The sequence below is a fragment of the Trichosurus vulpecula genome, chromosome 6 (genome assembly GCF_011100635.1).
Source record: "Trichosurus vulpecula isolate mTriVul1 chromosome 6, mTriVul1.pri, whole genome shotgun sequence".
Lineage (NCBI taxonomy): Eukaryota > Metazoa > Chordata > Mammalia > Diprotodontia > Phalangeridae > Trichosurus > Trichosurus vulpecula.
This window is the reverse complement of record NC_050578.1, coordinates 224,285,345-224,573,702: the sequence shown is the minus strand read 5'-3', so window position 1 is coordinate 224,573,702 and position 288,358 is coordinate 224,285,345. Positions and strand designations below refer to the sequence as shown.

At 40.6% G+C, this 288,358-nt stretch overlaps 4 protein-coding genes across 7 annotated transcripts in view; 2 read left to right on the top strand and 2 right to left on the bottom strand.

The window, feature by feature from the left end:
* PSMA1 (proteasome 20S subunit alpha 1) overlaps positions 1-3,506 on the bottom strand; it is a 13,408-nt gene extending 9,902 nt beyond the window's left edge. The window contains exons 1-4 of the mRNA XM_036764871.1: positions 3,408-3,506; positions 1,699-1,743; positions 1,300-1,401; positions 1,055-1,158 (exon numbers count right to left, since the gene is read on the bottom strand). Coding sequence (XP_036620766.1) covers positions 1,055-1,158; positions 1,300-1,401; positions 1,699-1,743; positions 3,408-3,410 — 254 coding nt within the window. The 5' untranslated portion in view covers positions 3,411-3,506. The remainder of the gene's footprint in view (positions 1-1,054; positions 1,159-1,299; positions 1,402-1,698; positions 1,744-3,407) is intronic.
* An 86,923-nt stretch (positions 3,507-90,429) lies between these two features.
* On the top strand, positions 90,430-250,120 carry PDE3B (phosphodiesterase 3B). 2 transcript variants are annotated; one of them, XM_036762473.1, is made up of 16 exons: positions 90,433-91,505; positions 174,054-174,104; positions 180,333-180,578; positions 187,109-187,263; positions 193,934-194,025; positions 195,631-195,841; positions 198,035-198,111; positions 199,911-200,233; positions 200,814-200,951; positions 206,493-206,604; positions 216,761-216,874; positions 228,336-228,535; positions 234,030-234,233; positions 238,810-238,971; positions 247,247-247,523; positions 247,692-250,120. In XM_036762473.1, exons 1-16 carry the CDS (start codon positions 90,567-90,569, stop codon positions 247,868-247,870), a joined length of 3,480 nt encoding a protein of 1,159 aa, XP_036618368.1. In that variant the 5' UTR covers positions 90,433-90,566; the 3' UTR covers positions 247,871-250,120. The 2 variants fall into 2 exon arrangements, with proteins under 2 accessions (XP_036618369.1, XP_036618368.1); XM_036762474.1 differs by lacking the exon at positions 247,692-250,120 and having other exon boundaries at positions 90,430-91,505; positions 238,810-238,945; positions 247,247-247,324.
* Positions 250,121-251,317: 1,197 nt separating this feature from the next.
* On the bottom strand, positions 251,318-264,648 carry LOC118854126 (vitamin D 25-hydroxylase). 3 transcript variants are annotated; one of them, XM_036764460.1, is made up of 6 exons: positions 264,320-264,588; positions 258,871-259,012; positions 256,834-257,466; positions 255,969-256,132; positions 253,396-253,628; positions 251,370-253,243 (listed from the first exon to the last, which is right to left on the bottom strand). In XM_036764460.1, coding segments are annotated over exons 1-6 (1,422 nt in total). In that variant the 5' UTR covers positions 264,569-264,588; the 3' UTR covers positions 251,370-253,242. The 3 variants fall into 3 exon arrangements, with proteins under 3 accessions (XP_036620354.1, XP_036620355.1, XP_036620356.1); XM_036764459.1 differs by lacking the exon at positions 253,396-253,628 and having other exon boundaries at positions 251,318-253,243; positions 255,803-256,132; positions 264,320-264,648; XM_036764461.1 differs by lacking the exon at positions 253,396-253,628 and having other exon boundaries at positions 253,064-253,243.
* Positions 264,649-281,973: 17,325 nt separating this feature from the next.
* CALCA (calcitonin related polypeptide alpha) lies at positions 281,974-285,451 on the top strand. The gene is made up of 4 exons (XM_036762339.1): positions 281,974-282,044; positions 283,865-283,960; positions 284,047-284,181; positions 285,253-285,451. The coding sequence occupies exons 2-4, from the start codon at positions 283,875-283,877 to the stop codon at positions 285,449-285,451; spliced, it is 420 nt and encodes a 139-aa protein (XP_036618234.1). The 5' UTR covers positions 281,974-282,044; positions 283,865-283,874.
* Positions 285,452-288,358: the final 2,907 nt, after the last annotated feature.

Sequence of the window (288,358 nt, the reverse complement as noted above, 5' to 3'; positions counted from 1 at the left end):
GACCCTCTCACAAAAAATGATGTGGAAAATATTTAATTGTTTATTTACATGTTATTTTCTCCCCACAGAATACAAACTCTTTGAGGACAGGGAGAGTTTCATCTTTATCTTTGCATTCCAGGTGCCCAGAACAGAATAGTGCCTGACATGTAGTAGGTGCTTAAGAAATCCTTCTGGTATTGTTGCTCAAAGCTGGGACTCCACCCAGATGGGTGACAGCTGTACATGGATTAGCTAGCACTGACACAGCCTTCTGAGGTTTGAAGGTGCTTCACACATGTCATCTCGCTTAATTCTCACAATAGCCCTGGAAGGAGGTGCTGTTAGCCACATGTTACAGACGAGGCAGTTGAGGCTAAGAGAAGTCCCACAGCCAGTGATAACAATGACGACAGCTCACATTTCCATAGTACCTACTCTTCACCAGGCCCTGTGCTAAGTGCTTTACAATGGCTGTCTCACTGGACCCTCACAAGAGCCCTGGGAGGCAGGTACTATCATTAAGATGAGGAACTACTGAGGCAAACAGAGATTAAATGACTTGCCCGGGGCTCCACAGCTCCACAGGTAAAGTCTGAGTCCAAATTTGAACTCAGGTCTCTCCCCCATACTCTATCTGGCGCCTCCCAAAGAGCTCTCAGGAGCAATTACACTCCTTCAAATAACCACAGGATTTTGGGTTGGAAGGAGCTGTAGAGATCACTTAGAGGAGTGGTGTCAAACTCTGATAGAAATGGATCCCTGTGCACAGCACACACACTTCTATTTCCCAATTACAACTGAATCTGGTTCAGGCAGTAGGTGGCCTGTGTGTGAGACACCTCTGATCTGGTCCAACCCCTTTAGTTTAGAGAGCATCCAGCTTCTGCCACTCTTATCAAACTGTCTCTTTCTCCAGAAGAGTTAAATAATATCATTGGATGTGGTTTTGGCCATCTCTCAAAAACGTAAATGCTAATCTGAGTATCATTTGGCCAAACTTGTTACCATACCATTTCAGAAATGAAATTATTATTCTAGCACAGAAATAGCCCAAAAAACATTCTGTACTCACCACAAGAGCCTGGCATCAGCAGTGAGCCCAGCAATTGAGATTCCAATATGATTATCAACATGTAGAATTTTTTTCTGATGAGCTGCCAGTTCTGACTGTGCCCTCTACAAACGCAGAAGCAGTAAAGAAAAAGAAAATAAACTTTCATCTGTTATGGCTTATTTGGCAGTGAAATTTGAAGTTATAACGGTTTCTAAGGATGTGAAATTATTTATTCTAACAATTTGACTTTCCACTTTACTTACTTTCAAAGCAACCAGTACAGCATGGGTTTTTGATTTCAGGCCCACAGTAGCTGAGCCTTGTTTGACAGCTTCCATTGCATATTCTATTTGATGAATTCTGCCCTAAAAGAGGAAAAAAAAAGGAAATGTTATTTATAAAAAGCAGATGTCCTAGAAAACGCTGTACTATAAGATTAAAGTATTATTTTACAGTTGAATCAAGTCTTTTAAGCTTTCGGTATTAGCTTTTATTTTAGTAACAAATATGAAGTTCCAGAAATGTCTGCAGAAATCTATCATCTTCCATTTACTCAATGAGATTATGCCATATGACAGGATCTCGAGAGATGTGTTCTGAATATACTCTTAATACCACCAAGATGTTGCCAACAACTGAAAAGGAAGGAAATTTTTTTTTACCTGAGGGCTCCAAACAGTGACATCATTGTCGTACTGATTTCGAAACTGAAAGCAAAGGAAAAACTGCATTAAATATAAAGGGCATTATTGCAAATCCTAGCTGTTGAACTGAGAACACACAGCCTTTCTTTTTCTAATTAATTTTTAATATTAATTTCAAAATATATTTCATTAAATACTTCCCAATTACATTTTTAAAATTAACATTCATTTAAAAAAATTGAGTTCCAAATTCACTCCTTCCCCTACCCATCCAGAAGGCAATCAATATATTAACTGTACACATTAAGTCATGCAAAACATCTTCATGTTGTAAAACACATACCCTTTCCCAAATTTCTACCACAGAATGGTAGTTAAGAGAATGCTCATAAGTTCATAGCATTCAGAGCGAGATGGGACCTCAAGAAATCTATCTAGTTCAACCCCCCTGCTCTTGGAGAGGAAGAAGCAGGGCCAGAGAAGTTGTATCCTGCTCAAGGTCTTACGCATAGTAGTAGCCTACCTTTGTGTAACTGAACCCAGGTGTCTTAACTTCAAATCAGGAGCTCTTTTCAAGCTCCTCTAGGGGTATCCCACCCACCCACCCAGGACAAAGAAGGAATGGAGGGAAAAGCAGAATCCAGCCAGACACTCAGAACTGTTTGAAAAACAAAACATTTGACGAGATTGGGGAGGGTCTGAAAGGCGTGCAAAGGGATGAATACATTCATTTGAGGATCCTTCCTGGTAAGGGCATCAATTCTTAAGCTCTGAGGGAACCGAAAAGGGCCAGGTCGATGGAAAAGAGGGATATGAACAATAGCAACCAACATCAGTCCAGGGGTTTAACAAGTCTGGGGCATCCTGCGTGGACTAAGTGCCAGCCCTGCCAAGATGCCCTATGACGGTGTCAGAAGCTTTCCGGGACCCCAGAGAGGGCATGAGGTCTTCATATAGAGGGAACATAATAATGCGGGGGTGGGGGGGAGGAGGAGGGAGTGTGGTGCAGTGGAGGGGGGGGGGGTCTGGGGCTCTGCCACCAACGCCCCTGCTGGGACACTGTGGGTTAGGCATTTTCCTCTCTGGTCTGTTTCCGATAATAAAAATAATGACGATGATGATGGAAGCTAACTTTTACACAGTGCTTCCTAGGTGCCAGGCCCTTTGCAGTCACTATCTCCTTTGGGGGTTCTAAAAGGGTTTCTTCCCCAAGGCCCTGCTCTGCATTCAGTGATGGCCCGAGGGGTCAGAGAGCCTTGGGGTCAGTTACAAGGGGCTCTGGGTTAGGCCCTTCCCCACTCTGGGTCTCAGTTTCCCCGGAAGTCAATCGGGAATGGACAGAAAGGCTGGGTCGCAAAGCGGGGAAAGCCGCGGGGGGTGGGGAATGGGAGCGCACGGCCCCGGGGGAAACAGAACCCCGGGGGGAGAAGGGACACCCAGGAATTCCACCCGCGCTGGCCCCGGCGGGGCCCCTGGGGAAGGAGCGGAGGCCGGGGGCCCCGGGCCGCTGGCGGTAGGGCAGACAGCAGCAGGCCGCGGGCGCCGAGGCCGAGGCTGGGCCGGCATCCGGGGTGACGTGCTGAATCACGGCTTCCTCACCAGGCCGAGGAATCCGGCCTGCTCATGCCTGCCGGCCCGGCCCCGGAAGAATGCGCCTGCCGGCCCAGGCCTCCGAAGTCCCTCCAAGACCCCTCACCCGCACCCCTTCCGTGCTCCCCCGGACGCACCATTTTCTCGGGGCTGGCGGAGCAGAGACCTCCAGCGGAGCGGCGGGACCAGGCGAGGCGGCTGCTGCAGCTCGGAGCACGACAGAGCGGGTCTGCGGGGCGGGGCGACGGCGGCTACGGCGCAGGCAAGAGCAATCCAGGAGAGAGACATCGATCGACCCCATCGCTTTTCCTCCCTCCCTTCCTCTCTCCTCCACCCCGCCCCTTCCTCCCCCTGCAGGAACGAGAACGAGGCTCAGACTGGGCGGGAAATCCCCGCACTTCCTCCCGGGCCCTTTCGAAGTGCCCGAGGCCCCAGCCCCTGGGCCTTCCTCACACTTCCGCCCTTCCCCACCCAGGTGGCCTGAGTCAGGAGCCCTGGCCCGAGCTGCAGCGAGTTCGGGCCTCAGTTTCCTCCTCTGTCAAAGGAGGGAGGCGCAGATGATTTGAGAGACCCCACCCCGGGCCTTGCCCTACACAGACCCCAAAAGAGATTTCTATCCTGAGGGATGCTGGGTATTTATTTATGTGCTGAACCAGACACTTTTGACCATCTTCTCCCCTTTGGACTTTTATGACATCATTCTGTCCTGGTTCTCCTACCTGTCTAACTGCTCCTCAGGCTCCTTTGCTGGCTTCGCACTCGTAACTGTAGATGTTCCCCAAGGCTCTGTCCTGGGTCCTCTTCTCTTTATATGTTCTCTCTCGGTGACATTTGGCCTAACAATTAACACCAAGAAGACACAGGTGCCCCATCAGCCACCTCCACGCCATCCATGCATGGAGCCATCAGTTACAGCGAATGGAGAAGGTTTGAATGCTGTGGATACGTTCATTAACCCTGGGATGTACACATTGATAATGAGGTTGACACAGGCACAGTGTTTGGAGGCTCCGAAGGGAAGTATGGAAGAGAAGAGGTGTTAGACTGACTACCAAACTGAAGGTCTACAGAGCTGTGGTGCTGAGCTCATTGTTGGATGCCTGTGAAACCTGGACAGTCTACCAGCGCCGTGCCAGGAAACTGAATCACTTCCATTTGAATTGTCTTGGGAAGATTCTGAAGATCACCTGGTGGGATAAGGTACCAGATACTGAGGTCCTTACCCAACCTAAACTGCCAAACATTCAAACTCTGCTTCAGAGAGCGCAACTCCGATGGGCTGGTTACGTTGTTCAAATACAAAACGTCCCCTTGCCAAAAAGACTATTTTAGGGAGAACTCACACAGGCCAGAGATCGAATGGTGGTCAGAAGAAGCGATACGAAGACACTCTCAAGGTCTCTCTTAAGAACTTTGGAACTGAGTGTGTGATGTGGAGACACTGGCACAGGACCGCTCAGCATGGCATGCCTGCATTGGAGAAGGTGCTGTGCTCTATGAGCAAAGCAGAATTGAAACAGTTCAAAGGAAATGCAGAACGCGCAAGTTTGGAGTATCCACCACCCCAAATGTTCACATGGACTATTTGTGCCTGACCTGCCTGCGGTAGAGCATTCCAAGCTCGTATTGGCCTGATCAGAGTCGGACACGTTGAAACTTGACTCTAACATAGTGATGTCATTTTGGTCCTCTTCGAGAACCAAGGACCACAACCATTATTTCTCATGGGCTTAATTATCGTGTGTATCTGTCATTAGTCTCTCCCTTGAATGTTAGTCATCACCAATTCCCTATTGGCTGGATGTCCCCAAGACATCTTAAATTCAACCCATTATGTTGCCCACCAACCCCCCCCTTAATAGTCCCTAATTCTTTCCAAAGCACCACCATTCTTCCTGTCTCCTAGTATTTCCCTTCACTCCCCACTGCCTGTCACCTTACATATTTAGTCAATTGCAAAATCTTGTTCTTTCTATTTCCACAATATCTCTTGATTCTGATCTGTTCTCTACTCACACAGCTCAGGTCCTCATCTAGATTATACCAACATCCTACTAATTGGTCTCTCTGCATCAAGTCTCTCCCTACTCCATCCTCTACACAAATTGATAGTCTTTTTTTTTTTTAAATGTAAATAACAAATTTTTTTTCCAATTACATGTAAAGACCATTTTCAAGATCCAGTTTTTAAAATAAGATTTTGAGTTCCAAATTTTTCTCCCTCCCCTCCCTCCCCCCTTCCTAAGACAGCAAGCAATCTGATATAGGTTATACATGTGCAATTTTATAAAACATATTTCTACCAAATTGATATTCCTAATAAGCAGGTGGGACGATATCTCTCCCCTACTCCAGTGGCTCTCTTTTCTCTAGAATAAAATAAAAAATTATTCTGTTCATTTTTTAAAGCCCTTCATAACCTGATCTCAACCTGCCTTTCTACCTTTATAACATCTCGTAGCCTTTTCTCCATTCACATTGTCACCACCCTGGTATAGGTTCTAATCATCACATGCCTAGACTATTGAAATAGCTTTCTGGTTAATCTCCTTTCTTCAAGGGTTTCCCCATTCCAATCCATCTTACACTAAGCTACCAAAGTGATTTTCCTGAAGTTCAGAGCTCCATATCACCTCCCTACTCAATAAACTTCAGTGGTTTTCTATTAACCCCAAGATCAAATATAAAATACTCTGTTTGGCATTTAAAACCCTTCACAAACTGGTCTCTTCCTATCTTTCTAGTCTTCCTTTTTATACTTTACTATTTCACTCATATTTTACAATCCAACAACTGCTGTTTCGTGCACACAACACTCTATCTCTTGACTATGGATTTCAGGCCCTTTGCCTGAATCCAAATTTTACAGAACAAATCCCCTTAATGAAAGGATTTGTTCTGTAAAATTTGGACTCAGTCTAAAGGCTACACCCAAGGACCTAGAAGGCCACATGCAGCCTTAAGGCCACAGGTTCTCCAACCCTGTCCTAAACTGATCCCTCATCATAATTTCCTTATTTCTATCCAAGATCTGTCAGCCTTGACTCTTACATTCTCACACCCCATATGCAGTCAATTGCCAACTTGTTGATTTTGCCTCCTCATTCCTTGGGTACTCTCTTTCTACTTAAACAATAGCTACCCAGTGCAGGTCCTTACCCCCTTTCATCTGGACTGTTGCAATAGCTTCCAAATTAGTTGCCCTCAATTCCTTGGTCCTCTATACAGCTGCCAAATCAGTATTCCTAAAGTGCAGGTCTGATTCTATCACTCCTTTGCTCAAGAAGGTTCAGAGACTTCCTATTGCCTTTAGATTAAAATACAAACTCCTCTATTTGTCTTTTAAAGCTATTGCATAGTCTTGCCCCAGTCAATTTGTCCTTGCTGACCATATGTTTTCTGCACCAACCAGACTTGCCTCTTTGCTATTCCCCGTGTACAGCATTCTGTTTCTCACCTCAAGGCCTTTGCAGAGGCCTGGAATTCTTTTTTTCCTCACTTCTGCTTCCTAGAACTCCTGGCTCCCTTCAAGATTCCTTCGAGAGATCTTTCCTCTTTCCTCCTGTTGTTAATATACTCTTTTCCCTTCCACCAAAAAAAAAAAATTACTGTGTATACACACACATATATCCTATATTTACCTATCTGTGATCAGGTGAGGTCAGGGATGGCCTCCTATTTGTGTTTGTATCCCCAGGATCTAGGACAGGGTATTGCGCATAGTGGGCTCTTAATAAATGTTTGTTAATGAACTGACACTCAAAAACTTCTCCTAATGTAGTAGTCTAAATTTGGAACAGTATAAACTTCCAAGGCAGAACTAATCAGCACCAATGGTCAGCTCTCATAAACACAGGGAGGCAGCAGAGCACAATGGATAGAACACTAGGCCTGGAATCAGAAGGTCTGCAGGGAGTCAGTTACTCTGCCCCTGTGGGCAAATGGCTTGACCTCTCAGAGTCGTGATGAGGTTATGATCATCCTGGCTTTGCCCACCTCGGAGGATTATGGTGAGGGTCAAAGACAATGTCTGTGAATCATGAATCACTATGAAAGAAGGATAATTGTGGAAGGAAAATAATTCTGCACTGCATATGAACTGTTTTTTGGTTTTTTTTACCCTTCATTTGGGAACCAAAAACGGGGGCCTGTACAAAAGCCATTGGCATGCAATGTAGTTATTTAGAAATTTTTTTCCAGAAATTAAGCAATTATTACAGAATGTCATGTAGCCAGTTGAGTAACACAATAAGTATTACAGGGTCATAAAAAAGACAATTTGGCTTTTATTTAGGGTTTATTTTTGTTTAAGCACTAAAAAATTGACATAACCATCTACCAAATAATGCCAAAATAGGAGTCTAAATCTACCATAATGGCTAATTTTTCCTCCTAAAAATTCTTTATAGGCCCCATTCTCAGTTTTTGGTTAAGGACTGAGGTACGTATCTGTCCCAGGAGCTTCAGATTCTAGCAAGCAGAGTTATTTGGCCAGTAAAGTTTTGATATGATCATTAAGCTGAACAAACCCATCAATCAGATTGTATTAGGAAGAGCAATAAGTGACAATAGTTTAAGTTCACCTGTTCTATTCTTGGGTGCTTCTGTTTGCCTTAACAGTTTATAATACCAGTAATCAATATAGCTGTTGACTAGTGAAGCACTGGAAAAGTACATAATGTTTTGATTCATCTTTCCTAAGTTGGTACATTTAGTTTTTCTCACCACCCAAGGGATGTTGCAAGTCCTTGCTTTTTATGATTGTGTTCTATGATTGTTTTAGCCTCACACAGGATACTAAAAACTGGCATTTATGTAGCACTTTAAAGTTTACAAAGCACATTCCTCATACGTGTATGATATTATTATATCCTTTCTACACATAAGGAAACTAGCTCAGAGATGTTGAATGACCTCATCTCTCCTGACTCCCAAATTTTTCTACTATACCTTATTTATGATCACCCTCAAAACTAATATTATCCCTGGTCTTAAAATGAAAGTTAAATCTTCCCATATATAATTTGTTTCATCCAAAGCCTTACTTTGGCTTCTCATTAGAATTTAGGGGCACACTTTCAATATTATAATTAACTATACCTTTCTCCCATATACCAAAGTCAGTGTTTATTTGTCTTCAGTGTCTAAAGACATTTATTCAACTCTGGCCTTCCCATAGGTTGTCAAGGAAAGATATAGAATAAGGGAACACAGACTTCTCAGTTAGAAAGGGGTTTTCTTGCTAATAAGTCAAAAACACTTCTTGTTTCATTTCTTTTTTTTTTTTGGTGATAAGGAGAAATATCAATTCTTAGGTAATGCTATGTAAGTTATCTCTGAAGCACTTAGTGTTCCACAGCTTAAGTCCCAAGCAAATCAATTCAACAAACATTTAAGTGGTTAAATGTGTGGAGTGCTGTGTAGGCACTGGGGGCAGGGATGACACATATAGTAAGTAATTTCAATAAACATTAAGTAGCTAATATTTGTAAAGCACTGACCTCAATGGAAGGGGAATATGAAGTTTAGATATGACAGAGTTTCTGGCCTCATGGAGTTTATGGTCTAGTAGGGGGATGTGACCTCTTCATAACTTCAGTGGATCTGTGATCTCACCAGTGGGGCTACTTTTTCCATAGGTAGGTTACAATCAATCTGGGATTTTTTATCCTGTGTGATTCTTTTTACCACACAGATCCTTCAGGAAGAATACACCAAGATTCTGCAGGTCATCTCTGCAGGAGACCTTTCCCACCCCCTTCCATCTAAGCAGACCTCTTGTTTATACTTCACATCTTGTATCTATGTTGTTATTTTTACATTTGTTATCTTTGCGTTGTCTCCTCCGTTAGACTGGGTTTCTTGAGAGCATGGACTGTCTCTCTGGACGGTGCCTGGCACATAATGAAAGCTAAAGAAATGCTTGTTGATCCATTTAGTAACTGAAATAAAGATGTCAAACCCCATTCTAGATAATGCTCCATAAACTTTTTTCAGGATCTCCTATTTCTTCTATTCCTATGAGGTTGCAGTGGGGGGAAAAGGGTTTTAAGTGTAGAGTCGGGGAAGGATTGGGAAGAGCCTTAAAGTAAGGCTAGGCCAAAGACTTTTTTACTTCAATAGCTGATAAGCCATGATAACAATAAGGTGACTGTGCTGGACCTAATATTCTTGGTGCTGTTTCTGTTCATTATCATTAGTTTACATAAGGAGAGCCTACTATGAACTATAATGATTTAACATCTCCAATCACATGGACTGTACTGATACCTTTTGCTTTTCTTTATATCCTCAGTCCTTAGCGCAGTGCCTGACACATAGTAGGTGCTTAAAAATGTTTATTGACTGACTAGCTCTTAAATTAAGACTTTGTCCCAGGCAAGACTCTATCCTCTGTTGTGCTTTTTGGTGGTGTGGCTGGCCCTGCTTGATTTTTACCTGGATCGCTGGCTTCTTGTTCTGATTTTTGTGTGTTGGGATTAAGCCCTTCCCTGAATCTTTGAGGATCAGAGTGCCGGATCTTCAGGGACCCTTATAGTGTTTCAGTAGAGAGTGCTAGAGACTTTGGAACTCCAAGGCTGTCCCTATTTGAGTGTTGGTGTACTGAACTGATCACTGCTAATCACCATCCTTTCCTAGGTCCTACCTGTGGGCTTTCAACCTTTCTAGAGATTTCTTATTACCCTGGGGCTTTTGGAGTCAAGGAAGAGAATGCTGATATTTGTGGATAATGGAGAAAAGGTGTAGTTGCTTATTTTTCTTCTGTCTTCTCTACTAAAAGAGAATATATAATCTTTGTTCCGGAAAAGATAGAACCAAACTGTCCTGTGGGGGTTGAAATCCAAGATAAGAGAGCATTTGGTTGCCCTCGATGAGTTCATCTCACCAGTCTCAGATTATATCCCAGAGTTCTGAAATAGCTAGCTAGCAGCTATCATTTTGGAGCCATTTTCAGTGATCTTTTAAAGATTGTGGTCAATGGGAGATAAAAACAGGCAAATATCCCTCTTTTCACAAAAAGAGAAAATACTAGTTTATTTATGGTAGCCCAGTGAACTTGACTTCAATTTGTGGCAAAATACTAGAATGTGTTATTGAATGGATGGTTAGTGAGCATCTAGAAAAGAAAATGGTGGTCAGAAAGAGTCAGGCATAACTTTCTCAAGGACAGGTCATGATAAAGTTAGTTCCTTTTTTGACAGGATTACCACACAGGTAGATCAGGGGGATGCTTTAGATATATGAAACACAGTACCCTTCCACCTTTGGAACCCCTTGGCACTCCACATTCATTGTTGGAGTATTTGGGGTACTTATGTCCCATCCAACTACTTTGGCTCTTAAAGGCATTATGTTTTACCTTTCATTTCTTTTTTATTAAATGTGTTTAACCTTTTTGCTGAGTGAGTTCTTTGGAACTGTGCTAAGAAGGGGAGTAAGATAGGGGACCCTAAGTGGATAGGGGCAGTAAACTAAAGTGTTATGATTGGGGCCAGGGATGGGGCAAGAGAAGACTGATTCATACTTCTAAATTGGGGCATTAGGGCAGGGCTGGGTGTGGGTGGGGGTACAAATACTTCTTTTGGCACATGCTTAGTTTGAGGGAGCCAGTGTAGCTCAAGCTCCACGTGGCCTCTGGTGGTTGGCATAAATATAACACCTGAAGCCACATCCCTAGTGAAGAAACCTGTCTATGAATGTCACCCACATGCTCCTGGAGGCAAGGAAGTTGTTTCATTAATAAGTAGTGCTGTCCAAACGTGTGATGGATTGTCTAGAGAGGCAGTAAGATCTCTATCACTGGAGGTCTCCAAGTGGAGGCCAAATGACATTTATTGGGGATGTTGTAGATATGCTTTGGGGAAGAGTTGGACTACATGGTCTCTGAGGACTCTTGCAATTCAGTTTTATTAAGTCTCCGCTTTGAAAGTGAAGTTTTATTCCAAAGCAGCAATGAAGAAAGAAAACAATTATTCTTTTTTTAATTGTCTAAGTTAAGTGAGTTATTGAAGAACCAATAAAGAATGTAAGCAAAGAGAATTTCAATTTTGCTGACTCAGGAGAAGGCACTGAAGCAGAGGACGATTGAAAAGATATCAGTTTTTTTTAAGGTAGTAATTTGTATTTAGCATATTCCTAGCAAAATTATTCATAGATCTGCTTTTTAAGAAAAAAATGTGCTGTAACAAGAAGATAAACTGTTCGATGTTGTTTATGCAGTGTTGTTTATGAATGTACATATAAAATCCTAGATGACAAATTTACTATCCATAGGAAGTCATTATTTTGACATCTTCATCTAAAGGATTTCCTCCATGCCGTATTTAAATTTTATAACAAAAAGAAAAGTTTTCTCTGATTTTCTTGGCTTTCTTTTTGTTTAGATGGCTTGTCTGTAGACCAACAAGAACCAAACCCTACTTATTGCTTCATTTTTGCTGTTCTTTGATGACAGCCTTCACTTATACCAGCTACCATAGTCCTTTAAATAATTTCACTGTCCAAGAATTTTAAGTAGCAATTGGACTTTAAATATAGCTTTGACTTTGAGTGTAAAGGGATTTTGGTCCTCTCAGTTTAGCCTACTCATCCTATCCCTATCTTATTACTTTTCTTTCAAAGTAGCATAATCAGCTAATTGACTTCTCTGAAACATTTTGGAAGAGAGTGTGGACCTCTTGTAAATGAGGCTTTTGATTTGTGAGTGATTCATATTGTCATTTTACCTAATGCTTGACTGCTGTTTTTCTGAAACATTTACTCTGAAATCCACAGCAATTCTTTTGTTTTGGGTCAGGGTGTCACTTTATTTTTTAATAAGTGGGGTAATTGGTTTCTGACCAACCTAATTTTCCTCTGCCAGTTGACATAATCACTGAAAGCAAGAGGAAGATAAAAGAGGTAATGAAGTATTGTGTTAACAAAGTGTAAAGATGTGTTAACACTTATTCCAAAGTATGGAGCATTTTCCCCTGATTGAATTGGAAGATGCAACACCACTGGTTGGACAAAGAATGACTATGCTTCTGACAACCCTTAAAATTTGAACCCATGTCTTTGAGGCAGTCCAGGCAAGGATCAAGCTTTGTGCCTTTGGAAGGGAGAGGGGACTTTTTTTTTCTCTTTGCTATCCCTTCCATCTACAATGTCTCTTTTCAATCAGAGCTACCCAGCCACCTAGTGCACATGCACCAGGCAGCAGAGGCACATACTCTCGCAGACAGGGAGAGGCAGAATACATGAGTCTGGAAACAGTTTCAAGGAGAGGGACCTCCAATAGCAGAAAAGAGTCAGCCGGGGATCAGGGGAGAATTAGCCCCAGTGCGTGGGAGCAAATCCTCAAAGAAGAGTATACTCAGGAAGCCCAGTGGAGTAAACTGCTAGCAGCGTGGGGACTCCTTGAGTAGAGAAAGGACATTGAAGCCTTGCAGTACAAAACATGAGTTGCCCAGGCAACATGGGTTCCCTATATATGTGCCTCATTACATCAACTTCTAACTTTGTTCCCATTCTCTCAACAAGTGCTGCGTATATTTAATGGGAGACTGTGCCCTAGGTTTATGGGAAGGATTTTTGTAGTTATTTTTTTACTTTGTCATCTTAGGAAATGTCAAATCTTTGAGGTAATTGTGTTTTCTGGCTCACTGTTAATAGGAAGTCAAGGCTTGTGAACTATGATTTCAGGAGTTCTAGGGTACCCTAGGACTATATATGAGAGGAATAAAGACAGTAAGAGTTCTTTTTTCAGAATTTACAAATGTGAATGTTCCATGTCTCAGAGCCACACAACAATACCAGAATAAGATTGGTATTAGTGAAACCTTTGTTTTTGTGAGAAGTTTGGGGTCATTAAAAGAGTTTTAACATTTTCCCAGGGCAATTCAGCCTTCGTTTCTGTATATTTTTAGGCCTGACTCATGTTTATACTGTCTGTCCAAGAATTGTGTACACACACGCGCACACACACACACACACACACACCCTCAATGATAAGTGAGCCTATAGGTTTCCCATCCAACCGTATATTGTATTTTGAAAAATAGACATTCTTCATCCATTTTGGTTTTCCATTTGTGGCTAGTTAGGCCAAACTTTTTCAGATGATTTTGGATCTCTTCCATGAAACTCTGAACTGTCTCACAGTTTAATACAACCAACACAATCTCATCCACAAACAAGAGCATCTGGAAGACCTTACATGCCCATAGGGAGTTCTTCACCTTGGTTTCTATTGAATCTTCAGTAGAATCTACAGTGGTGAACACTTTTGGCAAGCATTCGTCTCACTGTTTTATGCCTCTCCTCATATTTATGATGAGAGGATCATGGAATAAGGTTATCTCTATTGTTATATCTTACAAGGAATCTTGACTAATTTTGCTTTATGGATGGAAACACTTTGTTGGAAGAGATTTGTTCTACCAAATCAAGTAGTTTTAAAAAAATAAACAAACAATAAGCAACATGGCATCTTCTCTAAATCTTTTAGCCAATTATATGATAGTCAAGAGGTAAAGATGTTACACCCTAACAAATATTGCTTGCCCAACCCTGCTTTTTCCTTACTAATGCCCTTGTTAAGGATAGCCTTGTTATTAATATAGATGATTTTCATAAAATTTTTATATTGATGAGAAAGTAGGCATACAGTTTTGTAGTTGTTCTCTTGGTTACCTTTTTTCCCCCTTTACAATATTCTTTCGAGTCTAGATTCAATATTCATTGTTTCTTAGGTGTACATGCAAATATGATTTCAGAGGTAGCTTTAATAGAAGGATCTTTGAACAATATCAGAAGTAACTTCAGTACACATACAAATATAATTTATTAATTGCCGTGAAGACAATTTGTCTTATCTTTTAGAGCTGAGGTCATGAATTTAAAGGTATTCTTCTCATGTCACAGCAGAGAAGAAAGAATGACTCGAAAATGAAATGGATTAATTAAAAATGGAATATTCTACTCCTATAATTATCTACATATATATATATGCATATATATTATCCAGTTTCCTCTGCATTCAAAAAAGAGACATCCTTTCATAAATCCCTTTGACCAGGTTTCACAACTGTAGTCCTATGCTAATGAGAAGCCTTCATTTAGATTCAGGATTTCAAAATAACCTTGAAAGCTTTTGCTGACAGCAAATATCAATTATATCTTCTCTGTCTTCAGATCTTTATCTATATAGTAAATATTAAATCTATGAAACTATATTTTCATTCTGAAAAGCATTTTAAGGATTTTTTTTTTGTTCAGAGGAACACAAGTTTTCATTCTTTTAGTACCTCAGCCTCTTTACTTTTAAAACCACCCCACAATTACCTTTTAAGAATAATTATGTCAAATATATTAAAAAAGCAAAAGATATTATTATGTTCATTTTGGTTATTTGTATGGCCAGTTAATTATATTAGTGACCAATAGAGTATTGCTCATTTTGGGATCTCTCCAAAGTTCTAGAATTGTACAAATAATCTATTGTGGGGGTTTCTGTAATCTTTCCTCTCTCACCCTCATGTGTATGCTCCTTTTCTTTCCATAACTGACAGGCTAAAACTCCGAAAAAATTAGGGCTCCTTCTGTCTGTTACAAGATGATTGACAGCTCCCCCCACCAATAGTAAACACGTCTTTCCTGTATTGGCTACCCTTATCCTCTCAAACACCCAATACAGCCTGTGACTGACTTGTTGTAATCTTCAGACAATGACTTCCTTGTCTTTCTTCCAAAAGTAGATTAGAGGATATTGTAGACATTGGTCTGAGAGAATTTCCTAAGAGCCATTCCATCCCACCTCCAAATTCTCTTATAATATTTGTTTGCTTTTCAAGAGATGAGATTTGAAAGGAAGATTAGTTTTGTTTAGAACATTAGAAGGAGAAAATTCTAAAAAGGGGGGAAGGTAAAGATGTTTGGAGATTTTCCAAAGAAAATAGCAACTTATATCCAAGATAGTCACCAACTCCAACCCCACCCACACATTACTACATGCTCTTAAACTGTTTGTCTCCTTCAGTTAGAAGGAACAAAGTTGTGTAGAGAACTAAAGAAAAAAAATGCTAGCAAAAAAAAATTAAGTGAACCAGAAGAAGAATGGGGAAATGAAGCTCAAATCAAGATACTTGAAAAATAAAGTAACTTTATACTTTATAGGAGTCTTCTAGGGTGTATTTTTTCTCACTCACAAAACTAGATAGAAAAACTGTTAGAGAAGGTAGAAGACAATTTGAAACATAATGGGGAAACTAAGATAAAAACATTTATATAAAACTTTGAGGTTTACAAATGTTGTGTCTTGTTTGGTTCTTACAACAGGAGTTAGGTAGTGGAAATCTTCTGTGGTATGATGGAAAAAACCCTTGGATTACTTTCTCTGGGTTGGTGCAGCCATGACTAAGGGCCCCAAGGAGCACCTGAAAAACATGGCTGCCTCCACATACTGGATGCTGGACAGCTTTTTTTTTTTAAATTCAATTAGCATTTATTAAGTGTTTCTTTTTTATGCTATTATTTCTTCTTTTTTAAAAATTTATTTTTTATTTTTAGTTTATAGCACTCAAGTTCCACAAGTTTTTGAGTTCCAAATTTTCTCCCCCTCCTTCTTCTCCTCCCTCCCCACCAAGACGGTGTGTAATCTGATATAGGTTCTACATATACCTTCGCATTAAACTTATTTATATAATAGTCCAGTTGTAAAGAAGAATTATAACCAATGGAATGAACCATGAGAAAGAAGAAACAAAACCAAAAAAGGAGAAAAAAAAAGAGAGCAAATACTTTGCCTCAATCTGCATTCAGACTCTGTAATTTCTTCTCTGGATGTGAATTGCTTTTTCCATCATGAATCTTTTGGAACTGTCTTAGAACCTTGTGTTGCTGAGAAGAGCCAAGTCTATCAAAGTTAGTCATCACAGATACCGTGTGTCTGTAATCGTGTATAATGTTCTCCTCCTGGTTCTTCTCCCCTCACTCAGCATCAGATCACATAAGTCTTTCCAGGTAATTATGAAGTCTGTCTGCTCCTCATTTCTTATAGCACAATAGTATTCCATTACATTGGTATGCCACAATTTGTTTAGCCATTCCCCAATTAATGGGCATTCCTTTGATTTCCACTTCTTTGCCATCACAAAAAGAGCTATAAATGCATGATCTCTTTGGGATACAGCCCTAGAAGTGGTATTGCTGAGTCAAAGGGTATGCAGATTTTTATAGCCCTTTGGGCATAGTTCCAAATTGTTCTCCAGAATGGCTGGATCAGTTTACCACACCACCAACAATGTGATGGTATTCCTATTTTCCCACATCTTCTCCAGCATTTATAGTTTTCCTGTTCTGTCATGTTAGCCAATCTGACAGGAGAGTTGTTTTGATTTGCATTTGTGGTGAGTTGTTTTGATTTGCACTTCTCTAATCAATAGTGATTTAGAGCATTTTTTCACAGGACTATAGATATCTTTAATTTCTTCCTATGAAAACTTCCTGTTCATATCCTTTGACCATTTATCAATTGGGGAATGACTTGTATTCCTATAAATTTGACTCAGTTCCCTGTATATTTTAGAGATGAAGCCTGTGTCAGAGACACTAGTTGTAAAAATTTTTTCCCAATTTTCTGCTTTCCTCCTAATCTTGATTGCATTGGCTTTGTTTGTACAAAACTTATCAATTTAATGTAATCAAAATTATCCATTTTGCATTTTGAAATGCTCTCTATCTCTTGATTGGTCATAAATTCTTCCCTTCTCCATAAATCTGACAGGTTAACTATTCCTTGCTTTCTCAAATTGCTTATAATATCAGCCTTTATATCTAAATTGTGAACCCATTTTGACTTTATTTTGGTATACGGCATAAGAAATTGGTCTATGCCAAGTTTCTGCCATACTATTTTCCAGTTTTCCCAGCTGGATGCTGGACAGCTTAACAGCAGTGTTTACTTCCAGACTGTCCATAGGCCTCTATAAACTGATGGAGCTCATCCCACTCATGATCTTTCTTTGAAATCAACTCTTGTATGCTTTGACAGGACATGAAAATAAGAAAATAAGATGTATTGCAGAGGCTTATCACTTGGGAAGCTAGGTGGCACAATGGATAGAGTGCTGAGCCTGAATTCAGGAAGACATGAGTTCAAATCTGGCCAGAGACATTTATTAGCTATGTGTCATTGGGTAAGTCATTTAGTCTCTGTTTGCCTCAGTTTCCTCAACTATAAAAATAAAGCTTATTATAGCTCCTAGGGTTGTTAAAAGGCTTAAATGAGATAATATCTGTAAAGCATTAGGCACAGTACCTGGTGCTATATAAATGCTAGCTATTATCGTTATTATTATTATCAAGAATGATAACAAGGTCCTCATGGACATGACCAGTAGGACACATCCTGCAGGCCCAGAGATGTTTAATGAGTATCATTCTATTCCCACTCTCTAAAGGTCAGGCCTGCTACTTTGCCTGGTTCCAGGAGACGCTGAAGATTCTTTTCTCTGCCATTGGCTTTAACCCACATTGTTTATATTCTTCCCATTTTAGGGGGCCAATGACTAGTATCCCCGTTCCACTTAAACACTTAATATTGATTGGCTTTTACAAAGAGATACTTATTAAAAAATATAGCAAGAAGAAGCATGGAAAATTTTTCCCCGATTCCTCAGGTGCACAATCTTCCTTATACTACTTCACGCTCTTGGGGGTAGGGAGATTAGCTCATAGCTTAGATCAGGGCTGTCCAACCTTAGGTTTTTATTGAAACAATAGACAATATATTTTGATTTGCCATTTTAGCGAGAGCTCTGTGGTAAATCAGCTTTGTTTACTAAAGCATTTGTGCAAATTTCTATGCTTGTTGGCAGAGGTGTAAATCACACTGTGGGTTGCATGTGGCCTGTGGGCCACATTTTGGACAGCTCTGATTTAGATTACTTCCTACGTAGCATTGGTCCCACCAAGTCCATATCCAGATTTTGCATGACCACCAGAAGAATACTTCTATTGGGCTAGAGTCACAGAGGTCACTCCTGAAAAATACTCCTTGTTCCTCAAGGCATTAATGCTACATTGGTTGCTAAACTCAGCCTGACTTCTGACTGCTGGATTTGGGTGGTTCTTACATCTCAACAAAGTTAGATAGTCCACTTCCTTCCATTAATCGAAAATGGGAAAGAACAAACAAAAAGGCCAAGGAAGTTCCATTTCTTTTGCGGTCTTATGACCTTAGTGGAGGGAAGAAGGTTTTATGGCTTTTTCACCTAGGGTAGATAGTCTTTCTTGGGATACTGTTACATGACTAGAACACAACTAAAGCTAACAGAGGCCAAGTGCAACAAAGGGAAAACAATTGAAACTGACAGGCTTTATAAGCTACCAAGAAAGCCTCCCCTTCACCATGTGGTTAGCCAACCAAAACCAGCCACTGAATGTCCGTGTGTGCTCCAGGCTGTCAAGGCACTTTCTTTAACAGCTAAATTCTACATTGTCATAAAATGGTCACTTTCAGATTAGCAGTAGTATGCATGGGTGTCATGTATGAGGATTAACAGAAAGGGGCACTTTAGAGCTAATCTTTCCAATAAGAGTTAACTCAGCCTGGTCTAGAGCCAGGTTTCATCAGGTGTCATTTCCCCTTATAATCTAATCAGTTCAAACTGTCTTGTCCCATCCCCCTGTTCAGATAGAGATGCAAAAGGCTCAGGGTGTGTGTGGGGAACAGTAAAGAGTTAAATTTGATGGGTGTGTAGTGCTCATGAAAGGGGAAGACCATAAGATAAGGTTAGAAAAGTAAGTTGGCATCTGATTGTGGAAGGCCTTAAATGTCAATCTAAGGAATTTGAAGTATATATAATAAACAAGAGAAAGTCACTAAAGGATTCTGAACAGAGAAGTAGCATGACCAGATATGATTATTAATATGTTTTAAAGAAACCAGGACAGTTGATGACTTTACTAGGCTTTCATACTTTTAGGCAGCCTGAAGGCAGCAGAAGAAATCAGGAAGATCTGGAATGTCTGATATGGTGTTTCAAATCTGGTACTTCATGTTATTTCTTTTTTTTGAGGGGGAAGGCAAGGTAACTAGGGTTAAGTGACTTGCCCAAGCTCACACAGCTAGTAAGTGTTGTCAAGTGTCTGATGCTGTATTTGAACTCAGGTCCTCCTGACTCCGGGGCTGGTGCTCTTCTCACTGCGCCACCCTAGCTACCCCTATATCTTTCTTAAAGATATAGTTGTCTCTGCGGCACAGAAAGAGAGGTCTGTACAGAACCAGGTATCTCTTCATGGAACTGTTTGATCAGTGACTTGAACGAAGGCATAAATGTCATGCTTATCAAATTTACAGATGCCACAAATCTAGTGGAGATAGTCAATCCAGGTGATAGAGTCAGGGTCTAAAAGATCTTGATAGGCTGGAATGAAGGCCAAGGCTAAAAAAAAACCTTAAAGTTAATTGAGATAAATGTAAAGTTTTACACAGGTTCACAAATCAACTTCAAAAGTGCAGGATGGGGAAGGAAGATGTAACAAGGCAGTAGTTCGTGGGGCTTTTTGTGCCCTGCAATGAGTCAACAATTTAACTTTATCTGCGAGAGCACTTGACAAGGCAGGAGTGGCTGCCTGGGTGAAGAGAGGAGGATAGCTAGGAAAACAAAATTAATTCTGACCCGCAGTAACCTTCCCTATTATTTTTTATCGCCATGTTGGGATTATAGCGCTGAGGTGTGTCTGGAAATTTGGAGGAAAGGGTCCAAGTGGAGAGAAGTTTGAGACTTGGTGGTTTCCCAGGGAGCATGGGGGAAAAGCTGCTGGGTTGGTACTTTTCCATTCCGTTCCATTCCACTCAATTCAATAATCATTTATTAAGTGTTTACTATGTGCCAAGCATTGTGCTCAGCGCTGGGTATACAAAAAGAAGCAAAAGGCAGCCCCTGCCCCCAAGGAGCTTGCAATCTAATGACCGGGAAGGAACAACAAAGGCCTTAAGTTCCCGAAACTGGCAATGATATTTGACATCAGTGAGAATATTATCACCCAGAGAAGTAGTGTACTATAGTAGAAAGCGCATTGAACTTGGAAATAGAAGAGCCTTCATTCCAAATGTTGCCTCTGACACTTAGAATCCATTACAAAGTAGTTAGAGCAAGTCAAGTAACCCCTCTGAACTCTTAGCTTCTTCATCTTTATGACAGAGCTAAGGATGTGTGCAATACCCATTTCACAGGGTTATTATGAGGATCAAATGAGAAGGTGTATGGAAAGTACTTTGCAGACCTTAAAGTGTTACACAAATATTAGCTGTTACTGTTATTATTATTAAGTGAATATTTACTTCCTTTGCTAGGCTTTATGGGCAGTACTAAATAAAGTATGTTTCTAAAGCACTACGTGGTCTACAAGACCCTTTCTTTACATAGCCTCATAAACTAGCTAGTAAAAGTATTGTTATTTGCATTCTACAGAATAGGAAACTGAGTCTCAGACTTGCACACGGTTAGACAGCTAGGTGGAGGAACCAGGACTCGAGTCCAGATAGGAACTAAGAGGTGGGTTTGCAAGAGATTATGGAGGTAAGACCAACATACCTTGTTAACTAATTAGATAGCTGAGAAAGAAGAAAGAGTCAAAGAAAACACTTAAGGTTTCAGACTAGAGCAACAGAGTGTACCACTGATGGAAATAGACAAAAGTCAAAAGGAAGAATGGGGTTATATATAATAAGCTTTATTTGTTAAAATTAGATATATATATATTTCAATCAGCAAAAATCCACCTTTTCTCCCTCTCCCCTCTCTAATTGAGATTGAAAGAAAAAAAAAACTCGTGTTACAGGTGAAACAAATTTCTGCATTAAGCATGAAAAAGTAATGTTCCATTCTGTACTATGAGACCTTTGTGTATCTATTATAAATGGAATTGTGGTTGGTCATTGCACTGATCTCTTTAAAAGTTGTATTTGCTATATTGTTGTCATTGTATAAATTGTTCTCTTGGTTCTATTCACTTCACTTTGCATCAGGTCATACAAATCTTCACAGGTTTCTCTAAAACCACTTCCCTTCATAATTCCTTACAACACAATAGTATTCTATCATATTTATGTACATAGCTTTTTCAGCCAGTCTCTAATTTATGAGTACCCCTCAGAGTCCTATTCATAACCTCAAAAAGAGCTAAAAATATTTGTATATCCTTACAGTTTGTTTTGCTTAGGATTAAACTCTCCTTAAGCTATTCTCTAATTCTCCCTTTTCCCTTTTGCCTTTTCTCTCTTATTTCCCTGTTAAGTGAAACGTATTTCTGTACCCAAGTCTGTGTGTGTGTGTGTGTGTGTGTGTGTGCACGTGTGTGTGTATTCTTCCCTCCTTTAACCAGTTCATATGAGAGTGAGGTTCAAATGTTAGCTGCTCCTCTCCAACTCCCTCCTCATTGTTTATATAGCAAACTCTGCCCTGTGGCCTGTGTTTTGGTACAGCTTTGAGAGCTAAGAACAGTTTTTACATTTTAAAATAAAGTTATATTATATTTAAAAATGTAAAACCATTCTTAGCTCATAGTTATAGGGCTGGATTTGACCCCCAGGCTGTAGTTTGCCAACTCCTGATATAGATATATACTTACACATCCTAATTATGTGAGATAATTTCCCCTAACCTTCCTTCCTCTCCCTTCCTCTCCCTTTCTCCTCCCTCGCCCCCCCTTCTAGTGTATACTCCTCCCTTGTTTTTCTATACTTTTCTTAAGAACATTAAGACATCACTCTCAGGTCCTCTGTTTATTTAGACACTTGATGATGATAGAGTTCAGAGCTGATGTGTGTACCATTTTCTTATATTTGAATATAAGCAGTTTTTCCTTGTTTAGTCCCTTATAATAATTTGTGTTTACCATTTTATATTTCTCTAAATTTCTGTTACTGAACTTCAAAGCTTCCTACATAGCTCTGATCATCAGGAAAGCTTGGAGGTCCTTTATTTCATAAAAGGTCCATTTTCTTCCTCGTAGGATTATACTTAATTTTTCTGAATAAGTTATCATTGACTAAGTCTATATCATTTGCCTTATGGAATTTCATATTCAAAGCTCTCTATTCTTTTATGGAGGTGGCTGCTAAATCCTTATTCTGACTGTGTCTCCTCAGTATTTAAATGATTTCTTTCTGGCTGCTTGTGGTATTTTTTTTTAACCTGGAAGTTCTAGATTTTGGCTATAATGTTCCTGGAGTTTTCATTTGGGAGTTTCTTTTAGGAGTTGGCCAGTGGATTCTTTCTATTTCTACTTTGCCCTCTGATTCTTTTTTAATTAATTAATTTTTTATTTTTAGTTTACAACACTCAATTCCACAAGTTTTTGAGTTCCAAATTTTCTCTCCCTCCCTCTCCTCCCTCCTCCCCCAAGACGACATGTAATCCGATATGGTTCTACATATACCTTCCCATTGAACTTATCTACATAATAGTCCAGTTGTAAAGAAGAATTATAACCAATGGAATGAATCATAAGAAAGAAGAAACGAAACCAAAAGAGGAGAAAAAAAGGGATTTGCCCTCTGAGTCTAAGAGATGTGGGCAGTTTTCTTTCCTGAAATATGATGTCTAGGCTGTCTTTTTTTTCTTTTTTGGTCCTAACCTTCAGGTGATTAAATGATTCTTTGATTTTTTTTCTCCACAATCTGTTTTTCATGTTAGTTTTCTTGGTTATGAGATATCTTACAATTTATTCTATTTTTTTTTCAGTTTTTTGACTTTATTTACTATTTCTTGTTGTCTCATGGAGTCGTTGGCTTCTATTTGGTCCATTCTCATTTTCAGAGAGTTTGCTGCCTGGGGAAAATTTTGCAACTCTTGTGCCAAACTGTTAATTCCCTTTCCAGTTCTTTCTTTCGTAGCTCTTATTTATTTTTCATTTTTTCTTCTAGTGCTTTTATTGTATTTATAAAAGCATTACTTTTTTTTTTTTTAACTCTTGCTTCATCTCTTCCAGGAATTCTAGTTGAATTGTATCCAAGAAGCTGTGTTTTTCTTGGAGGCTTTGTTTGTAGATATATTGGAGTCATTCTCTTCTCTTGGGTTCTATCTTTAGCATACCTGTTACCATAATAGTAGAATTCTTTTTGTTTGTTTAATTGTTCTTTCAGTCTACTTCCTGGCTTCAGAGTTCATATCAGAACTCGGGTATGTGCACTTATGGAGGGAAGATTTGAACTAGTACTGTTTCTGCTTTCTTGGTGGTATTGAATGTTGTGTTATTCCAGGTTCTCAGGGACACCTCCAGCTAGGGATCTGCAAATTTTTAGTAATTCCAGAGTGGTCTGATCCAGGGCAAAGTCTGACTGATGCCCCCTTGTTCTGTGCTATTAAAGTTCCTGACTTGGGTTTGGGTCTGTGCAACAGTGGACTGCTGCTGGATTTAGGCACTCTCTATCAGCTAGGAAATTCTGCTCGTTCACAGTGACAGAAATTCAGGCTCCCTTTGAACTTGGTGGGGAGAATGTTTGTAGCAACCATTTTAAGTTTGTGCCCACACTCCCCAAGGACTGAAATGGTATAGAGGAGCATGTATACCTCGATTTTGAGGTGGGGAAAATGTTTTTACCTCTGTTCTTACTATGTCTTTTCAGAAAATATCCCTGTGTAAACGCTAAGTGATATAAACTGGTTAAATGAAACTGGGACACTATCACTGGCAATTAATATTAGGGAGATCACACTAGAATGGGAACTTGAATTTATGGTATGAGAGAAAGACATCCCAAGCCCCTCAGGGATACCCCTAAAATCCTGAAGGGGAATTGTAGCCATGCTTAGGCACACAATTTGTCTGTGAGAGTGGGAGTTGGGATAAAGATCCTCAGAGCTTATTAAGGGATACATACAAACACAAAATGAAAAACACTAATATTTATCAGCTAGGTACATTAGCTTCAGTATCAATACTTGTATGAGATTCAGCAATATAGCTGGCACCAGTACTTTCACGTTAAAAAATGTAAAATCTTTAAAAAATCATTTCAAAATGAACTGGTCTGACTTATAAAGGAAGTGCATGCATGAAAGATGACTGTAAAATTACAGCCTAAAACAAAAAGAGAAATATTTTTCTAATTTTTCTCTAATGGATCCCCCAAATTAGAGTAGTCAATAATAAAAATCCCAAGTGGAGAATCTCTACAAGTGCAATCGGCTCAATTTGATCCCTCATGAGGCCTTATGTGTGGCACTAAGGATCATCGGAGCTTATAAAGGTTCTACAAAGAAGCTGAGGGAGGTGTTTTGAGAGAAACGGAATTTCCCTGTTTGCCAATCACTCTTTGTTTCTTCTAGGTTGTGTGAGAGTCAGCCAGACTTTGGGCAATTTTGTTCTTTTCCTAAAAGCTTACTTTTGTTCTTAAACCATTGAACTATGATGAAACTTCTTGGCCAACAAACACCCAAGCTATTCGATGTATTATTTATCGTGCAGATAATAAGGACAGAGGAGAGACATTTTTTTTTCAGCAAGGCTAGGGGCAGAACTATATGGACACACACATAAAGGCAGAAAGAAAACCAGTGTTGTCTTGAATAAATCTTGCAGAATATCTGACACCAAATATAGAAAGATATCCCTGAATCCATTTTTTTTTCCGCCAAAAGAAAAAGTTCTAGAAAGCAATGCCTCCTGAGCAAAAGCCACTAAAGCTTCAGTTTGAGAGGTTTGGGAAGCATCCTTGTTATGAGCACTTAAAAGCAGAGCTCCAGAAGGGAGAATGAAGCAAACACTTGCAAGCCCTATACTATAGGCCTATGGTGTCATTATACAGTGACACCACTGTAGTCAAGTCAACAAGTTACATTTGTTCATTTACCTAAAAACTACTTATTGTAAACTTGCTGCATAAATATTCCCATGCTAGCTGTGGGGAAATATCCAGAAGAAAATAAAGATCTAATCTTGCCATAGAAGATTCTATATTGTTTTTTCATCGATTGAGAGCTAGGAGGAATTGTAGATGGGTCATTTAATCCAAACTCTTCGTATTACAGATGAGGAGCCTGAGGTCACAGAGTTTAATTTGGGAGAATCTGGGTCCTTTGGTTTTAAACCCAGACTTCTTTTTTACTGTACATGCTGCCTTCTAGTAGGGAAGAGGAGACACACGGGATATAAGCAAGGAGTTGAAAAGACTGGTACAGAATATGGATGCTATAGGGGGTCAGAGAAGATTATCCACAAAAGCTAAGTGGTGGAGAAGGCTATATGGAGGAGGGAAGATTTGAGCTAGGCCTTAAAGGACTGGAAGATTTGGACAGGTGATAGAGGATGGGGAGAGCAAGAGACTGTACCAACAAGAATAAGCCTGCTAGGTTCAACAGGTGCTAAGGAGACCAGACTAGCTAGAGGAGAGAATGAGTATGTAGAAACCATACTGGGCAACATAGCTGGATAGTCTAAGGCTAGATTCTTAGAACCTTGAATGGCAAAGAAATTTGGTTTTTTTTCTTGTAGTTACTGGGGATCCACAGATGGAATGACATGATGAAAATGGTGCTTTAGGGAAATTACCATATTGGAGAATAAGAACCTGAAGACAAGTGCATTTGGTGTGATGGAGTACCTGAGTATCTCCCTGACACAGGCACATAGACATTTGGCAACTGGTGAAAAAATCCATGTGTATTTGGCAAAAGCTGTAAGCTCAAGAAAGATGTTCAGCTGCTGTATGTCTGTCAAGCTGTATAGAAAAAATGTGAAGGAGAAAGCACCAGGAAGAGTGTGGTAGAGCTGTAATTAAGTTACATAGCTTTGATGGATTCTATCAGCTGGTGCTCCCCAACTTCCATCCTCCAGGGACCAGCAAAAAAGATTCCCTTACAATGAGAATTTACTTCTCACTATTTGTCCTTATATATGCAAAGCAAATTATTATTATCATTATTATTTTATGTTAATTTTCCCAATTTTGGGTCCTTAATGGACCACTAGAATGCCTCACCTGGAGTGTTGGGACTCTTTTATTTCCCAATGTCTCATTATATGACTCTGAACTTTTGCATTCAAGTCTAGAAAGGAGTCTTTTCTCTGTTCCAGGTAGAATGGGTATCCTCAGTTCTTTTGGTCAGTGTCCATCTGCAGACAAGAAAAGGAACTGGGGAACCGGTCTAAGTCATAATCTAAGTCAGATTATGAAGGGTAACTGCCACTGATGAGAACTCGCTTAGAGCTGGCTCAGTACACTCTTGTCTGAGAGCATTGCTCTGACAGATTCTCTATCTCTACTCTCCAAGCATGATGCCAAGGGAAGAAAATAATGTCTTCATAATTAGGAGGTTATTTTGAAAGCTCAGATGAGAGGCGAAGAAGTCTTACTAAGGTAGGAGCAGTGGGAATGGAGAGGAGAGGATGGATTTTTAAAATACTATGAAAAATTTGAGAGGTGTTGTGGCAGAGTAGATGGAGGGCAAGCCATGGAGTCAGGAATTCCTGAATTCAAGGCCTACCTCTGACCTATGCTAGCTGCGTGACTATGGGAAGTCACTTAACGTCTTGGTTTTCTAGGCAACTGTCCAAGATTATAAGTTACAGAGGAGTTGCCAAAGTACATTGGTGGGGGGAGTTTCCACAGTGGAAATTTCTTGTTCTTAAAAAATATTAGGACTAAAAAAAGATTTAGTGATTAACTGCATGTAAGGGATAGAGGAATGGGAAGAGTCAAAAATAATGCTGAGGTCATTTGCTCTTTTTAAAAGAGAACAAGTGATCACTCCCAAATAGATTTCCTTTCCAGGCTCTTCTACTTAAGTATTTCTCAAATAAAAAAAAAAAAAATCAGGAAAGTCTTCCACATGTTTCCAATAAAACTTAATACGGAGAAATAAGAAACTCCTCTCTGACTATGCTATTAGAAAGAGGATGAAGACTTGTTTAAGGGCTCAGTCTTCTGCTTTGTTGGTATGACCTTGAACTTGGCTTTCTAATTCTGTCTATAAAATGAGGGATGTGACAAAATGATCTTCAGAGTCCCACTGCTCTCTGACCTGGAACATTGGGTTATTAGTTTCTCTTTTTCCTATGATGCCAATGAGAAGTCTTTGGGAGGAGGGATGCTTTCTCATTTCTAGACCATATCTCTGGTACATTCATTACTATTCAAATCATTTCATCTTAGTGAGGCCTCATTTTCTTACCTCATTCCGATTAATCGAACACACATAGGTGCACAGAGAACTTTTTCTGTAGATAAGGGACTTAGGATAAGGTCATTTTTCAGACTTTAGAAGATATTGGCATGTGTCCAATTTCAGTATTCAGTATGCTTATAGGACTTACGTAACTCTCCTTGCTCTGTCATATACAGGCTGAGCCAGTATTCTTTTCTCACTTAAAGGTCAGTAGCTTCCTATTCCTAAAACCCCTCGATTAGAGTCCTATGTCCAGGGTCTTTAAGGTGAATTTCCTATTCTATCAACCACTAACTCCCAAGGGCTTAGAGGTCACAGAGGTTTTTTTTGGTTTGTTTTTATAGGAAGGAAGATCTTGCCTTGGTCTATAACTGTTTGGTTCCCTTTATATCATATACTCTCATCACATAGCTGGTATCCTTCTTTATTATTCTTTCCAATATAATGGGGCCCTTTTATAGTGTTAAATTCTGTTTTCTGTCTAGTCTGTAGCCTCAGATCCAAACCATTGCACCAAGTTCAATATGTCGGGGAAAACTTCAATCTTAGAGATTCCAGTTATCCTCATTCTACTTCTCTTGGCACTCACAGTACTCTTGCTAGATTTTTGTGATGTCCATCTCAGCAGTTTGGTACTTTTGTAATTCACTGTTTTCTTTTAAAGTTTGATCACTGCCAATTTCTTCAACAAATGTGTAGGGACTATTGGCTCTGGAAACAAAGATAGGAACCTGTTCTGACAACAGCTAGAGGCTTTGTGATATCTTTCCTGGACAATTGTTTAGATAGATCACTGAGTTCAGACAGTGCATCATACATGATGCCTAAATTAGGAGCAAATTCCACTGACATAAGGCTATCTCTACATCCAGTATGCTTAGCTCAATTCTTGGCACCTTTAAGCCATGTCCAGGGAAGATGCAGACAATTGTCTGCAGGGCAATGAACAAATTCCAGACAGCTTTCAGAGCCAGGGCAGAACCCCCAATCTGAACACTAGCTGTTAGTTTCATGACTTTTTTTTCAACATACCCCTGCAGCTGCTTTTGATTCGCAGAAGGAGCTGCAAATAAGCTGTAACTTACCAGAAGAAACCTGCAGATGATTAACTCTGGGCCTATTACATATAGCATTACTAACTAGCAAAGACTGGGATTACAAGTAAGCTAGGAGACAGGGCGGATGGGCAAAAAAATGGGAACAGGGCAACAATAGCAGATGTCTTCTTCAGAAAAAACATACTGAGAAAAGGAAAGAGCAATCTCTTCTTGCCTGGGCTGCACATTGGAGAAATTGAGAAGCAATGAATGCACCTTTTAAAACCCTCTCTGTGTCCTTTCCTGACCGTAAAGATTGTTGAAGATGATTTATTTGTGGTCATCATTAATAAAATCAATACCCACTTTTACTTCTTGTACTTAAAGTCCAGTATAGCTCTGGAATGATAGCAAATGAAAGCAGTTTCCTTTTACAACTAGAGAAGCAGAGACTAGAGGCTGATAGTGGGCAGGCTGGAACAGGGGGGAGGGAGCATAATTGATATCTTTTGTTTTTATAACACCGTAATTCCTGAAATTATTCCTACCCTATCTCCTCCAAGATTTGAACCTTCCTTTAGTAACAAGAAAAATGATTAGGCAAAACCCAAAACACCTGATGCGGTGATTGCATCTTACATGTGTTATGTATTTTTAAAAGATTTCCAACAAAGTGAAAATGAAAAATTTTGGTGTTTAAAGGAGTGAATTTCAGGTATTTTGAAAACTCTTACGAGAAACAGCCAATAAGCCTGTACTTCAATAGGTCTGTAACCTCATGGATGTAGATGTCCCTCCACTAATGCAAGTAATCTCTCCATTCCCTCTCATCCCGAGTGATTCTTATCTCTGTCTTCTAGCAAATCCTCCAGAGGGGGTCCATTCCATATACTGAGGGCTCTTCTCTAGATTTCTTGACATTGCATTATTACCAGTGAAGAAAGCAAGCAGGCTGTCTATCAGTTATCCCTTGCTTTTGCTACACGACTGGCCCACCTTTTTTGGTCATACATTTAACTGATGATGACATCTTTTACACTGCTTGACTTGCATGATTCTTCATGAGTGATGAGACCTATTCATCCCTATTATGTGCCTCTCCATTGCCTTCTGAGTGACCCTCAGTTTTAATTCTTTGGAGACTCTGGTATTCCACGACTCACAGCCATATAACATCCCTGGAAGAATATTGTTTAAAAAAAGAGAGATAGGCCTTTGTTTCAGGGAGAAGCTTGGTTGGGGTCGTTAAAAGCATTTGGTAATTTCCTTAAAACAATGTATCCTCTTTGCCTCAATTTTAATTTTGAGCTTAATTCACTATTGATTTGTCATCTGGCCAAGGTATACACACTGATGGACAAGCTCTATGGATTTTCTGCCTAATTGTATATCATAGACTGGACAATAGTCATTCTTTTATCTATTTGGTTTTTCCTGTATGGATTGTTAGGACAGATTTTTTGGAGCAGTTATAGATCTAACTTATGAGGGCCTATTATGCTCTGGGATTTGCTGTGTCACCATGACATCTGCAGATAAGAATATTTAGAGAACCTCACCATTTATAGGGAGTTCCTCTTCCATTTGGATTCTTAAAAGATGGATAAGCTTCACAGTGGAGGAAAACCCCTTTTACAAGGGGTTTGGTTTATGTTTAGTTTGTTATGTTATGTATCTAATTTATGACTTGCTTGATATTAGTAATCAAAGGAGCATCAAAGTTTTTTTCTGTTGAATCTTTCCCATGCATACGTCAAAATCATACAAAATTTGAGATCCTTTTTAGAAGAGTGTCTTTAAGGCAACACTTTGATTTTTTGAAGCAATCTTTTTTATTTTTGTAACACCCACTATGGGAATCATTGTCCCAAAGTCCACTCCCATTGTCTGGGTACCCAGAGGACACTGCTTCTCCCCTTAAGATTCTATCATCAGGTAACCCTGAGGAGCACCCGGGGTTTCTATTATTATTGTTGCTTATGAGCTCCCATATAGTATGTTTCCTCCAGTATCAATGGAACAATTGACATCAAGTAACTTTTACAGATGAATGTTGTTTAGTCATGTCCAGCTCTTCATGACCCCATTTGGAGTTTTCTTAGCAAAGATGCTGGAGTGGTAAAGGGATATTAGGTCCTTCTAACAAAAATCGAATTTATTTATTTATTTATTTATTTTTAGTTTTCAACATTCACTTCCATAAGATTTTGAGTTCCAAATTTTCTTCCCGTCTCTCCCCTCCCCTGCCCCAAGATGGCATGTAATTTGATATAGGATCTACATATACATTCATATTAAAACTATTTTCACATTAGTCATGTTGTAAAGAATAATTAGAACCAGTGGAAGGAGCCACGAGAAAGAAGAAACAAACAAAAAAGAGAGAGCAAACAATATGCTTCGATCTGCATTCGGACTCCATAGTTTGTTTTTTTTTTTTTCTGGATGTGGACAGCATTTTCCATCATGAGTTTTTTGAAGTTGTTTTGGATCCTTGTATTGTTAAGAAGAGCTAAGTCTATCAAAGTTAGTCATCTCACGATGTGGCTCTTACTGTGTACAATGTTCTCCTGGTTCTGCTCACTTTACTCAGAATCAGTTCATATGTCTTTCCAGGTTTTTCTGAAGTCTGCCTGCTCATCATAGACCACAACTTGTTCAGCCATTCCCCAACTGATGGGCATTGCCTCAATTTCAAATTCTTTGCCACCACAGAAAGAGCTGCGATAAATATTTTTGTACACGTGCTTCCTTTTCCCATTTGTACGATCTCTTTGGGATATAGACCTAGAAGTGGTATTGTGGGTTAAAGAGTGTGCACATTTTTATGTCCCTTTGGGCATAGTTCCAAATTGCTCTCTAGAATGGTTGGATCAGTTCACAAGTCCACCAGCAGTACATTACAGTTATCCCTTCCACATCATTGGGATTATGTGCATGGCACCCCCCATAATCTGGAAAATCTGCATAAAATTCTTTGGCCCTCCCTTTGTATCAGAGAAGAAGTCTCTGACTTTTTTCTTCTTTTATGAAGTGTTTACAGTACTGTACATATATTTTATGCATTTCTGAGTTCCTCAACTTTTTCTGTGTCATCTGCTGGCCTTCACATGTTGTTTGTAACTTCCACAAAACTCCCCCCAAAATTCCCATTTAGTTTCTTATGCTGACCTGTGAAATATCAAAAGCACAATGGGGAAAGTTGTGATGTGAAAGGGATAACTATAGTGTCCCAATTTTCTTACATCCCCTCCAACATTTATCATTTTACTTTTCTGTCATATTACCCAATCTGTTAGGTGTCAGGTGATACCTCAGAGTTGTTTTAATTTGTATTTCTCTAATCAATACTGATTTAGAGCATTTTTTTCATATTATTATGGATAGCTTTGATTCTTTGTCTTAAAACTGCTTGTTCATATCCTTTGACTATTTATCAGCTTGTATTCTTATAAATGACTTGTATTCTTATAAATTTGACTCAGTTCTCTACATATTTGAGCAATGAAGCCATATCAGAGACACTTGGCATAAAATTTCCCCCCCACCCAGCTTTCTGCTTTCTTTCTAATATTGTTTGCATTGGTTTTGTTTGTACAAAAATTTTTTAATTAATATAGTTATAATCATCCATTTTACATTTTGTAATGCTCTCTATCTCTTGTATGGTCATAAATTCCTCCTTTTAGATCTGATAGGTAAATTCCTTGCTCTTCTAATTTGTTTATGGTATCACCCTTTATGTCTAAATCATGTACCCACTTTGACTTTATCTTGGTATGTGGTGTAAGATGTTGGCCTATACCTAGTTTCTGCCATACTATTTTCCAATTTTCCTGGCAGTTTTTGTCAAATAAGTTCTTGTCCCCCAAAATCGAGTCTTTGGGTTAATCTACATTTGAGATTTTAACAAAAGGGTAAATTGAGACAAATCTGAGCAAGATAACATTTGTTAACAGGGGCTTGCTTCCTGTCAATAAATGGGTTAATGGCTTGTTTCTATTAATGCCAAAAAACTTCAGCGAAAGGATAGTTCCCCTTTTATAGGTTTAGGGGAGTACAGAACAAAGGACAGAACAGGGTAGATAATATCGTGGGATTGATGGTAACATGATTGGTTACAAAGCTGAGGTGCAGGGAACAACTTGATTGTCTGGAAGCTTGGTAATGGGGCTAGCAACAACCCCCCTTCTTTTCTCATGAGACTAAGAAATGCTCATTGTTTGAGTCCAGGTATGAGATAGCATTCCAGACTTTTGGACAGCAAACTAGACATCCTTGAAGGATACCTTGATGTAGTAAAGATATCTGGCTGACTCCCTTCATTCACATGCATTCCCCAAGGTCAGTTAAATTTCTTGAGGCAGGAGAACTGGATTTTTAAACTTAACCTATTATAGGCAAGCTGAATCTCTGAACCAAGTTCAGAGACAAAGAACCATAACTTAAAATAAGAGGACAGAAGCAGTTACAGGACAAAATATATTACTTGTAAATAAGATGAATGAATAAATGAGACAAGATCAATTTTAATCTAGCCCCCAGTTAACTATTTGCCTTCTAATTTTAACTGCATTGACTTTTTTCCCTTGGAAGGATATGCTCGTATTCGCAATGTCAATTATTCTTGGTTGTAAACCTTTATCTTTTGTCTTTTGGAATATTGGATTCCAAGGGGCAAGTAAGTAGTGCAGTGGATAGAGTGCTGGACCTGGAGTTAGGAAGACCTGAATTCAAATCTGGCCTTAGATACTTACTAGCTATGTGATCCTGGACAAGTCACTTAACCCTGTTTGTCTCAGTTCCTCATCTATAAAATGAACTGGAGCAGGAAATGGCAAACCCCTCCAGGATCCTAGCCAAGAAAACCCCAGATGGGGTCACCCAGAGTTGGACACAACTGAAATGACTCAACAACAACAATTCCATTATCCCATCTTTTTTTTTATAAAGGTAGCTGCCAAATATCGTATGATCCTGACTGGGATCCCTTGGTACAGGAACTTATTCTTTCTGCCTGCCGGCAGTATTTTTCTTTAACCTGAAAGCTCTGAATTTTGGCTATGACATTTCTGGGTTTTTTATTTTGGGGATCTTTTGAAAAAGTGGTTGAGGGATTCTTTCTACTTTTACTTTGTCATCTGGTTCTAAAAGATCTGGGTAGTTCTCATTTATGACCTCTTGAAATATGGTTTCCAGGCTTTTCTTTTGGTCCTAGTTCTCATGTAGCTCAATGATTCTTAGCTTATTTGTCCTTTTCTTGTTTTTCAGGTCAGTTGTTTTTGATAGGTGACATACGTTATATTTTCTTTTATTTTTTCAATCTTTTGGTTTTGGTTTAGTATTTCTTCTTGTCTTATGGAATACTTAATTTTTGTTTGGTTCATTCCAATTTTTAAGGAGCCTCTTTCTTGTGTAAGGTTTGATGTCTTCTATTCTAAGTATTAATTCTTCTTTCAAGTCTTCCTTGATAGCTTTCATTTTTTTTTAATAATTTTAAGAGACTACCCTGGCTCCCACTGAGTGAAGGCCCAGTGTGTTATATTTCTGTCTTCCCCCAGAGTTCTCCAATGCCCTTGAGGGAGTATCAGAGGTTTGTAGGTGCTCTGCCATTGGCTCTAGCCTCCTCCAATGGTGTTCCCTAATTATTGAGGTCCTCTGAAACCCATTTCCATTTAACCACTTGACAGTTGGATTAGCTTTTTCAAAGAAAGATTTACTTCAAAGAAATAGCAAAAATAAACATAAAAACACCCTTCCCCAACACTTGAGGGGCATAATAATCCCCTCAACCATCTCATGTTCTGGGTAGGGGGAGAGGATTAGGTTTCACTGATTACTCAGTTCCCACGTAGCATGGTTCCAAGTTCCAAGTCCAAAGACCTCCTTGGTCTCAAGTCTTAGGCACTCTGGCTTCTCAGGGTTTCCCTCTTGGCCTGACTGGGTACATATTTAGCCCAGAGTCTTGAATATAAAGTTGCCATAGTTGGAGCTCCCAGATTTAGTGGGAATTCTACTGCCTGAGCTTCTAATTGAGGAGACAGATGAAAGTAAACACCCTGAAACAAAACCCCAACCTCAAGGCCAGTTCTAGAGACTACAGGGTAAAAAGGGAGAAGAGGAAAAGAGAGCCCTGCCCTTCCATCCCATACTCACGCTATGGGTGAACTTAACTCTTCACTCTTTCTGCACCCTGAGGGAGAGACCAAGAATGACCTGGTCTGGTCATTTGAAAGACATCCTGTTCTATTTCGCAGCTGATTGTAAGAGGTAGCTTCTACTGACCTTGTAGGGATCACAGTCTGTCTTCTCCTGGAAGCAAGGTGCCTCCATGTTAGGTGATTTGAGCAAGTGGTCAGAAGTGATACAAGGACACTCTCAAGGACTGTCTTAAGAACTTTGGAATTGATTGTGTGACATGGTAGATGCTGGAGAAGGACCCATCAGCACGGCGTGCCTACCTCAGAGAAGGTGCTGTGCTCTATGAGGAAGGCAGAATTGAAACAGCTCAGAAGAAGCACAAGATGCGCAAATTTAGAGAATACACCCCAAATGTTCACATGGACTATTTGTGCCCGACCTATGGTAGAACATTTCGAGGTCATATTGGTCTCATCAGCCAAAGTCAGATACACTGAAACTTGATTCTGGCATAGTGATGTCATTTTGGTCTTCTTCAAGAACAAAGGACAACAACCAAACCAACCAACCAATTTGAGCAAGTGCAGCAAAGGCCTTGATTACATAATAATTTATTGTTTCTTCTCTTTTGGATGCTCTTATCATCTCTGTAGCCAAACCATTTTCTTCTTTGAGGCTGTTTTGTAGTTATTACAGAGTTATTCTCAACTTTTGGTTTTCTACTTGTATAATTCTGACTCATATTCTTTATAGCATTTAATGTCTTTTTCTGTTTACTAATATCTCTAGACTCAGTTCTTGATTTGGGATTTAGTGCTAAGGCCCTAGCACGCCACTCCATGCTTTTGGATGAGGTGGTCAGTTCCTGTTTGGTTCTGATACCACTTTCCTGGGTTCTAACTGCTGCCTTCCACTTCCCATGCTATACTTGATAGGATTCTGTTAGAGTCAGCTAGTCAGAGCTCTGTAGTTAGTTGTCCCTGATCATAGTACTTGGTGGTTTTTTATTTCCCCTGGGAAGTCCTTGATAAGGGCACTAGATGGTACTCTCTATTCTCTACTCTTTTTCTACTCCCTGGGCTCTCTCATCAGGTCCCTCATGGTACTTCTTCAGTTAGAATTCTTGGTAGTTGTAACAAACAATTTGGCTAGCAGCTGCTGTGTGCAACTTCTGCACACAGAAGGACTACTAGTACAGGTCTTTTGATCTGCTTTTCTAAAGAAAGCAACTTTAAGGGGTTAACAATCTCACTTTAATTAAACATACATATATCATTCACTTAGTTCAGGGGAAAAAGCCAGCACCCTGAACTTCAGAACAAATACAAACAGAAATTACAAACAGAGACAATATCAACAGAGCAAACAACACAAACTAGTCTATCCGTAGCAATACGCAATTACCAGGGAAGCAGCAACATCAGGGTTTCTTCAAAGCCCTGGGGTGGGGGGGACTCCAGCAGATACCCAGAGTCTCCATACCAACACTCTTCTAGTGAGTGTGAGCCCCAAAGGCAAAATGTCAACCTCTGAGGTTACATACCCTGTTCAGGATCAAAGGGTGTCACAACATGCGACTCAAACCCATGTAAACTAGGCTTTCCCTTGAGGTAAGCAGGTCATCAAAGACTCCTGATTTAATCAAAGAAACAAAGGCCGGACTCATCAAGGGCACTTGATTACTTTAGCATTCTAAAAGAGAAAACAGTAAAAAAAAATCCCATCTTGTTTACCAATACAGTAGTCTCCCTGAATAGGGCACTGCTGCTTCTGTTCCTGGGCTGTTTCCTATGAGAGAGCTGGGTTGACTCTGTCCTGCCTGGGGTTTCCCTTCTCAGAGGTCTGGGTAGTCTCCGAACTTCCTAGCTTCTCCAGTTAGTGTGTTGCTGTGTGGCGCTGCTGGAGGGGTGAGGGTTTTGGTTTGTTCACCTGTCTTCTCTGAAGGAACTCTTCTTCTAGTGTCTATGTCTTTTAGGTGTGTTTTTGTGCAGTGTTTTCGTATAGTGTCTACATCTTCTAGATGTGTTTCTGGTTTGGATGCAGGAACTCATTTAATCTTATCTTTAGATGTTTTAGTTATTGTTCAATCTGCTGCTTGTTTTAGATCACCATTTTAGATCACCAGTTCTACCAAAGTGGTAGAACTGAGCTCTTTGAGCTATCATCTTAGCAAGAAGGCTTTCTTTTCTGTCTTTATTAAAAAATCTGACTAAGCTCTACTGTTTCTACTATAGAAGGATTGCAAGTGTTCTGCTGTGTTACTTTTGAAGGCATCAAATATCAATTCAAACCATATTAGAAAGGGTGAATTTCCTGTATGCTATTTCCCAGGGCAAGCTCAAAAATAGGAATAAAATCAAAGAATTATAGAACCCCAGAATTGGAGGTGACTGCAAAGGACATCCAATTGAACTAGTTATCTTCTGTAAGGCCACTAAGGGGTATTCATCTTATTTCTGTTTAAAGACATCTAGAGATTGAGTACTCACTATGTTCAGAAGTGACTCATGTGATTAGGAGACATGGGAGACACTGGCACAGGACTACCTAGCACGGCATGCTTGCATCAAAGAAGGAGCTGTGCTCTATGAGCAAGTTAGAATTGTAGCAGCTCAAAAGAAACATGAGATATTCGAATATAGAGACATCTCCATTCCAAATGCCTGAGCTGTGGTAGAAAATTCTGAGCTCATACTGGTCTGATCAGCCATAGTCGGACACATTGTACGCTGACCCCAACATAGTGCTGTCATTTTGGTCCTCTTTGATTACAAATGATAATATGTAATCAGCTCTAATAGTTAGGTATCCATTATCTCTGACAGCCAGCCATTTGAGTGGCCCAGGTGAAGCTCATTCAGGGGTTCAACCTTGACATTAAAAGACATCAAAATAGGAATTTTTGGCAAGAAGCCGAGTATGGTACATTGGCTTCAAGTCTGCACTAACTCAAACCCAGCCTAATTCTTCCGGCGTGGGAGGAAGCCTTTCATTTGACTCAGACCATATCTTCTTGTCTCATTGAACTCTGCTGACTCTAGCGATAATAATAGCTGACAAATAACTTCATCTCATTTGATTCTCATAATAATCCTATACAAGAAGTTGCTGTGTGATCCTAGGCAAGTCACTTAACCCAAATTGCCTCCCCCTCCTCCAAAAAAAAGGTACTACAGGGATTTTAATCTCTCTGAGTCTTAGTTTCTTCCTCTTTAAAATGGGGATTGTTGCTCTTCATCACACTACTAAATGTCAGAGGTGGCATTTCAACTCAGTCCTCAACCTTGATGCCAGGAGTAGCCTTCGTTCCACTAGTCAGCATTCCCTCTCCAGATGTCAATTAAGACATCTGATAAGAGGCTAGGTTACAGGAAGCTAATAGAGAGGGTTGATGGTTAAACAATCCTTGGAACAAGATAGCAACCAGGGATGTTTTCCCCATCAAAATTAAAAGCAAGTATCCAGTGCTTGACTGCATATTAGAAAAATTTTGAAGTGAAGGCTCCTTCAAAATCTGGAAAGATTCGCTAAAAAGAAAGGCTCAAAAGGGAAACAATAAAGATCTTATTACTTTGCTAAATTTATGTTTACGCATTTGGTTTTTTTTCCTAAAAAACTGTAAATCATAGAAATTTGTGATTTCATGTATAGTTTTTATTCTTGTGTATCTAAAAGTTTATTTATTTTTTAAATTAATGCTCAGTTGAGATGTTTTCCCCCATGGTCAGTGTAGGAATTTGTTTTGCTTGACTATACATGTTTATAACAAGAGTTTTGTTTTACTTTCTTTTTCAGTTGGAGGCAAGGAGAGGTAGAAGGGAGAAGTGGTGGATTTTCATTGATTAAAAAAATAAAATCTAATTTGAAAAATAAATGTTAAATATACCTACTTAACTTCCAGGCTAGATCTGAGATGAGGAACAGAGGAAAGGAACTTCAAAAATAGCTTCCTTTTACAGTTGGACAAACAGAGTGAAAACTGATGACTTAATTCAGTGTCATAAAGTCATATTTCTGGATTGCTGGTTCTGTATTCAAATTAAGTAATTACTTTCCTTTTTTACACTGGACTTCTCTGCCTTTAGTTCCTCAATAACCTTTCAATCTCTCAAATAAATTATTCTGGCTCTGCACCACTAACTGGAGTGGGAAATTTCTGGATACTGCCTTTTTTTGGTTCCCTCGATTGGGAAATCAGCCTGCACAGTGGCAAATCCTAAGCATTCTTGCACCCCACTTTCCCAAATCTCACATGACAGATCTCATTTCTGGTCAAATCCCTTGGACGAGGCTTTTCATTATGTTAAGTCCAAATATTCTTCTCTATCACCATTGTCTATTTGTTTTAGTTCTTTGCGAACAGGAGCAAGCAAAACCCGTCTAATTCCTCTTAGACATAACAGCTATTCAGATATTTGAAAAGGATGTCATGTCTTGTACTAAGTCCATTTTTCTCCAGACTAAACCTCTCTAGTTTCCTTGACCAATATTTTTTTTTAATTTTAAATTTTTTATTTTAGGCAAATACTAAAACTTAAATACATAATAAGAAAAGAAAAAGAAACATAAACTTAAGTATAAAATAAAAAAAGGAAAAAAAAACATGTCATGTGCAAAGCAGAACATGGGAGAGGATTCAGAATATGTAGCAACAACTTATCATTTCAAGAAAGCCTATATATATATTAAATTCTGTGCTTTATGGTAAAAGCTGTCCATCTTTTCTTTGCTTCCTTGTAGGTTTCTTTTGTTTTCTGCTGTACACTTTTTACTTTGTTCTTTTTTCCCCCATCCTCCCCGCCCAACACCCCAGGGCTACAATTGAGCATGGATATATTTATATATAGGTATTGATATATACCCATAGGTATTAATATATACCTTTAGGTATTAATATATACCTATACATATATATGTATATAGACCAATCTTTTTATTGGGTGATTTCAAATCCTCCTCCATAAACTCCAATGGTTCCATGTTGTGTATAGGAGCAAATACAAAATGCTCTGTTTGGCATTCAAAATCCTTCATAACCTAGCCCCCTCCTACCTTTCCATACTTCTTACAACTTACTCCCTTACTCTTTGATCTAGTGGCACTGGCCTCCTGGCTGTTCCACTGACAAGACATTGCATCTCAGCTCTGGGCATTTTCTCTGGCTGTCTCCATGCCTGGAATGCTCTCTACCTTTCACTCCAATTACTGACCTCCTTGATTTCCTTTAAGTCCCAACAAAAATTCTATCTTCTACAAGAAACCTTTCCCATCCCCTATTAGTTCCAGTGACTTTCCTCTCTTATTTCCTATTTATTGTGTAGATAACCTGTTAGTACATATACAGTACATAGCCTGTTTATTTGCTTGTGAGCTCCCTTAGGGCAGGGATTATGCATAGAACAAAACAAAGGGAAGGCTAGAAAGAATCACAGACAAGCAGAATAGCTTTGAAAGTTACATGTTGACTTTATTAAATTGTATAAAAAGAAAAGCAAGACGTACATAGATTTCCCCTGTAGTGAGAGTGAGGATAACAGATGGATAGCCCCCAAATTGCATTGATATTCACAGAGTATTAAAAGAACCAAAGTCCTCCAGTGCATTGGATAGATTCTTTATTATGAATTTATAGAAAGACATGAATCGCACAGGATGAGAAAATATGGCTGAATTTCAGACCATACTAGTGGAGGGAGTAAGTACATTGATGATGAAATTTGTGTTATCATACCCAAACTTCTGACATGATGAACTGGTTTCAGTCTTGGAGGTCTTTCTTTAATAGTGTCTGTGATTCACGTTAGTGGGCACATCAGAATCTGGCCAGTGTCTCTCAAAGAGTCCTCAGTCCTCCTTGCAAACATTCAGGTGAACAAAAGTATTGGCATAGAACAGTGTTTTTTTAAAAAAAAAAAAACAGTAAGGAACACAGAACGGACTAGTATCTGAGGCTTTAACAATTTCTTGGGAAAGCCCCTTCACATGAGCTCTCCTCAGCTCACATTTCCAGCAAACTCAAAAAGCTATTTAATAAATTTATCCATTGGAAGTGAATCATACCTCTCAAGTCTGGTACAACATTCTGCTGGGTACCACTTTTCAGCCTCTAATGGGCGGTGTGGCTCCAGTAGGTATGTAGTGACCTCCTTTACTCCACTATGTCTCTCATCAGGGCATCAGCAGTCAAATGAACCTGCCTTTCTCTGGTTTGTATTCTCCTTCCTACATTCTCTCAGTATAGGTCTGACAATCTACATTGGGCAGCTGTCCCTCTCTCAAACCATAGTTGCATCCTATATTGTTGTTAATCCAGAAGCACTTGTTCAGGGCCTTATGCATCTATATCCTCAGTCAGTCAAAAAACATTTTTTCCCATATTTTTATTATTTATTTAATGTTTTTAGTTCTCAACAGTGATTTTCACAAGATTTTGACTTACAAATTTTCTTTCCATTTCTACCCTCCCCCACTCCAAGATGGTATATATTCTGATTGTTCCTTTCCCCAGTCTGCCCTCCCTTCTGTCATGCCACCCCCGCTCCTTATCCCCTTTCCCCATACTTTCTTGCAGGGCAAGATAGATTTCTATATCCCATTGCCTGCATATCTTATTTCCCAGCTGCAGGTAAAAACAACTTTTTTTTGATCATTTATTTTTAGAACTTTGAGTTCCAAATTCTCTCCCTTCTTCCCTCCCCACCCACCCTCCTTGAGAGGGAAAGCAATTCAAGATAGGCCACACATGTATCATTATGCAGAACACTTCCATAATAGTCATGTTGTGAAAGACTAACTATATTTCCCTCCATTCTATCCTGTCCCCTTTTATTCAGTTTTCTCCCTTGACCCTGTCCCTTTTCAGAAGTGTTTGCTTTTGATTACCTCCTCCCCCAATCTGCCCTCCCTTCTATCATCCCCTCTCTCTTATCTCCTTCCCCCCTACTTTCCTATAGGGTAAGGTACCCAATTGAGTGTGTATGTTATTCCCTCCTTAAGTCAAATCCCATGAGAGCAAGATTCACTCATCCCCCCTCACCTGCCCCCTCTTCCCTTCCAACAGAACTGCTTTTTCTTGCCACTTTTATGTGAGATAATTTACCCAATTCTATCTCTCCCTTTCTCCTCCCAATATATTCCTCTCTCACCCCTCAATTTTACTTTATTTTTTAGGTGCCATCCCTTCATATTCAACTCACCCTGTGCCCTATGTTGATATATATGTATATTACCTTCAACTACCCTAATACTGAGAGAGGTCTCATGAGTTACAAATATCATCTCTCCATGTAGGAATATAAACAAAATGGTTCAACTTTAGTAAGTCCCTTATGATTTCTCTTTCATTTACCTTTTCATGCTTCTCTTGATCCTCATATTTGAAAGTCAAATTTTCTATTCAGCTCTGGTCTTTTCACTGAGAAAGCTTGAAAGTCCTCTATTTTATTGAAAATCCATATTTTGCCTTGGAGTATTATACTCAGTTTTGTTGGGTAGGTGATTCTTGGTTTTAATCCTAGCTACTTTGACCCCCAGAATATCATATTCCAAGCCCTTTGGTCCCTTAATGTAGAGGCTGCTAGATCTTGTATTATCCTTATTGTGTTTCCACAATACTCAAATTGTTTCTTTATGACTGCTTGCAATATTTTCTCCTTGATCTGGGAACTCTGGAATTTGGCTATAATATTCCTAGGAGTTTTCTTTTAGGGATCTTTTTCAAGAGGCAATAGGTGGATTCTTCCAATTTCTATTTTACCCTCTGGTCTAGAATATCAGGGCAGTTTTCCTTGGTAATTTCTGGAAAGATAATGTCTAGGCTCTTTTTTTGATCATGGCTTTCAGGTAGTCCAATAATTTTTAAATTATCTCTCCTAGATCTATTCTCCAGGTCAGTGGTTTTTCCAATGAGATATTTCATATTGTTTTCTATTTTTCATTATTTTGGTTCTGTTTTATAATTTCTTGGTTTCTTGTAAAGTCACTAGCTTCCACTTGCTCCAATCTCATTTTTAAGGTAGTATTTTCTTCTGTGGTCTTTTGGACCTCCTTTTCCATTTGGCTAATTCTGACTTTTAAGGCATTCTTCTCCTCATTGTCTTTTTGGAGCTCTTTTACCATTTGGGTTAGTCTATTTTTTAAGGTGTTATTTTCTTCAGTATTTTTTGGGTCTCCTTTAGCAAGTCTTTGACTTGTTTTTCATGATTTTCTTGCATCACTCTCATTTCTCTTCCCAATTTTTCCTCTACTTCTCTTACTTGATTTTCCAAATACTTTTTCAGCTCTCCTATGGCCTGAGACCAATTCATATTTTTCTTGGAGGCTTTTGATGTAGGCTCTTTGCCTTTGTTGATTTCTTCTGGCTGTATGCTTTGATCTTCTTCGTCATCAAAAAAAGATTCTGTAGTCTGAGTCTGAGTCCTTTTTCACTGCCTGCTCATGTTCCCAGCCAACTACTTGACCCTTGAGCTTTTTGTCAGGGTATGACTGCTTTTAGAGTAGAGAGTACTTTGTCCCAAGATTTAGGGTCCAAGTGCTGCTGTTTTCTGAGCTACTTCAACTCCACAGTCACTGCAAGCTTTGCCACAGCAGTGCTCCTTCTCCCCCAAGAACCACCAACTAGGACTGTGACCCAGATCCAATCAGGGCAAAGCAAGAGAACCCTGCCTCTGCACCAGCAAAGCAATCCCTGCACTCCTGCTCTGTTCTGCCACTTGATTTCTCCCACCGGGTGGGCCTGGGGTCGGAAGCAGCCACAGCCACCACACTACCTCTGCTGCAGCTCCTCCTCCTCTCCCGCGCCCCGGGCTGGGGATGGACCACGCACTTCTCTCACCCAGATCCAGCAGTTTTCCCACTAACTTGCTTAGTGGTCTTTGGCGTTTGTGGGTTGAGAAGTCTGGTAACTGCCACAGCTCAGTGATTCATGGCCCTGACACCTGCTCTGCCTGACTCCCAACCTAGTCTGTCCTGGCGAGGTCCACACTGAGCTGTGCTCTGCTCCCTGAACCATGTGATAGACTCTTCCCAGTGACCATCCAGGCCATCTTGGGCTAGAGACTTGTTTTCCTCTGTTATTTAATGGGTTCTATAGCCCTAGAATTTGTTCAGAGCCATTTTTACAGGTGTTTGGAGGGATTTGGGGGAGAACTTAAGCGAGTCCCTGTTTTCCAGCCACCATCTTGGCTCCTGGGGGCCAACAAGCATTTTTTAAGCACTAACCAAGTTCCAGGCACTGTGCTAGATGTTGGGGATATAAAGAAAGATAAAACCATGGTTCCTTTCCTAAAGAAGCTCATGTTCTAATGGGGGAAGAAACATGCAAAGCATTGTGCACGTAAGATATAGTGCAAATGGAAAGTTATCTCAGAGGTAAGGCAGCATTAGCTGCTGGAGGTGGGGAGATTGGGAAGAGCCTTACACATAAGATGGCATTTCAGCTGAGTCTTGAAGGAAGCCAGGAGACAAAGATGAGAAGAAAGAGTATTTCAAACATGGTGTATAGACATAGTCAGTTAATTGGCATAGAGTAGGGAGAGAGAGGGTCATGTGAGGAATAGCAGGAAGTCCTATGTCATTGGATTATAGGGTTCGATAAGGGAGGTAAAGTGTAAGAAAGACTGGAAAGGTAGGAAGAGGCCAGGTCGTAAAGCACTTTAAAAACTAAACAGAGGATTTTATGTTTGATCCTAGAAGTAATAGGGAGCCATTGGAGTTCTTGAGTAGGAAGTGATGTGATTAGAGGTGCACTTTAGAAATATTGCTTGGCAGCTACATGGGGAATGGATTTGAGTGGGGATAGACTTGAGGGAGACCACTAGAAGTCTATTGTAGTATTCCAGGCATGAAGTCATGAGGTCCCGCACCAGAGTGGTGACTGTGTGAGAGGAGAAAAGAAGGCAGAAATGACCTTGGCAACAGATTGGATGTGTTAGTGAGGATATGAGGATGACACTAGTGTATGGGTGATTGGGAGGATGGTGACACCCTAGACAGCAATAGTGAAGTTTAGAAGAAGGGAAGGTCTTTGAGAAAAGATAATGAGTTCTGTTTTGGATACCTCGGATATACGATGTCTATAGGATATCTAGTGCAAGATATCCAAGATGCAAGACTTGATGAAGGATTGTGGTTGGAAGTATAGATCTTGGAATAATCTACATAGTGATGACAATTGAATCCAGTGGGACTTGAAGAGACCGATCACTCATTCCAGCGTGGAAGAGCCACTGTGATGAGTGGGATAACACATTGGTTAGGAGTGTGGGAAAGGATAGTCTTATCGTAGTGACAGTCTGGTTGAGATTATGTATCATAAATTTGTAATGGGCCCACTCAGCACAGTTTCATGATTTTTCCAGATCCGGTCAATAGTACATGAATAGGAGAGGTGGCAGATTGTGGGAGTAATGCAAGGTTAGGATTTGGCAAGTCATAATAGATGATAGGGTGGTTCAGTGGATAGAGTGCTAGGTCTGAAGTTAAGAAAAATCCTCTTCCTGACTTAAAATCTGGCCTCAGACACTAGCTGTGTGACCCGGGGCAACTCACTTAACCCTGTTTGCCTTAATTTCCTCTTCTGCAAAATGAGCTGGAAAAGGAAATGGCAAACCACTTCAGTATCTTTGCCAAGAAAACCTGAAATGGGGTCACAAAAAGTTGGACACAACTGAAACAACTGAACAAAAAATGCATGATAAGACAGAGGGAAAAGGGATACAAGTGTAGAGGACAGCATATAGTTGAACAGATTCACTGAGGGGTCAAGATAAGAAAGTGAGATAGAGAGTGTCTCTGTGCAGGAGAGCTGGCCTGGGATAGAATTCGCAGTTTACTGACCACATTTGACAACATAAATGACATTATATCCTAACAATTTGAGGAGGGTATTGTGTTTCATTATTTGTTTAGAACAAATTTTTTAAAATAATTGGAAGGAGTTCATCTTTTCTAAAAAAAATCACCTATATTTTATTCTGAATCAGTATTACAGACTTGAGACCTGACTTTAGGTATGCATGATTTTCTAAAGGAGTATTTTTAAAAATTAAATTGTATTTGTTTTCAATCAGCAGAAATCCTTCCTCTCACCCTCCCACCCCTGTGTTCCAATTAAGAACAATAGAAAAACAAACTCCCTGTTACAAATATGTATAATCAAGCAAGGCAAATGTCCACATTGACCATGTCTAGAAGGGAAAAAATATATATCAATGTCTATATATAGAAACACAATGTTTATGTTTGTATATTTAAAATATATACGCACACACGTCTCATTCTGTACTTTGAGCCTTTCAATCCCTCAGGAGGTAGTAGCATGCTTTATCGTTAATCCTCTGGAATTATGGTTGGTCATTACACTGATTAGAGTTCCTAAGTCTTTTATAGTTGTTTGTCTTTACAATATTGTTGTCATTGTATACATTATCCTTCTGATTCTGTTCACTTCACTTTGAATCAATTCACACAAGTCTTCCCAGGTTTTCCTGAAACTGTTTCCTTCATTTCTTGGAGCACAATAGTAGTTGATCATTTATATACCATAATTTTTTCAGCCATTTCACAATTAATGGGTGCTCCCTCAGATTCCCATTCTTTGCTACCTAAAAAAGAGGTGTAACAATTTTCGTATGCTCCTAGAGTTTGTTCCCTCCCTTAAGGTATCTTCTTTCTAATTTCTCCTTATCCTTTTTCTCCTTTCCCTGCTATTTGTGTAGCCAACTGTGTATGTATGTGTATTCTTTCCTCCTTGACCAGTTCAGATGAGGGTAATGTTCAAGTGTCAACCACCCCTCCCACTTCTTCCTCTGTGTTTACATTAACTTCTTCATGTATACCTCAATAATGTAAAATAATTGTCCCCAAACTTCATTTCTCTCCCCCTCTCCAGTGTATTCCTCTTTCCTTCCCTTTCTATTCATGTTTTAAGATAATCAAGGTAGAACCACTCCTATGCCCTCTGTCTAATCACTCATGATGATAATAGAGTTCAGAGGGGACATGTATTCATTTTCTATGTTAGAATGTAAGTAATTTATCCTTGTTTAGTCCCTTTGCTTGCATTTAGTTTTTTGTTTCTCTTAACTCCTGTGTTTAAACTTCAAAGTTTCTATGCAGCTCTGTTGTTGGTTTTTTTCCATTGGGAAGGTCTGAAAGCCTAATATTATGTTTCATTAAAAGTTCATTTTTCCCCACAGGACCATACTTAATTTTACTGGGTAAGTCATTTTTGGCTCTAAGTCTCTATCTTTTGCCTTCTAGAGTATTGTATTCTAAACTCTCTTCTCTTTTATAGTGGTGGCTGCTAAACTATGTGTGATCCTGACTGTGGCTCCTTGGTACTTGAATTCTTTCTAGCTACTTGCAGTGATTTTTCTTTGACCTGGAATCTCTGGATTATCATTCCTGGGAGATGTCATTTTGGGGTTTCTTTCAGGAGGAAACCAGTGGATTCTTTCTATTTCCATTTTGCCCTCTGGTTCTAAGAGACCTGGGCAGTTTTCTTTTAATATTTCTTGCTGTCCCATGGAATCATTGACTTCTATTTGGTCTAATCTGATTTTAAGGGAGCTTGTTGCTTGGGCAAAGTTTTGTACCTCTTGTGCCAAGCTGTTAATTCTCTTTTCCAATTCTTTCTTCCATAACTCTCATTTCTTTTCCATTTTTTTGTCTAGCATTCCTATTCACTTATAAAAACATTTTGAATTCTTTGTTTTTTAATCTCTTGCTGCATCTCTTCTTGGAATTCTAGTTCAATTTGGGCATTGCTTATAGATGTTTCTGAGTCATTCTCTTCTTCTGGATTTCTGTTTTAAGCATCCCTGTCACCATAATAGCTTTTTATGGTAGAGTTCTTTTTCTGTTTACTCATTCTTCTGGTCTACCTCCTGACTTTGGATTTGATGTTAGGGCCAAACTCTGCACACTTCTGGAAGGAAGGTCTGGGTTGGTGTATTGGTGCTTTCTTGGTGATATATAGTGTTGTGTTATTCTAAACTCTCAGATAGCTCAGACTGGGGACCTGTCATCTTTCAGTGTCCTTAAAGTGGTCCAATCCAGGGCAAAGCCTATTTGTTTCTCCTCCTACTTTGCCCTGAGCCCTGGTCTGAGTTCTGCAAGTTCCCAACCTGGGTCCATGCAACAGTAGACTGCTGCTGGACTCAGGTACTCTCAGATAGCTGGGAAGTACTGCTGGTTCAGAGTGACAGAACTGCAGGCTCCTTTTTGGTCCAAGATTCCTGCCCTGGTTATTCCTCTAAAGGCTTCAGACTGGGTTAGAAGCTAGAACTAAGACCCTGTTCTGCTCCTGGGGGTCTGAGCCACACAGTCATTGTTTGCTTCTGATCTTCCTGCTCTCTCTCTAAGGTGTCTGGGGCCATTACAGTCCTTACTGCAGAAAGCTGCCTGTGGGTAGAGGCCTGGTTCTCAGTTTGCCCTGGCTCTATGAGTTGGAACTGGGTGGTAGGGAGTGCCAACTAGCACTCTCCCATTATGGTGCCTTGGTATGGGTCTGGGACCTCTTTTTGCCCTGGTGTACAGCCTCTGCACCTAGACTCTGGAGCACCCAATATGGCTGCTTCTAGCCAGAGGCAGTGTCTACACTGCCCCCAGTGTCTATAGGATGCTTTGTCTCCCTATTTTAACTTGGGCAGGAAAAATTACCTACTGTGACTTTTTTCTTGGATTTCTCCATCAAGATTTCTGTGTAGGCTTCAGATTGGGCCAGAAATTGGAGCTGAGATCCTGTTTTGCCCTTGGGGTCAGAGTCACATAGCTGTTGCTTGCTTCTGAACTTGTTCCTTGTTAGGTACACAGGGTGAGGCCAGAATCTACTCCTCATCCTGGACGGCATCTCTAGGCACAGGCTACCTCCTTTGTCCACTCTGGGTCTGTGACCAAAAACTGGGTAGAATGAAGCTGCAGTTGGCATCTGTTCCCAAATGTTGCACAAATTTGAGGTACCCTGGTATGGGTCTTGGACCTCCTCTTCCCCTGATGCATAGCTTCTCTCTAAAATAGAATGCTCCTGGACAGACTCTGTACCCAGGGGCCAATGCATTTCTCTATTTCCCTATGCAGACCTGGGCTGGAAAAATGACTTACTGTGACTTTTCGTTGGATTTCTTGATCAGGAGTCAATCTGGTGCATTTTCTAGATCTATTTGGTGAATTTGGGGGTGGGGTGGGGGAGAAGCTCATTGTATTTCTTCCTGCTACTGTACCACCTTGGCTCCCAACAGTATTATAAAACGACAAAGAATTTGGTATAAATCAGGCAGCACAAAACTTGGTTCTTTATATTTTTTTTGGTTAAACTGCTAAAACTTGTTTTGAGTGGACCACTTTCCCTTCAAAATAGAAACCTGTTTTCTTCTTATTTTCATAGGCCCAAACCCTCGTCTCTGCAAAAGTGAGATACTTATTCATGTGGAAAAATGTTAACAAATCACAGAAAAATGCACCTTAAATACACATACAGACAGTAGATGCCACACTTCCCCAAGGTTCAAAAGAGCAAGTGTGCCTAATGAATCAATATGTTTTTAATGAAAGGAGTCATTTGTTTACAACTATAGGAAATTCTGCAGAAGGCAAAGGATGTCAGAATGAAAGAATGCAAAGGCTAAATTAAGTCCAGCATTGCCAGGCTTGCCTGATATTTAACATCTCATTTTGTAGAACTTTGGACTTGGTAGCATATGGCATGCTCTCTGTATGCAGCCCTCAGTCAAAACATGTCCCTATGTTCTTCTGGTATTTGACTAACCCCCTGTACTCCCTGCCTTGCTCTGGTTTTTATAGGTCACATAATGAGAGCAGTGTGTTATGTTTTACCATCTTTGGGGTTAGCTGAGTCAACCAGAACATTGCACTTGGGAAACTGCTTGAGCTCAGGACCAATTGAAGATCTTGTAACAAACCCAGCATGTTGTAAAAGAACTGGGGAATATAGGAAATCTTCTCCAGTATCTGCAGAACATCTTATGAAGAATCATTTCTATTCTTTCTTGTGATAAGTATCTTGAAAAGAGTAGGAAAAGTATCTGACAAACAACAACCTCAAACCAACAACTACTTGGAGCTGTTCGCAGCCCTTAAGCCATGTTATGAAGTCCTTTTCCCCTTTGTTCAGACATGTTTGTAAATCCTGCTGCTGTTGATGGCATTTCTATTTTCCCAGTTACCCTGCTGACCTTCTAAGTTGTCTTTGGAATCTGTGGGCTGAGAGGTCTGGAAACTGCCACTGCTGTCACTGATTCAGTCACCCCGAGGCCTGCTCTGGGTTTGCTGTTGTCAGGGCTGTGCTGGTGTGGCCTGCATTGGACTGTGCTCCACTCGAATCCTGGTGCAACAGACCTTTCCTGCTGACCTTATAAGTTGTCTTGGGCCAGAAAAGTGTTTCACTCAGTCTTTTTGTGGGTTCTGCCACTCTAGAATTTTTTAGAATCATCATTTAAAGGTATTTGGAGGGATTTGGGGGAGAGCTCAGAGGAGTCCCTGACTTTACTCCAGCATCTTGGCTCAGCCTCCTATCTCATAATTTCTTGCTTCTTTGCCTTTATTCCTCTGCCTGAAATGTCCTTCTCAGCTCCAACTCTGCCTACCTGATTACTACACAGCTCTAAAAGCCCATTTCAGATTTTATTTTGTTTATGACTGGGGATCCCCAGCCATAAGAGATCACTTCCTTCTTTGAACTTATGGGACACTCTGTGTGTTCATTTCTTAGAATATGTTAGCATTCTACCTTGTCTTCAAGTTATTTGTGCACAAGTCTCATCTGTCCTACTAGACTCTGAACTCTTTCCTGGTCTTATTCTTTGCATGTCCCACAGGACCTTCAGTTTAGTAGGTGACCTTTAAGCAATGGCATGCTGAAGCCAGCTCAAACTAGCTATCTAGAGCCAATTGTTAAATTTGCAATGTGACCATTTACACTTTAGAAATCATTAAATGCTGCAACTCAAGACTTGATTTATTGTTTTGTTGACTTATGCAGGTAGTGTAGAAAAATGTTAATAGTGGAGATTAAATATAAAAGTGTATATTGCATACATTTTTTAGGGAGCAGCCAATTGTTAAACATTTACCAGCACACCCCTGACTTTAAGAATTGGTTGAATGAGTTGAATGAATTGAATGAGTTTGAATGTAACTTATGGCCCAAGACTCTCTAAGCAACTCTAAGCTTGCCTAGAGTGAGTCCCCAAAGTGTCAATTTCTCTCTTGGTTCTTGCCTCCATCCCAGAGGTTTACTCTAGGAAAATCTCCTGTGTGAAGTTTAGGTATGCCTTATGTATAGTTACTCAAATATGGGTAATGAGATCTTCAACTCTTATAAAATCAGGCACCCAATGTGGAATATGAGCATGGGACATAGAGGCAGGGGTTGTGCTTGAACCAGCCTGTACCAGCTTGAGAGCCAGTTGTTAAGCACTGACATCTTGCAAATAAAGCTGCAAATCAGGGGTTGGTTTACTGTTTTGTCAATCGTCTAGACTTAAGAAAGTGATGGAGAACCAGGAGAACATTATACACAGCAACAGCAACACTGTGCAATGATTAACTATGATATACTTAGCTCTTCTCAGCAATACAATGATCCAAAACAATTCCAAAAGACTTGTGATAGAAAATGCTAATCGTATCCAGAGAAAGAACTAAGGAGTCTGAATGCAGATTGAAGCATACTATTTTCACTTTTATGTTGTTTTTTGTTTCTCACAGTTTCCCCCTTTTGTTCTGATTCTTCTTTCACAACATGACTAATGTGGAAATAGATTTTACATGATTGTACATGTATAACCTATATCAGATTGCTTGCTGTCTTAGGGAGGGGTGGAAAATGGAGGGAGGGAGAAAAATCTGAAACTCAAAATTTTATAAAAATGAATGTTGAAAACTATCTTTACATGTAATTGAGAAAAAATAAAATACTATTAACAAGAAAAAAAGAAAGTGATAGAGGAAATGATAATACAGATTAAACCTAAAAATGTGTGCATTTTTAAAGAGGTAGTTGTTAAACATTCATCAGCACACCACTGGGTATAGGACAACTTTTATTTCACCTACCATGGAAAATGCACAAGATGTTAAAGGCTCACAGAAGCTCTTGAACAAACACAGAAGTGATAAGGCACTCAAGTTGCCCATCATATTTTCCTTAGAAGGTAAGGAACTTTTGAAGACACCCCAAGATCCTTAGCTGGTAATCATAAATGACATAAAAACAAAGAAAATATAGCATATAGCCCTTGGAAACATACTTAGCACTTCACTGGCTCCATAATTTTCTCCTTTTGGTCAGTCTTTCAACCAGATTGTAGTTCCTCTCCCACTTCCTTTTCCCATGTGATTCTTGTCCATGATTTTGGGGAATACGCAAAGGATCTCTGGCTTAATCATTATAGGGACCTCCCATTGTGGATACCTATGCATATCATCTTTAACTTCATAGATAAATCTTCAAGAGTCACTTGAAAGACATAGAGATTAAATTACTTTCTCAGAGACACACAGCTAGTAAGTTTCAGAAGCAGGACCTCAGCCCAAGTCTTCCTGTTTCTAAGCCCACCTCTCTATTACTGCTTCAAAGTGCTTTTCATTTTAGGGGAGTCACGTAAAATACTGAGATGTAAATATCTTTTCCAATATAAGATAGACAAACTCTGCTTAACATTAGAATTGAAGGCAAATAACCATGTCCTACCTCCTTGCCTCTCAGTACCATAAGAAAGGCACTTTGCAGACCTGACCATAGAAACAGAAACTCTTTTTGTTATGATTTCAATGCCAGGATTCTGTGGGGTAAAAACTCATGCTTAAAAATGTCTATTTCACTTAAGAACTCTGATCATTAAAACAACCAGTCATGATTCCAGAGGATTGATCATGAAGCAGGTTATCCACCTCCTGACAGAGATGTAATGGAATTAAGATACAGAGTAAGACTCAAATTTTCAGACTTGGCTAATTGTTTTTGTTATCTATTCATATTTGTTACAAGGGTTTTTTAAAAACTTCTTTTCAGTGGGGTGGGGAGGTAGGAGGGAGAAGAGAACTAGGGATATAATTGCCCCCCACAAAAATGCAAAGAAAGAAAAGAGAGTATTTTTTAAATGCACAGAATGAAACAAAGGGAAGGCCAGAAGCTTTGAAAGTTATGTTAACTTTTTTATATTACATAAAAAGAAAAGCAAGCAGCACATAGCAACTTACAGTTTCCCGTTCTATATCCTACTATGTATATGGAAATTCCTATTTTATTTGTTATTTGTTAAGTTCAGAATTTTTTAAAAAGTAAAGGAAATAAAGATAGCCCTGAGAAAAAAGTCAAATTGGAACATTGCAGTTACAGTGCTCAAGCTTGATTCCAAAGAAGTGAAGAGAAATGCTACCTCCTTCCCTTCTTTGCAGAAGTGAGGGCCTGTGAGTGTGCAACATTAAATACTCTGTCAGAATCCATTCATGTATTCGATAGTTTTGCTAAACTGCTTTTTTTCTCCTCTCTTTTTTTTTTATTACAAGGGATGGCTCTGGGAGGGAGGTGGGAGGAGACTATCTCCAGATAAACAAAAACTAGTAAAGGTTAGTTCAGGTGTGATCTTTTTTTTTTTTCCTTAAACTCTTCTGAACAGACTCACACCTTCAAGTTCTTTTCTTGAATTTTTAGAATGTTCTTCAGCAGAGTGGAAGGAAACGTTTAAGTTTCATTTTTCTAGCTGTTAAAGAAGTTATCTTCTCTCTCTCTCTCTCTCTCTCTCTCTCTCTCTCTCTCTCTCACACACACACACACACACACACACACACATTCAATTAGATTACTTGGAGTGCTGGGCTCAGGCTTTGAATAAAATCCTAAACTGACAGAGAACTACCATATATGAGGGAAAAGAGCCGAGTTTCTTTTGCTTATCACCCCAAACTAAGTTCATTCCTGGCAATCGCTCAAAGGGAGTGGTTTTGTCTCAAACTTTGCCCTGTTTGCCAACCTTGGAGAGTCTTGCCCAAGTTTGGAGGGTTGTAACAAAACTTGACAGCAGACAAGTTTTATGTGGTTTGGAGTTTGATTATGAAACTCCTGTATAGTTCTGCTTTTCCCCTAGTTGTCAGAAAAGAAAACAGCACGGACCTTAATCATGAAGTTCAATCATTTACTAAACATATCCTTAGTTACATAGTAGCACATATTAACTTGATACATAAATACTATTATTTGTCCATGAGCAGTAAATTATTGTATAGAGAGTGAAATTCCATTATATGAAGATTTATAGGGAAGCATCATGTCCATATAGAAAGCCAGACTTAGAGTCAGGATTATTTGGGTTCAGTCCTGTTTCTGACGTATATTAGCTGTGTGACCATGGGCAAGTCACCTAACTTTTCACTGCGCATAGACAACTCTAATACAAGAAACTGCAGAATAGTTGCTAATCAGATTGTATCGATGGGGGGAACTTTTTCTCTGTGGAACTCACTATACCAGTGTCTTTTTTAAAAAAAGATTCGCTACTCGAAAATTTCAGAGTCATAGAATGTCAGAGGCTGAGTGGACATTAGAATGTAGAACACAGAATGCCAAGTTAGGAAGGACCTTTGCTACTGATTATAACCTCACTACATTTTACAAATGGAACAATTAAGGTTCAAGGAAGAAGTTTCTTGTCCAAGGTTACGTAGCAACCTAGTGGCAAAACCAGAATGGCCAAGGGCCATTCCTTGATTCATGTGTATGAATTTTATGTCTATAAGTGGAGCCCTGGGTTCTTGGGCTCCAGCCCAGATAATATTTCTAGGAAGATAAGAGTCTCTGGAATTCCACACTAGAATGATATCTTTTGTACTTGGCTTTTTTGCAGCCGCATTTTTAGAAAATGCTGGGAGAGAGAAGCTGAAGGAAGAGGGTCTGCTCTCCATTTCGTGCAATGTGGGTTTGTAGGGTCAAGGGTCATGTCTGACCTCCAGATATATGCTTGCTCCCCTTTCCTTCCCTACTGAGAGTTTGGTGGTATGCTCTTGCTAGATAGCGTAATTGCATCTGTAAGGTACTGGAGAAATTCTCAAGAGTTGAAAGTGGTGGATTGTGAGACAATGTCAGTACTGCACCAAGACGTCTCCCCAGATGGACTTCTTTAGGGTATCTCCCTAGTTCCCTGTCTCTGTTCCAAGTGAAGGAGTAGCTGTCCATGAACTCTCAAACTCCTCTGAGTTTTGTCTCTCCTATCCTGTGAAAGGGAGGAGTAAAATGGGAAAAAGCTTATTCCACTTCTGCAGTTGGCAGTACAAATTGCCAGATTCTTTCCGATGAACTGTTCTCTCTCTGCCGTTGCTCACTGTCCTTTCATTGCTCTTATTTTATTTCCCCTTACATAAAAGAAAATCTAGTGGCTTCCAAATCCTTGTCTGATGCTACTAATGCTGGCACAGGGGATATTAGGGGGAGAAGTCTGCCTCTGTGTAGACAGATGGAAGACCCATCCTTGCTTTAGCATGGCCAACCAGTGAGGTGTGGAAGAGCTGACATTGGTTCCATTTGGAAGGGCAGTGTAAGCATGTTGGAATCATACTTCTATGTAAGCATAAGTCTCCATGAACAGGAGAGTCTATAAGCAGAGAGATAGAAGACTATATGCAGTCTTAGAGCAAGTAGAGATAAGTTCTTGAAGCAGTGGTAAGCCACGCCTTGGAAGGGGTGATTGGTTACCTGTGGGGATGCCTATCGCTCACTATAGGCAGGAACCCAGTGTGGTACCTGCAGGAGCCCAGAATTGAATCTCTAACCAGGAGAGAGCTTGCAGCTCCCCCCAGGTGGTAGTAGTCTGTCCCAGGATCTGTGAGGATCACACAGTTCTCTTCCAAGTGGTATCCCCCTTCCCTTAAAATAATTTGTAGGATATAATAGACATGTACACTTATCAAAGAATCACAGAATCTCAGGATTTGAAGGGACCTCAGTAGGCAAGGGGTCTAACCTATGTTGGAACAGGAATTTCCTCAATAGCATTCCTGACAAGTAGTCATTTAGCCTTATTTGAAGACCTTCAGTGTTGAAGAACCTGTTACTTACTTCATGAGGTAACCCATTCCACTTTGAGACAGCTCATGTTGTTGGAAAGGTTTTCCTTCCTTGATCACCAATTCCAGCTGAACTTTGTAAATATGTTGATATGCACCAATCAAAATATAATATTGGTCAAACTAAACAGTAAGCTTATTTCAAACATTTAAGAAAAAGTAAAAAGTCTGTAAACTCTTGTTGTGCTAGAGTTATGTCTCTCCAGTACCTTTAGCAAAAGCAGCTGGTCAGAAACAGAAGCTGCTGGTAGGTACAGTTAATAGTTTGTAGTGGTCCAGGCCACAATGGGATTTACTATTATAAATTCAGTCCTCAAGGATGGATATGTTTTTCTTTAGAGAAATAGGAATCAGGAAGGAATCTCTGTTAGTTGGGAAGTGGGGCTAGAGAACATGCTGCATGTTTGGATAACCACACAGGCATACCCAGGAGACAAACTAAAGTGGGTAGTGGTGGTGGTAGTGGTCTGACTGAAGTTAGATTTAGAGAATTAGCACTGGAAATGCCCTCAGAATCATCTAGTTCAACCTTCTCAGCACTTAACATTTAGCACAGTGACCGGCACATAGTAGGTACTTAATTGTTTGTTGACTTGATTTCTCATTTTCCAGATATGGAAACTGAGGTCCAGAAATGGGCAGTGACTTTCTCAAGGTTACACAGAATATTAGTGACAGAATGGGACTAGGTCATTCTAGTCAATTCACATCTTAACTCGTATTTCTGTGTTCATCCTATTGCACCATACAGATGGCTATTTCTCAAAAATTTATAAAGAGAGGGATATTCATCACTGGTAGAAATATGTCAATATTTCACAGATGCATGATCTTATTGGTTGGAATGAGAGAATCCCCCTGGGTTTCTTCTCTTTCTCCTGATGCAGATTGTAATTCGGCTCGACCTTAGTATCTAGTCTGTGAGTTATTGTGACTAAAAAACTCTTCACTCTGCAGCCAAACTTCTCATAATGAGTCTTTCTTCACTTAGTGGGGCTGTAGCTTCACTAACAAGCCAGAGCTTGTGCTCTGCTGGCATTGCTTTCCAGAGTCCAGGGTCACCTCTGTTCTATGAGGAAGGATTAGAAGACTTTAATGGGAGGTCGATGCAAAGAGAGTAGAAGTGAATTTGGAACACTGGATCACAGAATGTCACACCTAGAAGGAACTTTAGACCACAGAAAATCAGAGTTGGAGGGGGCCTTATAATACACATCAGAGCTGGGGGGGACCTTAGAGATCATCATGTCCAATTCCCTCATTTGATAGAGAAGAGGAAACTGAGGCCAAGAAAAGAGAAGTGACTTAAGGTCATGCAGTTAGTGACAGAGCTGGGACCCAAACCTAGGTCTCCCAATATCCAGTGGAGTGCTTTTTCCACCACATTTTTCAGAATCATCATTTGAGTTGGGGAATCTTGCCACAAAGTAAGAGTATATCTAACAATTGTCTAATTAATTGATACTGTCTGAATCAATCAAGCAAACCAGTTAGTTGCCAAACTGACTCTCCCTTGTGCTTTGTAAATGAATCTTTGATGTGCATTTGCATAGAGCAGGAATATTCTGTCCTTGCGAATCTATGCTAACCTCACACTAGAATCAAGAGCATTGCCTAACACGCACTATTCATTTTAAAAAGTCTTATCAATAACTTTTATTTTTATATCACAGTCATTCCTGAATATAAACCCTTTCCCCTATCTTCAATAGAATTGAAACTTCCCCTGCAATGAATAAAAACAGTTAATCCAAAACAACCAACAGGTGACCTTGTCTGACAATATATGCAACCTTCTTCCCCAAGTCTGTTCCCCTTGAGGAGGGAGGTATATTTCATTATTTGCTTTCTAGGATCATTATTGGTTTTTCAGAGCAAGCTCAGAGCTTGCTTACTTTTAGGGATGGTTCTGGTTCTGGTTATTGGTCTCAGCTTCAATTCACAAATATCTTCTCATGTTTCTCTGAATTCCTCGTATCTGTGACTTCTTACTGCACTATAGCATATCATTACTTTCATATGGCACAGTTTGTTTAACCTTTTCCACAGTCAATGGGTATGCAATATGTCTCTAGTTCTTTGTTACCAAAAAGAGTGCTGCTGTGGCTATATATATATATATATATATATATATATATATATATATATATATATATGTATAGAGGTTACTGTGTTAAAGAGTATGAACAGTTTTAGTGTGCCTGTCTTCCCATAGCCCCTCCAGTGTTTCAATTTTCTGTCATTTTTGCCACTTTGCGTGGTATGAGGTAAAACCTAAGAGTTTTTAAAAATTTCTTTTCTCATTAAAATAATAAGTAAATTGGAGCCTGTTTTCATGTGGCCATTTATAGCTTACAATTCTTTTGAAAATAGTTTTTTTTATATCCTTGGACCTCTTATCTACTGAGGATATGGTCTTATTTATATCAATTTATGTCAATTCCTCATGTTACTTGGATATTGTTATCAGTTATATTTGATGCAAAGATTTTTTTCTAACTTGATTTTTCTTTTTATTTTATCAGTCAGTCAGTAAACATTTGTTAAGCACCTACTATGTGCCAGGCACTGTGCTAAGCACTGGGGATGCAGAGAAAGGCAAAAGATAGTTCCTGCTTTCCAGGAGCTCACAGTGCAATGAGGGACACAATATGCAAACAACTACATACAAACAGGACATACATATGGTAAATTGAAAATACTCAACAGAAGAAAGGCACTAGAATTAAGGGAGTCTGACACAGGTCTAGGTGCCATTAGTTTGCTTGGCTGATGCACCTTCTCCATATACAGGATGCTAGGGAGCTTGCTTCCAGAATAATGGTTAAAGGGAAATGCTTTGGAGAGATGGTGGACCATGTATAGACATTCTCTACCCGGTTCTGTTTGCCTAACCACATAGAGGCTAGCCAGTTGGCTTCAGAGGCATTCAAAGAGGCCAGTCAGCAAAAATCATGGCCTCTTTGCTTCATTCGCATCTTGGGGAGCTTGGTGATTCTTTTGCTAATGGTGTTGAGTGAGATACCATGCTGTAATGAGAAAGCCCTTAAGACTTCATACCTCTCCAAGGTTATATGGCTCCTAGAAACAAACCATTGGTCTTTTTGTTCTTTATCATTCTAGGTGAAGGGAGTGGAGTCTCTAATCTTGGAAGCTGCAGAAGGCTTAGGTATTTTTTCATATCCTCTAGATTTTATATAACAGAATGGAATTTGCTAGAATCTAGGAATTCCAGTGAATGGTAAGCCAGGGGATAGAGCATTTCAGCAAACCCCTGAGGAAGAACTGCCTGGAAAGAGAGAGAAGGAGAAGTCTTGGCCTATGTCTCCTCCTCTCTTCTTGGCAGGAGGAAGACCTTTTAAGATTCAAAAGATGTTGGACTTCCCATATTCCCAAAAGAGTCCAAGTGTTATTCCCAAATCAGCTGATGGCAATGTCTGCCTTAGAAGCCAAGGACAGATTACACACAGATTGATGGCTTTACAAAGAGCAGAGAGAAGAAATTTTACCACACGTAAGGAGAGCTTCTCAAGCATTCCACAAATGGAAGAATGGATTTCTTGCAAACAAGAGCTTTGACTTACCTCACACGTGATTTCCAAGGCTAGACCCACTTCCTCTGGACTCCGCATGTTCTTGTGGGACACTGTGTTACAGACTTTTGGGGAGAAGTTTTATACCAATTATTCTTATTGTACAATTTTGTAAAATAATCCCTTTTTAAAAGCTCTTAAGGTTGAACTATTAAATTGATTCTTAACTAATAATCTTGGGGGAAAATACAGTGGTGTGTGTATGAGCTGATGGCATTGAAGAATCATATCTGACTCCTTGGGGGTATTCCTAGAAATTTGAGTGGGAGATGCAGCCAAGGCTCATCTGTGACAGTGGGAGTTGGGATGAGTATCCTCAGAGCCATTGTGGGTTACATTATGATTCAGAGGATCCTGGACTTGAGTTTATTTAACTAGTCAGATCTCTGCTGTCACCAAACTGCCTAGATCTTGGAGGCAGGAAAAGAAATATGGCTGCACCATAGCTTGGGAGTTCCAAACACTATGGTAAGAGCTATCCAAGTCAATAGCGGTGGACATATAGGTTGAAGTGGTAATTGTATTTAAATAGTGATCTGTAGTTTCCCTGGAGTCAGGAGAAAATTCCATCTTTGAAATTTATTGGCTATTGTGGCCATGGGTAAGTCACTAAACCTCTGAACTCCTATTTCTTCATATTCACATCCATAATACCTTAAAGTGCTGCATAAATGTCAGTTATTGCTGTAGCCACCAGGGGGCATTGGTAACCATTCACTGGGGAGTCCCCCATTCATCCTGGAGGTTTGTACATGTCCTGTTGTGTAGAAGTATTGCTCACTGCTGTGCTCTCTAGAGTTGTCAAAGAGTCAGTGACCTTCTATGCGTCACTTTTACCTCTCTCTGCAGGTCAGTACAAGATTGTTATCACGGTGATGTGTAGATTCATGTATCTGTCCAATTAGGAAATTAGCTCTGAGCCACTGGTGAATTATGCCTCTTTTTTCTTTTTCCCTTCCTACTTTTCAGCTGTTTTCTTTTTTTTGTTACTTTTAAAATATTATTTATTTTTAGCATTCTTTTCTTTTTAAAACGTTGAGTACCAAATTCTTTTTCTCCCTTCTACTCCTCCCCTACCCACTGAGAAGGCAAGCAACATATCAATTATACATGTGAAATCATTAGCTCTAGTGTAAAAAACCCAATAAACGTAAAGTGAGAAAATTATTCTTCAGTTTGCATTCAGAGTTCATCATCGCTCTGTCTCTTGAGGTGGATAGCATTTTTCATCACCAGTCCTTTGGAATTTTTTTGGATCATTGTATGGATCTGAATAGCCAAATCCTTCACAGCTGATTATCAGTATAACATTGTTGTGCACAATGATCTCCTGGTTCATCTCACTTTCCTTTGCGTTGGGCTCATAGAGGTTTCTCCATGTTTTTTCTGAAATCACTCCCTTCATCATTGCTTATAGCACAATAGTACTTCATCACAATCATATGATACAACTTGTTCAGCCACTCCCCAAATGATGAACAACACCTCAGTTTCCAATTCTTTGCCATCTCAAAAAGAGCTGCTATAAATATTTTTGTGCATATTAGTCCTTTTAATTTTTTTATTGGTTTGGGATACAGACTTAGTAGTGGTATTGCTGGGTCAAAGGGTATGCACAGTTTGATAGCCCTTTGGACCTAACTTCAAATTGTTATCCAGAACGGGTGGACCAGTTCACAATTGTAGCAACAGCGCATTAGTATCTTTATTTTACCCCATCCCCTCCAGCATTTGTCATTTATGAGGTGGTACCTCAGAGTTGTTTTGTTGTTCATTCTTCATTCTTGAAGAGGACCAATCGTTATGAGGGTTATGTTTTGACTTACAAGTGAATTGGATTTAATTGAGGCAGAGCTGCTCAAAGTTGTCATCACTCTCTCCTCCAGGGTCACCAAAGTCCAGTGGCAAGTCAAAAGTCAAGATGACTGGGGATGCAATGGATGACCTTGGCCTTTCTAAATTAATAGCAAATTGTTTTACTTTGCATTTCTCTAATTAATGGTAATTTAGAATATTTTTGCATATGATTATAGATAGCCTTATTTTCTTTTTCTGAAAACTGCCTGTTCATATCCTTTGACCATTTGTCATTTGGCAATGACTCTTATTTTTTATAAATTTGACTCAGTTATCTATATATTTGAGAAATGAGGCCTTTATTAGAGAAACTTGCTGTACAATTTTTTGATATTATTTCATTGTCTATGGTACCTTTTAGCAAAATGTAGTTTCACTGATTATCTCTTTTAATTAGGTTTGCTGTTGCTTTATCTGAGATCACAATTGCCATCTCTTTTTTTTTACTTCAGTTGAAGCGCATTAGATTCTGTTCCAGACCTTTATTTTAACTATAAGTGTATGTCTTTCCATTTCAAGTATGTCTCTTGTAAGCAGCATATTATTGGATTCTAACTTCTAATCCATTCTGCTATCCACTTCCATTTTGTGGGTAAGCTCATCATGTTCCCATTCACAGTTGTGATTATTAACTCTGTATTGCCAATGTCTTCTGTTTATTCTTCTCTTCCTCTTGTTATCCTTCTGTCCCTTCTCAAGTCTGTTTTGCTTCTAACCACTGCCTTCCTTAATCCACCTGCTCTTTTATCATCTCCACCCTTTTCTCTTATTCTCTTCCCCTCCTATTTCTATACACAACTCTCTCTCTCTCTCTCTCTCTCTCTCTCTCTCTCTCTCTCTCTGTATTCTTTTCTCTTTGAACCAATTCTGATGAGACTGAGGTCTCAACATTGCCTGAAACCTCCCCCACTATTTTCCCTTCCACTCATATGCCTCTTGTGTGTGAGAAAATTTTCCACATTCTGCTTCTTCTGTCTTCTCCAAGTGCATCCCTCTTTCTCATCCCTACTTTTTTGTGGAGATCATCCCAACATAATCGACTCACACCCAGGCCCTCTGTTTATGTAGACTCCTTCTAACTGCTCTAAAATGATAAAGTTCTTAGGAGTTACAAGTATCCTCTTCCCATATAGGAATGTAAACTTTATTGTTTAATTGTTTAATTTAACTTTATTGAGTTCTTTATGATTACTCTTTCATGTTTACTATTTTATGTTTCTCTTGAGTCTTGTATTTGAATGTCAAAATTTCTATTTAGCTGCGGTCTTTTCATCAAGAATACTTGAAAACCCTCTATTTCACTAAATGTTCATTTTTTCCCTTGAAGCATTATACTCAGTTTTTCTGGGTAGGTGATTCTTGGTTGAATTGCCTTCCACAGTGTCATATTCCAAGCCCTCTGCTCCTTTTAATTTTTAACCATTTTAGAGGCATTTTATTTAGACAGCTGAGAACAATTAGCTGTTCAGAAGCAGTGTACAATGAAAGAGAAATCAAACCAAACACTTTATCCTGTATTCCCTTCTTTACAACTAAAGCAAAAGTCTTTCTGCTTTAGAAAAAAAGTCGGTAAAATAAGCCATTACATTTTTTCCTCCATAATAAGGCAAAATGGCTCCTTTTTAGGTAGAAGCCACTAAATCTTGTGTGATCCTAACTGTGGATTTTTGATATTTAAATTGTTTCTTTCTGGCTGCTTACAATATTTTCTCCTTAACCTGAGAGTTTCAAGCTGTTTTCTCCACAATCTCATTAACCACACTAGAAACTGCCTTACGAGCACTTTTGTCCTGGGACCCCACTGTCCTGATTGGTGACTGTATCTTCTGGACCACTATTTCAGGAAAACCTTGACCATCATGCTTCACTTCATTCTCTCTTCTTTGGCCATCTCCTCCACAGCCTTGGCAGCCAGTAGCATGTGTTCCCACCCCTTACCCCCTACATATTCAGTTCTAGAACCATGAACCACATCTACTCTTCTGTAACTTTCTGGACCAAATTATTTCTCCCTGACCATCTGTAGCGGCAATTTTGATTTGAAGATCTTTCCTACCCTTTAATAGGCCATGTGACCTGCTTACATCACAGGAAGCCTAAGTTACGTGGTAGGAGGAGCTTTCTGACAGGAAAAGGAAGTTATGTCACAGAAAATACTGAGACAGAGAGAGAGAGAGAGAGAGAGAGAGAGAGAGAGAGAGATGTTATAGCTGCTGGTGGCTGCTAATGGCTGCCCTCATGATTGTTAGAACTGAACAGGCTGAGTTAGCTGTACTGTGAGTTTGTTTTGGGGAAGATCCCAGCAGGGGGTCAGAAAGCTTTTGGGATGTTGAGGCTCCAAGTTGTGATATTCTGTATTGAACGCTTTGGGTTCCTTGCTGTTATGGTGAAGTGGACTCATTGGCTGTGGGAGCTGAGCATTTGGTTATGGGTTATGGTTTTCTGGTGTCTGAATAAATGATTTACTTCTTCTACCTTCTATGTGGAGAGTCTTGTATACTTTGTGATACAGAATCACATAGGCATTTTGACAATTATCATCTATATTGTTATTACTGCCTTACTGTTTCATTTGGTGACTAGGAGGGTGGGATTGCAAGGTATAAGATCTCTATTTAGAGGTAGAAGGGCTTTAGAAGAAGAAATGGTTGTCCCAGGATGGGAGGATATAACCTATTGCTCCCTAGCAAGGGAATAGTCTAAGGGCACTGGTCTCTGTGAGGACTGGAAGAAGCTACAGGGTGGAGGACCCAGAGATTTGGAGCGATGCCTCAGAGAGGTTACTGTTGAGCCAGTGTTTCAACAATCCGGCTAGCAGCTTCTGTGGGGGTGCAAGATCCACCAACAACCAGCACCCAGAAAGCTGCCAACACACTGAAAAAGCACAGGTTCTTTTGATCTGCTTAACTAAGGAAAGCAAGGTTAAGGGGTTGACAAGCTTACTTTAATTCAGCATACAAATATCATTCACTTAGTTCAGGGGAAAAAGCCAGCACCTTGAACTTCAGAGCAAATTACAAACAAGTTACAAACATCAACAGACAGACCAAATACAGATTCATAGTTACCAACATCTAGGTTCAGCCCGGGAGCTTGTAACAAGGGCTGGTCCAGAGTCACGAGCGCCACCACGGCTGTGGGTAAGAGCTCCAAAGAATAGAAAGCCAACCCCTGGTTTTATATCTTTTTTAGGGTCAGGGGTGAGTCACACATGTTACTCACCCATGTGACCTAGAATCGTCACAAAGAGGCGACTTAAACCCACGTTGATCTAAAAGCCTCTGCTGTCCCAGACATGTAAACTAGGCCCTCCCTGGAGTTAGCCCCACCTTGGGCCCCACCTTAGTTGCCAATCCACACCTACATAGGTTTTACACCTAATAGGGGTTTGGGCCTTGGGCTTAGCACCTAGTAAGGCTGAATGAAACACACGGAATTACTCAAAGGGAACAAAAGTTAAACTCTTCAAGGGCACTTGGTTGAACTAAGTGCTAAGAGCCCATTTTGCTTACCAACACAGCCAGGAATGAGGATCCCAAGAGCAATCTCTAGACAGGGCTGGATTTTACTCACAGCCTATCATATTGTATGTGAACACAGAAACAGATTATTAATAGAGAGAGATCAGGCTCAGACAGTTGCTGAAACGTCTGAAAATACTCAGCCTACACAATAGCAAGATGGGGAAACTCAGCTGGCAGAAGAGCAGGAAGCTAACCGCCTTGTTGTAAATTCAGCTGGAAGGCAGAGGGAGCCAAGGAGGTCAAGAGTGAACCTCAGTTCCACTGAGGTTGAGCCGAGCAGTCAGTCTGGTTACCATGGTAACAGGGTCAGAGAAGCTAGACAGGAGGATACAATGTCAAAACCTCTGGTACAAAGTGATACTTTGTTGCAGGGCACTTCTCACAAAGACAGTGAGACAGTATCACACCAGACTTCTCAAAGAGGAGTGCACCCCATAGAGAGGAGGGGGCAGGAAACAGAAGGTGATACTACTCAGTTTAGGCTGGTTTTGGAGGATTTTTACACAGCAGGAAATCACAGATATCTTGAGTAGGTTCACCCAGAGAATGGGAGTATTATTAATATCTTGGATGGTGAGAATCAGTTATGAAGAAGCTGCAGGAGTGTCTGTAGATTCTGTGGATTGTATGAGATTCATAAGTATTAGTCAGAACTCTTTTGTACTGCAAGCTTTTAGGGATTATCATTTGCAAAAAACTAATCAAGAAACCAATTTGTTGGCTTTGGCTGTGAAAGGCTGTAAAGAGGAATATCCTGCTGATACCATGTGGCCTTCTGTGGGTAGACCCTGGTATTCAATTAGGGACTGTATGAAAAAGTAAAAGGAGGAGGTGATGAAGACTCCTATTATGTTGGGGAATGCTGAAGTTTATTATGAAACTCCCTTGGGAGTCTCTCATAGGAATTTGATAGTTAAGATGGTACCCCCCACCTATAAACATGTGGTTCTGACTCTGCTGATTGCAGAAGTAGGGAACCCTCTTTCAGAGGTGCTGGATAAGATTTCACAGTTAAGTGACTTAGGAGACTGGGGAAGAGATAAGTTTCCTCTGGAAAGAAGGGTACACAGCCAATGGATTCAACATCCAACGAATAGAGTAACAAGGAAAGAGATATTTACTGCTCTATTGAAAGCAGGGGTAGATTTTTAAAAGAATCGATGATATTCCAACTAAGAGCTATACAAAATGTACCAAGATAAGGGGCTTAATAGCAAATGGAATAGAAAAGTAAGAACTGCCCCTACAAATCCTACAGATCTTGAACCCTTGTGTCCAAATGAGTCACACCTTCAAGGAGGCTCAGATTAAAGAAACACACAGACGGGATTACAGACCCCATATTAATCTGACTATATATTGGAAGAATGGATCAAATACTGTAACTAGGGCATTGATAGACACTGGGGCAGAGGCCAGCTTGATTTATGGAAATCCTGACAAATTTAAGCATGGAACTTCTACTACCATCACAGGACTAGGAGGGACTGAAATATCAGCCAAACAAGTGAAACTGTTGATGAAAATTGGACAATTGCCTAAGAAAGAATATACCATGGTCATTATACCCATTCCTGAATATATCATTGGAATAGATATGTTGAAAAGCATGACTCTGAATTTGCCTGAGGGGAGATATCAATTTGCAGTAAGGAAGATAGGAATTAATACAGTTTTGGTTCGAAAGGTATAGATGGACCCAATCACTTTACCTGAACCTTCTAAAGTAATTACTTTGAAGCAGTATCATGTGCCAGGTGGGGAAGATGAAATTGCCAATACTATAAAGGAATATGTTGAAGCAGGAGAGTTAGTACCTACAACTGCTCGATGGAATAATCCTGTATGGCCAGTACAAAAGTCAGATGGAACTTGGAGAATGACAGTGGACTATAGACAATTGAATAAAGTGACTCCTCCCTTGTATGCTGCTGTTCCAGATACTGTTACTTTAATAGAAAGGATCCAGAAATATAATGGGACTTGGTACGCAGTTATTGATTTGGCCAATGCTTTCTTTATGATCCCAATAGACCCAAACAATGGAACCGGTTTGCTTTCATGTGGCAGGGCCGACAATATACTTTTACATGATTGCCACAAGGATATTCGCACAGCCCAACTATTTGTCATAGGATTGTGGCTGAACATTTGGATGAATTGAAGTTACCTGGTGTACAGCTTACCCACTACATAGATGACATTATGATACAGGGAGAAAATGTAAAAGAAATGGAGAAGAGTTTGATACTTTTAATTGGGCATATGAAAAACAAAGGATGGGAAATTAACCCTGCAAAGATTCAAGGAACAGCTCAAACTGTAAAGTTTTTGGGTATACAATGGAATAAAGGACTGCGAGAAATTCTCCCACAAGCTCAACAGAAGAGTCAAGATCTTCCTATCCCCACGAATAAGAAGGAGACACAAAAGTTCATAGGACTATTTGGATATTGGCGACACTACATTCCACATCTTGGACAAATTTTGAAAAAAAGTTACCAGGAAAAAATATGAATTTGATTGGGGACTTGAACAGAGTAGAGCTTTTGAAGAAGCTAAAGCTCCTATACAACTGGCTCTGGATTTATGGCTTATGCAAAGTGGACCAGTGGAGTTACAAGTGACTGTACAAGATGACTATGTAAATTGGAGTTTATGGCAGAAACAACAAAGCTGAAATGTACCCTTAGGATTTTGGTCAAGGAAACTACCTTCATCTGGACTACAATATACACCTTTTGAAAAGAAGTTGCTAGCTGCATACTGGGCTTTGGTAGAGACTGAACAACTGACTCTGGGCCATGAAGTGATATTAAGGTCTGGAATCCCAATTATGACTTGGGTAATGAGTACCCCAGCATCTCACAGAATTGGACATGCTCAAGAGGCTAGCATAATTAGATGGAAATGATATATTTGGGATAGATTGAAGACAGGCAAAAGTGGAGTTTCTGCTCTACATGCATCTATCACAAGCATCGACACTGATGGAAAAGACAAACCTTCTGAACCAAGGTAACAGTTGGTACAATCCTAGGTAAAATGGAATGATGGATATGATGGACTGACTGAAGAACAGAAGAAACATGCATGGTTTACAGATTGGACAGCAAAATATTTGGGCCATAAAAGACATTGGAAAGCAATAGCCTGTAACTCATGTACTAAGAGAACTTTGGAAAGTACTGGGATAGGTGGAAGTAGTCAACATGCTGAACTTATGGCAGTACATTAAGCTATTAAAATAGAGAAAGGAGGACAGTGTCATATATTCACTGATTTGTGGGCAGTAGCTAATGGGTTAGCTACATGGATGCCAATGTGGAAAAACCAAAATTGGGGAATTCATGGTAAACAAGTTTGGGACAAAGAACTATGGGAAGATATATGGGACATGTCTTTGGTTACTAATTTGTCAGTTTTTCATGTAGACGCTCATGTGTCCCTCACTAGGCTAGAATGTGAGTACAATGCACATGTTGATTGACTAGCAAAGATTGCTACTGGACATATTGTCCCTACTCTGACACCAACTGATAATCCGGTACTAGGAAAATGGGTCCATCAAATGGCCAGACCTTTAGAGGTCCAGGCCACACATTGGTGGGCACAAGATCGAGGTATTAGTATCTCTTATTCATTGTTAAAGCAAGTAACAGAGGAATGTCATATATTTCAATTGGAAAAAGAATGAACCATTCCTAGGGTAGTAACTGGAGAAATAGCAAGGGGAATAGTTCCAGCCTAGATTCGGCAAATAGATTATATTGGACCACTACCCCAAGATAAAGGATGAAAATTTATATGTACTTGTGTTGACACCTATTCAGGTGTACTAGTGGCTTGTCCTTATAAGAATGCAACCCAGAAAACACCTGTAAAACTCTAGGTATTATAAGTCTGTATTATGGAACCCCAATGCTGATTCAAAATGACAATGGGTCACATTTCAAAGGTAATGAGATGAAGAGATATTGTGTATTGAACAATACAGAGTGGATATATCATATTCCATATTATCCACAAGCAACTGGATTGATAGAAAGAATGAATGGATTGTTGAAAGAACAGTTAAGAAAGTTAAGTTCTAATAATTTGTATCAACTTTGGAAGGATAATTTGTTCACTGCTTTACATACTTTGAATAACAGACCATTAGGAGGAAGTACACCTCTAGCCAGAATGATGACCCTAAATTTGCAAATTAGAAAACAGCAAACACATAAGATTCAAAATATTGAGTATTGGACTGGGAGGGAAGAGGTCCCACTGCCATATCCAAGAATACCTGGTTTAGTAGGATATGATTTACATTGCTCAGAGAACTTTTGGTTGGATAGAAAAGAGATAAGAAGAATTTCTACTGGGATATGTATGAGAATCCCTAAGAATAATTTTGGATGGATATTACCTAAACCAGGATTAGCGGCTCAAGGAATACATGTATTGGCTGGAGTGATAGATTCTAGTTATCAAGGAGAAATTATTGTAACACTCCAGAATTTGGGTGACGAACCTATATGGTTGTGTAAAAATGATAGAGTAGTTCAAGTGATTATTATTCCTTGTGAAACAACACCTCTTGTGAAAACTGACCCTCCTTCCAAAACAACTATCACAGGAAAGGAAGGATTTGGTTCTACTGATAGAACAAAATTGGGAGCTAAAGTATGGGTAAAATGGAAGCCAGAAAATATTCCAAAGGCTGCAGAAATTATAGCACATGGGAAAGACAATATTATAACAGTAGTCTACTCGAGAGAAAATTATTGTGAAATTGTACCCTTGACTCATGTTTTCTATCGTGAATGAGGCTATGATAGTCTCTTCGTTTCTTTTTGGCTTTTGTCTATTAAATTTGTTTGTGAGATTTGTTTCCTGCAGGCTTAGTGCCACCCACCTGCAGATGCCTGATCGCTTAAGCCAGATGTCACCCTCTGATGTGTTCGGATGTCTCCTCTGGACCTATCCACGACTGTGATGTATCATCTCTGGACCTGTCTATGACTGTGATGTGTCATCCCTGGACCTGGCATCAACTGAGTTCCAGATGCCAGCTTGCTAAAGACCTGACCTCTCGAATAGGACTCTTAATATCTTGGGGCAGGGAAAGCTCTACATCCAATTTCAGCAGGAAGAAGCTTTGGAGGACAAGACCTATGCCCCTTACCCCAAGATTTTGAGCCCCATTCATTTGAGAAGGGAATGATGACATTGTTTTACTTGCTTATCTTGTTTTATCCCTGTTAAATTGTTGTGTAAAGTTCTGTTGACAGTAGTTATCCCAATTATCATCTACGTTGTTATTATCGCCTTACTGTTTCACCATCCCTCATGTGTATGTTGTGTCCTCCACTAGAATGTAAACTCTTTGAGGGCAAAGACTGTCTTTGGTTTTGTATTGTTTCCCCAATGCTTAGCATGGTGCTTAGAACATAGTGAGTTCCTAATGAGTTTCATTTGTTTCATTCATTCCTTTTCGAACTTGTACTTCAGTATTAGTCACTTGATGTCACTATATTAGTCACTATAATGGAATTGGCTCTCCACAGAGGCAGACCAACAAGCTTGAATACTGAATACAGTTGTTTTTAATCAACATAGGGTTGACAAGTAAATAAACAAAACCTATTAACAAGGAAAAGTGCACAATAATAAAACACATATGTTAAAACCAATCAACTGAAATCCTGCTTTACTCTTCTAAATCCTGAAAATCTCCCAGACATAGGGTCAATTCAAATCCAGGAATTCTAGAAAATATATATTTGAGTTTGTTTAGCTTCCCACTGTTGCTCCCTTTTAAGTATACAAAGGAGTACCCACTCAATGCTTAACTCACCAGATAAGAAGGCAGAAACTCTGGAACAACTCTGAACCTGGGATTCAGATCTAAAGGAGAGGAATCTATTGCAAACCAGAACTCAAGAGCTTTAGAACTTACTCTGGGCTCAGTTGTTTAATTCTTGAAGGACCCCTGGCCCCAGTTAGCCTAGCTTGGAGCATGATGAGTGGACTAAGCACACATTCCCTTTAAGTAGTCCTGGAAGCCCCTTTTCTCCTGACGTTATGGCAAGTATACTTCTGCTCCAGCCATTATGCTACTTCCTTTCTACTTTCCTCCCTAGCCTAAAGGCTAGGCTATAGTAGCAGGGAAGGCATTACATTACATTACATCTCTGAAAGTGGATGGCTAGTGGCAGGAACAGTACTAACTAGGGAAGGATAATGGAAGGATCCCTGGATTTGGCAAGAATGCTGGATTTGGAGTAAGAGGACCTTGGCTCAAATCCTAGCTCTTCTATTTCTTACCTGTATGACCTTAGGCCACATAAGTCTTGTAACTTCTAAGGTTAAGTGGGCTTCACTATTTTTATCTATTAAATGAGGGAGTTGAATTGTACTATATTTAAGTTCCTGTCCTGCTCAAAATCTGTGAGATTCTAGCCTGGGATTTTCCACTAACTAGTAGTGGGACATTGGACCAATCACTTCCCCTTTCTGACCTGTAGCTTCCTCATCTTTAAAATGAAAACAAGCTTTTTACTGCTTCCTTCTTGGGATTGCTGTGGGATTGAATGAGACAATGTGTGGGAAAGCACTTTCTGATTTGTGGAGTGCTCTACTTGTTCAAAAACAAGGTGTGTGATTTAGCTGCTTTAGTAGATCACATCTATGAGTTTTAATGGCCAAAAAATATCATCCCTTTGGTGTCCTTCCTCACCATCCTTAGCTAGGCTGGTCCTCAGATAATGGATACAAACTCAGTCACTGTGCCCACAGTGAAGTTTTATTGGTTTGGTACATCTGTCAGAGCTAATGCTCTGTTGGTATAGCTTCCAAGAAAGTACTTCGTGTCAGTTCTATGTGAAGCATCAGAGGGGATCTTGGAAGGTAAGGGGGCATATAAGGTATAGTGAACTGAATCTAGGGTATGCCTTATCTTTTCCCTACAGTAACAACAATGTTGCTAGCAGCTGCTGTGGGGGTGTAAGGCCAATAACACCTACACAGAGGAGGGCTGCTAGCACAGGTTCTTTGACCTGCTTGTCTAAGGAAAGCAACTTTAAGGGGTTTGCAATCTTACTTTAATTAAACATACATATATCATTCCTTTAGTTCAGGGGAAAAAGTCAGCACCCTGAACTTCAGAAAAAACACAAACAGAAATTACAAGCAGAAATTATATAAACAGAGCAAAATAACACAAATCAGCAGACAAGCTTCTAGTTATCTGTCCAAGACATTACATACATAGTTACTAGAGAGAAGCACCAACATCTGGGTTTTCAAAGCTGGGGGGCTCCAGAGTCTCATCTGGTCAAATCACACTATACTCTTCTAGTGAGTGAGCCCCCAAAGCAAAATCTCTCCTGCAGTTCTGAGAGTTCCCTTCTGAGTTCAATGGCTACCCTCTGCATATGTATACCCTTCTTAGGGCCTGAGGGCTTCACACCTCTTGTGACCTAATTAGCAAAAGGGTTTGGGCCTTCCTACAAAGGCAAGACTCAATCAAAAGCACTTGATTGTTTTAGTGCTGAGAAGCACTCCAGAAGAAAAAAACAGTAAAAAGTCCCACTTTGCTTGCCCTTATACCTACAGGAACCCCCACAAAAGACTTTCTGTTACATGAAGAAGTTGTTTGGTACACACCTTGGCTAGCCCTTGCTTAGCACGTGCACCCTATGAAACTAAAGGACTATATTTCCAAAGACCATGACATTTTATTTCATAGGTCTATGCTGAATTTGGAAAACAGTTTCTATTGCATCACACAATACTAGTGAGTGTTCATTATTCCAAGTCTCACAACCAGGTTGGATACTATTGGTAGCTTCACCTCACTCATGGCTGAACTCTCTCTAGGCTCTTCTTGATCCTTGCCTGTCCCATTGCCACTTTGGAGAACCCTCCATCCTAAGGCCTTCCTCTTCTGGTGGGTGATTCCCTCCCAAGTACTACCATTTTTAGTCATTCTTTGCCTCACTCATGCCTAGATTCCCACTGGATTGCTCCGTCCTTCCTTCCTTCCTTCCTTCCTTCTTTTTCTTTCTTTCTTTCTTTCTTTCTTTCTTTCTTTCTTTCTTTCTTTCTTTCTTTCTTTCTTTCTTTCTTTCTTTCTTTCTTTCTTCTTTCTTTCTTTCTTTCTTTCTTTCTTTCTTATTAGTTAGCTATTTGTTATGCTGATAACAATGAAGGACTCTAGACACAGCTATCTCTAACCATTAGAAAGGAAAAATATGTTGACATTCAAAGTCATTTTTATGTGTATCATTTTGGGGGGTCCAGACCTGTGATTTAATTGTTCTAGAGAACTCCCTGGGTGTGGAACTTTCTCTACCAACTCAAATCAGCATCAGTTCTGTAACTTAGAGAGCTGACTGGGTCCCTGAGAGTCCAAGTGATTTGTATAGGGTCAAACAGCCATCCTGTATCAGAAGTGGGATCTGACCTCAGGTCCTTCTCACTCTACGGCCAGCTCTCTCCACACCGTGCCGTGCTGTTTTCAGGTGTCATACCTCCATGTGCATAAATATTACCACAATAAATGTATTCCAGCCTAGCGCTACACAATTCCCCTTTTGTGAGGACAGTCTTCTATTTCTGGAAGATGGTGGCTTGACTGCATTAATGGAATTAGTTACCCCATAGGTTACAGGCTCTATTTTCTTTTCTTTTCTAAATCTAGCTGCATTATCTGCCAGACATCAGATTTGTTGCGTGATAGTATGTGAGTACCTAGTAAGGTGATCATTCTTCTTTGTTAATGTATCCTGTTTTTCTAGTTTGTCATTGTATCTCAATTAACTATTTCCTTAGTTACTGATTGACTTTATGAATCTAGCCTTATAGGCATGATTTCTGAACTTTGCCTACTCCAGACTTGCTGTTCTACCCATTTGAGCCGCAGTCATCTGTCAATGCTGCTATTTTTAAACCTTTTTGGAGCACTACTGGAGCTTCCTACCAGGGGTCAATTTTCAGGGCATCACGTTATCTTGGCCTCTCAGTAGCATTATTAAAATGTGACATTGGTACCCTTGATTAATCAAGTCTAGATGTTTGATGCACTTACTGCCACATGTTTTTGTGAATACTATATGAGTTTTTGAAGTTCTTGACACCTAGATCAATGGGCATTTAAAGGCTAGGGAACACAAACACTCCTCTGGAAAAGATCCCAGGTGGACCTCCACAATGGGGTTTCCATTGCATGATGGTAAGACTTCTGGTAAAACTCCATCCCTCTACTTATTGAACCATGTCCACCCTTGTTTGAATAACTTACAGAATATTTTCTAACTCTGGTTGAGATGAACCAAGCGTTCCATACCTGCTCTCATATACATAAGCTGTTGCTTTGGCAAAAAGTGTTTTTAATGTTTTCAAAGCACTTTCCTCACAACCACTCTGGGAGGAAGGTAGTGCAAGCCATTTTATAGTGGAGAAAACTGAACTCTGAAGCTAGGTTTTGGACACTGCTAAATCTAGAATTTACAATCAATTTAAGGTCTGGAACAGGGGATGCTTTAATCGCTCATCTTCAAACTCCTGGATTGGATTTTTGATAACCTGGGGTATATCTCTCTTTAGGGGTATTATGAAATCCCTTTAAAAATCCCCTAAAGAGAAACTTCATTTAATATGAGATAACATGTGCAATGCACTTTGCAAACCTTAAAGTCATATATAAATACTAGCTATTATTATTAATAGCAATTAGCCAATTACTTATTTACTTTGATACTTTTAAAGATCCATGATTTCATCAGTGTAGGGATTCCTTCTATCAACACAGATTGAAATTCCTTCTAATTTTTCATTTCATGGAATTCTTGCCTACGTTTTTTCTCCACAACTTTCCATGGAACCTTCTCAATGTTGGGGAATCAACTCAATTCACTGAGGACTCTCTTTTGTTCTTTTAGGATTCATTTTAATTCATACAGTAAGTATATCCCATGTAAAAGGAATTCTTTTCAGGGGGAGATAGAGAAGGAAGGTTGTGAAATCTAACAAACAAGATAGAGGTTGTGAATCATTGCCCTCATACCCTGGAAGTTCAAACTTAGGATATCTCTGACTTGGTTACCTTTCATTTTGGGTTACTGAGCAGAAGGAAATCATCTGCCAGAGAAGTAGAAACCAAGGGCTTTTTCTTCCTTTTTTTTTTTTTAAAGAGGGAATCTACTTCCTCTTTTTAAAAGTCACCATAGAATGAATTGTATAGGATTTAAACCTAGCTGTGGAAGTCTGGGAAATTTTTTTTTAATTTTGTGCTTCTGGGAAATAAGGGGATCTCTTTTTATTCCTGGGCATCTAGCAGTAAGGAGCAGTGTTGATTTCCTTTCTATTTTAGCTACACAAACATACATCTTTGGTGTGGAAGAAGGAGGTATTCATAGTATTACAACTCACCAAGAAGCTCTACTTGAATTCTTTCAGAACGGCACCTACAGCAGAAGAGAGAACAAACAGGATTTCCTTTATAGCTAATATTGACTTAACATTATAGGGTCCCAAGCCTAAACTCCTCTGTTTATTCATGAAACTGACCCACACATTGGTCCAATTTCATTTACTTCTAACCTTGCCAGTTCAAGTTCAGCAGCCAGTTTTAACTCTTAGTCTCTCAGCTGATACTGCTCAAGAGGACCACAGGCAGAGCCATGGCAAGGCAGAGGACTTAGGGAGTGATGAGGCAGTAGTCATGGTAATAAGGATGTTGAGTACTTTCACTCTCCCACTCTCTTTTCATACTCACAGCAATCTGCTAGTGACCTTAGCCCTTCTTTATTGAGAGCTGCCTCTTGGAAGGGCTGTAGTCTATTCTGGGTGAGGGAGCACCTACATTGTGGAAATCCTGCCTCCTTGAAATAATCCACTGCAAATTTAAAGACAAGGAAGTGGATGCTTAGAAAAGTGAAGTGTTTGGCTCAGGGTGACAGTGTTAGTAGTGGAGGCCAGGACTCTAGTTCAAGTCTCCAGACCCTGAGCCCCAGTAGTTTGGACTTTGCATTAATGTTACTAACTCAGTGGCAGGGCAGAGATGCATAGCTTTGTGTGATTTCGTTTTTCAGAATTAGTTATGTTTTCTCATGAAAGATAGCATGATAGTGAAGGCCTGGGGGATAAAGATGAATGAATTACTCAACGAAAAAGCATTAAGTGCTTTTTCTGTGTAGACTACAAGAACTGAGCTCTATGCTCTGGAGATACAAAGACAAAAACAAGGAGTCCCTGCCCTCCAGGACCTTTTATGTTAATGGCAGAGATAAAATATAGGAGAGTAACATAATGGTCTGGGAAGAGTATTTTGGTTTGAAAAAACAAAAGGAATGGTGAGTGGAGTCACAGGGTAGTACATAGACACACCCTTTGGAGTAGCAATAGCAATATTGGTTTGATAATGGTTACAGAATTGGAAAACAAGGTGTGATAATGGCTGATGAAAAGGTGGCTATTTAAGTGGTTTAGTTAGCTGACTGCTTAGGTCATTTTGACCCAGGTATGAGGCAGGTAGCTGCTAACTCAGCCTGGACTGTAAGACCCTGACTCTGTTGATTTCTCTGTTCTCCCTGGTGTGAGAGCAAGCCCTACTTTTACCATTCTGGCCTCCATATTCTGCCACCCCCCCTTCTTACTAACTTTTCACTGTTGCAAGTATAGGAGATGGCTTAGGGTTCTTCTAAGTGATTCTAAGCAGTATCAATAGGAGGGATGTGAATATTATAAAGTGCTTAATAATGCTCAGAAAACTGCTTTTAAAACCACGAAAATCATTCGACATATGACCATGTGGTTGCTGTCAGAGGACTTGGTTACCCTCAGTCTCAGTGGGGCTAGAACATTAGGATTTCTGTTACTTTGGGCAATACTTTAAGCTTCTGTAGCAGTGATTAGGTCAGGAAATGAACATTTTTACCTGATGCAAATGAATTTTTAGTTTCTTTTATTGGTATGGCATCTTTTTGTCTTTTTTGCATGGCTTCTTACAAATTTGACCTGTATTTGTCAGAAAAGCTAAAAAAATAGTTACGAGAGCTTTTATCTGAAATGCTACTTTGCCTCCCTTGTCACGGAGAGGTTAAGTTTACTACAGTAGAAAGTTAGAGCTATAGGGGATCTGTGAAATTATCCTGTCTGATCGTCTAGCTCTTCAGTAGAAGAAATAGAGGCTCAGAGAGAATTGCCCAGTAGATGTTGCTGTGGATGGTGGTTTGGCTGAGGAGCATTTCTCCCTCCTTTTTGGAGAGTGTGTAGAACTGATTCTCCCTGATCACACCATTTCCACCCCCTGGGCCTCCTTAGGGCATGGCCTTCTCTTGAGGTGCCTGCCTCTGCTCTCCTACCCCCGTTTCTAATGTGTGCATAGAAAACCTGATGGTCTCATAGGCTCAAAGAAGCCTGTGAAATGAGAGATAGAAAGATTAGCTCATGAGAATTTTGGTCTAGAGCAAGAGTACAAGTTACATGAGGCTTTTCTTTTCTGCAAAATCAAGAACCTTAAGAATATAAACTATTAATAAAAATTCACAAAAATGCTCTGCGGTACTGAGTGTTATAGCATACATATGTAATCCTGTTACCAGGAAGGCTGAGACTGGTGTATTGTTTGAGCTGGGAAATTCTGAACTTTGGTGGGCTAGAGTGACTGGGTGTCTGGACTAACACCAGCACCAATGGGGTGATTCTCCAAGAGCAGGGGCCACCAAGCTGCCTAAAGAGGGGAAAACCAGCCCAAGTCTGAAACAGAGCAGGTTAAAGTTATCATACCAATTAGTAGAGAGATTGGGCCCTTAAATAGCGGCTCTGCTTCCAACCAGGGTGAGATAGGAAGACTCAGTCTCAAAAAATCAAAACAAAATGAGAAACTGTTCTGAGGACCCAGGAAATCTTTTGATTGTCAAGCTAAGAAGGTTAAAATTGTTCACTGTTTTACCCCCTTCCACATTCTCCATAGCAAAAACCACCAATTTAGGATGTAATAAAACTATCTTATCTTTAGAAAACCATCATTAAACTAGAAGCAACCAGAAAGCAAATCTAAAAGAGCAAAAAATACCTACTGGTAAACAATGCTAGCTATGTGCAAGAAGCAATAAAACAAATAGGAATGAAACAGGGAGAGAGGGGATTCACCATTGTTCTGCCAACTTCTCTGAGAAGGAATAGTTTTGTTTTATTTGGTTTTTTGAATTAAATTTTAAAAATGAACAAAAAGCAATTTTCTCTCCCTTCCCCATCCACCCATTGGAAAAAGAGAAAGAACTCATATAACAAATATTTATAATCAATCAAAAATAACTTCCATATTGGCCATATCCAAAAATATGTCTCAGTCTGTCCCCTGAGGCCATCACTTCTTCACAGGAGGTGGGGTAGCATGTTTCATCATGAGCCCTCTGGAATTGTGACGGGTCATTTAACTGACCAAAGTTCTGAAAGTTTTTCCAAGATGTTTGTCTTTCCAATGTTGTTGTTACAATACACATTGTTCTCTTGGTTCTCTGCATCAGCTCATACAACTTTTTCTGAAACCATCTTTTCCCTATTTTCTTTAAATATCATATGTTGTTACATTCATATACCATAATTTCTTCAATCATTCCTCAATTAATGGGCACCGTCTTAGTTTCCATTTCTTTGTCACTATAAAAAGAGTGGCTGTAAACATTTTTGTATGTGTGGGTCCTTCCCCGCTTTCTTTGATCTCTGAGTAGGCATAGTTATTTTCTCCTTGCAGAATTCTCTTAATAAGCTTAGAGGCAGCAGAGGGAAAGGCAGTTTCTAGCTGCTGTAACACTTAGTCTCTGAAAGTATTCTCCATTAGCTGCTGCTTCTCCTGCTCTCTGTTGCCCCAACTCACCCTCAACAAATCTACTCCCATCTCTTTCCAGAAAGATTTTTAAAATTGCTGTGGGAGCAGAAAAACTCCTCCCTCTAGTTTTGATCCCATGATAGTGGGATCTTTTCCAGAGCTGGGAAGAACAATTCTCAGGTTGTCTGTAGTGATTTAGCTCCCTTGCCAAGCAGTCAGTCCAAGTCTTTTCAGAATGACTGTTACCCGCCCAAGGTCACCTAGTGAGTGAGTGATGTGTTGGAACTTGACTTGAACTCCTGACTTCTAATATCGGACTCTTCCCGTGAAACCTGAGCTTCTTCAGTATAATGTCCCTATTTTCTTATGAAAACAGGAATTTAGGGAATAGAAAAAGTCCAACTTTAGGAATACTATTTTATGGAGAGTACTTTTATTTTATTTTCTAAATTGTGTTATATTTTACTTTAAGAAAGAACTCCTTCCTAGCATTTGAGGTTTAAAGATTTTGGAGCTGACAGAAAGTTTCACAAATTTGTTTTAAGTATAGCATACTGGTAATGACTTGGCTTGATAGTTACATTTCTCTACTAGGTTAAGGGTCTCTATAAGCAATCTTTCATCAAATTTTATAAACTTTTTTTGTATTTTTCTTGAAAATATCCCACAATTGGGGCAAAACCCCAAACTCTTTCATATTAATATGCAATCCAGAGCTCTCATTTTTCCTTTACAACTTCCTTTTCCTATGGAGTTAGCCTTATCCCATTGATCTCTGTTTTATCTGACACGTTTTTTGTGACATACAACAGAAATCTGGGTAACAGTTTTGGTCCTAGAATGATCATACACTATCAAAGATAGAAGGTACAGAGATCATCTGATCCATCCCCCTCATTTCACAGAAGAAGAAACTGAAGCCAAGAGAAGGGGAAGTAAGTTCCCAAGGTCACAGCACTAATGATTGGCAGAAGGAGGAAGAGCACCCTGGGCTCCTGACTCTCAGGCAGGTCAGAGCTTCTTTCACTGTACTTGGCTAGCTCTTTCTGATCTTTTGAATTTCTAAGGCTTAAATTGTTAGGGGTATTTGTGAATGCATCAGATCTAGCATCTTTTTTGTCTGCATATTCATACACGAAATAGTCACATATTCACATATGAATATGTAGATTCTATGTATCTCCATATAAAATGCACACACATAAATCCAAAATCCATTTAAAGTCAGCATGGCATGGTAGATAGAGAGCTGGCCAGGAAGACCTGGGTTCAAGTCCTGCTTGTGATGTAACTCTGGACAAGTCACCAAACCTTTAAATATTCCAATCAACTCTTTTAGCCTCTGAGCTGCAGAGAAGGTGCTAATCTGCATTAGGGGAGGGAGATTCTTCACCTGAGAGGACCCTATTCCAATGAAATCACAAGACCAGTCTCTATCCCCTGCATATGTGTCTATATGGAAATAATAGGGTCACTCAAATCTGGGGGGGGGGATCTCTGAGGCTGCCTTGTCTTCTCATTTTACAGGTGAAGAAACTGAGGCCTGGGAAGATTGAGGTCACACAGATAGTACATGTTATGGGGTAAGATTTGAAGTTGGGTCCTCTGATCCCAGAACTGGAGCTCTTTCTACTGCACATTCTGCCTCCTGAATAGCAGAACTGGCACAAAGGAGAAAAGGCAGCAGGTTATTTGTGCAGTTTCCCCTTTCTCCCTCTTCTCTCCCTTAGCTGCCATGGAAATGTGACCTCAGCTGGCAGGAGCTGCTCTGGTGCAAGGAAGAAGGAGCTTAGGAACCATGTTTGCGCACCAACCTTTGAAAATTTCCTTCCACTATTTGGTGTGTTAACACTATGTTTTCAGAAAAGGGACCTGGAACATCCTTATTGCCTCCACTCCTGTCTTTAAATAAGATAGAACCTACAGAAGAACGAAGGAATGAAAAGAAGGCAAATACATCCCTCCCATTGAACTGTATTTATATTTTTATTACAATTTGTAGTTGTAATATATAATACTATTCAAGGTCTGTTCTGTTGCCATGGACTGTAGCTCTGGCCGCAGCCAGACATCTGGCAAATGTCTTTCATTGGGGAATCCAGGCAAACCCATCCCCACCACTGGGAAAACTGCTCTGCAGGCAGGCTGTACCCAGGCTGACTCACAAGGGTCGCCTTCACAGATGAAGATTAAAATGCCTTGTCATCTACAAGATGGCAACAAAAGGGAGAATTAGAAGCAAGGAGCGGACATTAGGGGGATGCGCCATTCAGAGGATTTTTCTAACAATTAGAGCTGCTCTAACATGAAATGAGCTGCCTTGGTTGGGGGTGGGGGTTGTGCTACTTAGAGGGTTTTTCCCCACCCTTGGTCATCAGCCGCTCTCTAAAGTTCCTTCAGCTTTAGAATGTTGCACAGGGTAGAACATTATTACTACCTAAATTGGAGTTCTAGATTCTGTGCTCACTGTAAACCTTAAAATATACAAAAAGATGAGTCCATACTATTAATGCTACCATTTAGGCAAGTTTCTCGAACTTAAACCATACTCCAACCATACTCTTCTGTAATACCTCCCTTGGTTTAGGGTGCTGAGAGATGTCCATCATGGCATCATAGATGTAGAGCTGGGAGGGACCTTTCAGGTCATCATATCTAACCCCCTCATTTTATAAATGAAGAAACCAAGGCACAGAGAGGTTGAGATTTTCCCAGGGTCCCACTGCTAGTAAGGGTCTGAGGCAGGATTCAAACTCAGGTCTTCCTGGCTTCAGGTATAGCACTCTTCCCCCTTGGCCTCCTTACTGTCGTATCAGATGGACAGACGAAGACTTGGTGTACGTAGTGAGCATACTTTAACATGTCCTTTCATTCTTATAATGACTATTTCTGATATAATGTAAGGGTTACCTGTGATGACTTACTTGAGTATACCAAGAAGAGAACGGGATGGAGATTAGAAGTCTTGACTATCCCGAGATAGAAATGAAATCTGGCCAAGTCCTAAGTCATCTACTTAGGAGATAGTGCTTAATTTCATCTCCTCACCACCACCTGTTGCAGAGTATTAGTGCTAGAGATTTAGTGTGTCTGTGGAGTATGTAGGAAGTAGACTGAGGAAGACAGCCATAATTAGGACAGAATAACTAGGGCTTTGCCTCAGGGTGTTGAAATCTTGGGCGGGGGTGCACATTCTCCCCACAGCAGTCCTCTAGCCTGCCAGTCACATGCCACCACCCAGCATGCCACAACATAACTGTTCTTGCTCTGGGATAAATAAGTCCAAATATCAGGTTATCAAATGGGCCATGTAAAACTCCTAACTAAAGTAGAATGCCCTATAATCGTTGTTCACTCATTCTTCAGTCATGTCTGACTCTTCATGACTCCATTTGGGGTTTTCTTGGCAAAGATATCAAGTGGTTTGCCATTTCCTTCTCCAGTTCATTTTACTAACAAAGAAACTGAGGCAAATAGATTTAAATGACTTGGATTGCACAGCAAGTAAGTGCCTGAGGCCAGATTTGAACTCAGGAAAATTGAGTCTTTCTGACTCCAGGCCCAGTGCTCTAACCACTTCATCACTTAGCTGCCCTATACATACTTGAGCAAAGCCTATATCCTGTCCCTCATCTGTCCCAGGTATCCCATTGCTGTTATATTCCTCTCCTGGAACCACCACTATCTCCATCTCCCAGGAGTTACGGGGTTAAGGGATTGTTGGCTGTGCCACAGGGTAAAAGTCTGGACTCTTTGGAGGACCAGCCACTCTACTCCAGCATGACTACTCCTGAACATATTGTTTTCTACACACACACATATATACACACACAATCATGTGTGCACACATAAACACAAATGCACATGCACACAGTCGTGCATGTATTCATGAATACACACATACACATGCACAGCATATTCATATACATACAGTGCCTCACAGAAACACATACATGCACACCCAAACATAAATGCATACTTACACAATACACAAACCACAAAATGCATATAAACACACAAAGTCATGTAACACACATACACATGTGCCTATACCCCCTAACCCCCAGTTTTGTTCCAGGTCCCAGAAGCGCTAGTTAAGGCATTGAGCAGTAGTGCTCACCCTGGGAATAGAAGAGAGCTCTAACTACTGGATTGCACTGATAGAGGGTGAAGATTGGAGCTGAGACAGATCTGACGTAGCTCTATTCCATTCTAATGTAAACCCAGGACATTACTCTAAGGTTTCTAAGACATCTGTGACTTGGTAACTTCCTCATGGCAGTTATTTTTACCCCTGCCTGTTTCCTTGTAGCTTCTGGCAGTAAAAGCCCTCCAAACGAACTGTATGCTCATCTAGGGGCAGTAGACAGAGAAGCTGTGGAAGGGCGGCCTACACTTCAGTGGGCCTGGGAAGAGAGAGAGCTCCATGGTTCTGGAAGGGAGGAAAGGACAGGGTAAAGGGGCAGCTAGCCCTTCCTGACAAAGCTTCCCCAACCCATACTATGATATTTGCTTGCTCAAAGGTAGCAGGAAGTCATCTTTGGGCCATTATTGATGTGTGTGGGTAAAAATCTCTAGAGAAGAGGGCTAATTTTTCTTCATAGAGCTCCAAAAATGTTTCACCTCCTGGGCCCATTAGAAAAACTGTAGGGACGTGGGGTCTGTGTTCAGTTCTTCATGATGAAAATAAAGATCTGAGATTGAAATGTATTTGAGTTTCTGGAGGGCTACGGCTCTGAAAGAGCAGGGAATTGAGGAAGAAAGTTGATTTGAGTGAAGGAATTTTGATTGTTAGGGAAGCTAGGAGCCCAGAGTTTATTTCAAAACTATTTTTAGTATACGTTTAGTCAGGTTCATTCCTATGAAACTTGGAAATGTCTGGCCTGTTTTTATGGTACAATAAAACCTCAGGGTTTCGTGGTTGGCTGGTATTTGTTTGAAGAAGAAAGTGAGCTTCTCTGGTCAGGATAACATTGGAGAGGGGAAGTGAAGGTCTCAGGTGAAATGTTTGACCTGTGGAAAGTCAAAATCTCAACAGGAGAAGTTAGCCATATCCCTGAGGGTTCCTGGGCAAAAGAGGCACACGGATGAGTCAGGATCTGTTCAGCACAGAGTGGGTGTCAGTTTTCACTTTAAACTTTGTCATATAGCCCAAATACGCAGAATTAAAGTATTTCATATGTAGCAGTGCCTCTCATTTTCCTCCACACTTTATATCTACGGTTACCAAAGTGTCGAGCCCTGTCACAGCTGTGCCTGGGAGTAGTCCAATCATAACGCTGGTGAACAGGAGTATCACAGCTAATGTAGGTTGTTTAGTGTGGGAAAGCCAGATAACCCCTTTGCTTTTATCTGAATTATCCATCTAGATGTGTTCAAATTCCTTGAGTAATTGTACAAATTCCCACTTTGCTTTTCCTCAACAACATTCTGAAACTCTTTAGCTGGGAACAAGGCAATAGCTCAAACCAAGAGAAAGGAGGCCCAGTCTCACCCATGAAGGTCAATCCTATCCACTTCTAGGGAGGCAAGCAGGAAATCCAGGATATGTGGATGAGATGGTTTCCTGGACAGGTCAGTGTCTGTCTCCCAAGAAGCCTAGGTGCAAATTCCCTCCCTTATGTAGGTATGCATTGTTACCTTGGCCTTAACTCCACCAGTCAGGAGTCTGCATACCAGCAGCACTTAGAATTTCCCAGGCTTGGTTGGAAGTCTGGTTTCCTATGTAAAAATACTTTAGATAGCACTCTTCTATTGCTATTTACAAAAATCATGGGGAGAGAGAGCTGGATTTCATTGCACTTCATTAGAGACAATTGTGTACAACCTTTACCTTTTGCAGATGAGGAAACTCATGTATAAAGGGAAATGACCTACCTGTTCAAGGTGAGAGAGTGAACTCGAGGCAGAGCTCGGCCTAGAGCCCAGATCCCTAGATCCTGGGTGTTCTTTCCACTGTACTCTGGTGCCTCTTGTATGTAAAGACTTCACTCAGCATATACTAGCACATCTTGATAAATAATTACATGGCTAATGTTTGTTGCTTATTTATAGGACAGCCTCCTGCCTGGTGAGTGGGTCATTTATAGAAGATGTAAGGGAGACATGGACAAGAATCACACAGGAGGAGGTGGTGGCAGGAAGAGAGCATCCATAGAGTCTAGAGATCCCTGGTCCTTTAAAATAAAATATTCTTCATTTTCTTTTAGAACTTTTACTATCAGTAATAAAAAAACCTCATGCATATGGTATATACTCAGTAAACATGTAATTGATTAATTGAATTCTGATAAATAAAATTAATAAAATTCTAGTTAAGTTGAGGGGGGAGAAAACATTACTTTCTTCTTTCTGATAGACTGACCCATTTCTGGCTCCACCCTGAAACTGGAAGTGGCTCCTGTCTGGGGGTGAGCACATTGGGAAGGCAGTTTGCTCCTGCTGCCTCCCATAGCCTGCCTGGGCTGGCAGTCTGTCATTCCCTGGGCAAGAGTCCAGCTTGTGGTAGTGAGGTGGTTTTGTGGTAGGACTCCACAATTAACCACAAGTTCAGTGTCAACGGTAGGCAGCCCCCACTGGGGCTGTGATCCTGCAGGTCTGTTGGGATAGGCAGAGCAGAAGAAACTCCTGCTTGTCTGAGAGGGAAACATCAAAACTTGGAAAGAGTTTGTTTCACTGTTTATTGTTCAAGGGTCAAGGCTTGGGTTTAACCCCAAATTCTGGGAAATTTCAGATTAACAATCAGGTATTGATTTAAGACTTTAACTAGTTGTTAAATTTCAAAAATGTACCAAGCTTGTGACATAGATACCTTTAGTTCCTCTTGAAACTGAAGGCAGAAAAAGGAGAAATGTTTGCAATGCTAGAGGATATACTTTCGTGGGAGAGGGGGAGGGGAAGCAGTAATTAATACATTTAAAATATAAACTACAGGTGTCTTAGTTGACTCTTCTTTGTCACTCGGATCTCAGATGCCACCATTTAACTCAAGCATGTATGCCAATTTTCTTTGATCCTGGAAGAGAATTCTTTTCATAGGGGTTCCGTCACAAATGCTGGCAGGGGCCACACCACCAAAGACTGTTAGTATTGCATTCCAGAGTGGGAAAATCTATTTATCATTGAGGGCCACTGACCTACAAATAAAACACAAACCAATAAACAAAATTCAAGGATTCCCTAAGCAAAGAGAAACCTGTTATTTATTCAGTTTTTTAGAAAAATACAATCATTGTCACTGATTGACAAATCAATATCTTTTTAAAATTGAGGGAACATAATTTTTTATTCAGTTAACATAACAAATTGCAATACAAAATGTACTTCAGGCTCATATGAGGCTATCTCAGAGCTAAGGGAGAGACAGAACTGGGGTGAGAAGGGCAGGCATATATGGGGGGAACCAAGTAAGAGGGGAAGGAATAAAAAGGAGTGAATTAAGAAGGAGGAAAGAAAAGATACCGGGAGGGAAGAGGAAATACAGACTGCTCTATATTTCCCTTAGGCTGTAAACATCAGACTAGGTGGAGAATCCTTGTTGGAAACAATACTGGACTTTAAAGACAGGAAATGGGGTTCAAGTCCCCACTTTTTCCACTTATTGACCTTAGACAGATCTCTTGCCATCTCTGATGGTCAGTTTCCCTATCAGTAAAATAGGGATGATGATAATATGCTACCTACTTCACAGTTATTGTGAAGAAAATGCCCTGTAAAGTTCTCTACAAATGTGAGTTATAATCATCACTACTATTTGGAATTGTTGGCTTTTCAGAATGTTAGAATTTACTTTTCTGCCCTAGAAAGAACTACTCTGATTTTATTTTCAGGCTTTAATTGAAATTTAATTTCATTGAAATTTAATTGTGAAAAAAGACTCATTTTCTTTTGAAATTCCAAAGGTTTTCTGTGTAAGAAAAAAAAATGACATGTTTAATAATGACTTCCATTTTCTGTGTAAGAAAAAATGACTTAGCTTTAACAAATTTTCTTTGGAACTTCAGAAGTGTCAGCCAATTTACTAGCTATTTCTGAAAGTTTCTTTGATGTTCCAAGCTTGTCTCAGTGACTGCCATAGATTTCTACTTTGAGAAATCAGCGCAGCCCATTCTAATTTCTAAGGGTTACATTTAGAACTAATATTTATTTTATTGTTTTTTTTTCCCCAAGTCGAGTTTTTTGACTTAGCTTGCTCCTAGCAATGATGATAACTAGAGGTTAAAAGCCTTGGTGAAGAAAAAAAACCAAGCTCTAAATGGATTAACCACTATTCACAACTCTTCAACTGCTTTTTTTCAAACAGTGAAAGGCCCCTCTTGTAATGGGATAGGCACAACAGCTCAATATGGGCGAAAGCATTCAGTGGAATGCAGAGCCGTGGCCAGAGCATTATCACCGGACTTTACCGGCCAGGTGAAATCAAGCCAAGGGCTGGACTGGATCCTTCCAGAGGTTGACTCTGGTTGATATCAGTATTCCACTTTGATAATTGTGATAAAATTACCAATAGGTGGAGCTGCTGAAACTTGAAAACAGATTCTAACAACTAGACCTTGAATTTAGAAAAGGAGTAGGTACACTCTATGGTTTTTTAATATGTAAATTGTTGGGTCAGATGAGGTTTCACATCCCACCTCTGGGGAGAGGGAGGGGAATCAATGAGAGGTGACACCAGTACCAGAAGGAGACTCTTCAGAGATCAGCTAAGTGGCCAAGATATTCTGATGTTTTAGGGATGTTTGCACATTGGATAATAGTTATAAACTCTTGGACCCAAAGTCAAGAGCAATATAAACCCTTTGGTACTGTGGCTGTCGGCGTCTGGCAGAACAATAATTTAATCTGACCTCTAAGAAATGTGGCCAAGCAACAGTCTGTGACAAAGATTGTAAATAGAAGAAGGAGTTGCTATAAACATAGCTAACTCACTGTTGTTGAGCATATTTTAAGTTTAGTTAACTTTTGGTGATCTTCAGAGGCATATCATTAGCAATGTCATCTCTTGAAGTTACTCAGGCTTGGTGTTTCCATCTGTGCATCCCCCAAATATAGGTGACTATGACAAATCCCTTCTCTACCACTTAGTCACGTGATTTTTGGAAAATCACTTCATCTGAGCTTCACTTGTTTTCATCTGTGAATAATAATTCTGGCCTACCTCACAAGGTGCCTATGAGGACCAAACAAAATAATATATAGAATGTGCTTAAAGCACTATCTAAATGTCAGCTCTTAGCATTAATTCAAGAAGATCCATGAAATTTTGGATGGCAGTCAAGAAAAAGAGTAGTTGATGGAAGATTAGGGAAGGCAATAGTACTAAAACAACATTTACATTTATCTCTTCCATTTAACCCACTGATCATTGAGGACTTGAATTTTTGGTTCACTTTTCTCCATTACAAGCTTAGCTTAGTTTGGAAGCACAAATTTAGGCTTTACAGCCCCTGTCAGGGGAAGGGTCTCTTAGGGGGCTACATTTTTGGCATAAGCTCAGATTCAGAACTGGAAGTGACCTTAGAGGTCATTTAATCCTAGCCTCTTTTTTATAGATAGTAAAATTAAAACCAAAAGAGGTTACAACTTGCTCTAGGCCACACAACAAGTTTAAAAGGTAGAGCCAGGGTACTTCCCTTCCCAGTACACCCAGATGCCTCCCTTGTTTTAAATGACTTTCCCTACTTCAAAATTCTTGATCAGTTGTTAAAATTATATGTTAAGAGGTAGCAGAAGGAAGAGTACTGGAAAAGAGAGCCCTAGAGTTGGAGTCAGGGGACCTGCTTTCTAACCCTGCCCTGATTGCTAGCTATTTGTGTAACCGTGGTGAGCAAGTCATTTAATCTTTCTGGGCCTGTTTCCTCATGAAGAATGAGGGCATTGGGACTTGATTACCTCTGATAGAAGGGTGAAACTGCTTTGTGATTTCCTGCTATTACTTAAAATGGACATTACATGATACTTTGTTGAGATGCAAGATAGAAATCCATTACTGTAGAAGAAAAGGTAGCCCATGGAGTTATTAGGAGGTTGGTATATACCCTATCAGAGGTATGTAGCCTTCCAACAGGTAGTCAAAAAGGGAAATGCAGTGGTAGAAGGGAAAAAGCATTGACCTGAGAGTTGAGATCTTAGTTATAATCCTGGTTCTGCCATTGAGTCACTGGATGACCTTGGTTAAGTCACTTTACTTCAATTCTCTGGCCTTCAGTTTTAAGACATGTAAAATAAGTGATCTCCTAGCTCTATGAAAATCAGTTTTAAAATATTGTCCTATAAATGGGAGAAGATAGAAGTATCTATGTTTTCCTCTCAACTCCCCCCCCATTTTTTTTGTCCTTCAATCCCCAACTATATTTTAAATTGCTTAAAACAATAAAGTCTCTTCTGTTGGACATGCTTGTAAATTTAAAAAAAAAAAAAAGATGTGTTTTAGGGCATGCCTATGGGCAAAGATCAGTTGGGCCTGGATTTTGTGGGATTCAGCACATATTCAAATTCTCTCTCCTTTCTTCAGTGTGAAAGGCTCCCAAGGCATCCATTTCTACTAGCCTTTCAGGACATACTGTTAGGACTACGAGAAGTCAGAATCCTCAAAACTTTCAAGTTCACAAAGGCCTCCTCTGGTCAAGGTGTGGAAAAGGAGGAGTTTCTACTGGCGGTGGGGGGCAGCTCTCCCTTTCTTCCCCCAGCAGTTCTCTTTTAGGGGCTTGGGTGGAACTGATTCCTTCTTTAACTGCCAAACACTTGGATGACCATTTGGGAGTTAATTTGCTATTTTATACAAAACCCACATTGTGAGACTGGACATGCTATAATTTAATGCTTTTGACTGACTCACTAGAGATGTTCTAACCTGATAAAAGCATCAAGGCTAGAGTATTTTGTTAGCTATTTTAAGTAGAGTGGGTGATCGATGGACTCATGTGAGGCACCCACCCATCCCCCCATCACAGATTTAGAGGTGGTATTTTTGATATCTAATTCAAACCACCTCCTTTTTACAGATGAGGAAGCCAAGGCAGACAGAGGTCATTTGTCCAGGGTCACACAGCTAGAATCTAAGGCAGAATTTGAACCCAGGTGCCAGACAGATGAGTGCTTAATAAATACTGCACATTGTGAACTTTTGGACTCCAAACCCAGACTTCCCCACGAAGATTTCTATTGCATCAGAGTTGCAGGTAGAAGGAAAACAAGCTCAAAGAGAGGTCTGAGGACCTGGCTTCAGTGTCAAGGTCTCCTTTGTCATTCAATACCTATGTGATCTTGGGCAAGCCCCTTGCTCATTTTGGGACTCAGTATCTTCATCTGTAAAATTCGAGGGTTGTTCTAGAATCTAGACCATTCACATCTTTGTGCTATAAATTCCAGACTTTCTGAACTTGAGGATGCCATTGAGAAACCACAAGGAAAGGGAACAAAGTCCTCTTAAGGGTCAGTGAGGTCCTTTTCTAGTAGGGAGCCCCTGGACCCCACTGAAGACCTTATCCCGTAGCCCCTAGTTACGAAACCTCTGAGGTCAAAGGTTGAGTGGCTCTCCTCAATATGTCCATCATTTCCTCTAAAGGTCCAGCCCTGGGATCTCTTCCCCACCACTGGGTCACTCCCTCCTCCTCCGCCTCTCTGGGGTTGGGGTGTGTGGGGAGGGGGGGCAAGGGAAGAGGGCGGTGAGGTTGCCAAACACTTCTTCCCGAGCCCAACTGGGCATGCCCAGTCAGTGGGGTCAGTCGGTCTGGCAGTGGTCCTCACACTGGACGGGCCGGGCCCAGGCAGCGGCGCCGGCGGCAGTGGGGCAGGCACGCGGGCACGCGGGTGGGGCGCGCTCCCAGTGGGGAGGGCGGTGGAGGGAGGTGGAGGTCGAGGAGGAGGAGGAGGAGGAGGAGCGCGCGCCAGAAGCCCAACGGACCAAGCCGGGCGGCACGGCGGGGGCGGGGGCGGAGGTGCGGGCGCGGGAGCCGGGGCACCCTGCGCGTCCCAAGTTCCCAGAGCGGCGCCGAGGAGAGCAGAGGAGACGGCCGGAGAGGAGGGGAGCGAGCGAGCGCAGCCGATCCCCAGCCCCTCGGGCTGAGCCCGGCGCGACCATGAGGCGGCTCCCGCGGCGGGACGGGGCCGGGCCCCCGCGGGAGAGCCTGCGGAACGGCTACGTGCGCAGCTCGGCGAGCCCGCTGCGCGAGGACCCTCCGCGCGGCTTCTTGTACCACGTCTGCCGCCTGTGCAACGTGGAGCTGCTGCTGCCCCGCGCCTCCTCCTCCTCCTCCTCCTCCTCCTCCCCGTCCTCGTCGTCCCCCGGCCCCGCGCCGCGCCGCGCCCCGGACGAAGCCCTGGGCAGCTCGGCGCTGGGCGCCCTCGCCGGCTTGCTGCTCGCCCGGCTCCTGTGGCCCGAGGGTTGCGCCCGCCTCTGCCGCCCGCTGGGGCTCCTGCTCCGCTGGCTCTCCCACGTCCTGTGCCCGCTTTTCAGCCTCGCCTGTGCCTTCTTCTTCTTCACCTGCTTCCTGACCCGGCAGCGCCGACGCCGCCTCCGTCTCCGCGGGGGCGCCCGCCGGGCCTGGGGGCTCCTGGCTCTGCCCGCCTGCTGCTTCGTGGGGGACCTGGTGCTGGCTCAGTGGGGGCCCGGGCCCGGGGGGCAGCTCGCGGTGCTGGGCAGGCTGCTGCTGGTGCTGAGCTGCGTCGGGGTCTTGAGCCTGCTGCAACCCGTGCAGCCCACGCGCAGCGTCCTGGTGCTGCTCTTCTCCGGCATGATGTGGTGGGTGTCCGTGGCCAGCCTCAGCCTCCTGCCCGCCGGTGTCCGGCCCCTGCTCTCCTGGCTCGCCGGGGGCATCGGCACCGGACTGGCCCTGGGGCTCGATCGCTTCTTCCCGCTCCGGGAAGCTCCCTCCCTGCCTCGCCTGAGCGGGGAGGGCAAAGTGCCTGTGATCAGACCCCGGAGAAGATCGAGTTGTGCGCCCATAGGCGAGACTCCCACCAGCTTCGGGAGCCAGACTTCCCGGAGACCTTCGTTGCCTTGTATTTCCAGAGAACAGGTATGTTACCAGAAAGCAGTCCTGGGTAGCTGGGAAAGGTTTGTTTTTTCTTGTGCCCCTACCCCCGCCCAGAATGAACTGAAAGTAGGGGTCTTTGGAAGCGTGCGAACTTTTAAAGGAATTGCATTTTACACTTGTAAGAACGTTTTCCTCTTTCCTGCCCTACTCAGCCGCTGCTTTACTAACTTTGTAGAAAGAGGCAGCAGCCAACCCTAACTCTATTGCAGCTCCTTAAAACTTTGCCAAACAAACGTGCTCTTCAAAATATGGGTTGGATGGAAGCCAGTTTTACACATTAGCTGATCAAGCTCACCGAAACGTCAAGGTGCATCTTGTGAGCGCCAGCTGTTGTGTAGAACGACAACCATCAGAAGAACGTGCATGAAGTATGACTAGGGCACTTTGATCACACTTTAATCGGCGCTTTAAAATTGTGTAGACTAATTAAAGATATTGTTATCACAGAGGGCAAGTCAGGTAACATTATTAACTAGAATTCTGTTGGAACTTTGGAATTAAGAGTTTTCAATTTGGATGAAGATTAGTTGAAATGTTTTTAGAGATCATGTGGTCAGCTTCCTCCGAGATGCCTCCCCCCGATGTGGCCCCCCACAACAAACCCTCCATATTGTAAAGAGAATAGACTCCTTTTTTTTTTTTTTTTTTTTTTTTAAAAAACAAGATAACGTATATTTCTTGAGTGTTTAGCAGTTTATTTTATAGAAACTATTTCTTGCCATGTGTAACCTTTAATCAGTGTTTAGTAGTGTCTGGAAAGATGCCTGACAAAGTGTGACTTAAGAAAACCTATTTTTTTTTAAGGATTTGAAATTTTCATCTGGGAACAAACCTTTGCTGGTTGTAACCCAGTGAATCTACTTGCCTTCCAGCATCAAGCAGCTTGTTTGGGGCGGGGGTTGTAGGGAAGAATATTTGTTATGGTTCTGTTAAAAGCAAAAGTGGATTTGTCTGTGCAGATAGACAACTAAGTCTCTTTGTCATGATATTGCTGCAGAAGCTGCCAGGGATCTGTTGTGGTCAGTAAGATGTTTGATAAATACATTTTTCTGCTTCCATTTTTCCATTTTAGTATTAGTGATAGCTGATATCATTTAGACAAATAAGAGTCAAGAGTATTAGAAAAAAATTGCTCTGGGAAAGAATGTATGTGGAACAAATGATATTAGCTGATTTCATAAGAACATCATTAGGTTGAGGAGAGCATTTTCTATCAATCAGTGACCATTTTAAGAACATACTATCCCCAATGAATAATATTGTAGTGGAGGTTTTAATTAGGACAATTTAATTATCAATTTGGTGCAAGTTTTATTAAACTTACTATTTCAGTTTACTACATTTTGACTTTGATCTGTTGGCACAGTTAATCATATCTACTGATAGTTGATAGTTTATTTTAAATTTACTTTTTGTTGAATACTTCTGTGAGAGGTATTGTGACATAGTGGATAGAGAGCCTGTTTCTAAGCCAGGAAGACCTGGGTTCAAGTGCTGACCCTGACATGCGCGATCTGTGACTGTGGGCAAATCACTCAGTGCTCTGGGCAACTGCCAAGGGGCAGCACCTTCTGTGCCTTGATAGAGGGAGTTTGCTCACCCAGAATTTCTTATTGTACCAATGAAATCAGGGGTCCAGGCCCTAGCCCTTTACAACTTGGGTTTGATTTTTTGTTCTAGAGAGTGTTTTAGAGTTGGAAAGGGGTCTTGTGATCAGTGAAGGCCCTGAGGTGGTCCTACAGCTGGGAGTATTAGGCTTTTGCCTCAGTTCTATACTCTTTGTACTTGTGCTTTTTCCAACCATGTGTTTAAATTTTGGTGTTTCTAGGCCAGGTAGCCTTTGTGTTCCTGTAAAAATGATTTGTAATGCATGAAACTGTTCTCTGTGCTTCTAATAAAAATGATGGTGAAGAAGCCATCTGCAATTCTTCTTTGGGCTTTTTTTTTGGGGCCAAGAACATGTGTGCTAGCTGTACAAGGATCTGGGTCTCTTATCGCAGATTTACTCGGACATTTTAAATTTGGCAGCAAGATCTTTGACCTTGTTGTCCCTGGGGTTAAATAGTGGATCTGTGATTTTGCATTGGATGGAATAGTGTATTCACATGTTTTAGGGGAAGTCAGAATTTTTGTGGGAATTAAAATGAGGTTTCCATTATTGAAATGTAAACTCTGTTGTATAACAATTGGAGAAGTCCCTGCAGTGTTGCAGAAATTGAAAGGAAGCTGCTGATCAGGAGTTCTTAACCTGAGGTCCATGGATACATTTGGGGGTGGGGTGTTAGTGAACTTGTACAGAAAAAATGACATCTTTCAATATAAATTCATTTTCTTTGTATTTTATGCATCTAAAAACATTATTCTGAGAAAGGATCCATAGGTTTAACCAGACCGCCAAAGGGATCCATGACACCCAAAAAGATTATGAACTCTTGCACTAGATGCTAAATACTTGACATGGAGCATGTTTTATGAGAGGCTTGGAGTGAGGACACCTGGGTTCTTATCCTAGTTGTGCCCCGAAAGCTACCTGACCCGGAAAGCTGTTGTTTAGAAAATCTTAACCATGGTGGTATTAGTGCTCAGAGTACTAGGATGGGAGTAAGTGGACCTGGGCTCTCAGCTGCCTTGGGACTTCTGCATTGGATCTGGAGCCAGGATGATTCTGTCCAATCCCTGGCTCTTGACACTAGCTATAGGACTTTGTTGAGCCTCATCTGCAAGATGGCCATTATAATTGTAGTACCTGTTTTCCAGGCATGCTGTGAGGCTCAGATGGATTGTGTAACACACTTTGAAAGTGTTCTGGGTACTACATAAATATTTACCTTTATTACCATTCAGAAGTGAAACACTGCCATTTAAATAGAAAAAGGTAGGCTGGGAGTGACTTTGATTCCTAGCTCTACCATGGAAGCTGCATTAGAGACTATAGAGTCATTTAAATGATTGGAAGAGTGGAGGCCTCTCTATTAGGCCCTAAGGCATTACTGGGCCAGTTGGGAAGAGCCCAGAGTTGGAGTCCTAGTTTCACAGACAAACACTACCCAGGAGAGAAAATTATTTAACTGGTTAGAAATGGGGACAAGCATGCAGGGAACTCCAGGCTTGGGTCTGCCACAAAAACTGTGGGGCTTAGAAAACTGTCATTTATGTGATTTTAAAAAGTTAGGAAGAATAGTCTGTAGTCCCTGCAACATTAGGCTGGGAGGGAGGAGACCTGGCTTCTCATCCCCCTTCTAATACAAAAGTTAAGTGTCAAAGACACGTTGATTTAAATGATTTGAAATGAGAGGGCATTATGGTTCCATGTGCCAAAATCTGACTGTGTCACTTCCTTGCTCAAAACCCTCGAGCGATTCGCTCTTACCTCACAGATTCAGGGCAGATTTCTGTGTGGCCTTTAAGTCCTTCACAGCCTGGTGCCAGCTTCCCTTTTGCAGACTTCTTTACTCCCCGCCACTCATTCTGCCTCCTCACCCAGTGAACCTTCCGACTCTTACACAGGCTAGGCCATTTTCTGCCTGAGGCTCATGGACTGTCTCGTGCCTGGAATGCCCTCCTTCTCACTTCTGCCTCTTACATAGAATCCCATCTTCCTTCATACCTCAGCTCAAGTTCTGTCTTCCACTTGAAGCCTGTCCTGACTCGCTCAGCCGCTAGTGCTTTCCCTGTCCTCTCAAAAAGCTTAGCAGATTTATTTTATGTGCATGTCTCCCCAAGTACAGCATCCTTCTCCTTGAGGGCAGAGACTGCTTCATTTTTGTTTGTATTTCCCTAGCCCAGCTCCTGAAACATAGCAGGTGCTCAGTGAATGGTCGTTGATTAATTGACTCCAAGTCTGGAGACCTGGATTCTTTTCTTGGCTCTCCTACTTACTATCTGTAACTTTGGACGAGTACCTCATTCTCCTTTGCCTCGGTTTTCTCATCTGTCAAATAAAGGGGTTGAATTAGATTAGGGTTGGGGAACCTGAGGCCTTGAGGCCATACATGGTCTTCTAGGTCCTCAAGTGTGGCCCTTTGACTGAATCAAAACTTCACAGAACAAATCTCCTTAATAAAAGGATTTGTTCCGTAAAGCTTGAACTCAGTCAAAAGGCTGTACCCAAGGACCTATAAGACACATGTGGCCTTGAGGCCACAGATTCTCCACCCCTTGATTAGATGATTTTGAAGGTTCCTTCTGGGGCTGCTAGATGGCAAAGTAGATGGAGCTTGGGACCTAGAGTCAGGAAGATCTGAGTTCAAATCTGGCCTCAGATACTTACTAGCTGTGTGACCCGAGCAAGTCACTTAACCCCATTTGTCTCAGTTTCCTCATCTGTAGAACGAGCTGGAGGAGACGGCAAACCATTCCAGTATCTTTGCCCAGAAAACTTCAAATGGGGTCATGAAGAGTCAGACATGACTGGAACAGCAAAGTTCCTTCCAGTTCTGAAATGCTCTTTTTTCCAATTTACTTTGTCTTTTGTAAGATAAAAGTAAGTTCAGCCTAGTGTAGAATCTTAAAAGTTTAACTTTTATTGTTATATCCTGATATTCATAGGTTAAATAGTTCTTGAATGTTTAACTTGAAATTTGAATATCGATAATAATTTATTTTTACTTTCTTTTTAGCTTATAGTTATTGGGGGAAAATATGGGAAGTAAGTAAGTATCTACCATTTTCTAGAAAGGAGAGAATTTTATCTGGTCTGCTCAATTCTTCAAAAAAATGTCACAACTTCTGTAAGGTTCCTTGTGTGAGGAGGATTTTGCAGGATTATAATAGCAAAATTACTACATATGATCATGTATATAGAGCTGGAAGAGATCTTAGAGGTAATTTACTTTAATGTCCTCATTTGTAGGTAAAGAATTTGAACCCCAGAGAGGTTGCTAAATGATTATTTCAAGGTGTGGGCATAAAAATTAGCCAAATTACAAATAAAAGGAACTGAGGCAGAGCTCTGAGCCAATGGCACTTTATTAAAGGGTCCATGGTCCCTCTAATGAATTGGACTCAGATCTTCCTTACAATCTGAAATTCCTCCTTCTTCCAGGGCCCTATTTTTTATGGAGCAAGATATCTAGACATTTAAGAACAGCTATACCAAACACAATAGTTCACAGGTAGTGGCAGAGTTGGGACTCGAACCTAGATCCTCTGAACACAAATCCAGTATTCTTTCCACTGGTTTTTGTTTTTAAATTTTAAATAAATTTTATTGATGATTTTGTTTGTCTGGATTCTGGCTGTGTAACCCCTGTGGAAATCACTTATCTCTCTGTACTCTAGGCTACTAGTGTCAAACTCAAGTGCTTGCAGGCCCCCATTGACTTAGAAATCATAAATTAACATTATCTGTGTTGTATTGTATTTTTATTTCTTTTGTTAAACATTCCCCAGTAACAGTTTCACCTGGTTTGGCCTGCACTGAGGAGTTCTGCAGCTGTAGGCTGCAAGTTTAGCACCTCTGCTCCAAGCAGTGCCAATCTGCATAGCTAGGGAGAGTTTCCTCATTGAGGAATTCCTTAGATCAATGAAATCACAAGGCCAGTCTCTATCCTTTTGTTTTAATAATTAATTATTTCCCATTATCTCTCTCCCTCATGGCTTGTCTCCTAGCAAAGAAAAACAGTTAAGCAGAACAAGCTTGACACAGAGACTGACATTCTACAAACAACATTTTTACATTCTAAAACATTTTAGCACAATAATTTAAAGTATCAAAGAGATTAAAAATCCCTGCAAGCAAAAATTGCAGAGTTCCTATGTCTTTAAAAATTGATGTCGGGGTAGATTTAGCAGAATTAAGTTCTGTGAAGTTATATTGGGTCCCATGTTGAAGACTAACAGTAAATATTTGAAATATATAAAATCAGAATTATAGTAATCTCATGAATATGTACATGAAAGCAGATCTTTAACCTTATTAAAATTCTTTTGCAAAATATTTTAGTTTAAATCGGGTTATTGCTGACAGCCTGTGTTTTGCTTTCCTGGGTTAATGGAAATCCAAAAAGAAAAAGATATTAGGTTATATTATGTTTTCCAATAGTCAGCTAAAAGTGAGATGAGAAAGAAGTTGAGAAAAAAAAAGACCCAGCTCCTTTTTTATACAAATGCTGGACATTTGAACAACAAGCTACAATTTATGACATTTCAAGTATTTCTTACATAACTTCACTTTCAAGTTTTTACTTGATCACTTTGTGATGCAGATTTAGGTAATACAGAATTGTGAAATACTGAAAAATTAACACATTTAATATTTTTCCCAAATAGAAATATTAAGTATTTTCTAAATATTTAAGCAAATATTTTAAAAAGTTTCGATAACTTAAAGCTATGCACATTATATAAAGTACAATTTATCTAAAATGCAAAAGGTTACTTCTTTTTTGCTAATGTGTTTTAAGACATCCTACATTGTTAAGAATACTCTTGTGTTTGTGAAATTAAATGATTTCATTAATTGCTAATTAAACATTGCTTAGAACCTCATCTCACACTGATGCTGTATTATATGATGAGTTTGATACGACTTAAATATATTGGATTTCCTAAAAAGTATCATTCAAGATTCTTTTTGTTGATTCTAATAACTTATTTTACCATCTTGGAATATGTAGATGAATAGGTATTTCTTCAAAAAACAAAATAACAGTTGTTATGTAAAAGTTATGCATTTTGGAGACATCTTTCCAAGATCTGTTTTGTTTGTTCCTTGTGAAATACAGTGTAGGTTGGATGTAGTCCCTTCTGTTGGGAAGGTGGAGATTGATGGATTGCTTGGGTTTGAGAGCTCTGAGCAGCAGTAGGGCTAAAGCTGATCGTGTGTTTCCACTAAATCCAGCACCGATATGGTGAGCCCCCCTCGGGAGTGGAGGACCTCCAGGTTGCCTGAAGAGGGCTGAAGCAACCCTCCTCAAGTGAAAGTTTCTGTGCTGATGAACTTTGTGATGAGGCCAATGAAATGAATGATTATTGTGCTTGGGAGACCAGTCTTCCCCCTTCTCTAAAAAATAAAGTAATTGATAGTATGAAAATGAGTAGTATGCACATTTGGATTTTTTTGGTTAGGGTTATTCCTTTAAATTCAGCAAACGTATGTTAAATGCCCATCATGTGCCAGGCACTGCACGGTACTAGGGATATAAAGAAAAAAAATTCCTGCCTTTAAACAACATTTTTACATTCTAAAACATCGTAAAAAAGATCGTATATAGAGTGGTACAGTGTGTTGTGCAGTTGTGTAGTGTCAGGTCTGGAGTCAGAGGACCTGGGTTTCACTACTGGTGCATTTGTGTAACCTTGGACCTGAAGAATAAATGACTTGCTAAGGTCACACAGCTAGTTGGAACTCAGGGCTTCCCCTTATACCTTGGTAAGTATTCATTCCATTCCAGAATGGATGTCTGGCTTCCCAGTAGTGATTGTGTGTATTGTACCATCCTACAGCGGTGTTTCCACTCTGCTGGAGTAATATATTTTGTCTATACGGTTGAAGGTCAGTAGAGCTAACCCTAGGCTGTAATAATAACAATAGCCGACATTTGTATAGCGTTTTAAGGTTGACAAAGCATTTTACATCTGTTGGCTCCTTTCATCAGGTCATAGATTTGCCCAGCAGCTCCAGCCTCTTTCTGGACAATTAGATGCCAATATCTTCCTACTCTTTAACACATTGCCCTTATCCAAACAGGGAAAATGATATCATGGATTTGTAGACTTTGGTAGAATTTGTAGAAACTTGTGGACTGATTCACTTTAGCGTAATTGAATTTTAATCATTGGGTCACCTTGATCAGGTGATTTTGTATGGGCTTATAGAGTTTAAGGCTAAAGGGGGGTATTTACTATCCTTTAGTGAAAATACTTTATTTTATGTCTGAGGAAATGGAGCCTTAGAGACTCGGGCTCTGGTCATGCAGTAAATTGGTGGCAGAACAAAGACTAGGCACTTTGACTTATTCAAATACCATTTGTGTTAAGGAATGTTTGTTGTTTCCTGTGCCTCCCTCTTCTCCCAGGGAAGAACCCATATGGGACATTGTGGCTAATTATGAGATGAAAGGATTTGTCAAGCAAGAGATTTCAGACCTTGACAAGCAGGTGGAAAGATTGTTTTTTCTTGATGAGGAACTCCTGAAATCACACCTTGTGGATGAGTTAGCCCTGAGGAGAAGTATGATTAGGATGTCTCTGTACAGGTATTAGGTTCTTGGACCATGGCTTATAATCTAGGACTGGCTTTTAAAAGCATATTTGCCCAGACTTTTGCAAATCTAATCCCAAGACTCTTAAATGGAAAAGGAAGGGGTATGAAAAAAACTGTCTACTTCTACCTGTCTCTACTGGAATATAACAGATAACCATTGGTAAATCATGGTAAAGTGGAAAGAGGGTGGACTCTGGAGTTGGACTCCTGGATCCTGGCCTGCCTCTGAAACTTGCTACCTTTGGGACCATGAGCAAGTTACCTAGTTGTCCTGGGCCTCAATGTCCTCAGGTGCCTTCCAGGGTTAGAGCTACGATCAATTAAAGAGAGAACCAGGCATAATGGAACCTGCCTGTAATCCCAGCACCCAGAAGGCTGAAGCTGGCAGCTCTTTGAGCTACAATGGGGGATTGTAGGTGTGGAATATTTTTATGCTGTCAATGCAGTAGATTGGTTGGTTTTACTTAACACATTTTCTTTTGTTACAAGGAACGACTCATGAGTGGAGGGTGGAGGTGAGGTGAGGAGAGATGGATATATCCAGAAATGACTGTGATGTAAAAAGAAAAAGCAGCAATACAATTTAACTAGAGGAGATACTTGGCAGAGGCAGAGTGGAATTGATATTTTCATCATTGTATGTTATATACCAGTTGGACAGAAAGGAATTCAGGAAACATCAGTAGCACACAGGTGTGATCCAGTAGTGATGGGAGACTTAAGTTGTCTGGATGTAGGATCAGAGATTTAGAACTAGAAGGGTCCTTAGCCACTATTGAGTTTTACCCCCTCATTTTATGGCCAAGGTAAATGAGGCCTAGAGAGGTTAAGTGACTTGCCCTGGGTGGCACAGCTAGTAAGTGTCTGAGGTGGGATTTGAACCTAGGTCTTCCTAATTCCAAGTACAGGGCTCTATCCCCTGTAGCTTACTGCCTCTCACATGGCTGGTGCTTCCTGTCATCCCAAAGCAGAGCAGCTAATAATTGACTAGTCTTGATGATAATTTCGTTTTTCATAAGGTGAAGGAAGCAATGAAGGCAACTGCCATTCTGAATCTGATTTTCATCAATGAGGAGGAACTTTCTTGGAGGGTTGGTAAGCTCTCAGGAATGAAATTATGTAGACAAAATGAAAAGGGGGAGTTATCTGAAGAGACTTGGGGGTGCATAGAGAGCTCATCAGTCAATTTGGATTTTAAAATGCCTCCTAGAGAAGAGGAAAGCCAGGGCTGGTAATGCACAATGAGTACAAAAAGTTAAAAACTGTTAGGAGTCTAGAGCTGGCTAAGAATGCTAAAGTCCCGCCCCCCCCCCCCCAAAAAAAAGGCAGTTAAAGAGTTAATATCGGACAAAAGAGGATTGAAGAAAAGGGCTTGAACCTACTGCTCAGCATGGAGACAACAACTTTGCTTGTTTTCTCTGCCAAAAAGAATGGTCTTGAACTTGATAGGACAGACATGGTGAATAAGGAGTTAAAATCTAGGCTAAGTAGGGCCATAGTAACAGAGTACCCCGCTGCCCTGCATCAGCTTAAGTTGGCAGGACCAGATGATCTAAAGCCCAGGTCATCTACAGAATTGGCAGATGTCATTGCTGGGCTGTTAGTGATCTCTGAAAGACTGGGAAGAACTGGAGAGTTGCTGTAGGCCTCAAAGAGGCAAATGTTTCCCTGATAATGATAAGAGGGATAATACCAAAGTCTGTAAATTATAATCTAGTGAGCTTGACTTTGATTCTTGGGAAAATTCAAGAATATCATTAAAAGGGTTATTAATGAATGTCTAGAAAAAGAAATGAGGATTGCAAAGGACTCCCCCAAGGATCAGCATTCCAAATTAATCTAATTCCTTTTTTTTTTTGACAGGTATTCTCTCCAGGTAGATCAGGGCAATGCTGTAGGCATAGTTTACCATATCACAGGGGCATATGAATATGGGCTTCCATTCCTTTGATAACATATTTGAGGGGAAGGTTTAAGGAATGAACTTTTGCAAATGTTTGCAAATGTTTCAAAACAATAATGTCATGAAAGGAGCAAAAAAGTAAAAACACATAAAACCAGCAAAACCCTCCAGAGTTCTGCAAGCCTTGATTTAAGTCCTAATGCAGCTCTTTTCGTGGGTTTCAGTTTGGAGGGCTAGCGAGAGGGATCTAAATTAGGAGGGGCATGCCAGCACCCTGGTAACCCTGCAGAAAAGGGAAGAGGCAGGAAAATCTCTGACTTACAGTAACTCAGTGGTGAAATCTTTGCGATGTTGTGGGAAAGCCCTACATACTGGGATAATTTTTCTCTTAAATAAAATCTAATGTATTGAAAAGCGTATTGTACTTGCGGTCACACGGCCTCGGCTTAGATTTCAGCTTTGCTGTTCGCTCCCTGTGTGATCTTGGGCCAATCATTTAACCTCTTTTGCCTTGATTTTCTTATCTATAAGATGGAGGGGTTGGACTAGGTGATCCTCTGCTGCTATTCAGTTCAGTTCACTAAGTATTAAGTGCCTCCTATGTGCCAGGTGTTGTGTTGGGCACTGGGGATACAAGGACAAAGAAGAGGAAACTGTTTCCGTGTTTGAGGAGCTCACATTCTACTGAGGGCACATGGGCACAACATGGACATAACTTAGTAAATGGAAAATTTGTACAAAGTAATCACTGAGGGTAAGGATGAGGTGAAGCCTCGTCAATTAGGAAGTAACAGAGGCTGGCTAGAGATGAGCCTTCTGTGGAGGGTGTGTGCTGTTCTCTGCCTTCACGCAGCCCAAACAGATAGGCTCTTGGCTCGCTCTCCTGGCTGCCTCACAGAGTGGCAGGTCAGGTCTCCAGGAGGATGCTACTAATCTCTCTCCCCCAGTTCTCTGTGTAATCCTGAGGTGTCCGAGTATTTTCTTCTAGTACCGTGGCTCAAGAGTCCTTATCCAAAGTATTCCCCCCACCCCACACAGTTAATCGGTAATTAATGATAATAGCAATTGCTCGCATTTGTATAGCACTTGAAGGTTTGCCGAATGCTTTCCAAATGTGATCTCATTTTATCACAACACCCCGGGGTGGGGGGCGGGGGAGGAGAGGAAGTGCTATTCTTCTTTTCACTTTACAGATGAGAAGACTGAGGCAGTGGTTAAGTGGCTTGTCCAGAGTCATACAGCCAGTAAGTGTCACAGGACTTGTTTGAACTCAGGTCTCTCGTTCTCCAGAACTCTGGTCCTAACCCCAAATCTAGAGCTCTGTCTGCTGTGTCACCAGCTGGCCCCCAAAGTAATATTCACCATTCTCTTTGTTCTAAAGGGATATTAATGGAAGGACATAGAAACATCAAAAATGTCTCTCTGAACCAGAAGGTATGTTCATCTCTATACCTCAGTGCCTGGAGAGAATGAACTAAAACTTATGAAGTGGGTCCTACAAAATATTTCCCCAGAACTGGGGAACACTCTCCTTTACCACCTCAGTTTCTGGAGTGAGCTCAAACTTAAACGGGTAAACTACAAAACTTTTCTCCAACCAAGCTTATTTCTAGGTGCCATCATGGCCAAAACTACAAAGCTTTTCTCCAACCAAGCCTATTTCTAGGTGCCATCATGGCCAAAACTACAAAGCTTTTCTCCAACCAAGCCTATTTCTAGGTGCATCATGGCCAATGGATTATTTGTTTCCTCATTTGTAGGGTACCTACTGGATGGACCCTTGGCTTGGGTCAAGCAGGTGGTTCCTCAGGGTCGCATTGGACTCAGCTGCTGAGACTGTGCTATGGACTCTCATTGCTGGACTTTTGCAGGCTCTTTGAAACTTCTGAGGCTCACAGGGTCATTCTGTCTCAAGCTCATTCGCCTAAGATCAAGTAAGACTAAATACGACAAAAGCCGTAGCGTTCAGGTGGCAGAAGGGCTTCCCCTCAGGAGGCATAGAGGAGTCCATTCTCTTCCCTCAAAGGTGCCAGGGACAGAGAAGGTGCCTTTTAACTGCATATTCAGTTCTGACTCAGCCATCATTAAAAAACTCTTCACTAAGTAGTAAGAAGACAGGAAATAGTTACGGAATGCCCACCCATCCTCCAAATTGGGTGCAGCACTCCTCCATGTGTGTCACTACACATTTCTGGAAGCAATAGATATAGTAGATAGGTAGGAGGCAGAAAGCACTGGGCATGCTCAAAGCACTGGCCACTCTCTCCTGTTATAGGGTGAATCAGCAAAAGCCTCTTGAGCTGAGTCTTGAAGAAGTGGGGGAGAAGGACTGGGCATATTTGTAGGTAGTCAGGTAGGAGTCACTGGGTAAGTAGAGAGTGAAAATTAATGACAGAAGAGATGAGAGGGGATGGGATGAAGAGCATGAGTGTAGAGGGATTGACCTTGGCTTAGAGAAGAGCTGCCTCTTCCTCTAGGGCTGGAGCAAAAGAAGAGAGGATGGGAGATGATATTGAAAAGATCTGAGGGATAGAATTTATGAGAAGAGGTCCCATGAGAGATGGCTTCAGTGAAGTCCAGATCCTCTTTTGAGAGGTAGGAGGAGGGGCCATGGGAAGTAGTGAATGTGGTGTAGGTGATTGAAGAGAGGAGGGTGTTGAAGAGTATTGGGGTTTAGCAATGAGGGCTCAGTTGAGAGTAGATAAAGTTCGCTGGTGGTGGATCCAGTCAGCACAGTTGCCTGATTTGTGCTACCGCTGTTCAGCACAGTATGAGTAGTAATGGAGAGGGCGGATGATGGGAGTGACTCAGGGTTGGGATTTGAAAAGGGATGAAAAGGGCAAGGGATTCAAGTCTAAAGTTGGACTCATTAACTGTAGAGTCAATATTTTGAAGAGAGGAAAGTAAGGTCATACATAGCAGGGGTGATGACCTGGGTCGAGTGATCACAGGTCATTGGTCAGGGCAAAGAAAGGTTTAAGGGATAAATAAAAGGATAGAAGATTGTGATCAGATAAAATAACCTGGCAGGTTTCAGCTGTAGATGGTCCGTTCATGGTTGATGGTGGGATCTTTAGGATGTGACTTTGCCCATGTGTGGCTGAGGTGAATGATGAACTGGGAAGCAAGAATGTTTGGAGGCACCAGCATAGACACAGAGAGCTTTCCGTGCCAGGGTGGGATTAGGTCAGAGGGGAGACTGAGGCAGATAGTGAGCTTGAGAAAAGAATAGTAAAAATAAAATAGAGAGCTGCTGCCAGGTCCTGGTCAGGATTATATATTTGGCTGCAGTAAACCTCAGAGGAGGAGAGGTTGTTGAATAATGGAGCTAGGGGAAATATCTGGAAGCAACAGTGAGGAGCAAGAAGCATACCTCCTCTTAGCATGAAAGAAGGTACATCCAGTATTGGTGAGGATGGCTAAGGCTGTAGTGTCTACTGGGAATAGACAATGATTGTGAGAAGGTAGGAGGAATATAAAAGAAGAGGTACAATAGAAAAGATGGTTAACACTAGAAGCTAGAATCCAATTGGGCAGAAGCAAAAGGGGAGGACAGTGGGGTAAGGAGAGTAAGACATGGGTAGGGCTGACATGGATGGGTATACTCTGTTTGGGCAGCCACTTAATCCCTGGCTGGAGGGATTAGAGGAAAAGTATTGTGGGTATAAGACAATATATTCCCATACCCTTCAAAATAGCTAAGGTAGCTAAGCCTCAGGCCTGTGGCTCACTGATTATTTGATTGTCAAGAAGGAAGTAGAAGGTGGGAGGGGGAGGAAGAAAGTGGCAAGGTAACACAGCTGGTAAGCTCTACCCTGCACTGCTCCCCTTCTGGAGTTCTATGTATCCAGAAAATCCTTTATTTGAAAAAAAAAACGACTGAGTGGATTGTTTTTCCATTCATTTCTCATTTAAGTAGGTGAGTGTTAAACCTAACCCACATATGATAAGGAATTATATAGTCTATATAACTGTAGACCATATATAACTACATAGTCCTTTGAAGATCTCTCCACATGTCACAAATGAAATTCTTTACCTAGTATCCAGACATTTGAATAAAATCCATGAAAATGGCGGTTGTGACCAAGGCTGCAATGTAAATAATTCGCACTCAAGTTATTCCTTTTCCTATAAAACATTGTGACTGCTAACTTGGATTTTCTTCAGATGCCAAGTTTTTTTCCTTAGATGTGGTATAGAAAAACACTGACACTTCTCTAGAGGTGTATTTTTTTTTTAACAAAAGATTGTCTTGTTACTATTTCTTGATATTTTAGCAGTTTGGTCCCATACTACTTAAGGAAGCTAAAGGCTAACTAGAAAAAAAAAACCTAAAATTTTGTTACCATTACCCATGCTTTGTCAAATACATTCATTTTCCTTGAGAATCTCTTTGTTATTCATTCTCAATACATAGACAAGAATAGCTTCATCAGAATTTGATTTAAAGGAATAGTTAAGGACAAAGCCACTTGTCCACAGTGAGTCAAAACTGATATCAGATAAGTAGAAAATACTGTTGATTTTACTTGGCTCAAGGGCCGGCTGACAAATACTTTTATTTTTAAGGTAGGCTGGGCAACTTTTTATTCTCACTTTCAAGATAGTCATATTAACAAATTCTTTATGAATTTGGGGAGGGTAAATGAATGAACTCTTTAATTCCTGCTATAGTTCCACTTGTTTGAGGGAATTCATGGAGAATGTATAATTCCAGTAACTTTTTGAAAAGTGAAAAGGAAAAGACAAACAGGGACTGGGAATAAATATGTTCCAGGTAGCTTTGGGGATAGACTAGCAAGAGGAAATGGACAGATAAGTGAACAAAGATGTCTAAATGCAAATATACATGTATGTATGTACATACACTCATTAAAATATTAATGTTCAGATGAACAAAGGATCCGTGGTAGTCAGGTTTATTTCATAGTATGAAGAACTTGAAGTTGAAGGGTTTGTAGTTCTGATATACCATGTGAGAGGAAGCCAATATGATGGTCTAAAGAGGCTTGTATGGGCTTCACGAGGATTTATGATCTTTTATGTCAGAGGAGAAATTGTGAGTTTTCATGGTTATCATTGGCAGATTTGCTTACTCTATCTTCCTCTGCTTTTCATTCTAAGTGAAAAGCCTTAGTAACACCTCCTGCCCACCAGGGGGCATGAGGCAAAGGATATATAATGTTCCTCTTCAGAATGCCTGGGATGAGAAATCTCTTACTTCTCTTAATTCTGCTTTGTTCATTCTCACCGCTTTTACCATTGCAAGTTTCCTGTTCTTTCCGCAGCCCAGTGGGTGAGACTGAACACGGAACCCACTTGTGGTAGTGTTTAGGACTGGTGGGAGAGTTTGGGGACAAAAAAGCAGTTTCAGAAGCCACTAAGCCTTAGCTCCCTCTCTTCTGCAGACTAATTCCTAGGAGTGGCTTAATTTCAAACAAACCTACATAATTCCCCTGTTTTCCATATGGTTAGCATGCATTTTCTTATTATGTGAGATTGAAAAAGATTCTGGATAGACAAGGCTTCTATGTCCTGAATCATGTCCATCTGCCTGCGGCAGTGACTCCCAATTATCTGTGTTGAGCCATGGTCTTTCCCTTGAGCTCCAGTCCCACATTACTTGCTGCCTCTTGCACATTTCAGACATGTCACACTTGGCATGTCTCAAACAGAACTTGCTGCCTTCCTCTTCCTCTTCGCCTCCTCCGCAAACCACCTTTCCTATCAGCGTTCCTAGTTCTGTCAAAGGCACCACCGTTCTTCTAGTTTCCCAGCTCTGGAAACTCAGTATCAGCCGGCCCTTCTTACGATCCCTCATCTCACATGGCCTGTTGGTTGCCAAATTTTGTTGTTTCTGTCTCTGGCATCTAACTCTTCTCCCTCCTCACACTGTTCCCACATACTTCAGGCTCATCCCCTTTGGCCAAAGCTATTTCAATGGCCTTCTCATTATCTCCCTGCCTCATCAGGCCCACCATCTCCACTGCCATGAACAGTGCTTTTCCCTATGTGCAGACTGGACCTTGTCTCTGTCCTTTTTAATAAACTAGAGTATCTCCTTGCCTCCAGGATAAGCCATGAACTTATGTAGCCTCAGTATAGATTATCTTCCTTCTTGCACTATATAGTACCACTAACTTGGTCTTCTCTCTGTCACACATGACCCTCCATTTCCCCTTTCCAAGACTGTGTGCCAGCCTGGCTTATTCTCTGCATGCCTCCTGCTTCCCCTTTATCTGCCTCTTGAAATTGATCTTTTCCTTCAAGATGTAGCTCCAACTCTACCTTCGCTGAGCCCCCCAACCAGAGATCCTTCAGGAGCCTCCCTTGTCTTTTGCTACCTTATTTTTTACTTTTTATTTATTCTATATGCCTCTCTAGCTACATGTTGTCTCTTCTGCTAAGCTATAGTTTCCTTGAGAATGAGGGATTGTTCCATTTTTTTGCATTTGTATGTCGGGTGCCTGGCATAGTGCTTGGCACATTGTAGGTGCTTAGTAAATGATTGTTGATTTGGTTGGTAGTTTGAAGTTTATCATTTTGGCAAGTAGCTAAAAGTATGCCTTTTCTTGGTTTCATTGACAGCATTAAAAAACACCTTTTAATTAGTCATTTTTGTTTCTTGTCACTTTTTAATAAGTTTTCAGTAATAATATTGGTTTCAGAGCAATACTTAAATATTTGGCAGCATGGATCCTCTTTTTGTACAGAATCAGCAGAACATCAGAGCTATGCACATTTTCAGGCTTTAGAGGTAAATGTGCTTACTGAATCCTAGCAACTGAAGGCAAATAGACAGATGCGCCAGTGCCACACTGATAGCAGCAGTCAGTCCTGTTTGCTTGGGAACTCTTTGGTTTTAGGAGGTTGTTTACAATGGGCCCTTCAATGGCATAGGGCTAAGTGACTTAATATGTACTCAGGGTTGTGCTTATCCTTCTCTCTTTTATGAACTTTACTGTGTTTAGTATGTAGATTCATCAGCATTGCTATAGAAAGATTAAATGTTTTTTTTCTTTTCTGTGAATAATTTTCATTTTTGAGCTCTGACCAGTCATAGTAGACAACTGAATATTCATTGCTGATTTTTTTTTACTGTGTTCATGCCAATATTGTTTTTCAGATTTTGTGCTATAATCTATGGAGCATTTTTCAGAGGAAAATTCTAGTGGCTAAGAATGGAGTCATCTTATTTACCCTTGATCAAGTTCTCCAGCCAGCCGCAGAGTATCTTAATTTTTCTTTTCTTTTTTAAAAAATAGATTTTTATTTATTTCATTAAATATTTCCCAATTACATGTAATTTTTTAACATTTATTTTTTAAAAAATTTGAATTCCAAATTCTCTCCCTCCTTCCCATCCCTCTCCTACCCATTGAGAAGGCAAGCAATATTATGATGATTATCCTTATGAAGTCATGCAAAACATGTCCATCTTAGCTATGTTACAAAAGAAAACACACACACAAAAGAAAAATAAAGAAAATTTAAAAAGGTATTCTTCAGTTCTGCACTCAGAATTCGACAGTTCTCTCTGGAGACGGATAGCATTTTTTCATTGTGGGTCTTTTGGAATAATCTTAGATCATTGTCTTGATCAGAGTAGTTAGGTCTTTCACAGTTGATCATCATTACAATATTGCTGTTACTGTATACAATATTCTTCTGGCTCTGCTCACTTCACTTTGCATCAGTTCATATAAGTCTTCCCAGGCTTTTCTGAAACCATCCCTTTCTTCTTATAGCACAATAGTATTCTGTCACAATCATATACCACAACTTGTTCAGCTGTTCCCCGGTAGATAGCATCCCCTCAATTTCTAATTCTTTGCCACCACAAAAAGTGTCACTTATTTTTGTACAAATAGGTCCCTTTTCCCTTTTCTTAGATATCTTTGGAATGCAGCCCTGCTAGGTTGCACTGGCAGTGCATTAGTGTCCCAATTTTTCCATATCCATTCTAGCATTTATCATTTTCCTTGTGAGGGGGTGGTATTTCAGAGTTGTTTTAATTTGTATTTCTCTAAACAATAGTGATCTAGAGCATTTTTTTAATGTGACTATAGATAGCTTTGATTTCTTCTTCTGAAACTGCCTGTTCATATCCTTTGTCGTCATCATGGTTTTTTTCTTTCAGTCATGTCTGACTCTCTATGACCCCATTTGGGGTTTTCTTGGCAGATAAAGGAGTAGTTTTTCATTTCCTTCTCTAGCTCATTTTTACAGATGAGGAAACTGAGGCAAACAGGGTTAAGTAACTTGCCAGGTCACATAGCTAGTAAATTTCTGAGGCTAGATTTGAACTCATGTCCTCCTGACTCCAGGGCTAGCACTCTATCCACTGCATCACCTAGCCTTTGAGCATTTATCAGTTGGAGAAATTTTAATTTTTCTCAGTGATCTTATAAAGGGCTTGTGAGATTCAACTATTTATTGAATATGTATTTATTGACTATTGGTATTTGGGAAAGGAGCCTTGGGGAGTACAACAAAATCAAAATGGTGTAGTATATATAATAGAGGATGTGGAATCAAGAAGAGTGAGGTTTACTCCAGCCTCAGACACTTCCTAACTCTGGGAGCCCGGGCCTTTGTTTCCTCATCTATAACGTGAGGGGCCTGGACTTGATGACCTCCAAGGTTTCTTCTATCTCTGTATTTATGATCCTTTGATCTTAAGAAGTAGACATCACTTGAATTTGTCATTGGAGAAATGATGTACATTTACAGAGATATAGAGCAACATTAAATGCTGTAGTTTCTAGCGTATCATAATCAGGAATTTGTGAATTGCCTGCTATATGTCAGGAACTGTTCTAGGTTCTGGAGATACAAAGACAAAAATGAAATAGTCTGGTCCTTGGGGAGTTTTTGTTTGGGAAAACAACCTGCCACACATATGAGCATACAAAGTAAATCCAAGGTCATTTGTGGAAAGAGGTTCTAGAGTTGGAGGATCAGGAAAGGTCTCATGTACGTAGGTGACTGAAAGAGTAAGGCAATAAACACAACATCAGCGATAATCGTGAATATGCCTATTTAGTTCCGTATTGCAAAGCATGAGAGACTCTCCATAAAGAAGGTAAAAGAAGTATAACATTTATTCAGACGCTAGAAAATCATGTCCCATAACCAAATCTTCAGCTCCTATAGCCAGTCAGCCCACTTTAACAGCAGGGAACTTAAAACACCATATCATAGCCTGGAGCCTCGCCATCTCAAAACCTCTCCGACCCTCTGCTGGGGTCTTCCCCAAAACAAACTCACAGTACAGCTAAGTCAGCCTGTTCAGTTCTAACAATCATGAGGGCAGCCATTAGCAGCCACCAAGCAGCCATAACATCTTTTTCTCTCTCAGCATTTTCTGCCTCATAACTTCCTTCAGGAAGTGCCTCCCACCACATGTATCTTAGGTTTGCTGTGACATAAGCAGGTCACGTGGCCTATTAATGGGTGGGAAAGATCTTCAAATCTAACTGCTACTACAGTGACTTAAGCTGAGTTTTGAAGGAAACCAAAGATTCTCAAAGCCAGAGGTAAGGAAGGAGTCATGTGGGGCTAGAGGTGTGAGGTGGAATGTCATATGTGAACAGAAGGCCACTTTGGCCATAGGGTAGTGTATAGGAAGGAGATTAACATTCAGTAAGCCTGGAGCAGTAGATTGGTGCTAGGTGGTAAAGAAGGGAGAGTTTATGTTTGATCCTAGAGGCAACATATAGTTTTCTGTATACAATATTCTCCTGGTTCTGCTCATTTTGCTCTTCATTATTTCATCCAAGTCTTTACATGTTTTTCTAAGAACATCGAGCCATCGAGCTTATCATTTCTTATAGCACAGTAACATCTATCACAATCATATATCACAATTTCTTCAGCCATTCCCCAACTGATGGGCATCCCTGCAATTTCCAGTTCTTTGCCACCGCAAAGAGAGCTTCCATAAACACTCTAGAAAATATAGGTTCTTTTCCTTTTTCTCTGAACAACTTTGGAAACAGACCTAGAAGAACAGTTCTTCAGAATGAAAAAAAAATTAGCAACAAGGGAGTGAGTAAAAGTTAAACCCCAAAACATATAGATTCTAAGAAGAAACATAATATATGCACAGAAATTTAAGTGTAGACTTTCATTTAGTACTAAAATGAAAGACTGAATGGATTAAAGCAGAGTTGATTTGAAACCACAATGAAGGTTCATTTAAGACAATAGGGGACCTTAATGAAAATGAAAACACTTTTAGTTCTATCTTGAATGTATCTATATATTCTCATTTAGTTATTCTCCTATCTCCCTTCTCTTCCACAACATTTTTAAAATCCATTTGCAGTCTATTTTTAGTCTAAAATCCTTTTTGTTAGGAATCCACAGACATCCAGAAGAACATCCCCCTTGTAACAATGATTCACATTCTTGAGAGAATAATAATTACATCTTAACCTTCTGTTCCCTATTCCTTTAATCTTTCTTTGTAGAAACTATTTTCTGTCCCTTTAGTTGTCTTTCAGGCTTGTCTAACCCTCTCCAGATTTTTCACATTAATTTTCAAAAAACATAATGATAAAACTGTTCACAGTACATTGAAAACACAGTGCTGTAATATAGAAATCATAGGAACTCGTAGTTGGAAGGAACCTCAGAGACCATCTAGTCTTGTCCCTATACAAAACGCAAATTACCTTCACATTATCACCAATGGGTAGCCATCCACCCTCTGCTTCAAGATCTTTTGGGACTGGAAACCTCCTCTCTGAACCCAGTCCATTTCATGTTAGGAGAGCTCTAATTTCTGGATCTTGGTTTAACAAGGCACACTATCTCCAGATTTTTACATCATCCTCTTATTCCAGTTTCGATAATTAGAAAGCAGCAAGCAGAAGTCTGATCCTTTTTTATAACACAACTTTTTAAATATTTGAGGAACGCTTCAAAATTTCAAATGATATGATTTCATTAGTGTGAATATTCCTTCTAGTATTGCAAATCATTGTCCTTCTACACCCAGTCTTGTGACTGCTTTGAGCTGCTGAGGCAAGAAAAATATCACTTGATGGCCAGTTGACTGGTGATGATCCTTTCCAGTATTAGCTAGGCTGGTCTTTGAACAGTAGTCAGAGGTGAGCTTTTTTAGGATATGGAGCTGAAAAGACATTAAGAGCAGCCCAAGTTCTGTTGGCATAGTTTGGAGGACCTGTGGTCTCCTCTGTCTGTCATGAAGTCGTGAGAGGAGGACTGTCATGAAAGAGGTATCCGAAGAATATCTTGTGACAAATCATAGAAATTAGACTTAGAAGAAACTATAGAGCATTGAAAGAAGAGCTAGCTTTCCTATTGTACAGATGACTTAATGGAGACAGAGGTTGGGGGGCAGCTACTGAATGACAGAGCTGGGATTAGAAATGAAGTGCCTTTATACCCAGTCGCATCATAGTTCCTTTCCTGAATTTTCATATCACTATTAAAAAAAAGAAAACAAAGCCCAGACATGCCTCCTCTTGTAGTCATTTACAACCTAAAAGCCTTTTTCTTCTGGACTTGGACTTAGCTATTCATTCCCAGGACTGTATTTGAAACATTTGTTTTTTTTGTGTGTCAAAATGTACCACTTTGAAGAGTTTAATTTCCTTTTAAAGATTTTTCCCCCTCTAATTGTTCAAGGTAAATTTCAGTTTTATTCTTAATAACATGTTAGCAGTCCCAATCAATAAATTACTCCCTGTAATTTTTTTGAACATATTCTTTATTCTTTTGTCTAGATCATCAAGAAAGATGTTAAGTTGAATAAGACTAATTGCTGAAGAAATGCTAGGATGCCCATTTAGTATGCCAGAGCCCACTTTTAACTCGGAGTCATGGACAATCACCCTCCTGTCTGTGCAGCTGTCAAGTTGGTTGTTCACCCATAACTATGCTAAGGTTCAGACTGACATGTGGGAGAAAATTAAAAGTTTTATTTAAATCAAGTTAGAAAAATGGAAAATGGGAGTTGTAATCTGTGTGGGCTGTTATTTCCAGCCCTAGTCTTTCTCCTAAACTCCAGTCATTCACATTACCACCTACCCATTGGACATTTCAAATTGAATGTACAATACATATCTTAAAATAAACTATGTGAAACTGAATTCATCATTGTCCCCAAACTCCCCTCCTCTTCTGAATTTCCTTATTTCTGCTGAGGACACAATCATCTCTCTAGACACCCAGATTTGAAGCCTTGAAGGCTATCCTTGGCTCTTCACTCCCACACACTGCTTTGCTCAACCTTGTGATTTCAGCCTCTCTATCTCTGCCTCTCTATTCAGTCACCCCTGTGTTTCAGACCTTCATTCCCTCTACTTTGTATTATTGCACTTCTTTCTTAATTGGTTTCCCACTTCAATCCATCCTTCCCACAGCTGACAAACTGATTTTCCTAAACTACAAATCTGACCGTGCCTCTCCTCCTCAATAAACTCCAGTAAATCTTTATTATAGCAAGAAACAAATATAATCTCCTCTGTTTGACTCTTCAAGCCCTTTACAGCCTGGCCCCAACAGAACTTTCAAACATCCTGCTACTCTCCTCCATGGGCACTACTGCAGTCCAGCCAGGTTGGTCTTCTTGTACCTGGCTCGACGTCCGTCATTGCCATGTGCCTTTGCCCTGGCTTCCCCTCTCCCCTATTCCTGGAATGCACTTCCTCCTCACCTCAGTCTCCCAGAATCCCCAGTCTCCTTTAAGAGCTCCACTAAATGCCACCTTCCACATCAAGCCTTTTCTGATTCCACTCCCGCCTTTTCCCCTCACCATCACCTGGTGTCTTATTTTGTATATACCTCAAGAGGCCATGTTCTTTTTGAGCTACATTGTAAGCTCTCTGGCTGCAGTGGCGATTTCCCTTTCATCTTTGTAGCCCCAGTAGCTTGCACCATGTCTGGCACAGGGGAGGCATGTTAGTTACTTCTTGATGCTCAGCTCACTGTTACATTGTCACAGAAGGAAGCTACCTTGGTCTTGCATACCTTGTTCTTGCCAGTCATGGATTACTATGTAGCATCTTATGTTATTCTAGGTACAAGTATCTGTACTAGCTACACATTTGTATGAAATCCATTCACAATTCTAGGGTGGTGGCTGCTGAAGGTTGGGGTGGCTGTGGCAATTTCTTCAAATAAGACCACAATGGACTTTGCTCATCGATGAACACTTCCTTTCCCTTGAATATTTAGAGGCCATTGTAAGGTTATTAATTGGCTTAATTTCAATATTGTTTTTCAGGGAATAGGGAGGTTTGAGTAGAGGGAGAGAGACAGGTCAGTGGAGCAGTTAGAACACACACATTTATTGATTGAAGTTGGCACCTCATATAGGTGGGGTTCATGGTGACCCAAAACAATTATAATAGTAATATCAAAGATCACTGATCACAGATCACCATAACAGATGTAATAATAACGAAAAAGTTTGAAATATTGTGAGAATTACCAAAATGTGACATAGAGACATGATCTGACCATGTACTTTTGAAAAAAGGCTTCGATAGACTTGCTTGGTGCAGGGTTGCCACAAACTTTCAATTTGTTAAAAAAAAAAGGCATTATCTTCACAGTGTGATAAAGTGAAGTACAATAAAGCAAGACATGCTTGTACTGCGTCTCAAAGGGGGCTGCTTAGCTTTTTGAGTGCTTAGCAGTTAAGTTGAACTTCCCTCTCTAGCATCTTGGCACCATAGTGGTCACTGCAGCCATAGCTAAATTAAGGCTTCATTTGCTTTCTGCAGACTGCTGAGATATATTGTTTCTCTGAGTAGTAAGGGCTTGGAGATAATTTTCTGGAGTTGTAGAGATTAGCTTGACTATTTCTTTGAAATTCAGGCTAGCTACCTGTAACTTGTGGTGGCCCCTTCTCAGCCTGGTATATTTGATTGCCAGACCTTTCCTTTGGTTCCTTAGGTACTTGCATATTCCCACCGGTGCCTGTTTCCAGTCAAAATTCCTAATAAGGGGAGTAGATTCATTATCATTATCATGATCCACATTTTTTCTAGGGCTTTAGCATTTCCTAAGTGCTTTCTACAACTATCTTTGGAGGCATGTGGCACATGCTCTAGGTATTTTCCCTATTTTATAGATGTAGAAGACAACTTAGGTTAAGTGACTTCCCCTTGCCCAGCAAGATGGTGAAATATCAGTACCAGGTTTTCTCACTTCAAGTTTTTTGGCTGCTCCAGTGATATCTCTGTAACTTGAAATGTTCAAGAATTTGGTGGGAGGTAAGTGTGATAAACTGGGAAGTATTAAATAGTTTACAAGACTTACTCATTGCATTAATTTCACCCAAGTTTAGTGACATTTTTAGTGAAGTCAAGGAAGCTTGAAATGGATTGATTTTTTTTTCATAAAGCTTGTTCTTTTTTCCATTTTTATGATAATAGCCCCTACTCACTATGGTAGTAGTGTTGCTACATGAGGAATTCATTAATTTGGTAGATTACACAAAATGTCTTTCAGAAAGGCATTATCTACTCAATAGTTTTATAATTTACTCGTGTTGAAAAAATTATTTATGTTACTTACTAGCACCTGTTCCCTGATTTTATAACCATTTCATTTTTGCTTGAGATTGCTGATGGTAATAATGATAGTTGACTCCTTTGAGAATTGTCACCAAATTATGGAGCCGATCTTATAATTTAAAATGTGCAGCATGCCAATAACATGATTTCATTCGCTTCATTATGAAATCCCAATAAATTTCTCATTTCCAGATAATGTGATTAGCGAGTCTGGCTCCCTATGATTCATACAGATTCTCATTTTAAAAGTGACATAGTTGGAAAAAAAACCCATACCATTACAGCAAGCAGATAGTGTTAAAGACTATTTACCAGTGAGCTTTCTGCCAGAAAATGTCATATAGATTTTATTTTTATAGCATTTTAGAACTGAAGAGGGGACCTTAGGGATGAGGTAGAGAAGAATGAGGATTGAATAAAGTTAATCAGATTTGGCAATTCAGAGATCATTGGTAACTTTGGAGAATCTTCTCCAGACATTGCCTAAGAGGCCCATGACATAGATACAAAGCTTAAGAACTAAATGTAAAAAAAGGGAAAAATTTTAATGTGCTTTGTAAATGAAAGTAATAATAGATTTTGCAAGCTTGGAGATGTCGATCACACGTTGGAAGAGTCAGTCATGACAAAAGGTTTCTGCTGGGAATACTGAAGCATCCTACCTACCGTTAGTGATCTTTATCTTTTCGAATTCTTACATGACTAGTCCTATCCATTCGTTTGGTACATATTAGCATCTACCCCTTTATGACAGAGAATCATGTACTATATCCTCTTAATGCCTAACACAGTTCCTTTCACACACTAAATCATAACAGTTATTTGAGAAAAATTTTATTTTGGGATTTCTTTCAGGAAGTCATTGGTAGATTCTTTCAGTTTCTATTTTGTCCCCTAGTGTGACGTTATCTGGGCAGTTTTTCTTTATAACTTCTTGAAGTATGATTGCTAGGCTCATTTTTGATCACAGCTTTCAGGTAGTCCACTTTTTAAATGTTTCTTCTCAGTCTATTTTCCAGGGCAGTTGTCTCTCAAAACTATGAGATAGTTCACATTTTCTTCAATTTTTCATTTTTGATTTTGTTTTCTTGTTTCTTGATATCTCATGAAATCATTAGTTTCTACTTGACCAATTTTAATTTTTAAAATTATTTTTCCTATTTTATTTTCATTTATTTTGTTAGGTATTTTCCATTAGCTTTTTCCAAAAATATTATTTATTTTAAGCATTCATTTAAAAAAAATTGAGTTCCAATTTCTCTCTTTTCAGCCCTGCCTTCACCCATTTAGAAGGCAAGCAATATACCCATTGTATATATAAAGTCATGCAAAACATATTTCTATTTTAGCCATTTTGCAAAAGCAAAACAAAAAAGGTAAGAAAAATAAAATGTAAAACAGTATGTTTCATTTTACATTCAGTTCATCAATTGTCTCTCTGGAGGGGTGTGTGTGTGTGTGTGTGTGTGTGTGTGTATTTATCCTGAGTCCTTTGGGATTATCTTAAATCATTGTATTGATCAGAGTAGCAAAATCTTTCATGATTGATCATCATTACAATATTACTGTTACTGTGTACAATGTTCTAGTTCAGGTCACTTCACTTGCATCAATTCATATGTCTTCCCTAGTTTTTCTGAAAACCATCTCCCTCTTATAACACAGTAGTGTTTGACTATAATCATATACCACAACTCATTCAGCCAGTCCCCAAATGATGGGCATCCTTTCACTTTCCAGTTCTTTGCTAACACACAAAGCAACTGCTATAAATATGTTTGTATGTATAGATCCTTTTCCTTCTTATTTGATCTCTTTAGGATACCTACCTAGTGTTGATTGATATTGTTGGGTCAAAGAGTCCTTTGGGCATAGTTCCTAATTTTTCTTCAAAATTGTTGGACTAGTTTACAATTCTACCAACAGTGCCTCAAGTGACCAGTTTTCTACATCCCCTTCAGCATTTGTCATAATCCTTACCCTAGCTGAGATGTGAGGTTGTATCTCAGAATTGTTTTAAATTTGTATTTCTCTAATTCGTGATTTAGGGCATTTTTTTCATATGACTATTGATAGCTTTGATTTTTTTCTAAAAACTGCCTTTGACCATTCATCAATTGGGGAATGGCTTTTATTTTTATTAACTTGGCTCAGTTCCGTATATATTTGAGAAATGAGACCTTTATCAGAGAAACTTGCTGTTAAACTTCCCCCCTCCCCCAGTCTTCCTCCCTATCCCTTCCTGTTTTCCTTTTCTTCTAATTTTGGCTGCACTGGTTTCGTTGCAAAGCCTTTTTAATTTAATGCATAGGTCCTCAAGATGGGAATAACCACCCCCCGGGAGACGCTGGAATGATCCAGGGGGGTGGTAGTAGTAGACTCAGGTGCAGTTGGGGGAATGAATAAAAACGAGGATTAACCTGACCTAACTCCAGGGGAGCACTGAGTAATTTTTTTTTTAAAAGGGAGCAGTAGGCCAAATAAGTTTAGGAACCTCTGAATTCATTCAAAATTATCCATTTTACCTCCTGTGATCCTATCTGTCTCTTGTTTGGTCATAAACTTTTCCCTTATCTATAGATCTTACAGGTACATTTTTCCATGCACCCTTAATTTGCTTGGGCAGCTAGGTAGTGCAGTGAATAGAGTGTGAGGCCTAGAGTCAGGAAGACTCATCTTCCTGAGTTCAAATCTGATACTTCCTAGCTGTGTGACTCTTGGCAAGTCACTTAACCCAGTTTGTCTCAGTTTCCTCATCTATAAAATGAGCTGGAGAAGGAAATGGCAAACCACTCTAGTATCTTTGCCAAGAAAACCCCAAATGGGGTCATAAAGAGTCAGACCCAACTGAAAATAATTGAATAACAACAAAAATTTACTTATGATTTCACCCTTGATGTCAAATTATGTACCCATTTTGACCTTATCTTGGTATATGGTTTGAGATGTTGGTCTATGCCTAGTTTCTTCCATACTGCTTTCCGGTTTTGCCAGCGATTTTTGTCAAATAGTGAGTTCTTGTCCCCAAAGCTTAGATCTTTGGTTTTATCAACACTAGATGGTCGTTTATATTGTGTACTAATTCATTTCAATGATCTATTACTCTATTTATTAGCCAGTGCCACGTTTTTTTTTTGATGATTACTGATTTGTATTATAGTTTGAAATCTGCTACTGATGGCCACCATCCTTCACATTTTTTTCATTGATTTCACTTGATATTCTTGACCAGATTTTATTCTTCCAGATGAATTTTTAAAATTCTTATTTTTTGTAGTTCTATAAAATAATTCTTTGGTAGTTTGATTGGTATGACACTAAAGTAAATTGATTTAGTTAGGATTGCCATTTTTGTTATGTTGGCTTGGCCTACTCATAAATGATGAATATTTCTCTATTTGTTTAAATCTGACTTCATTTGTTTGAAAACGATTTTGTAATTGTGTCCATATAGTCCCTGAATTTGTTTTGGCAGGTAGACTCCCAAGTGTTTATATTGTATGCAGTTATTTTAAATGGAATTTCTCTATCTCTTCCTGCCGAATTTTGTTGGTAATACGTAGAGATGCTGATGTTTTATGTGGGTTTGTTTTATATCCTGCAATTTTGCTAAAGTTGTTAATTGTTTCAATTAGCTTTTTAGTTGATTCTCTAGGGTTCTTTAAATATGTTTCACATATCTATAAAGAGTGATAGTTTTGTTTCCTCGTTGCTTATTCTTATTACTTTAATTTCTTTTTCTTGTCTTACTGCTATAACTAGGAGTGGGGAACCTTTGGCCTCCAGGCCACATGTGGCTTTCTAGGTCTTCAAGTGTGGCCCTTTGATTGAATCCAAACTTCACAGAACAAATCCCCTTAATAAGAGAATTTTTTCTGTAAAACTTGGACTCAGGCAAAAGGCTGTATCCAAGGACCTGGAAGGCCATATGTGGCCTTGAGGCTGCAGGTTCCCTACCTTTGATTGCATTTTTAGTACAATATTGAATAATAACAATGATAATGGACATCTTTGCTTCATTACTGATCTTACTGGGAATGCTCCTAGTTTATCCCCGTTACAGATAATGCTTGCTTTTGGTTTTAGGTAGATACTACTTATCATTTTAAGAAAAGTTCCACTTATTCCCATGCTTTCTAGTGTTTTTAATAGAAATGGGTGTTGTATTTTGTCAAAAGTCTTCTCTCCATCTATTGATATAATCAGCCCTGATTCAATCAGATTCAATCAGATATGAACCAGCTCTGTATTCCTGGTATAAATTTCACTTGGTCATATAATCTTTGTGATATGTTACTATAGTCTCTGTTTTTTTTTATTAAAATTTTTTTGCATCAATATTTATTTAGGGAAATTGGTCTAGAGTTTTCTTTCTCTGTTTTTGCTCTCTCTGGTTTAGGTATCAGAAGCATATTTGCATTGTTGTAGAAGGAATTTGGTAAGACTAATTCTTTACCTAATCTTTCAAATAGTTTATATAGTATTGGGAATAATTGTTCTTTAGATAATTAGTAGAATTTACTTGTAAATCCATCCGGTTCTGGTGATGTTTTTTCTTAGAGAGCTCATTTATATCTTGTTCAATTTATTTTTCTAAGATAGGGTTATTTAAGCATTCTATTTCATCTTCTTTTAATCTGGACAATTAATATTTTTTGTAAATATTCATCTAGTTCACTTAGATTGTCAGTTTTTGAAGTATAATTGAATAAAATTGCTCTAATTTCATCTTCATTGGTGGTTCATTCACGTTTTTCAGTTTTTGATACCGGTAATTTGGTTTTCTTCTTTTTTAAAAAACAAGTCAAATTAACCAGTGGTTTATTTATTGCTTTTTTCCACCTCCCACAAAACCAGTTAGCTTTTGGTTTTATTTATTAGTTCATTGTTGTTGTTGTTGTTGCTTTACTTTCAGTTTTGTTAATTGCTCCTTTAGTTTTCAGGATTTCTGTTTTTGTGTTCAATTGGGGATTTTTAATTTGTTGTTTTTCTAGTTTTTTTTTAATTGCATGCCTAATTCATTGATTTGATATGCTTCTAGCCAGATCCCACTTTGGTGTCTGTAGACCTCTCTTTCTGTCTTTCTAAGCTACCCTGGGCTGGAAAGATGATTCACTCTGACTTTTTGTGAGATTTCCCACTCAGAATTTGGATTGACATACTTTATAAAAGTTGTCCTTAGAGGGGTGTGTTGGAAGAACTCCACAAAAATGCTGACCTCTTTACTGTCATGACTCCTGCCCCCCCCATATACATTTTAAAATAGTTGTTCTTCAAAAATAATAATAAAAAGTTTGTCTTGACTACACATGTATAACCTATGTTGAATTGTTTGCTTTCTCAATGAGGGAGGGGTGGGAAGGGAGGAAGGGAGAGAATTTGAAATTCAAAGTTTTAAAAATTAACGTTAAAATTGTTTTTACATGTAACTAGGGAAAAATAAAATACTAAGTAAGGGAAAAAAGTTTGTCCTGAAGCTTTACTGACCTATATTTAGCACAGTTTGAGCCTTCTGCCATTCAGGATTCTATATTCCATATAGGATTTATCTGGGCCACCTGGTAAACCATAACTAAATATAGTCTTGACAAGTCATAGGACAGTCAACTGCTGTTGATACTGTTCTTTGTAATCTCTGATTGTATTCTTTCATGTATTGTAGTTCGTTCTCAGTTTCCTAGGTCCCCACAAACTTTTTTTTGAGACAAACTATTCCTTCACTTCTTCTTTCTCATGACATGTGGCATACAGTAACTAGATTGTACCAGTACTTGGTTTAAATTATACTTAAATCTCAGAGTTATGTAATTTGAAGGTGGAAAATAATTTTTAAAGTGTGGTTTATCTCATTTCCAAATTAGATACTGTCAAAAACAAATATATATTCAAAAAGTTTTGGCTAATGTTTTTTTGGGGGGGAAATGGTTAGTCATGAGTGTACATATACAATTTTTTATCATATAATTACATGCCTTTTCATACAAAATATCAAGGCAGCTATGATTTCATTCCTTCTGTAGTAAATCCACTTATTGGACAAGGATTTCACTTTTAGCCTCCTGCATAACTAAGAGTTTACAGAAAGTCTGAAAACCATGATTCTCTGCCATCACTGCAGAAGCTGACCTGGGCTTCCCAGGACTGAGGGCCATTTTGTGTTTTTCTTTGTTTTTTTGGGTTTCCATGGCCAGTGAATTCATCACCAAGTATCTGGCCTATCGGTTATGACCTTCTTCATATTTAGCTAGGCTAGTCTTCAGAAAAGAGCTCAATTTGTTGCCAGAATTGTACTCAGACCCATTCGAGCATGTTAGAACCTTCCATGGCTTCTGCTTATTTGGCATAATGTTTGAGAACCCAAGGTTACCTCCATACTCTAACGAGGCATCAGTGTGTGTTTTCATGTATGGAAGTGGGGTGAAAAGCAGTGGCCCTGGACCTGTTTCCTCAGATATAAAATGTGAGGGTTGGATTGCCTATCTCTGCATTCCCTTTTAGCTCTACATCTCTGATTCTAAGAATTGTACAAATCCTAGGCTAATGTGGATAACCTAAAATTGCTGTGGCAACCAGCAAATGGTTAAGTAAGCAGTGTTGTGTGTATGTTACATTGGCTGCTTAGTGAAACAGGAGGCTAGTGCCTACATTGTCAGACTGAGGGCAAACAAATGAAGAAATCCTGGAACTGGCCCTTCAGAACTTGGGTTGTTGTCAGGGAAACCATTTGCGTCATATTCACTAGCAATTAACTTAACTGCTTTTTGTTTTTGACGATGACAGTGCAAAGCTGAAGTTGCCTGTAATAAAGGGAAGAAATGGCTTTAGCTCAGAACTGTTGGTTGTGCATGTAAAAGGCTATATTGAATTTGAGAAAAAAAAAAACCAAAATTTTAACCTACACTCTTTGAAAGTGGAAAATTGATCAGCTGAGTTCAAATCATTTTGAAAAAATATATTGATGTCTTTTGTTTTTAGTATTACCTTTATTTCTGGATATAGTAATCCCCCTGAGAGAGCTACCCTTTGTGACAAAGAATAAAAAATGGAAGGAAAAAGTTTAGCCGAGCTAATTAACCCATTAGAATCTGACAGTATATGCCATTTTGCTCGCCCATTGTCTCCCTGTGTCCACAAAGAAATGAGGGAGGGGCAGCTTCTCTTCTCTTTTTTTTTTTTTGGGACAGTTGTGGTCATTATAGTTTCACAGTATTCTTTCCTTTGTTTTGTTGGTTTCTTCTCATTTCCACTGTTGCAGTCATTGCTTATTATTTTCCTGTGTCTGCTCGCTTTGCTCTGCATCAGTCTGGGTGTTTCTGTGCTTTGCTGCATTCTTTACATTCAGGTTTGCTTATTCTGCATTATTCCATTCCAATATCTCAGTATTCCATTGCATTCATATACCACATTGGTAACCATAAAACTTTAGATAAACATAAAGTGATATTATTGTGGACACTTGTTGTTTGTCTTTTGTTTTCGAAGAGGACCAATGATATCATATAACAGTGATATCTTGACTTGCTTGTTAATTGGGATTTAAGTGAGGCAGAGTTGTGCAAAGTAGTCAGCTTCACCTGTCTCTGGAAGTGTAGTGGCAAGACAAAAGTCAGGATGACTGGGAATGGCTGGGGATGTAGTGGATGATCCTGGCGTCTTCCATGTCTGACCAAGCTCTAAATGCTCCCCAGCATCTGCTTCAGCGGCCAAGGCCATTGTAACAAATTGTTCTCATATGCCCATTCCAGTGGGGGGAGTTCTTCATGTGCTTGGGACAGATATCCACCTAATTCATTGACAGGTTTAAGGCTTGTCAGTTGCCCTCAACCAGGTTTAGCCTGTCTCTTGAGAATGTTTTACTGGGGTGTGGCTGCTGCACATGCCAAAACTTCTTGGAACCACAAGTGAGAATTGGGTGACAGGTGAACACCAAATGTAAATGAGCAGCCCTGAAAAGGGCTTAGCAAGTCCTCATACTAACAGTGCTAGTTCTCCCTGAATACCCCTGTGGACACTTATATATACCCCTAATAAGGACTTGAAGCTGTCACTAAAACTTACTTGGGGGCATCTACTGCGTTTCCAGTTTTTTCTACTACAGAAAGAGTGGTTATAGATACTTTGGTGTATATAGGACCACATTTTCTACCTCTGACCCTGTGAGTCATATGTCTAGCAGTGGAAACTTTGGGTCTACAGGCAGATGCAGAACTTAGGGAACCATTACAGATACTAGGAAATTCTTTTGCTTAAAAAAGAATAATTCAACTAAAACATGCACAACCTCAGACATTACTATTCAAATAATTCCAAACTGCTTTCTAAAATGAATATACCATTTTATGGCTCCATTACCAATATATTACTATGCTTATCATTCCACAACCCCTCCAACATTGACTATTGCAATTTTTAAATCATCTTTGCTAATTTGCAAAGCAAGAGGTGAAACCTCAGGGTTGTTTTGATTTGCATTGCTCTTATTAGTAGTAATCTGGAGCATTCTTTCAGGTGATTTTGAATTCTTTTCTAATCTTCTTTTGAGAACTGTTTATTATATCCTTTGACCACTTAGATATTGGGTGATATATATTTGTCTCTTTCTTTCTCTGTATATACATATGCACATAATATATTTGTCAATTACTTATATATCTTGGATATCAAACTCTCATCAGAGAAATTTGATGCAAAGATTTTTTTTTTCCTGTTCGGCCACTTACCTGATTTTCTCAGCTGCATTAATTTTGTCTGTGCAGAAGCTTTTCAGTTTCAAGTAATCAAAATGATCTATTTTATCATTTGTAATCACCTCTCTTGTTTGTTTAACATACATTTCCTCCTAATTTCTGTGAGAAGTGTGCCATCCTCTTCTCATAAACTTTATATAGTATGATCTTTAACATTAAAGTCAGGGACTTTGCTTAGGTAATTTGTTTTCTACTTTATCAAATGCTGGGTTATTGAGTTCTGTTTTTTCTGATTCTCCCTTGTCTAGTCTGTTTCAATGATCTATTTCTTTTTTTTTTAACCAATATGATCTGTCTGTCTGTTTTTTTAACCATCCAAACCAGATTTTGATGACTGCTGCTTTATAATATAGTTTGAGGTCTGGAAGTGCTGTTCTCCTTTTCCTATACTTTTTATCATTTCACTTGATATTCTAGATCTTTTATTTTCTGAAATTAATTTTGTTACTATTTTATCAGGTTCTGTAAAGAACTTGGTAATTTGACTGGCATAGCATTAAAATATAAATTAATTTTGGCAGTTTGCTCATTGTTGTTATATTGGCATGGCCTAGCCATGAGAACTGAACATTCCTCCAGTTATTTGAGTCACTTTTTATTTCTTTGAGGAGCACTTTGTAATTGAGTCTATGCAAGTCTTTTGTGTACTTTTGTAGTTTGGTCCCCAGCTATTTGATGCATTTTGCAGTTATTTGGAAAGGTTTTTCTCTTTCTATATATATATTATATATATATCTATATATATTAGAAATATATATTATATATTATTATATAGAAATGCTGTTGATTTTTGAGGGTTTATTTTATAGCATGTAATTTTGCTGAAGCTATTAATTATATCAATTAGTGTCTTTGCTGATTCCCTACGATTTTCCAAGTATACATCATACCATCAGCTTGTTATGTGTAATATAAAAATGTGCCAGTCTTCTAGGAACTATCCTAGTTAAAATAATAATTATATTGTAGATTAGATGTCTATAAATATCTAGGCAAAGGAATTATGCAGTTTTTGCTTAATTTTCTGTATTATATAAAAACAGAGGACTTAAAGGTAAGTAATTAGCTATTTCTAAATAACCTTAATATGATTCTCTTTCTTACACTGTGTCTCCCAAGTGAACATTACTTTTTTTCTTATCTTTGTTGATGAAAGGTAATAGTAGAAACCTGTCAAGGGAATTTTACATGATTTTTGGGTAGCTTTTCTGCCTCCAATGTCTTTGTAAAAGTTGGTATGTTTCTTTTTAATTAAGGATACATATGTAATACATATGTAATACATATGTAATGAGTGTAATAATAATTTAAAGATACATATGTAATATTACATATGTAACATATAATCTAGTGATAAATGGGAAGGAACATTTGGGAGTATAATAAAAAATGCCATTTTAAACTAATTGTTCTCTTTCAAGGTCTTAAGTGTGTCTGAATACTAACTATATCTGCAGTTAAGTTTTACATTTTATCCAAAGATGGCGGTACAATTCTCAGGATGTTGTCAAAACTTAACTGGAATGTGGGATGTGTGTATGTATATATGTATAAATAGGTACTCAAATGGTAACAATAACATAATCACCAGTAGTATTTATTGTGAAATTTAGGTTTTTGTGTCCAAATTGGAGTACAGGTAAAACCCTGGCACCTTTCTACCTTTCCTGTTTTCTTAAGCCTTACTCTCCTCCTTGTAACCTGTGATTCATTTGCTGTTCCTTGAACATGATAATTAATGTATCTCCTAATTCTGTGCCTTTTTACTAGCTGGAATTTCCCATTCCTTGAATTTTTTGCTTGGTTGTCTCTGTCACCTACTTTCATTTAAGACCCAGCTAAAATCCTACCTCTACAAGAAATTTTTTCCTCCTTAATGCTGTCTTCCCTCTGTAATTATCTCCAATTTATTTTATTTACATATCTATATATCTTGGTTGTACATAGTTATTTGCATGTTATCTCCCCATTAGAATTTGAGCTCCTTGAAAGCAGGAACTATCAAATTTTTTTTAAACTTTCTTTGTAACTAGTATTTAGCACAATACCCAGCATGTAGTGGTACTTTATAAATGCATGTTGACTTGACTGATAAACTACCTATCCCCTGCTCCCATAAATATCTTTTTTTCTTATTCCATGCTTTACTATTTAATATTTTTTAGTTTTCAACATTGATTTCCACAAGATTATGAGTTACAAATTTGCTCCCCATTTCTACCCTCCCCCCCACTCCAAGATGGCATATATTCTGATTGCCCCATTCCCCAGTCAGCCCTCACTTCTGTCACCCCACTCCCATACCCCCCATTCCTTTTCCCTTTAATTTCTTGTGGGGCAAGATAGATTTCTATGCCCCATTGCCTGTATATCTTACTTCCCAGTTGCATGCAAAACGAACTTTTTTTTTGAGCATCTTCTTTTAAAACTTTGAATTCCAAATTCTCTCCCCTCTTCCCTCCCCACTCACTCTTCCTAAGAAGGCAAGCAATTCAACATAGGCCACACTTGTATCATTATGCCAAACACTGCCATAAATAGTCATGTTGTGAAAGACTAAATATATTTCCCTCCATCCTATCCTGTCCCCCCTTTATTCAATTTTCTCCCTTGACCCTGTCCCTTTTCAAAAGTGTTTGCTTTTGATTACTTCTTCCCTCTATCTGCCCTCCCTTCTATCATCCCCCCTTTCTTATTCCCTTCCCCCTACTTTCATGTTGGGTAAGATAACCCAATTGAGTGTGTATGTTATTCCCTCCTTAAGTCAAATCCCATGAGGGCAAGATTCACTCATCCCCCCCTCACCTGCCCCCTCTTCCCTTCCAATGAACTGCTTTTTCTTGTCCACTTTTATGTGAGATAATTTACCCGATTCTCTCTCTCCCTTTCTCCCTCTCTCAATATATTCCTCTCTTGGGGCAGCTAGGTGGCGCAGTGAGTAGACCACTGGCCCTGGAGTCAGGAGGACCTGAGACCAAATCCTGCTTCAGACACTTGACACATGCACTAGCTGTGTGACCTTGGGCAAGTCATCTAACACCAATTGCCCTGCCTAAATATGTATATATGTATATATACATATACATATATATATACACATTTATATACATATACATATATGTGTGTGTGTGTGTACGTATATTCCTCTCTTATCCCTTAATTTTATTTTATTTTATATTTTTAGATATCATCCCTTCATATTGAACTCACCCTGTGCCCTCTGTCTATATATATGTGTATTCCCTTCAACTATCCTAATACTGAATTACACATGTCATTTTTCCATGTAGGAATGTAAGCAAAACAGTTCCACTTTAGTAAGTCCCTTATGATTTCTCTTTCTTGTTTACCTTTTCATGCTTCTCTTGATTCTTGTGTTTGAAAGTCAAATTTTCTATTCAGCTCTGGTCTTTTCACTGAGAAAGCTTGAAAGTTCTCTATTTTATTGAAAATCCATATTTTGCCTTGGAGCATTATACTCAGTTTTGCTGGGTAGGTGATTCTTGGTTTTAATACTAACTCCTTTGGCCTCCAGAATATCATATTCCAAGCCCTTTGATCCCTTAATGTAGAAGCTGCTAGATCTGGTGTTATCCTGATTGTGTTTCCACAGTACTCAAATTGTTTCTTTCTGGCTGCTTGCAGTATTTTCTCCTTGACCTGGAAACTCTGGAATTTGTCTACAATATTCCTAGGAGTTTTCTTTTTGGGATGTTTTTCAAGAGGCAGTCGGTAGATTCTTTCAATTTCTATTTTACCCTCTGGCTCTAGAATATCAGGACAATTTCCCTTGGTAATTTCTTCAAAGATGATGTCTAGGCCCTTTTTTTGGTCATGGCTTTCAGGTAGTCTAATAATTTTAAAATTATCTCTCCTGGATCTATTTTCTGGGTCAGTGGTTTTTCAAATGAGGTATTTCACATTGTCTTCCATTTTTTCATTCCTTTGTTTCTGTTTTATAATATCTTGATTTCTCATAAAGTCACTAGCTTCCACTTGCTCCAATCTCATTTTTAAGGTAGTATTTTCTTCAGTGGTCTTTTGGACCTCCTTTTCCATGTGGCTAATTCTGCCTTTCAAGGTATTCTTCTCCTCATTGGCTTTTTTGGAGCTCTTTTGCCATTTGAATTCATCTATTTTTTAAGGTGTTATTTTCTTTAGTATTTTTTGGGTCCCCTTTAGCAAGTCATTGACTTGTTTATTCATGATTTTCTTGCATCACTCTCATTTCTTTTCCCAATTTTTCCTCTACTTCTCTTGCTTTTCCAAATCTTTTTTGAGCTCTTCCATGGCCTGAGACCAATTCCTATTTTTCTTGGAGGCTTTTGATGTAGGCTCTTTGACTTTGTTGATTTCTTCTGGCTGTATGTTTTGATCTTCTTTGTCATCGAAGAAAGATTCCAAAGTCTGAGTCTGAATCTGAGTCCATTTTTGCTGCCTGTTCATGTTCCCAGCCAACTACTTGACCCTTGAGTTTTTCGTCAGGGGTATGACTGCTTGTAGCGTAGAGAGTACTTTGTCCCAAGCTTAAAGGGCTGTGCTGCTGTTTTCAGAGCTACTTCTACACAGTAAACCCTGGCACACCAGCACTCCTTCTCCCCCAAGAACCGCTAACCCAGACCATGACCTAGATCCAAGCAGGCTCTGCACTACTGCTCTGATCTGCTGCTTAATTCCTCCCACAGGGTGGGCCTGGGGCTGGAAGCAACCACAGCTGGAGCTCTGGAAGCAGCCCTAGAGCTGCACCACTTCTGCACCCCTGGGGCTAGGGCCAACCTCCCACTCCTTTCACTCTAGCAGTTTTTCCACTAACCTTCTCTGTTGTCTTTGGTGTTTGTGGGTTGAGAAGTCTGGTAACTGCCACAGCTCAATGATTCAGGGCCTGTTCTGCCTGGCTCCCAGTCTGCTTAGTCCAGGCGTGGCCCACAATGGGCTGTGCTCCACTCTGCTCCCAGCTCTGTGCGATAGATCCTTCCCAGCAGCCATCCAGGCTTTCCTGGGCTGGAGCCCTGCTTCCCTCTGCTATTTTGTGGGTTCTGCAGCACTAGAATTTGTTCAGAGCCATTTTTGCAGGTGTTTGGAGGGACCTGGGGGAGAGCTTAAGCAAATCCCTGCTTTCCAGCCTCCGTCTTGGCTCTGTCCCCTCCCATAAATGTCTTTCCTGCCTTTTTGCTTTTCCTTTTCCTGTTCCTTTTGCCTGGAATGCTCTCTGCCCAGCTCAAACAGGTGGAGAAGCTGACCCACTTGTTACAGAAAGTTCCCCCAGCTGATCCCACAAGCTTGGACCCTAAATTGGAATTTCTTATATATTTTCCAAAGATGATGAGGTTAAAATTTTCATTTGAACACGTTTTAATTTAGTACACACTTTTGGTGTACTTTAAGTTATGCTTGACTTAGTGTAGAAATCAAAGTAAATAGTCTCTTTTTTAACGTAACTCCCTTTCCCCCATCTTAATATTGGCAAGTATGTTAAATACTTGAATGTACTTTCACATTTATCAGTTATATTTTAGAAAAAAATTGTTTGAGAAAGGCCAAAGGAATTGGCATAGAATATCTTTGTTTCAGTTTATGGATAATTGTCCTTCATTCTTGTGTACAATCTCAATAAATATAATACTTGTTTTATATCATCCCGTGGTTTTTTGAATTTGTATTGAAGGCATAATTTAGCTGTTTTAGTGGAATGACCTTTAATTAAAAAAATTAGCTTTAAGAAATGACATAATAGGTGCTCTTCATTCCAACTCTCTAGTCACATAAAAGGTCATTAACCTTGTTTTCACTCTTACTATTCATGGCTACATATACTGCAAACCTACTTTTGTAAAACATAAATGTGAAGAAATCCAATATCAAGGAAGCATTTTCCTCCCCACAATCAAAGTACAGAAGCCATCAGAAGATACATTTTATTCATTTAGATAAAAACTAGATTTAGACAAATCCTTTCCATCCTTCAGAGTCAAGCTGAAGTCCCACTTCCTTAAGGAAGTCTTCCTAACCTAACTAACCTAACCTTTTCTTCTTCCGAATTTATAGCGTTTACTGCCTGTACCATTCATTTAATTAAGGAATTAAGACTTAAGGAAGTCTTCCTAACCTAACTAACCTAACCTTTTCTTCTTCTGAATTTATAGCGTTTACTGCCTGTACCATTCATTTAATTAAGGAATTAAGACTTAAGGAAGTCTTCCTAACCTAACTAACCTAACCTTTTCTTCTTCTGAATTTATAGCGTTTACTGCCTGTACCATTCATTTAATTAAGGAATTAAGACTTAAGGAAGTCTTCCTAACCTAACTAACCTAACCTTTTCTTCTTCTGAATTTATAGCATTTACTGCCTGTACCATTCATTTAATATGTAATCATGTATTATTTCATGTTTCTTCTGTTATTTTTGAACTTTTCCTATACTTATGTTTCATCTTCCTAACGCAATTTGTAAGTTCTTTGACAGTCTCATATGTCCCTGGCTCCCCACTTTGCACATAGATAACCCCGTAAATATTTGTCAGTTAATTATTGATGCAAGTTTGAGAAACAATATAATGTCGTCTTGAGCATTGGATTCAAATTCAGAGGACCTGAGTTCAATTCTTACCTGTGTGACTTTGGGTAAGTCTCTTAAATTCCCTGGGTCTGAGCTGTCTCATCTGTAAAAATGAAATTGGATTGAACTAGATCATCTCCAAGATGTTCCACTCCCAAATGACAGCATATATGCTTTCCCCAGCTTCTTGAATGATGATATATTTACCTTCTCTCAGTATCTGTAGTGTGTAGAAAGGTACCTTAGTTTCTGATACTGATTTTAGTGATCTGTGATAAGTGATCATTTATTTTCATGGGTAGCTAAAAATAATTCTATACAAGTATTTTGTTGCTACCCCCCAAGCATTGGTTGATATTGCTGATATGTGGTAAAATAGTATAATCAGATGGTTGTATGACTGAGTGCCTGGTTCACTATTAGAGCTACTAATAGAATTTAGTGTATTTCTTAAATTGAAGCTTTTTATTGTTGGATTCTTAGAGTAAGGTCATTCCCCTGACTTGCCTAGTTTAACCAAAAATGTAAAATTATAATTCTGGTGTTCCCCATTGGAAATAAAAGGTGGGGGGGCGCAGTATTCTCTTCAGCTAAGTGGTGGACTGAGTATGAGCACTGGGCCTGGAGTTGAAAAGGCCTGATTTCAAATCTGGCCTCTTAGTAGTTTTGTGACTATAGGCAAGCCACTTATCCTGCTTGCCTCAATTTCTTCATCTGGAAAATCAAATGAAATAATGTGTGTAGATTACTTTATAAACCTTGAAGTACTCTATAAATGGCTATTTTATTTATTTTTTGGCCCCTCTCCCTACTTTTTACTCCAAGCTACTCACCTGATTTTTATTGGGCTCTGTCAATTCCTGCGTTTAGAATTTCCAGTCTTGTGTGCTTGCCCATTCTGTGAGAAAAAAAAAATTACATGTCATATTTTGAAAGCTGGCTTACATAAGTATGTCTAACAGATCTGATTAAGCTCAGGGAGAATAATAGCTATCATAATTTAATGTGTTGGCTTTCTAGAACCTGATTTTCCAGTGAGGGTTAAATATATTTATATAGTCATATGCTTGCATTGTCTATACTCTTCACAAAGGTTTTGCACAGTAGCTCAGACTGCTAACACTTGATAACCTTTCTTTTGTTAACTTCTTTTAAGTATAACCTAAAGTATAACTTCTTTTAAGAAAGATAATACTTTTATTTTACTGGTGTGAAAGTCCTGTAGTTGGCCTATTCATTAGTGTTTCTTTTCATAATGCCGCTTTGACATTAAGTTTTTCTCTCAGCACGTTCTCCTTGAAAAGTTTTAAACTTCATTTGTTTGTAAAATTTGGTTTCCAGGAACTGACAGATGTATACTATTCTAAGTAGTTAGTATAGAGAAAACAAGTGGTACTTTGAGTTATCCTTACGGTATTTGTAAGGATCATGAGTTTAGCCTAATGATAATAGAAATAAAAATTCATAATTTTGATTTTGGCCTTGTGTTTGTGAGGCACTGGCAAGTGATTCGTGTGCCTTAGTACTTTAGTTCCCTATTTAATAAATGATAGTAATTCCTGGTGTAAGGAATATTAGCCTATTTTGGTTGCTTTGGGTATGCTGGTGTTCTGTTAATTTGCTTGTGTTCTCATCTTTCTCCCTTTTTAGTATATCACAGAAGAACAAATAATTTATTTCCTAGGATGGTGAGATTAGGAAAAATAAATGAGACCTATTTCATGATTTGCAGTTGAAGCTTGGTTTTGGGTTAGTGTCAACTGACCCAAGAAATTCTTTTTAACTTATAAAGAATAGTCCACAAATTTCATTTACCAAAATGTGATGTTTTTCTTTAAGTTCATACTTTTTTGTTATTCCTTTATTTTTTCATACCAAATAATCTTATTTTGGTATTATAAAGTGTTATTTTATTATTTAGTTGCTTTATACCCTTTCTGTGTATGTTTATATCACTCCTATAAAAGTAGCATACAGGAGGTTCTGTGACATTTTCTGGTTTTCATCTTTGAGATTTATGGTATTACTGCACTCTAGCAATCTTCCCTAAGAACAGACATCAGTTAAAATACATACCATCTTTAGGGAAAAAATAAACATTTTTTGGTAAATTGTAAATGTTTAGCTTTATTACATTGAGCTCCAGCCATTTTTATCTGTCTTTAAGGACATCTGAGGGTGAGAGTGCCATGTCTGCTCTCTTTTCTCCTGAAGGGCCCCCTTGCTTTTGACCTACTAATGGGGTCCAAGGGGGCCCAATCCTGGGGAAACTTGTCCTCTGATGAGAGAGATTTGACTCCCTTTTCTCAATTTTTTGGCTCCTTTATGTCTCCTCCTCAAAATGAGGAGGTGTAGTAGAAAAGTTCTTCATGTACACCGAATCAGGTGTGGGACAGGTAGAACACACAGAAGAAATGCTAAAAGATACCAAAGACTCAGCAATGCTAAGAAATAAGCAATCAATAAGTTATAACTGCTGTCACACTTGTGGAGAGGTAATATGTCACAAACATCAAAATACGAAGCAATTTGTGGAGCCACTGAGTGGGCACAGTCCATTTCACCTTGCTTCTGCACTGTCTAAACAACTCCAGGTTATATTTCTGCCAGTGGTCGTCTTCTCCAATGAAGAAACTCCTTTGCTGCCAGTCAGGGTTGCCAAATGGACCCAGAACCTTTCAAACTTGGGTCACTTCCAAACCTGGACATACCCATCTTCAGTGATGTCAAATCACCTACTTAGGAAACACCAAGGGGAGAGGCAGCCAGAAGCCCAGGCACAATCTTGCCTGGGTAAGTCCAAGCTTCCTGAAGAAGCAACTGAGTAGTAGGGTGAAAGACTGCTATCCATTCTCCCTCATCCCATTAAGGAAAGTCTACTAATAATAGCACTATGAGTGAGGGAGCCCAGAGCTGTCTCTTCTTTTTAACTGATGCATTTCTACCTTCCCCCTCCTCCCCCCTCAGGCCTCCCAGGTTTTGTCACATTATACAAAGTGCCAAGTTTCAATGCTGAATCATTTATGGCTCCAAGTTCATAATCCCCAAATTGCCAAGTCTCTTCCATCCTGAGTCATAGAATAAGTGGGCTAGAAGCAGAAAGGTCAGTTTTGCATATGCTCCTTTCTACTCTTTCTACTCAAAATAGTGGAATGAAGAAACTGGAAAAGTCCAAATATTTTTGTTTGTTGTGTTTCTGTTCTAGATGTTTTCATCTCTACTTCTCTCTTTTCTGCAGAAAAAAAAATTGTGTCTTCCTTAGAGCAATCACCAAGTTAAAAGAGTTCTTGTTATCTCTAGCCAACATGACTCAGTAAAACTTTTTCCTGAAATTTAGAAATTATATTCTCTCACTGTTCATAGTGACCACTTATTGTTTTTAATAGGAATTACTAGAAATGATCTCTGTTTATCTGAATTACAATCCTTTTCTAAAGTTGCTAGATTTAAGCTGTTGCAACTCAGCCTATCAGTGATTTTAATAGGTAAACAAATCATTACTGTTAACTAGGTGTTAACTAAGCAAATGCCTTATCTCTCAACCAGGCTGAACAAATTAAATGTGGGTGAATCTTTTGATGAAGCCAGAATACTCTTTTGATAGGTTTACATGAATTTGTAGTTTGGAGGTTCTGTACTGGGTTATTCAGAGTATTGCTATTAATTAATGACAGGAAAAAAAAACGCTTTGCTTAAATTTTACTTTCCCTTCCTTATCTTGTTTGGTCTATTCATCTATGGTTTTGCATTTTAATTTTATAATTTATTTGTGTTTAAGAAAATAGGCACTGCTCATATTTTGATTGATTTTGCTATTTCCTTATAAGGTTTAGAATCTTTAGACTGTCCCAGTCAGAGCTGCAGTATCAGGTTTTCATTTCCTATGTAGAATCTTTTAAGATGTATGATGTTCCATTAAGGCAGTGACGAAAAGCATGCTCATATATCATGAAAATGGCGTGTTAGAACTGTTTAGATGATTTATTCTGTAAGTTTCATCCATTTTTGAAATGGAGTACATTCTATCAACAGTTGAAACTCTAAAGTTTCTGTTTTGTCATGAATGACAGTCTGTTGTCAGCCTTAGGTGATGGCTCTGCTGGAGAAACCATATTACTCTGGATGAGGACCCTTGGTAGTTCTTTGGAATCCACCCATAAATTTCAAATAAGGAAAACTGAGCACCACAGAATTGACGTTTTCAAATTATGGTGCTGGAGAAGACTTTTGAGAGTCCCTTGGACAGCAAGGAAATCAGATACTGAAATTGAAGATTAAGTCCTTTGGCCACATAATGAGAGGACAGGACCCATTGGAAAAAACACTGATGTTGGGAAAAATTGAAGGCCAGAGGAGAAAGGGACGAAAGAGGATGAGAAGGATAGTGTTATAGAAGCAACAAATGTGAATTTGGACAGACTTCAGAAGATAGGGGAGGACAGAAGTGCTATGGTCCATGGGGACATGAAGAATCAGAATGAATGAACAACAACAAAATAGATTAAAAAATAATTTTGAGTTATTACTTGAACAAACCCTGTAGGATTATGGCAATGATAGTGTATCTATCTATCTATATCAAACAACCTGTGATCTATATCAAACAACCTGTGATACCACTGGCACTAAGGAGAACAGCAGTAGAAATGGGTTTCTCATTATTATTCTGGAAGTTCATCTTCCTGGATATCTCTTTTTGAGGGGGGTGAAGGCAGGGCAGTTAGGGTTAAGTGACTTGCCCAAGGTCACACAGCTAGTAAGTGTGTCAAGTGTCTGAGGCCGAATTTGAACTCAGGTCCTCCTGACTCCAGGTGTGGCGCTCTATTCACTGTGCTACCTAGCTGCCCCTTTCCTGGATATATGTAATTCTTTACCCAATATAATTAATTAGCATCTTTAAGTTTATTCAGTGAATACTCTAGACAATATTTTTTTACTTATGCTTTTTCTTAGCTTTTTTAAAAAAGCAAATATGTAAATCCCTTAAGGGAATTGCTTTTCTGGAGATTTATTAGTAACAGGAAATAATAACCAAGGCAAATTTCCCTTGTTTTTATCCCTTTTTGGTTAGTCAGTCAAGAAGGATTTATGAAATGTCTACTGCACCTAGCCACTCTGGAGGGATGAAAAAGAGCACAAGGTGACCTAGTCCTTGTCCACAAGGAACTTAAAAAAATTTGATACAAAATAAATAACTTTAAAAGGTCATTTTGTTTCCCTTTTCTCAATGGGATGATCTAGATGGTCACTGAAGTCTTTTCTAACTCTCACATTCTGATTCTGGTGTTGGCTCTCTTTTCCTGTTACCTCTACCTTCTGACTCAGGAGTTACCTTTAGCTTAGTGTTTATACATTTTCAAAACATTTTCATATATGATCGGGATTCCTGTTGAGTGAATGAGAGAGGAATTTTAGAAATAACCTAGACAGTCAATTGAAGATGGAAGCAGCAATCCCTACTATGCCATCCCTAGGAGATGCTCCTGAGCCTTCACTCCAGGGCCTCCAGAGATAGGGGAAAATGAAAGGACAGGGACAGAAGATAAGTGAGTGAAGGTTAAAGAGTTAGCCAGTCACTTGAAGACTTCGCTCAGAGGTTTCAATTTTTACTGTTGTTAACTGCCTAAGTAAAAAGACGTTGTCTTTTCCTTCTTGTTAAAGCAGTTCTTCATTTAAATTGTTAGCCCAGATGGACCTTTTTTTTTTTTCTTTTTAGCATTACTAACAAGGCCCCTGAATGAGGGATTCTTAAAGGGTTGCCCATAAACCCACCCCTGGGGATCCCTTTTGGGGGGTCCTTGAGGAGGTCAAAGTAATTTTCAAAATGTAAAAAAGACATAATGTGCCTGTTAAACTACTCCTCCCTTTTCCAAAGACATATCTGTGCGAGGCTGGATTTTTTTTCATATATTTTAACCCAAACAACATATTGCAACAGATTGAATGTAGCAGCAAATATGACAATCTAGTTGCCTTCCAAAAATATGACAATGACACTCTTCTCACTAAATTTTTGTTGTTGTTTTGGAAAAAGTTATTTTTCATAAAATGTTATTTATGTTAATATGTAATGGGTTTATTATTGTTATTTTAAAATAAGTATTTAAAATTTTATCAGTTTTAATTTCTGATATGGTAATATCTACATTAGATATGGATATTCACCATATTAAACAAAAGGGTTTTCAGTAACTTTTATGAGTGTAAAGGGGTCCTGAAGCCAAAAAGTTGAAGAGCCCCTACTCTAAATGAAACACTGTTAAACAGCTTAAAAAGCAGATGGTAGTATCATTGATCATTTGTAATACAAGGTATCTCAAAAGTATTAGTGCACTAAAGTTCTTTAAGCTATTAGAGCTTAAAATTACATTAAGACTTTGGGGACATCCTTATACTATTAATACTTGCAAGAATTACCACAATAATTTTGAAAAAATTTACTTGGGAGGCAGTTTTGGTATAATAGATCAGCATTTAAGCCATCAAGAAACCAAGCTTCAAGCTGACACTATAGAAAAGTTTCTTCTTCAGGGAAGGAAAAGGCCTCAATTTCCTCATCTGTAAAATGGAGTTGGATTAGCTTATCTCTGAAGACCCAGGTTCCAGCTTATATATAATCCTGTATGCTTTCTATAAAGAAACTCTGAGATATAGGGTTATTCTCCAAATCAAGAATTACGAGAGATTGAATAACTTGCCCATTTAAGATGCTGTTTGTATGCCATTGGTCTAATGCATAGAGCTCCTGAAAGTCTTTTATGCTGCTAGGCTGCTTGATCTTTACTGGCTGTAGTTATTGGGAAATAAGGAGTATTGGCTCATTCTACATTCTACAGAGGCTCAGGACATTTTATATTCAGAGAATTTCTAACCATTACTTGAAAATTTTTAAATGCACCCTCACTTGAAATCTCACTGCTAGAAATTACCAATTGACAGTTTGCTATTCTCTTTCATTTATTATTTTATTATCAAAAAGACACTTTAATAAATTGATATCGATGGATGAAATGATTTCTATCCCTCTTGAAATAATTTTATCCATTGATATCAATGCTTCTGTCCCCCTTGAGGGCAGCTAGGTGGCACAGTGAATAGAATGCCAGGCCTGGAGTCAAAAAAACAAACATCTGTTAAAGGGTTAATGAAAGTAGATTTCCAGGGGGGTGATGAGTAATTTTTTTTTTAAAAGGGGGCAGTAGGCCAAATAAGTTTGGGAACCTCCGTCTTAGACCAAAGGCAATCATGGCAGGTGGGATGTACCTCATGGCTTATATGCTCTTTTGGAAGAGGTGTATTCCCCAGGGTGGCAATCACCTCTGATTGGTTAACAATTAATGAGAGAATGACTGTCACAATGAGGGGCTGGACCTGAACTTTGATTACATCATTTACTTCTAAGTTAGCCCGAGCCTTGGGCAATCTATTAAAATAATTTAGCCCCACCCAAGTCTGAATAGAACACAGTGGTTGCCCCACCTGGTTTGAGTCTGGATGGAGGAGAAGGTTAGCTTAACCTTAAGAGACTGAGGTCTTGAAATGAGCTTAAAAGAAGAAGGGAGAAATCTGAATCTCCCCAAATCATTGGTCATTAATAATCATTTTTCTTATCACTCATAGTTGAAGTTGGATTGAAATCAGGCAGCGAATGTTAAATATGCTCTGTATAACCTGTACATTCCCATCAGGAAGAGCAATTCTGCACTTACGCTAAGGGCTAGAACTTCAGTATCCAGTCTAGCCATTACATATGCTAATTACCTTTTCATCAAATGAGATTTTTGTAAAAAAATGTTTTCAAATGCTTAGCACATAGTATGTACTATACAAATGCTTATTCCTTTTTGATCTGTGTTTCATTTTTCAAAATGACTTCTGTTGGTAAATGACCTAATAAATCCTATTAGAACAGTAGAAATGTAAATATCTTAATTTTTGTGTAAGCAGTGGTTATATAGACTTGGTCCATGGTTTTCCATCAAGGAATGAATATTAAGTAGAGTGAAGTATTTAGGAACAAATGTTATCCAGTCTTTTTACACCTCACTCCCCTCTACTTACTTTGAGATCGGATAACAGACCTCCTTGCTGTTCCTTGAATGGGGCACTCCTCCTCTTGACTTTGTTTTCACGTGTTTATTTTGTGTGGTTTATCATCTGGATATGAAAAGGTTCCCTACTCTCAGAGCAGCAGGTGGTGAGCTCTGGCCTTGGAGTCAAAAAGACCTGAGTTCAAATGTGTCCTCAGACACTTACTGCGTGACTTTGGGCAAATCACTTAATCTCTCTTTGCCTCGGTTTCCTCAACTGTAAAATGGGGATTATGATAGCATTTACCTAGAAGGGTTGTTGTGAGGCTCACAAGCACTTAGCACAGGGCCAGGCATGTAGTAGGCACAATAGAATACTCATTTTCTTCTTCCTCTTCAGCTGAGTGATTTTAAAAAAGACACTGAATCCCCACATCCTGTCCTTACTGCCTTTGGTTTTGTTTGCTGATGGGATCTCTTAGTGGATCTGTATATGCTGCCTAATGGTGCATATGTGACGTCACTTACACAAAACATGAACTAATAGTGAATGCCATGCTGCATATGCATATCTTTTGGAAGTAGGTAAAAGATCTGGGTAGGAAACTTTTTTTTTTTTCCCAAAGAACTTTTAAGTACTTCCTAAGGCAAAGATTGTTAACCATTTTGTGTTTTGGACCCTATAGTCAGTTTGGTGAAGCCTATGGACCCCTTCTTAGAATGTTCTAAAATTCACAAAAATAAGATACAGAGGATTACAAAGGACATCAATTGTATTGAAATACAGTTATCAAGATAAAAAAAAAGTTCACAAACCCTAAGTTAAGAACTCTTGATCTAAGTTTTATCTGATAAGTTGGGAAGGAAGGAACTTTTGTTACATTTATAGGGGGAAGGTAAGCAGCATTTTGGGACTAACATTCCAACTTTTCATTTTTACTCTAAGCAATGAGTTCCCAAGGTAGACGTTTTGACATTTAGATTGTGAACTTTGGGGATTCAAGAATTAGAGTGATAAGTAGTTATAACTCAGGTGGTGCAGAGCTGTTCCTATGATTTGTACAGATCTTTATGTGGAGAAAAATAATGAAAGGGTGTTGATGAGGCGAGCTGCCCAAATGAGCTTTGGATTCACAACGGGGAATCCAGTTAAATCCAGACACATCAGGACCTGGGGCAAGGGTGTGTTGGTAAAAGTTTAACAACCCTGGGGGCTAGAGGTGGGGCAGTGTACGCAAGACACACTTTTAAATTTAATCTGCATTTTTTTTCAAATTTATTTATTTATTTTTAGTTTACCACACACGGTTCTACATAATTTTGAGTTCCAGATTTTCTCCCCTCCCTCCTCCCTCCCACCCCAAGACGGCCTGGAATCTCATATAACTACCATGTATAACTTCGCATTGAATTAATTTATACACTAGTCAAGTTGTGGAGAAGAATTATGACCAATGGAATGAATCATGAGAAAGAAGAGACATAATCAAAAAAACCAAACAAACAAACAAACAAAAAAAAAACAAAACCGAAAACAAAAGAGAAGCAAAAAAGGCAAGCATGTAGTGCGCCTCAATCTGTATTCAAACTTCACAGTTCTTTCTCTGGATGAAGATAGCATTTTCCATCATGAGTCCCCTGGAGTTGTCCTTGCACCTTACGTTGCTGAGAAGAGTGAAGTATGTCAGGGTTGGTCCTCACATAATCCATATATCTGTGGTTGTGTACAATGTTCTCCTGGCTCTGCTCCGCTCACTCAGCATTATGTCGTGTAGGTTTTTCCAGGTTGTTACGAAGTCCGTATCATCCCCATTTCTTATGGCACAATAGTATTCCATTACCTTCATATACCACAGCTTGTTCAGCCATTCCCCAATTGATGGGCATCCCTTTGATTTCCAATTCTTGGCTACCACAAAAAGAGCCGCTATAAATATCCTTGTACATATGGGTCCTTTTCCCACTTGTGTGATTTCTTTGGGATACAACCCTAGAATTGGTAATGCTGGGTCAAAGGGTATGAACATTTTTATAGCCCTTTGGGCATAGTTCCAAATTGCTCTCCAAAATGGCTGGATCAGCTCACAACTTCACCAGCAATGTAATCTGCATTTTTAACACTTTCTTAAGTCTAGACAGTCAACAAAGCAATAAACCCAGCCCTGATTTGTAGCTATTGCCAGCTTCTGAGGTATAAATTCTCACACTGAAAATTTAACAATTGCCCCTCCGAGGTTGGAGCTCACTCCACCTTGTCCCTAATGCTAGGGTAGTAATGTGAGGCGGGGAGAGGAGGGGTGAAAGAAGGCAGCAGAGAATGACAGTTTTTACATTCTTCTTCCCATAGCCACCCAGCAGGTGATCGAGCCATTCTGTAGAAGCTTGGATCTAAAGTGGTGAGAGTGGATGCTATTTCATTGTACTTGGTGGTTTATTAGTACTATTTATTCCAGTAACTTTGTTTTCACTGAGCACCTAGCTAGGTAATGATATTTAGCCGATGTGTGCATTTGAGCGTTTGGGAGTTTTCTCATATATAATTTTTTTCAAACTTTTATTTATGCTTTCTGTAATTGGTGTGAGGGCTCAGGTCCACACTTGGCCAAATCAGTTACAAAGAGAAATGTAGAAGTCACTTGCAGTTTTTTTTTCCTTTTCTTTTTCTGAAAAGCTGGACACCAGGTATAAAAGTGGCTGCCACTTCATTGTGGTGCCCATGTTGGAAATGTGCCATTGTGGGATCCAGTTCATTTCTGATGTGATATTTCTGAAACTCCTCAGCTTGTGGCATGTTTGTTTTTCCTACAAACATGTTTATTATGACTTTGCCTTTTTTTAAAAAAAAGTTTGTAGGCTCTGTTCCAGGAGAAGAAAACCATTGCTACAAAATAAATAACATTAGTGTTGAAGATCACATATTGCATTTTTTTAGCCTTACTTCAGGAGAGAAATTACATAATTTTCATTAGGAGTTGTTTTCATGTAACATGACATCTTTTCTCTTAATTTAAAGTTGACCTTTAGGGTCCTTTTAATAGTAGCTTTCGCAACATACTTAGGAGTATGAATGAATGTTGCTCCAGGGGAATTTCTTGATTTCCCTTAAAGACACTTTAGTATATAGCTCAGTTCTTCTTTTCAGATATAGAACCTTGATCATTTATGTCTCAAGCTCACTGAAAAAAAAATGTAACTTCTTCCAGGCAGGGATTGGTTCATTTTTGTCTTTGCATTCCCAGTGCTTAGTACAATTCTTTGCACATAGTCGCTTTATAAATGATGAATTCATTATAGAAGCAAAGATTTTGTTAATTAGTACTTTGATACATCTGTGATTTCATTGATGTAGGTGCTCTCCCTGTTACTACAAACTTCGACCCATCAGTGCCTTTGTGTCTTCTGCAACTTTGGGCCCATATATTTTCATAAATGTTTTGTGAAGATCTACCTCAAGTACTGAGGGGCCTCCTTTGATTCTTCTGTTTCATTGATGCCAACTAGTGTAGCTCTCACATTGTCTCATTTTAGCTACATGACTGGCCCACTTCCTATTGAAAATGCATATTTTCTTTTTTTAATAGTATTTTTTCCCAATTACATGTGAAGACAATTTTTAGCATTCCTTTTTACAAGATTTTGAGTTCCAAAATTTCCGCCCCCCCCCTCGTCTTCCTAAAGTGGTAGGCAACTTCATACAGGTTATACATGTGCTATCATGTAAAACATATGAAAATACATGTTTTCAGGGCTGTCTTTAATACTGCTTCTTTCATATGTGCCAGGGTTGTGCGACCCTGGACAAGTCACTTAACCCTGTTTGTCTCAGTTTCTCATCTGAAAAATGAACTGGAGATGGAAATGGCAAGCCGCTCCAGTATCTCTGCCAAGAGAATTGGACACAACTGAAATGATTCAGCAGCAGCAGCAGCAATATTCTAAAATGACGGAGCTGTTTGTCCATCTATCTTTAAGGGGTTTTCTCCTTAGTAGGGAATGTGTAGACTTGAAAGGCTGGGATACAGTGGAGGCTTGTTTCCTGTTGACTTTCCTTCTAAAGGTGTCCCCTTAAAATGAATGGTCATCTTAAATTTTACATGGAAGTGTTCACTTTATATTCAGGACTTTTTCTCCCTGGCAGCCTGAATTCCTCAGTTTTGAAATTTCCTCCTGTTACTTTTTTTTGTCTTAGGAATTACTAGAAATAATGTACTCACAATGTTAGGTGGTGAGTGGAGGTGGAACCTGATACAGGAAGAAAAGCTAGGTGGGCTGCCAATAATTCCTCATCCTTGCTGTATGGTCAGGAGCCTGGCAATGTGTGGGTGAGTTGAGATTGGGGCAACATTGCGAAAGGAGAAAGAACAGATCACCTGCCTTGCATGGCTATTTACAAACCAAATTAACTAAATATTTAGCTTGTGGTAAGGTATTTAAATATTTATGCATCCCCAAACTAGTATGAAATAATTCCGTTTATAGAAGTGTTCACCTTTTGAGATACATGGAGACTTTAAATAACTTGTTAGTTGTCATTTCAACAAAATAATCCTTAAGCTACATTATGCTTTCCTCATTAGTCTAACATAGTACTTATTTTTAATTATCCAGTTTTTATATGAAATTATTTGGCAAATAGGCATGCATGATACATGAACATAATGCCAAATTTGTAATAACATTATTTTAAAAAATATTTTCGTAGTAGTGTGCAAATTCTAAGAATTCAAGTGTTTAAATATAAACTCAATCCTCTTTTATCTCCTGATGTAATTACAATAAAATTCTATTTCCAAGGATTACATTTTATATTTTCATTTTTCCAGCATGGGTAGTATAGTGTTTCCTTTAGCACTACTATACCTATAATAAAGATTATTAATTGTTTTTTATCATCTTAATGCATAGTTGTAACTTAGTACCATAATAAAGAGCAAGTAAGATTTTTTAAAAAAAGGGTCCTTTATTTAATTAGTGAATTCTAGAATTCTGAGAGTGATTTCAGATCATGTCATTCCACGGAAGGCCCCCAGCCCCCCATTGAAGCCCCCATTCTCAAAAATGCTTGCATAGTTGGCTACGTGTTCTGTGACTTATTGATAGTTCCTGGGTATGTTTTTGTTTTTGAACCAGGTTGACCGGAATCCCAGTTTGCATTGGCAGCTGTTTTGATTTGAAGCAGGTGGCCTGAGGAAGCAGTACCTACCTGTGAATTAAAACACTAATGCTGTTTCTATGGATTTCACATCTTTCTGGGAGAACTTGTAATATTTTGGCGTTGATGAAATTTTGAAGTCACAGTGTTATTTTTAGTATTTGCCAATAGTTTATATTCACCTATATAATGCCCATATCTACATTATATTTCTCATTATCTTTAGTTTCATGATGTAATTAGGTTTGTACCTTGTTTTGATTTAGAAATGTTCTGCAAAGATTAAAAAATTATGTTTTTTTGGGGGGAATTCCTTCTGTTCTAGGTATTTAAATTAAACCCAGATGGGATGGATTAACTCATTTAACTCATCTTCCAGTTACACTTTAAAGGGAAAAGCTTTTCTTTATGTTATAACTATGGTTACGTAGAGGAAAGCCTCACCTGCTTGATTCATTATATTTGATGACCCAGGCACCCTTCCATGTGTGTTTTGCATAGTACGGAAAGTTAAACTGGGAAGAAATGGGACTGGGAGGGTGAAATCTGCCTCTATCTCTCTGAGCTTGTTTCTTGATAGTATACACATAAATGATTTTAACATTATTTTCTCTGTTTTATTTCTAACTTTTGTCCTTGGTAGTTGTGAATTGACTGTTGTTTTCTGTGAGTAATATAATATGAAAATTTTCAGTGCTTGGATAATTACTTTTTCAATAGGGGAGATACACTAAGGAAATAAAAAGCTGCTTAACAGCTAAAACTTTTAAAAATAAAAGCATAATGAATTGGCTCTAGGTCTGGGAGTTATCTAGCAACTTGTCCTACAGAAAATTAGCTTTCTAAAATCATAGACTCTTAGAGCTGGAAAGGGATCTTAGGCCTTATCTCATCCAAACTTCCCATTTTGTATGCCTTGATAGGTGATCATTCTGTTTCCTTTTTATGTGCTTTGGTGATAGAGGCTTTAGGGCAAAAAGAAGATGATTAAATTGATAGTCATACAAGTGCTGAGAATAAGTTATGAATGTTTACCATATCTGAAGGGAATAGAAATAGAATTTTCAGGTTTTTTTTTTTAAAGAATAAAAACTTAGGAGATCTACATATTGCTGGATGGATATAATCAAGAGAAACAAGACTGGAATTAAAGTCTCTTTGGAGATTTGATAATAATTAGCATTTAATTGAAACAGGAGAAACTGATACTTTTTACTAACTCATGTATTTTTCTATTGTAAGTTATATGGGTGCACATCTTAAAAGCTTCATAGTGGTAGAGCTACTCTCATTTATCATTTTATCTCCTTCAAGTACCTTGTATGCTTCTTTGTAAAAAGTGGGTAGTTGATTGATTTTTTTTTGAATAGATGAGTCCTACAAAGGGACTATGTGTTCTTTTTAAAAGTATTCTCCAAGTTGAGTACAGAGGGCATGTACAAGACAGTTTAAGAAAGTGCTCCCAGAAAATGTCTGTCATGTATGTGTAGAGATTGTATCGACACCAGACATATCATGTGTAATAAAACAATTTCACATAGAAAACTGGACTGTAAGAATAGTGTAAAAACACAAAGGACTATGTTTACATGGCCCTTCAATGAAAACATTGCTGCTCATGCGCTACTATTATATAAAAACACACACAGGGACACACAGAATTTCTGAATGCTGAGCCCTTGGCCCTTGGTAAATGCTCATCCAGTTGACTTTACAGAAGAATGTGATCTGCTGTACAAAGCCGTTTAAGAAAGTGCCACCAAATAAAAATTTGTAATACACAAGTATATTTATATGTGCACATTAGATACATGTGTATTAATGGGTATGTTCATTATATGTATATATAAATAGTAACATCATGTATTTACTAAATGATTTCACACAGAAAACAGAGCATTAAAATATATAAAATGAAAGACTTAAAATTCCTTTGTTCTTTTCTCCAAGTGCCCGTTGCCTTTTTCTCCCTTTGGACATTGCATTTTTTCTCTAAAGCCACTTAGTATGGCAACAAACAACAGGAAAATAGATACTTTCCATGTTCTTTATTTGCTATCCTTCATGGATTTGTTTTCCTCTCTTTTGTATCATATTTATCTGGAGACATGTCTTGTCTCTTAGATTATAAGCTCTGTGGGGACAGTATTTCAGTTCTTTATCTCACTACTATGTAAATAAATAGTGTACCAAGCAAAGAGGCAGGTAGATGGCCCAGTGGCTAACGGACTGGCCCTGGAGTCAGGAGAAGCTGCATTTGAATTCTCCCACAGACCCCAGCAGTGTCACCCTGGTGAATTCTTGAACCGTGTCACTGCTTCACAAAATGGAGACAATAGAATAGCAGCATCAGCCTCGCAGGCATACCGTGAAGATCCAATAAAAAAACGAGTGCTATAGAAATACTAGTTATTATTATTAGGCATTTAATATATTCTTATTGAAATAAATAGATTGTAGAGCTATATTATCATATAATTAAAAAGAGGCTTCCAGATGTTGAGACTGCAGGTTATTTAACACAGACAGGGATTCGTAATTTTCTTTGGGGTTAAATTAAACACATCACTCTAAGTTGTGATTTCATTGAGTCACATTTTGAAAGTGGCATCCTTACCCCTTACTGCTTATCATGTTATAGAAATGCACAGACCTTTAACATAATTTTCATTTGGGGATAGAAAGAAGGCATTCAGATTACAGGGTAGCACTTAATATATCCCGTCTCTATAGTAGTTACTTAATAAATGTTTGTTGACTTGATGCAGCATCAAATAAAATCCTAAGGAAAGGTGATTTTTTTAAAAGGAGATACATTTGGCAAATAAGTTGCTATTAAAGTCATTAAATCGACAAAGTAAATCTTTGTGCAACTTTATTTTATGTTAGGTCATTCACAAGCACTGTGGTGGGAGAAGACAGTGGTAGCAATTCACTTCCTTCCCAATTATCCATTTTTCCTCAGAATTGCAGCATAATGTAGTAGAAAGACTTCTGGGCTGAGAGGCAGGTGATCTGGGTTCTAGTTCTTACTCTTCCTTTCACCATCAGTGTGACCTTGGGAAAGTCATTTGAGCTCCCTGGGCCTCTGTTTCCCCATGTGTTAAATTCAAGGGAGCAAGCACATTGAGTGATCTCTCTGGTGACTTTCAGCTCTAATATTCTATGATCCTGTGATTCCATAGGGCTGGTAGCATGTTGTGTATTGGTCTTGAAGTCAGGAAGAGGTGTTCAAGACCTGTCTTTGACATGGACTGGTGGTGTTACTATGGGCAAGTAACAACTTCTCAATACTCTAGATAACATTACAGTCAAATTGCCTATCTGCATTGGTAAAGTGGGTGTCATGTTTGGAAATAAAATTATAAGCCTCGTGTAAAACAAAACTCTCTTTCTCCACTAATTCATCTGAGGTAAGTATTTGAGTTGTAAGAAGTGCTGTTTATAAACATGCCACAACTTAACTCAATGTATTTAATTTTAACATAGAAAGTGTTGAAGAAATTCTCTCCTTTACTTATCAAACAATTTTATTTAAGTAGATATAATATCCTACCTTATCTACTTATCTTCCCTTTTCTTTTATATATTTAGGTTTACTAATTTTTTTTACTGTGCAGTTTTCTTTGGCAAATAGATTATGATGTATATAATTTATGCCAGTGACTAGATTTTTAATGGAAGCACTTCCATAAATTAATTTGTACTGAATTCAGTGTTGACCTTCTCTTGAGATATCCACTCCCCTTACTCTCTCAGTGGATGGAGAAAAAGAAACAAAAAACAAATAGCCCTTTGTATAAAAGGACATTGGCTTCAAAGAATTTTAGACTAGGGTGAAGGCAGAAACTCTATGTGGCTTCTTAAAGCATAAAAGACCTAAAATGCAAATATAACTTAAAAGATACCTAAGTGTCCATATCCCCTCCCCCCACCCCGGCAGTCTTTTGATAGCCAAGCTAGGGAGATGATCTTGAAACTATTTAAGCCCATTAAATATCCACCGGTTTTCCTTCCTTCTCATACTTCCTATATAGCAAAACACCAATTCGGTATCAGCTACTAAATTTATCTTTAAGGAACCAAATGTTTAAATGTCCAAATAACCATTGTTTGGTAACCTTTTCACCCATTGCTTCTGGCCAGTAACACAAAGTGGAGAAAGAGATTCACCATTGTTCTAGTGGTTTCTCCAAGAAGATTGAATTCTGTCACTCTGCTGAATTCTCTTAATAAGCCAACCTGTCAGCCAGAGAAAGGAAAAAGACTCCAGGTGTCCATCTCTATTTATCCACCTCTGCTGCTGCTCTAGCTGCTGCTCCTCTGGCTGGGCTGCCTGGCTTCTCTTAACTCCCTTTAAGCTTTCTCTTCAGAGCATTTTAAACTCTCTGTGCCTCAAGCTCCACCCTCCAGTGCTGATCCCTCAAAAAGCCTTTTCTCTTCTTGGTTTGGAAAAAATACAACTCCCAAGGTCTTTAGTACCCTGTGCCACCTCAGAGGCTGTTAGGTCCAGCTTTGCCAGGGAAGCAGTTACACATAGCATTACAAATATGAGCATGGTTTATAAAACAGATTTTTAAAGTTACCTCTTAAATTCATTTATTTTCCTTAAAAAGATACCGGATAGCCTGTGACTTTTTTATTTTGGAAGAAAGATAAATGTTTTCTTTTATTTCAGGAATTAGTTTTTTTTTCAGGTAGTAAAATGATCATAAAATATTACATCCTATTTTCTGGAATAATAGAAGGTAAGATACCCTCACTTTCAGAACTGCCAGGGATGTCAGATTACTGAATAGTGATGATTTGGAAATAAATAAAAGAAAAAAAAATGGAAACATTAATGGTGACCAGTATTAGAGCAGAAACTTTTATGTTCCTGATAGTTCTTTTTCTTTCCAAAGCAGTGACTTTGAAGCTTGTGTTTCAGGGACTTCCTGTTTGGATAATGTTGAATAACATATTTACAGTGGCTTATATAAACAAGTCTTTAGACAAAGTAAAACGTGCTGTGATACAGTCTTTCTCCAAGCCAGTTAGGTTTTTTTTTAAACTTGAGGATTATTTTAAAATGTAATTGTGGGATTTGAGGGTTAGGGTAGTTTATTCAAGTGATATGTTCTTACAAAGCTATATGTGAAGCTTTTTGTATGTGTGAATTGAATTCTGTTTTTCTTTGACTAGCGATTTCATTTTCATTGGGCTACTGTGTCCGCTAATACTTTATTTCACTGTCCTTTAATATGTCAGTAAACAAACACTGAAGTGTACCAGTTGAGCTATTTGCTTAAAGGTAATCAGCCCTTAATCCTTTTGTATATTGAAGAAGCTTTTCATTGGGAGATTTTCCATGTGAATATTGGCTGTCTTATATATTTTGATTTTTGTCAATTAATGATACCTTATCTGATGACTTATTGCTACCAGAAGTAAAACTAATAGTAATCATTGATCGATGAGCTATTTATTAAATGCCTTTTGTGTGCCAAGCACTCAGCCAGGTTCTGGGGATACAAAGACAAAAATTAAACAATCCCATCCTCAAGAAGGAGAATATATATTTCATCAGGGGACAACATGTACATATGAGACAAAGTAACTTCTGAAGGGGAGGAGATGAAGAGGAGTATTATGTAGAATTGGCACTTAGCCTAAGTTTTAAAGGAAGCTAGGGATTCTGAGGCAGAGGTGAGGTGTGGGGGGACAGGCATCCTGTGCAAAGATACAGCAGTGGGAGGAACAGTGGCACATATGAGCCATACAGGAAGGTCAGCTTGGCTGGCCTGTAGAAGGTGCAAAGGGTATTGGAGCCAGAGTGTGAAGGGCATGAAATTACAGATCATACGATGGGGTTTATTTAGACTTTCAGACCCTGTTACAGTTCAGCTGGACATTTCCCTTTTCCTTCCAGTCAAGGCAGAAATTCTATCTATTAGAACTCTGCTAAATAATACCTTTGTGTATCTATAGTTAAAATGATGATTCTCATAATGATGATCTAAGGGCAATCACTGAAATATCCTGAAGTGATTTCTGAATCACTAAAGAAAGGTTTAGTTTTGTTCTGGGCAATTTTCAGTGGCATGTTTAGTTTTACATTCAGATTCTTTCAAAAGTGGAAATCCTTGTAAATTCCATAAAATAATTTTATGTTTGTCAGAACATGACATAGAACCCCATAGCTAAGAACATAGAGGTCATGTAGTCTTAGTAGCCTCTAACACCTGAGTCACTTTTACAACAACCCAGACAAGTAGTCATCTAACCTCATCTTGGAATCATTAGAACATCCAATTTTCCACCCATGTTAAACATTATGCATTTACTGTAGTTAACGTATCCAGCTGGGAAATATATACATAGGCTACCAAAATGACTTTTGTTGGAACTACAATTGGACTGTCTTTAAGGTGAGGCAACGATGAAATGTACAGAACCCTGGAGGGGGGGAGAGCCAAACTATCTTTGTTCCACTCCTGGTTCTACCACTTAACTCATGAAACTCTTAAAGCTCTAAAATAGAGATCTCTGTCGTATGGCCCTCATGGGGTCATTGTGAGGATCAAATGAGATAAAGTATTTCTAGGAAATTTTGAAAGTTTTGAAAACTATAAAGTGTATCACAGAGGGCCTACATGATTACATAGAATATCATGAGCGTTCTTACTCAGGGATAAACTATTCACCAGAAAGAATTGTCTCTTAGGAGGTGAGGTTAGCTGATATTTATAGAGTAATCTCAGATTTGTTTTTTTATTCTTATCCTAATAAAACCTGAGGGTGAACAGTCCTAAAACCAGTGGCTTTTATGCTGAGAACAATTTAGGAAGCATTTTATTTCTAGATTTAGTTAAATATAAAATTATGTATAACAGTGGAGAGACTTTGATAGTCTTAGTGTGAGCCAAAGTTCCACCGATTTTTAGAAGCAGGAGGGAAAGGATTTTTCTAACAAGTTGAACTATATTTTTACAGGTACTTGTTATCTCCCATTTGAAAATAAGCTCACTTCAAGTAGAGAATGTTTCATTTTTTGAACAGTGAATGGACCCCAAAGTTTTTGTTGTAATAAAATTTCTTCAATTGAGTTGTACTTATTCTTTACATATCTATAATAATATTAAACTGAGTTATGTAATCCTTTAAATAGCTATTGAGTACTTATTTTCTATAAGATGGTAGATGTTAAGGAATATACCTAGATGAGTAAGTCAGTCCTTGCTCAAGTAGAACAAATAATGCTTATGCACAAAAATAATGGAAAATGAAGTGCACAAAGAGAAACACACATAGAAAGAAGTACATACAGAGAAGTACACACAAAAAGGGAGAGGGATCATTTCAGGGTAGGGCATAGGAGGAGAGATCATGGAAGGCTTCATGAAGGAAGTAAAGTAGCATTTGAACTTATGACTTTAAGGCCAAATTAAGAGTTGGATTTGAGCAGGCAGTGATTAGTTGCCAAATCAAATGGCCTTTCCCCAATCCTTTTTCTTCTTGAGTTCTCTGCAGCCTTTGCCATTGTTGATCAGCCTCTTCTCCTTGATATTCTCTTCTTTCTAGGGCTTTGTGACACCACCCTGTTGGATCTCCTCTTACCTATTTGATCTTCCCTCCTTCTCAGTCTTCTTTACTGGATCTTCTTCCAGATCACACTTTATAAATGCAGGTGTCCCACAGAGTCTGGCCTCTTACCTCTTCTCCCTCTATTCTACTTCACTTGGTGATCTCATCAGCTCCTATGGATTTATTTACCATTTTTGTGCTGATGATTCTCACAACTCCATATCTTGTCTCAACCTCACTGCTGACCTCCAATCATGTATCTCCAGTTGTCTTTCAGACATCTCAAACTGGATGTGCAGTAGACATCTCCAACTCAGTATATCCAAAACAGAACTCATTATCTTCCTCTACCCCTTTTACTAGAGAAGGCAATATCATCCTCCCAGTCCTTCAGGCTCACACCATAGGAATCATGCTGGGCTCTTCTCTCTCTCTCTCACCACCCCACATCCAAGATATTGGCAAGGCCTGTTAATTTCACCTTTGCAGCATCTCTCATACACCCCATTCTCTTCCCTGACACTGCCACTACTCTGGAGAAGCCTTTTTTGATTGGATGTGTAGCTGGAACTGTCCTCAAAAAGGCTTGAGTCTGCTTGCCAAGGCTCTCCTCCCCAAATACCATGTGGTAAATGGAAAGGCCTTAGGGCCTTCTCCTTTTTGAGGTCATATGACCCCTTCAAAATAGGTCCCTTGGTTTTCTTGATTGTTCTTTTTCCATTCTAGGTGAAGGGAGTATAGTCTCTGACTTTGAGTCTCAAAGTTTGGGAGAGCAAGGCTGGACTTTGCAGCTAGGGCAGTGCTGATGCCCTGGTGATGAAGAGGTGGTCTTTGGGAGTTACCTTTGACACCCACTGCTGTGGACAGACTCATCTGGCAGTAACTGAATGGATTTGTCTTCATGTGAGCAGTAGCATGCTATGTTTGAGAGAGCTGACCTTCCAGCCAGGAAGTCCCAGGTTAGGTTTTGTGTCACATACTGACTGTCATCTTGGGCAGAGCACAGAACTTCTCCAGCCAATTCTTTAAGGTGGCGTTTTGTAGAGAAGATGCTGACCTACACTGGCAGAAGAAGTTTCTTTCCCTGGGAAGTCATAGGTCCAGTCCCTACCCCCTAGCCCATCTTCAATTAAGGAATAGAATGCCCCAGCTTTATGAATTTGTTTTAAAGGTTGGTTTGCTTATGAAAGGCATTAACAGATTCATTAGTTTTTGTTTCATAAGATAACTTGGTGTTTTTTTCCATGAAGAGGATTTCCTACAGTTTTGATTTTTGAATTAAGTTGCTATGGAGTTAGTATCTTTGTTTGCTTAATTTTATGCTAGGTTACCATGGCAATAGTTATTTACTCAACTAAAGCCTTGCTGTGTCAAGCAGATGCTACTGGCAACTTGGAATCATTTCCATTTGATCAATTAAAAAAGTTCTGAACAAAAATTGTAAACATTCCTTTCAAGTGGAAAAATGTTCTTTAATAAATTGGTTTTCCTGTTTTAGATTTTGTGCTGGTTAACAAAATCTATTTCTAACCTTCATTTTTCCTAAATTTACATTCACTTTTTTAAAATGATAGATAAGGATTTAGAAGAGGTTATATGTGACATCTTTGAATGTAGCTGTAGGTACCAATTGTATGCTGTTTTATACTCATATGAATGGAGCTAAGAGACCATTGTATTCAATTTTTTTTTATACTCCTGATAACTTATGAATAGGATTAATTGGACATATTATGCTAGGTTGTTTTGGTTCTTGACATGATGAAAATGTAAGAAAAATCCTAAAAAGCAACCTTCAAGTAGTTTGGAGTAAGGCAGAAAAAGAGTAGTGGTGACAGGAATTTTTAGTAGTTCTATAGGAAGAAAGTGTTGAGAACATCAAAAATAATGTAGTGGTTGTGAAAAAACAAAGAAGACTCATCAAATCAAGATTGATTGCATGGAAGAAAAAGAGAAAAGTCCAAGGTGATTGCAGAATTGCAAACCTGGGCAACTGGGAAGGTTTAGTGGTACTGTTTAGTGTGCTATGCATATTAGAATAGGTACCTCTTTGGGGAGCTAATAAATTTAGTTTCTTAACAGCTAAGTTTTAAGTTTCATAAGGATATTTAACTGGAAATATCCTACAGAAAATGAAGAGATATTGATTGTAAAGAGAGGGGAAGGTTGACTCAAGGGATGCAGCTTTTGTAATCATTGCAGAGAAGTAAAGGTCTAGAAAAATTTAGAACAAGTTTTCTTTGTTTACAAAGGCATTTTATGAAAAATTGAAAACTTTTAGATTATATGAACATTTTTAGAGTGACTCAATGCATTTTCACACTGGAAGTTATTCTATGGAGAAAAAAATAACATTTGCAAATATTGTCAAATATGCATTTCCAAATGTAGCTTGGATCCAACAATATTCTTGTGTTTAAGATGCATCCACTGTGTATTTAAAAATGTTTTTGGGGAGGGACTTAGATAAGTTGGCAGAGTAAAGGCAGGGGACTCACTTGAGCTCACCCAAATTCCCCTCCAAACAACTTTAAAATAATGCCTCAAAATGAATTTTATAGCAGCAGAATCGACAAAAGGACAGAGTGAATAAGTTTTCCAGTCCAAGACAACGTAGAAGGTTGGCAGGAAGGGTCTGCCCCACTGGGGTGAGAGTGGAGCACACTCCAGAGTAAGCTGCACCTGGGTAAGCCAGCAGCAGACCTTTGTGGGAACTGAGTAGGTCATGGCAGTTTATAGAGCTTTCATCTTACAGATGGTAAGGGGGGAAGGTCAGACAACTGATCAGGAGATGATAGTGAATCATTTGCTGGCACTATGTGTAGGACTCTGTTGCATTACCCATATCTAGGCCATAGTCCTAGGGTGAATGTGCAGCAGCAGGAGAGTGGGGACTGCAGTTCCAGGGAAGAAAAGAATGTTTGTGTTCACTCAAAGAATAGACCACAGACTAGGAGAGCAGTGACCACACCTCTCCTTAGGTCATAACACCTTGGAAGAACTGAAAACTTACAGGATGCATTCCCCTCCACCCCTCCTTAACCCCATCCCCTGAGCTAGCTCTGAAAACAGTAGCACAAAAAACCTGAAGCTTGGTACAGTGCCTTCTCCACCCCTGGAATAGAGCTCCACTTTAACATAAAGTTAAAAGTTAAGAAACAGGCTGGAAAAAATGAGCAAAGAACAACAAAAACAATGTGATCATAGAAAGGTATTATAGTGACAAGGAAGATCAAAACATAAACTCAGAAGACTACAAAGTCAAAACAGGAACATCTCAAAGAAAAATGTGAATTGTTCTCAGACCTAAAAAAGTATTCCTAGAAAGCTCAAAAAGGATTTTAAAACTCTAATAAAAGAGGTAGAGGAGAAATGGGAAAAGAAATAAATAAGAGTGATGCAAGAAAATCATGAAAAAAGAGTCATCAGCTTGGTAAAGGAGACACAAAAATTTGGAAAGAAATAACACCTTAAAAAAAAAACAAAATAGGCCAAATGATAAAAGAGGCACAAAAAGCCAATGAAGAGAAGACTACTTTAAAAACCATAATTGGCCAAATGGAAAAAGACATACAAAAACTCACTAAAAAAAGATCTCTTTAAAAAGTAGACTTAGCCAAATGGAAAAAGGAGGTACAAAAGCTCACTGAAGAAAATCGTTCCTTAAAAATTAGAATTGGGTAAGTAGAAGCTAATGACTCTGTTGGATATCAAGAAACAATAAAACAAAATGAAAAAATAGAAAAAAATATGAAATATCTCATTGGAAAAACAACTGACCTAGAAAATAGATCCAGTAGAGATACAGAATTATTTGACTATCTAAAATACATGTTCAAAAAAAGAGCCTACCCATAATATTTCAAGGAATTCTCAGGGAACACTGCCCTGATATCCTAGAACAAGGGGATAAAATAGAAATTGAAAGAGTCCACTGATCACTTCCTGAAAAGCATCCCAAAATGAAAACTCCCAGGAATGTGATAGCCAAATCCCAGAGCTTCCAGGTCATGGAGAAAATATCGAAAGTAGCCAGGAAAAAAAAACAAAACCAATTTAAGTATCATGGAGTCATGGTCAGGATAATGCAAGATTTAGCAGCTTCTACATTAAAGGATTGGAGAGCTTGGAACATGATATTCTGATGGACAAAGCAGCTAGGATTACAACCAAGTATCACCTTTTCAGCAAAACTGAGTATAATCCTTCAAAGGCAAAAATAGATATTTAATGAAATAGAGGATTTTCAAGCATTCCTGATAAAAAGACCAGAGCTGAATAGAAAATTTGACTTTCAAATAAAAGATTCAAATGATATGTAAAAAGATAAAAAGGAAAGAGAAAACAAGAGGTTCAATAAAGTTAAACTGTTTACAACCCTACATAGGAAGATGATACTTGTGATTCATAAGAACTTTCTCATTATTAGTTAGAAGGAGTATACATAGACAGAGGGCACATATGTGAATTGATTATGATGGCAAGATACCTAAAAAAATAAAGGGTGAGAAAGAGGGTTGCAATGGTAAAAGGGGGGAGGTAGGGGTAGAATGGGGTAAATTATCTCCCATAAAAGAAGCACAAAAGAGCTTTCACAGTAGAGGAAAAGATGGGGGAGGTGGTGGTGCCAGACAATGCTTGAATTTTATTGGAATTGGTTCAAAGAGGAGATAATATACATAGTCAGTTGGGATAGAAATCTATCTCACCCTACAGGGAAGTAGGAGAGGAAGGGAATAAAAGGGGTCTCTGATAGAAGGGAGGAAGGATTGGGGGAGGGTGGTAGTCAGAAGCAAAACACTTTTGAGGGGGGCAGGGTAAAAGGAGAGAGAAGTATATGCAAGGGGAAAATGGGAAGGAGAGAAATACACAATGAGTAATCTTAACTGTGAAAAAAATTTTACAGCAAGTTTCTCTGATAAAGGCTTAATTTTTCGAATGTATATATAGAAAATAGCATCACGTTTATAAGAACATACATCATTCCCCAGCTGATAAATGGTCAAAGGTTATGAACAGGCAATTTGAAGAATAAGGTATCAGAGCTATCTGTAGTCATACAAAAAATGCTCTAAATTAGCATTAACTAGAGAAATGCAACTTAAAACAACTTTGAAGTACCATCCCATACCTATCAGATTGACTATTATGACAGAAAAGGTAAATGACAAATATTGGAGGGGATGTGGAATAATTGGGGCCCAAAAGCACTGTTAATGGAGTTATGAACTGATCCAGCTATTCTGGAGAACATTTTGGAACTATGCCCACAAGGTTATAAAACTGTGCATACCGTTTGGTCCAGCAATGTCACTACTAGATCTGTATCCTGAAGTGATTAAAAAAGGAAAAGGATGTACAAAAATATTTAAAGCAGCTCTTTTTTGTGGTAGCAAAGAATTAAAAATTGAGGGGATACTAATCATTTGGGGAATGACTAAATAAGTTTTTGGCATATTATTGTGATGAAATACTGTCATTCTATAAGAAATGATGGGCAGGATGCTTTCTGGAAAGACTTAAATGAAAGTGAGTGGAACCAAGAGAACACCGTATGCAGTAACAGCAATATTGTGTGATGATCAATTGTGAATGACTTCACTATTCTCAGCAGTATAGTGATCCAAGACAATTCCAAAGGACTTCTCATAAAAAATGCTATTTGCCTCCAGAGAACTGATGGAGTCTGAATGCAGATCAAAGCATACTTTTTTAACTTTATTTTTCTCGTGGGTTTTTTTGAGTCTGTATTTTTCACAACATAATTAATAAGAAATATGTTTTGCATGATTGCATATGTATAACCTATGTCAAATTGCTTGACATCTCAGGGAAGGGGGAAGGAAGAGAATTTGGAATTCAAAATTTTAAAAAATGAATGTTAAAAATTATTTTTACCTGTAATTGGAAAAACTAAAATTTTATTTAAAAAAGTCTCGGGTATAAGTGAAGAGGATTATAAAGTACAGTTTGCTCTTCTGAAAACTTTTGATCCAAAAAATGAATATAGAGGAAGAACCTGAGAGGAGATTTTATTTCTAATCTCAAATATGCCTACAATTGTAACCTTGGGCATGTCTGTGGGCCTCAATTTCCCAGTCTGTAAAGTGAAAAAAGTTGAGTAAACAGTCTCTACAATTCCATTAAGTTCTAACGTTCAATGTATTTTACTGATGCTTCTGTAAAAGCATTGTCACATTTTCACTATATCAAAGTAGCCAAATATGGCAAACCAGTTACATAAAAAACCCCAACTTATCATATTTTTGTTTAGACACAAGATGATGCCAGAAGATCAGAGGCAAAAGATCAAGCTTTCAGAGTAGAACCATATTCTTCTGGAACACTTTCATGTCAGTAACTGAAAATGCATACTGGTGGAAAGTTTTTAAGTAGCAGAGACCATCATTCTGTATGCTTAGCAAATGTTCTTTTAGCAGGCCTTTTTAGAGTCAGAATGTGAACATAGGTAGTATGATCTATAAAGAAAGAATCAGTGAAGAGCTGTATTTTGTAGTACTTACAGATGAATGGAGAGATATGTGAGGAGAGAGATCTTAATATCACAAGAACACTTCAACCTCTCTCCTCCTTTCTAATAGAAACTTTAAAACAGAAGGAAGCCCACTGACAAATGAGTACATCAGCTGTCAAATCTATGAAGTCCTACAGAAAAATGAGTTAGCAGTCAGACATTTTCTTTGCTAATGAGTAGTGCCAATAACCTCAAAGCAGCAAAGTAGATAATGCATGAAGTACCAAATATTAAAGCAATATGATTCATACACCATAGCATGAACTTTTTAATTGCAGCCTGAAGTCGGTGAGTCCTAAGGGCTGATAGAAGAAGCAAAAGGAGTTGTAAAACACATATACAGGAAAAATCAGTGAAGAGCTAAAACTGCTCATGTTGTAGCTTCTGTCTTTAAGAAGGTGTGAGAAAAATATATAAAGGGCAGATTATTCAAGATGGTGGAGCAGGAAAAAGTGGTAATCCCAGCTCTCTTCCCCACAGCTAATCCAACAAAGTCTTAGAAAGAACACCAGACCAAATAATAATTGGGAGAACCAAGAAAAAAAATCACATCAAATCATTTCTCCAGCCAAAGTTCACCTAAGGAGACAGAGGTCTATAGACACTGAAGACAAGGATCTATACAAGAAGGTGCTGTGCACAGAGCTGTCCAGCTTGGACTAGTCTTGGATTTGTACAGTGGTAAGAAGAGGCCCAGCAGCAAGAGGCTGAATGCTGTGTAGTCAGCAGAAACAGGAGTCAGTTGGCAGCTCTATTACTCTTACCCCAGAGTTTGGTTCTGGATCCAAGAGAAAGAGAGAACCTGTACTTAGGGGTGGCAGACAGGGCAAGGAGAATTGTGGGTCTGGGGAAGTGTTGTTTGCAAAAAGGGGGGATGAACAGCTGTTTTGTGACTCTAACTCTGTTGGAGGGTCCAGGTTTAGCCCCCAGCCCATTCTGAGGTCTTCAGTCAAAGAACCAGGTCTAGGGAACCTGCATTTCTGTAGCTGTAAGCCTGCATAGCCTTCCAGCTCTTCACTGGTACTGGGGCCAGCAATGGTCTACTGGAGCTTCAAGCACGTACAAGCCTGTAGTTGTGTTACCTGGACCCATGTAGTGATGAGGTGCTTGCAAAGCTCAAAGCTAGAGAGTGACCCTTAGACTTCACCCTCAGTGAGACCTCTGAAATTTGCCAAGTCTCTAGCTTGAGTCACCTCTCAGATCCTTCAAAAACGATGCATTCCATACCCAGAGAATTAGCAGGACTCAAGAGATTATATTTTTATAATCAAGTATATCACAGACGTTTGCCTCAGATGTGTATAGTCTTTTTCTAACATAAAGTCCTAATGCAGGAAGTAAGATGGGAAGAAAGAGTAAGCAAAAAGACTCCCACAGTAAAGAGCTGTTATAGGGAAAGTGATGCCCAAGACATAAACTGAGAAGAAATTGACTCCAGAACATCTACAAGCAAAGCCTCAAATTAAGACACAGCTTGAGTACAAACTCAACTAGACTTCCTAGAAGAAAATGAAGCAAGAGTTACAAAAAAAGAGCATAAAATGATTTTACAAACGTAATGAGAGTTCTAGGGGAAAAATGGAAAAGAAATGACAGTTTTGGTGGGAAGACTTAGAAGAATGATGTCTTAGATAAGCAGATGAAAACCTTATCTAAGCAACAGGTACTCCTTGAAAATTAAAATGAACTGAATAGAAGAGAATTTTCTATCTTTAAACATTTTCATTAACAAAAAAGAGAAAGGAGATCACTAAATTGAAACGCAACTTTAAAAAAAATAGAAGTTCATCAAATTAAAAAGCCTGAATTAAATATCAAAATAAACATTTTGAAAAACAAAAATTAAAGATGAACAAAATAAAAACAAAAATCCATTGAATTAATAAATGAAATTAAAAGCTTTTAAAAATAGAAACCCAATAATCTGCACTCTGAGTCCATCAGTTCATCATGAGTGCTTTGAAGTTGTGGTGGATCAGTGTATTGATCAGTTACTAAGTCTTTCACAATTGATTATCCTTCAATATATAATAGAATATAACAGAAATAAACTGACATTTCCTTATATGACAAATAAAATCAGCATTATATAGTCATGGGAATAAACTAGTGATCTTTCCAGTAAGATCAGGGATAAGGCAACGATGCCCTAACATTGTTACTGTTTGGAATGGTGCTATGAATTCTAGCTATAGAAATAAGACAAGAAAAAGAAATGGAAGGATGAAACATAGGCAGAAGAAACAAAATAATTGCTTTTCGCAGATGATCTGATGATGTACTTGGAGAAATTAATTGAAACAATTATATTGGTAAAATTTCAGTGTATAAAATGAGTGCACATAAGTAATCAACATTTCTGTATATTACCAACAAATATTAGAAGGAAGAGAGAGAGAAATCCCATTAAAAGTAACTATAGAAAGTGTAAAATACTTGGTAGTCTGCTGACCAAGGCATATCCAGGAATGGCGGGAAATCACCTATAAAGTGCTCTTTATAGAAATAAAGATGGGCCTAAGACATATAAGAAACAAATTCATATTTATAAGAATCATTCTTCAATAGATAAATGAGCAAAAGATATAAGCAAGCAATTTTCTAAGGAAAAAAATCCGAGATCTCTAGAGCTATATGAAAAATTAAGTACCTATCATGTGCCACACACTGTCCTAAGTACTTTATATTTTCTCATTTGATCCTCATAGTGAAGTAAGCACCTAACTATGTGACAAGAATTGTTCTAACAAGGAAGGACAATACCTGACCTCAAGGAGCTTACACTGTTAGGGTAGGAAATAACGCATAAAAGGGACCTGAAAAGTAGGGTTTTTGGGGAAAGGTACCCACAGCAAGGGAACATGGTGGTGAAGTCTAGATACTAATAAGCACAACCTGGGGCTGTTCCAAAAAATGGAGGCCCAGAAGGAACTTGCCAATGAGAGAAAGGGGTTGTCAGGGAGGAGGGAGGTTGCAGAATGAGAAGGCCCCTGGTATGGAGGGAAGTTTCAAGATGAGAAAGCAGATGAATCATAGTAGCAGAGTTAAAAGAAGGGTCAGAAGTATACCTGGGAGGCCAAACAAATATAATAAAAACAACATCATTACTAAAATTAATTCATGTATGCAGTGCCATACCAGTCAAATTACCAATGGATGACTTTATAGAACTAGAAAAAATTATTAAAAATTCCCATGGAGGAACAAAAGGTCAAGAAGCACAAGGGAAAAATGAAAAAAAGTGAAAAGGAAGGGAGTCTATCTGTATCAGCTTCTAAACTAAATTACAAAACAGTAATCATCAAAATTATTTGATATTGGATAAGAAATGGAGAAGTTGATCAATGGAATAGATTAAGTATATAACATTTAGAAGCAAATGAACATGGTAGCCTAGTGTTTGATAAACCCTCAAACCCTAGCTACTGGGATTAGAATTCACTCTTTGATCAAAACTGCTAGGAAAACTGGAAAGTAGTTTGGCAGAAACTAGGTATAGGTTAATACATTACATCATGTACCAAGATAAGTTCCACAAAGGTACATTGCTTAATCGTAAAGGGTCACATCATAAATTAAAGAAGCAAAGAGGAAGTTACCTTTCAGATCTATGGATAAGGGAATAATTCATGACCAAGCATGGGCTAGAGATGATTACTGAAAAATGACAGTTTTGATTATATAAAATTAAAAAGGTTTTGTACAAACAAAACCAATGCATCTAATGTTAGAAGGGAAACAGGTAATGGGGGAAAATCTTTGCTTTATTTTAACCTTATAAGAGTCTCATTTCCAAGATATATAAGAAACATATTCATATTTATAAGAATCATTCTTCAATATATAAATGAGCAAAAGATATAAGCAAGCTGTTTTCTAAGGAAAACAATCCAAGATCTCAAGAGCTATATGAAAAGTTCTCTAAATTACTAATACTCAGAGAAATGAAAATCAAATCAACTCTGAAGTTCCTCCTCACACTTATTAGATTGAAAAAGTTGACCAAAAAAAGGAAAAATAACATGTTGGAAGGATGTGAGAAAATAGACATTAATGAATTACTGGTAGGACTGTGAACAGCCATTTTGAAAGTTATTTGCAATTATGCCCCAAAAGTTACTAAACTGATCATACTCTTTGACCCACTTACTCCACTATGCCACAAAGTAATGAAAAAAAGAAAAAAAGGACCCACATGTACAAAAACTGCTCATAGCCAGTCGTGTGTGTGTGTGTGTGTGTGTGTGTGTGTGTGTGTAAGACTAGAAACTAAGATGGTGTTCACTAATTGGGGAATGGTTGAACAAATTATGGTATATTAATGCAATGGAATACTGTTGTACAAAAAATGGTGAAAGGGATAATTTTAGAGAAACCTAGGTAGAGTGCATGAACAAATGAATAAAGTATTTAAGTACTTACTATGTGCTATGGCATTACACACAGAAAAGGAAGATGGTTCATGCTGTCAAGGAGCTCACATTCAAATGAAAGAGACCACACTTCTGCAAACCAGATGGAAAAATCCCATGGTCTGTAGGGTGCAGCATTTCACCTTAGGGTAAAGACTTGAATGTATTGATGAAGAGGGGAGTGAGCAGAAGCAGGAGAACAATTTGAACAATGATAACAATACTGAAAAAATACTTTTTTTAGTTTTAATGATGAAAAGACTAACCACAATTCTAGTGGACCAGAAATCAAGCAAGCTACCCATCTCCTGACAGGTGATGGCCTTAGGGTGACATATTTTTTGGACATGACCAATGTGGGAATTAGTTTTTTTTTTAAATTATGAGTATTTGTTACAATGGTTTTATTTTGTTTTTTGCAATGGGGGATAGGAAGGAGGGAAAGTGATTTTTTAATTAAAAATAAAGAATGCAAAAAAACCCATAGTTACAGAAATTTTGTAGTAAAACTATTGGGGGGGGTAGATTGACAATTTGAGAGTTTCTTAAGAAACAGAAATTCTTCAGGAAATAATGAATGTTGACAGTGATATAATAGTATGAGGTTTGCAAAGTACTTTAAATGTACTAGCTCATATGAACCTCACAAAACCTTGTGATGTTGTTGCTTTTAGTATAATCCCCATTTTGCAGATGGGGAAGTAGGCTTGAGAGGTTCAGTGACTTATCTCAGTAGTAAGTGTGCAAGGCAGGGTTGGAACCCGGGTCTTCCTGATTCCCAGGCCAGTGCTCTCTCCACCCTACCATACTGCCTGATGGCTTCATATTCCAATGTGCAGCAAATGTTAAGCGCACTTAGACCAATCCCCTTATTTTGCAACCCACATTGAGCTTCATGTGAGCAGAATGATTTGTCCAGTCTCATTTAAGTCAGTGACCAGATGTGATCCTAGAACCCAGTGTTCTGACTTCTCATTCTGTCCCTATCCTGTATTTGAGGTGGCATGACCTCAAGAGCCTCTTGCAGTGTTTGCTGTAACACAGCTATTTCACAACTATATTGTACAGAACGTATTAACTTTAAAATTCATTGAAATATAATAGTTCTAGTTTTTTCCTCTTTATAAATCTTTGCTACAAGGGAAGCCTCACTGGGAAGGAGATGGAGAAGGATGTTTTGGGCTAGTTAGTAAACAGCTTATTAAGTAATAAGACCTTAATCAGAAATTAATGTAATGTAAAGACAAAAGGTTATCAACAAAAATTTTAAAAGAACCAGTTGTATAAATTTGGCTTTGGGCACATATATGTTTTTCTCTTGAGCTACATGAGGAACAATGAAATAAACCTCATTGACGTAATTGAACCTGATAATATCTCCTGATTATACTGCTGACGTCTCCCTGTGGTTTTGTTGGTTTGTAGAGCTGTGCAAGGCAAATTTAGCTTCTGGTCATGCTCAATCAGAAACTTTTTACTTAAAATACAGTTATATAGCATGAACAAGTTGCAATTAAATGATGGTATTGTGAAAGGTGTTGGGCAAGTGCTTTAACAAATGAAATAAAGACTTAATTTTTAAATTTTTTTTTGCTTAGAGTAATATTGTAGACTTCATAGGCTGCTTAGGAAAAAATACCTCTTAAAACTAATCATTCCAGATGATGTATGATATTTGCGTTTAGAAAGTTATGGCAACGGAAATTCACCAAAAATATTAAATCAAAGTGCCGTAGATTTTGTTAAATAAACTTTTACAATATAAAGAACTGTATTGTGAAGTTATTATAATATAATTAGCCAATTTCCTCATTGCTGTTCAACATTATTGCTAAAACCCTAAAGTCATTTATTGTGGATATAAAATGGAAGGAAGGGCACATTAGAAAAGTTGGCTGTTTTGTAGAAGCAGGAAAGCCTCATTTGAGGGTAATTGATACCAGAAAAGAGCTACTCAATATGAATCCATCTAAAGCAGAAACCGGCATTTTATAGTAAACAATGAAAAAAAAATGAAACAAAAATTATGAAAAAAGTTTATTATCTTGTATTTAACAAAATGTTAAATATTAATTCCTGGAACTAGTATTTAATTAATTTTTAGAATGAACAAAGATTGAATCAAGTGTTGATTTTTGGTAGGGATATAATCTTTTGGACAAGATTGTATGATAGGCCCCAAAAGACATCCTTTAATTCATGTTTGGCTTTTTCACTGTGATCTTAAGAAAGAGGGTCATTGCTACAAAAATATTGGAAGGCTTTGTCATTTTTTCTAAAGGCCTCTCTTCTCTCTCTGCTTTGCAAATCATTCTATGTTAAGTGCCTACTGACAATTTGAGAGAGACTTTTGTTTCCTTACTGAACCTAAAGTGGAGGCTGCCCAGTGCAGTTAATAGAGGATAGCTAAAGAGTTAGGAAGACTTCAGTTCAGGTACAATGTCTGTTTGTGGCTGTTGTTCAGCTGTTTCAGTCGTGTTCAACTCTTCATGACCCTATTTGGGATTTTCTTGGCAAAGATAATGGAGTGATTTGCCATTTCCTTCTCCAGCTCATTTTACAGATGAGGAAACTGAGGCACACAGGGTTGAGTGACTTGCCCAGGGTCACACAGCTAATAAGTATCCAAGGATGGATTTGAACTCAGGAAGATGAGTCTTCTTGATTCCAAGTTGACTATGCTGCTTGTCTGCCTCTCTATGTGTCTATAGATGCATACTTTCTTCGTAATGCAAACTTTCTTCCATCTTATATCCAGTCTAATATATCTTCCATCTTATATAGAATAAATAATTCTAGAATAGGAATTTTAGCAATAATGTTGAATGACAATGAGGAAATTTGCTAAATATTATGCAGCTCATTAAGTGCAAATCACTTAACTTTTGGGTCTTTAGGAAACACTTTTAAAACTTAAAAGTTGGAGAATAAATGCAGAACTGCATTAGGAGAAGGAGTTTTCTCAGTGGGAGTTCACTACACCCATGAAATCATGGATGTATAGCCAAACAAAATGTAACCTAGTGTAACAGAGATTTCCATGGCTCTCACCACTTGTGGGAAAGGTCTGCTACATTTCACTGCTCTTGGCCCAAGGTTCTCTGATAGCTTCTCAGGGCTAGGGTAAGGGTGGAGGGTTGTCTAGGCTGTCTATACTGGCTCCAGCCCTCATGGGTGATATTCCCCTACTTGTAGGGGGGTCCCATGTACCCCAGTTCTATTTAACTGCTTAACATTCAGATTAGCTTTTATAAGGAAATAGTTACTTCAAAGTTATAAGAACGAATATACAAATGTTCCTCTCAGCACATGGGGCATAATCTTCCCCCTGCCCCACTTTATAATCTGGGAAGTGGAAGGGGATTAGATTTATAGTTTAGCATATTTCCTAGATTGCATAGTCCCAAATTCCAAGTCCAAGGCTGGCTTAGGGCTTGAGTCCTAGGTATCCTAGCTTCTCAGAACTTCCCTGCTAGACTGGCTGACTGTCCATCTGGTGGGGATTATTACCTGTACCTAGAACTGAGAAAATTATAAATGGAACAGACCAAATAGAAAGCCCAGGCCAGTTTCTTGGGTCTTGAGAGGAGGGGTGGGGTGGGGAGTATCCCTCCCTTCTCCCTCACTGGTTAAGTTCATGGTGCCCTGCTCTGGGTGAACTTTGACTCTCATTCTCTCTGGACATTGAGTGGGAAAAAGGGGAAAAGAGTACAAGGGGAAAGAGAACTTGGGTCTCAGTTTAATAGTTTCTAAAGGTCCAGTCTTTTATGGCTAAATAGCCGTTGGAAAGAGGCTACTTTCATCCACATTGTAGGGGAACACATAATGTCTTCTCCCAGAAGCTGGTCCTCCCATCCTGAGTGATTTGGGCAGTCACCAATACCCTGTTACACTAGCAACTATGAAAACATGGGGAATAGATACCTGAATACTCAGATAACAGGATCTCACCCTTCTCCAGTATACAATAAAGCATATTGCTTGTAAAATGAGAGGAGTGGATTAGATTTCCAATAAAGATTCTCCTAGTTCTATCATTCTTTGGGGGCTGAACTTCAAATCACAAAATGCTGAAGGGAGAATGAATGCTCAGACTTTACTATTGAGGTAACCAGCTTTAAATTTTCATACAAAAGTATCAACATTTTGGTAACAGGAACATGTAGCAGATTTCCATTAAATCAGTAGTAACTGTAATAGAGTTAAGGCATTTTCAAATTTTATGTAGTTTTAAAATAGCACTCCAGAGGCTTAAATTCCTATAGTAGTCATATAACTGACAATACTTTTCACACCTGCAGGAAAAACTGAAAAATTCTCACAATCCATTCCATAATGCTTATGTTCTTGAAGATTAAGGCTTCCTAGGAGAGTCTGTGGCTCAGCATATGGTGTCATGTGGCAACATCTTGTGCATCCTATTGGAATTAAGTAGCCTTATGAGATAAATGCCTTGATATCCTGTGGCAAATAGTTTACATTTACATTATAATTTTTATTTAGTCTGTATACTATGGTTATCCTTTTTTTTTGCTTTAATTTATAAACAGACTACAGTGCTTCTTCCTTGGAAAGTTTTGAAAATGTGCCATGTATTGCAATGTCGTCTCTTCCTGCAGCGTTGGTTTTTTTTGAGTCTGGTTCTTGGTATTGTTCATTGGCTTATGCCTACTTAACTGATAATTAACTTTTAGAATTACTTTTGTGCGGTTATAGTTTGAGTTATCTCTGATACTTTACATTTAATATTCCCTTTAAAGAGCTCTCTTATACCTTACAGGATGGCCTTCTTCCAGTTTTTATGTCATTTGTTAGCAACATCTGGTTGTTTTGGGTGAATTTTCTTGAGTAAATACATTTCTTACAGTCACTGTCATCTAATTTTTGAACTTGAGTGGAGGAGTAGTCGCTCAAGGGGAAAAAGCTTGCTATGGTGCTGAGGCTGCGCCTGAGCCCAGGGAGTTCTAGCCTTAGCTTGCTGCTGACTTGCTGTGAGGCCTTGGGTAAGCCCTTTCTTCTCTCAGCCTCAGTCTTCTTTTTGTAAGATGAGGTAGATTGGGCCCGATAATATTTAAGGTCTTTTCTAGCTCTAAAATTCTACAATTCTGCCATCTCTCCATTTTACAAATACATCGTACCTAGTATCCAAAAAATATCCCTCGAGTTTTTGGGCTAGCTTTCCAGCCTTATTCTCTAGTGCAGGAGGGCGCTGCCGAGTGCTGATGGTAGGCAGGAGGTGCTGAGGATGGCTTTCAAGCCTAGAGACTGCTTTGACTACCTTTGGCCAGTTGATGGCAGCAAATTCTAGTTGTAGACCTGAGACTGTCCTGGAAGCATAATTAGTCACTTCCACGTTGTTTGTTTCTTGAAAAATGCAAGTAAAATTTTCAGGATAGCACAACCTTCAAAAAAACAATGTGATTTCTAACCATAGCCCTGGACTCAGTGTGCCAGAATCAAATCAAATCAACAAGCATTTATTAAGAGCCTACAGTGTGCCAAGCACTGTGATACATTTTATGCCGGAGATTCAAGGAAAGGCAGAAAATAATCCATGTTCTCAAGGAGCTCATAGTTTCTCATTCCTACTCATGTAGGAACTAAACATATGCAGGATAAATTGAAGACTGCCTTAGCGGGAAGGTGCCAAGATTAAGGACCATGAGTAGCTTCTTGGAGTAGATAGGACCCAGAACCTTAACAGTGGGACGGGACCTCAGTGGACCTCTAGTACAACTTCTACCTGAAGCAAAACGATCTAGAGCATCGTTCTGATGGTTGCACAGTTTCTGCTCGATCACGTCTAGTAACAGACAGATCATTTCCTGATGATCCAACCTATTTTAAGCAAAACAAGTCTCTTTGTTTTCTTCTTTATGATAGCCATTCACATATGTGATAGTAGCTAACCATCTCTCCCCCTGAAACCCTAGTTTTATCTTCTCCTGGTTAAACATGCCCCTTTCATTTCAACAATCTTTGTGTGGTTTCTGGTCTCCTCATCACCTTGGCCACCTTTCTCTGGGAATTAATTGGCCCCAGCTTGGCACTGTCCCTCTCAAAATATGGCTCCCAGGACTGAACACATTACCGAAATGTAGTCTGACCAGGGAGGGGACAGTGCCTATTGTGGCTATCACCTCCCTTGGTTTGGACACTCTACTTCAGTAAATGCAGCCCAATGACATATTAGTCTTTTTGGTTGACATCATGTTGTTGAGCCATGTTGAACTTGTAGGGATTTTACATGTGAAAGCTCTTCTATCGACATCTTTCTCATTCTTTACTTGTCTAGTTGGTTTCATTTATCTATCTATCTATCTATTTATTTATTTATTTTGCAAAACAAGTGCAGGACTTTACATTTAGCCCTGATAAATTTCATCTCATTAGCTATAGGCCCCTGTTTCAACCTGTTGAGATCCTTTTTGGATTCTGATTCTGTTATCTCATATATTAGCTGTCTTTTCCAGCTTCCTGTCATCTGAAAATTTGATAAGCAGCCATTTGTACTTTGAAGCCTTTGGTATAAATGTTGAATAGAACAGTGCCAGTGATAGAGGCCTGTGGTACACAGGATTCCTTGAGCCATATATCTGACCCAGTTCAGAATAGGGAGTACGCTTCTGAGAGTCAAGCACAGAGCACCTGAGGAACCCCTGGCACGGGAGTGTGGGCAGACAGTGTAAGGGCCAAGGCTGGGTTCAGATACTAGATGTACCTGCTAGTTTTAATATTGGTGACTGGACATACATTGACACTTAGAAATGTAGAATCAGAGTTGGAAGTTAGAGATCATCTTTTTTTTAACCCTTTCATTTTATGAATTAAACAGAAGCCCATAAAGAGGTTAAATGACTTTTCTGAGGTCATAGTGAATTACTGGCAGAATTGAGACTAATGTCCAATACTCTGCATATGTAGGGTTTGTAGCATCACTATCACAAGAGCCACATGTACGGTCTCTAGACTAAAAAGATCTACAAGAAGTCTGACTCTGGCCTATTGCTGATCCCTGAGTTACTTTCCGAATGTTTCACAGTATAAAAATTCATTTAACAAAATATCTAATAATTTGATTCACTTTCTCAGGGAATTTCCATTGCTGCCTCTTTCTAAAGAGAAATATTACCATTAAAGGTAATTATACTTTTAAAAGTAGTGTCATAGATGAAGAATCAAGTTTTGAACACAGTGCCTGGAATATGGTAGCGACTTAATCGATGCTTGCTGATTGATCGACGGACATGCAAAGCAGAACTCATTATCCTTCTTCAAATTTATCCCTCTTCCTAACTTCCCTGTTTCTACCCTCATCCTTTTCATGACTTGGGTTTGAAATCTTAGATTAATCCTCAGTCCTTCATTTGCCCCGTCCAGTCAGTGGCCCAGTCTTATTGACTTTTACCTCAACATCATCTCTTACTTCTTTGATTTTTTTTTCCACGTGCATGGCCCTTGCCCTTGTTCCTCATCACCTCACATCTGGGCTGCTAGAGTAGCCTCCTAGTTTGGTCTCTCTGCCTCCATTCTCTGCCCTTTTCTATTTCATCCTTCGTATGGGTACCAGACTGATAGTCCTAAAACACAGCTTTGTCCATGTCATTTACCTTCTCAGTAAACTATGATGGCTCCCCATATCTTTACTGTTACATATGTAATAGCAAGTACCCTAGCGCACTTGGGATGGCCTGCTAGCACAGCTTCTTTGATCTGCTTTTAAAGGAAAAATAGCTTTTAAAAGGATAAACAATATTACTTTAATCAAACATATATATGTGTGTATATATGTATACATATATATACATATATACACATATATACATATACATATATATACACATACACACACACACACACACACACACACACACATATATATATATATATCTCATTCACTTAGTTTCACTTAGTTCAGGGGAAAGGTCAGCACCCTGAATGTAGAGACAAGCAGAGAAAATACAAACTGAGAAAATAGCAGGGATCAACAGACAGGGCTTCTGACCACAGCAATACATACATAGTTACCAGAGAGAGAAGCACCAACATGTGGATTTTCAAAGCATCAGGGCTCCTTAACAGCTACCCAGAGTCTCATCTGGCCAAATCACATGGACCCTCTTCCAATGCGTGAGCTGCCAACACAAAATACTAGCCTCAGAGTATATATACACTTCTCAGAGCCAGAGGGCATCACAACCTTCCATGACCCAGTGCCTAATTAGAAATTAGCAAAAGGTGTGAGTCTTCTTACAAACAAGCCTCCCCTAATCAAGTTTGCCTTAATGGGCTCCATGTGATATGGGCACCCATATTAATGGGTGGGGAAGATCTTGCTATTCTATTAACCTTACAACATAAAATTTGTTTTTTAAGTGTACATTAAATTTAGTATGGTAGTAACTGAATGGCCCTGTTTATGTCTCCTTCTAAAGTTGTTTCTGTTTTTGTTTTCTGAATACCTTTTACATTTTATTGATATTTCCTTTATTTTCATCTCTGTTATAACCCACTACCAGATGACCTTTCTTTCCCAATTGTTCATGCTCTCCTTTGTATCTCTTTTGAATATATTTTGTATCTATTTACACACACATGCATTTCCTCCAAGTAGAGTGTAAGGTTTTTGAGAACAGGGTCTGGTTTCCCTTTTGTCTTTGCTGTTTATCCCTGGCACCTGACACAAGGCCTAGTGTTCCATGATACACCACCATTCAGAATGCTTTACATACACAAACATCTGGGCTTGCTTCAAGGGGCTATATGGACTGGCTATAGTGTTGATGTTTTAATTGTCAGGGTCAGTAGAGAAGTTAAAGAATAATTCAGGTGAGAAAGAATTACCACAATTTTGCCCAAGGGTAAATACTTTACAATTGAGTTTGACTTTGAAGCTGATAAAGATTCCTCATATTTCATTTAAAATATTATAATAAGCAGCTCTCCCCCTTTCATTTTTTATAATGTTAAAGACAAAAAGAAAAAGCCTGAATGGCAGCCTCTTTTTAAAAAAATGTGCTTTGATATTAATTTGCCCCTCTCTACCTGTGAGTTAGCAAATTCAGTTCCATTTTACACCTGTTGGATTAGAGCCTTCTCTGTTCAGAGCACTGGACTTGCCACTTGAGATTCCCATCCAAATTGAGACCTACCTGGATCCTGTCTTTGTGGACCTTGTCCAGCATTCTGAATTGAAGTAGAAAGGAGCAATGATGGAAAAATGGAATTTCGTAGAACTCATGCTCTATTTAACACATGTTGTATGTACTTTGCATTAGAGTGTTTAGTTCACCCCACAACCTTCCCTTACTGTGTTGATCATGGTTCGTAATGATATTAGAATATCATGGAACATGTTAAATTAATATCAAGAGATAGCATGATGTAGGAAAAAACCATGGACTTCAGGACACAAGACCTACTTCAGAACACACGTTTTAAAAATAGTGAGCTCTTTGCTGCTGGTAAATTATGTCACCTCTTGTTGGTAAAAGGAGGGGATTGGCCCAGTTTGAGGGGGCAAACACAACCCCAGACCACACTGTGCAGGCATCTCAGAACCAGATTAAAATGTAATTGGGCTATAGTTAATGAAATACAAATGCAATAGGATATAGATAATGCTAATATATAGGTTTCTAAGTTAGTATGCAGCTGCCAGGATCCTTATGTACGACTTTGGTCTCTTTCTACTTGAGTTTGACACCACTGGACTAGATGATTTCTAGGCTCTTTCCAGTAGCACTGTTCTGTTCTGTTCTAATGAACACAGGAAGCGACATGGCTGTTATTTATGACAGTATGTCAAGGATCTAAGATTTCTGTCAGTCTGGGAATTCCTTTTGCTAATACAGATCACCATCCTTCCATAACTTAGACTCTTAGAGAATTGTCTGTGGCTCAGATAGGCTAAATGATTTTCCCCTGCTCACACAGCTAGTAACTGGGTCAGAGTTGAGATTTGAACCAGGGTATTCCTAATTCCAACTTCTATAAATCTCTCCACTTGGCAGTTCAGTCTTGCTTTATGGAAGAGGTATGTTCCAAAAAAAGTGGGCCACAAAAATAAAATTTCTCTAAGGCTCCTTCTACTTCTTTGAGTATACCTTGACTGAATAGGATGGAGAAGCAGGTTTGTAAGTATATTTGGGGGGGTGGCTGAGGATGGAAGAGCTTTCGTAGATCCTTCATGTGTGGAGAATCAAGAATTAACTGCACATAGAGTAGGGATGAAAGTAACTTTGAGAAAGTTACTCATTTATGCTCCATCTAACCACAGGAAATATGCACAGTTTAAGTGAGGACTGCTTTTTATAGAAACACCTTAAATATCTTAGGCAAGCAGCACCCCCCACTGGCATCAAATGTTCACTGGCCTGCATTTTCATTTTGCTCATAGTGAGTGATATGTGATGATGTTTTGTTTATTTAAAACAATAGTTTGATTTTTTTTGCTTTTATATTATTAACCTTCTTAGACAGTTTGCTAATTCTTCTGCTTTTTCTGTAATTCTCTTCACTTATTCAGGTACTAATATTTGGATCAGGGGTGGGGAACCTGCAGCCTTGGGGCCACATGTGACCCTATAGGTCCTCCTATGGCCCTTTGACTCCATCAAAAAAAGGGCTGCACTTGAGGACCTAGAGAGCCAAGTGTGTCCCCGAGGCTGCAGGTTCCCTACCCCTGATCTGGATTAATGAAGTATTCTGTTTGAAAATAATTTGGCCTCTAATCCTTTTTGATTCTACTCCCAAATATCACGTTTTTTTTTTAAGTAGCTAGAGCTGAAAAAGCTAAACTTTGCCTTTGCTCCTTTTAGTTTCTGTTAATTTATAAATAAATGAAATTTCTTTTTTTTTTAGATGATTCTTTGGGATTGGGACTTGAAGCAGTGGTCTAAACCTCATTATCAGGTGAGTGTGTGCACGTGCATGAAGGAAGAATGATGTTTGTGAGAAACTTAAAAGAAACATTTAAATTTAGAAACAGAACTTCCTATAGTAAGAACTTGATAATCTGGAATATAATTAACTAGAACCTGCAATTAAATGGATCTTTTTTCTGAATTCCACTTGTAGGAAAAAGAGGCAAGTGACCCCCCAAAAAGCTCATTTAAAAATAATTCTTCAAGCAAGAGGCTGGATGACCTCTTGTCGGGTATGTTGTAGTGGGGATTCCTTTTGGGTATGAGTTAGATTAGATGGCTACTGAGGTCTTTTCCTATTCTAAAATTCTGTTCTTCTGTGGCTTAAAAAAACAAACAGTTGACATGGTATAACCTGGGCTTAGCTTAGGCTTCAACCCACATTAGTACAAGGACCCAATTTTTTTTTTAAATTGAGGACTACTGACTGAGAAAAAAAAACAATTTAGGGCACTTAAAAATTAATTCCCTTCAATTGTTTTTAAAATCAAGAAAAAGAAGCACAAAACTTCCTTCGTTATTAATATGACAAATACTAAAGTGTTTTTGAGTCATGTTGTTCAGTTACCAATTATGTACAAAACACTGTGACACTGAGAGAGATATGAAAATAAATTAGACATGCCTAGCCCCCCTTCTCACCTTCTCCCCCTATTACTTTATAATCTAGGAGGGAAGCTAAAACACATACAGAAATCACTACAATAACAACTAGCATGTGGTAAGTGCAAGAGTCCTATTTGAGTTCAGAGAAAGGAGAAACGAACGATTTTGGGCTTGGAGTAGAAATCAAGGCAGGCCAAGTTTGGAACCTTGGTGAGCACTCTAGGACACTTGGTGGCAGTGTGAGCTGTCTCTGGAGGAGGGGTAGAATTTTAGCAGGCAGACTTGGAGAAGAGGGTATTGTGGGACAAATTTGATGGTGCCAGCTGGGCCGAGGTATAACAAAGCTCCTAAGGTACACAGAAAGTGGCTAGAACAGGAGCAGACCAACATAGAGTGGGCCATGGAACAGATAGATCTGAGATAAATAGGGACAGATTCTTGTTGCAGGAACCAGTTGGATGGGGTTACAGTTCCACAGATATGAATTATGTGCCCAGTATATATAAAAGCATCGTGAATACAAAGACAAAAATAAATAACAGTAATTGCCTTCAAGGAGCTTATATTCTCCTGGAAGATACATGAAAAACAGGTATGTAAATAAAATCCAATTTGAGGAGGAAGAAATTACTAACAAGAAGAAGGTTAAAGGCAGCTAGGTATTTGAAGAGGCTTAGCTAAGAAGGGAATGTATTCCAGGCATGCTGGAGAGCCAGAAGATATTGTGTGAGGAAGCCTAAGTAGATCATCAGTCGGCTAGAATATGAGCGTGTGAGAAGAGTAAAATAAAGTAAACCTGGACCAAGATTGAGTGCCGAGCTGTGGAGTTTGGGTTTTCACTTCGAGCTGCTAGGAATCCACTCATTATTTCTGAGCCAGGGAGGACATGCTCATACCCATATTGGAAAAAGATTATTTTGGATGGACACAAGAGAGGTAGGACTGGAAGTAAAAGGATGAGTTAGGAGGATACTGTAGGTGTCCAGGTGGGAGGTGATGAGGGATCCAACTGAGATGTTGCTGTGTGAGTGAAGAAGAGGGGACAAATAGGAGAATTGTTGGGAGGGCAAGTGACAAGGTTTCCCAGCTGGTAGGGTTGGTGTTTGAGAGAGGGGGCGGAGCTGAAGAAGATTTTGAGGCTGTAGCCCTGGACAACTGAAAGAATAGTGGTACCTTCAGCAGAAATAGGAAAATTTGAAGGAACGGCAGGATTTTTGGAGGGGAAGAAAGATGATTGTGTTTTGGACAGGTTGTGTCTGAAATGTCAGTGGGACTAGCTGGAGATATGAGACTAAAGTTTAGGAGAGAGATTGAGATTGGATATAGAGACTTGGAAATTGTCAGTCTAGAGACAGCAATTGAACCTATGGGGAACTGATGAGACCAGCAGCGAGACAGTGTAGAAAGAAAGGGAAGAGGGCCTAGGGCAGAGCCTTGGGGGAAGTTTGTATTTAGGGAGCTGAAAGTGCGTGACAGTTCAGCAAAGGAAACCAAAAAGGATGTTGGATTGGTGGGAGGAGAATCAAGAGAGATTGCTGGCAGCCATTCAAGAAGCATTTAGTAAGCACTTGCTATGTTTCAAGAATGGTGCTATGGGCTGGGAATGCAAAGAAAGGCCAAACGTTCTCTGTTCTCAAGCAACTTACCTTCTAAGGAGACAGAGAACATGGAGATAACTAGGAACATAGAAGACATACTGAGTAGATAGAAGACATACTGAGTAGATGGAAGACAATCTTAGAAGGGAAAGCACTAGCAGCTGGGATGGGGTGTAGCCTGGGAAATGCCTCCTGAAGAAGGTGGAATTTGAACTGAGTCTTGAAGGAAGCCAGGAAACTAAGAGGTGAGGAGGGAGGGCATTCCAGGCATGGGGGACAGCCAGTACAAAGGCCTGGGGATGAGAGATGGACTGTCATGGGTGAAAAAGGGAACAAAGACATGAGGCTGGAGCGTAGGTTTTGTAGAGGAGAGCAAAGTATAAGAAGACTAGAGAGGGAGGACAGGACTAGTTTATTATTGGTGATGATGACAATAATCATAACAATAGTTAGCATTTATATAATTTTCTAAGGTTGTCAAAGTACTTGACAGGTATTATCTCATTAGAGCTTTAAATGCCAAACAGAGAAGTTTAACTATTTGGTTCTGGAGGAAAAGGGAGGAATTTATAGAATAAGAAATTGAAATGATCAGATCTACACTTGAGAAAAATCACTTTGGCAGCTGAGTGGAGGATGGATTGGACTGGAGAGAGATTTGAGGCAGAGACACCAGTTAGAAGGCTATTACAGTAATGTAGGTGAGAGAAGGCCTGTACCAGAGTAGTGGCTGTGTGAAAGGGGATAAAGGAGTGTATATGAGAGATGCGCGGGTAGAAAAAATGAGATTTAGCAACTGATCAAATATGTGGGGTGAGTGTGAATGAGAAGTTAAGGATGACCTCGAGGCTGATGGCTCAGGTGACTCGGAGAAGGGTGGAGCCCTGGAGAGCAATCAGAAACTTTGGAAGAGGAGGGGTAGGTTTTGTGGAAAGTTTATGAGTCCATTTTGGACATCTTGAGTTTGAGATGCCTATAGAAATCCAGTTTGAGATGTCCAAAAGGCAGTTAATGTGGCAGTATGGGACTGTAGCTTGGGACAGAGACTGCAGCTGGATGTATAGATTTGGGTATCATCTGGATAGAGGAGATCATTTGAAAGCTTGGGAGTAAAGGGTATCTAGGAAGAGGGTTGTTAATAGTATCCCAAATTGTGGAGAGGTTAAGAACGATGAGTCCTGAGTAAAGGCCATCAGATTGGGCACTTGTGAAATGGTTGGTAACCTCTGGAAGAGCCCCTTTAACGTGGTGTTCCAGTAGGAAGTCATGTTGCAAGGGGTTGAGAAGTGAGAAAGTGGAGATGAGTTTAAGTGGCTTTTCTAGGAGTTGACTTGGAAAGGGAGAAGAGGCATAGGAAGCCATCTTGAGAAGATGACAGAGCTAAAGGATGACTTTTCAAGCCTAGAGAAGACCTGACCACATTTGTGGGCATCTGGGAACAAACAGAGAATGAAAATGGGGAAATAGAGAGATGAGTCTTGGCAAGAAGCATCCTGTGTTTCTCAGAGTCTAGAGCAAGAAAAGAGAGGCTAAGGGGTGGAGCAGAAGAGGGAAGGGAACTCACTTATGGGCCTTGATTGCTTCAGCGAAGCAGGAAAGGACGTCTGCTGAGGGGGAAGGAGATAGCGTGGAGGGAGTCAGGAGAAAAGAAGCATTTGAAGCGGCTGATTTGGGGATAGAGAGAAAATAGGGACCAATAAGAGTTTGCTTTGAAGGGAGTTGAGATTACATGTGTACCTAGATGACAAATGTTAGGTAACTAGAAGGTTGGGAGATAAATTGGAGAGCTGTGATAGGGAATAGGGAGTGGCTGAGTAGTCACAGCCTGGTTGAAAGGAAAAGCTAGTTCTAGTTCTAGTGTGTAGGACATGGAATATTGATGTAGCGTAATCAAGCCCCACCCTGACATCTCTAGCGATATCTCTCCATTAGTTGCTGCAGCATTTTTTAAGGTGGATGAGGATAGGAGGAGATGGAGTTTTCCCTTTACAATCATATTTGGGCTATTAAAATCTTTTTCTGATTTCTCATCCTGGTGTAGTGATAACTTTGGGTTCTTAGAACCTCTGCCGACGGAGTTCAGCCTCGGGCAGCTCCCATAAAATTGGCAAGGGAGGTTTGTAGTACTGTTCTGGAGGCAGATTGTGAGTCTGTCACCCTAGGCCAGCTTCCGTAGCCACAGAGAGGCTGCCAGCTTGTTTGATGGAGAGAGTGCCTAAAGAGGGGCCTTTGGGTGAAGAGACATATGGGGAAGGGGGAAAGAGCAGCAGACATAGGAGGGAGAGGGAGAAGTTGGGAGTCAGAGGGGAAAGAGGAGAAGAGCACCAAGAGAAACAGCCCTCATAAAATAGGAGAGAGAGGAGATGGAGGCAGATAGTGGGGGAGAGAGGAAGAAGGAAAGATGAGGTCAGTAGATGGAGAAGCTTAGATGGTTCTGAAGTGACAATATTATCAATTGCTCACTATACTCACATCTAGCTCTACCCCTGGCTCTTGGTTTCCAGAGTGAGTTATTAATGTTAATCAGTGTTGCTATGAAATTTTGATAAACTACTTACTCCCTATAGCTCTTCCACTACTTTTTGCCTTAAAATCTTCTGGAGAATAGGCTAGCCATGAGCCCAGAAGGAGGGATTGTGATCTGGATTTCCACTGAGAGAGTGATGTCAGGACTCTAGTACCATGAGATGGAGAGGCATGGGGTGGGCTGTCAGTACCTGCAGCAGCATCTGAACCTATCATACAGGGTCCTCTAGTGATAATCAGCATGGGGAATGATGGCAAAGGTAGTCGTCAAAGATGAATTCCATTACATGTGGTATGTTCCTGACCAAGGAGGGGAGGAAAGTCTATTCTAATGATGCATATTAAAGCTGTTTCTTATAGCAGAGTTTTTGAATTTAACTCAGCCAGAAAAATAAGTTACCTTGAGCACCTCATTTCTTTTCCATCTTTACTGTACTTCTCTTGGTACCATCCATTCCCCCTTCACGATCTATCCCCTGACAGTAGTATTTTGTTTTAATGTAGTGATTACTAATAAAATAGTGATTATTAATCCATCCTCTAGTTGCACTTTCATATTGATTACAATCATCTGTATATTCTGAGCCCATTTCTATCCTGTTGCTATTTCTTTTGTTAAAACATGCTGGACGTTTTGTTCTGCAGGCAATGTTAGATTTGAGATTTATGACATTTCACTATGTTGCCATTTTGCAGTCGGCTTAATTTTTATTGGCTTTGACTTTATGGAAACCATGCAATGAGGTTTGAATTGTGAACACTCCATTTTAAAAAAACATTCCACAGAACTGAGTTTTCTTAAGATAGATGGATGCATCTATCACAATGATTTTATGGAATAATTAAAACACACTGTTAGACTCTGAGGCTAAGTCTGTTTTCTCAACTTTTCATTTGGATGAATGATAATCTTATAGCTTTCCCCTTTTCCATTTTATATTAATTCATTCATAATTGGTAAAGATTAAAACCTTATAACTTTTATATCTGGTAATTGTAAATTGTGAATTTAAGATTTAAGATTCAGAAATCTCAACTTATACTCATTGTGAATTATCAAATGGGAAGTGGAAAACCTTGTTATGAGTATGACTTAGGTGATATATCTTTAGCTAGTTTAACCCACAAATGGAATTAACTGATTTTGAATGTGTTAAATTCTTGATATAGAATGTATCATCATTTTCAGACACGTCATAGGCACTTCAGTTTGAGATCAAATTTTTAATTGCATTTTAGAGGCTACATGAATGAAATCTTGAGTTATGACATTTTCCCCCAGACTTTTCACCCAGTAAGAATAGTGTGTACCATATCAAAAAAATTATAGAAAATTACAGCCTAGCTCCAATTTTAACGTGATCTAATTTAGTGAGATTTTGCTGTATTATCTATGATTTATCATGGAATGTTTTTTTGTTAATTTGAAATTTCCTCTGTAATCAAATTAAGGAATTAATATAATTTTAAGCATTTTTCTCTTTTAGAATGCTTCACGAGGAACTGATGTTGATCTTTCGATGCTAAATGAGGCTCGCCAAATGATGACTGAACTAATGATGGATCCAACCCTCCCCCCGCACGTGGTTACTTCTCTTCGAAGCATGGATAGTTTGATGGGTGCTTTCTCCAAATCATGTAGGCCAAATCTCAACACATTCCCACTGTTTTCTGGGTTTAACCCTTGCTGTGAAATAGAGGACCCAGATGCAAAAGATACAAAACCTAACAAGGTCAGAGAACTGTAGAATAAATTATAGAGTCTTAAAAATAACTTCTTAATGAGATTTTCAGATTAAAAGCTACCTTTAAAAATCTTGTACAAAATAGGATAATTTTGCAAAGATTAATTTTTCAAATTATCTATTAGATTGAATCTTCTTGATCTTTCCAGAGATATTTTTGATCTACATTTTTCTTGTAGATAACTTCTTGTGTGCCTGATGGTAGAATTAAATATATTCCTGATCTAGTGATATTAAACTTGGCCTTTATGACTTCCATCATAATAACTGTTATTGTTTGTATAGCTTCAAGGCTGATCCTGTACAAACTAAAATTTAGTGCTACTTTTTTAGTAGAGTGAAAGAGAGAGAGAGAGAGTCCATTTAGAAAGCCTAAAGGGGATGCTTTTTCTGAATTTTATAAAAGATAATTTGCAGAGTTTGTTTCAATTTATTGTCCTTTTGGTACCAGTTTTTTTCTGCTTATAGTCATTGGCAATTACTGTGACTTAGACCTTGTCCTGAAGAGGCAGCATGATGTAGCGAGTAGAGTGCTGAATGTGGAGCTAGGAGGATGTGGGTTCAAATCCTACCCCAGACACTTACTAGCTGTGGGACCTGGGAAAGTTATTTAACTAACCTCTTTGTGCCTCATTTTCCTCACCTATAAAATGAGGGGTTGGTCTTGATGGCCTCTTCTGGGTCAGAATCTGTGATCCTGTCACCTTGGTTTTTTCATCATTAAATGTAGAAATAATCTGTCTCTTCCAACATCTTATTTCTTTGTGAGTTATTTTTAAATAAGATTTACCAGTGCCTTGACTTCTGAGATTTGATATTTATGCATACATGTTAACCCTGACTCTAGCAAAGTGGATGGCCATGCATTGTTAGTGTCAGGAACCATTTGATTTGCCAAAGACTTTGGCACGAAGGTCTTTGTGTTTGGTTCTTTAGTAGCTATGGCTGAAGCTCCTGCAAAGGCATCTGCCAGGATTTTGGGTTGCTTACTTGGAAGATGACTGTGGGACTGGAATGGAAGCAGGGCCTGGGGGCAGGAGAACTTGTATACAACATCCTTGGCTGTCTTCATGGGGGTTGGAGGTGATTGCATCCTCTTGGCATGGGCTGCCCTCTCTCTCTTTCTCAGAGTGTCTGGCTGGTCTAGCTATGCTGCCTTGCCTGGTTGTGGGATGTAAGGGGAGAACTTCTCCTCATAGGGTTTGATTTCCTAGATAGCAGCTGCAGGGGCAGGATGAAGAGTCAAACAGGTGTGGAAGTCTCATTTCTATTTTTTTCCCTACTTTTATTAGACAGCTTATGATCTTACCATAGGGACTAATTTATTATACCAAGAATATATTAGCAACATTCCTTGTCATACGACTGGGAAAATGGTGTCTAGTTTTAGTCTGTTGGGATGGGAGACAGAAATAGGTGATGCCCTTATGTGAGTTACCCTGGTCTCTCTCTACGACCTCACCGGTTTGGCATTAGTCTGTTTTCTCTTTGATAACGTTCACTGGACCAAACTGGCCTGTAGTCTGTGGATGGCTGGAACTGAACAGAGCAGGTAGAGACAGGAGAGTCAGGAATCAAACAGAAATTAAATTTCAAAGTGAGGGAAAAGGTTTGCAAGTGAGGAGGCAGATTAGACTCATGAGCTGGGGCCCTGCACCTAGTAGGGGGACCTGAGGCAGTGTGGGGAGCTCTAAGTACCTACACTTGTGGCTAAGTAGTCAGCTGTAGCCCTGACGATGAGAGGTAACAGCAACAGTGAGACAAGTTTGATTCATAGCAGGGCTTCCTGACCAGAACTTGTCCCAGCTTGTCTGGTACTTGTCCGAGCTCGGAGGATGCCTGGTGCTGGTCAAAGCAATATGGTAATTATGTGATTTTGCCCAGTGGGTGAGATCATCCAGAGGGTGATTGCAAAGGATTGTGGTTGTGCCAAGCTTAGGGCACCAGCTTGCTTGCTAGGCCTTAGCTCTGGAAACAGGGTGTCTGTCTCTTAATGTCTTGATAATAACGATGTCCAAAGACTTCAGATGGATGGCTCTTGGGTTGTTGTGGATCTCTTCAACCTAGCATTCCTTTTAAAATCAAAACTCTTATTTGATTTTTGTGTGCTGTGACAAAAAGGTCTTTTTGTATCATGACAGAATGGAGAAAAGAGGGAAATGATCCAGCCTAGGGGAGCTGGCAACCTCTGAGACACTTGCTTGGATTGGGATTACTGATTACTCATCAGTAATGGTTAGAGTTGCTTGCTAAGTTGCCTTTCATCAGCCTCTCTGAAGTTAATAAAACAGGCTAGACCTAGTTACCAATGGTTATCAATGCTTTTCTTGGCAATGCTGGGCCATCCCTTCCATATGAATTAGTTATTGTATTATTGTGTTAAGAACAGACTGTTTAGTATTTCCAGCCCTTTACAGCCTAGCTCCAATCTGTCTTTTCAGGCACAGGATACATTCATACATACCTGGGTCTGGCCAAGATGGCCTTCTTCCTGTGCCTCACACGTGACTTTGCAAGCCTATGGTTCAGGCTTGTGTCCCATGGAATACCCTTCCATTTATGCCTCGTAGAATACCTGTTTTCCTCCAGAGCCCATCTCAAGTTCACCTCCTGTGCAAGACCTTTCCTGACCCTCCCCCCTGAGATGCTGGGCCCTCCCCCAAACTGCCTGGTGTTTGTCTATACTTATATGAATACGGGCTGTGTCCCTTCATGGGACAATATTCATGACCACAGTGAACATTTCTGTGGCACTTTAAGGTTTGCTAAGATGGTACAGATACCATCTCATTTGATCTTCACAGCAACCTTGGTCTCTTATCCCTGTTTTACAGCTGAGGAAACTGAGGCAGACAAAAGTTCAGTGACCAGAGCAGGGTCATGCAGCTAGTCCATGTCTGAGTCAAGGTCTGAATTTAGTCTTCCTGACTTCAGTTCAGGGGCTCTCCACGGCGCCACCCATGAGAGAGAGAGCGGCTGTGTCTTTGTATCCCTCCTGTCTAGCACAATGCATGGTACACAGTAGGTGTTTAATAAATACTTGTCGATAGGTGATTGCATTTGTTTCCAAAGAAGTAGATATTTATGCCATAGGCAAAGCACGTCTTTCTTCCCTTTCTCTCTGCAGAGCTCCAGTCTCCCATCTCCAAATGCCTTTCAGATATCTCAAACTGAATGGCTAGTAGACATCTTATCTATCAAACACAGAACTATCTTTCCCCCTCCTACCATCCCTATTACTCTAGAGGACACTACCATCCTCCCAGTTCCTCAGGCTTGTAACCTGTGAGTCATCTATTTTTTACTATCTCTTATCCTCCACATCCAACCTATTGCCAACGCCTGGTAACTTCACCTTTGCAAATCTCTCAAATGTCCCCCTTCTCTTCTCTGATACTCTGTCACCCCCCTCTAGTTCAGGCCTTTTTGACCTCATGCCTGGATGACCTCAGGAGCCTGCTGGGGCATCTGCCTGCCTCTAGTTTCTCCCCACCCAAATCCATCCTCCATTCAGTTGCTCAAGTGGTTTTCTGAAAATGCAGGTCTATGTCACCCCACCCTCTCCTCAGTAAACTCCAGTGGTTCCCTACTGCTTACAGGATCCAGTATGAAATCCTCTGTTTTATGTTCAAAGCCTTCCTGGGGCTAGCCTAGCTCCCTCCTACCTTTCTAGTCTTCTTACATTTTATTCCCTGCCACATAGACCTGGATCCAATAAAACTGGCCTCCTGGCTGTTGCACAAGCAGGACACTCCATCTTTTGGCTCTGGACATTTTCTCTGACTGTCCCCCATGCATGAAATGCTTCGCCTCTTACTTTATGCCTATTAGCTTCCCAGGCTTCCTTGTAAGTCCCAACTAAAATCCCATCCTCTATAGGAAACCTTTCCCAACCCCTCTTAATTCTGGTGCTTTCCTTCTCTTAATTATTTCCTGGATAGAGAGTGCTAGGCCTGGAGTCAGGAAGACCTGAGTTCAAATTTGGCCTCAGATACTTAGTAGCTTTGTAACCCTGGGCAAGTCACTTCCACCCTGTTTGTTTCTGTTTCCTCATCTGTAAAATGAGCAGGAGAAAGAAATGGCAAATCACTCCAGTATCTTTGCAGAGAAAACCCCAAATGGAGTCATGAAGAGTGTATACAACTGAAACAACTGAACAACAAGAAGCTTGTTTGTACAACATACTTTGTTATCTTCCCCCATTAAATTGTAACCACCTTCAGGAGAGGTTCTCTTTTACCTCTTTTTTTTTATACTCAGAGCCTGGCACATAGTAGGTGCTTAATAAATTTATTAATAAATTAATGCTTCATAAATTTAGCTTATTGACTGGATCCTTTATGTAGTCATTTAGAGTGGAGGTATCTAGAATTTATTACTTCAGAAGATAATTGTTACCAATCAGCAGCCAGGGATGAAGGGAAAGGAAAACAAGAAGCAAATTCTCTTGTGTTCATCAGCTTCTTGTATACCAAAAAACCACCCTGTTGCAGAAGCTTATCCCCTACCTTGATTTATTTCCTTTTTTGAATACTAAAAGTTGATGCTCTAAATTAATTACTAAAATATCTTCCAAGAGATGTGCTGGGGGGAGCGTATCTTCAGCTGAAGCCTCCTTCTTCTTTAGTGGAAAATGACATTTAGAGTAGTGACTCTCATCATCCAATCATCCAAAAGAACTTGATGATGATTCATTGCTATGGAGTAAGGTCTGAAAATGTCCTTATAACCATTAGAAGTGTTTCAGCAACGAGATTTCTGTTAACAGGAACTGATACGTGAATCTCACTCCAGTCTAGACATTATTTAAGGCTAAAATTAGATTATTAGGAACTGGAGAATGTTTGAATAGGAAGAAATGTTAGAGATTGTCTGAACCAACCTCTTTTTGCAGACAAGGAAACCCAAACTTAGCGAGGATGAAGAGTTAGCCAAGGCCCTACTTGGAGCTGAGTTAGTAGGAGAGCCCAGTGCCCTCTCTGCTCTGCCATGCTTCCTCTCAAACGTTTTAATTTGGTTTCTCTGCTTCTTAAAGTGTGTGAAGAAACGAGGAAGAGTTCACAGAAGGAAAACATAAATGAGCAGCAGAATAGGAAATAATCCCTATGAGTGAGCATCAGTGGAGCTGAGCTGCTTAGGAAAAGAGAACGTAAGGGAGCAACTTCATACAGCTTTCTAGTATAGAATAACTTCTTAGCCCTCTGTGCAGAGAACTAAGACAAGATGCAGTGACCTTACCATCAGAGACAGTCTGGACAGACAGAAAGAAGAATTGGATTGTAAGTGTGCCTGAGGAGTGTGATGACTTTAGAGTTGATTGTGGAGCTCTGTCTTCCATTTTTATCGATTCCATGATATTCCCCAGCTATTGAAAACAGCAGTCTAATAATATTGGACGCCTTAGGCTTACTAAGTCTAATGCTTTACTGAAAACCAATTTAGAAAAAAAAATTACTTGACAGGTTTCTGTAGAGTTTCATTATTATTTTCTTCTGCTGTGCCATAGTTGCAAACTATTCTATGGAAAGAGACTTTGGAGTTTTTAAGAATTCATAGCTTCTGCCTCCTGGAATGCTGAGTTATTTTGATGATTTTAATTGTGCAGTGAAGCACAAGCAAGTATCCAGGGGAAATAAGTTCTCAAGAAACAGATCTGTGCTATCAGTCATTGCGGAGGAAGCCAACTCCTCCCCAGGCTGGTGGGGGAGGGGAATATTCTGGGGCAGTATTGTGATTAACGGAGGTACATATATATAGCTGTTATGCATGAGTAGCCAGTCTTCAGAGGCTTAGACTGCCATAAAACAGAATGTTTGATGATTTGTAAAGTACTTTTAATTAACTCTTGTGGTCTCAGGGATATTATGATGAACGTTTACACTTATTCAGCCGCTCTTTATTCAGTACCTGTTATTTGCAAAGTTTAAACTGGGTGTTGTGCAGACACGAAGAACATGATTTAGTCTTTGCTCTCAGAGAGCACATGCTTAGGAGAGAATGTGTCCACAAATAAAGATAATGCAAGCTAGGCTGTTCAGGCGAAAGAAGAAACATGCTGTGGAGTTTAGAGGAGGGAGAGATCCCTTCCACCTTGCAGCAGAGGTGACAAATAGTTACCATTGTACTTCGGATGTCTGAAGTTAGACTGAACTAGACCCAAAGTAAGCTTGGGAAGTGGCATTTTAAGAACAAATCCCTCTCATCAACTTGTTTTATTGTAGATTGTCTCTTTTCCAAAAGCAAAGTATAGAATGGGTAAAAGAAACACCTAGTTCTTCTTCTTCCTGTTCATTGGATTCCAGAGAAATCAAAGTTTACTGTAGTAGTCATTTTAAAAGGTAGAAGAAAAATGGAGTATGATAAAATGTGAAATTTGTGGGAATAATTAACTCAGTTCTAGCAAAGAGTATGATTTAATTTTTCTGTGGCTTGTTGAAAAATATGTTAAACATATGGATGTACCAAATACATAGGTCATACAGCATAACAATTTTAAATATTGTTTAATTATTCAACAGACACCAAGTAATAGAAATAGTGTGCTGATGCTACAACTAAGGAGAAACTCAAGAACCTCAGGTCTCCCTCTGCCACCCTCTGAACAGTCTCCTTCACGATGGGAGTACAGTAACAGAAGGCGCACACTCCCTCTCCGACAGCAAAGTACTTCGAGGTAAAATGCATCCTGGCCCTCCTCACTCTGCTCAGTGACATTCACGTGATGTGCCCAGCTCCTCTACACTCATTCCAGAGATGGGAATTTCAGATTGTGCTGGGGTGGGGCATAACCTCGCCTCTTCAAAGGGACCAATCATTGGTTCTGCTCTTCCACAGTTAGCTGTGTCCATAAACTTTTCTGGGCTTCAAATTCCTCATCTGTAAAATGGAAAAGTTATATCAGATGTTTTCAAAGGTTCCCACTCGTTTCTAGGAGAAAGCCTTTTGTTGACCATAGTCTCTGCTGACACGAGTTTACCTTGACTTTGGATAGCCAAAAAGGACAGGGACTCTCCCTTGTTGCTGCTGCTGTTTAGTTTTTTTCTGCTTTTATTCTCCTTCTTTTCATCCAGCCCTTTGATTTCATTGGTGTAGGAAGTCCTGGTGAGGAAACTCTCTCCCTCAGTATAGATAAGCCCCTATTAGACTGTATGGAGTCTGATAGCTGAGGGTGGTTGGAAATTAATTGACTTGCTTTGGCTCATAGGCTTAGTATGAACCAGAGGAGAGACAGGTAGCCACGGCCAGCTCCCTCACCATACTCCAAACCACTCTCCAGTGACACCTCTGTGGAGAAAAGACAGCTTCCAATTTTTCAAGCCAAATGGTCTTTGTTAAAGTTAAGTTGTACCAAGGCTGTCTGTTACCCATAAGCTCATGGAAGTAATTTGCCCTGCATGATTTTTCACTTGTCACAAATACAAAATCCTCTGTTTGGCTTTCAAAACCTCCTTTCATAAATTAGCCTCTTCCTCCCTTCCCAGTCTTTTACTCCTCTCTACTTCCTCTCTGACTCTGACCCGGCCTCCTGGCTCTTCTCTCACGTGATGTGCCAGCTCCTGATGCCAAGCATTTCCCCCTCCATGCCTGAAGTCTCTCCTCCTCTGTGGGTTATTGGAGGAATGCAAGGCTAAGGTTAGGCAGCAAATGGGGCGAGGGATTTGAGAGTAAAGTTGGGGTGAAGAGTTGGTATGGGATGCAAAGAGGCTGAGGAATTGGAAGGTTAAGGAATTTAAGGAAGCATCAATAGAGATGTTAAAATCCTTTCATTTAAGGGCAGGAGCTGGAGAAGAGAGGACAGCAATGACCCAGATGCTGAACTCCTTGGGGAGGCAGGGAGGACAGTATGGGTCTGGTATGCAACAGAAGCCATGATCTGGATACATTAGAATATTTAAGATAAATGAACTTCAGGGAAGGAGAGGTTGCTGCTTGTGGGTGGCAGAGGGGTAGGCTGGAATGAGGAACAAGGAGTATTTCAATTTTCCCTCCAGTACCAGTGTGCTAAGGTGGGGTGGGAGATGGTAAGTGAAGGTAAAGCTATTATTAGAGAGAATGGCCAGGGATGCAGTGATGTGGAGGGAGTTAGGTCATAGTGAGGAAAAATAAATGTCAGGTAAGAGGATAAAAGACACCCTTTTTAAAAAAATTGGCTATTTAAAAAAAATTAGTACTCTTTAATAATTAATCTGTCCCTCTGTTACTCCCATTTTGCAATTAAAAAAGAAAACCCCTAAAATAAAGCCGTCAGTACATAAGCAGCATAGTCTGTACACAGTTATGCACAAAATCAAATCCTCACATCAGCCAGTCTTGTCTCCTCCTGCATTTCAAGTTCATCACCTCTCTTTCAGGGGTGAGTAGTATATTTTGTCTTCATTCTTTTGGACTGAGGGTTTACCATTGTGTTGATCAGAGTTTCAAGTCTTTAAAGTTATTTTTTTCTATAATGTTATCATTGTTCTCCTAGTTCTTCTCCTTCCCTCTGCATCAACTCTTAGAGATTGTTCCAATTTCCTTTGAAATTGTCCATTTCATCATTTCTTATGGCACAATATTATTTCATAACATTCATATTTTGAATGTAATTCATTTAGCCATTCCCCAGTAGGAGTTTCCAGTTATTGATTACCTCTAAAAGAGCTGCTATTAATATTTGTGTAAGTATGGATCCTTTTCCTCTTTCTTTGAATTAGGCTATAGGCCTAGCAGTGGTATTGCTGGGTGGTATTATATAAGAGGGTAAATTGTAGATAATCTTAGAAGGAAGGCACTAGGACTAGTGAAGATGGGGAATGAGATCTTAGCTGAGATTTCAAGGAAGCCAAGTGATCCAGGAAGCAGAGACGAGGAAGGAGAGCATTCAAGGCCTGGGGGACAGCCAGAGGAAATGTTTGGAGTCCAGAGATGGCGTGTCATAGGAGAGGCCAGCATTGCGGGATCTCAGAGTACTTGGAAGGGGAGAAGTAAGATATAAGAAGACCAGAAAGGTAGGAAGGGGCCAAATTAAAGGGCTTTAAAAGCCAAACAGAGAACTTTACATTTGCTCCTGGAGATAATAGAGATCCACTGGAGCTTCCTGAATAGGGGGAGGTGTGGTCTTGTGATGAGACCTGTGCTTTAGGAAGGTCAATTTGAGAACAAAGGAGGGAGAGACTTGTCAGAGAGAAACTAACCAACAATCTCTTGCAGTAGTCCATGTCCTGCATTAGGTTTAGATCTGTTTGGTCAAAATCTTCTCAAATTTATATAATCAAAACTGTCCATTTTAGCCATGATTCTATTACTTTAGTCATGAATTCTTTACCTTACCTATTCATAGATCTGAAAGGTAATTTCTTCCTTGCTCTTCTCAGTTTTTGAAATGATATGCCCTTTTATAACTGGGTCATGTATCTATTTGGACCTTATCTTGATGCATGATTTGATATGTTAGTATAAACCTAATTTCTGCTAGATTACTGTCTTACATTGTTACATTACTACACTTAAATAGTGAATCCTTCCCTCAGTAACTGGTACCTTTGTGTTTATCAGACATTATACTTTTACGTTTATTTGTTTTTGTGTAATCTGTACTTAGTCTGTTCCACTGACCAACCTCTCTCTTTTTTTTAACCAGTACCAAATCATTTTAATGATTACTGCTTTGTAGTTCTGCTCAAAGTCTGGTACTGATAGGACCTTCCTCCCACCCTTTCCTTCCTGCTTTTTTTTCATTATTACCCTTGAGATTCTTGATATTTTGTTCTTCCATGTGAATTTTGTTATTTTTTCTAACTCTATAAAATATTCTTTTGGAAGTTTGATTGGTACAGCACTGAATAGGTAAATTAAGTATTAATTTCATTTTTATTAATATATTGGCTCAATTAATTTCATTTTTATTATATTGGCTCAACCTACCTATGGACTATTAAGGTTTCTCCAATAATTTAGTTCTGTCTTTATTTGGGAAAGAGTATTTTGTAGTTAGATTCATATAGTCTCTGGGCGAATCTTGGTAGATGTATCCCCAAGTACTTTATAACTTCTGTAGTTAATTTGTTCTTCTAGTTTTTCCTTCTATGTTTTGTTGGTCATATAGAGAGATGGTAATGATTTATGTGGATTTATCCTGTGTACTGTAACTTTGGTGAAGTTATTATTGCAATTAATTTTAATTGACTCCTAGGTTTCTCTAGTATATCATCGTATCATCTATACAAATGATAATTTTGTTTCTACTTCACCTATGCTTATTCCCTCAGTTTCTTTTTCTTGTCTTATTGCTCCAGCTGCCACTTCTATCATTTCATTAAACAATAGTGCTGATGATAATCTTCCTTGCCTTATCTTATTGGAAAGGCATCCAATTTTTTTTTTACTATATATAGTGTTTACTCCTGGACTTAAATACTACTTACTATATTAAGGAAAGTTCCATTTATTCCCATGATTTGTAGAGTTTTTAATACACCTAAAGGTCGAATCTGACTGATGCATTTTCAGCATCAATAAGAAATGTTCTTATAGTTAATATTGCACAGGATTCATGCAGACTTTGGTTTGTCGTACAGGATTATTTGTCATAGAGAAGTCATCATAATCTTATTAACAAAGCACCTTTCCCCTTGTGAATATAAAGAGAATCCTATAATTTTATAGCTGGAAGCAACCTTAGATATCATTTTAATCCAACTCTCTCATTTTCATAGGAGAAAATGAAGATTCTTGAGAGGGGACTTTGCAGAGGAGACATAATGGGAGATTCAAGAATAGATGCCAGGTCTTTTGATTCTCAGTCTGATTTTCCTTTCCACTCTGCTCTGCTTCCTTACCTTTGGCACGCTGAGCCTTTCATTCAGGTGGTGAAAATCAAATTAACACCCTAGCTGGGTCTGAGGCAGAGATGCACTTGCTGATGAGAGAGGGGGATTTACTTAAACACAGCTCCAACCCTGCGCAGCCAGTGTGAGTCCCTTACTCTAAGCCCCTTCCCTTTGTTTAGAGGGAGTTACCTCTTCGATGTCTTCCTCCTCTCTGAATCCCTGTGATTCAGAATCAGAGGTGGCCTAGGTGAAAATTCCTGTCCTCCACTGCCACTCCTTTCTATCTCATCCCTATCTCCCCCAGGCCTACCTGCTTTCTGTACCTAGCCCACTGTGACCTGTGTGGACCTCCTGATCAATTGCTAATTTCACATTAGCCTCTTCCTCTCATATTCTTTCCATCTTCTTTGAATCACAAATACTTCCCTCCCCACAACATACTTCATCCCTAGCCATTTTCTCTAATGCGAGATATACTTTCATCCTTTCCCCCTTCACCCCACATATACACTTACTGAACTGGAAGGAAGAGGAGAAGGAAGGAGGAGACTGCTTGTTCTCTGCCACTTCCAGACCCTCCCCTGTCACCATCACTCAGCTGTTCTTCCTTTGAAGGTCCCTACATGTAATACTCAAAGTGAACTCTAAACCTTTGATCTGAGTCCTAGAGCTCAGATTGGGTGGTTCTTTTGGCCCAGAAAAGAGTCAATCAACAGCTTTCTTCTGGTTGGAAATGGTCTTTTTTTAACCCATCTCTACTTGCTCTTGGTAAATGAAGAGGAGGGAAGGGAACAAGCATTTATTAAGCACTGACTATATACTAGACACTGTGCTAAGCAGCTTACAAATATTATTTCGTTTGATCCTCATAACAACTTTGGGAGGTGAAATGGTTATCCCTATTTTACAGATGAGGAAACCGAGGCATCTAGAAATTAAGTAACTTGTCCAGGATCACCCAGCTAGTGAGTGTCTGAGACAGGTCTTTCCAACTGTAGGTCCAGTACTCTATCCTCTGTACCACCTAGCTATCACCTTAATAGGAGGAAGGCTACTTAAGAATTTTGCTGGTCCCACTCTTGGGCTATATTAAGAACATCAAAGAGAGAAAGGAAAGTTCCATACATGTGAAAATATACCAGTATTTTTCTATGGTAACCAAGAACTGGAAACAAAACAGGTGTCATTGATCGGAGAATACTGTAAATGTTTGTCATAAGAAATGATGAATATGAAGAATTCAGAGCATCAGGAGAAGATGTTTAAGTTAATGCACAGTCAAACAGCAGAACCAAGAACACAATATTTGTCATGACTCTCCCAAGGACAGCAGAATTCTAAAGCAGAATTGAGTGCTCTGCTCTCTGCTGACTGGAGGAGATTCAGAGAAGGGGAGGGGGCGCTGTGGTTTGGAACATCACATGTACTGGCTTATGAGGTAAATGTGGCAGTCGGCTTTGTTGAACTGCTTGTTTTTAAAAATCTTTGTTACAAGAGAAGGCTTGTTGTGGTGTGGGAGAGAGGAAGCAGTATGTGTGGAAATGGATGTGACGTAAAAACAAAAGACATAGTTTTTTTAAGGAGTCATCTTATGTGCTATATGTGATTAAACACCCCAGAATCCTCAAGGAAGAACAGTGATACTTTACCAGTTACGGAATCACAAAATGTTCTGAGTAGGGGGACATTAGAGATAATCTTGTCCCCCTCCTCCCCTTTTGTACAGGTAATAAAATTGGGGCTCAAAGATGGAAAATAATTTGGACAAGGTCCTAGGGCCATAAATATAGATTTAGAGACAGAGGGATTCTTGGGAGTCATTTAGTCTAAAACTCTCATTTTACATATGGGAAAACTGACTCCCAGAGAGTAAAGTGGTTTGCCTAAGGTCACTCAGGAATCAGCGTAGCCCCTGACAGCCTCCTGTAACGTTTGGCTTCTCAGGATGCCCAGCTGGTCTTGGCAGAGCTGGAGATCTAATCCAGATCTTCTCATTCCAGTCCAATGATTTTGATCCTTCATGGCCCACTATCTGGAGAGTCTATTTTCTAGTTACTGATTTATAAAAATATTACAGAGTATGCAAGGACAGATAGTGACAGCTCCTTTTGACAGTCACTAATCAGTGGGATGATGGATTTTATGTAAGTCCTGAAGTGGAGTATATGGTAAGATTGTCCCCTTGCCCTCTGCCTTCAACTGTATAAATTTTTACTTTAATTTTATATGTTAACAAATGTATTTTATTTGGTATCTGTTAGTGTCTAGGTGAGTGGGGATCCTTTGGTCAGATAGGGAGTTTCTTTCGATATCTGTTTACATATCCTAACTTCATTAACTAATTGTCAGTTCACTTGGGAAGTCTTTGGGTCCTAGGAAAGCTGAATCTCTGGGCACAAAAGATCATAGGGAAGCCCAGACTGAACAGGAGGCAGAGGACTGTTAGAGAAGCTGAATCAGAGTGTCAAGGGGTATTAGAGGTCATCGAGTCCAACCGCAGCCTGAGCAGGTACTTAACTTGTGTTCTCCTTTTAGCCTAGAATCTCCAGATTCAAACATATTTACATTCCCAAAGCAAAGGTCATCTTCAGTAACCTTGACTGACTATAGGAGTCCTCTGAGAACTGGTAAGATACTGGTCTTTGTGATTTAAATATAGGGATCCTTAGAAAACATGACATTTTGGGGAATTGTTTCACACCCTCTTTTTTTGTTTTATTCAACTTAGATTGCATAAAAATCTATGTGGCTCAGCAATTTGTATTGCTTTTCATTTGGTCATGGGGAATTAGTTGCTAAGTTGCATGATTACAGTTCCAGTAATGCAGTGTCGCGCATTCAGGAGAACAAGGGTGAGGGGAATTCTCCAGAGAGGTAGTAACCATCCTCTTCTTGCACCACTCCATGGAACAGTAATTATGGGGAGAAGGTTCTAGGTCTAGCAGTTTGGAGGAGTGAAAAACCTTATTTTCCCATGGTTGGTCCCTATACCTTAGAGTATTTTTCTCTGAATTGAAATATAAAGAAGCATTCTTAAGAGAAAAATACCTTTCCATTACCCAGGATAATGAAGGAAGCCATAATGTAAATGATGAACTAGTTCAGACTTTCATATTTTACTTTGTGATGTGTTGTTAGGATTTTGTTTTCCTGTTTGATCTTATGGGAATTCAGAAGACTAAAGATAAAATAATGAAGCCATATTCTGAAGACCCAATTTAAGAGTAACTAGAAGGTTTTCCAGATTTCCCATCTTATCCCTCTTCTCGGAACTTTCCTCTGTCACTTATTCCATACAGCAAGTTAATTATATAAACTTTAAAACTTGTGAAGCACTAGCCTAGGCTGTTCTGCATTCCTATTCCCTCCCTCTGGCTATCTTTCAGGCTGATAGTCATCCACCAAGTCAACATGGCAGCTTAATTTTATTGGTGAGCTTGGAAGAGTTGGTATCTCCTGTCATATTAGGATGAACAGATAGCACGGCTGAGCTGGGGGGAAGTAGGGTGAATCTTTGGAGGGCCTCATATGCTAGCAGCCCCAACCAGCTCTTCTCTTCCAGACCCCACCCTATTTCTACAAAAGTTGAAAGTATCTAATTGAAATTCCATAAATGTAGTCAGGTCTCATATTCCTTTTTGGGCAGTTAATGGGATTGGGACTTCTCTGGTGATAGCATTGCTCATTGTCCTGCCTGAATATACAGGGTGTCCTAAAAGTCCTAGTGCAGGTGTTGAGGCCACCCTGTGGTCTTTGCTTCTGATAGTCCTTTTTCTTGATGGGAAAATGGTTTGGATTATTAAAGAAACAGGCTTCATGCTATGTTGAAGATTGTTGGGGAGTGAAGGATAAAAAAATAATGTTAGGAATAGTATCAGCATAGGACTTGTAATCTCTGCTTATGGGACCTTAAAAATAGAATTTATCTTTGGTACCTGCTATGTGAATAATTGATCCAGCTCTAGAGAAAATATGAAATGCCCCCAACAGAGTGAGAAACATATCAGTGTATGCCCCCCTGGAGCATAGGTTTTAGGCTTCCTCCTCTTCTCTCCTTATTCTGGGCACCCACTCAGCTGCCATTAATAAAGGGAAGAGTAACATGTTCTGCTGGAGGTCCAAGGGAGCCCCAGGTAGAATGTTGGTGTCTAACACTGACCTGCCAGGAGCAGTCTGTATTGTAGATATGTTAGCTTCTTTGAAGAAAAGAATTGCACAATTAATTTTTTTAGGTGCTGCACCCAACCCGAATCCTGTGACTTCACCTAGCCATGAATCAGTGTCCACTGGTTCCCTAGTTAACCGGTCACCCAGAGGATTTCCTGACACTGCTGATTTTCTTACTAAGCCAAGTGTTACTTTACACAAATCTCTGGGGAATGCACTTAGTACTTCAGCTTTGCCTCAGCAATTTAGAACTTCTGGTAGCCATATATGTAACAGGTAAGCCTCATAAACTTTTACTTATTTTATTATCAAGATATAGATGTCATTTGGTCATTGTACACGTGTACATTTTTCTGTTTCCTCATCATAATTCCATGATAGACTAGATAGATGTAATCCTGTGTGTAGGATAACAGTTCTGTTTATGTAATGTTTTTGTTCTATCATCTCATTCATACTACATAAGCTTAATCCATTTTCCAAAGAAAGCACCTAGCTTTGGGATGAAATAAAGAACAATTTTGAAATGTTTCCATTTAAAAATTAGGATCAGTGAATAATGACATTACAGGATATCATGAAAGTTTTGAACGGAGAATGGGGTCTCTCAGGTTCCTTAGCTACCTCTTTGGTGGTCTAGATCAGAGCACCTCGATGCTCTCTAGGCCCTGGGGTTTCCTTTGTGCTGTCAAGTCCCCATTGCCTGGGAAGACCTTTCTGTTAACAGGCACATCCAGTTTCTGCATGGTCAGAGTAGGTCTGACCTTCTAGTAAATCCTGGACATTCAGAGTTATCTCTTTTACAAGAATAACCCAGGGGGTGCCTGGCCCTTCCCCTGGTAGTGCTCGCTCCAGTGGTTGCCTATTTCTGGCCTTTTGCAGTTTGGCTCCTCATAACCTTTTCACTTGCTGAAAGGAAGGAATAAACAATTGCCATTCCTCTCCCTCAGCTGGACGCCTTGAATGGAGGCTTCTGGTCAAGTACCCTTTATTCCCACTTCTGCTTTTTCTTCCTCTTCCTCCTTCAAGGAGGAGTACAAGAGACGCCTCGTAGGATCCAACAGGGCCCTGTTCTGCATGGGTCTTTTTTCTGGCATGTAACTCCCCTGGGTGAGGTAACAAACAAAGGAATAATAAAGCCAATTGATGTATGTGGTAATTGACAGCTACAAAATGCCTCACACATTAGCCCAGTGAGGAGGACAGAGTTAAGGAGTGTCGTTCCTTTTTAAGGATCTGGTTACTAAAGCAGAGAGGACTCAACACATTTAAATGTCATGTCCATGGTGGTGCAGCTGGTGGTGGCCTTCCGGCCCCAGTTTTCTGCTTCTTTCCACCATACGGCTTTCTTTAAAAAGACTGAGCTCCTTATGCACCTTTAAAAACTGTAGGATCTGCTTTTGGTGTGTCTGTTCCTTCTCCTTCTCCCTCCTTTTTGGCCTTTGGTTTGGCTGGCCTGTCCTGCAAACCATGACTTCTGTCAGACCCAAAGCTGCCCTTTGGGACTCTTTTCTGCAGTTCATTTGGCCGTGTGATGTGCAAAAGGCTGAGGATTTTGTTTCCCTTCTAAATCTGCAGAAGCAAGTTGTCAGCAGGGCCATGTGAGAAAAGGTGTCTGTGGAGGTGGCCCGTGGAGCAGACCACTGGCCACGGGATTGGGGCCCTTTGGTCCCAACACTGGCACCTTGTCCAGTGCGGCCTTCTCTCCGCCTGAAGCCTGTGATTAGATGTGGTCACTCCAGCTGTGGTCTGATGATAAGTGATCTTGTTTAGAAGCACAGAGGTTTCTTCAGGTGTGCTGAATCACTTGCTCATGGCTCGTGCCCCACTGGTCCTAGTGACGCAGTGCCCATAGAACTCTGAGACGGAGTTGGGAACTAACTCTGCATTGAGGCAGGTACCTGAATCTCTCTGATTCTCAGTTTCCTTCTGCATATAAAATATTTACATTGCCTCCTCCCCAGGAGGAAGTTTGAGGCAGCTGGGTGGTGCGGTGGATGGAGCGCTGGGTCTGGAGTCAGGGAGACCTGAGTTCAGATCCAGCCTTAGACGCTGCCTCACTGGGTGACCCTGGCTAAGTCAGCTACCCTGTCTGCCTCAACTGTTACATGAGGATAATATGGCACCCACTCCCCAGAGTTGTTGTGAGGATCAGATGAGATGATGTTTGTAAGAGCACCTAAGACAGTACCTGCTCCTTCGTAGACACTATATAAATTCTTGTTCTCCTTTTCCCCTTTTCGCCAGAGTTACTGGGATCAAATGAAATACCAGATCAAAAACACTTCTAGTTACCCAGGAATGGGAAGCATTGTTATAATGGTTTCTACAAGAAAACCTCCCGGGTTTAAGGAGGTTGTGGCCGTAGGTGAATTTTTCATTGGGTTTAGGGGGGGAAGTAAAACTATTTAGATAAAAACATAAGAGAAATAGCCTTATGATATACCTTTATCTAATTTATTTCTTAAGTTGTGGACGTGAGGTACTGAAGCATGTTTCAATACATGAATCTGAATATGATACAGATGACCAGGGTGGAAAACCAGGTGAGATTTCAAAAGATATGTACGCTTAATAGTGATTAATTGTATTTGTTTTTCAGTTGGTCTAAAATTAAATGAAGAATTGATTTGTTAGTATGTCTTGCAAGTACATAAATATCATGCTAGAATTTTAAAATTCTTTTTTGTTGCTGCTGATCCATTGGCACATGGAAAGTGCTCTGTAGCATTGTCAAGGTAATCCAGTGAGGACCTTGGATGTGTTAGAGGAAACTACATTCAGGCCTAGTAAGTCACCTACTGTGAGGGAGAAGCCATGATCGAAGCAGACCCATGGATCATCATTCTGTAATAAATAAAGCCCTTCCACTGCTGATTCTCAGAATCCCTCCAGAGTCAGATTCAGCAGCGAGATAAAGAGAAGACGTGCTGTAAGTTCTTGAGGAGTCTGGAGAACTGGGTTCCAAGCCAAGTTCCGTCACTTCAGGAAAGTCACTTAACTTCTTTGTGTTTTAGTTGACCCTTCTGCAATACAGAATTATATCTTACTTGCTTCATAGGATTTTTAGAATGGAAATATCATAGAGAATGTGAATTATAGATTGTAAAAAAAAACCTGTGCAAATACAAGGTAACATCACTACTATTAATAGCAATAATAAATATTTGAATTAGTCATACTTACATTAAATTTGGGGTCTTTATGTGTGTTTTGAGTGTACATAGGTGTGAGTTTTTTTAATATTTTTATTTTTTGTTGTAGAGAAACTTTTAAAAGAATTCTAATTATTTTATAGTTGTGAAATAGTTTGTATTTCAAAACAGAAATTTTATTTATAATGGTTGTCACAGTGTAATATGATTAGAAAAATGAGCATTTGTACTTCTATAATAATGGTGATGGGGGTTTTCTTAAACAATTTTAATAGAGTACTTGTTAAAGGAGCTAGGACAGACTTGGTTGTCCTAGCCAGAACTGTATTTCCAGAATTGTTCGCCTCTTACCCAGTGGTAATGTAGGCTGCTTTCCCTTGCCCTCAGTTGGTATGTGCTAAGGAACTGCACACAGATTTTAGACTTATCCTAAGCTGGGCTCAATGAGGAAAGCTGTTCTATGACAAGAAAATCAGAGATGGCCTTCCAAATCTAAATAATTGTACTAGATAAATGAAAATTGACTGATTCCACTCATATCTTATATCTGATTACTTTATTTTTACATGTTAAAAATTATGTTTTCCAACATGAAGATGGTGATTGACTTAATGGAGTTGTCATTATCAGTTATTGAGACCCCTCAGTGGATTAGAGTCCAGATTTTCTTTCCCACAGAGGGTAGAACAGAAATTTCAAGTCAGCCAATTTGGTGAAAGAAAGTATTTGGTGGAAGAAAGTACATCTTAATTTAGTGGATTGGCTGCTGTTGAGTGGATTTGAATTTTTTTTTTTATAAATGAAATTTAAATAACATTGTGCTTGGAACTGTGCTTAGAAAATTAATGTCACCATTTCCAGGAACTGACTAAATATTTTTCATTCTTTTCAAACTAGGCATTTTTTTCATTCTCAGATATACAAATTAAACTATTTGTGGGAAAGATTCCTCTGAGACCTGGGGCTGTCTTGGAAAGGACCCAGCTTCATGCCATTGAATAACTAGCGCTGCCAGTCAGCAATTTTGTGTGAGCTCCGGTAACAACCTGTGGCTTAAAATAGTCTAATTAACAGTTATAACTAAATCAAAACATAACAAGAAAAAGCATTTTTTTCTTACCAAATTGTCTGTAAAGGTTAAAGTAAATATGTATTACTTCTAATTCTATCTGTTTCTTTGGAAATTGAAGAGGGAAACCCCGATATTACACAAGAATCAATCAGAGAGTGTGGGGAGGAGCCAGAGCAGGAACCAGACAAGAGACTTGACAGAGAACTGAAGGAGGAAGAGGAGGAGGAGGAAGGAAAAGCAGCTGAAGAGGACTCAGAAGAGGCCCAGTGTGAGCCGTCTGATGAACCTGGAGAGGACTTACCTAATGCCCTAGTTAGGTACAGCTCCCAGCAGGCCGCAGAGGAGGAAGATGAAGAGAAAGAAAAGGAGGAGGAGAAAGAAGAGGTGCCATCAGGGGCATGGCAGGATAAAAACTCAGAGTGTCATCAGGGAAATGCTGAGGTAACTCTCTTTGAAAGAGTAGCGCTTTACGGAAGTTTGGAAAATTTGTGTGCAGACACAAGTAATGTGATGTTTTTACCATAGCCATTTTTGGTTTGAACTTCTCCTCTGAAGAGCTCAAAATACAACAGGACCAAAGGGGAAAAACCCTAAAACCAGATATAAATATATTAGTTTACATCTTATATCTCAAGACATAGATGGTAAGACTTACATAAAAATAATTTCAGAATTCATTTAATGGATTTTTAGCATGAGTTTTTTTTTATTTATAGAAATAATGCTCTATTTTCAATTATAGGCTCCTAGAGTTGGGAGATCGTCTCTCTAGTATCACCTGAATTTCCTAATGTTTAGAAGTCTTCAAATATAATTTATTTAAAGTGATATGAAAGTATTATTCTGCCAAAATAAGAAATGATAGGAAGAGAGAATAAGGGGTGTGTGTGAAGATAGCATTTGAGAATATGATATTGAGGATTTGTAGCCTCTATTTGGCATCGTAATGTCAAGGTGGGTTTATCACTTACCATAGAAAACTAAAGTCTTTTTAGGTTTATAAATGTGTGTTTGCACACAGATAGATGAAGAGTGCTTACTGGAACTGATATTAAGAGAAGACCATGATGCACTAATAGCGAAGATGAACAACTGGAATTTCCCTATTTTTGAAGTCGTGGAGACGATGGGAGGCCGATCAGGAAGGATCCTGAGCCAGGTTTGTTATTCTCTGAAGAAATCCTGCACGTACAGAGCTCTGAGGCTTAGAGCTGGAAGGGGCTGTGGAGGTCACTAGGGCCAGACTCCTGTCCAGTCTCCGAATCCCTTTGATCAGGTTGTTGATCAAGAGCTTCCATCTGAATAGCTTCAGTGACCCAGCAAGGGAGGGGACTTCCATCTTTGAGCAACTGAGTGATTTTGAAGTTATGTATTATTTTGAGCTGAAATAAGCCTTCCATATAACTTCTACCCTTTGGTTCAAGTTCCATCCTCTGGAGTAACACAGAGCAGCATGCCCATCTCCTTTCTCTAAATAATAGCCCTCATGTGGATGAGGAATTATAGTTTGTATGTTGTCAGATAAAGTCACGTTATTGGAAGAAGATATGTGTTGGAAGATGAGGAGATGAGGTGACTGTTATAAAGAATAAGATGTGTCAATAAAACATTTTTTTTCAAAAGAATTAAATACATAACAGCCCTTTAAACTGTTGTATCAGCCTATGAACTTTCCCTCAGGCCAAATAGCCCTAATTTTTAAACTGTTGTTCCCATAGCTTCCTGGTCCCCCCTGACTGGCCCAGTCTCGTTTATCAATGTTCTACCTAAAATACACTACTCAAAATTAGACATAGTTCTCCAGATGTAATCTGTTCAACAGAATATGGCAGGGCTATGGCTTTCTATTGTCTGAACATATCAGTGCAGCCCAAGTTTGTGGTAGCTTTTTTTTAGTAGTTATATTAAACTGTTGTCTTATACCAGGCTTGTGATCAGCTAAAGTCCCCAGATCTTTGCCCTATCAGCTACTGTTAAACCAAATCCTCCTCTAATCTATATTTGTGCCATCGACTCTTTTTTTAAACCCTAAATGTTGGGTTTGACCTCAGCTGGGGAAATAGAGGGCTAGCAAGAGGATGGAAGTTGCCCAAGGTCACACAGCTAGAACATGACAGATCCTTCGTTCAGTTTTAAACTCTTTTTACTATGTCTGGCTGCCTCCTGTAAATGGTCAAGCCCCTGGCTGTGGGGAGGGGGTGGGGGGGAGAAAGAGGGGGGGAGAGGAAGAGAGAGAGAGCATTGAGTCTTTTGAGCTATTTTGCTATAACAGCCTCCTTTTAGTGCTTGAGAACATTAAAAACTTTTTTTTTCCAACTCTGTTCTGGGAGTGAGCACATGGCCTCATCTTCTCTCTGCCCTTTCCCTTGCTTTTGAGTGGAATTAGAGTGGAGGGTATTTCCTGATTAACATCTGTAGTTGGTTTCTTGAAAACATAACACTGCAGGGGGGATTCAACTTCATGGGATCTGGGAAGGCTGAGCAGCAACTGGAGTATTTGATTGTAATGTATTGATCACGGTGGCAAATTTTGACTTCATGTCCGGGAAAACTTTCCTGACAAACAGAGCTCTCTGTAAGTAGAATGGCAGGTGTTTGGAAGCAGTGGGCTTCCTCCTCTCAGAAGTTCTTTAGTCAGAGGCTGAGTGGCCACTTGTGTAATATGTCGTAGTGAAGATCCCTTTTTGGGTGGTAGTTGGAATTGGTGGCCACTGAAGTTCCTTCCAACTCTAAAATGTTGTGATTCAGTGACTTTATTGTTGTTGAATTTTATCTTAATAAGCTTCAGCCCAGAATTTTAGCCTGTTGCAGACATTCTGAATGTTTTTTCTACTCTCTATCCTATATTAGACATCCCTTCTACCTTTTTGTCATCTGAAAATTTTATAAGCATGCCTTGTGTGGATTCTTCTGTGTCATTCTTTCGTTGTCATTGTTACGTTCCTGCTGTACTTAAAGTGTTGTACTGAACAACAGAAGAGAGAAAGTTAGGATCTGATAAAGCTTCACTCTCTACAGGAGGGTGGAATGCCAAGATCTGTGTGCACCAGCCAAAGGTCATTAAGAAAAATGGTGGATCGCACAAGTCAAAAGACATAGCAATGTGATGCTCCATCAGAAGACAGGCTAGAAGTCTTTTAAGTATTAAAACATTTTTGCTAACTTGTAAAAATATTTTTCTAAGATTGTAGAGTACACCTCTAATTCAGAAAAGGCAACAATAATCTCATGTGTAAATAATAGGATGCAAATGCAAAGTATGTCTGACATAATTGGCTCAATGCTCATTGATGAGCTGTGCTAATGCCTGAGAATTTAAAGTTGTTAGGAATGAGATAAGCCTCTGGATTTGTTTAAATCAGTGATTTCCATACATACATATGCAATTTGGAAGATTTAAGTTTTGTCTAAATGGAGTCTGGTATTAATACTGTTTCAATTCATTTCAGCCATTAGTAGTCATTTACTAGTGCTTCTGATGTATAAAATATACCAGGCCTTGTAAATATATAGACAGGAAGATGAGTTCAAATCTGACTTCAGACACTTATGCTTACTCAGGCCCCATACCTTGACCCTGGGCAAGTTACTTAACCAGTTTTACCTATTTTCCTCATCTGTAAAATGGAGATAGTGATGGCACTTACCTCCCAAAGTTGTTGTGAGGATCCAATGAGATGATATGTTTGTAAAGCACTTAGTGCGATGCCTAGCACGCAGTAGGTGCTACTTAAGTGTTAGCTGTTATCATTACCTGGTATCGTTTAGATATCTCTATTCATTGGTATTGAATAGGAAACTTTAGATGTTATTTCATGTTAACAGAAGCAGGTTGTCTGTGAGAGGATGTTTTTTGTCCTTCATGTCTATCTCTATTCTCAGGAAGTAGAAAAAAATCTAAAAGGACATCTTCTGTCACATTGCTACAGTAGATAACTCAGCCATTTTATCTAGTCTTTATTTTTCATATGTCATAATATAACTTGCTGACACCACCAAGATAAAGTCAAAAAATTTCCACATTCGTTGAAAATACAATATAAATACATAAAATAAATATGAAATACAAAAGAAGTGAAAATGCTGAATAATTTTTATTTGTTTTTAGTAATGGATGTTCATCTTCCTCATGAGGGGATTGTTTCTTTTTAAAAACAGTTTGTCTCTTTATAATTTTATTTATAAAAACAAAAAGATAATAAGGATATCAAACCTAAGTTTCATTCTCCTAGATTTTAAGGAATACAGTATATATAGTATATACAATATACACAGAATATACAGCCCCTTAGAGCTGGGAAGGACTACCAAGAAGATCTAATTAAAACCCATACCTGAAGCAGGAACCCTCTTTAAATGTCCCCAATATGGAATCTTTCGGCCTCCAGAGATGGGAAATTCATTCTCTTCGAAGGCATCCCCGTCCACTTTGATACTGTTCTTCTTGAGTAGTTAAACATAATAATCATAGATTGTTAGACCTAGAAGGACACTTTAATGGTCATCTGTCCAACCTGCTCATTATACAGAGGAGGAGGGTGAACTCTGCCAGAGTTCAGGCATCTGTTTAGTGGCAAAGCCTATCAGAGTCTCTTGGTTCTTTGTCTAGTAATCTTTCCATCATATGGGTTCCTTCTTTAGTTCAAGTCCAGATTATTAATGTGTTCTGTTGTTTGTACCTTTTTCCACCTATAGAAACATTTTATAAACTTCATATGAATTTGTCTAAAAGTATAATCCAAAGCAATTGCAGGTAAGACTAAGTATGCTATTCTTTTTTTTTTTAGGAATCCAGTGAATGAGATTCTTAGTTAATTTTTCTCCTCCTCCCCTCATTCTTTTTAACATTTTGATGGAATCATTAACATTTACAAATATTGTATTTCAGGCAGAACTTTTCCCCTTGGTTTCATTCCAGAGATGAAAAGCTTTTTGAAAAGCTGGCCAAAGGCTAATTATTTTTACCTTATTAAATATAGAAAGATATAGAGCTTAGATAGATTGTGTTGAGAAACAGGGAATTTTCTAATTTTCACAATTTTTTTACCTGTCTCTCTAGAAAGAGATAACATGGCATATTGGTTAAATGCTTAGCCTCAGGGCCAGGTGAATTCAACTGCCTTCTCTGACATAGTGAGCAGGGTGGCTGTAGACAAGTTAGGTAACCTCTCAGTGACAGTGCCCTAGAAAACTCTCTCTGATAAGGTCTGATCTATATTGCTAGCATGAGTTTCTTCACTGGAAACTCCTATGGATCTGTGATATCATCAGTATTGATGTGCTCTTCAGTGAAGCAGATTCTAACCTATCTATGTGTGCCCTTCCTGTAGAACTCTTCTCTGTGTCCTCCTGGAAGTTTAACAAAGTGGTTCCACCCAACGTGGGCATCATACTAAGACAGTAAATATATGTGTGTATATACATATATATATATATATGTATGTATGTATGTATGTGTGTGTGTGATATTTCTATAATTATAGCTTTTTCTTTTGCATTGTGAGAAATTTTTAATGTTCTAGGAATTGAAGTCAGTCTTCTATGAACACAAGTCTGATATCCTTCCACAGTCTGTCTACACCCAGTATTTCTGGCTTGCTTGTGCACTGTGGGGGTGAGGGTACAACATAGTTTTATGCTAGACAGATAGAACAATCTGTCATAATTCCAACATGAAGAAGACATCTTGTAAAGCTAAGAATTTACCTGGGAAAATGAGTGAATCTTTTGTTTTTTAGTCAGGGGAACAATCACTTTTTTCACTTTCTCCTGAAGATAACCCTTACTGCCCAGGTAGCTACCCCCATCTTCTTTTCCAGTTATACATTTCCTTGATAAAATAGTTTATCTTCTTCTTCCTCAAAGTTCTATACATTTCTCATTGCCCTTAGGTAATAGTCTCAGTTTTTTCAAGGCTGCCATATTCCATTTCTTGCTTCCAGACAGCCTCACTTAGTGTTTTTAGAAGAAGCTTGGGCTCCTTGAAAGAGTTTTTCAATTTCCCCAAAGCAATCCACTTCACCCTTCTCTTGTTCATCTTTGGGCCCAACTTGTCCCTCTTCATGGTCTGTGCACTGATAAACACGTTGACAGATATGCTCTCTCTGTCATCCATATAAATGCATGGCATGATCTGAGCAGTAGACTTTCTTCATCTGCTTGGTCTTTTCTGTTTGGATGGTCAAGCCAAATTCTTTTGAATGGTTCTCTGTATTGATTAAATCACATGTTCACATCCCTCCCAAACCTGCCTACCTCTCTTCTCCAGATTATGTGATATATTCAGTATTGCAGTTTATATAATCATTCAAGGCTTTATCAAGTGATTGTGCCACTAGTTGTATAACCTCAGATAAGTTCTGTATCCTCTCAGTTTCCTCATTTGTAAAATAAAGAAATTGGACTAGTTGATTGACAGGTTCCCATCCAACTCAAAGAGTGACCTAGGATTTACCCATTCCCAGTTTCTTTGTAGATGGTGCCATATAATTTTTTAAAGTAATTTTTGTAGTCTTCCAAGATGACAAATTGGGGAAGGGGAAGTTTTAGTGAAGTACTGACTTGGTTTAATGATCTAATAAACAGGGTAATGTTTCTAAGTGAAAACTAAAAAGTGACATGTCTTTAAATGAGCCATAACTAGGTATAAAGGTTAGGAATTCTGATCCTTAAAATGAAAATTGTTTGAATCTATTCTTAGACTATGTATACCTTGTTTCAAGACACTGGTTTGATGGACATGTTCAAAATCCCCATTCCGGAATTTGTGAGCTACTTCCATGCATTAGAAGATGGCTACCGGGACATTCCTTGTAAGTATAAACCAGTACATAATAAAATGGCAATATAATTGAGTCATAAAGGGAAAGTCTTCATTCTGAAATGGTTGGCTGCTTCAGACAGTTGTAGTAGTTCTGAAAATGCTTAACTTTATTATTTTAAAAGTATTTTTTTCTTTAACATTTCTGAATGCACTAAAGTGTCTCCCTAAAGAATGATTTTGAGGAGAGTATGTGCTTCCTCATTTGTTTTTATGACAGGTTAAAATTTGAAAGTATGGGCATCGTACTAAGATAGTAAATATATATGTGTGTGTGTGTGTGTGTGTGTGTGATATTTCTATAATTATAGCTTTCTCTTTTGCATTGTGAGAAATTTCTAATGTTCTAGGAATTGAAGTCAGTCTTCTATGAACACAAGTCTGATATCCTTCCACACTCTCTCTACACTCAGGATTTCTGGCTTGCTTGTCACTGTGTGGGTGAGGGTACAACATAGTTTATGCTAGACAGATAGAATAATCTGTCATAATTCCAACATGAAGAAGACATCTTGTAAAGCTAAGAATTTACCTGGGAAAATGAGTGAAATTTTTGTTTATTAGTCAGGGGGAAAAATCAAGACTGTATATGGAAACTTAGAAAATCAGAAAATCTATCCCTGGCTATTCTGTGGGTAAACATAATATTTATATTTATAGATATTTATATGTAGCACTGTTTCAACAATTCGGCTAACAGCTGGTGTAGGGGTGTAAAACCAACAATAACCAGCTCACAGAACACTGCAAGCTCAGGTTCTTTTGATCTGCTTTACTAAGGAAAGCAACGTCAAGGGGTTAACAATCTTATTTCAATCCAACATACAAATATCATTCACTTAGTTCAGGGGAAAAAGCCAGCACCCTGAGCTTCAAAGCAAATACAAACAAATTACAAACCTCAACAGACAGACCTTGCCTGATTCAAATCTCAATGCATAGTTACCAGAGTTTAACAAAGTCCCAACATCCAGGTTTACAAGCTGGAGGGCTCTACAGCTGCCCAGAGTTTCCACATCAGCGGACCACCAAGAGTGAGAGCCCTAAGCAAATAGCTCTGTCTTCTCTTTTTATGCACTCTTTAGCCATCATCAAACGTCATCTGAGAGACCAAAACTTAAGCTCTTACTATTGGCCCTGGAGTTAGCACCTCCCCCTAGGACCTTGAGGGCTTCACACCCACATCAGTTTAGCACTTAATAGCTAGGGGTTTTGGGCCTACTTGGGAGCGAAGATATAATCAGACCTGCCTTCATGGGCCCCATCTGGAGCCCCACTGTAAGCCTATTCAAATGGGCGGGGAAAGATCTTCTCATTTACTGATTGCCTTAACAAGCACTTTACATGTGTTACCCCATTGATCCCCGTCAGATGCCTGTGTTAGACTGAGAAGCTGTCATAGCTCAAAGCTTCGCTAAGACTTTGGGGACTGGATATAGAATTGAGGATTTACAAAGCACTTTCTTAATGACAGCCCTGTGAGGTGAATATCAGAGATAGAACCACCCCCATTTTACAGATGAGCAAACTGAGGGTCATAGAAGTTCAGTGACTTACTCAGGGTCAGAAAGCTAGTGATGAATGAGAAAATGACAGAATTTGTTAGAAGACACCTTGGTGGCCATCTAGTCCAGCTTATACACAGTGGAACTTCTGCCTCTGATCTTCCTGATGGGTGACCATCTTGCCTCTGCCTGAAGGTCTATAGGGAGGGGGAGCCCACTGCCTCTGGAAGCAGCACATTCTGCTGTGGTCCTAACATTAAGCCTCAGTTTGCCTCTTTGCAACTTCTACTCATTGTTCTTGGTTCTGCCTTCTGGGGCCATCTAGAACTAGTCTCATCCCTCCTCTGTATGAGAGCCCTCCACAGTGATCACAGATGTCTGTCATGTCCCTCTTGGGTCCCTGTCCTCTAGGCTCCTCATATGCCCATTTCCTTCAACCAGTCTTCGTATGACATGGGACTCAAGGACCTCACCATCCTGGTGGCCTTCCTGTGGACATTCTCCAAATTAGGAATATCCTTCTTAAACCATGGTGCACACAGCTGAATGCAGTCCTCCAAGAAGGGCTGAGGAGGGCAGAGTGCAGTGGGAGGACTAGCACTTCCTCCTTCCTAGAAGCTGTGCCTTTTCTAATAGGTGCTACAATGACATATATGATGCTCCATCATGCTGCAGACTCATTGAGCTTACAGGCTGTTAACACTCCCCAGGTATTTTTCAGAACAATTGCTACTTAGCCATACCTTCTCCATTTTATATTTGGGAAGCTGATTTTTTTTTGTACCTAAGTGTAAGACTTTTACATTTAAAACTATTGAATTCCATTAATTAGTTTTAGTGTAATAGAGATCCTTTTGAATCTTGGCTCTGGCATGTACTGTGTTAGCTATCCAAACTTGATGCCATTTGCAAATTTGATAAGTGTGCCATCCAAGCCTTTATCAAAGTCATGGATAAGAATGTTATACTGTGCAAGGCAAATTACAGATCCTTGGGGCATTCCACTAGACACCATCTGGCATGGTGACATTGAACTCTTAAAAATTATTACTCTAGCCATCCAACCGGATCTGAGTCCATGTGGCTGCATTAAGTGTATAATACATATTTCTCTAATTTCTGTACAAAAGGAATATGAGATACTTTAGTAGCATAAACATATGTGTATATGTATAGTATCCCAAAAGTCTTAGTGCAGTTTTAAGCTTTAATAACTTCAGAAGTATAAATGCTACAGACTCATAAAAACATTTGAAAGGTTAATTATTTAAATGTTTAAAAATATTGATGTTTCTTATTAAAATTCAACATAAACTCTTGCATTATGTATTGCTAGTCGATTTTCAGACTTTTATAAAAACTTTCATCATGATGACTAAAAGGATTGCATTTGTGATCCTAGCCTCAAGATCATTTAAAGAATGCTATGACTCCACAAGAAAAAGTCTAATGGAGATAGATCCAGTGTTGGAGGTGGCCAAGCAAGAGGGCCTTGGCCTCCTCTGATAGTCCACTGGTCTAAGAAAGTGACATCTAGAACCTTTTGAAAATGTGATGCATAATGTCAGGGTTATTATTCAAAATTCACAAAACTAAGTGTAAAAGAAATGTTAATAATTACAATTTCAGATGATTTTTTGGTAAGTTTGTAGTATATATACATCTCAAGTTAATTGAAGCTTAAAACTACTAAAACTTTTGGGACACTGTATGCATAGATTTATGTATAGAGAGAAGGAGACAGACAGACCAGATAGAAACAGAGACTGTCCTGAACTGACTTTCAACCCACACTTGCAATGGAAGGTCAGGTCCTCAGAGCTCAACTAATGCTCCTGAGAGCCTTAGGGGTAACCAAGGGACTGTAGAAATGTTCTCTAATAACTCACTACCAAGCCCTCATCCAGTGTGCCCCCTCCCATTTCATTCACACAGTTAAATGTCTCCCCAGTGTCATCTAACTGCTGATTAATTTCCCCAATATAATTTTGATCAGTTGACATCTCCTTGATATCACAAATGACCAGTTTATATCTGTTAAGATTTTTACTGAGAAATTAGAGCATCCCTCTGTCCCAGGGCATACTCTCCCCTCTACACCTTGGTCCCTGGGGGTAGTTGACTCAGATTTAAAGTTGTAGCTACAAAGTTTTCCTCCCATCAAGTTCACTTCTGGGTATGGCCAGGGGAGGAGTTACTTCCTGGCTTGCCTGACGTGGTGTCTCAGCTGCTGGGGTCAATCCACTATTGGGCTCAGTCAGGTGATGCTCAGGGCTTGGCTGCAGCTGCAGCAGATCTTCTGTGGCCTCCAATGCTGACTTCTGGTGGATCACAAGGTCCTTCTCTCTTAGGATCAGGGAAAAATAAACACAACAGAGACAGAAGAAACAAAGGTGCCATGTATTTGAGGCTACTTGGTGACCAGCTGGGGAAGGGGATCCCTCTCCCACAGGCTAATAGCCTTTCTTCCTCTGCATTGGAGACTGGCCTCCATGGAGAAAGGGAAGTTTTGTTTCTCAGTGCCTTTGTTATTCATACACAGTTCTGGCTCAGCTGCTGATTAGAAGACTTTTTGTCACCATACAATAAGCACTTGAACTGTCCTGGATTGGGGTGGGACCCATGATGCCTGAGCAAAAACCCCAAGCTTTTACTCTGGCTCCATGGTCAGCAGGCAGAGGAGGTGGAGCCCACTGACCAGTTTCTTGTTACACTATCAAAATCTTGGCCAAAATCTGGGTAAATTATATCTCTAACATTTTCCTCATCTACAAGCTTAATTCTGTTTTCAAGAAAGGAAACCAGGTTCATCTTGCATGTCCTATTTTTGATGCAGCCAGACTGGCTCTTTGTAATGGCTACTTCCCTCCAGGTGTTTAACAAATATCTCTAGTACCAGCGGCAACGGACTAGGTACTACTAGTTTATTTCTCTGGAGTCCAACCCCCTTTGTCTGGTGAGTCCTCTGCCCTTTGTCCCTACTCCAGTCTCCTGGGCTCACCCTTTGATTGTGCTCACCTTTCTTTGTGAGGAAAATTCCAGGACCCCTCCTTTGACCTGGTTCTGGTAAGGATGTCCTATGTACACCTCAGTTCCTCTCTGCTCACCTGTGTAAATTCGCTGTTGTGTGCCTCTGGTTTTTTTTTCCTGTACCCTTCTGACTAACTGGTCCTTCTCCATGCCTCTGGTTGTTATGCATACCTCTGGCTTTTTTTTTCTGCACCTCTCAACAACCCTATGTGCCTTGAGTCAACCAGGTAAAATTAGATTTGCATGCTTTGTTGTGAATTAGCCTTCTGTTTGGAAGTGTCTTGTCATTTTGCCTATGTTTGTGTCTTTGTAAAATGTAAAATATCTGTGTCATGTTTGTGTTGTGAACTAGATTCTGTTACATTGAAAGATTTAAAATGTAGCCAGCCAGAAAATCTTCTAAGGGCTATAGCCAGGGAGGTCAGAACACTAGGAAAGATTAATGAACTTTCATAGCTGAAACTGTTGTCCTACTAATCAGAACTAGCTCCCAATTTAGGCTTTCCTTGGGAGGTTGGGTTATAAGAAAAGAAAAAATAACCTGTCATTCCAACATTGGTCAAGTTGGAGTTATAGAAGTAAAGTTAGTTAATCAAAGTTAAAAATATCTTAGCAGACTTGGGAGATTTGAAGATTAATCATTAAGGAGTTTGGCAATTAGTCATTTTAAGATTGCAAGAGAGAACTCCTGAGACTTTGAGGGTAATTCTAGGAACTCCCTCCCTTCTGAAACATCTTAGTAAGTTTTGGGGTACCACTCTGTTGAATTTACTTTAAGGAAAAATAAGGATTAAATTTTATAAAGTTTTTAAACAGTAAATAGAATTTAGGTGATTTTCCCCCTGAAGATTAAGATGGGTAGCTTTATTGTTCTAGGATAGAGAAAGAAAGCTAGTTTAGAAGTAATTCCAGAGTGAAGAGATAAAAAAATAGATAAATCGTTTGCATCTTGTAGCAACTTCTTGTTAACCCTTCCTTGGCTTTTCAGTTTTTATCCTATTTTAGGCCATTCCTCTAGGCAAGCTAGATAAGAAGGAATGGTACACTGGACTTAGGCTTATATTAGAAAAATGAGAGACCCAGGGAAGGTAAAATCTGTGGGAGTTCTGCCAAAGGCAAACAGACAAAAAAACCAATCCAGAAGCAATGGTTAGAAAGCCTTTCATCTAGAATCCTGGCTCTGGTCCCTGTTCCTTATGGAACCTTGAGCCAGGCTTTTGTCTTTGGTCTCTCTGTGAGATGAGAGGCGGTGGACTTGGCCTAAGTTCCCTTCTGTCTCTATGTGCTCTGGTTGTGTCCCTCCTCCTCTCTAGGCCTCAGCTGCCTCATTTTTAAAATGAGAGGGTTAGATTAGATGAACCCTAAAGTTCCTCTCAGATTCAAATCTTTAGCGCCTGTAGTGCATATATTTGTTTCCAAAGGACAAAAGCTGGTCCTGCCCTGCTGCATTGGTTTTAAAATCCATTATAGATAAGTATGTCAGAGTTGCTTCACGTAATGGAAGTCTCATGTGAAACCAGGGACCACGATAGATTTCCCCTATCTCAAGGGCAGATTCCGCGTAACCTCGTCATCCATTGGGAAACAGAATGACTTTTTGAGCTTGTGAGATTTATGGCTCCCAGGGGAGTCATATTATAGGCCACTTGGGACAGTTCTGACATGATTAAACTTTGAATTGGGACAATAATCTCCAGCAGTTTGTATGTGGGACTTTGAGGCATTGAGGTGCCACAGAAAGATCACTGGGCAGGGAGTCAGGAGACTTGTGTTTGGATCCTGGCTCTGTCGTTAACTAGCTCTGGTACCTTTCTCTGGAAAATGATGAGCTTGGTTTAGGTGATGAATAAGGTCCCTTTCAGCTCCAACAAATGACAAAAGCTTTAGGCTAGTGGCTTCTCTTTGTGAGCCTGCTCTGTTCAGCCACACTGTCTCTTGGAGAAAATGGGGACAGCACATACTTCTCAGGATTTCAGGTTGAAAAGTAGAAAAAATGTGTTTAAAGAGTTAGAGTTTCTGCACTTCCATTATCACACAGTAAACCAATTTTAAAATCCAGATGATGTGGCTTCAGTTGTGCTGGAGGAAATAAGTTTATTTTCTTTTGTTCCGGTTTGAGACACTTCTGTGTAGTGATGCTCTGTCATTCAGCCTTTGTAGTTGTTTTCCTGTAGCAAAGTAAGGTAGTTGTTACCTACCTATTTAGAGCCAGCACGATCAGGAAATGAACTAGAACCGTAAGATCCTGTGCATTCACCAAAGTTGTTCTTACTCTTGTTGCGCAAGACTACTCAGACACTTGAATCCCTCATCTCCCATAGGTGCTGGAGCTGGGCATACTTTCTGGCAGAATTAATGAAAGTGCACAGATTCATTGCTAAGGCTGTTATCCATTTCTGAAGAGTCAGAAGATACCATCTTCCCAGAAATATGGTGATGTAAGAGGTGCTACACATTTCTATTACAATGAAAAACCCATAGTAGGAAAGAAGATCATGTCTTGTGCACTGCAGAATAGATGTTCCACTTTGGTGGCTGTAGGAGCTCTGGAAGCATAGAAATACAAGGGATCTACTTGGACCTCCACGGTCAGCTTTTCAAATTGATACCCTGTGAGCTCTTGGCAGAAAGTAGGGAACTGACTGAGCATACAGACCATGTTCAGCTCTGCCTCCCCCTGCCTGCCTGCCAGCTTCTAGCTTCCACTTGACTCCCTGGTCAACAGTGAGTGGCTCAGCAATAAAGTCTGAGTTCTTTCAGGACCCAATGATGAATTGCATCTAGGTCAGGGGATTTTGATTCAAAATCTCTCCTCTCTTACTGTTTCTTATTTACTTTTGTTGGCTGTCAGTTCCCTTTTAGTCATTTTCAGAGTGAACTGAAGCCAAAGCAGAAGTAAGCAGCCCTAGCTGCCTCCTCCTTGTGGTCATTTCCCTCCATCCCACTCACCCCCAGCAATGGTCCCTTCCTGATCTGACCCTTCTTGGTCTCCAACTACAGCTAAAAATGGTGCCTGTGCCTCGACTCATCATGAAATCCAGTGTCACCAAGTGCCTGGGCTGGGCTCTTCCTTCCATGCATCTCCTGTTGCCTGGCCTGGCATCCAGCTTCTTGGTTGGTTCGTTATTTGGTGAATTCCTTGTGGATCCTCATTGATCTCTTTAGACAAGTCCCAGTATTCTTTCTGGTTGGAATTGTTCCCCTTTGTGTCTTCAGAGGTTTATTCGTGAATATCTCCCTTCCCTCCTAGGCTGACTTTCTCTGAAGTATTTTTGTCCATAGAAGTCCTATCTTTTCTCTGAATCCTTTGAAGTTTGCTTTTCCAAAATGTAGGATGTGTGTTATACTATGCTCAGAGCTCCTCTCCTCTATCACAAATTAGGATGAAGTGGTTACTTCTCTACAAATTTCCCCTAAGTCTCTGCCCCCCGACTCCTGCAAGCACCTGCTTCTAGATCTAGAACAGAATTTCCCCTTCTAGGTTCCTTCAGCTTTTGAAGGATAACTTTATTATTAAGGCAAGTCATTAGTTTTTCTGCCTTTAGAAGAGGAGAGGGAGAAGAGGAGGGAAAGAGAGGGGGGAAAATCTATGCTCTAAGAGATAATAATTTTTATACCCTATTTAATATAAATTCATAATAGCATTTACCACTTAAGAAGAGTGTTTTTCTTCTTTTGTAGAGACTATTTTCTTTTAAAAATAGGAATAGTGATTTGGGAGGACATGAAGAGTGCCCACCCCAGGAGGAATAAATGGGTTGCTGATAGTGTAGAAGCAGACAGAGCATTTGATAATCATGGAGGAGTCCGAAGACCTGATTTCCAGGTCAGGTTTTACTGCCTAATCAAGTGCCTGAGGACTTCCTGTTCCTTAGCCCCAGGATCCTTATCTATAAAATGGAGGGAATACTTCTCTTACTTGTCTCCCAGGGTTGTATGGAGGAAAGAGCTTTGTAAATTGTCAAGCAACAAACATCCAGCAACGCCAACACACACTGAGCTCTTACTACTGCCTGTGCTGATGGGAAGGAACTAAGTTATGCTCTGGAAAATCGTGCCTATCTAGAGTGTGTGAGTGCACAGTAACTGAAGAGATAGTGACAAATAATGGACCGGCAAGAATATTTTCTGGATGATTTCTCAACTTAGGAGCTGTTCTGATGAGTACTTTATTTGGTAAATCAGAGCTCATGATTACTTGGAATTTTTTCTATTCTGATTTTTACTATAGAAAGGCAAATAATGGCTCCAGAGTCAGAAGACCTGAGTTCAAAACCTATCTCTAATCCTCACTGTTTGTGAGTCCCTGGGTTAGTTATTTAACCTCCCTGGGCCTCAATGTCCACATTTCCAAAATGAGAAGGTTGGACAAGATGGCCTCCGAGGTCCCTTCCAGCTCTGGATGAGTGACCCAGTGGGTCCCAAGAAGAGATCAGGATTTTATTCCCAAAGTTATTTCCATGGTAGGACATGGGGATGCCAGCATTTTAATACTGGAGCAATAGCCACAATATTGTTGGACCTGAGAATAAACTGCTGATGTGGACGACAGTTTCTCTTTAAAAAAATTATTTCAGAACATTTGCTTCTTGGGATTTTGTGATATACCACTAATTGTATTATCTCTTCTCTTTCATTGTCCTCCACATAGCAATATAGAGGAAGAAAAGACCTCTTAAAATGCTTGTTTGGGCTGAGTGTGCTGGTCCAGATACCCCTCCCTATTCCTGGTGAGGCTGAAGCTCAGAATTCCTTGAGCTCAGGAGTCCTGAGCTGCTCTGGGCTAAGCTGATCAACTGGTTGTCTGTACTAAATTTGGCATTGATATAGTGAACCCATGGCAGTGGGGCCCCCTGACAGCCCAAGGAGGGTCGCAAATAGAACAGGCCAAAGCTCTTTGGGATCCAGTGGGATCAGGCCCATGAGTAACCCTTATTTTCTAGACTGGGAGAGAGAGGAATATAGTCATTAAAAAATGGTTGAGGGAAGCTAGATGGTGCAGTGAGCAGAGCACTGGTCCTGGAATCAGGAGGACCTGAGCTCAAATTTGGCCTCAGACACTTGACACACTTACTAGCTGTGTGACCTTGGGCACGTCACTTAACCCCAATTGCCCTGCCTTCCCCTCTCCAAAAAAATACTTATTTGTGGGTCAGTTTTGAAGACTGGAGGTTGATTTTATTATGTACTTGAAAAGCGAGCTATATATAATAGAAGTCTGCAGTTTCATGTACAATCCTCCTTTTCTGTTCTAGGATATATGTAGAATTGTCCATTTTATTTAGTGTTTAAGTTCAGAATAAAAACAATTTGCTATGAGAAAAATGCTCGTCAGTATTTAAATTTCGACTTAATATTACTGAGAAAGCAAGTGGTAAAAGCAATCTTTGGGAAATGACATTTTTTGACACATGGGTGGACATGTAAACTATCAGTGAAAAAGATAGATGATAAGAAAAATGTAAAATGGAGACAACACTCCTTTTTAGAGGTCTTTTTAGGTTTTGAACAAAATGATAAGACTTTTTCACATCTCTTCAGTATCCCATTTTCACAGTCCTTCTTTCATGCATAATGGATGATTTAATTCTCTCATTTTTTAATGATTTGTAGATCACAATCGTGTACATGCTACAGATGTTCTGCATGCGGTGTGGTACCTGACAACTCGGCCGATTCCTGGATTTAAACAGATTCGTCAGGATCTTGTGAAAGTGATTCGCACAGGTACTGCCTTCAGTAAAGGAAGGTTTAAGGATGAGCCTGAGAATAAGTTAGGCAGTCTAGAAAACACTCTATTGTGTCTTCTGGACAATTCAGTAAGTTCTGCTTTAATGAATTTTTGGTTAATAAGGTTAACCAATGATTTTAATCCATATAGAAAAGTCTAAATTAATTGGGTATTATTATATGGTGCTCATATTAAAGAAATTTTTGGTTTGGGGATGCCGAGGTTCAGGTTAGGAACTAGTATTGAGCTCTGTGTTTTGGTATGACTAGTTAATGCCCATGCCAGAGAACACGCCAGGCAGGAATGAGGAAAACACTTGTAATGGAATTGCAGATGAGTTGATTTTCTGATAGGCCCTTACCATAGAGCTGCTGCTGGAATGGTGGCCTCTTTCTCTCTCTACCTCTTCCTTTGATCTTTACCTGATTTCTAGGACTCTGTATCTTGGGATAGACAAACTCTTCTTCCTAGTCACTTGAGACAAAGGTTAAATATTTCAAAAATGAACTTCACCAGCAACCCTGGAAAAAGGTAAAACAAAAAGTATCAAGAGCAGAAGTTTACAGAATATTAAAAAATCTATACTAGGAGATTTGTAATCTAGCAATAGATGTCTGATATCATTTCCCCATCTAATCCTTTCTTTACCATTCGTACTGCCCTGTTGACTTTGCCCTTGGGTAAAATGCAATTCCATCACCTTCTGCTCTAATGCAGGTCTATCTCAAATATGTACTCATTGCATTGATCTCATGGCCAACGAACCAGTTCAGGACCACTTCCTGCCAGCACCTAAGGCCAGTTCTCTTTCTTTTCCAGCACCAAAGACCAGGTTCCCAAAGTTCTGGCTTCCACAATCTCTTGGCCCGTATGCAGAACTGGAAGGAGTGATACCAGCTGTGTCCAGTTAACATTCAGACTAGAGTTCCAAAGAGTCATGGGATATCAATTTTCCATAAAATTTAGAATTTTACCTCAGAGGTCATGTTATCTATTCCAACCATTAACAAAACAGAAATCCTCCCATATACAGCACACCCTGGATAAAGTATGCCAGCCAGCCTCTAAATTCTTCCAATGGTAGGAAATTTGCTTTCTCCCAAGGCAGCACATTTTAATTTTTAGAAATTTATAGTTATTAAATTTTTCCTTATATCAAGCCCAGACCTGCCTCTGTAGCTTCTACCCAGTGTTCCTATTTCTGCCTCTAGAGTTGTTAAAAACAAGTTTCTAAACTCTACCATGTGCCAGCACTTCTGGTCCCTGGAGATGGTGATCATGTTCTCCTTCCTAAGTAGTTTCTTCTCTGGGCTTAGTGCTTCTGTTTTTATCAGCCCATCCTGCTGTGAGGTACTGCTTGTCCATTCTCTGGATGAGAAGAGGAGCCAAGCCTCTGACTGAGGCCCTTACTTTCTCTTTCTGGTTCCAGCATATCCCCTGAGGGAAGGTGAAAAGGGCCAGATAGAATATGTCCCATGTGCCCCAAAGCAATGACTTCCATCAGTGCCAACACTAGGCAACCTTTGTGTTCTGCTGCCAGTCTGATCTCCCAGCCAGGATGTGAAAAACCTCTGGTGTAGAGGAACAACTTTCCCTTTAACTTGTAGGCCTTCCATCTCCTGCTGTACCTGTCCCTTGAGGGAAGAGGAAGAGGAAAGTTGGTGGGGAACCAGATGTCTTTCTTCTGCAATGCAAGTTTGACTTTCATCTGCTTTTGTGCCCTTTCCTGCCTAATCTCCAGCTTTTCGAAGGAGGAGGAGTAGTGAATAAGAGTCTCCTCGATGACCAACTATGCCCCTCTAGTCTCTTGTTGCTCTTGCCTCCAGCCTGAATTCCACCCTCCTTTGGGAAGAGGAGTGCTGCCCTCCACTCAGTAATGCACATTCCCAAACTTGGTCATACCCTTCATATTCCCCCATTCCCACTCCCACCTCTTGATTCCTTATTCCCATTCCCCTCAGCCTTCTCACCCCAAAGTTTCATTTAGACATCCCCAGCCATTCCACTGTGCCCTCTGGAATGCCTGTTCCATAAGCAACAAAGGTCCTTTCATCCTAAATATTTTCCTCCTCCACTCCTTGTATCTACTAGCTGTTACTGAAATGTGGCTCCCCCCAATGACAGTCTCTCTGAACACCCTTTCCAGTACTGTCTACAACACCTTCACTCATTTTCCATGGCTCATCAGTCAAGGCAGGGAGTTGAAATACTCTGTTCCTCATTGCTATTTCCAGGTTCTCCTCTTTCCTATTCATAGCTACCACCCAATCAGAATCCTGGTAGATATTGCCTACAAATCTCCAACTCACTCCCTTTCCTTCCTCAATGAATTGGACACGTGGTTCACAATTTTCCTCAACTCCTGACTTAAAATAGGGAACTTTGAACATACATACTGACTTTCCCCCAAATACCCTAACTACTCAGTTCCTCAGTCACCCCTCTTGAACCACTCTTTCACCCCCACCTTAGCCACATATAAAGATGGTCATTCATACTCTTGACCTTGCCATCACCCACAAATGTACCACCTTCACATTCAAAAATTGTGAAATCCCCTTACCTGACCATAAGCTATTGGATGTTCACCTCTCCCTTTGCCTCACTTACATAACACACTCCTTACCTGCACCATGACCGCCAGTCTCTTCACTCCTCCGTTCTTTCCCAGGATATCTGCCCTGCACTAGCCACTCCTCTTCTCATCTTGACTCCTTGGTGAACTAGTTCAATTCGATATTGTTCTCTCTTGAATCCCTAGCTCCTTTATCATTTCACTGATTATGCCCTGTGAAGTCTCAGCCTTGGTTCACTCCCAAGTGTTACTGAATGAAGGTAGAGAAAGTCAAGCAACTGTTCTGAATGGGGCCACTACAAATTTATGTTACATAATCTCAGCTGGGCCCTCACTTCTGCTAGGCAGTTCTTCTGTACCTGCCTTATCAACCCACTATCCTGTTCTCCACATCGACTCTTCTAAACCTTTTCATCCCTCCTCAAAGCTCTCATGGATCCCTCTCCCCCATTCTCTCAACTTGCCTCATATTTTACAGAAAATTGAGGTCATTGACCTTTTTTCCCACTTGATAATTTCATATAACTCATATACCTTCTGCCACTATCTCCTTCTTCTCCTGTCTCACATGAAGAACTGGCCTTACTCCTTACCAAGCCCCACCCATTCACCTGCACAAGTGATCTATCCCATCTCCTCCAATAGATGGGCCCCTTTGTTATCTCCACTCTGTCACTTATTTTCAGTCTCTCCATTTCTATTGGCGCATTCCCTACTACCTACAAACATTCCTGTTGTTTATAGTGTCAGGAGATGGGATTGATCACTGTCTGCTACAGTACCAGTTCTCAGGTCCCTGGGAAGTGGGGAAGCGCCAACAAATCTAAATCATTACACATATATAAAATCACAAATCCCATAACAGCATTTGCCAGAGGGCGAGATCCAGAGGGTGAGAGCAAAGGATTGTTGTCATGCCAAGCTCGGGGCACAGCTTGCTTGCTGGACCTTAGCTCTGGAAATAGAATATCTCCTAATAGCTTGACACTGTAGAGGGCAATACTATCCTCCCAGCTACTCACACTGCCACCACCCTAGGAATCATCCTCAACTTTGCACTATCACTCCCCTTCTCTCCTCTGATACTGTCTCCATTCTAATATAGGTCCTCATCACCTCATGCCTGGAGTAATGCAATGATGGGTCTGTTTATCCTCACTTCAGTCCTTCTTTCATTCAGCCACTGAAGTGATTTTCCTAAAGTGGGGACCTTATTCAATAAACCCCAGTGACTCCCTTTTGCCTCCAGGATCAAATACAAAATCTTCTGTTTGGTATTGAAAGTCCTTCATTAGTAAGTCCCTTGCAATTTCTTTTTCTTGTTCTTTTTCTTGATTACCTTTTCATGCTTCTCTTGATTCTTGTGTTTGAAAGTCAAATTTTCTATTCAGCTCTGGTCTTTTCACTGAGAAAGCTTGAAAGTCCTCTGTTTTATTGAAAGTCCATATTTTGCCTTGGAGCATGATACTCAGTTTTGCTGGGTAGGTGATTCTAGGTTTTAATCCTAGCTCCATTGACCTCCGGAATATCGTATTCCAAGCCCTTCGATCTCTTAATGTAGAAGCTGCCAGATCTTGGGTTATTCTGATTGTGTTTCCACAATACTCAAATTGTTTCTTTCTGGCTGCTTGCAGTATCTTCTCCTTGATCTGCGAGCCCTGGAACCTGGCGACAACATTCCCAGGAGATTTCCTTTTGGGATCTACCTGAGGAGGGGATCGATGGATTCCCCCAATTTCCATTTTGCCCTGTGGCTCCAAAATATTAGGGCAGCTCTCCCCGACAACCTCTCAAAAGATGACATCCAGGCTCCTCCCTTGATCATGGCTTTCAGGCAGTCCAACAATTTCCAAATTATCTCTCCTGGATCCATTCTCCAGGCCAGCGGCTCTTCCAATGAGATATTTCACACCATCTCCCATTTTTTCACTCCCCTGGCTCTGTTCTACAACATCTTGACCTCTCATAAAGTCACTAGCTGCCACTTGCTCCAATCTAATTTTAAGGTAGCATTTTCTTCCGTGGTCTGTTGAACCTCCTTTTCCACCTGGCCAATTTTTACATTCCTACATGGGAAGATGATGTGTATGATTCATGAGGCCTCAGTATTAGGGTAGCTGAAGGGAATATGCATATATATATATATATGTTTACGTATATATATGTTTAAGTGAATGTGTATGTATGTATATAAGTATGTGTATAAATACATATACATATATATACATATATATTATATATATATATATATATGTAGAGAGGGAGAGAGAGAGAGAGAGAGAGAGAGAGAGAGAGAGGGAGAGAGAGAGCGGGTGGGCACAGGGTGAGTTGAAGATGAAGGGAAGATATCTAAAAGAAATAAAATCAAATTAAGGGATGAGAGAGGAATATATTGAGAGAGGGAGATAGGGAGAGATAGAATGGGGTGGATTATCTCGCATAAAGGTGGCAAGAGGAAGCAGTTCTGTGGGAGGAGGGGAGAGGGCAGGTGAGGGGGGAATGAGTGAATGTTGCTCTCATCAGATTTGGCCTGAGGAGGGAATACCATACATACTCAATTGGGTATCTTACCCCACAGGAAAGAAGAGGGAAGAAGATAAAAAAGGGGGGGATGATGGAGGGGAGGGCAGATGGGGGTGCAGGTAATCAAAAACAAACACTTTGGAAAGGGGACAGGGTCAAGGGAGAAAATTCAATAAAGGGGGATGGGTTGGAAAGGAGCAAAATATAGTTAGTCTTACACAACATGAGTATTGTGGAAGGGTTATACATAATGATACACATGTGGCCTATGTTGAATTGCTTGACTTCTTAGGGAGGGTGGGTGGGAAGGGAAGATGGGAGAGAATTTAGAACTCAAAGTTTTAAAAACAGATGTTCAAAAACAACAAAAAAAGTTTTTGCATGCAACTAGAAAATAAGATACACAGGCAATGGGGCATAGAAATTTATCTTGCCCTACAAGAAAGGAAGGGAAAAGGGGATGGGAGGGGAGTGGGATGACAGAAGGGAGGGCTGACTGGGGAACAGGGCAACCAGAATATACGCCATCTTGCAGTGGGGGGGAAGGTAGAAATGGGGAGAAAATTTGTAATTCAAACTCTTGTGAAAATCAATGCTGAAAACTAAATATGTTAAATAAATTTAAAATAAAAAAAATATGAATGTCAAAAAAAGAAAGTCCTTCATAATTGAGCTGCTTCCTACCTTTCTAACCTTCTTATACCTTACTCTCTGCCGCATATTTTTTTGATTCAGTGGCACTGGCCTCCTGGCACTTCCATGAACAAGACACTCCATCTTTTGACTCCAAGCATTTTCTTTGGCTGTCCCCTGTGCCTGGAATGCTGGGTGCCTACTTTGCCCACTGGCTTTAAGTTCCAGCTAAATCCCATCTTCTACAGTAAGCCTTTCCCAACCTCTCTTAATTCTAGTGGCTTCTCTCTGCTAATTATTTCCTATTTATCATGTATATCTGAAGGGGGAGATGGCAAACCACTCCAATATCTTTGTCAAGAAAACCCCAAGAGGGGTCACAAAGAGTAGGACATGACTGAAACAACTGAACAACAAAATCATGCCTTGTTTGTACATATTCGTTTGTATGTTGTCTTCCCCATTAAAATGTAAGGTCCTTGAGGGAAGGGCCTGTTTTTTGTCTCTTTCTGTATCTCCAGTGCTTAACACAGTGCCTTGTACTTAGTAGGCACTTAATAAATCTTTATTGGTTGGTTGAATGAGTTCTAGCTTATCATTGTTCTTCCTAAAATTTGGCCCTGTGAATTGTGGTTGGATTGGGGAGAGGGTGGAATGATTATATAATCTCTCATTCTAGACACGACATTAAGAAAAAACTAAGAGCCGTCTAGCTTCTTTGGTTGCCATTGTTAAGCTTTTGGACCACTAAAACTCTGAGGGGTCTTTTTCGTGTGACTTGTATATCCACGTCTTTTTAACTCTGTTCTTGTGTAGTTGTGCTTTTTAAAAATTCCAAGTGCAAGACTTTACATGATCCTGGCTGTATTTCGTTTTTCTAGATTTTGGCCCACTGAAGTCCTTTGGGATTCTAATTCTAATAACATTCTAATATGTTAGCTCTCACCTTCTTTCATCTGTAACTTGCATGTGCATTCCATCTAAACCTTAATCCAAGTCCTTGAGAAAGATATTAAATAACCTACCAGAGCACTTAAGACACCTACCCAGAAGGGTGAAATGCCATAGACTCAGAGAGGATATTTCATGGCAAATTGCAATGAAAATGATCATGGGGAGGGCAAAGAGTGGAAATGGACTGCAAAGTTAAGGACACAGGAAAATTCCTACCATGGGGCACTGAACACTGAAACCACAGAGAATACCCCTCTGAATATTTTGGTGCATATTAGATTTTTGTTCCTGCCTTTAACTTCCTTGAGGTCTGTTCTCAACAGGAGCATAATTGGGTCAAAGGCTATCTAGGCAGTTTTGTCACTTGCAGAATTGCATGCTTACATCCAGAAGTCAGATCTATTCATAACGACCCACAATCTCCCTGAAGAACAAATCCGTGCAGATTATGTGTGTGGAAAGGTCTCCATCCCCCATCACAGACTAGATTTCCTTCCCCGTGATAGGGCTCTGTTTTAGGAGGGCAGAGTTTATAATTTCAAAGAGGATCATATATATGTCTGAAAGGTTCAGAACCGCCGGATATAAGAAACTCTCAAAGTAGGAGGCAGAAGAATCAAAGCATATATTTAGGCTCCACAGTAACCAACCCATGAACCAGCATCCCCACTTTGATATATTGATCAAAAGCTTCCAGGCCCAATAGGTCCGCCTCACAAGAGTAACCAGGAGGCCACAGAGAAGCATGATGGTGTACAGCAAAATCATATACATGCTTCCCCTCTATGGTAAAAAGATTACCCACTGGCCACAAGTCCTTGTTCAGCTTCCTCCCGTAGGTCAGCTCTGCTACTGGCAGCTCCTGCTTCAGCTTCGGCTGTGGCTGTAGCTATAGCAGCCTCTGGCTCCAACGGAAGCTGTTTTTAACCATCTGGCTTCTGCGGGGGTGTAAGGTACGCCGGGGAAAGCACAGGTTCTTTCAATCTGCTTAAGCAAGGTGAAGGGGTTGACCGGGAAAGCACAGGTTCTTTCCATCAGCTTAAGCAAGGGAAGCAAGGTGAAGGGGCCGACAAGCTTACTCCAGTCCAACATACAAACAGCATTCAGTTCAGGGGAAAAAGCCAAACTAGTCAGGGGCACTTGTTGACTAAGTGCTAAGGAGCCCATTTTTGGTTACCAACACAGGCTCTTCAGTGGGATCACCTACCACCACAGAACCAAGGTTTCTTCCTTTCTTCCCCTGTTTCAATCCCTCCCTTTGCCATTTTGCCTCTTTTCCTGTAGCATCTATTCTTCCTGAGAGACCACAAGAGTTGCTTTCCCTTCATTGTTTACCATTGACTTGATTAGGGTACATTACACATTTCCCTCAGTCTTTTTTTAAGCTGTCTTTTATTGGCCCTTGCATTCTGCAGATAAGTCTCACAAAAAACTTTGATTTTAGTTCATGTTCTTTCATGCCTGTTGCTCACTTCTATTTAGGTTCCACTTTTATCTTTATCTCTTTGTGTATAGCTAGAAATCTCTTAATGATCTAAAAGGTGATTTTAGTTAAAGGTGGTTTTCTCTTTTTTCTTACTGCTCACCTCCCCCCCCCCCCCCCCCCCCCCCCCCCCCCCCCGCCCAGGAAAATTTATTCAATTCTTATACTTTCTCTAGTAACTATGTACACTTACTTTTCTTGTGTTTCTGTTGTCTGGGGTATTTGCAAAGCAAATAATTGCTCACCTAAGATTTCTTTTGCTGTTGTTAGGAATGCCTCAAGTCCATTTTAAAAAAGTGAATGTCCATATTTTTTCATTTATGATTAGGCTCATGTTGAACAGGAATGTCATTTCAGATTGTATCTTGAGCTCCTTTGCCCTTTGGGACACATTCCATTCCCTTCTGAGGTTTTTGGTGGGTGCAAAATAACCTTCTGTTATTCATATTTCTTTTTCTTTTTAAAAATATTTTAAAGCCTTTCTCCTGGTTGCTTGAAGAATTAATTATTTGTCATTAGAACTTTTCAAATTAAACCACTATGTGTCTTTAGGGTTGTAGTGTAGGGTTTTGATTTTGTTTTTCTGTAAGCAGTCTGTAGATTCTTTTAAGCTTTTTATTTTCTTTATTTTCTATATTTAGACGTTCTGGGAAGTTTTCTGGTAGTATTCCTTGCATTGTAACGTTAAGGTTTTTTGACTTGTGATGTTCTTTGGAAGGTTTTGGATCCTAATTATCTTGTCTGTCGTCAAGATCAATATATTTTGCTTTATAGAGATATGTGTTCTTTCTAAATTTGTGATTTTTGCTTCTCTTCTTCCAGATTGTCCTTTCTTTTTGTATATTTGTGTTCCCAAATAGTTGTTCTTTCTTTTCCTTCTGTGGAGACTCACAACCATGGATTCACATTTTTCTATTCTGCCAATTATTTCTGCTATGGAGGCCATTAGTTCTGCCCTCATGATTCTTTTTTGAACCATTCAGAACATCTTGCTGTGGTTCCGTGCTGTCTAGGGAATCTACAGGGTCCTCTGCCTCAATTAATTTCCTTCATTTTATGACATTTATTCAGAGATGTTTGGACTTGTTTAGATGTCCTGGTGACCATTCTTTCTTCTATTATTAATAGCTTCCCTGTTGGTTTATATACTTGTGCTCAGGGCATTTATCTGTTTTGTTTCTCCAGAGAACTTTGGTAATTTCTTTTTTCTTTTATATTCCACTATCATTAACTTTCTGACATCTAACCCTTTGATGGATGGTAGATCCTCTGGGGGCTGGGTCTCAAAGCTGTCCTTATTTCCTGTCCCAAGTGACATCTGGAGGGACACAGTTGGATATAGCTGAATACCAGTATCCTTTCCATCAGGACTGGTGCCCTCCCACCCCTGCCCCCCTTGGAAGATGCTTAAAGCCTAAGGCAGAGCACATTTTCACTTTCCAATACTTCCAAATCCTGCAAGGATTAATTGGAGAAAGTGGTGGGAGGCAGAATTACATTTTACTGCTTGTTGCCACAGAATGGCAGTGGGGAAACTGTGGCAACAACTTCTTTCTGTTGTTCGTCCTTGGTTCTCAAAGAGGACCATGACATCACCAAGGTGATGCCATGACATGCAAGTGAATTGGATTTGAGTGAGGGAGGACTGTGCAAAGTCACCAGCCTCACTTTCTCCTTCAGAATCATCTGGGTCTAGCGGCCAGATATAGATCAGGACGACTGGGGATGGCCCTGGATGGGCAGCAGTAAAGTCATTGCTGAGGGGATTGCAAAGAGCAGGCTGTGCCACTTTGCCTCTTTGTGGGGGTTGGTAGAAGAGGGGATGCTGAGTTAGGGGTCAGAGATTAGCTTTCTATGATATTAACTTATGGTATTAATTTATTTATATTACTTTTATGCAGTTAATTTATCAAGTTGTTACTTCATTAGACTTGGCGTATTAGCCTGTGGAGACACGAGTAATAATACCTCTTGCACATAATTCTTATTTTGAGAAGTTTTGAGAGTTAGAGAAGAATGGAGAAAATGTCTAGTTCTCCATCTTGTTAGTCATGTGACCTTGGCATCCTAAAAAGAGCTAAAGAAATAGGGTAGAGTGTCACTTGGGAGAGCCTTCTAATTCACAGTACTAAAGAAGGGCAAACTGACTTTGTTCCTCCATATTGTGGCTCTGTCTTTTTTTGTTGCTCATCAGCTCTGGCTTCTGGATAGTCTAGGAACACCACCATTATTCTGCCTTGTGCTACTATCATCTCTAGCACCACGTGGTTCTTCTTCTTCTGGGGCTCTGCTGATGTTTGGACCTTGCAGATACGGCAACTTCTACTCCAGGGAGCTGAGTTTGAGTCTCTGTAGTCTTCCTCTCACAGCCACTCAGCTCTTTGTTTCTATCTCTCTTTTGAATTCTCTTTTAAAGGCCAAGTCCAGGCTTGTAGCCTAGGGTTATAAGCTGGTTATGAATCAGTCCATCATCCTTAAAATGGAAATAATGAGTCAAGGAGTACTTAGGACAAAGAGAGTTCATATCCCATTAGGGGAGGCTTCTTCAATTTCAGAACAAAGGATCCCTATACTTTAGCCTGGTTAACCTGAAAGGCAAGTAGTTAATCTAATCTGCATCTTGAGACACCCTGTATAAAATATAGACCCCCATCATTAAGAAGGCAAGATTACCATGGTCAAGATATTTAATTTCTCAGTGACCCAGGCAACTTTCTGATGCTATTAAAGTGTGCGGTAGTTGCTGGTCTGCTATAATAGAGACAGTTTCTTTACCGGAAGATCCCTATACCAGTAAATTCCTAAGTCCCACCCACAAGAAAGTTGATCATGTATACTTCAGAGCTGATAACTGTTATCTGTGTCATTCATTGCATGTAGAGAATAAGATTATTTATAGGAAAATAAGGCAAGTAATCCTGAATGTGAGGAAGCTTAGAATGACAATGGGCCCTTTAGGGGTCCTTCCAGATTCTGCCTCTTCTGTGAAGCTTTCTTTAATCTCTCTTTCCTCAGGTCACATTCACATTTCATTCCAGGAGTTTATAGATCAAGTGATCAAGCTTGCTGTTCTCTTGACATATTCTGCTTTCCAATAGAGTTCTTTGTTTCTGTGTCGTACTGTCTATACTTTAAGGTCTATGTGAAGGTAGGAATTGAATCTTATTTCTCTGTATGTCCCCCAATGCCAAGCCTTCATTTTATGTAATAGGTACTTTATAAATCTTTGTTGCCTTGACTGAACTGAAAATAATGACAGCTACTTCTGCTGTTTATTTTTCCCCCCCAGAATATAGTAGTGGACTTTCTCCTATACGCATTTCATACACTTCCTCCAAAAGTTGCCCAATGACAGATCCAAACTATGGCTGTGTGGCGCTGAATATTCCTGCCTTGGAACTGATGGCTCTTTATGTGGCAGCTGCTATGCATGACTATGATCACCCAGGGCGGACAAATGCGTTTTTGGTGGCTACTGGTGATCCTCAGGTAGGAACATTTTTTAATCACAAAACTTGGAGAGGAATAGTTAAGAAACTTTTAAAAAATTAATATAATTATATAACAGAGTTAATTATCCATTTTTCCTCATTAGACCCTTCATTGATTTTTAAGGGATATTGATGTGTTATATACATCAATGTGTCCTAAAGAAATGGTCAAAAATCTCCCCTTTTGTTTGTCTAGATGGACGTAGATAGATGATTTGTGACAGACTGACATTGCTGTGAAAAAAACATTGGAGCTTTACCTGTATGATTTTGCATTTGACCGGGAACCTGAGTCTGATTCTCTATAGTCTTCCTCTTATAGTCACTTAGCTCTTTGGTTCTTCTGTCTCTTGAACTTTTTTTTATAAGCTAGGTCCAGGCATGTAGCCCAGGGTTATGAGCTGGTTCTGAATCTATTAGTTATCCTAATGTTAATGGAATAGGAAGATCTACGTGACCACATGTGTTCAGTCATGGATGTCTTGCTGCTTTGAGCTCTGCTTACAGATGTGATACATCCTAGTCACATAGAGCCCATTGGGGGAGGGACTTGCCTAAGGAGAAGCTTGCTTAGGAGGAGGCTTGCTTGTAGGAAGGCTTTCACACCTTTTGGTACTAAGTTAATTAGGCACTGAGTCATGAGGGTTGTGATGCCTTCTGGCTTTGAGAAATATATATATTCTGAGGTTGATATTTTGCTTTGGGGGCTTGCTTATGAGAAGGACCTTTTGATTCCCTGGACAAGACTCTGAATAGCCATTTTGTTAAGAGCCCCCCAACTACTCAGATGTAATGGTGCTCCACCTATCCGGTGGTATATGTAGTGGTTGTATTACTTTGATCAGACAGTTGGAGCACTGTCTGTTGATCTTTGTACTAATTTCTCTGCTTGTATTTTCTCCAAGTTCAGGGTGCTGACCTTTCCCCTGACCTAGTGGATGTAATTAAAGTACGATTGTTGACCCCCTTAAAGTTTCCTTTCCTTTAAGAAAAGTAGATCAAAGAACCTGTGCTAGCAGGTCATCCTGGGTGTGCAGGGTGCTTGCTGTTACATCCTTAAAGTAGAAATAATGGATCAAGGAGTATCCAGGACAAGGAGAGTTCATACCCAGTCAGGGAAGGCTTCGTCACTTTCAGAACATCATATGTTAGCCTGGATTTTTAAAAAGCAGGAAATGGATGAAGGAAGGATTCATCTGTCTTCTAGAAAAGCTGTTTCTAGACTGGCTGTGACTGCAGTGAAGATGAATGACTTGGCAATGACGTTGGTAGATGAGATCTCTTTTGTTTTGTTTGTTGAAACATTAGGACAAGATGCAGCCTACCTGGACCTTGGTGGAACTTTTGAACATGCCTTAGAATGTCTCTCACAGGTCTGAGGATGGTGATTGAGTATGAGAAGTCTTTAGCTATGTAGTTCGTCAGGGGCTGCTTCACATGCCAAGCACACGTGTGTGGGGACACACGGGCACTTTTAGGTGGCTGTTAATGTTAAAGTGGGAACATATTTTGGCCAAAGGTTCCTTGTCAGGCAGTGAAAAGCAATATGCCTCCACTGTCCCCCCCCACCCCCAGTTTCCCTTGCTTTTACTCTCTGCCTTTGAATCTCAGTTCTGTGGCTCTGGCAGTTTTTCCTGCCTTCCTTTCTTGTGTTGCTGTTCAGTCATTTCAGTTGTACATGACTCTTCATGTCTCCATTTGGGGTTTTCTTGGCAGAGACACTGGAGAGGCTTGCTGTTTCCTTCTCTAGCTCATTTTATAGTTGAGGAACTGAGGCAAACAGAGTTAAGTAATTTGCTCAGGGTCATTCAGCTAGTGAGTGTCTGAGGCTGGATTTGAACTCAGGAAGATGAGTCTTCCTGACTCCAAGCCAGGCACTCTATCCATTGTATCACTGCTTTAGTCTCCTTTATTCTCTTTGCTGCAATTCCTTGGACTGTCTAGACAAATCCAAAGTATGTGAGTAACCCCAGAAAAGAAGCAGCTTCAGGAGAGTTGTTTAGGAGGACTTTGGAAACGAAGAAATAGGCTGTGATTTTAGGATTGTGATTTAGGAAAACTATATAAATTAAATATCGTTTTGGTAGATTCCTCCCCATCGTACCCCAGGCATCCATAATAACTTCCATTTATAAAGCACATTCATATTTACAAAGGACTTTCCTCGTAACAACCCTGTCAGATAGCGTAAGTACTGTTGACCCCAAGACCAGTGATCTTTCTGTTGTATTATGCAAACACACACAGATATATGCATCCCTTCCAAACTAAGAAGATTCACCCTGCTATAAACAGAAAAGGGGAAGCCAGTCATTAGAGGTATCCAGCCCTCTTAGAGTCATTAGCAGTTTTGGTGAGGGGGAGGAGCAGTGGGCTCTCATCACTCCATAGGGTCAGGTGCTTGGTCAGCAGTGTGCATGGTCATATGTACATGTGCACATGTGCACACACACACACATCAAATTATGCTTCCTACTGAATAAAAGATAATCTCCAAATAACAAATAATCTGTCATTTATATTTGTATGTGGAATATTATTTTAGGTGAACATGTGGATATTAGTTTATCAGGTGTTTTTGGAATACAGAATACTTCAAATAGTAAAGACCTAACCTTAGGAAAACAATAGTAGTCCAACTTTTGTATATTGCCTGTCTGTTCAGATTTTATAGTTTTCTAGAACTTTGGTCTAAATATCATAAGAGCTTTAGTAATCTTGTTCAAAATTGCCATAGTATCTGTAAGTTCAGGGATTACTACTGTGTGAAAGTTCCTAAAGGATTGGCCAATCAACAGTCACCTCAACTGGACAATGCTGCCATACCGAGAAAAGAACATTTGGGAGGCATGAGATAATGCAAAATTTCTTAACAAAAAGCTTATTAGGTTTGGTAAATAAGAGGATTCAGTAAGAATAGCCGACATAGACATCCTGCAGACACTTGTTCATTCATCAGTATATACATGGTTTAAAGTTCCTGCGTGCTCATGTTGAAGGAGGGGTGTTGAGCACCATAGATAAGGAAAGTTTGTATAGAGCCCGTATCATCTTCTCTTGTCTACAAGGTAGATTTTTTTCCTCCAAAAAAAACCCTCCTTGCAGTAAGTCCTTTTATCCAAAAAAGCCTCATGTTGTTCAAGTCTTTTGTCCTGGCTTTACTACTCGGCTGCCTCTTTGAACTTGGGCAGAAGTTCCTTTCTTTCCCTCTCAAGGCCATAGCTTCCTCATCCATGAGATGAGAATTTTGGATGAGAGTATCTCTCAAGTCCCTTCTAAATCCTGTGATTTTTGTTTTATGCCCTATTTTTCCCATCCATTAGGTAACAATTTACCCTGGTTTATTCTTGGACATTCCTTACTGGGATAGACTCTTTAACCATATTGTGTTCTTTGAGGTTTCTAAGTATGAGGTACAGCTGTTGGCCTTTTATTAGTCAGAGATATAGAGATGATGGTCATTCACTAAGATGATCTGCATAGAGTAATATTTGACGCTTCAGTCCTTAGTTTTTCCTGTATTTACACCTTATAAGGAAATACTAAATGACTGTCAGAGCTGCGCTTTGTCCTTCTGCTTCTGCAGTGATGGTGGAGGAACAGAGGAGGGGCCGGAAACTTCATATCACCAAGCATTTATTGATAAGCATCTACTATGGGTCAAGCTCTGTGCTAAGTGATAGGGATATAAAGACAAAAACGAAGATGGTCCCTGCCCTCAAGGAGCTTATTAAGTTGTTTATAAATATTAACTTAATATAAGATCATTGTGCAATGGGATAACAAGTTGATGTGCCCTCTCAGCATCTGAGTCATACCCATATCGACATTCTCTCTGTAACTGAAACCAGGAGACAAAAATGAAGGTGGATCTGAATTGAAAGATGGTTTGTAGGCTCCTCTGGATGGGCAAATAAAAGAGTGATTTTATGTAAAAACAAATAACATTCCATGAGATTCTTAATATATGATATATAAAAAGACAAATTCTGTTGTAGAGGATGAGGAGCAAGAGAGATCCCAGGAAGACCCTCCAGATTCAGTTCACATATATTTTAATATGTAGTGACTTCAGTGCAAAGTTATGGCTGCCTTGGAAATGTGGGGAAAATGTGGCTCAGGAGTAAGAAACAAAAGGGGCCAGAGGCTTTCAGACTGCACTGAGGCCTTATGCATTTTTGTCATTAATACTTTATTCAAGAAGAGAGTCAGGAGATGCTGAATAACATAAAAAGTTGATTTTATCTTTACAGCAAATGATTGATTACAATGTGAGACTTATTTCCAAGCCAACTGTTTGCATAGTGATCATCTTATGGCACCGATCAAAATCAAGGAGAAAAAATAAAAATGAGGAAATATGGCCAGCAGTCTGCCTCACTCAGTTTTAGCCTCCAGAATGGGAAATGGATAAAAGAACATTGACAGAGAGTATCACCATTTTTTTTTTGAGTATCGCCATTTTCTAAAGAAGCTTAAACAATACAAATCAGTCACCATAACGAGGAGGTCCAAGTAGTGAAATATGGCAGTTAACATTACTGGTTTAGGATCTAAATTTGTAAATCTTATGCCAGAAGTCTCTGTGTTGGTTGGTTTTTCTGAATTGCTTTCTTTTTAATATTTATTATGAGGGAAAGTTTCTAGGTAGAAGAAGGGAGAAGGGGGTATACTCAGAAACAGATTGAATGTAAAAATGAAACATTGTTAAATCTAAGAAGAAAATTTTGCAGAGGATGGTGGAAGGTTGTGAACGTCTTAAAAAAACAGGAGGTGGCATAGCAAAGAAACAGGTAGGTTGATGAGAGAGACCTTATTAAGCTAAATTTTCATGAGAGCTTTTAATGACTATAAATAACTCTTCCCTACATTAATGATGGTGGAGCCACCACACTTGGGCTCTAACCTCACAATCCCCAGGGGCTTCATGAGGAAGCAGAAAAAACACTAACAATTATAAACCATGGAAAGGGCATCCAGAGTCATCCGTTTGTAGCCAGAGGGGTCTGTGCCGGAGATGACTCAGTTTTGAGTATGTCACTGTATAGAGCCTCAAGAGATCTGAACTAAGAGGAGGATACCAGCAAGATCCTTGGAGAAAAATCACTTGTGTTATTATTCCCTTCCTCCTTCCCCCAACGATTGAGAAAATTCCAGGAACACCTGCTTATGTTTCCATTTCTGCAAAATCTTCACGAGAGTAATCTCTATACATATCTAAATATTAATCTTGATTCAGGTAGAAGTGAACAGGTGGGCTTTTGATAGGTGGCATTCCAGAGCAGGCCACATGTTAATAGTCCCATAATTAACCAAAAGATGGGGTTAGGCTGTGTGACCTCAGAGTTCTTTGCTAGCTCTAAGATTGTTTGATTCCAAATAATGATAGCATTTTGCCATTTATCTTCTCTTGGTTTCAAAGTCTTTTAAATGTTTTATTAAAATGTAATGTCCTCTGATACCTGCTTACGTGTTTCCTTATTCCTTTTTAGGCAGTGTTGTATAATGATCGCTCTGTCCTGGAAAATCATCATGCTGCTGCTGCTTGGAACCTGTTCCTTTCTCGACCTGAATTCAACTTTCTCAGTAACCTTAATCAACCAGAATTCAAGCACTTTCGTTACTTAGTGATTGAAGCCATCCTGGCTACAGATCTCAAAAAGCATTTTGATTTCCTTGCTGATTTTAATACTAAGGTTTGTTGTATGAGTTGCTACCTAGAGTTAGAAATATTATTGTGTCATATTTTTTTAAGTAAGTTGGATTGGAAAGGAGATCCTTGATGTGTGTCTTAGTTTGTCTGTCTGTCTAGCGCTTTTGTTTTTATAGCACATCCATTTCTGAATATAACCCTTTGCTACCCATTGAGCCATCCCTTAGAACAAAGATTTGAAAATTAGTTCAGCAAGACCACCCCACATGTATCTAAAAGTATAGAAGGTTGTCAGTAGTCTATCCCTCACCTCTGTGATGGATTTTCTTAACTTGGTTGTAGGCTTAACTCTGTCCTTCCAGTTCTTAGTGTTCGTTTGCATTTTGTAGGTGTTTTTTGGCTGTGATTTTTTGGTGCTTTTCTGAAATCTTTGATATTGTTGCTAACGGCACAGTAAGTCTCTACATTCAGATATTCTAATTTGTTTAGCCATTTTTCCAGTTCTTTGCTCCCCCAGAAGCTGCTGCTTTGAATCTTGTGGTGGATATGGGACCTTTCTGTCTGTGACTTCCTTGGGGAGCGCTCCTAGCAATGGGATCTCAGAGTCAAAGGGCGTGGAAAGTGGAGTTGCTATTTTACGTAATTATCAATTGCTTTTCACAATGGTTAGATCATTTCAGAACTCTACCGACAATGTATTAATGTCTGTGTTCTGTTTCATTCGTAAATTAGAAGTCTTTTATGGGAAGGTTTCATAAGACTCAATAATAACCTTTATTACTGATCCTGCCTTGTCAAATCCCAACAACGATCTTCTTCTTTTGCTGTTATTCTTGTGCTGCTTAACAGAGCCGGAGGAAATTATTGTACTGTGCTGACTTGGCTCCCTACAAATGTGTCATAAAATCTCAGCTGTGTTGTCACTCTAGCAAGGCAGTTCATTCAGTCATTGAGTCGTGTCCAGTTCTTCGTGACCACAGCATAGCATAATGACTGGCCATTGGGTTTTCTTGGCAAAGATACTGGAGTGGGCTGCCATTTCCTTCTCCAGTGGATTGAGGCAAACAGAGGTTAAATGACTTGTCTAGGGTCGCACAGTTAGTATGTGTCTGAGGTCAGATTTGAACTCAAGTCTTCCTGGTTCCAGGCCCAGCACTGTATCTACTGAGTCACCTCCCTGCCTCGCTCTGCTTCTCCCTAATCAAATCACTTCACACTGTCCATACTGGATGTCCCAAACGTCACATCTTCTCAAGTCTACCCACCCTGTCAGCTGAAGACCAGGAGTAACAATTAACTGAGAACATTGAGGCCATTCACTGAGAGCTTCTCACTCCAAGGTACCATGCAGACATCTTCCTTCACTTTGTCTGCCTTCTCCATTGTCTCAGATGAAGGGGTGACTTTTCTCCTTGCCTAGGCCTGCTCCTTTCTGTCTTTGATCTTCTCTTCTCTTGTGTTCTCCATCATATTGACCCCATCTCCTCTCAGTCTCTCTCTGTCTGTTGTCTCCTTCCCAGCTACATAGAAACACACTCACGTCTCCTCAGTAGTTGAAACCCTTAATTGATCTGACCGTTCCCTCTAGAGATTGTCCTATATCTCTCCTCCCCTTTGTGGCTAAATTCCTTGAGAAAGCTGTCTACAGCAGGTGTCTTGTCTTATTCTCTTTTAAACCCTCTCTAACATTGCTTCTGATTCTACCGTTCAACTGAAATTGCAGTCTTCAGAGTTACTAAAGGCTTTTTCTCAGTCTCTCCATCTTCCTTGACTTCTCTGCAGCCTTTAACATTGTCGATCATCTCTTCCTTCTGGGTACACTCTTTCCTTTGGGTTTTCCTGATCTTGTACTTTCTTGGTTCTTCTCCTACGGATCCTCATGTGGGTCATGCCCACTAACCATAAGTATCCCCACAGCTCTGTCATTGGCCCTCTTCTCCTTCTGGTGATCTTCATCAGCTTCCATGGGTTCACTTACCACCTCTATGCAGGTGATTCCCACATCTATTTATCTAGCCCTACTTCAACTCCTGATCTTATCCCTGGCCACTTGCCTTTTGGACAGTTCAAACCTGATGCCCCATAGGCACATCCAATTTAACATGTCCAAAAACACCACTCATTATCTTTCCTGCCTAAACCTCTCCCCTTCCCAGCTTCCCTGTCACTGTTAGGGGTGCCACCATCCTTCCAGTCATCAAGGCTTACAAGCTACATGTCATTTGTGACTCCTCTCTCTCACTCACCCTCTATTTCCAATTAATTAACAGATTCTGTCATTTATGTCTTTGCAGCATCTCTCAGAAAAGTCCCTTTTTCCGCTCATGCAGCAATCACTTTAGTTCACTCTCATCCCCTCTCACCAAGATTGCTATCTCAGTAACCTTTTAACTCATCCCCCTACCTCAAAAATCCCCTCTCTCCACTCCATTTTCTACTCATCTGCCAGAGTTACTTTTCAAACATGAAGCTCTGACCATGTTACTTCAGTAGTTCCTTGTTACCTCTGGGATCAGATAGTCCTTTGTTGGCCTTTCTTCAGGATTAGCACAGTTCCTGGCACATAGTAAAGATTTAATAAGTGCTTTTTGACTGACTTGGTCATTAATTACATAATTTTTGGTGAATGCTGTCCTTAGGTTAGGATGAAGATTGAAACGTCCTTCCATGTATGGCTCTGTGTGTATTAAAGGCTCTGTAGTAGCATAGAGATATTCCTGAAAGGGGCCATCTCTGGTTCTGCCCAGTACTCCAAGTTCCTCCCTGTCATCTCCAAATCTCACCCTCAGCATCCTCCTCAGAACTCACCTTCTTGCTGTTTGGGCAGCAGGAAGATACTGTGTTTTTTTCTTGGTGCACAGATTAAATAAAACTCTTATGACATAAATAAGCTGAGACTCTCTTACTCATGGCTCCTGGGTGGAGGAGTGCTGGCCTGGCACCCCATGGGAACTCCTCTCTGAACTGTTGTTGTTTTAGAACAATGTAAACGGAAAGAACTATGGTAACAACAGAAGCTGAGTACTGTATGATTCTAAAGACCAAGCTCGGCCCCAGAGATGAGATGAAAAAAGGCATCGCTTCCTTTTCTTGGGCAAAGGTGGGCCCAGGCTGTGGTTGTGGACTATTTTGTATGTGGTTAATGTCTAGCTTACTTCTATTGAACTGCTTTTTTTCTCTTTCTTTTAAAATTTTTATTCCCACGTGTGGTCCTCTGGGTAGAGAAGGAGGAGGGAGATAATTGGAAATGAATGTGATAAAAATGCCAATAAATTTTGTTAAGAAAAAAAGAAACTAAATTGTTATGTCAGATGGTAGGAAAGATTTTGGACTAGATAGGACTGGCGCTAGTCCAGTGGCCTCTTCTTACAGATGGAGACTCCGAGGCCCATAGACGTGGAATGGCTTGCTCAGGCTCCTCCACTTGGCCCTGGGTTTAGGTCATTCCAGTCCTCGGATCCCAGATCAAATGGCCTCTCCACTGTCCCAGTCTGCCATGTCATTGTTACAAAATCCAGAGAGTGAGATTCCCCAAAAGTACTCTTATTTTTTGGTAGTTATCTCATTTTTCTCATCTTTTTGTTAGTATTCAGATAGAAACGGTCCAAGGACTAGCTGCCACCCTGCCATTATTCTTTTGTATCTGGTGTCTTTTTATTTTAACTAATCTTATAAATTATATAAAAACTTAGAACCAGAGAATCTCAGTAGTGGAAGGAGGGATGTTAGTGATCATTAAATTCAAACTTCCTATTTCATTGGGCCTCAGTATAACTGCAGCCCAAAGAGTGACTTGCCTGGTGTTTCCCAGGTGGTCAGTAGCAGTTCCTGACATATTCTGGCCATGACCCTGGATGGATTACTTCTTGGGACATAGGCCCTGAGTTATTGAGGACATCTGGAGCTGTGCTTGTAGTGAGAGATCCTCATCAGGGAGTTACTATTCCAGTAGAATCCCAGGTCCAGGCCCTGGGCTAGTGAGAAGGGAAGGGATTTGTTCATGGTCACCCAGCCTGACACAGTGTCACACGTGGGCCTGGAACTTAGAGCCTCTAGCCTATCAGGCTGACTTTGTCCACTCTGCAGCACTGCCTGTTACTATCATTATGTGTGGTAGTTATAAATATAATGGAGAGGAAGTGCAGCCTTGTGGATAGAGAGCTGGTCTCCAAGCCAGCCTGGCTTCACATCTTGCTTGCTTGCTTGTGTATGAGCCAGGTGGTCCTAGGCAAGTCACTTAACTGTGTGTTCAACCTCCAAGACTTTCCGCTGCCAAGAGGGTGCTGACCTGCCTTTGTAGAAGGGGGTTCTTCGTGTCTCTTAGTAAAATCCCGGGTCTGGGCCCTACTCCAACTCAAATTATTATTTATTGCTAAGCATGGTTATTGATCTCTTTAGCTTGACAGAACTACTTGGGGAAGTTTGCTTTCTTGAGGGACAAAAAACTGTCGCATCACCTCAGAGGACAGGAAATGTCATTGGAGCCTCAGAGGCCTTGGCCTAAGTGCTTGTTAAGAACTTAAGGAAATGACTCTCTCATTTGGATGAGAGTCACAGTCAGGCTTAGTGGGCAGCAGTGACATGTGAAGCTTACACAATCCTTCTCTTTCCTCCAATAGGCCAATGATGTGAACAGTCCTGGCATACAGTGGAATAGTGAAGATGACCGGCTCCTCGTGTGTCAAGTGTGCATTAAATTGGCAGATATAAATGGTCCGGCAAAAGCTCAAGACTTGCACGTGAGGTGGACAGAAGGTATTGTCAGTGAGTTTTATGACCAGGTGAGTCCAGATGTAAGAGGGGGTGCCTGGAAAAGTAGCTGTCACAGCATATGCTTCTTCAGGAAGGATGTCATGTTGGGTGTTTGGACTCAGGGGAGGAAAGGGAAGCCTTCAGGTTCCCATTCTCCTTTCCAAGCCCATTTGGCTTTTACCAGTAGAAATGAGAACAAGAAATCAGTTCCCATTACCCAAGGCTAGTTTGAGTCTGGTCCTGTCCAGAGGTGAGGCGAGTCTAGCTTACAGGAGCGAATAAATAAGAAAGCATTTTTAAAGCATGCATGCTGTGTGTGCTAAGCAGTGTCCTAAGAGATGAGGATACAGATAGAAAAGGAGAGACCATCTCTTCTTCCAGGGGGATCCCACTCTTACTTGGGGTGGGGAGCAGCCCATCCAAGTGAGCTCAGGCTCAGGGCAGTTGTAAAGGTCTGGAAAGCCTGTGGGCACAACATCTGGCAAAGCCCATAAGGTCCTCGGGCGGCAGCAGAAGATCAGGGAACTGTTCCTGGGGGTCTTCCATCTTCCTAGAAGGAATAGTTGGTGCTTCCCCCCACCTCATCCAAGCTATGTGAGCAGTCAAGTGTCCTGGTGGCCCAGGCCAAGAATAGGGGGAAGATAAAGGAGAGGGGTAGTCAAAGTACTGTGCTCTCAGATGACTGCTGGGCAAGATTTTACAATTCATTAGAAATCCTTTAGTCTCCCCCCTCCACACCTTTTCCAGATGGAAAACTGAGGTTAAATCACTTTACATGAAATAACTCAGCTAGTAAGTGGCAAAGCTAGAGTGAAACCCAGGCCCTGTGACTCGAATCCCAGCATTTCCCCTTCGGCTCACTGCCTTGGGAGATGAACGGCTGAGAGCCAGGGTGGGGGCCTTTCCAGGACATGCTGCTTTTTTCTTCTTGTATGGGCCTAAGAGCGTGACAGATTTAGAGCTGGCAGGGACTTTGGCGGTCATGAAGTCCAGCCCCCTTATTTATAGATGAGGAATCGGAGACCGACAGAGGGGTCGGGCTTGTTAATCTTCACCCAATTAATAAATGCCTGAGGCAGGATTTGAACCCAGGCTTTTCTGTCTACTACACCGTGCTGCCTGGTCTCTTATTCTTTCTGCATTTATCTTTCTGTTTTTTGTCTTCTAAAGTTTCGCCTTTAAAAACCCTGTCTCTGCTGCATACACAGCCGTGATCCCTGGTGCTCACTCCTCAGCTTCCTGGGAAAGGAGAGAAGGGCCCAAGAACACTGAGTATGAGCCTGTAGAGCTTCTTGCTTGCTAGCCAACTCTTGGTCAGAGGCCACTGGGCCCAGAGTCAGGCACAGCATCAAGCAGGGGCAGTGAGATCAAATAGCCTCTTCCCTCCAGAATGCTGTTTCTCCTAAACAGAGGTGAAGCTTCTAGGACACTAAATGGTTGGAGTTAGGATCCTAGTAGTGGCGATAGGATTATGCTTATCTATCCGCAGTCTCTTTCCTGGGGGGCACACGGATACCAAGAGCATTCATTTGCAAGATTGTTGCATTTTGAATCTGTGGCAGGTGGACCCAGCAAAGCCAGCTGAACCCAGGGGCATCCACTTCAACCAATAAGCCACAGATAATCATGTTCACTATTTTATTTCTAGGTTGTTCATAAAACCGTTTCAGTTCTAATGCTCTCTCCTGAATTTCTGGTTGCTCTCCCTGATTTGGTTCTCTCTCCAATCCATTCTCCACTCAATCTTCTTAAGGCACAGGTCTGACCGTGTCACCGACTCCCATCCCCCATTCAGTACTTCTCTTTAGCGTTCAGAGCTCTTCATAACTTGGCCCCCTTCCTGCCTTTCCAGTCTTCTTATCCCTTATTTCCACATGCTTTGTGATCAGAGTGTGATCATGAATCATTAATGGCATTGGCCTCCTCACTGTCACTTGAATAAGACTCTCCATCTCCCAACTCTAAGCATTTTCTCTGGCTGTCTCTTGTGCATGGAGCTCTCCCCATCATCTTTTCTGTCTCCTGGCTTCCTTCTAGTCCCAGCAAAGATCTCACCTTTTACAAGAAGCCTTTCCTGATCCTCCATAATGCCTATGCCTTCCCTTTGTTGATTCGCTCCAACTTGTTTTGTCTAGATCCAATTTGTACTTAGTTGTCTTCATGTTGTCTCTCCCATTAGACTGGGAGCTCCTTGAGAGCAAGGCTGTCTTTTGCCTTTCTTGGTAGTGCTTACTGCAGTGCTTGGAACATTGTAGGTGCTTAATAAAAATGCTTGTTGACTGATTTGTTGACCACATTTGGCAAAGGCCATATACAATATTGTAGAAGAATTGTGCTAACATCTGATTTTCAGGTTTACATAACTCATTATTGAATTTGGATATCGGTACACTTGAAGACCTTTCCCACATTATCCTGGCTGAATGTAAGCTCATTAGCTCAATGGAGAATGTCTGGAAGATGATATTCAGGTCTTTCAGTAGATAATCCCCTTTAACTTCAGAACTAATTATCATCAGTGGAGTGAGTGATTGGATGTTTGTTTTTGTTGCCTGGAACCTAGTAGGTGCTTAATAAGCATTGACTGGCTGTCCTGAGCTCTTAACCTGCCCTGTATGGTGGGGTTGTGAGAGCTTCACAGAGAGAATTTATAACTATTAGCTCAAAAGTATTTGAAATCCATATAAGTGATCCTTTCAAAGCATATCCCATATCCCAGGTATATTTTATTCTGTGTCCATAATTGTAGGGCTTATACCATGAACATATACAGTAGACTTTTCTGGGGACAACCTTGCTTGGATGATGCTACTTTTGATGACTTTGTCACTGGGTTTCACTCAGTGTTTAAGCAAAGGTGATGACTCTTTCTGTAAATCTATTTTTTTTCTCTTAACAATTATTTTATTATTTAACATTTTAGTTTTCAACATTGATTTCCACAAGATTTCGAGTTACAAATTTTCTTCCCATTTCTACCCTCCCCCCACTCCAAGATGGCATATATTCTGATTGCCCTGTTCCCAAGTCAGCTCTCCCTTCTGTCACCCCACTCCCCCCCATCCCCTTTCCCCTTACTTTCTTGTAGGGCATGATAGATTTCTGTGCCCCAGTCCCTATATATCTTATTTCTTAGTTGCATGCAAAGACAACTTTTTTTTGAGCATCTGCTTTTAAAACTTTGAGTTCCAAATTCTCTCCCCTCTTCCCTTTCCACCCACCCTTCCCAAGAAGGCAAGCAATTCAACATAAGCCACACATGTATCATTATGTAAAACACTTCCACAATACTCATGTTGTGAAAGATTAACTATATTTCCCTCTATCCTATCCTGTCCTCCTTTATTCAAATTTCTCCCTTGACCCTGTCCCTTTTCAAAGTGTTTGCTTTTGATTATCTCCTCCCCCTATCTTCCCTCCCTTCTATCATCCCCCCCTTATATCCCCATCCCCCCTACTTTCCGGTGGGGTAAGATACCCAATTGAGTGTGTATGTTATTCTCTCCTCAAGTCAGATCCGATGAGAGCAAGATTCACTCATTCCCCCTCACCTGCCCCCTCTTCCCTTCCCACAGAACTGCTTTTTCTTGCCACTTTTATGTGAGATAATTTACCCCATTCTATCTCTCCCTTTCTCCCTCCCTCAATATATTCCTCTCTCATCCCTTAATTTAATTTTATTTTTTTAGATATCTTTGCTTCATATTCAACTCACCATGTGGCTCTCTGTCTATATATACGTATATTCCCTTCAACTACCCTAATACTGAGAAAGGGCTCATGAATTACACACATCATCTTTCCATGTAGGAATATAAACAAAACAGTTCAACTTTAGTAAGTCCCTTATGATTTCTCTTTCTTCTTTGCCTTTTCATGCTTCTCTTGATTCTTGTGTTTGCAAGTAAAATTTTCTATTCAGCTCTGGTCTTTTCACTGAGAAAGCTTGAAAGTCCTCTATTTTATTGAAAGTCCATATTTTGCCTTGGAGCATTATACTCAGTTTTGCTGGGTAGATGATTCTTGGTTTTAATCCTAGCTCCACTGACCTCCGGAATATCATATTCCAAACCCTTTGGTCCCTTAATGTAGAAGCTGCTAGATCTTGTGTTATTCTGATTGTTTTTCCACAATACTCAAATTGTTCCTTTCTGGCTGCTTGCAGTATTTTCTCCTTGACTTGAGAGCTCTGGAATTTGGTGACAATATTCCTAGGAGTTTTCTTTTTGGGATCTTTTTCAAGAAGTGGTCAGTGGATTCTTTCAATTTCTATTTTACCCTCTGGCTCTAGAATATCAGAACAGTTTTCCTTGATAATTTCTTGAAAGATGATGTCTAGGCTCTTTTTTCAGGAAGTCCAATAATTTTTAAATGATCTCTCCTGGATCTATTCTCCAGGTCAGTGGTTTTTCCAAGGAGATATTTCACATTGTCTTCCATTTTTTCATTCCTTTGGTTCTGTTTTATAATATCTTGATTTCTCATAAAGCCACTAGCTTCCATTTGCTCCAATCTAATTTTTGAGGTGGTGTTTTCTTCAGTGTTCTTTTGGACCTCCTTTTCCATTTGGCTAATTCTGCCTTTTAAGGCATTCTTCTCCTCATTGGCTTTTTGGAGCTCTTTTGCCATTTGGGTTAGTCTATTTTTTAAGGTGTTATTTTTTTCAGTATTTTTTGGGTCTCCTTTAGCAAGTCATTGACTTGTTTTTAATGATTTTCTTGCATCACTCTCATTCCTCTTCCCAGTTTTTCATCTACTTCTCTTACTTGCCTTTCCAAATCCTTTTTGAGCTCTTCCATGGTCTGAGACCAATTCCTATTTTTCTTGGAGGCTTTTGATGTAGGCTCTTTGACTTTGTTGACTTCTTCTGGCTGTATGTTTTGATCTTCTTTGTCACCGAAACAAGATTCTAGAGTCTGAGTCTGAGCCTGCATCTTTTTTCGATGCCTGGCCATGTTCCCAGCCAACTACTTCACCTTTGAGATTTTTGTCAGTGTATGACTGCTTGTAGAGTAGAGAGTGCTTTGTCCCAAGCTTCAGGGGCTGCACTGCTGTTTTCAGAGCTCCTTTTACACAGCAAACTCTGCCACACCAGCATTCCTCCTCCCCCAAGAACTGCCAACCAGGATTGAGACCCAGATCCAAGGAGGGCAAAGCAAGCCCTGCATTCCCGCTCTGGTCTGCCGCTTGATTCCTCCCACCGTGTGAGCCAGGGACTCCGGAAGCAGCTGACGCTGGAGCTCCACTGCCACACCACCTCTGCCACCTCCAGCTCTAACCTGCTCCGTGGTCTTTGGCGTTTGTGGGTTGAGAAGTCTGGTAACTGCCACAGCTCAATGATTCATGGCCCTAAGGTCTGCTCTGGGCCAACTCCCAGTCTATTCTGTCCTGGCATGGCCCACACTGGGCTGCACTCTGCTCCCAGCACTGTGCTATAAACCCTTCCCAGCAGCCATTCAGGCCATCCTGGGCTGGAGACCTGCTTCCCTCTGCTATTTCGTGGGTTATGCAGCTCTAGAATTGGTTCAGAGCCATTTTTACAGGTTTTTGGAGACATTTGGGGGAAAGCTTAAGCAAGTCCCTGCTTTCCAGCTCCCATCTTGGTTCTGCCCTGCCCTTCCCCCTCCATCCCCCCCCCGCCCCGCCCCCTCCTGAAAATCTCTTTTTAAGACAATGTGAGGGTACTTTCCCCTGTTGTGCATTTAGCTTCTTCCCCTCACATACAGTTGCTAGCTTACAAAGAAATGATGAGATAGCATACAAAGTACCCTGAAGTGCTTCTTACCCTTCATCCCATTCAGGCCTTGCCTTTTGTCTGCAGATTACTTTGGACGTCACAAATTCAAGCATGTCAAAGAAAAAACTATGCATGTTGGTTTTCTTTTGACATCCATGGATTTTCTCTTCCAAGCAGGCTTAGCTACAGTGTTATCACTTGAGCAGAGCCCTCTTGAGGATTTCTACTTAGTCACTGTTCTTAATTCCAAAGAATTCCCACTACTTTTTCCTGCAGAAAATCTCTTAAATCGTCCTCTCTTCATCATCCCTAGTGGAACAATCTAGGATTCAGGAGACTATAGGAGCAGAGCATCTGATACATTCCTTCTTGTTATCTATTCCCAACACTGTCCACGAGAGCTGGACCCACTCCCCCATTTTACAGTTAGGAAGGTGAGGCCCTGAGAGGGGTCACAATGGTGATATAGCCAGGATTCAAACTCAAGCACATTAGCAACCCCTCTGTGACTTGAAGTTGTAGCTGCCTGGGCCAGACATTAAGTGACTACTCACCCATTGTCCTACAGCTAGAATGTCACTGCTTTCTGTACATTACACTACACAGCCTAGCCTGTATAAAATATCTAAAAATGTAAAAAATCATAATCCTTACACTGGCGGAATTCTCTTTAGGGATGCATAAGTTACAGGATGATATGAAGCTAGGATTAATTCTAGTATCATCATAATAATGTGATGTAGTGGAAAGAACACTGGCTTGAATCCTGGTTATATCACCTCTCTCGGCCCTCACCTGCCTATCTGTGAAATGAGGGAGCTGGTCTAGCTCTTGTGGATAGAGTTGGGAATAGATAAGAAGCTTGGAGGCTCTTACCTCTCATAACCCGTGATCTTGGGAGAGCCACAGCCCTTCCAGGCCTCAAGCTTTGGTCAAGTGGAGATAACTCTATTGGTCTCTTTGGATGGATCAAATATATGTGAAAGTCCTTGGCCAAGTTCAAGTCTGGGTTCTCCCTCCAATTTGCTTTGACTTTGAATAAGTGACTTTCCCTCTCTCCTCATATATGTGTAACAGGACTTTGTTCTGTCCTGTTCTACAAAGAAATCATTGTCCTGGGATTACATTTTACTTAGACTTTCACAATTTTGTCCTCATCTTCCTCCTTTCCAGTACTGTGCCCTCTTTGATGCTGTCCTGGTAGTTGTGTTAGGTCAGTGCTTACCCTCCGCTTTGTCCTGACTCTGACAGGGTCTTTTTGTTGTATGGTGCAGGATGTTATCCTGTGCTTCATAAACCTGACAATGTATTTTCATAAAATGCTGTAATTTTATTTTTGAATGGTACCCTCACAGGTCACCTAGTACATAGTTTACTTAAAATGGAGTCCTTTTTATCTCCTATGCATCCCATACTATCCTACATCCATTTAGCTTCTGCTTGAAGACCTCCAGGAATAGGGAGTTCACTCCCTCAGGAAGCAGACTAGGATTAGAAAGCACTTCTTGACACGCCACTGAAAACTGCCTTTTTATAACTTCTGTTTATCCTAACTCCTCCTCTAGAGACCAACAGAACTGTCTTGTCAGCCCCAAATTTTCTGAGCATAGGGCAAAAGCAATTCATTGAAGGTTCAAGGATTTACAAATGATTGTTCTCTTTCTTTTTTTGAAAGTATTGTCTTTCAATGAAAAAATAAATACAAAAGTCTTAATGTTGTAAGAGATAAGCTTCCTATGCTCCACAAAGCACCTTCTTAAAGTGGGGGAAAGATGACCCCCAAATGGGCAACATTCCAAATTGCCCGTCAGAGGAGCCGGTCCAGACTGCCCTGCAGTGACACCATCATCAGGGCCTAATACCTGCTTTGTGGACCAGGGCAAGGCATGCGTATTGTCGTTAGCTGCTGGCCTCTGAGAGCGAGTGGGTTTGAGGAGGGAGGGAATTCATCCCTCCCCACCCCCCTACCCCCACTACTCATGTACTTGGCCTTTTAGTGTTTTGAGGGGGGAAGAATATTGGCAATACTGTTGATTCTCAATGAAGAAGCAGCCCTCTTTTTTTGGTGCCGTGTCACTGTTAAATGAATATAAAATCCCTTAGTAGAATAAGGACAGGCAACAAGTGCTGAAAACTGATTAACCGACTGAAAGGAAAGCCCGGAGAGGTCTGCTTATACCCTCTATGCTTTCTAAAGGCCTGGATGTGCATATGTGTACTTAGAATCACAGCTGTAGCAAACTTCTCAAAATGCCAGCCAGTACACTCTTTAAAGAGAATAAAATATCATTAGGTTGGCTTCAGAAACAGAGAAGGAAACAGCTGACAAACAACAAACATTGGACCTCTCGACTCCTTCATCCCTATCGTTAAATGGAGGCCACACACTGATGATAAGTAACCATCCTCCACATGAGTCTTTTGAAAGGCAGTGATAACTTAGATGAAAACTCTCTCATGTCATATTGGAGACCGGCATTTAGGGTAAGGGAGGGAGCTTGGTAGTGTGCTTTAAACACTGGAAGTATATAAAAATGCACCTTCTGTGTGTTTCTTAAACTATTCAGGGAGATGAAGAGGCCAGTCTTGGGCTGCCCATCAGTCCCTTCATGGATCGCCACTGTCCACAGCTTGCAAAGCTGCAGGAATCTTTTATCTCTCACATAGTGGGGCCCCTGTGTAATTCCTACAATGCAGCAGGTTTGCTTCCTGGCCTGTGGATTGAGGAAGAGTGTGAAGATGCTTCAAGTGAGGGACTCTGTGAAGAATTACAGTCAGAAGAGGATGGAGCTCCTGGTCCTGCTCCTATGGCTCCTGCTGCTTCTCTGCCTGGTGCCAGGCCAAGTAAGGCGCCCACCCTTGTTGTGCCAGTACATGCAGAACATCACCAATGTGGCTTTCAGAAAGTTATTTCTAGGTTGCCATGCTCTTGTGTTCATTTGTAAGTCAGTCATAGACAAATCTTTGTCATTATAGTGCTAAGATTTTAAAGCCGTATTTTGATTTTCACAGAACCACAACGAAGAAAAAAGGTCAAGTGCCGCAAGTTTTGCCAGCTAACACAGCATCTGAATGAAAATCATCAGCTGTGGAAGAGGCTGGTTGAGAGAGGAAGTGAGGACTCTGCTGCAGATGTCAAGCCAGGCGTGGAGGGCCACAGTCTACTTCCATCTCCAACCAAAGAACTCTAAGTCATGGAGGAGACAGGTAAGGGGGTAATGCCGCTGCCACATCAGCACCGCCATCTTCCCATTCATCATCACCATCACCATCACCTCCACTAGGCTGAGGGGAGAAGAAGGGAGGCTCCGTTATTTCCTTCCCTTGGGAGAACAGGTGAAGGAGCTATGCTTGAAGAAGATGCTACACCTCGGCCTCAGTTTCTTCACTGTGCTGACTTTAGACCAGCCCATCTTCTGGGAGGTGGGAAGGCCTTCATACTGTGATAGGATCCTCGCTGCCCTAGCTGTGTCCCAATTCCTATGCACTTGACCTCATGGAACAGAATGCTGGGTTTAATCCTTCATAAATCTCATGATTGTAAAGTCTCTGAAAGCCGTACTTTGTGGACAGATATTTTGGTTCTAAGGCTACCTTGTGAATCCAGAGCTCATCCTTTCCACACAGTTCCAGCAAGTTGAGGAAGAACTCTTCAGTTGCCAAGGAGGCAGAACTTTTGGTTTGTGCAAGACCGGGATTCACTCTATTCTGTTCTTGCATCCTGACATCTCCTCGTGTCTAATGATGAAGATGGCATTTGCAGTATAGTCAGTGGGAGGGTCTACATGGTGTGTTCACTGCTACCCTCCCACCTCAGTTTTTCCGTTTGGGGGCTGTGACATTCACATTGTATTCTGACTTTTAAAAATGATTCAGATGGATCAGAGTGCATCAATTTCTGATGCCTTTGACTGTCATACAGCATTGTTGCAGTTTTATTGAAATGATTCAGGTTTGCGTGAGCATCAGATTTTGTCTGTTTTAAACTTAAGCCTTGATGCTCCGTGGTAGAATTTTTTAATCTTTAAAGAGATTTTTTTCAACTCAGTACTGCTACATTTTTTCACTCTTCCTCAGGATGAATATTTAAAAGCATATTCCACTAAAGCCATCAAACTCCAGTCCCATCCCACTGTTGAACCTGAGCTATAACCTTATTGGTGTTATTCCTTCCACGTACATACATTTGGAGACAAATCAAAGCCAAAAAAGAACTATCTCTTCCTCATTCTTTTTGTTGAATTGAAATCCCCTCCAATCCTTACTGCAGAATATAATGCTACCACTCCTACAGAAAGGTCCCAAACAGCCAAAGGAAAAATACTCTATGTGCTTGCATGCAGTAAATACGGAGTTCAAACAGCCATCTTCAGAGTCAGAATTCCCCCGCTCAGTGCTCTGGAAAGGATGCTTGGAAAGGTGCATTCCAGACGGTGTAAGAAAAGGTTAAGCCCAATGACTACTGTGTATTTATTCCTACTGCCCAGTTGTTGGTTTAGTTTCAGGATCACCATATACACCTGACCTGACTTTGTCTTTCTTTTGCTACCTAAAATTATTTTTACCAGCCATCTTACTTCCTAAAACATCTTGGATGACAGTGGCGAAGATGGTTGTAAAACACACGCATGTGCAGCTTTTCTACAGCACTTGTGAGCTAGGACAGTTGCACATGTGTGATTTTGTGTGGGAAGAGCACACAGAGCTAATTTTGAATGTGCAAGGAAAGCACTGAAAGCTGCCTGTGCAAACAGATGTGTGTGAAATAATGACTGATGGAGCTCAGGCTAGACTAAAGGCACCAGGCTGTGCCTGGGAAGCTCTCTGGTCTTTGACAGTTTAAGTAGGTGTTCTCCTTGCAAGGCTGATGTGACTTGGAGCTGTCACCCCAAAAGGACCTGTGACCATCTGACTGGAATATGGTTCGCTGTTTGCAAAAGACCCTTTTGTGGGGTGCTCACACACCAGCGACCTCATTTGTAACATCCCGGGTTTCCACCATCTGTCCCACTCTCCACATAGACACGTTCACGCAGTTTTGCCGGCCTCAGGGGAGCACCATTGCTGTTGGTTCTGCACAGCCCACCTATCTGCCGTGACAAAGCAGGCACTCAATGGGGCTCTTTGTGGTTAAGATTTTGAAGGGGAGGCAGGGGGGATTTAATGTACAGCTTTCATTTAGCTTCTCAATAGAAGCGTGTTATTCTTTTTTATTCTTTTAGAATATTCAGTTACTGGAATTTATTTTAAAATAATGGAATAATTTGACAATTGGCTGTTGATTTTTCAACATTAGAGCTTTTCAACTTTTTGTTCCTTGATTATGGCTTATAGACAGGCGACTTTAGCCCAAAGAAACTCTGCAAAGTATTTTTGTCCATTTGTTACTTCCATAATCATAAGGGACTGGTATGGTATATTAAATATTTTAAAGCTACTAATTGTCCCTAAGTGTAAATTTTCTGCTGTGTGTCGGGAGGCTGTGGCGTCCGTGCTGAGGTCCCATTGGGTACCTTTCTCAAAGGGTCTTGGCCCTCTGCTCCTCCAGGGAAGTCTAGCATATTGCTTTGTGAATCACCATAGCTGCCCTAAGTTAATACAGGGGAATTAATAGATTAAATACAAAATCAGAGTCGTAGAAGCTGAGGTAAGCCTTTGAGTTAGTCTGGTCCAAACCTGTTGTGCAGCCCAAGTCCCTCTTATGTGCCATGACTCGTCTGTTGTTGCACGTAGACCAGATAACCTGCCACCTGCCCAACCAGAACAGATTCCAAAACTTAGACTACCCCAGGCAGACCAGGGCAAATGGCTGCTTGAGCCCTGCTTCTCCCTTCAGTTCTCCTGAACCCCAGATTGAACTCAGTCTCTTAGATACTTAAAACAAATGGCCTTCACTAGAAAGTAAAGCTTTCCATGCTGTTGAGTCTGTACTTTGCCCAGGGATGGAGATTACTCAATGTATTCATTGGTTCATTCAGTAGATATCTACACACACACACACACACACACACACACACACACACGCACGCACGCACGCACGCACGCACGCATGCACGCACATGAAGGCTCACTAACATAATTTGGAACCATCTTTGCATCAGAGAGCTAATCTAACTCCCTGCCTAGTGGATGAAGAGCCAGGCACTTCTGTGGCAGACTCACACCTGCCAGACCAAGCCCCTTCTGCTTTCAGAAAGTGGGCTCTTCTGAATTCAGCATCGGAATCTGCATCTCTTCAGTCTTCATCTAATCTCCCCTTTTCTGCTGGGCTACGTCAGAGCTCCAGGATGACCTGAACTCCCAGCTGATGGCACAAAGGGAGGAGGAACTTTCTCGTTTTGGACAGTAGACACATCTCATTCAGGTAGTCTAAAACTGCATGTCTTTTTAGCAGCTGGAACACACTTTTTCCTCACACTGAAGTTTGTGATTAGCTACTGATATCTCCACCCAAAAGCTACAGTGCAAAGGGGAACCCTGGAGGTCACTATCAACAGAAACTACAGTGAGACCAAACCATAAAAAACAGGGTCCCAGTGATGGGAGCTAATAATTGCCCTGGCCACTGGGAAAATTGCGGTCAGTTTGGATTTGAAGAGACTGACCAACCATAAAAGCAACAAGGCCAAATAAATTTTGTAACAGTATAATCATACACTTTTACTTATATCTAAAAGTTTACATGTCAGATCTTAACATCATTTTCCAAAGTGAAATCAGAGATGTTACTTCTCTATGTAAACACAGACATCTACCATTGGCTTGGACTAAAAGCATTTTGGTGTCAATCAGATTGGGAAGTGTAGCCTCATGGCCTGCTGGTTGCTGATTATGCCAGCTGTAGTCCTGACCACAGACACTCCTATGAAGAGTGGTTTTGAATGGGGATAGCCCTCCTGAAGAGCAGCCATGTCTTTAGCTCCAGGACTGAGCTGTGTGAATGAACCCTGTTCTGCTTAATGTCAAATATTTCTGCATTCTCAAACTTGGGCTTCAGCAGTCAACTAGAAGTCTTTGCTTTACACTTGAACTCCACTCAGTGACTATGACCAGTGTGATTTCTGGAGTTTGTTCCAGAGGCCATTCCATACGTCCCACTTTGGGTTGCAACCACTGAGAGGAAGTAAAACAAGGACAAGGGCTTTGCTAAAGGTCCTCAAGACAAGAGTAGGGCCCAGAAACTTGAGCAGGACCATCACTGTGCTCTCCCCCTTGAGTGATAAAGATTCGAGGTGTTCTTTTGAGGGGAAGGACTGAGTCTGTCCCTTCCAATGACATGCTGATAAGAGGCAGGAAAGTGCTCCTCAGTTTCTGAGAGCCTCTGCCTCCCTTCCATTCCCTAGTGTGGGAAGGGCACTGGATTTGTATTCAGTGCCTGGGTTTATCGTATTTGTTAAGGAAAGGGTTGAACCAGCTGACCTCTAAGGTCCCTTCCAACACTAAATCTGTGAGCCATGCCCTGCTTAAAGGAGAATGTCCACTAGTTCCACAAAGCAGACCTTCCCTTCTGGCCCCTGAAACTGATGGACTTTTCCCTTGCTTTCTGATAGGAGAAACAGGCTTTTCCTTATCCCCTTCCCTGGGACCACGTTAAACTTTGTCTACAGCCACTAAAACAGCTAGTTTTAAAGTCAGCTGGTGTCCTTTGAGATGCCAAATAACCAATAGTACTGATTAGTTTTCCCCAGAAGGTAGAGTATTCTCACAAACATTATAATATGTTACTGTTTTTGGTTGTAAACAACTGATGAATGAGAACACTAGGCATACAGGTGCCGGCGTGAACAAGGGAATCCTTCATGACCAGAAGCATCATTATTTAATGTTAACTAAACTCTACCAGTTTGGAGACAAGGAACAGCCTTATCTGGACAAGGGCCTGACCCTGAAGCCAGGAGGAGAAAGGCCAGGATTTGCTGAAGGAATGAAATCCCACTCCCCACCAAATGCCCCTCAGAATCCTGTTTTCCATTATTTATTCCTTCTCTAACACTGCCCTCAAAGAGAGAGGGCAGAAGACTGGCGATAAGTCCCCTCTCTGGATACATGTTCCCAGAAGATCAGGAATCTAGATTAAAAGGTGGGCAGAGTTAGGAAGGTGGGTTTGGGGGTACAAATGTATATTTAGAAAACTACATACATATTCACGTTTGCATTTCTCAATTTAGACTTTAGAAAACAGTTTCAAATAAAGTTATGATAATGGGACCGTTGTTCAAATTCTGAGCAGGGAGCAGAGTCCTTCATGGTCTAAATACACAAGTCCTCACGATAGCTGTTCTCTGGCCGCCATCTTTAGAGGAGGTTGGCAGTGGCTGCAGTGTCTGAGCAGGGAGCAGAGTCCTTCATGGTCTAAATACACAAGTCCTCATGATAGCTGTTCTCTGGCTACCGTCTTTCTGCACAGAGGAGGTACGGCAGTGGCTGCAATGTCATGCCTAATTTGGGTTTGAGATTTGGAACTACCTCAGGTGGAAAATGCAAGTGGAATCGCTGAAGCAATGATGTGAAAAACAAAAACATTTCCATCCTAGCCAGCTGTTCTCCAAGGCAATGTCTTCTTCCTAAATAGAAGGGGAAAAAATGAATCTTCTCCCCAAGATCAGACAATTGATGCCTTTTTCCCATCCACCCCGCCTTAACATATCATTCAACTGGAAGTGTTGGGACAAAGAATTCAGTGACCCCAATTAGTAACCATGTATTAAGCACGTACTATGTGCCAGGTCCAGCTATTAAAGGCAACAGTGGCACAGATAGCATGGCCAGACCTTCAGGCTCACTTCTCGGGGTCCTGAGAGCTGCTGAATGTTGACTGCAGGATTGCAGATACTCCTTAGTCCGGCTTGCCCAGAGCACAGAGTCAGCAATAGCATCACCCTGAGTGGTGGCAGCACACTCCAGAGCTGCTCCATCACAGGGCATCTCCTCTGGGCTGTGTTTGTTCTGCTGATAAAAGATAAACCCATTTCCATGTCAAGGACCACATGGACAATCCCTTTAAATGGATCATAAGGCTATGCATTCACTCAGTGGTTTTCTAGCAAGGAAGCTAGTTCAGATGACATGGTGAAGAGAACATAGGATGGGAGTCTGATTGCACTGCTCCTTTACTGTGTGCCCTTGGGTAAGTCTTACCCTCTCTGGGACTCAGTTTCCCTGTTAAATAATCTTTTCTCAATCCTCATTCTTCTTGACCTCACGCTGTTAATCACCCTCTTGTCCCTGATACTCTTCTCTCTAGGTTTTCAGGATACCCCTCTCTCCTGGTTCTCTTCCTACCCATCTGACCACTCCTCTGTCTCCTTTGCTGGATCCTCCTTCAGCTCACACCCTCTAAGCATAGGTGTCCCTCAGAGTTCTGTCCTGGGCCCCCTTCTCTTTTCCTTCCATACTTCTTAACTATGTGATTTCACCAGCTCCCATGGATTTAATTATCATATCTGTGCTGATGATTCTCAAAGCTGCCTTTCCTGCCCCAATCTCTGCTGACCTCCAGTCTTGTATCTCCAACTGCCTTTCAGACATCTCAAACTGGATGACCAGTAGACTCAATATAAACTTAAACTCACTATCTAAAACTGAACTTGTTATTTCCCCCCCCAACCCTCCCTCCCTTCTATTTTCCTCATTACTAGAGGGCAACACCATTGTCCCAGTTCGTCAGGCTCCCAGTGTAGGAGTCATCCTGGACTCCTCACTTTCTCTACCCTCTCCCAATCCAAGGTGTTGCCAAGGCTTGTCAATCTCACTTTTGCAGCATCTCTCGAATCTCTGTTCCTTCTCTCCTCTACACTGCGCCTACTCTGATGCAGACCCTCTTCACCTTCCACCCTCACTACTGCAATAGGCTGCTAGTGGGTCTGCCTGCCTCAGCTCTCTCCGCATTCCAGTCCATCCATTTAGCCACCAAGATTATTTTCCTAAGGCCCAGGCCTGGCCATGTCACCCCCTATTCAATAAGCTGTAGTGGCTCCCTATCATCTGGACCAAATACAAAACGCTCTTTTTGGTGTTCAAAGTCCTCTGTAACCTAGTCCCCTCCTACTTTCCCAGTCTCCCTATACCTTCCTCCTCACCCTGTACTCTTCAATCCAATGACACTGGCCTCTAGACTGTTTCATGAACAAGACACACCCTCTCTCTGCTCTGGGCATTTTCTCTGTTTTTCCCCCTAACTGGAATGCTCTTCCTTCTAATCACCGTCTGTTAACTTCCCTGGCTTCCTTTAAGTAAGTCCCAACTAAAATCCTATTTTTTACAGGAAGCTCTTCCCAGTTCCTTTTAATTCCAGTGCCCTCTGAATGTTATCTCCTATTTATCCTATAGATAGCTTGCCGTGTGTGTGTGTGTGTGTGTGTGTGTGTGTGTGTGTGTGTGTGCCCGCGAGTGTGTTTGTGTTTGCGTGTTGTCTCACCCATTAGATTGTAAGCTCCTTAAGAACTATCTTTTGCCTTTTTGAATCCCCAGGGCTTAGCACAATGTCTGGCATATAGAAGGAACTTAACAAAAGTTTATTGATTGATTAATGATCTCCACAGTCCTTTCAGTTCTTACTTAGGCTGTTCTATAGCACAATGGATAGAGAGCTGACTTTGGGGCCAGGAAGATCTGAGTTCAAATACTGCTTTAGGCACTTCCTGTCACTTTAATTCATCTCAGTTTTCACATCTGTAAGATGGGGGTGATAATAATAGTTCCCATCTCCCAGGATTGTTGTGAGAACAAAATGAGATAATGTTTGCAAAGTGCTTTACAAACCTTAAAGTGCTCTATAAATGCCAGTGACGGTGATGATGAGAATGGATTGCTAAGAACACTATTACTACTATTAATATGACTGGCACCCATTCTTTGAGTGCATTAGGACTGAGAGAAAATTTTCTTTACATTCACTCTGAGGGAAGGAGGAGTACAGTTATATTTGGTCCAAAAACCACCTTAACTACATTTCAGAAATGATCAAGTTTATCATTACTCTGGCCAGCTTCTCAGCCATTTACAAAGACCCTCTCCCAAGAAGCAGCTGGGTGTGCCTCTTTCATGGTGAAGGTCAGCAGTGTAGCTTCTTGCTACAGACCAGCTAAGGGTCCCAGAGACTCTCATACCCAGGCTGACCTTACCGAGTGAGAAGGGAATCAGTGCTTCTCTCTTAACAAACTGTCCATGACTGTCCAGGAATCGCTCTGGATAAAATACTTCTGGGTCTTTCCAGTACTTTTTGTCAAAATGAACAGAATAAAGATTTGTAATGACTGTGGTGCCCCGAGGAATAGAATAACCACGTACAACCGTATCTTGAGAAGTTGCATGGAAAATACCCAGTGGGACTACATTACAGAATCGCAAAACTTCATGCAAAACTGCCTCAGTAAATGGCATTTGGGATTTGTCCTCCAAGGATGGCATCCTGTTAGGGCCCACAATTAAATCAATCTCTTTGTGAACTCGTCCTGTTAGAGAAAAATGGTGCAAGTTATTAGGCAATTGTTAAAATCATAAAGTTTTACATTACTTTGACCTCAAACATGAAACCCTTTGTAACCTGAGATTGAAGCTATCACTGGACAGTGCTGAGAATATTCTAACTAAATAGATTTCAGGCTGATGCTCCCAGAAAGAGTCTTCCTCCTTTTATTTCCCTATCTGTTAAAAGGGGATATTGGAACAGATGACCTCCAGCTATAAAAGTTGTGCTGACAATAAGCACAGTTAAAATGTATTCCTTAGAATCAGTGGTGCTCCCAGGTGCTATTCTGGGCAACCATTTTCCCCAGGAAAGTCTGGTACATACAAGTAAAACTTTGTTAAACTTTAAAACAGTAACAGACCCTGAAGGGGAAATGTGTTTTAGGAGAAAAAAGTATACTGTGTGTCTTCCTCAGTTAGGACCATATCTAGTCTATGCTTTGAGAAACAGCTCAGAATGTGGATCATAGATTGAAGGGTTAGAGCTGAAAGGGGCCTCAGAGGCCTTCTATTCCAACTCCCTCATTTGATAGTTGAGGAAACAGAGATTAAATGACTCACCCAAGGTCACACAGGTAGGTAGTAAATGTGTGAGGCCAAATCAAGTTCCCTTTCTTTGGCAGATGAGTTCTCTGCCACTCCTGCCTCTATAAAAATGGTCCCAAAGTTCAAACAGATTTCTCACCTTGAATGTTGGGATAAAGGCCCATAAAAAGAACGGCCCATCTTAGTACATTGGTGGTGGTTTCTGTTCCAGCGATGATGAGCTCCCCTACAGAGAAAATCAGGTTTTCCTTAGAGTATGTGGAGCCTGGGTCATTTCTTCCTTTATCCATCTCGTCTAAATATGCATCAACAAAATGCCGAGGCGAGTGTGGTTTCCTATTGGCAGTCACCTTTTCGATAATTCTAGAGAGAAAGTCATAGACCACAGCTGCATTCTTAAACAGTTGTTGGTGTTTCCCAAAGGGGAAGACACCAATCCAGGGGAAAGAATTATACAAGAAGATGGAAGCGCTGGCGGCCAACTCCACGTTCTCACTAAAGATCTCAATCATGTGCTGAAATTCTGTATCTTCATAGGAAAAGCGTTCTCCAAAGATAATCATGTTGGTGATATTTGAAACAGCGTTTGTTATCAACTGCTTAAGGTCAAAGGGTTTTCCTTTATAGGTGTCAACAGCATCGATGAAGCACTTGGCTTCTTCAGCAATTTTGGATTCAAAGGACTTCTGACCAGAGCCAAAATAGCGGAAGCTGTTCACGGCTAGCCTTCGGTGTTCAATCCAACCCCGTCCGTATGTGGCATTGAGCAAACCTACGGGCAAGATTGGACCAGTTATCCCCTTTGCCCTCTCATCCTGACCCAGCTCCAGCTACCCACTATATGCACACAGACCATGTCTGAAACTAGATCCCCAGACCCAGGTGGAGATAGGACATCCCCTCCAACAGGAAGCTTGGTAGACTGAAGACTAAAATCATCATTTCTCTTCCAAACTAATCTCTTCCTCTGGCTCCTCAAGCTCTGAGGTTTCCCCATCAGCCTCATATCACTTAGGCCCAAAGCTTGGGAAAGCGTCAAAGAGGTCTCTGAAGCTTTAATTAATTAGTTATTAATTAATCAGTTGACAGGTTGTTGACACCACCTGCACAGCACACTAGGTGTCTGTTCTCTCGTCTTCTGACTGCCACCATGGGTCCAAGCCCTCATCTGTCCCCACCTGCCTTAAGGCTCTTCCTGTTCTCTCTGATCCATCATCTTTCAAACTATGCTCTGGCTATATATAACCTCCCAAAGCCCAGCTTTTATCACTTCACTCCTTGTTCACACACATACAGTGGTTTTTGCCTGATGAATAAAGTAAAAATTCACTGGCCTGGTATTTAAGGCACTCCCCAGTCTGGCTCCAATCTACCCTTCTACTTTAACTCTTTCTGTACCCTTTCATAAACTCAACCAGGCCTAGAATCATTCTCTACTTTCATTCTGACCTCTCCCATCTTTCCATGTTTGTAGATACTATCCCCAATGGATTCCCACCTTTGCTTATGGAAAACCTTCCTTTTCTTCAAGGCCTAGCTGATGTGCCACTTCCTCCAGGAAGCCTCTTCTGATTCCCTGAAGTGATTGTTCCCCAATCAAATTTCTTAAAATGCTTTTTACTTCCTGGACTGTCTGTATGACATTATTTGTATACATGTCATTTTCTCTATTAGAAGAGAAAATATTCCTGAAAGTCATGGCCCATAGTCTTTTCATCATATTAAGGGGGCTTAATAAATGTTTGTTGAACTGAATTAAATAATCTGTTTTCCTTTAATAAGCTAGGATAGTCTAAGATGAAAAATGCATAACAATTCTAATACCCACTTAGGGTTTAAATGTCTCTTAAGGATCATGAAGAAATCTATATCATGTCTTCTCATATTGACAATAATCCCATTAAGAAGGTTGTGTAAATATTATTTCCATTTCCCACACAACAAAACTGCAGCTCAGAGAGGGTGCCCAAGGTGAGAGAGGGAGGAAAAAAGGATTTATAAACACCCACACAGGCCCTGTGCTAAGCACTTCTACAAATATCTCATTTGTCCAAGTATGTATGTGTGGGGTATTTTGGGTTCCGAATGGTATAGATTGTGTTTTCTCAAACTGAATGATGCCTGAAATTGGCTTAAGATATTTTAATAAGTCCTTAATAGATGAAAATGCACGTACCTCCCATTTTGGTCAGCTTCTTGAACAAAGGGAGAGCAGGTCTGTCTGCAAAAATGTCACCTTGATGAACAAGACATTCTTTTACCACATCATAGCCATTCAGGACTACAGTGAACAAACCTCCGAGATCTAAACTGAAAATCTTTGGAAAGAGAAAAGAAGCAAAAAGCAGAATTTAAATGACATGTCATCTGGGGAAAGATCACTAAGGAAATCTCTATATCCTTTCCTAGGCCTTATGACAATCTAAGTTACTATCTGAAAGTACATTGGTTGCCTTTCCAAGCCTTGGTAATCAAGCAACAAATATTGATGGAAATAGGTGAAGTCTCAGAAGAACCACAAAGGCTTCCTCTCTGCTGGGCCCGCACCAAGTGCGGCCTCCTCATTGGCTCTGTGCCTGGAACAGTACCTGACTCTGTGGTGTAGCCATAATGGCTTTTGTTTTCTTTGAATGGCTCAGCTTGCCTCATTGAGCCTCTGGACACTGTGGCTTGCTCTTCCGGGGCAGGAGGCCCGGGGAGCATGCCGGGAGGCAGACGGCTTCCTGTGTGGGGAGTCATGGGGCTGGCTGAGGGGAGGTGTTAGCTCCAGAACCTGGTCTACCCTAGGGGGAGGAGCCAACTCAGGAACCAATCGGCCCTGGTCATTAGGGCGGAGCTTGATGATGTCAGAGACCCTATAAGAGGGGAGAGGACAGCTTGAAGATTCTCTTCCTCTCTCTCTTTCCTTTTCCGGTTGGAGCCAGCGACAGTTACAACGACCGTTACAGAGGCAGTTACGACCGTTACATCGTCAGTTTCAGTTGCAGCTTCAGTTTCAGAAACAGACACAGCTGAGGCAGGAGCTGCCAGCAGCAGAGCTGACCTACGGGAGGAAGCTGAACAAAGACTTCAGTCCAGTGGGTAATCTTATTACCATCAAGGGGGAAACATGATTTTGCTTTACGCAATCATGTTTCTCTGTAGCCTCCTGGTTACTCTTTCAAGGCGTACCTATTGGGCCTGGAAGATTATGACCAACATATCAAAATGGGGCTTCTGGTTCATGGGTTGGTTACTGTGGAGCCTAAATAAATGTTTTGATTCTTCTGCCTTCTACTTTGAGAGTTTCTTCTATCCGGCGATTCCGAACCTTTCAGACATGTTTATGATCTTCTTTGAGATTATAAACTCTGCCCTCCTGATACATGTGGGCAGAAGGAGACAGCACAGGGTGAAGAGTCAGGAGATGTGGGTGGCATCAAATTGGGGTGCTACTTCTGACTGGGGGGTCCTCACACAAGTCACTCAGGCCAAACTCTGGGTCTAATTTCTCCTCTGTAAAAGAGGGGTGGAGGGAGTTGGAACATGTCAGAAGTCCATTCCCCCAGCACAGTCTTTGTCAGGGAGAGGTGCCTTACTCGTTATTCTGGCCTGTGGCAAGAGAAATTCTGAGATCCCTTATTTCTCCTTTCCATACAGAGCTGAGCATTGTTTTTACTCATTATCTATTTACTAATGTACCTGAGTATACAGGTTTCACACCCACTCTTAATAATAACTCCCCTTTATACACAGTGCTTCAGTTCACTTTCTTCACAACAGTCCCATGAGGCATCAAGTGGTGAAACATCAGGTCCTTTTTTAGAAGACACTGGCTTGGAGACAGGTGACCAAAGTTGGTAGCAGGACCAGCCCCTGAAGCCAGGATCTCCAACTCCCCCTCCGCAGGACTTCCCTTTCCCCTGTTCCATTCTTGCTCCGTCTAGCAAAACTTGCTACCTTTATTGATAGTGGTGACTATCCTTGATAAGTATTTAAAAGGCCTTTCATTTATCCGCCACTTGACTTATGAGGGTGGCTTTTAGCTGTGTGTGATCATGATTTTAACTGCAATCCATCGATAATACTATTTTCTTATTCCACTCTATACAATCAAGAAAGTGACGCCCTCTGGCTGACTGGACTTTTCTTGGGCTGCTAACACGCTATCTGATGATAAGCAGTAGGACGTGGTGAGAAGGCAGCCATCCTACCTGCCAAACGCAGGAATCCTCATGTGTTACAGCCTCCTCCTCCAAGAGAAGGGACCAGGCCCACCCTCTGAGCCTGCCCACGCTCCACACCCTCTGGTGCTATCAACATGGTAAACCTTGGCTAATTAGATTCCGGAACATGTCTGTTATCAATTAGTATCTAAACTGTCGTGTCATATGCTTACATTCTAATAGTGTGAGAACAAAGGTCCTATCCTGGGGTGGGGAACCTGCAGTCTTGAGGCCACATGTGCAGCCTTTTGACTGAGTCCAAATTTTACAGAACAAATCCTTTTATTAAGGAGATTTGTTCTGTGAAGTTTGGATTCAGTCAGAGGGCCACACTTGAGGACCTAGAGGGCCACATGTGGCCTTGAGGTCGCAGGTTCCCCACCCCTGGTCTGTCTTCTCTGCTCGTGTGGCTTCGAGGTTTCTGAGATGCTTTAAATTTGTCTTTTTTACAGTTTTCAAAGCATTGCCGCATCTCCTGTGTGCCTCATGATAACTTTGCAGGGTAGGAAGTGCCAGAAGTATGTTCAATTATGAACATATGAAATTGACGCTTGGACAATCCCTTTAGTGGCTGAATGAGGACTGGATTAGAGTGGAGAGACACTTGAGGCAGGCAGACCTACCAGTGGCTATTGCAGTAGTGTAGGCGTGAGGTGTTGGGGGCCTGGACCACAGTGGACCCAGCACTAGGCCCAGCCTTGAGCCTGGACTCAGAGGCCAGCGCCCTCTTCCATGGACATTCCACTTCTGTGAAAAAGCAACCACTTCCCTGTCCCACGCAGATTTGCTAGGTAAGGAGTTCTTCTACGGGTGGCTTATGGTGGCAGTCAGGTCTCTGGGTTAGAAATACCCAAAGAAACAGAAAATGACTATGTGGTATTTAAAAGCACTCACTTTTAAATAAGGGTGAATAACATCACATTTGATGTGAGACTGATAAAGGACTTTAGAGACCATCTATTTATTTGAACTCCCAGATTTTACAGAATTTGAAACTGAGGCCCAGAGAGTGAACAGCAGGCCCTTGCCCAAAGGTCACACAGGTACCAGAACCTGGCTTGAACCCAGGCCCTTTGATGACAATAAATAAATACAAGGCAATTTCCACTAGATCACACTGCCTTCCTTAGTTACTCCACAACTCATCCTCTAATGGGATTTTCTAAAACTTTTCTGAAAGTGGAAGTTCCTTCATTCTGGTTTCATACAAAATTGCTGCTTGAGGAAAAAAACATGGCCAAGTCATTCTCTCAAGCCACCACGGAGCGGCCCCGCTGACCTCCAATCTGCCTTTCAGGCATCTTGAACTGGATGTCCAGGAGATGTGTCCAAAGCCCAGCTCATCAGCTTTCCCACTGGACACTCCCTGTTTCCTTCCTTCCCTAGTACCCTCCAGGGCAGCACCTTGCTGCCAGTCCCTCAGGTTCCCTGCCTGTCTCTCAGTGTCTCTCACCCCTCTATCCAAGCTGTTTACGAGGCCTATCGATCTCACCTTTGCAGCATCTCTCCAATATGCCCCCTTCCCTCCTCCATCACCACTGCACCTCAGGGGTAGGCCATTAGTACTTCAGGCCTGGATTACTGAAACGGCTGCTGGTGGATCTGCCTGCCTCAAGTCCTTCCCTGTTTCAGTCACTTAATAAATGCTTTTTGATTGATTAATGATCACCACCAACAGCGAAGCCCACAGCCTACCTGAAACAGCCTGGTGCCCTGACAGATAGGGGGTGGCAAAAATGCCAGGCAGTTCAAACCACTGGACTACCTCTTTCAACTACAATATCCCTTCAGGCTCCAGTGGAAACAGCACAGGCCTCTAAACCCAAGAACCCCAGGAGCAGCAGTAACCACTGGCTATGCCTCCATCCTTCATCTAGGGAAGCTACCATAGAGGAGAAGAGACCTGGTCACCACACCTGGTCACCTCTACAGGTGCTGAGCCCCTGCCCCCCAAAACCCTTGGCACTGTCAAATGGTTCAGCATCAGAAATGGGTTTGGCTTTATCACTGGACATTAAAGAAGATGCATTACTGTCAGCTTTACTTGCACAGCATGGGCCACTGGACCTTGGCATCTGACTCAGAGCTGAAACTTCCTATATTCTATGTTGTGTGCACCCCCCCCCCCCCAATTAGAATGTGATCAGGTAGCACCTTGCTCTTCTACCTGTGGCCCCAGTACCAATGATTTACACAAAGAAACACTTAGTAAATCCCTCCATTCTTCCCTCCTTCCCTCTCATTCCTTCTTCCTCCCTCTCTTCTTCCCTCCCTCCTTCCCTGCCTCCCTTCATTCCTTCCCCTTCCTTTCCTCCCTTCCTCCTTGCCTTATTTCTATCCACTCCTTCCTTCCGATTACAAGTTTCAAATGTTATTCATTGACTCTCCCAGCTGTAAGTGAACTCTCCCTTTCTATATTTCTCCCACTGCCCTATCAACTGGACCTCCCCTTATTTAATAACAACAGCTAACATTTATACAGTGTTTACTACAAACGGGGTCCCAAAGAGTGGCACACAACTGAAAAACAACACAATAAAATGGGCCACCTTTTGGAGTTTTCTTGGCTGAGATACTGGAGTGGTTTTCCATCTCCTTCTCCAGCTCAATTTACAAATGAGGAAGTTAAGGGCCAAGTGACTTGCCCAGGGTCACAGAGCTAGTAAGTAGCTGAGGTTGGATTTGAGCTGGGTCTTCCTGGCTCCAGGTCCCTAGCTAGCCCCATCCACTTCGACACCTAGATGCACCAGATTCCTACTTAGAATCATCTTTTTCAATGTATAAATACTATGTGTAACTGATTATTGTTAGGAAGGAAGGAGAGAGGGAGGGAAGGGAGGAAGGGAGGGAGGAAGGAAGGAAGGAAGGAAAGACGAAAGAGGAAAGAAGAATGAGAAAAAAGGAAGAAAGGAAGGAAGGGAGGGAAAGAAAGAAAAAGGAAGGAAAAATGAAGGAAGGAAGAAAAAAGGAGGAAAGAAAGATCGGGCACCGCGGGTTCAGCACCCCCTGGTCTGGATGTTCTGCGGTCACTGCTTCCAGCTCGAAAGACACAAATGTCAGATTAACAATTAACTTCGGGCAGATGAGCCGAGGCCACAACGTTCTAAAGTCCAGGCGGGGCCAGAGGGCACCTCTGCCGAATATGACCAGCCAAGGTCCGACCACCCCAGGCATTTGCGAGGGGGTGGTGAGTAGGGGGAAGAGGTGTGACCGAAGGTGGGGGGGAAGGTGATGACCACAACAGGTGGACACTAGGAAGGACTGGGTAACGACGCCAGGAGAGCCAAGGGGACACCTGCAGGGGCGTAGCTCGGGCATCGGCAATCTCCCGCCTCCAGTGTCGAGATCTGCTCTCGGGATGGTATGACCAAGAGCCGGCAGGCCTGGCGGCGGTGCCGGGCCCCGGCGCGGAGGCGGTACCTGGCCGTGCAGGTGGCTCTGCTGCTCCATGTAGACGTGCGGCAGCTGCGCAGAGGCGGCGAGGGAGAAGATGTTGCCGATGAGCGGCAGCCCCGCGGGGCCAGGGGGGAAGCGGGCGGGCCGCTTGGGCCGGAGCAGGAGCAGCAGGAGCAGCAGCAGCAGGAGGACGAAGCCGCCCAGCGCGGCCGCCCCCGGTACCCGGGAGCTCTCGGCACCCCCCGCGCTCCCGCTAAGGACCTGCAAGGCCATAACTCCGCACCATCCTACCACCCGCCCTCCTCCTCCAGCGCCGGGCCGCCCAGGCCCCGCGCCCCGCTCCTATTGGCCTCTGGCCCGTGACGTCACGCCGGGCCGAGGGGTGCGGCGCCTTCCATTGGCTGCCGGTTACTAGGTGACCAAGGCTCCTGCCCCTCCACTGGCTCGGGCTGGGCACATTGCCTCCTCCTCGAGGGCGGAGGCTGGGTTTACGTTTGTGTTCCCTGCCCTTAGTCTAGCGCCAGCACATAGTAGGCACTTAATAATTGCTTCTTAATCGACAAGTATTAGTTCCTCCACTTTACAAATGGAGAATGGGTTACACGGTCAAAAAATAGACCCCAGGCTTTCAAACTGAAAGGGACATTAGCGCTTCTTCAGCCAACAACCTCATTTGACTGAGGGCGATTTGTAAGCGACCAGAAGCCAGGGGACTTGTCCAAAGTCACACCGTCGGCCCTTTCTAAAGAGCAGTGCAAGGATTCAAGCTCCGGGCCGAACCCTTACAATTCCCTAGCTTTGCTTTCTGCATCGCTGGAGATGCCAGCTTACTGGTGCCTCAGTGGTCTTCTAGGTTATTTTCCCTGACGTCCCCGTCAGGCTCTAAGGCTAGGTGACATCTGTGTGCCTCGATGTCTCCCAAAGGGATCTCTTCCCCAAACATCCCTCCAGCCACGACAGAGCACTCAGGCTTCCTTCCCACACTGGTGAGTCTCAGCTAAGTGACCAGGATTATTATTATTTTTTTTTTAAGAAGGAAAGGCTTTTTAGGAAACATCCTGTTTAGATTGCAGCTCCTTTGAGCCAGCCTGACCAGATTGATTGATTAATTCAGAGGGAAGGAGGAGAGCTGAAACATTAGCTTGGAGAAAGAGGAGGGGTTTGAAACCTACATTTTTTGGGGGGAAAATTAGTCAGAGGATTGTTTAGTCAAGAAAAAAAATGCTTTGGATCCTGTCTTTGTCCTGTTGGTTCCTCATCTAGTATTTCTTCTTTGGAGGGCAAGTGGTTTTCTACTGGCATAATTACCATCTGTATGTGATGCTATTTCAGTTATCTAAATTCCATTTAGCCCTTGAATAGTGTTTTGACAGGAAGCTCAAACTGTCAATGGTCATTAATTCATCCAAACTGGAAAACAATACTTATCAATTTTGTCCTCTGGTGTACTTTGAAAAACTAAAACATGACTATTTCTTTAGTGTCAAAACCTCAATATTTTGGGCAGTTTGACTGTAGTTTTTAATTACTAGGTAAGTGTTATTTAGAATCAGTCATCCGTAAAGCACCCCAGGCAGGCAGGCAACAAGCATTTATTAAGTGCTTACTGTGTGCCAGACACTGTGCCAGGCACCCTGGTTACAGATACAAGCAAAAAGAAAGAGAGTGTCTTCCCTCCAGGAGCTTACATTCTGAAAGGAGAAGAAAATTCATAAAAGACAGCTGAAAAGCGGGGAGGGGAGAAGGTACCCAGAGAGGACATGATGGGGAAGTCCTAAAAGTCAGCAGCACAGCCAGAAGAGGAATGAAGCATGGCTGGCCTATGCCTGTCCCCAGAATGGAGGCCCCCAAAGAAACTCACCTATGTGAGAAGAAGGCTTGGCAGAGGGTGAGAGGACCCCAGAGTAAGAATACAGCTGAGTCATGGTTGTGACAGCCAGGAGCGGAATTGCCCCATTGAACCACTAACCAATAATCCCCTCTATTCCCATCCTTGAGACGGCTAGCTGAAAGGAAAAGTAGCTATATAAAATCACAGCTACATATCCTTTTAGAGATAGAAGGATATTTTCTGGAAACCTGGGAAGACTGCACTCCTCATTCCCTTCTCCCCACCCCCCGTCCCCACTCAAAAGGCAGAATAAGACATTTCAAATAGAGCCAATGTGAAAATTCATTTTGCTTGATGATAGAGATTTGTTACATGGGTCATTGAAGCATTTTTTTAAATGGAGAGTTTAGAAGAGAAGGAATGCCAGAAAATCTTGGAAAGCCACTGGGTAATTTTTCTATGTTATTGTTTATCTTTTGTTCTCAGAGGACCATGACAACAGGGAGGTGATGCCATGGAGTGCAAGTGAATTGGATTTAAGTGAAGGAGGCCTGTGCAAAGTCACCAGCTTCACTTTTTCCTCCGGAGCCATCTGGGTCCAGTGGCAGGATATAGATCAGGATGACTGGAGATAGCCCAGGATACAGTGGGAGACCTTGGCCTTTTTAAGCTAAGGTCTTTCACCAGGTCTTGGTTTGACTGAGGCAACACCCATTCAATGATTAAGGCCTGATGTCATTGGTCCTTTTCCCTCTGTCCACAAAGAGTATGACAGTTCTATGATGATTATGCAAATCCTTGTTCTGTTTGATTTTTAAATTGGGACTAAAAATCAAAATTTAAAAATAATTTTGAGAAAAAAAATAAAAAACTGCCTCAATCTGGTGGGACTTACAGGTGCACACTCAGAAGTTAGGCTTCATGAGACTTGTGTTCCATGTTGATTTGCCCTTTTAAGCCATAAAAAAATGTTTGTGGAAGGAGCGGGGTGTAGGCTAATCTGCCCAGCTTGGAGCCACTCCATGACTCTACCAATACTAAATATATTTACAATATTGTTGTGCTTCTTAAAGTAATTCTTTATCTCTATATTATCACACAGTAGCACTGGCAGTGACTTACACATAGTAGGTATTTAAAGTTTTTGAATTAATTTGATTTGAAGAGTCTTCTAGTATTACCTGTAGTGTCTCCAATATTTGATGGATCCAGTAGGCAAATTATTGTACTCACAACACAGTTACATTTTGTTTAGTTGTTTTTCAGTTTTGTCTGACTTTTTGTGACCCAATTTGGAGTTTCCTTGGCATTTGCTTTGCTTTGTCATTTCTTTCTCCAGCTTATTTTACAGATGAGGAAACTGAGGCAAGCAAAGTTAATTGACTTCCTCAGGGTCATAAAGCTACTAAATATCTGAGGCCAGATTTGAACTCAGGAAAATAAGCCTTCCTGACTCCAGGCCCAGCACTCTATCTACTGTACCACCTAGCTGCCCACAGTTAAATCTTCTCCACCATAAAAATGAATTTAACCCATTTTCCTTGCCAATGAGTCCAATTACCTGGTTGCTTTCTGTAAGCTGTGTTTTACCAGTGAGAAATGTTTTGATCCCATCCTGTGGAATATTCCTATTTGTTCCCATTCAGTGGTCAGGAGATTAGCTATGTTCCCAGACAGATCATGTCCTTAGCACTGCAGCACCTTTTAAATAATTCATAGATGTTTCCCTTTTGTTTAGATGGGAACCTTCCCCAGAGCATTGGCAGCCTGGAGAGATGCACTTGTGGTCTAATGGACTTGGGGGTCAGAAGGCTCAGTAACAAACAGCTGCCACTTCACATCTTGGCCTCAGTATCCTCATTTGTGAAATGGGGTTGGTAATACCTCACATTTCTACTTTGTAGATAATTTGAGTTCTCATTGTGAAAAAAAAGGTTTCCTGTCTTGGTTCCTCTCCCCAAATTCCACCATTAGTGGATTCATTCCTTTGGGTTAAGCATTTCCCTCCCAAGCATTCACTTTTTAAATTCTAAACATCTCTGGAAGGGAAACACACAAAGGCCCTAACACTCAGCACAAGGTTATCAGATGCTTGTTTTTCCTCCTAGACAAGAATGAGGTTATTGGGGAAGGGGGAAAGGCTAAGTAGGGAGAAGGCAGTAAAAGGTAAGAGGGGGTGTGTATATGTGGAGGGGAGGCTACAGGCAGAGAAAGCAGTGCCCCCAAGACAAATGTCAACTTACTTAACAATTTTGTTTGGAGGAGGCAGGATGTAGGGCAACAAACATAGTGGATAGGATTGGGCAAGGTCAAGAAGACCTGAATTCAAATCCTATCTTGGGCACTGTGTGACCCTTGGCAAGTTACCTTAAATTGATTTGATTTGAGGGGTCTTCTAGTACTACCTAAGGGGTCTTTGATGTTTCATGGATTCATTGGCAAATTACTGGACTCACAATATTACATTTCTGCCATTATAAAAATAAACACAACACATTCTCTGCGCCATTGAATTCAATTACCTGGTTGCTTTCTGTAAGCTGTATTTCACCAATGAGAAATCCACTTTGATTCCATTTTATAAAATATTCCTATTTGTACACTCAAGTGAGATATCTGAAAAGCACTTAACACAATGCCTGACACATAGTAGATGCCTGTTCTCCCCCAATCCCTGGTGCCTCAGTTACTTCATCTGTAAAAAAAGGGGTTTGGCTTCGATAACCTCTAAGGTTCCTTTCAGCTCTAAATCTATGGTCTTATGTCTAGGAAAGGATGACAAACATGGCATCTTCCTGTTCTCTTTTTCATCCATTGTTCTAACATAGAAGTCATATTCTAAAACCATAGTCCTAGAGTTGGGAGGAACCTCCAAGGCATCTGACTTTATAGAGGGAGGCTCTAAAGCAAGGAAGGGGAAATCACATTCAAGATCCCAGCTAGGACCTGAACAAGGTTGTCCGACTCCATTCCAAGACCTTACGCCACTATTATACCCAGAAGAGGGTGAAGAATAGGACAGGACAGAGAGCAAAAGAAACTTGAGAGTTTCCCCACCAGCACTCTGGTGCTCAGCATCAACAATGAAGAGGAGGGTGAGAGCACCCCCCCTTTTCACAAGGGCTTAGTCGGTGATACACTAGTAAGTATTGGGAATATGCTTTCTGAAGAGCTGAGGAATTCCACTCCTGGGTGATATTGGGCAAGTACTCTTCCCTCTCTGGGCTTCTTCTGTAAAAGTAGGGAATTGGGTCAACAACCTGGAAGGTGCCTTCCAGTGAGCAGTGCCTTGTTAAGGGTGCTGAATTTTGGGTCGGAGGACGGCTCTTCAAGTATGGGCTTTGCCCAAGCTAATCAGCCTCTCTGGGTCTTCATATACAGCTCTGAGCAGCCTTAGGAGTTGAGAGCTGGCTTCACATACCACCTATATTGTCGTATTGATTGTGTGATCCATTACAGAACCACTCCATAAGCTGGCCTAGAAACTGCCCAGAAGATTCTGCTCTGTACTGGAGGAGGGAGTTCTATACTCCAAGAGAATCACAAGCCCTGGCCAAAATAAGGGGGTTGGGCTAGATCAGAGGGTCTTAACCTGGGGTCCATGGACCCTGATGGGTCCGTGGATAGATTACAGAGGATCTCTGAACTTGGATGGGGAAAAATACATCTTTATTTTCTGTAACCTCTAACTGAAATTGAGTGTTTCCTCCATTTCTGAATGTAAGCAACAGTGTTACCAATACCTGTAACTTTTCACCAATAGAAACCACAGTTATTTTCCTGTCCCATTACAATTGTTGCAGATATCTTGAAATATCATTTGCATTCTTCACTACTTGGAAATTACTGTAGCTCTTGGAAGGCAAACTATGGAGGCTTTAATTCCATTTGCAACAATGTATCTTTATAAACCAGTTTATCCACACTTGGAACTATTCAAAGAAAAATTCAAAACTGAATGGATGTTCATTTGATGCTGTACATATTGCCTTGTTAAAGATGACTCCACAGTTCAATGTTATTATTTAAGCTAAGGAGCAATGACTTTTAAAAATAAAATTTAATGTTAGCTAATCTATATTTTACAATATATTGTCTTGTTATTTAACACATTAATAAAGAAGCATGTATATTACTATATTGCAATTAAAACATTTTGATAACTGCATCTCATTATAATTAGTTTCCTTGGTAATTCTATGTATTTTATTTTTACATTTAAAAACATTACTCTGAGAAGGTATCCATGGGTTTCACCAGATTGCCAAAATTTGTTTCAGGACATAGAAAAGATCACTTTGAGCTCTAAATCTGTGATCCTATAATCACTCCCTTCAACTCCTCTGTATCTCCCAGCCACAGGAATCTTCCAAAGTGCTGGGGCTGGGGAGGGACAGGCCTCTTTAGCTCCCTGAGCGCTCTTCCCTTTCCCACCCCTTGGAATTCTGATCCGGAAAATAAATCAATCCTTTCTCATTCACCAGTGACCTTTTCTCAGGTACGCAGGGCTTCAGGTTCTGGGGTACTTTACATTTTAATTTAAACTGACTGGCAGCATTTGGGAGTGTGAGAGCATTGATTTCTTAAGCTTGTTTACCTTCTACTCAAGGGTGTTGTCTTGATTACTGCACATAGAACAGAAGGATTTTTCAAAGTGCTGCTGAGATCCCCTGGGAGCCTATGTGCAGAGATGAGACATGGAAGAGGGGAAAGAAAAGGAAGTCAGTGGGTCATCAGAACATCATCTTGGAAATAAGCTGATTCCTTTTGAAGTTTCAGTGACTTAGAGATAAAGAGGGACAGGACCTATGATTTCATTGACATAGGGAACTTCTAGAAAATAAACTTCTTCCATGTGCAGATTGGCACCCTCTCTTTCTCTCTCTCCTCTCTGTCTTCCTCTCTCTCCATCCCTCCCTTTCTTTTTCTTTCTCTCTCCCTTTTTCTTTCTATAGCTCTGTCTCTATCTCTCTATCTTAGTCTCTGTCTCTCTATCCCTCTCCATCTCTTTTTCTCTCTCTGTCTGTCATCACTAAGCTAATGAAATTTTAGGTGTGAATGACTATTATAAAGCACGTATTTGAAAAGACAGAGAATCCTTGAAGTAGGAGAAATGGAATCGACTCAATTCCTCTCCCCTCACTCTCACCCTGAAGGCCTTCCCCATTTTTCTATACCTCTCCAAATCATATCCAGTCTACAAATTCTGGCTAGAGTCTTATCCCCTACTCCTTTCCCAGAAAACCTTCCATGACTGCTGATTTATCTTTTGAACTTGGAGCACTCAACTACAACAGACTGTCTTGGTTTATTCTCTAACTGTGTCACTTCATAAGCAGATTGTGAGGTCCCAGAGGGTAGGGACCAGGTCTGATGTTTCTTTGTACCACTCCCAGTCGCTGGGCACATAGTAGGAGCTGCATTGTTCTTACTGCTGAACCAAGCAGCCCTCTGTTCATGTAACCTTAATTACTACTTGTATGAGCTAATGGAAGAGTAATAGGACACATTTCTGTAGAATTAGAGTACTTTCCACACAATTGCCATATGAGATAGGCAAGTATCATTGCTCCCATGTTACACATGAGGAACACTGAGACTCAGGAACTTAGGAGACTTGCCCAAGGCCACTCAGTTATTGTCAGAGACAAAATCTGAACCCAAGTTTCTTGAATCTGACTTCACTTATCATTTGCACACAGATAGGCCCCTCACTATGAAAGTATTTGTCCTCCTAGAGAAGGGACCAAGCTTAGATGGAGGCTTGTTTACCAAAGGGGATCATGGATTTGGTGCCTTGGTTCTGTGGGCTTAAAGTATGCAGGTAGTTGCTATTTCTCCTTTTCTTTCTTGGAGGGAAGGAAAGGGAGAGGGAATACTTTAAAATTATTTTCAAATAAATTGTATTGATACAGTCTTTCAATCTCCCCTTCCCCACTGAACTCTCCCTTAGACAAAATAAAACAGTTAGACAAAAACATCCTTCAATTGCATCTGATGATATGTACTAATATGTACAATATTTTTTCCTAGTAATCCCTTCAACCCTGAACCCCTCCCCCCATCCTCCCACCTTGTGATCCAGGAGGTACAGGGTGATTGTTTCCTTATTTGTTTTTAAGAACTTTTCATTGTTTAATTTCTTTCCCCTTGGCACCAGTTTATACGAATCTTTCCAGTTTCTTTAAATTTCTCTTATTCACCCTGCCACCAGGATACGTTTAGAGACAATAATTTTTTTTGCTACTCCCTAGTTGATGGTTACCCATTTTGTTTCCAGCTTGTTGATACCATAAAGAGCATTGCTGTGAATATTTTGTTACATATTAGACATTATTTCTGTTTTTGACTTCTTTGGGATTGTTTTCCCAGCAGTGGGGTTACTGGGTCAAAGGTGATGGACACTTTAGTCCATTTTCTTGTATAATTTCAAATTGTTGTTCAGAAGAGCTGGATCACTTCACAGTTCTAGCAAAAGATACACCAGCATGCCTGTGTGCCCACTGCCAGCATCGACCGACTATTTCCATTTATTATCATCTTTGCCAATTCAAATTTGCCTCCGGTCAGACCTCAGCATTGTTTTAATTTGCATTTCTCTTGCTTGTGGTGATGCAGAGCTTATTTTCATGGGATGATTTATAGTTTGCAATTCTATTTTTGAAAGGACCGCTACTTTATTGAATAATGGCTCTGTTGGTATTACATATTTGTGTCAATTACTTGTATTAGAGAAATTATGACTTTTTTCTATTCTTTTTTTCTTTCTTTTTTTGTTGTTGTTGTCAGGAGTGAGGTGGACAAAAGCCAGTGCCTAATGCTCCAGCTTTTGCTGTATTGGCTCTGCATTACTTCATCTCTAGTCCCTTTGATGCTGTGACATTCAGGAGCTCTGCTCATTGGGGAAATGATGGAAAAGATCTTTCCCTTGACCTTCAATCTGACCCCCAAGCCACATTCCCAGGAGGCAACAGTGCAGCCACAAATCAAGGCATATTAACCAGGCAAAAGCAAAAGTTGACTGACTTGCTGCAAGGGGGCAGAAGAGAGAATTATTCCCAAAGCAAACTTAAGAAATCTGTGATGGAGAACCAGGGACTTTGAAACCATGTAGTTCAACCTTCTCATTTTTCAGATAGGAAATAGACAAGGTCAAGTGATTTGCCCAAGGTCACTTGGCTGGTAAGCAGCAGAATCAGCATTCAAACCAACTTCTATCACTCCAGAGCCTATGACCTTTCTATGGGTCCACAGCCAAGCCTTTCATTTGGAAGATGAGAGGCATAGAGCAGAGTGGGTCAAATGAGTTAAAATATATGAAGCTCTTTGCAAACCTTAAAGTATGTTACAAATTCAGTTAATATTATTACTCGTTGTTGTTATCAAGGTCGCTTAAAAGTTAATAGTGAGCACATGTCTAGAATACAGTTCTTTTACCTCCTATTCCAGGTTTCTTTCTACCATGAATTCATTTTGCCTAAGTATAAGCTTATGTAAATCTAAAATTTAGACCATAGAAAACACTCTATAATCTACAAAAAATGAAGTTTCAGATAAGCAAGCCATAGTGTCAAGCTAAAAGAATTAGGATGGCCTTTTTGTTTTCAAGTCTTCTAGCATTTCTCCTCACACCTCCTTATAAACAGTCAACAAATTGATGCTACTTCCCTGTGAATGGTTTTTAACAGAACAGCAAAGCTAAAAACCCATGTTTTCCAGCTGTAAAGCTATAAATATCCACAAAGATCACCCCGGACATGGAGACAATTTGCCTCTTGTCATTGTGTGTCTCTATGAACTGGCAAAGTCCCAGGCAAGCAGCCCTGCTTACCTGTTCCCTTGTGCCAAGCCTGAACCCAGTTAGGAGAGAAGCCTCACATGGCAGGAGAAGGCAGCACATAGATTTTTCCAGTTCCTAATAAAAGACTTCAGTGGACTGAAATTAGTGTCAAGGCTGAAATACAGATTTAATAAGAAGAGGGCATTGAAAGGAACCAAGTCCCTCTTCTGAGCAGATTGTCATCTGTTTGAGGGAGTGCTTGATTCTACTTCGATATAATGAGTCTTCTTCTATATAATCACAGAATCTTCAGGTTGGCAGATGCCACAAGAGGTCATCTATTCTAACCCACATTCCGGGAAGAATCTCCCCACCTCTCACTAAAGTTAACACTTTGCACCTTCATTTTTGGGGGTCCTACCAAACTATAAGCAATTCCTTGTTGGCTGTAAGATTTCTGGGACAGTAACTCTCTAGCCAGAAAACTTTCCTCCCACAGTTTTGTTCCCAAGTCTAGCTGTTCTGAGAGTCCTAGGGAGAATTCCTACCTGAATGCAGTTCATTTCTGTGTTGGGATGACCAGGTTTGCCTGGGAAAGGAAGAGCAGAAGCACCTTAGCAGCATGTAGAAGGTACCTCTGGGTCCTGGTTGTGGGAGTTCATCCAATTTCTCCATCCTCCTGAAAACAGACTCTCTGATGTAAGAGGGCTCTGTTATTCCTGAGGTTCAGTCTTCTTTGGGGATGCTGGAGAATGGACTCAATTAAATATTCCCTAAATACTTGGGGGGGGGGAGAGGAAGTGGTGGTGGGAGGAGAAGGGAGAAGGCAAGCTCTTTTTCTTTAATGCCTCTCCCACTCCTGGATTGGTCCAGAAGCCATATTTTAAACCTTGGCTCTGAAAAATAGCCTTTCAATAAATGTGATCTCAGGGGAGGACAACTTTGAAAAGACGGCATTTTGAAGGTGTAATTTATTGCTCAGTTCAAGAAGCAAGGAGTCAGTCTCGAAGAGTAATAGGCAGGGAACTTATATTTGAATCTAAGTGGACTTGTATCTGCTTTCTGCTAATTGTGCTTGCATAAGCGATCTTTTTGTTTGAATGTGCCTTTCTTGAGAGAGAGAGAGAGAGAAAGTAATCTGGTTAAAATCAATAGAAACTATCTTCATAAATAACTAGATTACTGTAGGATTGAATTGTCACGCACGCCCTCAACACAGATACACACGCTAAAAGGGAATAGTATAAAATGTTTGAAAGTCCGACATTCTCCTAGTTGAATCTCCTTATGTCCTACCTTCCCTGGGCTAAGGGAATGGCCAAGAGACAGATGCATTGCAGCTCCGAAATCCAGCCAAGGCGGATGGAGGGCAGCTGCTCAGTGTCTCAGGCAAATTATCTTTATTAAATTCTTCCTCTTCCACTGAGTTCACTTGGTAATACAGAAATGGGTGCAAAAGAGAAGCAGGTATTGTCTCTCCAAGCAAGGAAACTTGCTCCAGCCCTGAAAGCAGAGGCCACAGATCGAACATTGGCAAGAATATACATTTTCCCCTCAATTCTTTTTTTTTTTTTTTATCCTATCAAAGAAAACTCGCCTTTCTCTAAGAAGCTAGGTCTGGAAGGGAAACATAATTGCTAGACCCACTCAGGGCACTTTTTCCGAGCAAGGTTGGCTGGCATTAGCCAATAGACACTCCGATGACCCCGCCACTGAGGAACTTCGTTTCAATCACAAGCTTGCTGTGTGCTGTGCTCGGGGTCGGGAGCAGGGGTGGGGACGACATCTTTCTTTGCTGACTCCCGAAGTCTGTCTGTCTGCCTGTCCTGGGGGGCGGGGGAGGGCTTACAGTTACTAGGGCCATTTTCAAACAATATCGTCCGTTGGGGAAAGAAAGCTTCCAGGGTTTGGAGCTCGGGCCAGAAGCAAGGAGCAACTAGTGGGGTGCGAAGGGTGGGAAGGCAAAGCAGACAGCTTCAGGGCTTTGGTTTTCCGGGGCTGGGCGGGGGAGGCGGGCGGGAACAATAGGTTCCGACCAGCTGTGGCGGCCGAACAAAGAGCTCAGCTTGGTACGGGAGGAGGAGGAAAGGAAGGAAGGCGCGGAAGGCACTGCTGTGCTTTCAGCGGCTCTGACAGTACCGGCCCGATATGGGGTTTCGCTGGCCCCGAACCCAGGTTCTGCCGGGCGGAGCCTGACCCACCCCATCTAGCCTAATCCAGCAGAACTCCTGAACCCAGCACATCCTCAGCCCATCTCTGGCCAGCGGAATTGTCTGCTGGGGTTTGGTTAGGTTTTGGTGATAGTGACTCAAGCAAGACCTGAGCCTCAGAAGTGCTGAGGGGCGGGAGGAGCTTTTTGAAGCTCGCTGCCCCGGGTCAGTCCTACAGTACGGTTTGAGTTTGGCTCGGTGGTGGCGAACTACCCACATCCCTCTGGCACAGTTCGATACATTCTGTCGGGCTATAGGATTTGGACCTTATGAACTAACAGAAATGGAAAATAAGGTCTAGAAAGACTGAACGCTTGTCTAAGGACAAACGGTAAGACTCAAGAGTCAGACAAAGTTTTACAGCTGCAGGAAACTTCGGAAGTTGTCTAGTCTTACTCCCCTTTTACAGAAAGGGAAATTGAGGCTCAAACAGGAAATCCCTGGACTCCTACAGTAGAAATCAGGTCTGTTGGCTCCAGGCGCAGGGCTAGTTCCATTACTCCAAAAGCTTTCCAGTCTGGATGGGGCTGGGTGTACGAACCTTTTTGGTCACCAATTCCCAGCTAAGTCATAGGATCATAGATTTGGAGGGACCTTAGAGGTCATCTAGTCAAATTCCCTCATTTTGCAGATGAGGAAACTGAGGTTTCGAGAGGTTAGGAGATTAGCCTGCGTTCAAATAGCTAGTAAATGGACTTGTCTTTCTGGGTCTTCCTGATGTCAACTTCAGCACTATCCACATATGTCGACTCTCCCGGTGGATGGGACAAAGGCCCTCACCAAGCAGGGTCACTGAGGTCAGACCAAGCCCAAAGCTGTGGAGAAAGTACAGGGAAACTGGTGGGGCCATCGGGCCAGGAAAGGAAGGGGTGATGCTCTACGTAATTAGGATTAACTTTCGGCCGCTCAGGTCTCAAGCTAGGGATCTCAGGTCTCAAGCATTTGAGAAACTCGACGGGAGGGCTGGTGCTTCTGGTTAGGTTTGCAGACACCAGTCTCTTGAGCTACTTCCCACCTCTTCCCTACTTCGCGGCTTCCCCCCCGCCCCGCCCCAGCCAATTTCCCCAAGTGTGGGACAAGGCTGAACTGTCTGCTTCGGAGGTCCAATGTAGAAAGGGAACTGAGGTGTTTTCCCTGGGAATCAGGCGACGTGGGTTCTAGTCCCGGTAAAAGCTTATTCCCGGTGGGACCTGGCACGAGTCCCTTTCCCCTCTCTGAATCTGTTTCCCTTCCTGTAAAAATCGAGGGAGGTTAATCAGATGATCCCCAGAGTGACTTGGAGCTCTAGAACTATGATTCTAAGACACAGCAGAGCCTACAGACTGAGAATCTAGTCTAGACTTATTTAGCAGAAAGTAAAGTGGTCATGGGAAGTGACCTGCCACTTAGTCCTTCACCCCAGATGACCTTAAGCAGTTTACTCACTCCCTGTAGACTCCATGTCTCTATCTAAAAATGATTTGTTTTTTGGTTTTGCTTTTGTATCGCAATCTATCGTCAGCACTGCAGGATTTAGAGTTCAAAAAGCACATATTGACAGATGCGAAGAGTCCAACGCACCTCTAAGGTCCTTTCCAGCTTCCGAGGCTTGGTCCTCTGCCTGAGCCTAGCGGTTTGCATCCGTTGCCCGAGGCCCGGCCCTCTAGGAGTCTAATATTCTTGGTTTAGGCTACAGAGTCCTAGATATTTGACCCTATTTCCCTTTTCGGAACTCTTAATTAGGTCCCCAGGTCCCTCACTTGTCCAGGACACGTACAGATCTCACTACCTGGGCAATGCCAGTCGAAATTCGGTGCCTTAAAGCCCAGCCTCTAGCCTCGCAGCGCCCTTGGTTTACAAAAAATACATTCAGAGTGGCCGCTTTTACGAGAGAATCAGCCCCCCACCCCCCAAGAAATGGGAGATTAGCTTTTTGCCCAGATGGTTTAAACCCCAGGACCAAATTTGCGAGTCCCACATCTTCCCAGGAATCCCGTCACCTACCCTAGAAGGGACCACTTTCCTCTCTCTCCGCTCTCCAGCCCTTCACTGGCAAGATAGCCCAGGGTGGTCTGAGTGTGAAGGTTCAGCTGGAATCAGCTAAGGAGCTGCTGATAGACTGGGGTGGGGAACCTGCGGCCCCGAGACCACGTATCTGGATCCCCAAGTGCGGCCCTTTGACTGAATCCAAACTTCACAGAACAAATCCTATTCAGTCAAAGGGCCGCACTTGAGGACCTGGAAGGCCACCTGTGGCCTCGGGGCCACAGGTTCCCCAACCCCAGGATAGACCCTATCCCACTCCCTGGGCCCCTCTTTATGCCCTAGTTCCCAGTCTTTCTTCTAGTTGGGAGGGCCGGGACGTTCCAGTGTGGAGGTGAGGTAGATGGTGAGAGAGGGATACCTGGGCTGCTCCTAGGTCGGGTTGCTCCTAAGTCAGAGGTGGGATGGACCGTTGGTTGGGGGTGAGAGATGAAAAGAAGGATAGCTATCTAGGTTCCTACGTACAAGAATGCACGGGATGTCAGGGCATTATGAGTGGGTTCTTTCAAAGCAGAAACTTCCTGCCATGTCTGGCGATAAGGAAAAGACTGTTGAAAAGACCCCAGGTCCGGCTAGAGGATCTGGCTTCCTTAACCGCCCAGAGGGACAGCTCCCGGCCTGGGTGGAACCCTGGGCGCCCTGCGGGCTTACCCTTCTACCTTTCTCTCTCCCGCTCAGTTAGCAGGGGAACATCTCTCTCTTCCCAACCCTCAGCAAAGTCGCCAGCCGACTTTCCTTCCAGCCTTGGCCGAGTGCAGAGTCGGGTCAAGCGTCCAAGGGTTCCCAGCTCAGAGCTGCCTCGGGGCAGAGACAGGCAGGCGTGCAGACAGACGGACATATAGACAGAGACTGATAGACATATAGACGGACAGATGTATCGACAGAGATGGACAAAGACAGATACAGACAAACGGACAGAGACAGACGCCACGCCCCTGCATTTCAGTTAGCAGATCGTCCAACCTCGAGGAGAGGGGAAGCTTAAGCAGACAAAATGTCACTTTAGCCCTCTTTCTGTCACAAACATGGGGTAGGTACTTGGGGAACCCAAGTTCTCGCTGAAGGGACCTCATTCTTGAACTCACCTAACCCAACCACAGCCCCGGGCGCGTTTCTTGCTGCTAGCTCAGCCCCGGAGCTCCAGGGGCCCCCATCTCCGAGCACGCGGTTCCATGTCCTGCTCTCCGCAAGCCGCGGGTTAGCTCGCTGCTCTCCCTGGGAGGGCTGCAGTCGGCCAGAGCCTGGGATGCACAGTTTCAGAGCGCGCAGCGCACTCGCGCGCGCGTACACTGCCTAACACACCCATATTCCCAGGGGCGTTTACACACAGTCGTAGTCACCTACACCGCACTAGGAAAGAGTCTGCTCACCATCCCTTAGAGCATGGATGACAAAACTTCATTCTGGGACTGGGCGACCCAAGGTCTCTCGATCAGGGAGGCGGGGAGGGGAGTGAAGGCTAGGGAGATGGACAGACTCCGAAAACTTGCTTTTCCCTAGGATGAGAACCGCCAAAATGTGTGTGCACTAGCGGGACTAACTCCTCACAACTTTCCGTCCCCTTGCTTCCCCTTCCCAGGGGCAGACGCTTGCCTGGAGCCAGCCCATCGCTTTAGTCAGGGGACTGGTGGAGAACCACAGTGGGAGGTTGCAGGGGAATGGCAAAGGAACGCTTCCTGCCCTCCTGGGCAACTCTGCAAAGAGGCCCCCGAGGCATCCGGCAGCTGTGCAAACCGAGGAATCTCGGGCTCTGTGTCCCAGTGATGGATGAAGCAGAGAGATCTCTCAGCCCGGAGCTGGAGAGGGAGGTAGGGGTGGCGTCGAGGAAGGACTAGAGAGAAGGTCTGGGGAGACGCTGAAGCAACGCGCTTCTTTCCTGCCAGGAACCCCACCACTCCAGAGTTTGGGAGAGGGAGCTGGGGGCTCCGACGGCCTCCCAGGCTCAGTCCCTGCTAACTAGCCTTACCTAGTCCCCAGTCCGCCAACCAGAGGAAGGTAGAAAGCAAGCCTGGCGACCCGGGAAGCAGGAATGATTCGAGAGAACACTTCAAGGGGGGTCTGGACTCCGTTGGTCAAATGGTCAAAGCCAGTGCTCTTGCAAACTTAGCCCTTTAAATGCGGGGTGACTGTCGCCCGGCGCCGGGTTCCTGAGCTTCCTAAGAACAGATTAGACAACAGGCTGATTTCTCATTTTCTTTTTCTTCTTGGGATGATTGCCTTGTCCAGAGCAGGAGCCCTGGAGCGAAACTCACAAGGACACTCCCGCAAAGGCACAGATAGAGCTCGGCTTTCCAACAGGTTAATAGCGCACCCAAGGGAGGAGGTTCGAAGCCCTTAACACTGAGGAAAAGAGCGCTGGAAGCGAAAGGGAACAGGTCCCCCCTTTCTTTGAGGAACCATAGGCTGGCGGTGGTAGCTGGGCAAGCTGTAGGTCAATAGGTCTAGAGAATCCTTGCCTCTCTGGGTCAGTGGGAGGGGAAGACGGCCACTCAGACTTAGTCCAGTAGGGATGGATTCTCCGAATACTTTGGGTGTCTGTGTCAGGGTATGCTCCTCGACCCTGTTCTCTGTCTGAGTGGGCCTGGGCTGTACAGCTGTGCTATAGAGCCCTGGAACTAGGAGGTCTGAGTTCTAGTTGAAACCGTGACACTACTTAGAAACATGACCTTGATCAAGCCTCTCTCTCTACTTTTTAGAAATCTGTAAAAGGAGGAGGTTGGATTAGGTAAAATGAATTCCCTAAGAATTCTCACCTTTACGGGGTCTGACCTGCTCTGGGCCAATGGTGCCCACTGAGGCTTAGGGAGTCTTGCCTTGATTCCCTGGCTCCCCAAAGTCAGGTTTCTTTTTGAATTCATTAGATACTCTTTCCTTGCACTTTAGGCCAACTAGACTTGTAAGAAACTAATGAAAAGGGGGAAGGGAAGTGTAGGTGGAAATAAAGCGCTTCAGTCAATAACAGCAATGCTGGTGGCTACATGGGAAGTTAAAAGAACCACCCTATAGACTGCCTATGATGGTGTCATAGACTCACAGAATGGGAGGTCAGCTAGAGCAGTGTCCCTTTTTCATTCAGGACTCACCACCACATTTCCCCTAACTGTTAGCTATCCAGTCACAGACACTTTCAGCCACAAGAGCCACTGAGACCAGTAGGCTGCCAATGTCTGCAGCTACCACGGATTCTAGCTGCCTTAGGCTGGTTTCTGAGTGTGCTTCTCTGAGCCCGGTCCCTAGTGTTATCTGGTAGGCCTCCCTGCCCACAGAATCAGATGTGGGGATTACAATTTGCTTTCACACAAACATTTCCTCAGTTGTAGGTCCCCTTGCCATGCTTATCTTTTTGCTGTAGAAGTCACTTGCATTAAGTACCTAGACTAATCTGTCTCATGAAGCTCCCATTCAAAGAGATGTGGTCCTCACCTTGCCTCAGGAAGCTAGGAAAGTGTATCTTTCCATTACTGATGACGTCAGAAATTTTCCTTACTTTTAATTAACTTTTAGAGTTTTGCTCTTCCCTTTTCCAGTTTTTTTTTTCTTCCCCCCCGCCCTCCCCCCCCCCCCCCCTTTCCTTTTTCATGGCAATGACCTCAATGCAAATGTAAGCCTATGAAACAGGGAGATGCCTGGCACGTTTTGTGAATGGGATGCCGGAATGACTGGAGGCTGACGTCATTTGAGCACCTAGGCTGTCAAGTCCTACCTCCGATTGGTTGGTTTGGTCAAGAGGCCTTTTGATTGGCTGGCAAGGACTGCTCAACCGCCTACACTCATCTGCCTGGCGGTAGATATAAACCAAGAAGGCTTCAGCATTGGACAGCAACAGCATTAGAAACTCAACTCAGGCAGAAACCTGCACCTTGGCTCCCAGGGCTGCAGTTCTTCAGGAAACCTCTTTTCCCCCAGGTAAGATAACTTTTTTTTTCTCATAGCTAAAATTGAGTGTGTTACCTACGTATAGATGTGAAATTTCATAACTGCTAACCTACACTGTGCTTTTAAAAATGCTTTCCTGTCCAACTTTGCCTTTCTCTCTCTCTCTTTTTTTTTTTCGAAAGCCCCGCTGTTCCTTAGAAATGCTCAGGCAATTTTTCTGTTTGGAGGAGACTATTGTGCTTATGAGATTCAAAAGGGATAGACTTTTTTTCCCCCTAAAGGGGCAGACCGTTAAAAAGATACTGTATTTCCCCACCTGTGGCTTGGCTATTGTGCTCTCTATCTGTGGCTCTAAGAACCATTCCAGGCGCCCTCTTTCTTTAATGATCTTCACTTTAATTTTAGAACAATTCTGGATTATGTCAATTCAGCCTGAGCAAGGGTTTTGAAATAACAATGTATTTACATTGAATTGCATTTGAAAGAGCAAAAAAAAAAAATCAGCTTCCATTTCTGATGGCTGAGAGAATTTAGCAGCCCGTATCACGAAGATCTCACAGAGATGCACAGACTTTTGCTAGGAGCACAAGTAGCCAGCTGATTTTCCAGGCACTGCAGCCAAGGTACCTGATCCTTAATTATTTGATTATGATTTGATGTGATTCTTAGTTATCTGATCAGAAACAAATTTAATTCTAAGTCTCTGGAAACCAATTCTAAAGAAGTTATTTGGAAAAGGAGGAAAGCCATGCCTAGTAACAATTCCTTGAGCCTTTGGTACATGTTTCTTTAGACATTTTCTTAACTTTATCATATTCTGGAGATGTTTTTCTTAAAAAAATCCTTGCTCAAATAAAAAGTCCTATGCTGAATATCAGAGGGGTCACCAATCAGCTTGAATTAACTTACTTAAATGGGCATATAACATGCTACCTATCTGCAGTTTGTGCATTTGCCTGGGGTTAGCAGCATTTATTCCTAGGTAAAAATGGAAAGATGGATAATTAATTGGATCAATATTCTCCAAATTAAATTCCTGGAACAGGATAGATTCAAGACTCCTATCTAAGAAAGTCAGGGCAAGTCTTTAATAAAGTCGGCTTTTGAAGGCACCTGTTGAAACGAATGCACAGAATGAACTGGCCATAGAAGCAAAATCCCTGTTTCCCATAAAAAGGCAAGGAATTCTTCCATAGCCAATGAACAGCTTCTTACTCCGCAGTCCTTTAGAGGTATCTCAAAGAGAGAGACTTACAAGGTTTTTGCTGGACCCTCTGGTTCTGTGACTTGGTGCCTGGTCATTGGCAGTGATTGTACGTATCGGGGAAAAGGGAGATGCCCAGAAGGGAGTGGTGCTTTCTTAACACTAACGAGAATCCTTTCCATTCCTACAACTTCTCAATCTTGAAAACATTTTTATAGCCATTAGCTCATTTAATCAGCCTTTTTGACTGTAGGAAGGGCAGGGCTTATTATTCTCATTCCAGGAAGAGCAAAGAGACTGAGGCTTAGAGAGGTGGTGACTTATTGAAGTATGTCTAGGGAGAATAAGGACTAGGACCTGGGTCCCCTAGCTCCCAACTCACTGCTCTTTCCTATCTAGTATGGACATAGTTATTTGGAACGTAACTCAATGGAACATAAACTCCTTGAGGGCAGGAACCATGTTTTTGCCTTTATCTTTCCAGCACTCAGCCCAGTGCTTGGAAAATAATGAGTTTAATAAATACTTTTCTATTACACTTCGAAGCCCCTCAATTTCAGCGAACTGTGAAGTAAGTGTTGGGGTGGTGGGTGTGGGGGTGGAGTGATCCAAAAGTCCAAAGGTTTCTGTTTCTCTCTTGTTCCAGAGAGGACGCCATGATCCTCCTAAAGCTCTCTTCCTTCCTGGCTTTCTTTGCCTTGGTTGTGTGCCAGATGGACAGCCTCCAGGCTGCTCCATTCAGGTAAGAGGTGGCCCCACCCCAGAAGCCCTCCTGGGTAGGGGTGCTCTCCAGTGGTCTGTATTGCAGGGGTTTCCCTCTCCCCCTAGGCCTGGTTTTGAATCTGTCATGCCAGACCATGTGACTCTCAGCGATGATGAAGCTCGGTACCTGCTGAATGCTTTGGTGAAGGAGTTTGTGCAGATGAAAGCTGATGAGTTGGATCAGGTGACTGAGGACAACAGGTAAGGTTTATCATCATGGCAGAGTACAAAACCAATGGGGGGGGGTGTTGCTCCCTCCACCTGCCACATTGATGCTTGACTTTTCCCTCCTGCTAACACAAGGGAGATAATTTGTTTTCCAAGCCAACCTACAATGATGATGTTTACAAAAGAATACATGTGGCCAGAAGTTGCCTTAGGCTGTGCTTGTTATTCAGGGGATGGGGACCAGCTGTTCTAGGTATCTACTGAAGGTAGAATAAGAGGCAGCTGGGTCTAGCTACAGTCTAAGAGATGGAGGCCAGGCCCAAGGATTTCATGTTTGTGAGAGTTGTTATGAACTGGAACTAGATATTCTACTATCTCCTTCTCTGGAAGATTCCCCCCTTCACCACCATGGAGTGGAGGCTCCATCCCTTACCTACCAGAACTGGTTCAGGTGTGATCAACATGAAGTCTGGGGGATGGACACTATGACCTGACAAGGGTCCCCCAACAATTCCTGCCCCTTTAACCTACTTCCAATTATCTCTTTGCAACTTTTAATGACACACCAAAAAATGCCACTAGAGGGTGAGTTGGACTTGGCAAAGAAAGGGCGATATTAAAAATTAGCCGTTTCACAGGTATGTTTGTAGATCAGGCCCTGCAGTTGCTCCTAGAGTTCTCTGTTGCAATGGTGCATGTTGCCCAGAGGCATGGATTTCAGATCCAGTTCCCTTCTTCCTCCTTCCTCAGTATCCTCCAGGCTAGAGGCATGGGAGCTCTTTGCATCCTCTTTAATGAACCCCTTCTGCTGAGCATGATAGGCTGACCAGCATGCTGAATGCCTTAGAGAGAACCTTCAGTGCTAGCTCTAGGTCAAGGTGCATCAATCGTCCCTTTCTTTTTCAACTGGCATTGTCTCCCCCTCGGACTGTGTTCTCCTAACTGAGTATATGGTCTCTCTCTCCAAAACCTCCCAACCCCTTTGACCTCTTCCCTCCCCCTCAACAGCCTTAGCCCTTTGCATGAAATCATTCTAAGCCTAGTGTGAAGAGCAAACGCATGTTACTATTGCATGTTACCTTCTGGCATGTTTTTTCCCTGCAGCCTGGACAGACCTAGAGCTAAACGGTGCAGTAATCTGAGTACCTGTTTGCTGGGCAAGCTCTCGCAGGAACTGCACAGGCTGCACACTTACACTCGCACTGACGTCGGGGCACGAACACCTGGCAAGAAACGAGAGGCGCTGAGCGACCTGGAGAATGACCGTTATGCAAACTCTGAGGATGCCCTGGGGAGCAACTAGACTCGCTTGGCTTTCTGCCTTTTCCCATGTTCTCTCCTTAACTTCTTTTCTCATTTCCTTCCTTCCGTTCTGTCTTTACCTTGATGCATGTATTTTTTTTAAACTATGGTTTGATTTTGCTGTGTTCATTAGATACAATTGCTGACAGAGAATGTTTGAGATTTTAAAGTGAGAAGGGCAAAGGTCATGCACAAGTGAGTCTGGCTAAGGAAGAAAAAAGCCATTCAGACTTTTACCTAATCAGTGAATCAATCTGACAGTGCTGCCAGAGGGTACAACTCGTTGTCTAGGACCTTTCATTCTGCAAATCGGCCTTTGGTTTCAGGTTGTACCAATGGGCACAGCTTCCATGCTTAGCTGTGTTGAATAAACCTATTATTTTTAAAAGGCTCTCAGCTGTCATGTTGATTGTTTTGGTCTTGCTCCCTTTCCCCCCCTCTCTCAAATGTTACGGTCTCATCAAGAGTTAGACTTGAGGGATCTCAGAGTTAGTCTGAGTTCATAGATTGCTGAACACACTGTTTGGCTGTAAGCTTTTGGGACATGCCTGGGCTATAGAACAGGTAAGCAAGCACTCATTGAAAGGTGACTCACAGCGATCTCTGTGGTTATGGGGACTCTCTCAGGTAAGCCCTTTTCCCTATGTTATGTGGCTGGGGGTATGGCCCTGGGGAAGTCACTGGAGAGGTTGAAATGGTGCCACCATCCTGTACTCTCCTTTGCCAGGATCTACACATGTTTATTACAGGAAGGGCAGGAAGGAGAGAAGGGCCAGGGTGTTTGAATCAACTAGAAATGGATTATTACATCTGACTGAGTGATGGCACCAGAGGTCCCCCTTCTTATTCTCATAGGTCTTTGCTGAACACAGGCTCTTGGGGGGTAGGGAGGAGAACCCATGGGGAAGCCAGCAAAAGGAAAGGAATTTTAGGATGTGGCTGATGGTTTAAAGGTTTTGAATTTTTAACTGTAGAATCCCTAAAATAGTGGGATGATTGCCTCCAAGGGGTTCCAGGGAACATCTTCCTTCTTAATGGTCCTTACTGTGATGTTCAGTGCTGGTAACTAAGTTTAAAACAGTCCCTTATTGTTATGTGATGTTTTGCCAATGAGTAGCTTCATCCTACTCTGGTGTCTGCATCTGCCTATAGCAAGCCCCAAACAGACTCTCCCTATTGGGAGAGGCTGACACCTAACATTTCTTTTCCCTTCTGAAAATCAGTGTCACTGCTCAGAAGCGAGGCTGCAACACTGCTACTTGTGTGACCCACCGGTTAGCAGATTTCCTAAGCAGGTCAGGAGGCGTGGCCAAGAGCAACTTTGTGCCAACCAACGTGGGGGCTAAAACTTTCGGCAGACGACGGAGGGACATCTAGGCATCTGGTTGCACCCAGGAGGAAGGTGAGTGCTAAGGTCATGGCAGCTTCAGTATGGAGGGGCTTTCCTTATGCCTTCATTTCTTAGGATTACAGGATCCAGAGCTAGAGGAGAAATTAGAGGTCACTTAGTACAACCTGATCATTTTACAGAATAGAGTGGTGGCCATGAGCCATTAAGTGACTTCTCCAGTGTCACATTGGTAGAAAGTTCCAGAGCCAGGGTTAAATCCCAGAACCTCTGATTCCAAATCCTTCAGCTCTTTTCCACTGGCTGCCCCTTGGCTGAATGGAGCTGAGGAAGAGAGGGAGCTTGGGCTGGAAGCCCACTAAGGTTCCTGCCAACTCTGAGATTCCAGCATTCCTTTCCAATCTAATTTTATTCCAAACCCAAAGGCTATTATTGTTAAAACAGTATTTTCAAAAATAACATTTACTCCTTCCAAGTCCTAGCTGGGAGTGGAAGTTATTGGGTCAGTGATTGCAGGCTAGTAACCAGAGCTTGCTCTCTTCCAGATCATGAAGAAACTGAATCTCCATGGCTAACTTAATTTTTAATGAAAGCAACTTTCCTCCATGAAGCTTGAAGGCCAAGTGGATGTTCTAAGTTTTTTGCCTCCTGGAAATGGACGAGTGTTTTTCTTTGTTTAAAACTGCTGTCATGTATAATATGAAATGAGCTAATTCTGGTTAATTACTGTACATTCTTTTTTATATGCAATTCTATTTCAAATAAAACATCATAGCAGCTTGTACTGTTGGTCTCTGAAGTCTCAGATTCAACTCAGCCCAGTCTATTGGTCCTGGGAGCTCCTAGAGGCAACCCTCTCCCAGGAAACAAGCTCTCTCAGATGAAACATGGGGGTGGGCTAGGCTTTGATGGAGGACCAACAGGTGATTGGTTTTATAGAGAGTTTGAGAAAGAAATCTTGTTTAGTATGTGAGCTACAGTGAGAGTTTAAAAAAGACCAGGTGTTTTACATGAACTTGGATTAAGCTCTCAGTCTCCCATTTATAGCTATATTAGGGGTGGTTTGTCCCGAGGGAGTATTCTTCCTCCCAGGTGCTCCACAGTGGTCACATAACTCTGCCTCTGCCCTTGGCTGTGACAATGCTATCCCCAGCTTTAAGGGAAAGCTCCTCTTAGCCAAAACAATTCTGTTAGCCCATTTTATTTGGAAAGGAACAGCTCCCCAACACCCACAGGACACATTCCCTTTGTAACTCCCTTCTTTCTTATGCTCCTCCCATCCTTCCCTGTCCTCTTTTCTTTGTGGTATAGTGAAAACATTACTGGGCTTGATGACAGAGGAGAAGGGATTAGTGTTTCAATTTTGGCAATTGTTACATATATCACCCACCCATATGTCCCTTGTAGTCTCCCTTTAGAAATACTCTGTAGCCTAGGATCTGGGATGAGGATCAGAATGTCAGAGCTGGAAGGGATTGTAGATACAGTATAGTCCAATGATATTATTTTCCAAAGTGGGAAATGGAGCCCCAGGCTTGGCCAAGTTCATGCAGCCTGGTT

Bases quoted from the DNA above. Each gene is read 5' to 3' on its own strand.
- LOC118854126 (XM_036764459.1), bottom strand. From the start codon at position 264,568: ATGGCCTTGCAGGTCCTTAGCGGGAGCGCGGGGGGTGCCGAGAGCTCC. The intron at 259,013-264,319 runs GTACCGCCTCCG...CTCTTTCCAAAG, and splicing joins AGAGCCACCTGCACGGCCAG to ATTTTCAGTTTAGATCTCGG. The intron at 257,467-258,870 runs GTACGTGCATTT...TCTTGCCCGTAG, and splicing joins GAAGCTGACCAAAATGGGAG to GTTTGCTCAATGCCACATAC.
- CALCA (XM_036762339.1), top strand. From the start codon at position 283,875: ATGATCCTCCTAAAGCTCTCTTCCTTCCTGGCTTTCTTTGCCTTGGTT. The intron at 283,961-284,046 runs GTAAGAGGTGGC...CTCTCCCCCTAG, and splicing joins CTCCAGGCTGCTCCATTCAG to GCCTGGTTTTGAATCTGTCA. The intron at 284,182-285,252 runs GTAAGGTTTATC...TTTTCCCTGCAG, and splicing joins CAGGTGACTGAGGACAACAG to CCTGGACAGACCTAGAGCTA.
- PDE3B (XM_036762473.1), top strand. From the start codon at position 90,567: ATGAGGCGGCTCCCGCGGCGGGACGGGGCCGGGCCCCCGCGGGAGAGC. The intron at 200,952-206,492 runs GTTTGTTATTCT...ATCTATTCTTAG, and splicing joins CAGGAAGGATCCTGAGCCAG to ACTATGTATACCTTGTTTCA. The intron at 234,234-238,809 runs GTTTGTTGTATG...TTCCTCCAATAG, and splicing joins TTGCTGATTTTAATACTAAG to GCCAATGATGTGAACAGTCC.